Here is a 246109-nt window from a genome sequence, read left to right as displayed (position 1 = left end):
AGATCGAGACCATCCTGACTAACACGGTGAAACCCCGTCTCTACTAAAAACTACAAAAAACTAGCCGGGCGAGGTGGCGGCGCCTGTAGTCCCAGCTACTCGGGAGGCTGAGGCAGGAGAATGGCGTGAACCCGGGAGGCGGAGCTTGCAGTGAGCTGAGATCCGGCCACAGCACTCCAGCCTGGGTGACAGCGCGAGACTCCGTCTCAAAAAAAAAAAAAAAAAAAAAAGAAAGTCTGAACAGAAAAAGGCAGAGGGAGAGCAAATTTGCTCTCTGCTTGAGTTGAGATGTCCATTTTCTCCTGCCTTCAGACATCAGACATTAGTATTCCCAGTTCTCTGGACCCATTGAACTCACAACTCACAGGCGGTTAGATTCAGGCTGAATTACACCACCAGCTTTCCTAGTTTTCCAGCTTGCTGATGGCAGATCATGGGACAACAAGGTCTCCATAACCATGTAAGCCAATGCCTGTTATCTCTTTAAATATCTCTGTATATATTCCGTTGGTTCTTTTCCTCTGGAGACTCCTAATACAGCTATATGCATTTAAACTTCAAATCCAAGAGTCATGGTCATTTAGAACATGTAGTGTTTCCTTAATCTACAAGAGATGGTGAGGAAGAAGAAATTGACAATTTATGCAAATTATTCTACTGCAGGTGTTATGGCTAAATTTTATGTGCCAATTTGATTGGGCACCATGGGGTGCCCAGGTAATTTCATTAAACCTTGTGTCTGTGTTTCTGGAGAAGATCACCATTTGAAGTAGCAGACTGGGTAAAGCAGATGGCCCTCCTCAATGGGAGTGTGCATCATTCAATACATGTAGGACCGAAATAGAACAAAAAGCAGAGGAAGGGGGAATCAGACTGTGTGTGTATTATGTGTATATATACGTACTCTTCTCTTTTTCCAGAGAACCTAACAGCAAGCCTGCTTCTTACTCTAGATCAGGGGTGTCCAATCTTTTGGCTTCCCTGGGCCACAGTGGAAGAATTATTGCCTTGGGTCATATATAAAATACACTAACAATAGCTGATGAGCTAAAAAAAATTGCAAAAAACTTCAATGTTTTAAAGCTTACAAATTTGTGTTGCAATGTATTCAAAGCTATCTTGGGCCACAGGTTGGACAACCTTGCTCTAGATGAAAGATTTCCAAGCAAATAGAATACGAAAGGGATAGCAAAGAAACTGAAAAATTGAAAAATTGAACTTACTTGAAAAATTTTTAAATATCAAAACTTTTTATTCTCAGATGATGCATTTGACAATTCTTGGTTATAAAACAGCTCATCTGTCTTCAAGTCATCCACGTTGCTTTGATCCATGCTTTTCTGCATCAGAATTATAAGAACCAGTAAAATGAAAGATAGTAATCTCCTCAAACACTGCCTATCCAACCAATACGAAATTGATGTTCTTTTTTTTTTTTTTTTTTTCTTTTTTTATTTTTTATTATACTTTAAGTTCTAGGGTACATGTGCATAACGTTTATATCATGTATAACTCCCCAATGCAATCCCTCCCTCCTCCCCCCTCCCCATGATAGGCCCCAGTGTGTGATGTTCCCCTTCCCGAGTCCAAGTGATCTCATTGTTCAGTTCCCACCTATGAGTGAGAACATGCGGTGTTTGGTTTTCTCTTCTTGTGATAGTTTGCTAAGAATGATGGTTTCCAGCTGCATCCATGTCCCTACAAAGGACGCAAACTCATCCTTTTTGATGGCTGCATAGTATTCCATGGTGTATATGTGCCACATTTTCTTAATCCAGTCTGTCACAGATGGACATTTGGGTTGATTCCAAGTCTTTGCTATTGTGAATAGTGCCGCAATAAACATACGTGTGCATGTGTCTTTGTAGTAGAGTAATTTATAATCCTTTGGGTATATACCCAGTAGTGGGATGGCTGGGTCATATGGTACATCTAGTTCTAGATCCTTGAGGAATCGCCATACTGTTTTCCATAATGGTTGAACTAGTTTACAATCCCACCAACAGTGTAAAAGTGTTCCTATTTCTCCACATCCTCTCCAACATCTATTGTTTCCTGACTTCTTAATGATTGCCATTCTAACTGGTGTGAGATGGTATCTCATTGTGGTTTTGATTTGCATTTCTCTGATGGCGAGTGATGATGAGCATTTTTTCATGTGTCTGTTGGCTGTATGGATGTCTTCTTTTGAGAAATGTCTGTTCATATCCTTTCCCCACTTTTTGATGGGGTTGTTTGTTTTTTTCTTGTATATTTGTTTGAGTTCTTTGTAGATTCTGGATATTAGCCCTTTGTCAGATGAGTAGGTTGCAAAAATTTTCTCCCATTCTGTAGGTTGCCTGTTCACTCTGATGGTAGTTTCTTTGGCTGTGCAAAAGCTCTTTAGTTTAATGAGATCCCATTTGTCAATTTTGGCTTTTGCTGCCGTTGCTTTTGGTGTTTTAGACATGAAGTCCTTGCCCATGCCTATGTCCTGAATGGTACTACCTAGATTTTCTTCTAGGGTTTTTATGGTATTAGGTCTAACATTTAAGTCTCTAATCCATCTTGAATTAATTTTCGTATAAGGGGTAAGGAAAGGATCCAGTTTCAGCTTTCTACTTGTGGCTAGCCAATTTTCCCAGCACCATTTATTAAATAGGGAATCCTTTCCCCATTTCTTGTTTCTCTCAGGTTTGTCAAAGATCAGATGGCTGTAGATGTGTGGTATTATTTCTGAGGACTCTGTTCTGTTCCACTGGTCTATTTCTCTGTTGTGGTACCAGTACCATGCTGTTTTGGTTACTGTAGCCTTGTAGTATAGTTTGAAGTCAGGTAGCGTGACGCCTCCAGCTTTGTCCTTTTGACCTAGGATTGTCTTGGCAATGCGGGCTCTTTTTTGGTTCCATATGAACTTTAAAGCAGTTTTTTCCAATTCTGTGAAGAAAGTCATTGGTAGCTTGATGGGGATGGCATTGAATCTATAAATAACCTTGGGCAGTATGGCCATTTTCACGATATTGATTCTTCCTATCCATGAGCATGGTATGTTCTTCCATTTGTTTGTGTCCTCTTTGATTTCACTGAGCAGTGGTTTGTAGTTCTCCTTGAAGAGGTCCTTTACATCCCTTGTAAGCTGGATTCCTAGGTATTTTATTCTCTTTGAAGCAATTGTGAATGGAAGTTCATTCCTGACTTGGCTCTCTGCTTGTCTGTTACTGGTGTATAAGAATGCTTGTGATTTTTGCACATTAATTTTGTATCCTGAGACTTTGCTGAAGTTGCTTATCAGCTTAAGGAGATTTTGGGCTGAGACGATGGGTTTTTCTAAATATACAATCATGTCATCTGCAAACAGGGACAATTTGACTTCTTCTTTTCCTAACTGGATACCCTTGATTTCTTTCTCTTGCCTGATTGCCCTAGCCAGAACTTCCAACACTATGTTGAATAGGAGTGGTGAGAGAGGGCATCCCTGTCTTGTGCCAGTTTTCAAAGGGAATTTTTCCAGTTTTTGCCCATTCAGTATGATATTAGCTGTGGGTTTGTCGTAAATAGCTCTTATTATTTTGAGGTACGTTCCATCAATACCGAATTTATTGAGCGTTTTTAGCATAAGGGCTGTTGAATTTTGTCAAAAGCCTTTTCTGCATCTATTGAGATAATCATGTGGTTCTTGTCTTTGGTTCTGTTTATATGCTGGATTACGTTTATTGATTTGCGAATGTTGAACCAGCCTTGCATCCCAGGGATGAAGCCCACTTGATCATGGTGGATAAGCTTTTTGATGTGCTGCTGAATCCGGTTTGCCAGTATTTTATTGAGAATTTTTGCATCGATGTTCATCAGGGATATTGGTCTAAAATTCTCTTTTTTTGTTGTGTCTCTGCCAGGCTTTGGTATCAGGATGATGTTGGCCTCATAAAAAGAGTTAGGGAGGATTCCCTCTTTTTCTATTGATTGGAATAGTTTCAGAAGGAATGGTACCAGCTCCTCCTTGTACCTCTGGTAGAATTCAGCTGTGAATCCATCTGGTCCTGGACTTTTTTCGTGGGTAGGCTATTAATTGTTGCCTCAATTTCAGAGCCTGTTATTGGTCTATTCAGGGATTCAACTTCTTCCTGGTTCAGTCTTGGGAGAGTGTAAGTGTCCAGGAATTATCCATTTCTTCTAGATTTTCTAGTCGATTTGCGTAGAGGCATTTATAGTATTCTCTGCTGGTTGTTTGTATTTCTGTGGGGTCGGTGGTGATATCCCCTTTATCATTTTTTATTGCGTCTATTTGATTCCTCTCTCTTTTCTTCTTTATTAGTCTTGCTAGCGGTCTGTCAATTTTGTTGATCTTTTCAAAAAACCAACTCCTGGATTCATTGATTTTTTGGAGGGTTTTTTGTGACTCTATCTCCTTCAGTTCTGCTCTGATCTTAGTTATTTCTTGCCTTCTGCTAGCTTTTGAATGTGTTTGCTCTTGCCTCTCTAGTTCTTTTAATTGTGATGTTAAAGTGTCAATTTTAGATCTTTCCTGCTTTCTCTTGTGGGCATTTAGTGCTATAAATTTCCCTCTACACACTGCTTTAAATGTGTCCCAGAGATTCTGGTATGTTGTATCTTTGTTCTCATTGGTTTCAAAGAACATCTTTATTTCTGCTTTCATTTCGTTATGTACCCAGTAGTCATTCAGGAGCAGGTTGTTCAGTTTCCATGTAGTTGAGCGGTTTTGATTGAGTTTCTTAGTCCTGAGTTCTAGTTTGATTGCACTGTGGTCTGAGAGACAGTTTGTTATAATTTCTGTTCTTGTACATTTGCTGAGGAGTGCTTTACTTCCAATTATGTGGTCAATTTTGGAATAAGTGCGATGTGGTGCTGAGAAGAATGTATATTCTGTTGATTTGGGGTGGAGAGTTCTATAGATGTCTATTAGGTCTGCTTGGTGCAGAGATGAGTTCAATTCCTGGATATCCTTGTTAACTTTCTGTCTCGTTGATCTGTCTAATGTTGACAGTGGAGTGTTGAAATCTCCCATTATTATTGTATGGGAGTCTAAGTCTCTTTGTAGGTCTCTAAGGACTTGCTTTATGAATCTGGGTGCTCCTGTATTGGGTGCATATATATTTAGGAGAGTTAGCTCTTCCTGTTGAATTGATCCCTTTACCATGATGTAATGGCCTTCTTTGTCTCTTTTGATCTTTGATGGTTTAAAGTCTGTTTTATCAGAGACTAGGATTGCAACCCCTGCTTTTTTTTGTTCTCCATTTGCTTGGTAGATCTTTCTCCATCCCTTTATTTTGAGCCTATGTATGTCTCTGCATGTGAGATGGGTCTCCTGAATACAGCAGACTGATGGGTCTTGACTCTTTATCCAGTTTGCCAGTCTGTGTCTTTTAATTGGAGCATTTAGTCCATTTACATTTAAGGTTAATATTGTTATGTGTGAACTTGATCCTGTCATTATGATATTAACTGGTTATTTTGCTCATTAGTTGATGCAGTTTCTTCCTAGCCTCGATGGTCTTTACATTTTGGCATGTTTTTGCAATGGCTGGTACCGGTTGTTCCTTTCCATGTTTAGGGCTTCCTTCAGGGTCTCTTGTAAGGCAGGCCTGGTGGTGACAAAATCTCTAAGCATTTGCTTATCTGTAAAGGATTTTATTTCTCCTTCACTGATGAAACTTAGTTTGGCTGGATATGAAATTCTGGGTTGAAAATTCTTTTCTTTAAGAACGTGAATATTGGCCCCCACTCTCTTCTGGCTTGTAGAGTTTCTGCCGAGAGATCTGCTGTTAGTCTGATGGGCTTCCCTTTGTGGGTAACCCGACCTTTCTCTCTGGCTGCCCTTAAGATTTTTTCCTTCATTTCAACTTTGGTGAATCTGGCAATTATGTGTCTTGGAGTTGCTCTTCTGGAGGAGTATCTTTGTGGCGTTCTCTGTATTTCCTGAATTTGAATGTTGGCCTGCCCTACTAGGTTGGGGAAGTTCTCCTGGATGATATCCTGAAGAGTGTTTTCCAACTTGGTTCCATTTTCCCCCTCACTTTCAGGCACCCCAATCAGACGTAGATTTGGTCTTTTTACATAATCCCATACTTCTTGCAGGCTTTGTTCATTTCTTTTTCTTCTTTTTTCTTTTGGTTTCTCTTCTCGCTTCATTTCATTCATTTGATCCTCAATCGCTGATACTCTTTCTTCCAGTTGATCGAGTCGGTTACTGAAGCTTGTGCATTTGTCACGTATTTCTCGTGTCATGGTTTTCATCTCTGTCATTTCGTTTATGATCTTCTCTGCATTAATTAGTCTAGCTGTCAATTCTTCCACTTTTTTTCAAGATTTTTAGTTTCTTTGCGCTGGGTACGTAATTCCTCCTTTAGCTCTGAGAAGTTTGATGGACTGAAGCCTTCTTCTCTCATCTCGTCAAAGTCATTCTCTGACCAGCTTTGATCCGTTGCTGGCGATGGGCTGCGCTCCTTTGCAGGGGGAGATGCGCTCTTATTTTTTGAATTTCCAGCTTTTCTGCCCTGCTTTTTCCCCATCTTTGTGGTTTTATCTGTCTCTGGTCTTTGATGATGGTGATGTACTGATGGGGTTTTGGTATAGGTGTCCTTCCTGTTTGATAGTTTTCCGTCTGACAGTCAGAAGGACTGTCTGTTGGTCTGTTGGAGATTGCTTGAGGTCCACTCCAGACCCTGTTTGCCTGGGTATCAGCAGCAGAGGTTGCCAAAGAAATTGATGTTCTTAAATGAAATCTGAGTTTTAAAAGTACAATATTAAATTTTCATGAATTTTTGTGTACAGTGTTTGCTTTTATCCAATGTATTAGAATGGTGTGTGTTTAGCATTAATTTAACTTGATTTTTACTATGCTTATAAAAATATTTTAAAAGTATCAAATATTCCATCTCACTTGTTAAGTTTTATGAATATTCTTATGAAATACTCTTATTCATATCAGCATTTCATTACATTAAAATCCTAAAGTATGCATATTATGTTTTGGGGTTTTGTGGTTTCTTGTTTTTTGGAATTGCAATCACTAAAACATGATCTCTTCTATCCAGTAGTTCATGATTTAGCAGAGAGACAATCTATCTAAACTGCTGCTAGAGATCACTGAGCTTTAACAAAGTCTTGAGGGGTGTATGAGTTAGAGAGTGACATCCCAGGAGGAGGGGACAGCAGGGGTAAATACAGGGAGGCAGGAGATGGCAAGCATGAGCATTGGAATGAAACTAGGAGCAGGCAATGGCAGATTCTACAGGTATGGACATACACAGAAGTGTGGCCAGGCTTCCAAGAGCTGCCGAAAGCCTTGTTCTCACAACACTCACCCCTGACTGCTTCTGCTACTAGTTTTTCCTCATGCTGCTATTGAGTCAACTTTACATTGTATATGTGCATGTATGTATGGGAACCATACACATAGGTGGCTTGTTTGAGTCCTGCCTAGTAGCTGATCCTCAGGCCTGTTTGATCATGATTTTTATATTGTACAGCAGCCCAGACATCAGGGAGATATATGCGACAGAAACTGCAAAGACAAACATGAATAAAAAGGCACCTGGCTCATGGGCCAAACTTGATTTCACAATGGGTATTGAAACCAGGCACCAATCAAGAGGTCCACTCTCCATGCCAGGTGTTGAGATGCTGACATATCCTCTGTTGCAGTCCAAATAAACACAAGACCCTGCACTGCATCTTGATACCTATGCAATATTCTCTGAACCACCGCTTTCCCTCATCTATGTGTGTGTGAGTACACACTATGCGCACATTCTACAAAGAATTCATGCTGATTGTCAACAGGATTGTTTTGATATTGCTGCAGTCCAGTATACCAAAAAGTAAAGGGGAAAGGGTGAAGGAAACTTGTAATAGATTCAGCACCAACTACATTGAAAGACCAATGCTGTGTGCTTTGCATATACTGTCTCAAGTCCCACTATTCCTACTCCTGTCAATTCCAATTTGTAGTGGAACAAACTAAAGTCTGAATCTTATTCCTGTCCCTAATAAACTGTAGGGCCTTGGGTGAGGGAACAGTGAAAACAGGAAGCAGCTTGCATTGAGGTGAAAACGTAATATGCGTAAAGAGTTGATACACACTTATTGCAGACCCAGGCTCACAGTAGAATCATGCTATATTTACTTAGGTCTGTGTCCAATGTCATATATTATAACCTTATGACTCCCCCTGCAAGACAAATCCCCAGAAAACCCTGTTTCTTAACCCATGTTAAGAAACTTAAAAATAAAACAACCATCTCATTGCCAACCATCTCCCCTACCCAAAGGGAAGCCAAAAAAAAAAAAATGCAGTCTTGTAGCCAGAAATAAGTCAGTATTCTGCTTATAAGGCAGAAAGAAAAAATGGATTCAGATAAGCAACTAGCAATTCCTGCCACAGTGGTTGAAAAGAATTTCAATGTTACCAATGCTTATAATTGTTTGTTTGTTCTTTTTTCAGGAATAAAACATGGAGTATTAAAAATTGCTATGTCTGGTAGTGAACACATGAATGGCACAGAAAAGTATAGACAGTAACATAATTTTGAAAATTCTAGGAATAGTAATATATATTTTGAGAGTTTTAGAAATAGGAAAATAGGATAACTTTAGGAATGTATCTACATATGCTACTGATTTCTTCTAGAATGGTCCCAACATAAACTTCCTCCTGCCCAGATCCTTCCTACCAACTCCTCCTAAGAACCCAGGTCCACTAGACAGTGGTGGTCCTTTGTGAGCCAGTCAAGTAAAGACAACTATGCCCACCCATGTTCCAGTGTACCAGAACATTCAGTTGAAGCAGCAATCACATTATACAATATTGTTTACTACCTACTAAACGCTAACCCCCATGAGGACAGTCATCGTGTTGGACACCCCTCTGCCTGTTGCCTAGCATAGCAACTGGTGCATAGTGAGTGCTGAACACGTTGTTGAATTGTGTTAAACATCAGTTTTGTTTCCTAGACTGAATTTCTGGTATAACTTAACATGGTGCCTGGTACAGTAAAGAGACTAGGGGAATGAACTAACAAATGCATGAATTCACGATGATGAAAAATACACAAGTGAGAAAGTAAACAAAACCAGTGAACACCCTTTTATGTTGATATCCCCATTTCACAGATAATGGCTGTCAGAAAAGTGAATAGTTTCTCCAACAAATTATCCAAGCTTGTGATGGGATTGAGATTGAATTCCAAGGATGATTGGCTCTGAATATTATATTCTTGTCTCTTGATAAGATTTTATACCTGAGCTCTTAAGACACCCAAACATGGATAGTTTCAAGTGTGTTTTGCTTTTTTTTCCCCCAAAACCGTATCATAAACTTATATCTCTTGAATAATCTGATATTTGTTCAACTTCTAGTATATGCCTTGGGCAGCTTTCCAGCTAGAAAAGAAGCCAAAAATTGTGTTGTAGAACATAGTGTTTTGTTATATGAAGATGCAATTAACAGAATATTACCCTCTTTCTGAAGGATATGGCTATAAAAGGGTTAAAATCCATGAGACTTACCCCGTGCCCCAAAACAATTCCCCAAGCATGTCCTCCTCTCAAGGAATAACTGATACAGCAATTACCAGGGTTCAAGGATATATCCTTACTCTCTCAAGAGCCCAGCGGCAATAGAGCTATTTTCTGTAACAGCACAGTTGATCCCTTTATACTTGTTCTGTGACCCAAGTAGACAGACCATTCACAATGTCAAATTCATAAGCCCCTCACAGTGACCTCTGAGAGTCAAGGTCAGCATATGCTTGCTCCCTGTGAATGCATATATTATGGTGGGTGTTCCAATATATAACACCTCTCAAAGGTCCTGGTTTCAGAATATGTCTCTGCCATCCTCGGGACTCATAGCCCTTCAGCATCATTAGTGATCCCAAGATAGCCAAAATATAATGAGTTGCAGGGAAGCATAGACTATGAGACCATCTGGAATGAGTTTGGAGCCAGAACCCACCTGTGATGCATTAGGCCTCAACCCCAGACTGGCTCGGTGGAGAGAAGCTGCTGGGGCCTGCTAATCGAGGAACTTGGGGGGAGTGTAATTGGAGAAGGGTAATTTTTGGAGCAAAGAGCTTGCCAGGATCTGTTTGTCTCCTGAGTGTGCAGGCAGGCTGTCTGTCGAAAGGGTTTAAATTTTCCACATCGTGAAGGCAGAAAATGGCTACCCATAGAGATGGTTCGTCCTTTTCCAGACACCTTCTATGAAAGAAAGAACTCCCTTTCAGATACACCACTGAGCAAAAGATGGTGGAGCCTGGCATATTGAACCTAAGGTTTGGGGGTCAACCAAGCTAAGTTCTAGTTTTGGCTATGACTCAATTTGCTGGATGAAGTTTTCTCATCTGGTTTATAATAGCTACTGTCTTAGTCCACTTGGGCTGGTATAACAAACTCTTAGACTGGGTGACTTGAACAACAGATACTCTTTCTCATAGTTCTAGAGGTTGGGAAATCTAAGATCAAAGTGCTGGCAGATTTATTTCCTGGTGAGGACCCTCATCCTGGCTTGCAGGCAGCTGCCTTCTCAATGTATCCTCATGTGGTAGACATGTGAGCTCAGGTCTCCTCCTCTTATAAGGACACTAATCCTATCATGGTGATCTCACTCCTTCCTCTGGGGTTTCCTAGTACAGTCCATACCATACACATAAGAGTCAATAACCATGTTTGAAACAAAGTATCACATGCCTCACAAATACAGAGTTGTCTGGTAACATGAAATTGGATTTTCTATGCCAACATTAACTTCAACTACAAATAGAGATAGTTTTCTTTTCCCTCACTAGCATTCATATTTCTATTTCTTTTTCATGCTTTATTGCAATGACTAGGAGCTTCAGTAAAATATTGAATAGATCTAATGAGAGTGACCTCTTTGCCTAGTTCCTGATCTTCTGGGAAAGGCATTCAATATTTGATCACCAAGTATGATATTAACTCTGGGTTTTTCTCATAGATACCTTTTACCAGATTGAGGAGTTTCCTTCCTATCCTTAGTTTGCTAAAACTGTTTTATAAATTTTTTTATAATGTGATTTTTACTGGGAATAAAAGAATAGAGATTAAGTGACTGATACTTGGGAAATGATCAGCATAATTTTGGTAAAGCAAATATTTTCTAAGATAATCTTATTTGAGAGAAAAGTGTAACATCTAAGTCTTTATATTTCTGTAAAAAGTATTATATATCTTAAATTGCCTGAGAAAGTTCTAGTATATTCTAGTTGTCTTAGCATCCTATCTATTTTAGGACTTGCCCTGAACTTTTCATTTTTAAAAAGATGTTCTTGGTAGTTGCATTAAAATGCCCTGAGATGGATCTGACAGAAAACCACTCTGTACATCAAGCTACTGCCATGGTGTTGCCATGCATGGTGTTGCATGGGAAAAGTTCTCACTTTAGCACATGATGAAATAGGAAAGAATCACAATAAACCATACATTAATTTTTTCCTGACATTTTTCAGATGCAAGGTAAATAAAATGTTCTCCTTCAACAACAGTTTGCTGGGTACTCACTGACAAAATTAACTACACTCAGATATGATTGGATAGCGTTAGCTAACTCCTTTTGGTCCCATGTAGTGGTGGCAGAAAATTCATTCCACTTTCCCCACCAGCCATTTGAAGTTGTGCTGTGGCCCTTGCCTTGGGCTTTCAGATACACAAATCTTCCAGGCTACTAGTCCATGGGGTAAGCAGGAAGCTTGTGAAATTATAGATTAAGTGTAAATAAAGTATGTGCAAGGGAAAAAAAACTGAGTAGTTCTGAGGTAGATTATATATCCAGCAGTGTAAACACACATGCTACAGTGGTCTTGTTGTCATATTTTGTGATAAATATTTCAGCAGCAATCAAGAATGAAAGTGCATGTTTAATGAAAAATTATGTATTCTCACTTCTCAAAAAAGTTGAACATGAAACATTTACAAAACATTTTGCAACATTTCTTGTCTTCCATAGGAGCCATGGTGATATTACTGAACCCATGAACATCAGGACACACAAATCTGCAGAAAGATAACTTGCTTCACAAGTTAATTGTTCTTTTAAGGGAATACTTAAAAACCTCTACCTGAAGTCCACATGGACAGCTATAGAAAGTACTTCCACATAACATTCTGTGAAGCATGACTTCTCATTCATCTTCAGGGATTGGTTCTATCAGATTCTTCAAGATAATTTTGTTCCTATTTAACTCAAGGTTTTCTTGTACTTGCATAAACGTGAAGTAATAACTATTAATATATTGTCTCTATGAACAAAGTAAAATTTTGCAAATAGTTAAACATCAGTGTGATGTTACAAACAGAAATAATCTCAATGGGCAATTTTAAAATCAAATGTATAAAATCAAAGTAAAAATTCTAGTTCACTCTGACAAAAATGAAATATCTAATTCTTTTACAAAACTTTTACAAAAAGTCAAATGTTGAAGATAAAAGTGTTTTTATGGTGGTCATATAAATAATTTTGGTAGAGTATTCCATTATAGCAAATAATATTTTTACTAAATTGAGAAATCTGTGGTGACATGCAAATGTATTTGAAATTGATTTTGGTACACATATAATTTACACTTGTATTCTCATTGTCATATTCCACAATTGAAATAGAATCTGTGGTTATCAAAATGTATCCATATCTTCAGAGAAATTTAGCAAAGATAATGTTGAATTTGAAATGAACAAATTTTTTTCTGAAAAGGAATTTGGAAGAAAAACTTTATTCCACAGAACAGTTTGCAAACCAGGGGAGATGCTTCCTTCCCTGTAATAATGAGGGCTTTACACAAAAGAGAACAAAGGCAGGATTTGGCTTTTATACAAAGTTCCTGTCCAGGTTCCCTATCAGGTCTGTTTATGCAAAGTAAGGATTCAAACTTGCTCAGGTCTGATTGGTAGAAGCAGCAGAGTTCTGACTGGTTGGTTCAGGTGATGTGAACAGGAACAGTCGGCCATCACATTCCCAAAGTTAAGCAGCCGTGAGGGTTTTCCGGGACCTCAGAGTATAGGTGTGACCTCTAGTCAGCAAATGGCCCCTTGGTTCCATTTTAAAATCAGGCCCAGTTAGCCACTCAGGATTCATCTTAAGGTATTGCCTCTTTCAGGTTCTCACAAACACAGAAATTAATAATAATACATATCTTTAGTAATTCATATCTATAATTTGTATATTTATAAAAACATGACTGAGCTCTTTGCTGTCCCTTTATCAATCGGATTTTAGAAATGTTTGAGCCTAGGAAGAGCTATGTAAATCAACTTCAGAGTCATTTGTAAATTACCACTTTAAACTGTGATTGCATTTTTTCGTAGTTTTTAATCATTCAAAGAAAAAGCATTAAAAAACCAACTTTTGAAACCCTAAGTGAATTGCAATGATAGAAAACAAAGCTTACAAACAGATTGAAATGTATCTCCATGTAAGCAAGGGAGAAACCAAACCACTTGGACAATGATAACTCAGTCTGCAACATTTAACTTTGAAATTCTGTAACTGCACTTTGGAATATCTTGACTTGGGGAAAGGATCTTTTGCTGGAGCTACTATTTCTAATTGGATAGATGTGTATTCTGTGCCGGAATACAATATTGAGAATACTTATATTTTTGAAACATCTAAATTTGGTGATGTAAGAATCTATTGGATGAGTTATAAAAATATTTGTCAAAACTTTTCTAGATGGGAAAAGATTGTATCCATGAAAATATTGGGGCTATACATATTTCAATACATAAAAATAAAAATTATAAATATTTCCATTTAACAGAATTTCCTGAGCTTACCACATACTGGTAGAGTTTTCTCAATTAAAAATATTATACTCTTAAACAAAAATCAAATTGAATTTATTAAGCAAAAAAAAAAATTACAACTTTGAAGAATGGTCAGGCAATTGAATGGAAAAAAATAAGACTATACTGAATAAATGAATCCATCAGAGGGATACTGTGGAGGAATTAAAATATATGGGTGTATATAATTTATATTACTTTCTAATGTTCACATAGCCAATATAAAGACATGTTCAGTTATCAGACATTACTCTTAAGAAATAATTTTATTTTCAAAAATAATTTGTGAATACAATTTCTAGATTGACAGATGCTAATCAATTTTTTTAAGTTTGTAATTTTAATTATTTTAGTGTACTCAAACGTCCCACCTTGGTAATAGCTCATGTGTCACTCTATCTATAGTAAGAGGAAAATCTCTGGCCCATTCAGTGAACAATACAATCACCCAAAACTTGGTTATGTGGCCCCTGAAGGTTATATATTATGCTACCTCTCTCAGAAAGGTTTTGCTGATGGCAGGCAAATCTGTCCACTCTAAAATGCCAGAAATGATATCTTCCCACTCAATTCCTTTGATTCAATGGGCCAGGACCCTGGTGTTTAAATTCCCATTCACAAGTTAGCTCACAAATCAAAGAAAATGGCACAGATAGGACTCCTGCACTAACTAGACCTAGGGGGTGGGGGCTTTGTTATCCACTCAATCAGTAATCATTGTGCTCAGTCTTCTGGGGTACAGATATAGAAAAGTCACAATTCCTAGGTCCAATCTACTGGAGATGGTAAAAGCATATTCAACTAATTTTAACACTTAACAACATGAAGTAATGCTAATGAGGCACTCATATCAAATGCAGTGCAAGCCAGAGAAGGCAGCAACAAATTCTAGCTGGGGCATCAGCTGTGGTGACAGTGAGCTGAGGCTTATCGGATTTCCATAGTGGAGGCAGGTGTTTACAGCTTGAGGGAACAGTAGATTAAAAAAAAAAAAAAAAAGGGCAGAGTGGGACTATGTCATGCAGCTGGTGTCCAAAAGCAAGTGTTGGGCTGTGGAGTGTTTATTTTCTATGAACAGATCTCAACAACACACATGAGAAGCAGCAATAATGGGTAGGCAAGGTGTTAGAAATTGCACCCAGGATTTTAAAAGGGAGATCCAGAGGAGGGATGTGCACATCTGATATTCTCTTCATGCTGCTAGAAAGCCCATAAGAAAGATCTGGATGGGAGCTAATGAGGCTTGAGTGATACTGTGCTGCAGATATCCCATAAGCTGGCTCAAGACAGCACAGAAAATGGTGGTGTTTGACAACAGGAAATGTTTATTCTTTTCGAGAAAAAATTCCTGTACCTTTTTTGCCCTGTTCCTCCACCTGTAAAGAGCGTATTCTGGCCGGGCGCGGTGGCTCCTGCCTGTAATCCCAACACTTTGGGAGGCTGAGGCGTGTGGATCACGAGGTCAGGAGATCGAGACCATCCTGGCTATCATGGTGAAACCCCGTCTCTACTAAAAATACATAAAAATTAGCCGGGCGTGGTGGCGGGCGCCTGTAGTCCCAGCTACTCAGGAGGCTGAGGCAGGAGAATGGCGTGAACCTGGGAGGCAGAGCTTGTAGTGAGCCGAGATCGTGCCACTGCACTCCAGCCTGGGTGACAAAGCGAGACTCTGTCTCAAAAAAAAAAAAAAAAAAAAAGAATGTGTTCTGACCAGTCTTTGGCTTCAACTGCATACTCATTGCGATACAATAATCAAACTTTTCAATACTGTGGCTCCTTCCAGGACAGAAAATGAAGAATGATAAAGGCTCATATTCAAGGGAGGAACATAACTCTTTATTCCATTTATTTACTTGGGCACATGATAAATGTGTGACATGAGAACATAGTTCTCAGAACTTTGGCTTTTTCATTGCTTTAACAGTTTTTTTTTTATCATTTCACAAAATAGTGTTTGAAAAATAAAGGTTGATAATTAGAGGGTCTCAAATGCCCTTCTAAATATTTCAATGTTTTCACATTGCCTACAGCATTGTCTTAGTCCATTTGGGCTGCTATAACAGAATACCGTAGACTAGGTGGCTTATAAACAAAAGAAACTTATTTCTTACAGTTCTAGAAGCTTAAGTCCACAATCAAAGTGCTGTCAGATTAATATCTGATGAAGCCTCTTGCTTCCTTGTTCATAGACAACCTTCTTCCTGCTGTGTCTCCATATAAGGAAAGCAGCAAGGGATCTCTCTGGAATCTTCTTTTAAAGGGCACTAATCTCACTCATGAGGGCTTCACCCTCATAACCTAAGCACCTACCAAAGCCACCACCCATCTCTTAATACCATCACATTGAGTGTTAAAACTTCAGCATATGAACTGGGGTTTGGGCACAAACATTTAGTCTATAGCAAGCATCAAATTCAAAGATTTATAACAAGTATCATCCCCCAACTTTAGGGGGATCACTTTGGTAGCAATGTGAATAACTGATGGGATAGGAGGCATTACAATGAGTGTTTAATCAAGAGGCTGATTGAAAAGCTATTTTAATGATCAGCATTATTTCTACTGAGGCAGTGAAATAGCAAACTCAAACTATTTTAAAAGTCAAATCAATAGAAGGTAGTGACTAATTGGATGTGGAATGTTATAAAGGGTAGAGTCAAATAGTGAAGAGATTTCTAATTGGTTTGTATGGGTGGATAGTGGTAACAACATAAATTGAGTATATTGAAGGAAAAAAGATATCAGAGTTGAGGACTGAGTGATAAATTTTGCTTGCACCAAAGTGAGCTTAGGCCTGGTGGGGACAGACCTCCAGATTGGAAATATTAAGCAGATATTTAGATACATGAATCTAAAGCTCAGGAGAGTAATCAGGACAGTTTGGCTAGAACCACATGGGAAGAAGAAACATCCTCTCTAATTGTCCTATCACCTTTTAAAATTTTAAAGCTTTGTGTCCAGAAATCTGGCAGGCACCCCAGAGAAAATTTGGTAACTGGATAGACATTCTCTTCAGATGCCCAGAAGTAAAAAAAATCTGGAAATGCCAATAAAAGCAGTTCCATGCCTTGTTCTTACAAACTTATTTTATTAGTTAGCTGCCCCTAATTTTTCAAAACCCTGTGTTAATGCATGTCTGTTCTTTTTCTTAATAAAGGCAATTATATTTTAATGTATTCGGCTGAAATACTGCCAAGAAGTTTCAGGCAACAATATGCAACTGTAACTGGAAATACACAGCACGTACTTGGCCAAAAACAACCCTGCCAAAGACCACCCATTCATACAGCAAGAGAGCTCTGTATCATACATGTTCTGCCCCATCCATTGTTCCAGTGGTCCAGGGAAGGGACCCCCAAGCCTGCTGAAAACCTGGACCCTACTTAGTAAGGCAATGAAGAAAACAAGAATATATCATGTGGAGATTATAATGCAGGGATGGAATTTAGGAAGTCCACGCTCTGCTTTGTTCCTGGCCAGACTTAAGGACTGGCCAACTCCCTTAGCCCAGGGCTCTTTCCACGTCCCCTGCCACTGTAGGAGCAGCCCTGGCAAGACTTGGCTTTTGCTATGCCAACATTTGAAGAATGAATTTGAGTAATATCAAGGTAGTTTTATGTGCTTGATATATTAGTTAACGTTCTTTTGGTTTCAAATAAATAGAAACCAACCAGCACTGATTTGGGTTTAAAAGCTTTTGCAGGAAAGAAGGCTTAGAATATCACATGGAATCCAAAAGAAGTTAATAAAACAACAAAATGGGATAAGAATAGGGATTTCTCTAGAGGCACACAGTAGTTTATAGACCTTTTTGGAAGCATTTCAATGTATGTTAATTGACTCCCAATTTCTAGGCTCCAGGCCTTGGGTAAAATTCTCAAAGGAAAGAATGTCGCCTATTTTAACCAGTTTACAGCCAAAGGGTGCTACAGAGATAACATATCAATATGGCTCTCATGACCCTAATCTATGGATCAGGACCCTCTTCTGCAAAAGAAAAGTGGCTGGGAAGATATTCCAATGCATGTCTACCATGCTAGAGTAGTGGCGTCAATTGGGGTGTTCAGTGTCAAGGTTTATCAGTGATATCATTAGGTTATTCCATAACAACATCTCAGTGATAATGAAACTTATTTTTCACTCACAGTACATGCTGACTTCAAATAGGCTGTGGCTTCGTTCCAGGTTATGGGTCAGCTGCAGGAATGTTTCACGGGTCTTTTTTTATTCTGGGATTCAGGCTGAAGACACAGATCCTATCTAGGACATGTCATTCTTGTGGCAGAGATAAATGAACAAATGTTGAAGCACGAAACAGCTCTCAGTTTCTGCATGGACATAATTATGTCACTTTCTTTCACATTCTATTGGCTAAACCAAATCACATGTCCAAGCACCACATCTGTGTTGCTGGGAATAGTTCTCCCATAGGGAAGTACTGCAAATTTATAGTAACCGGTAGATATGTATAATCCTTTACAAGGAAGTAGATATGTATAATCCTTTATAAGGAGGGGAGTGAATACCAGATTACCATGATAATATCTACTGAAAGTGATTGAAGTTGGTCTTCAGACTGAGGTAGTGAAGTCAGCCTAGCTTCTGATGCCATTTAGAGCTGGTGCACAAGATGTGGCCCTGATCATTAAAATAAGCATAAGCCACTTACTTGGCGTTATGCCTAACTCTCATTCCTACTGTCCCCATCACTGTGTCTGGCTGTGCTTTAAGTTAATGACAGGCTAACCTACCTGGTAGCCCTGTTACCACCACTTTATGTGTTTAGGCTACTCTGACTCCTTTATATGGAACATATCTGACAGCTAATAGAAGGAAATGTCAGGTTAAATTGCTTGATAATGTTGCTCAAGTCTTATAACAGCTAGACAGAAAATCAGTAAAGATATATATCAGTTACTTAGAGGGAATTGCTGAAAGCTCTGTGATGATTAATTTTATGTCTTAGCTGAGCCACGGGGTGCCCAGGCGTTTGGTCAAATGTTGTTCTGGATGTGTCTTTGTGGGCAATTCTGAGTGAGATTAACATTTGAATTGATAGACTGAATAAAACAGATTGCCTTCCCCAGTGTGGGTGAGCCTTGTCCAGTCGAAGATCTGAGTGGAACCAAAAGGCTGAGTAAGAGGAAATTTTGCCCACCTAGCTGTTGTGCTGAAACACTATTCCTGTCCTCAGATAGGAACTTGCCCCATTGAGTTTCCTAGGTCTCCGGCTTGCCAACTGCAGAACTTGGAACTTCTCAGCCTCCATAATCACATGAGCCAATTTCTTATAATAGGTATATATACATATCTATGTGTATGTATCTGTATATGTGTATATAAATGTGCATTCATGTGTATATATGTATATATGCTTTATATATACACACATATATATAAAATAATGGTTCTATTTTTCTGAAGAACCACAGCTAATATAATATCCAACTACAGTATTTCAATTGTCTTTCTCCTTTCAATGCAATCAGTTTTAAAATGTATTTTGGAGTTCTCTTTCTAGGTATATGTACATTTATAACTTATATCTTCCTAATGACATTTTTATCACTATGAAATTTCTCTTTATCTTTAGTAATTCTTTTTTTTATCGTACCCCAGAACTTAAAGTATATGTGCAGAACGTGCAGGTTTGTTACATAGGTATACACGTGCCATGGTGGTTTGCTGCACCCATCAACCTGTCATTTACATTAGGTATTTCTCCTAATGCCCTCCCTCCCTTAGCCTTGCACCCTCCCACAGGCCCTGGTGTGTGATGTTCCCCTCGCTGTGGCCATGTGTTCTCATTGTTCAACTCTCACTTATGAATGAGAACATGTGGTGTTTGGCTTTCTGTTCTTGAGTTACTTGCTGAGAATGAGCGTTTCCAGCATCATCCATTTCCCTGCAAAGGACATGAATTCATTCTTTATGGCCGCATAGTATTCCATGATGGAGATGTGCCACATTTTCTTTATCCAGTCTATCATTGATGGGCATTTCAGTTGGTTCCAAGTCTTTGCTATTGTGAAGAGTGCTGCAGTGAACATATGTGTGCATGTGTCTTTATAGTAGAATGATTTATAATCCCTTGGGTACATACCCAGTAATGGGATTGCTGGGTCAAAATGGTATTTCTAGTTCTAGATCCTTGAGGAATTGCCACACTGTCTTCCACAATGCTTGAACTAATTTACATTCCCACCAAAGTGTAAAAGTGTTCCTCTTTCTCCACATCCTCTCCAGCATCTGTTGTTTCCTGACTTTTTAATGGTCACCATTCTAAATGGAATGAGATGGTATCTCATTGTGGTTTTGATTTGCATTTCTCTATTGACCAGTGATGATGAGCTATTTTTCATATAGCTTTGTTGGCTGCATAAATGTCTTCTTTTGAGAAGTGTCTGTTCATATCCTTTGCCCACTTTTTGATGGGGTTGTTTTTTTCTTGTAAATCTGTTTAAGTTCTTTGTAGATTCTGGATAGATGGATAGATTGCAAAATTTTTCTCCCATTCTGTAGGTCATCTGTTCACTCTGATGATAATTTCTTTTGCTGTGCAGAGGTTCTGTAGTTTAATCAGATCCCATTGGTCTATTTTGGCTTTTGTTGCCATTGCTTTTTGTGTTTTAGTCATGAAGTCTTTGCCCATGCCTATGTCCTGAATGGTATTGCCTAGGTGGTCTTCTACAGTTTTTATGGGTTTAGGTCTTATATTTAAGTCTTTAATCCATCTTGAGTTAATTTTTGTATAAGATGTAAGGAAAGGATCCAGTTTCAGCTTTCTGCATATGGCAAGCCACTTTTCCCAACACCATTTATTAAATAGGGAATCGTTTCCCCATTGCTTGTTTTTGACAGTTTTGTCAAAGATCAGATGGTTGTAGATGTGTGGCATTATTTCTGAGGCTTCTCTTCTGTTCCATTGGTTTATGTATCTGTTTCAGTACCAGGGCCATGCTGTTTTTGTTGCTGTAGCCTTTTGGTACAGTATGAAGTGAGGTAGCATGATGCCTCCAGCTTTGTTCTTTTTGGTTAGGATTGTCTTGGGTCTTTTTTGCGAGGGCTCTTTTTTAGTCCCATGTGAAATTTAAAGTAATTTTTTCCAATTCTGTGAAGAAAGTCAATGGTAGCTTGATTGGGATAGCATTGAATCTATAAATTACTTTGGGCAGTATGGCCATTTTCACGATCCTGATTCTTCCTATCCATGAGCATGGAATGTTTTTCCATTTGTTTGTGTCCTCTTATTTCCTTGAGCAGTGGTTTGTAGTGCTCCTTGAAGAGGTCCTTCACATTCCTTGTAAGTTGTATTCCTAGGTATTTTATTATCTTTGTAGCAATTGTGAATGGGAGTTCACACATGATTTTGGCTCTCTGTTTGTCTGTTCTTGGTGTATAGGAAAGCCTGTGATTTTTACACATTGATTTTTGTATCCTGAGATTTTGCTGAGTTGCTTATCAGCTTAAGGAGATTTGAGGCTGAGACATTGGGGTTTTCTGAATATACTATCATGTCATCTGCAGAGACAATTAAACTTCCTGTTTTCCTAATTGAATATCCTTTATTTCCTTCTCTTGCCTGATTGCCCTGGCCAGAACTTCCAATACTATGTTGAATAGGAGTGGTGAGAGAGGGCATCCTTGTCTTGTGCCAGTTTTCAAAGGGAGTGCTTCTAGTTTTTGCCCATTCAATATGATATTGGCTTTGAATTTGTCATAAATAGCCCTTATTATTTTGAGATGTTCCATCTATGCCTAGTTTGAGAGTTTTAGCATGAAGTGCTGTTGAATTTTGTCGAAGGCCTTTTCTGAATCTATTGAGATAATCATGTGGTTTTTGTTATTGGTTCTGTTTATGTGATGGATTATGTTTATTGATTTGCATATGTTGAACCAACCTTGCATTCCAGGTATGAAGCTGACTTAGTAGTGGTGGATAAGCTTTTTGATGTGCTGCTGGATTCAGTTTGCCAGTGAGGATTTTTGCATCAATATTCATCAGGGATATTGGCCTGAAATTTCCTTTTTTTGTTGTGTCTCTGCCAGGTTTTGGTATCAGGATGATGCTAGCCTCATAAAATGAGTTAGGGAGGATTCCCTCTTTTTCTATTGTTTGGAATAGTTTCAGAAGGAATGGTACCAGCTCCTCTTTATCCCCTCTGGTAGAATTTGGCTGTGAATCCATCTGGTCCTGGACTTTTTTTGGTTGGTAGGCTATTAATTACTGCCTCAATTTCAGAAATTGTTATTGGTCTATTCAGGGATTTGACTTTTTCCTGGTTTAGTCTTGGGAGGGTGTATGTTTCCAGGAATTTATCCATTTCTTCTAGATTTTCTAGTTTATTTGCATAGAGTTGTTTATATTATTCTCTGATGGTAGTTTATATTTCTGTGGGATTGGTGGTGATATCCCCCTTATCATTTTTTATTGCATTTATTTGATTCTTCTCTCCATTAGTCTGGCTAGTGTCTATTTTGTTGATATTTTCAAAAAAAAAGCTCCTGAATTCATTGATTTTTTTTTTTGGAGGGTTTTTCATTTCTCTCTCTTTCAGTTCTGCTCTGATCTTAGTTACTTCTTCTGCTAGCTTTTGAATTTGTTTGCTCTTGCTTCTCTAGTACTTTTAATTGTGATGTTATGGTGTCAATTTTAGATCTTTCCTGCTTTCTCTTGTGGGCATTTAGTGCTATAAATTTTCATCTGTATACTGCTTTAAATGTATCCCAGAGATTCTGGTACATTGTGTCTTTGTTCTCATTTTTGTCAAAGAACATCTTTATTTCTGCCTTAATTTTGTTATTTACCCAGTAGTCATTCCGTTGCAGGTTGTTCAGTTTGCAGATAGTTGTGCAGTTTTGAGTGGGTTTCTTAATCCTGAGTTCTAATTTGATTGCACTGTGGTCTGAGAGACTGTTATGATTTCCATTCATTTGCATTTGCTGAGGAGAGTTTTACTTCCAATTATGTAGTCAATTTTAGAATAAGTGTGATGTGGTGCTGAGAAGAATGTATATTCTGTTGATTTGGGGTGGAGAGTTCTGTAGATGTCTGTTAGGTCTGCTTGGTCCAGAGCTGAGTTCAAGTCCTGAATATTCTTGTTAATTTTCTGTCTCATTAGTCTGTCTAATATTGACAGTAGGGTGTTAAAATCTCCCCCTGTTGTTGTGTGGGAGTCTAAGTCTCTTTGTAGATCTCTAAGAACTTGCTTTATCAATCTGGATGCTCCTGTATTGGTTGTATATATATTTAGGATAGTTAGCTCTTCTTGTTGCACTGATCCCTTTACCATTATGTAATGCCCTTCTTTGACTCTTTTGATCTTTGTTGGTTTAAAGTCTGTTTTATCAGAGACTAGGATTGCAATCCCTGCTCTTTTGCTTTACATTTGCTTGGTAGATCTTCCTCCATCCCTTTATTTTGAGGCTATCTGTGTCTTTGCACATGAGATGGGTCTCCTGAATACAGCACACCAATAGGTCTTAACTCTTTATCCAATTTGCCAGTCTGTGTCTTTTAATTGGGGCATTTAGCCCATTTACATTTAAGGTTAATATTGTTATGTGTGAATTTGATCCTGCCATTATGATGCTACCCGGTTATTTTGCCCATTAGTTGATGTAGTTTCTTCATAGCATCAATGGTCTTTACAATTTGGTATGTTTTTGCAGTGGCTGGTACTGGTTGTTCCTTTCCATGTTTAGTGCTTCTTTCAGAAGCTCTTACAGGGCAGGCCTGGTGGTGACAAAATATCTCAGCATTTCCTTACCTGTAAAGGATTTTCTTTTTCCTTCACTTATGAAGCTTAGTTTGGTTGGATATGAAATTCTTGGTTGAAAATTCTTTAAGGATGTTGAATATTGGCCCCCACTCTCTTCTGGCTTGTAGGGTTTCTGCCAAGAGATCTGCTGTTAGTCTGATGGGCTTCCCTTTGTGGGCAACCTGACCTTTCTCTCTGGCTGCCCTTAACATTGTTTCCTTCATTTCAACCTTGGTGAATCTGACAATTGTGTGTTTTGGGGTTGCTCTTCTTGAGGAGTATCTTTGTGGTGTTCTGTGTATTTCCTGAATTTGAATATTGGCCTGCCTTGCTAGGTTGGGGAAGTTCTCCTGGTTAATATCTGAAGAGTGTTTTCCAACTTGGTTCCATTCTGTCCGTCACTTTCACAAACACCAATCAAACATAGATTTCGTCTTTTCACATATTCCCATACTTCTTGGAGGCTTTGGTCATTTCTTTTCATTCTTTTTTCTCTAATGTTGTTTCCTTTATTTCATTGAGTTGATTTTCAATCTCTGATATCCTTTCTTCCACTTGATCTATTCAACTATAGATACTTGAGTATGCTTCTCAAAGTTCTCATGCTGTGTTTTTCAGCTCCATCAGGTCATTTATGTTCTTCTCTAAACTGATTACTCTAGTTAGAAATTCATCTAATCTTTTTTCAAGGTTAGCTTCCTGGCATTGGGTTAGTACATGCTCGTTGAGCTTGGAGGAGTTTATTACCCACCTTCTGAAGCCTACTTCTGTCAATTCATCAAACTCATTTTCTGTCCAGTTTTGTTCCCTTGCTGGGGAGGAGTTATGATCCTTTGGAGGAGAAGAGGTGTTCTGGTTTTTGGAATTTTTGGGCTTTTTGCACTGGTTTCTCCTCATCTTCATGTATTTATCTACCTTTGGTCTTTGAAGCCTTTGACTTTCAGATGGGGTCTCTGAGTGAATTTCTTTGATGTTGATACTATCCCTTTCTGTTTGTTAGTTTTCCTTCTAACAGATCCCTTTGCTGGAGGTCTGCTGGAGTTTGCTGGAAGTCCACTCCAGACCCTGTTTGTTGGGGTATCACAGGCAGAGGCTGCAGACCAGCAAAGATTGCTGCCTGTTCCTTCCTCTGGAAACTTCATCCCAGAGGGCACCTGCAGGATGCTAGCCAGAGCTCTCCTGTATGAGGTGTCTGTCAGCCCCTACTGGGAGGTATCTCTTAGTCAGGATACACAGGGGTCAGGGACCTACATGAGGAGGCATTCTGTCCCTTATCAGAGCTCGAACACTGTACTGGTAGATCCACCCCCATTTTGTGCTGGAAAGCCAGGGCTCTGCTGGTGTAGACACCAGAAGGAATCTCCTAGTCTGCGGGTTGCAAAGCCCATGGGAAAAGTGTAGTATCTGGGCCAGAGTGCACAGTACAGTCCCTAATGACTTCCCTTGGTTAGGAGAGGGAGTTCCCCGACTCCTCATGCTTCCTGGGTGAGGTGATGCCCCAGCCTGCTTCGGCTTGCCCTCCTTGGGCTGCATCCACTGTCCAACCAGTCCCAATGAGATGAACCAGGTACCTCAGTTGGAAATGCAGAAATCACCTGCCTTCTGTGTTGATCTCACTGGGAGCTGCAGACTAGAGCTGTTCCTATTCAGTCATATTGCCAGCAACCCTAGTGATATTTCTTAAAGTATTTTCTCTGATAAAAAGAAAGCCACTCGAACTCTCTCATGGTTATTGTTTGCATGGTTTGTTTTTTTCCTTTTTTAAAAAATTTCAACTTATCTATCTTTAAATCCAAGACTTAAAGACGGATCTTGCATTTTTATCCAGTCTGACAATCTAGGCCTCTTGATTAAAGTATTTAGTCCATTCATATCTAATGTACTTATTGATATGGATGGATTTATGTCTACCACTTTATTTGTTTTATACAGGTCTCATGATTTTTGTTCCCCTTTCTGTCCTTTATTTTCTTGTGTTATACAAATATTTTCAGTATACTATTTTAATTACTTTGATGTTTTAACTATAGTTTTGAAGTGTTTTTAGGGGTTGCTCTAGAGATTTTAATATTATCTATAATGTCACAACTCATCTCAAGTTAATACTCACTTTATTTCAGCAAAAGATAGCAACTTTAAGCCAGTATAGCTTCATTTCCTTCCCCCTTCTTTCATTTCCTTCCCCCAATATTGTCATATATATATCAACTATATGTGTTCTAAATTCAATTTTACTGAATTATGGCTATTGCTTATGCTTTTTTGAAGAGATTAATAGATGAAATTAATGATTTCTTTTTTTAAAGAAATTAGGCCGGGCGCGGTGGCTCAAGCCTGTAATCCCAGCACTTTGGGAGGCCGAGACAGGTGGATCACGAGGTCAGGAGATCGAGACCATCCTGGCTAACACCGTGAAACCCCATCTCTACTAAAAAATACAAAAAAAAAAAAAAAACTAGACAGGCGAGGTGGCGGGCGCCTGTAGTCCCAGCTACTCGGGAGCCTGAGGCAGGAGAATGGTGTAAACCCGGGAGGCGGAGCTTGCAGTGAGCTGAGATCCAGCCACTGCACTCCAGCTGGGGCGACAGAGAGAGACTCCGTCTCAAAAAAAAAAAAAAAAAAAAAAAAAAAAAAAAATTAATAGATGAATAAAAGTGCATATTCTGGAATTTTTCATTTGTTTCTGTGAATCCAGGTAATCATACAGTATCATCTCCTTTCAACCTTAAGAACTTCAGTATTTCTTGTAGGTCAAGTATGCTAGTAATGAATTCCTTTAGTTTTTGTTTATTTGTGGAAATTTCTTCATTTCACTTTTAACTTTTGAAGAATAATTTTACTGGGTATAGAATTCTTGATTGACAATTTTTTCTTTCAACATTTTGAACAAATCCACTTCTATCTGGACTCCACTGTAACCATGAATTGTTTCATTATATGAGATGAGTTATTTTTTCTTTGTTTTCAATATCTCTATTTCCTTTAGGCTTTTAACAATTTGACTATGTTGTATCTAGATGGGGTTATCTTTGTGTTTATTCTACTTGAGGTTCATTAAAATGTTTAGATCTGTAAGTTAAAATTTTCATTTCATGTGTGGAGTTTAAAGCATTATATTTCAAAACAGATCCTTTTTCTTCTGGGTCTCTGATACATGTATGGTAACACCTGGCATTGTCCCATAGGTAACTGAGACTATACTAAATTTAACAACTTCCTCTCTTATTTAGTTTGAATCATTTCTACTTATCTTCAAGTTTACTGATTCTTTTCTCTGTCTTCCCAACTACACTGTTGAGGACATCCAGTGATTTTTAAAAATTACTTTCAATTATTTTACTTTACTAGTCTAGAATTTTCATTTGATTCTTTCAAATATCTAATTTTCTATTTGTTAGATTCTGTTGATTTATTGCTAGGCTATTTTTCTTTAATTCATTGAACATGGCTTACTTTAAATACTTAAACGTATCTATAAGGGCTACTTTGAAGTTTTTGTCTAGGAAATATAACATCTGGATTATTGCATCTCATCCCAGTTATTCTATGTGAGTTGAGGAATACATTTAAAGTGTCAGACAATTCTCAAGGCTCCCTTGGCTTTCTTTTCTTTTTGGTGGTGGGGGGGCTCTCTGGTCTTTCCATGCATGTGTAGTTTTCCATACATCAGAAAAGTTTAACTTGGACTTTCCACAGTCTCTCCATACAGCTTCTGACTGGTCTGTCAGTCAACCCAAATTGGAATGGCAGTCTTGTTCTTTCAGTGCTGTGGGTTGTCTCCATCCATTCCCAACTAAGTCTGTCATTTTAGCTAGCAAAGTAAGTTTTTGCTTCCTTCCTCAAATTGAATTCATTGCTTCTGGCAGTAAAGCTGCAGGGTTTGGTAGTCAATTCCAGGCCAACAAAGCTACTGTTTCCCCGCCCTGCCCACCCCCAGTAGTCTGGTGGAGGAAGAAAGAGGGGACAAACCCCAGACAAGACTACCACAGAATTCTTATTTTTACCCAAAGCTCTAGAAGTTTTTCAAAAGTAAATGTTTCTCTTTTTTTTTGTCTGCCTTTTAGTCAGTTCCTAGTGCCCTGAAGTAACTTTTTTTTTTTTACAATGTTGTCCAGTCTTAATTTTTGTAGAAAATTACCAATTGCTTTGCTCACTGTTACTGAAAATAAAGTCCTTCTGTTTCCTTCTGTTTCAATGAAAAATAATACCTACCTCAGATTTCTGAGTGTGAAGTTAGATACCTATATCAGTCATGTAGTTATTCCACAATTTTGCTGACTTACTATACTGAGGATGTAGGCATAGCTTGCAGGTATATTTCAAAGTAAATATAAAAGAAATGCTATTCTCAGATCTTTAAACTTGATCATAATAATAAAAATGAAACGTAGTACATCTATATATTTTGCAAAACCCATTAAGAAAAAAATTCAGCTTGTTTACTAGCTAAACATAGATATTGCAGAAATATAAATGGAATAACACAGAACAAAATACAATTATCAACTGTTGTGAATCATGTTTTAATTACATTTTTAATGAATATACTATGATATGTGTATTGGTCAAATTTTAAAATAAAGCATTTTTAATAATTTGGCAAAACTTATAGGTAAAGATTTAAAGGATTTATTGAAAAATATAAAAGCAATTGAATTGTTCATGGTTGAAGGCCTTCTATTTTATGGCAAAATTTATTATCAACTCTAAAGTTATTGTACACATTTTCTAAAGTTAGAACATAATTAAATAGAAATTCTTTGCTAGCAATCTCAGTCAGTTTCAACTACAGGACCCAAAGTATTGGCATCATTATCAACCTGGTATCAGCTTCTTTGAATTGCAGAAAGGAGGTGCTTGTAATATGAGGGAACTTACAAAGCTCAAATATAGAAACATTGAAAACACAGGCTGCTTCTATGAATTCATTCATTTCGGGACTCGAGACTTATGCTAGTTCCTTTCCTTTGGAATATCTGAGACAAAAATTACACTAATTTCTATAAAATCAACCCAAAAATAGGATTCTGAGAAGATGGAGAAGTAGTAAACAACAGCAGTCTGTCTCCCCAGCTAGACAATGTTTGTGCCACCAAATCTATCTGATATAACTACTTTGGAATTCTGAAGTCTGTTGGAGGCTTGAAAATTTCAGGGGAGGGCTTCGATGGTAAATTACCATTAATTTTGGTCCATTTTAGCTCTTTGGACAGTACCCATCCCACCCCAAGACCAGCGGCAGGCAGCTGTTCTTGAAGCAACCTGCATACAGCTTGTGAAAGCTAAAGTATAGGAAAGGACTCTTTCTCCATATATCAGGGATCTGTGCTCTGATTGCTGATTTCTGCTTCTGATCACAGAGGTGCAGACAAAGGGGCCAGTGGCCATTGTTGTAAGTCCCCTCGTATTACAAGCACCTCCCATTCTGACTGAAGTGACTTCCAGGGGACTTAAAGGGCCAGAATACTTTCCTCTTGCCTTTTGTCTTTTTTTTCCTTTTTGGGAGCCAGATATTAGAGACTAAGACATTCAAATGCAACTGTATATATGAAGAAAATTAAAAAGTGACTTTGCATACCCAGGGAAAGGTGCAGGTTCAGAAAAACCTGTAAAAACCTTAAGTTTATACCTCAGGCTGATCCTTAGCACAGAGATAGCCTAGAACAATCAAAAAACAAAAATAATAAAAATAATAAAACCAGCACACCCTAAAAAATGGAAAGAGTCTGATTTCCAGAGTTACTACAAATATTCAGTTTTCAACCGAAGAAAAAATCACAAGGCATACAAAGAAATAAAATATGGCCCTTTCAAAGAAAAAAATAAAAATCAACAGAACTCTCCCTGAAAAAATATCTGATAGCAGATCTACTAGACAAATACTTTAAAACAACTGTATTAAAAATCCTCTGAAAACTTAAAGGCAGAACTGAAGAAATAAGACAATGATAGATGAGCCAAATGGAAATATCAAAGAAAGAGAACCTAAAATAAAACAAAAAAAATTTTGGAGATAATAATGAAATGAAAATTTCACCAGGGGGACACAAAGGCAGAGTTTAGTAGACAGATGAAAGAATCTGTGAACTTGAACATAGGATGATAGAAATTATGAAATCTTAGAAGAAAAAAAAGTGAAGAAAAGCGAATAGTGCAAGGGACCAATGGGATACCACCAAGCAGATCAACATATGCCTTGTCAGAGATCCAAAGGAGAAGAGAGAAAGGAGCAGAGAATATTTGAAAAAGTAATGGCTGAAAACTTCCCAAGTTTAATGAAATATATCAATATATAAACATCCAAGAAGCTCAACAAACTCCAAGGAAGATGAACTCAGGCCCATAGAAAGACACATTAAAATCAAACTGTTTAAAGACAAAGAGAATTTTGAAAGCAGCAAGAGTGACTCATTGCACATAAAGTATCCTCAATGAGATCATTGGCAGATATCAAAAACTTTGAATATATTAGTATACTTTCTTCTGGCCTCTAAAGTGTTAAAAGTACCTGTCAAGCACAAATCTTATATCTGGTATAACTGTTCTTCAAAAGAGAGGAAGAAATTAAAACACTTCCAAATAAACAAAAGCTGAGGGAGTTTATTACCACTAGACTTTTCCTGCAAGAAATGCTCAAGGGAGTCCTGCAGGTTGAAGTATGAGGACACTAGACAGTAACTTGAAGCCATATAAAGAAATAAACACCTCAATAAAGGTAAATACATAGGCAACTATAAAACAATATTATTGTAACAACAGCTTGTAACATACTGTTTTCTACATGATTTAAATGCACTTCCTAAAAATGTATACTTTTAGAAAAAGTCTAAAAGCTAGTATTACTGTAACTTTGGTTTGCAACTCCATATTTTGCTTTCTACATAATTCAAGAGACTTGTGCACTTAAATGATTAGACATTGTGTGCCTCAAACCATAAACTAAAGATATAATTTTGTGACAACAACCAAAGGGGTGGAGATTGAGCTACAGAGGAGCAGAGTCTCTGTGTTTTTAAGTTAAACTGGTATAAATTCAAATTAGAGTGTTATAATTTGAGAATGTTAAGTGTAATTCTTGCGGAACCACAAAGAAAATAGCTATAGAATATACACAAGGGAAAATGAGAAGGTAATTTAAACATTTTACTGCAAAAAATCAAAGTACAAAAGAAAATAGTAGGGCAGGAAATGAGGAACAAAGAAAGCTGTAAGGCATATAGAAAACAAATAGCAACATGACCTAAATCCCTCCTTATCGGTAATTAAATATAAAATGGATTAAACTCTCCAATCAAAATGCAGAGATAGACAGGTTTTTCTATCTTTTTTGCCAATCTCTCATATTTGGAGACTGAATTTTACCTAGTCATGGGATTCAGAAATCACTACACCAATCAATGAGCATAAAATTGATCATTGATCAGTAATATCCTTGGGATAGATGGCAAAAGAAAGCAAAAACAACAAAATATTCTGGGGATATACTTTAAAAAACAAGACCAAACAGGATTGCATCAGGTGGGGAAAATACAGCTAAAGATCAGTTACAATAGCCAAATAGAGTGAGAGGATCAGATCAGACAATCCCCTCCCCAAAGTGGAGATAATTAGATTAAAAATTTTAATTTGAAATGGAAAATATCAATGTTTGAAATATACAAAAACTGCACACATCACAGCTACAAAGAATAAAACATATAGTTTACTTTGACATTATATACCAATATCTGCTCCTCCTTTTCTCATCCCCAGGAAGAATGTATTTTCTAGCTACATTATAAATAGATGGAGGAATGTGACTCATTCTGTCTGATAGTCATCAGAAATGTCTGTCATTTTGGAATCAAAGCACTAAAAGCTGGTGCATGACTCCTCATTCTGTATTGGTCTGCTCAGGCTGCCATAACAAAATACCATAGACTGGGTGGCTTAAAGAACAGAAATTTATTTTCTCATAATTCTGCAGATGAGAAATCCAAGATCAAGGCAGATTCAGTCCCTGATAAGGGCTTCCTGACTTGTGGACAGTCAGTCTCACTGTGTCCTCACATGGTAGAGAAAGAGCAAGTTTTCTGTCTCTTCTTGTAAGGTCATTAATTCCATTACCAGGGCTTCACCATTATGGCCTCATCTAACCCTAATTACCTCCCAAAGACCCTCACCTGCAAGTCATCACATTGTGGGTTAGGGCTTAAACATATGAATTTGGGGGTGAAAGGACACAAACATTCAGTCTGTAACACATATTTTCTTCCCCTGCCATCATGACTGAGAAACCACATGTTTCAGATTATGCAGAAACAAAATGTTGGTGGTCCCATCATCTTAGATTTATAAGTAACTGTGAGGAAGGGACCATTCCACTAATTTTGTCAGGACATGAAACATAAACAAAATCCTGTTGTTTTAAGACAAGTTTAGGATGGTTTGTTATTGCAGCATAACCTAACCTAATCTAATCTAAGACACTGTGGAAAAAAAGATCAATGTGAAAGAGAATTAATGAAATAGATTATAGACACAATGAAGAAAATAAAATAATGCAAATGAAAAATTAGTAAACCAAAAATCTGACAAATTACTCATAATGCAGCAGAGCAATTATACTAGAGGTCCTAAACACCACAATAAGTCAAAACTCTGACTTCAATATAAAAATACAAAATACAGAATATCAAGATTGGAGAAGATAAGAAATAAAATTGTATCATAAGCAGAGATAAAATTATCTACTTAAAATCCAAGATAAACTACATAGAAACTAATATTTCATCATGATTTCAGGTTACTGTATCAACAAACTTCGGTTGTTGCTGTAAACCTGAAAAAATTTAGAAACTATAAACACCATTTACAATACAGCAATACAAAGCATTTAGACACAAATCATTCAAAACATATGTAAGTATCTGTTGACATCTTTACTGAGGAAATTATAAAACTTTATTGAAGAGCACAAAAAATTATCTAAATAAATGTAGAGATAAATCATGTTGGCTGGGTGAGGTGGCTCATGGCTGTAATCCCAGCACTTTGGGAGGCTGAGATGGGCATATCACTTGAGGTCAGGAGGTCAGGAGTTCGAGACCAGTCTGGCCAACATGGTGAAACCTCATCTCTACTAAAAATACAAAAATTAGCTGGACGTGGTGCCAGCTACTCAGAAGGCTTAGGGGAGAGGATCGCTGAAACCTGGTAGGCGGTGGTTGCAGTGAGCCACGATTATAGCACTGCACTCCAGCCTGGGCAACAGAGCAAGACTCTGTCTCAAAAAATAAATATTTTTAAAAATCATATTTATATCAAGGAAGACAATCATACTGATGACATTTTTCCATAAATTAATATAAAAATCTATATAATTTAAATGTGATATCTCTAAAATGGGCTTTTAGGAAAGTCAGGATGTTAATCACAACATTTTATAATAGACTGAAGGGTCAGGAATAACCAGGCAATGGAAGTAGGAGATGTACCTTACCAGATATGAATAGTTATGAAAAAACAGGGTGTTAACACAAGGATAGACAAACCATGAGAAGAAGAGTCAGAATCTATACAAATATGGGAACCATGAAGATAATATAGGACGTTAGATGTCTGTTAGAAAAGGAAGGACTAATCAATAAATATTGGGGAAACTGCCTATGTGGAGGAAAGTAAAATTAGATTTTTTTAAATTCAAAATTTATAAAAGCAAATTCCAGAAGGTTTGTATCCACAAAGGTAAAAGAAAAACTCAAACTGTTAGGCAAGAGAGAAAAGTATCTCGTGCCTTCAGAGTAGGGAAAGATTTTTTGTAAAACACGAAGTACATAAAGAGATTGATGAACCTGAATAAATTAGAAATAAAAATGTTTTAATGAAAGCCAGCACACTTGAAAAGGAAAGACAAGATAGGATACATCTGGCATGCAGATGTTGTAACGTTTTTTTTTTTTTTTTTTTTTTTTTTTTTTTTTTTTACTTTTTTTTTTTTTTTTTTATTATACTTTAAGTTCTAGGGTACATGTGCATAACGTTTATATCATGTATAACTCCCCAATGCAATCCCTCCCTCCTCCCCCCTCCCCATGATAGGCCCCAGTGTGTGATGTTCCCCTTCCCGAGTCCAAGTGATCTCATTGTTCAGTTCCCACCTATGAGTGAGAACATGCGGTGTTTGGTTTTCTGTTCTTGTGATAGTTTGCTAAGAATGATGGTTTCCAGCTGCATCCATGTCCCTACAAAGGATGCAAACTCATCCTTTTTTATGGCTGCATAGTATTCCATGGTGTATATGTGCCACATTTTCTTAATCCAGTCTGTCACAGATGGACATTTGGGTTGATTCCAAGTCTTTGCTATTGTGAATAGTGCCGCAATAAACATACGTGTGCATGTGTCTTTGTAGTAGAGTAATTTATAATCCTTTGGGTATATACCCAGTAGTGGGATGGCTGGGTCATATGGTACATCTAGTTCTAGATCCTTGAGGAATCGCCATACTGTTTTCCATAATGGTTGAACTAGTTTACAATCCCACCAACAGTGTAAAAGTGTTCCTATTTCTCCACATCCTCTCCAACACCTGTTGTTTCCTGACTTCTTAATGATTGCCATTCTAACTGGTGTGAGATGGTATCTCATTGTAGTTTTGATTTGCATTTCTCTGATGGCGAGTGATGATGAGCATTTTTTCATGTGTCTGTTGGCTGTATGGATGTCTTCTTTTGAGAAATGTCTGTTCATATCCTTTCCCCACTTTTTGATGGGGTTGTTTGTTTTTTCTTGTATATTTGTTTGAGTTCTTTGTAGATCTGGATATTAGCCCTTTGTCAGATGAGTAGGTTGCAAAAATTTTGTAACGTTTTTTTTAAAGGTATGGGAATGATACAAACTTCAGGAGCGCTCTGACCTCAGAGGGATAAAGGAACAGGCTAGAGGAGCCAGGCTTTAGTTGTATATGGAATTGTTGTATTCTTGGACACAAGAAAGAAATGTAGCACATTTTGCAACACAATTCTATTAATCTGGACAATGAATATACCTACATGTTTTCTTATTTGTGTATATTTGGAATATTTCATAACTAAAAGAATAGCTTAAATCTATAATCACTCCTACTTCTGTGCTACTCTTGTACTGGGCCACACTGCCTTGTTACACTCTACTTTTGTGGACATAGAGATGAGAAAAAACTGCAAATCCTAAGTTGTTTACAGTAGTAGGCAGTCTCCCATACCCTTATGGTACCCAGTATATACGGGTGCTCAATAAATGTTTGATAAGAAATGTTCTTACTTCCCAAGATTCCCTGTGCTTTCAAAGCTCAAAAGACCTGAAACTCTCAAAGCTCCCTGCACTTTTTCCATTCCATCCAACATTCTTCAAACTTGACTATAAATACTCAGTTAATATCATCTTAGCACTGTGAGGACAGGGAGAATATCTGGTATATATCCCCAGGTGATGTCCTGACACTTATGAACTGGAACTAATTTATAAAGTTCTTAGTATCCATTCTTCACTATTGGTAACTATCTGAGAAGAGCCATTTCCACCAGATATGAAACATAAATTGGGTTCACCTCATCCTATTACTTGCCTTCAAGAGTAATATTCCAGGTCTGCTCCTTCTCGGTTCCCTACCACTGAACTCTGCCCATCTGAAGACCACCTTTCAAAGTGTTTGGACTCAGGTTACCCTCCAACTTTAGTGACCCAGCTCTGTACCTAACTCATTAACCCTTTCTCTCAGACTCCACCTGGAATCCTTTTCATCATCCTCTTAACTTGGGCCATCCAGAAAGAATAATTTGGCCTGAGGAAAAGTTTGTACTTGCATTGAGTTTAATATTGGGCCATTTGGATTTGGCAACCTGCCTACAAGAAAACTATCACTCAGAGTCTCGCCACTGGCCAGGTCCTACCCCTGAAGGCACCGAGAAAGCCCTCAGAATCCCTCAAACTTGAATCAATCCTAAATGGCCAGTTTCTGAACCACATAAAAATGCCTGGTGGCCAGAAATGACTCTAGGGCTGCCTGACTTGATGCCCTGAAGCCAGGCCCTGCGTTTGGCAGGGACAACCTTGTGGTTGTCAGACACTAACAACAATGCTTACCAGTGCTGAGAACCATGCTACATTGGACTAAGAAAGCTGGGATGGGTGAAATGTGCCCTCATGGCTCTCTTCAGAAATGGATTCGATGGGGTTCTTGTTTTGTTTTCTTTCCAGTAGCTGAGGTTCAGACACTCCCATCTCCTAGCACTTAACATTCCTACACTGGGCAGCACCACTGCAATCTATCACTTACACTCCCTGCTGACATTTTATGGGGGTGTTTAAAGCAGCAGGTGTGTGAGATAGAAGCCATTGTCAATCATTTTATGAAAAATGCTCCACCCTTTCAAATGCCTAATCAGAGTTTTGATGGGTTGCAGCTGGCTGCTAACCAGCCAGGATTGGAAACTTTCAAGGCAAATGGCACTGATTCACTTTGGAAGGTGAGCGAGTAGAAGGTTAGGGAAATGGGGTGAGGAGAAACTGGGTCTGGGTCAAGGCCAAGGCATCGCAACCTCATGTGGCAGAAAGTGGTGGGCGAACTCATCAATTAGAAGGAAGTTAGTGTAAAATTTATGGTCTTGCCTCCCTACCATTGCTGTTTGTGTGGTGTTAATCACTTGGAAGTCTCCATTCGGAGGAAAGCAGCCCTGTGCAGTGATTGATTTCCTATTTAGATAACCTGAGGGAGCCCCCTCTGAGGGACTTGTTGAGATCTGATCTCCTGCCTAGAGTGTATTAAAGGAAAGAGGAGAAACTGAGCCACTCCATATTAACACCCAGATAGGCTGTAGGATCACTTTTAAGTTTGTCTGATGAAATTGTGTTCATTCAGCTTATAGTATGTACTCCCTTCCTTATTTTGCACAGCTTTTGAGGATAGCACCATAAGCAATGCCTGTGGCAGTAGATCATTGGCCCTTCATCACCTTCAGCATCCCAGTGCACCCTCACTTTTCAATGTCAACAGCTTACATTGTCTTAATCTTTTATTTAAAAAAATTTTTTTAAAAATCCAAATGTACTACAAGGGTCCTCTTCTGATCCAGCCAGCAGTCCTAAGCTCTGCCTGTTTATAAATACTATCATGTATCAGAATCAGGGTACCATGCTTCTAAGTCAAGTTGAAGAGCTCTGGGAGTATGTACTCATCACTGGATTCTTGCACACTACTGAAAAAAATTAAGTTCTTGTCAATGTTGGTTTTTTCTCTCACTGTTGTCCATTCTGTCTCTTCTTGGACTTCCTGTCTCCTTTCAACTTGGTTCCTGACCTCAGTTTGCTTACTTAGCATGTTCTAGGCACGCTAGCTGGTCACCTGACTATGACTCCTGCATCTGATTTCAAGTGCATACCCTATTTTCATCTTTGAGTGAGTTCTGGCAGTTTATAGGACCTTTGTTTATTAATGTTTTATCCCCACTCGATACCTTTCTGGAAGGTAAGGACTTTCAGCCATACTTTCTATGTAGTAACTCAAGTACAAAGTGATCATCTTCTTAATCTCTGCATTATTAGTCCTTGGATCTCTATTATAACCTTTATCCATATAGGATCAAATTCAAGGAGCTCACAATCCAGTACAAGAGCAAGATAAGTCAACTTAAGGAACTGTTTACATTTAAAAATGTCATGGCTGGGTGCAGTGACTCACATCTGTAATCCCAGCACTTTGGGAGGTCGAGGCAGGCAGATCACTTGAGGTCAGGAGTTCAAGACTAGCCTGTCCAACATGGTGAAACCTCATCTCTACTAAAAATGCAAAAATTAGCTGGGAGTGGTGGCAGGCACCTGTAATCCCAGCTACTTGGGAGGCTGAGGCAGGAGAATCGCTTGAATCTGGGAGGCAGAGGTTGCAGTGAGCCAAGACTGTGGCATTGCACTCCAGCCTGGGTGACAAGAGCAAAACTCCATCTCAAAAAAAAAAAAAGTCACAAAGCAGCCAGAAATGGTGGCACGTGCCTGTAGTCCCAGCTGCTTCTGAGACTGAGGCAGGAAGATCACTTGAGCCCAGGAGTTCAAGCTAAAATGCACTACGATTATGCCTATGAATAGCCACTACACTCCAGGTTGGGTGACATAGCAAGATCCTGACTCTTAAAAAAAAAAAAAAAAAAAAAAAAATGCCACAAAGGATGTGTGGCAATATGGAAGGGACAGCCAAGAAGAGCTAAAATATCCTGGGAGAGGAAGATAATTTTCTCTTGGGGATCCAGGAGACCTTGCTTAGAACAGGTGATACTTAGATTGCAAAGATAAGTTGGTTTATCACTAGCAAAAGAGGAGTTGATGCTGAAAAGATGAGAACCTAAGCTGTGGAGGACTGTGAATCCTAATGTAAGGACAAGGTTAAAAGACAACGACTTTACTAAACACAGAACTTTATTCTTCTCCCCCATAGTCTGTTCATACCCACTCTGGCTACTTTTTCCTGCCCAGTGGGTGAAAGCTAGGGCAATTCTCTTAATCGTTCTGCTCTTTCTTTTTAATCTCAGCAATTAAAATCCCAGCTGCATGTAAGAGTCAAACATTTCTACTTGAAAGTTAAAACATCTTTTCACAAATCTGAGGAGTCAGCATCTTTTCTGTGTCTGGTCCCTAGTTCACTTTTTCTCCCCATCTTGTTAGCCCAGAATGTGGGCGGGGTCACAAGAGAAAAAAAAAAAACTTTCTGATATGGCTGTGATTTGCCATCGGTGCCCTCTGGGATTGGCAAATGTTCAAAGCTGACATTTTCACTCGTGGGCTGCTTTTGTGGACACTTCAGTGATTACCTTTTGGGAACATTCAACAGTTTTTTTTTATCAGAAAGTATTGGTTATCTGTGATCTCATAGGTATTTATAAAATACCCCCAAACTTAGCAGTTTAAAACAATAAACATTATATCACACAGTTTCTGTGTTCAGGAACCCAAGAGCAGCTTAGCTGGTTTTGGCTCAGGCTTTCTCATGATGCTGCAGTCAAGCTGTTGGCCAGAAATGCAGTCATCTGAAGGTGTGGCTAGGGCTGGAAGATGTTGCCAAGATGGCTGCATTCAAATGGCTGTTAGTTTGAAGGCTCAGTTCCTAGCTGTGTGAATCTCCTCTTAAAACTGCTCCTGTGTTTTCATGACATTGCAGCTGGTTTCGTACAACACTTTCACCCAACCTCATCATGAAGTCCTTTTGAGTCACGTCTCATACTCAATCTTGTCACTCCAAAAGAACACATGGTTGGCATTTATGAGAAACGTGGTTTTGGGCCGGACACCAGGGGAGCGAGGCTTGCTCCCAAAATAGCCCCTTATCTTTACTCCACCATTAGGGAAATAGCAAAATCTCTTGTTCTTAATACTTTTAGATGTGAGTCAAGAACAAGATTCAGGGAACACATGCATGTCTCTTGGATGGACTTTTTTAGGCCTTCTTCACTAGCTGCTATGATTTAAATGTGTCCCCTCCAAAATTCAAGTGTTAAAACTTAGTGGCCAATGTGATAATATTAACAGTTGGGGCATTTAAGAGGTGATTAAGTCATGAAGGCTTCTCTTTCTTGATGGGATTAAGGACCTTCTAAAAGAGGCTTTATGCAGCATTCAGCTCTTGCCCTTCTGTCTTCCACCAAGTGAGGACATAGCCTTCGTCCCCTCTGGAGGATACAGCCAAAAGATGCCATTTTGGAAGCATGAAGCACCCCTCACCAAACAACCAAACATTACACTGCCTTGATCTTGAACCTCTCAGCCTCCAGAAATATGAGAGAAAAATTCTATTCTTTATAAGTTACCCAGGCTCAGGTATCTTGTTATGGCAGCATAAACAGGCTAAGACAAAAATGGTTACCAGGAGTTGGGTGTCACTATAACAAATACCTAAAAAATGTGTTATTGACCTTGGAACTAGGTGATGTGTAGAGGCTGAGACAGCTTTGAAGTGAATATTAGGACCCTAGGTTGCCATAAATGGGCCATTAAGGGTGATTCTGATGCAGGCTCAGAAAAAAAGAGCTGGAGAGAGAGTTTCAGTTGTCTTAGAAATTACCTAAGTGAATGTGATCATAATACTGGTAGAAATATGAATAGTAAAGGTCATTCTGATGAGGTCTTAAATGGAAATGAGGACTGTCTTATCAAATTAGAGGGATGGTCATCCTTGTTACCAAGTGGCAAAGAGCTTGGATGAATTGTGACTGTGTCTTGGGACGTTGTGAAAGGCAGAACTTTAGAGTGATGAACTGAAATATTAGGTGGAAGAAATATCCAAGCAGACAGTGTTCAGGGTGCTGTGCAACTTCTCTTAACTGCTTATAGTAAAATGTGAGAAGAGAAAATATTTAAAGACAAACTTTATAATTAAAAAGAAAGCATAACTTAAAGATTTAGAGAATTCTAAACCTGGCCATGTAAAGAAAAAACCATAAGTAGAACATAAAACCAAGGGTATGGCCAAGTGACTGTTTGATAGTGATTTATATGGATAGAAGAAAGCCAGATGCTATTCGCCAAGACAATGGGAGAATAATCTCAAAAGTATTTCAAATATCTTCAAGTCTGCTATGCCCATCACAGGCCTAGAGCACAAGAGCCTTGAGGGTAGAACAGGTTTTGGTGGGGTGGGGAGCCAGAGCAACTGTGAGACCTTAGGACTTACAGCCCAAGACTGCCTAATGTCTCCTCCATTCCCTGCATTTTGGTTCAGTACTCCTTGGCCTCTAAGCCAAGGTACTCCTGTGGCTCAAGTGAGCCTGAATATGGCTCAGGCTACCACCCTGAAAGGTAGAAGCTGTAAAACTTGATGACATCCACATGGTGCTAATTCTGCAGGCTTGCAAAGCGTCTACACTGTGGAAGTACGGTTTACCTCCACCTAAGTTTCAAAGGATGCCTCAGTGAGCTCAGGGCCCAGACAGAGAATGGTCACTGGGTGGGGGGCCCTGAAGAAAGCCTTCCTAGGATAAAGCTTTGTGGATCCATGGTGGAAGGGACACCTCTAGACCCCAGAGCTGTAGGGCCACCAGCATGCAACACCAGCCTGAAAGAGTTCCTGGCACCCAACTCCAACCTGTAAGGGCTACTGTGTGGGCTATGCCTAGTAAAGCCATGGGGCATGGTCCAATGGAGTCTTGGGGACCCAACCCCCACCCCAGTGTTTCTGGAAGACAGGACATGAAGTCAAGAAAATTATTCTCAAGCCTTAAGACAATATTGTTTGCCCACTTAGGTTTAGGACTGATTTGGGATCTGTTACCCCTTTAACTATTTCTCCCTTTGAAATAGGAATGTCTATCCTATGGCTGTCCCACCACTACCTTTTAGAATCATATAACTTGTTTGATTTCACAGGCTCATAGCTACAGGGAAATTTGCCAAAGGACGAATTGTGCCCTGAGTCTCACCCACATCTGATTTATGTAAGACTCTACACTTTAGACTTTTAAGTTGATGCAAGAATCAGTTAAGACTTTGGGGGCTACTGGGATGCAATTAATATATTTTGCATATGAGAAGGACATTATTTTTGGAGAGTGGGCAAAATGCTATAGGTTGAATGTGTCCCCTCCAAAATTCAGGGGTTGAAACTTAATGGCTGATGTGATAGTATTAAGATGTGGGGGCCTTAAGAGGTGATAAGGCCATGAAGGCTCCTCCCTCATGAATGAGATTGAGGCCCTTATAGAAGAGGCTTCACAAAGCATTTGGCTCTTGTTCTTCTGCCCTCCACCATGTTGAGGACACAGCATTCCCCTCTCTTTGGAGGATGCAGCAACAAGCTGCCGTCTTGGGAACAGAGAGAGCAGCCCTCACCAAATGATTAAACTTGCTGCACCTTGATCTTGAACTTCTAAGCTTCTGCAACTGTGAGAAATAAATTGTTCTTTAAAAGTTACCCAGTCTCAGATATCATATTAGCAGCACAAATAGACTAAGATACTAACCTTAAGATGAGAAAATATCCACAGAGGAGCCAGAGAAAAGAAAATGCCTCCGCATTCAAAAAACTTTCTTCTAAGCCCAATACACACCTCTAGGGTATAGAAACAACTGAGGTTGAACAGGCCAAGAGTCACAAAAACCCCCTTTGGTTGCTATCTTTGTTAGGCCTGTGTAGAGTTTTCGCCAACTGTTTTGTACTCAACTATCGAAAGCTTCATCCAAATCTGAGAAAGAATCCACTACATTTGAACGTAGTTATACCAGGATGAGGATTTCATCAATGCAAGTGTCAGCCCAGCTCTGCACGTTGTAAGTCATTTGGCTTCAGGTTTTCCCAGAAGCAAACCCTAAGACGAATTTGAGGTGCAAGTAGGTTATCTGGGAAGGAATGCCAGGAAACACCTGTAGGGATGTAGAAAAGAAGAGAAAGAAAAGAAAGGAGCAAATAAACGTAGTATTATCAAATCAGCTACTGCCGTGGGCAACTGTGGTTCAATCCTGCTGAACTCTTAGAAACAGAAGAATACACACCTATGGTTATCCAGTTTTTTTGCCATTTGGTAGAGGTTATTTATCTACCAACTCCCTGTTCCTCATTGAGGGTTGCTTCCTGGGCATTAATTTTCTGAAACTTCTTGCTTGCCCTTTCTGAAGGCTAAATACCATGCTACTCCAGGTAGGGTGGCCAACCATCTCAGTTTGCTTAGGACTGAATGGCTGAAATGCAGAGCCTTTATTGCTAAAATCAGGACAGTTTTAAGCACTCTAGGATGGTTGATTACCTTACCCCTAGACAGGACATTTTGAATATTGGTAGAAACAGACTTCTTCATGTAGAAGTTAGTGCCAAGGAGATATATTCTGGGTAACAGCAACATCAAGAGAACATGGAAATTTTGGAATAAATCTTTTATTCTCCTAATGTTTTTCTTCTTAAACTAATCCGCACTTCTTCTGAATACAAAATCCAATTAATAATCCATTGCTTCAGATATCTTGGCGGGTGCTGGAAATAGAAGCAGCCAGAAGTTCATATCTCTTCCTTTAGATTTTAAAGCCCTAAGTCTATTGAAAAGAGTACACAGGTATCTGTGGGGAGGAAGAGAGAGGGCAAAAACAAAGGAAGAAGAAAGTTTGAAGACAAAGTCATCAGTTCTCTTTGTTTTCAGGTCTTAGTGTTGCCTACTGGTAAGGCCCATGGAGACAAATCAGCAAAAGGGGATTGTATTCTAGGCACAGGAAATACTGCTTTCATAGAGGTTACATGATATTTGGTAAAGGCAGAAATATCAAACATTAAAGTATAAGACATTGGCCGGGCATCGCAGCTCACACCCATAATCCCAGTACTTTGAGAGGCCCAAGGTTGGGAGGGATCGCCTGAGCCCAGGAGTTTGAAATCACCCTGAACAATATAGGGACACCCCATCTCTACAAAAATCTTTGAAAACTTGGCCGGGTATGGTGGTGCCTGTCGTAGTCCCTGTGACATGGGAAGCTGAGGTGGGAGGATTGCTTGAGTCTGGGAGGTCAGGGCTACAGGGAGCCATGATTGTGTCACTGCACTCCAGCCTGGGGGAGAGAGCAAGACTATTTCAAAAAGAAAAACAAAAAAAGATATTGGCCGGGCGCGGTGGCTCAAGCCTGTAATCCCAGCACTTTGGGAGGCCGAGATGGGCGGATCACAAGGTCAGGAGTTTAAGACCATCCTGGCTAACACGGTGAAATCCTGTCTCTACTAAAAAATACAAAAAGCTAGCTGGGCGAGGTGGCTGGCGCCTGTAGTCCCAGCTACTTGGGAAGCTGAGGCAGGAGAATGGCGTAAACCCGGGAGGCGGAGCTTGCAGTGAGTTGAGATCCGGCCACTGCACTTCAGCCCGGGCGACAGAGGGAGACTCCGTCTCAAAAAAAAAAAAAAAAAAAGAGATTGATGTGTGCTAGAAAGAAAATAAAATAGCAAGACAGGGGAAGAGTTATTTTATATTATTGGTCCTGAAGTCTTCTCAGAAAACATACTTAAGCTAAGAGCCTTCAAGAAGACAAAAGCCAGTCATGAGAAAATCTGGTGAGCTGGCCGATGGACAGAGAAGACCTCCCTTGTCCTTGACTTGCATAAGACTTTGGGACCATTCCACAACACTTGGCAGAATAAAGCCCCAATAATAAAGACTTATATTCTTACCAGCTCAGTTGGATAGAAGTTCAATCAAAATGAAGTTTAAGGGGAAAACAAAACACAGTAATATATAGTTTTGCACACCTGAATGGATGGATTGCTTCACTCAGAAAGAAAATTGCATATGAGAAATGTGAAAACATTTAGTGACAGATACATTGAAATATCTATATGTTAATCTAACTACATTGAATGTAATCCTCACTAAAATAATATAAACTTAATGTTAGTATCTCCAATTCACATGTAAAGAAAATGAGGATCAGAGTAGTAAAGGAACTTACCCAAGTAACATAGTTGAAAGCCCCATTTGTCGATAAAATGCATTGTTTCTCTATAAAACCCACTATTTTCCCAATTTGCCACCTCCTCCTCCATCCCTAATCACTGAACCTCTCTAGACCCCAAATTCCTTTTACCTACTTGTCTATTTATCTAATATTGAGTTTCTACTGTGTGCAAGGCTCTGTATTAGGCACAGATGAAGGCATGTAATTACACATGAACATGATGTAGTTCCTGCCCACAAAGAGCCTGAAATGCAGTAAGGTAGACATTCTCAAACACAATGCTTTTTTTAATTGTGAATGAAGGTAAAGTTGGGGTGCAAGGAGATGGTGGGGAGTTGATATGCTAAATGTGAGCACAGACTACCATAACTTAGCTACCCACTTACCATACTGACTTGGAGCCACTTTGAAGATTATTCCCAGCTTACATGGTCCATTGCACAGTTGTTTTTGGATGTAGGAGTCAGAACACGCTATGTTGGAAAGTTACTTCTAAATATGTGTCCTGCAGTGTGGAGAGAATTCAGGCAATCCTAAGGTGCCACTCCAGCCAACTTTTCCAGCCTTATCTCCTGCTATTCTCCTCTCTAACCCCTAATTTTCAGGCCAACCTATTAGGTTGGAGCAAAAGTAATTGCAGTTTTTGTCATTATAATAATTTTATGCTTCTTTATAATAGTGTTCTAAATTATCTCTCTTCCATGTTTTTCCCCTTCTGCTAAAACCAATCTGCTCTATTCCCTGGAAAAGAAGACAGTGCAGCATACTTGCTGGAATTTCTGCAGTCAAAGGCAGGGTAAGGTGTAGTGTGAGGGAGGGTAGTCCTAAACTCAGAATACATAGACCTGAATTCAAACTCCTGCAGTAAGGCTTATAAGCGACATGCTGAAAAACTTTCTCTCTGGACCTCAGTTTCCTCATCTGCAAAATATAAAGTAAGCCCTGCCTATCTGTCAGGGCAGCTGCAAGACTCAAGATAATGACTCTAAAATACTTTGCATATTGTGAAGCAATCCCTTATGCATGTTTTTGCTTATGCAAACGTAAGGCATTGTCATTAGTATTCAGAATTTTTCTAACTGATGTGTTTTTGCAAGAGTTTGGCTAGAAACATGATTAAGATATGTCCCAGCTGAGCAGCTTCTTCCACTGCAGCTTCATCCAATAGCCACAAAGGGGATAGAATCAGCTTTTTGTGATTGTTTTTCACATAGTTGGAAACATTTCAAAGCACCAGATCTTTTTTTTTAAAGCAAGCTCTGCTTTATTTGCATTCAGTCTACTTCCAGTGCATAAGGAGCATTGAAAATTTATGGTTTCAAAGTTAAAATTGTAAAATAAAAAGATATATCTTCAATTTTTTAAAAGGCTCAGGATTTGCAAAGAATTTACGTATCACTGACAATACTGATGGGACACATTCAAAAGGAGAATTGAGGAAGTAATTTTGGTAAAACAGGAAGTTTTTCTAGGCTGACAATGAAGTGTAAAGCTTTTTCCTTGACTATTGGAAAAACCACAACTTAGATCTAATCAATTAGTCAATAAATCCTTGAGCAAACAAACAAGAAAGAAAAAACCCAAAACTTATAGAAGAATATTGCTAAGTGACAGATACTGGAGAAGGAGCAGTTTAGGGGAGAGTATGATGAATTCACTCTGGAGTATACTGATTTCAAAACTCCTTTGAGAGAGGCCATATTGGAGTTTGAATACACAAAAGTAAAACTAAAAAGTGATGAGTAGAGCTGAGATACAAAGACAGCAGATATTGGCAAAGATATGGATAGAAACTCTGGGAGTGGAGATGGTGCTTGAAGTGGAAGAGTTGCCATCTACTAGGGGTCAGGACAAAGATGAGGATCCAGCAAAGGAGGCTCAGGAGAAGAAGCCAGAAAGGTGTTAAGAAAGTCAAGGGAATGTGGTGTCACAGAGGCAAGGCAAGAGTAAATAAAGACAGAGGGGCCGGGCGCGGTGGCTCAAGCCTGTAATCCCAGCACTTTGGGAGGCCGAGACGGGCGGATCACGAGGTCAGGAGATCGAGACCATCCTGGCTAACACGGTGAAACCCCGTCTCTACTAAAAATACAAAAACTAGCCGGGCGAGGTGGCGGGCGCCTGTAGTCCCAGCTACTCGGGAGGCTGAGGCAGGAGAATGGCGGAAACCCGGGAGGCGGAGCTTGCAGTGAGCTGAAATCTGGCCACTGCACTCCAGCCTGGGCGACAGAGCTAGACTCCGTCTCAAAAAAAAAAAAAAAAAAAAAAAAAAAAAGACAGAGGGGCCAGTGTTCAACAGTGATAAGTTCTTCTGATAAGGCTAGTACAATGGTAACTCGTTGTTCACTGGGTTCAGCACCAGGAAGGTAAGTCTAGTGATAGCTGTTTTGGTAGAATTACAAGAAAGAACCAGATTGCAGAGGGTTGAAGAAGGAATTAAAAATGAAGTGGAGACAGAGCATAGACAGTTTTGTCAAGAAATTCAGCACTGAAGAGAAGAAGAGAAAGATGTCAGTATCTGGAGGTGTATGTGGGCTTCAGAGAGCCTTTTATAAATTGAAAGAGACTGAAGCATGCTTGATTATGGATAGCGAGGTTCCAGCTGATGGCCAGCCATATGCAGAAAACTGACATTGAACTTTCTTACAGCTTATACAAAAATTAACTCAAGACGGATTAAAGACTTACATGTAAAACCCAAAACTATAAAACCCTAGAAGAAAATCTGGGCCATACCATCCAGGATATAGGCACAGAAAGATTTTATGACAAAAAACATCAAAAGCAATTGCAACAGAAGCAAAAGTTGACAAATGGGATCTAATTAAACTAAAGAGCTTCTACACAGGAAAAGAAACTATTATCAGAGTGAACAGGCAGCCTATGGAATGGGAGAAAACTTTTGCGATTGATCCATCTGACAAAGGTCTAATATCCAGAATATATAAGGAATTTAAGCAAAAATTTACAAAAAAAAAACAACCCCATAAAAAAGTGGGCAAAAGACATAAACAGAACACTTCTCAAAAGAAGATATTTATGCAGCCAACAAACATATGAAAAAGTGCAACATCACTGATCATTAGAGAAATGCAAATCAAAATCACAATGAGACACCATCTCACGCCATTCAAATGGTGATTATTAAAAAGTCAAGACACAACAGATTCTGGCGAGGCCGTGGAGAAATAGGATACTTTCACACATTGGTGGGAGTGTAATAGTTCAACTATTGTGGAAGACAGTGTGGCGATTCCTCAAGGATCTAGGACCAGAAATACCGTTTGATCTAGCAATCCCATTGCTGGGTATATACCCAAAGGAACATAAATCATTCTATTATAAAGATACATGCACATGTATGTTGATTGCAGCACTATTCACAATAGCAAAGACATGGAGTCAACCCAAATACCCATCAATGATAGACTAGATAAAGAAAATGTAGTATGTATTCACCATGGAATACTATGCAGCCATAAAAAGGAATGAGATCATGTCTTTGGAGGGACATGGATGGAGCTGGAAGCCATTATCCTCAGCAAACTGACACAGGAACAGGAAACCAAACACTGCATGTTCTCATTTATAAGTGGGAGCTGAACAATGAGAACACTTGGACACAGGGAGGGGAGCAACACACACTGGAGCCTATCAACGAGACAGGGGAAGGCAGAACATCAGGATAAATAGCTAATGCATGCAAGGCTTAATATCTAGTTGATGGGTTAATAGGTGCAGCAAACCACAATGGCACATGTTTACCTGTGTAACAAACCTGCACATCCTGTACATGTATCCCAGAACTTAAAATTAAATTAAATTTTAAAAAAAGTACAGTTGAGAGTGAAAAATTGAAGACACGGGGGAAAGAGGCATATGATTTCCAAGAATACAAAAGAACATGGAAACCAAAGCATAGATCAGGATTACCTATCCCTCCTGATGGTACAGGGAGGCAATAATACCTGAGTCAAGCTACCTAAAAGATGAGCAAAATTTCTCCATGTAAGGGGAGCAGATGAAGAAAATAGGGCATTCCTTATCGAATGCTCGTCTCAGTTTCAGCACTGTGGACTCTTAAACTTGCTTGAATTGAATGGAAGAAAGTGCTCCAGGGTAACATTTTGTGCAGCTGTAATTTTTCTAGACCCATTTTTAGAAATAAAATGTAGATTTACCAATAGACACTGCAGACTCCAAAAGGAGAGAGGGAGGAAGAGATTGTGAAAAACTACCTATTTTCTCTATTTGGGTGACAGGTTCAATTATAGCCCAAACCTCGGCATCACACGATACCTTCATGTAGCAAACCTGCCTATGTATGTCTTGAATCTAAATTTTTTCTTGAAATGTGAGTTTACTTACACAAGGCTTATAGTGTGTGTCTCCACCTAAGGCATATTTTTCATCTGGGTTATTTCCTTTAGAAAATGTGCAGTCAATAGTAGTGAGTCTTAACTCCCAGGTGTCTGTAACCATTTATATAATGCAATGGATTTCCTCACTCCCTGTCACAAATCCTCTATATTTCATAAGTGAATAGTTTCCTTATAATCATAGTAGTGCTTAATTAGAACCTGTCCATCTCAACTGAAAGGGACAACTTGGCCTTTTAGGTGATCAGGTCTGAGCTCACTTGATGAAAAACATCTTTCAGTGGTAAGAAGTTGGGAATTTGGTCTGGATAGGGAAGGAAGCTTAAGATTCAGAATATTCTGCGACATGCACTATCCACAAAAGCAAGCTGTGAAAAGCAATTTATTTTTTCAAAGTTAATTGTTACCAACTAAAACTCAATACACATAAAAATTCACTTGACAGATAAAGGCATGGCATAAGATTCAAACTATCTAGTAACTTTGTTGAAATGAAGTAACATTTTCCACTACTCAATTAGCAATATTTTTTTAAATACTAATAACTAAAGTTAATAAATATGTGGTTAAACTAGTCTATTCAATCATGCTAAATATCAAAGTAAATTAAATTAATTCTTGTGGAAAGCAATCTGGAACTATGAAATGAGATCTAAAAATGTTTATATATTTTGACCCAGTATTTCTCCATAAGGGAATTTATTGTACAAAAATCTAGATAATACAAAATCTATATACGTATGTATGTATATACTTGAGATCCAATCACTCAATCATTGAGCAAACTAGAAAGAAAAAATAAAACAATGTATATTTGTAGCAAATATAAATTTTAGCTCACTCACAGTAAAATAAGCATCCTATTTCTATCATTCAGTTCAGTTTCTGACTCTGAAACCAATTTCTCCCATGGCCCTGGAAATTTAATTTCCATTATTGGGGTTTTTCTAAATACAGAGTTGTGTCATGGCTCAAGGATCATGTGTGATGCTGAAGCTCTGTGGGGTTAGGAAGAGGTTGGTGGTGAGTTATCTGTTGTTACCCACCCTCACCCTTCACAATGCCTTGGAACTCTGCTTCCCTCTCTTGTTTCTGTGTCATCTGTAAGAGAAAAAGAATCATTCATAAGGCCAAAAACCCTTTCCTCTAGGTCCCACATCCCACACCATTCCCAGCCCTTCTTACGTCTTGCCATCTTCCCAGTTGTCCTGCCAGGATGAAGACATAAGATTCCTGCATTTTGGATATTCTTGGGAATGTAGTTTTCTCTCTCTCTCCACACCCTAATATGCCAAGGAGGTTTGGGAGATAGTAACATTAAAAAAAGAAAGGAAGAGTTATGTTCTTCCTGCTTTTTCCAAGACACTCTGCCTCTCTCCAGATCCCCTGGCTGTCCTCTCCTTTCAGCTCAACTCTCACTCCCACCTCAAGCTTTTGAAAACAAAGGTCAGGAACAGAAGAACTTTGGAGATGGCTGTGCTTTTAGCCCAGCCTCAAGCTACCTCCAGGCTGGAGTAAGGACAGTTTCTCTGGGTTTGAGTGGGAGGTCAGAGATATAGAAGAAAAAAATTTGTATCTCAAAATATCCTTGTCATGCATAATGACAAAAAACAATAGAAGGATTGCAAACATCAAAATTATTTAATAGTGGGGACATAATCTTGTACAAATCAGAGCAGATTTTGTTTTCAAACATTACCATAATTTAATCCTCATAATGATATTTGAATATAATGTAATAATTAGGAATAATTTTGAAGACAAGGCATCAACCTGGATACACTGTAAAGACCAAAAGTCACCAACAAAAATGAAAATATCTGATGTGTTTGGGCGGTGGAATTTTGTGTGAATTATTTTTTTAACAAGGATTATGTAACATCATGAAAAAGAAATAGAAACTAGAGGAGAAAATACTTTTTTCCAGATTTGAAATGAGAAATAAAGAAATCCTTGTAGATTTTGCCTCAAAGGGTATTATCAAAATTCAGTTCCAAGAATTCAAAGCTACTCCAGCTGCTGCCATAGCTAATGAGTTGAGATTATAAAGATGATTTGTTTCCCTCTTGATTTAATCTCCTCTAATTCACTGAGACCTATTGTCTGCCTCTCCAGTCCTACCCATCCTTTAGATCCTGGAGAAAAATCTAGAAATAGTCAATGAGGCTCCTGATAAAAGATAAGCCGATGTGAAAGATTTGTTCTAAGGAGGGGAAATCACATTTGTTGAGCACCCTTTATGTTCCAGAAACTGGGATAGATACTTTTCTATTTTTATCACATTTAATGGAATATATTGGTTCCATTTTACTGAAGTGAAAACTGAGGCCCAGAAATGTTAAGTGATTTGCCTAATGCCACCCAATAACTGAGAGAATTCCAACTCAAGTCTGGCTGAGCCCAGCTCCAGTTATTTTCCACTATGTTGCCTCTCCTCGAAGCAGCCCCTCATGGGCAATTCCATACTGTCTGTCCAAGGTAAAAATTTAAAAACATGAAAAAATTTATTGTTACTATAAATTAGTGAAAATACTAATATACTAGTTTTACTGGAAAGCAGTGACACCATTGATAAGGTTTGGCTGTATCCCCACCCAAATCTCACCTTGAATTATAATTCCCATAATCCCCATGTGTCTAGGGAGGGACCTGGTGGAAGGTGATTGGATCATGGGGGTGGTTTCCTCTATGCTGTTCTCATGATAGTGAGTTCTCATGAGATATGATGGTTTTATATGGGGTCTTCCCCCTTCACTCCTTGATCTTCTCTATTCTGCCACCATGTGAAAAGGTCTTTGCTTCCCCTTTGCCTTCCACCATGATTGTAAGTTTCCTGAGGCCTCCCCAGCCATGTGGAACTATGAGTCAATTAAACCTCTTTCCTTCATAAATTACCCAGTCTCAGTTAATATCTTTATAGCAGCGTGAGAACAGACTAATACAACCATTAACCAGGATTTCATGGAAGTGTTTTCTGTGAAATGCTCATTGATAGAAGTGTTTCATGGCCAAATAACAGGGGAAGATGCTGTATTGAATAAACCCCCATTTGAAAATTCACAGTGCACTTAGAGGCTCTGAGTAATTAGGGGGAAAAAAAAAACTTCCTTCTTAGCTCTTTACATCCAGTGTTTCCCAGACTTACCTGGTCATAGAATCTTTTTTGTCGTAATACTATTACTACTCCTAAACCAGCTGCACAAACCTGTGTTCGAGACCATGGAAGGGGCCTCCAGGAGAAGTCCAAAGGGAACTATTTTCATGGAGAGGGAGGATGCTTTTTGTAACTAGAGACAGCTGTGCTCGGTGAGATTGTCACAGTAGAAGAGGGGAATGTTCTCCTCAACCCTGGGTGGAACTGTCATGGCCTCAGCACAGTGAAGGCTCTAGGAAACATGACTCCACTTGGGCACAGCAAGCACTTGCAACTTTGTGAACATCAGGAGACTGGCAGCAACAGCAATGTGGCACAAAGTGAGTCATGCCAAGCAGAACCCAGCAGGGATGAGAGGTCCTCCTGTAGTGTCAAAGTAGAAACCACAGTCAGGGCAATTAGAACAAGAGAGGATGCCTAACCCAGGGCAGGCACTGAATCAATACATCCAATGTTAAATGCTAATAATGGCAAAGGAAAAAGTTTCCTTGGATTTAATCTGGCTCCCCCTGGGACTCCAAGAAGTATCTTTATATAGCATCTTGGTCTTGGCAGGAAAGAGGCAGTAAAGTCAGCAGGGCTTCACTGAACAATAATTTAATGAGGAGAATTTTTACAAAGATGGAGAGAGGGTGAAGGGATTTAATCAAGGATGGTGTATTAGGGTTCTCTAGAGGGAAAGAACTAATAGGATATACATAGATATAAATATATAAAGGTGAATTTATTAAGTATAAACGTATATGATCACAAGGTCCCATAATAGGCCATCTGTAAGCTGAGGAGCAAGGAGAGCCAGTCCAAGTCCCCAAACTGAAGAACTTGGAGTCCAATGTTCAAGGGCAGGAAGCATCCAGCATGGGAGAAAGGTAGGCTGGAAGGCTAGGCCCATCTCTCCTTTTACGTTTTTCTGCCTGCTTTTATATTCGCTGGCAGCTGATTAGATTGTGCTCACCAGATTAAGGGTGGATCTGCCTTCCCCAGCCCATTGACTCAAATGTTAATATCTCTTGGCAACACCCTCAGCAACACACCCAGGATCAATACTTTGTATCCTTCAATCCAATGAAGTTGACACTCAGCATTAACCATCACAATTCCAACCCCTATCAACTTGAACCTATACACATCTCCTGAGATCATACATAATCATAAAGACAATAATGTCATAATTACACCTAACATAATGCAACTATCCTTCATACAACCGGAAAGGCACCAATCCCCAACCCAAATACTATTATATAAAGTTAACAATACTTAAATGCTGATATGAAGTCAATAAATCTTATGTCACACCATACAGAAAAAGCAAATAAAATGAAGATATTTTCTTAGTACAAGTATATACATGTACAAACATGATTTTAGCAAAAGAAGGAAGAAATACTCATGACAATTACAGTTCCCATTTCTGCAGCTGGTAATGTGGTTGTAACTGGTGCTGATGACTACCTTCTTCTACTAGCCACTCTGTATTCATTCCCTTTGTCTTCAGCAAGCACCTCAGCAGGTTGTGGTGTTTTTCCTAGTGGAGTGATCCAAATCTTCATTCCTGAGGGGTCTGGGCCATTTGTAGTCCTGCCTGGATTGAGCTGTTGTAGTTTCACATTGACCTTAATCACAGGATATGGTTAATACTAAGAGATGCCCTAATGAATATCCTGTATTCCGTGCATACTCTTCCTTACCTCCATTGTGAAGTAGTAGACTGACTTCATCTTGATAGTCTGGTCAGTCACCCCAGTCAACACTGTAACTCCCTTCTTAGCCTGTTGACTTAAAGGTAGGAGGAGCCCAAAGTGTCCAGGTGGCAATCTTAACTTCAAGTTTAATGGAATCATTGTTGTGTCTCCTGGTGGCAGTGTTCCTCCCTCTGGAACTAAGACCTTTAGGCCAGCAGAACATAATGTCGTGGGAACAGGAAGCAAAAATTTTCTAGTGGATCACTAGAGGTGATGGTGAGTGGTGCCATTTCTACTTCCACTTCCATCCCTTGAATCCTGGACCCATGAATCCTGGCTGTGGGAGAAACAATGTCATATATTGGATGCTGATTCAGAGCATGCGTGGCTTTCTGGAGAACTTTGTCCCAGCCCTGCAAAGTATTGTCACTTAGCTGGTGTTGTAATTGTGACTTCAAAAGGCCATTCCACCACTCTTATCAATCCAGTTGCTTCAGGATGGGGAACATAAGACTAGTGAATTCCATAAGCATGAGTTCACTGCCATGCCTCTTTTTTTTTTTTTAATTATACTTTAAGTTCTAGGGTACATGTGCACAACGTACAGGTTTGTTACATATGTATACATGTGCCATGTTGGTGTGCTGCACCCATTAACTCGTCATTTACATTAGGTATATCTCCTAATGCTATCCCTCCCCCGCCCCCCTTCCCACAATAGGACCCAGTGTGTAATGTTCCCCTTCCCCTGTCCAAGTGATCTCATTGTTCAATTCCCACCTATGGGTGAGAACATATGGTATTTGGTTTTCTGTTCTTGCAATACTTTGCTGAGAATGATGATTTCCAGCTAAATTCATGTCCCTACAAAGGACATGAACTCATCCTTTTTATGGCTGCATAGTATTCCATGGTGTATATGTGCCACATTTTCTTAATCCAGTCTGTCACTGATGGACATTTGGGTTGATTCCAAGTCTTTGCTATTGTGAATAGTGCCGCAATAAACATATGTGTGCATGTGTCTTTATAGCAGCATGACTTATAATCCTTTGGGTATATACCCAGTAATGGGATGGCTGGGTCAAATGGTATTTCTAGTTCTAGATCCTTGAGGAATCGCCACACTGTTTTCCATAATGGTTGAACCAGTTTACAATCCCACCAACAGTGTAAAAGTGTTCCTATTTCTCCACATCCTCTCCAGCACCTGTTGTTTCCTGACTTTTTAATGATCACTATTCTAACTGGTATAAGATGGTATCTCATTGTGGTTTTGATTTGCATTTCTCTCATGGCCAGTGATGATGAGCATTTTTTTATGTGTCTGTTGCCTGCATAAATGTCTTCTTTTGAGAAGTGTCTGTTCATATCCTTTGCCCACTTTTTCATGGGGTTGTTTGTTTTTTTCTTGTAAATTTGATTGAGTTTTTTATAGGTTCTGGATATTAGCCCTTTGTCAGATGAGTAGATTGCAAAAATTTTCTCCCATTCTGTAGGTTGCCTGTTCACTCCGATGGTAGTTTCTTTTGCTGCACAGAAGCTCTTTAGTTTAATTAGATCCCATTTGTCAGTTTTGGCTTTTGTTGGCGTTGCTTTTGGTGTTTTAGACATGAAGTCCTTGTCCATGCCTATGTCCTGAATGGTATTACCTAGGTTTTCTTCTAGGGTTTTTTATGGTTTTAGGTCTAATATTCAAGTCTCTAATCCATCTTGAATTAATTTTCATATAAGGAGTCAGGAGAGGATCCAGTTTTAGCTTTCTACTTATAGCTAGCCAATTTTCCCAGCACCATTTATTAAACAGGGAATCCTTTCCCCATTTCTTGTTTTTGTCAGGTTTGTCAAAGATCAGATGGCTATAGATGTGTGGTATCATTTATGAGGGCTCTGTTCTGTTCCATTGGTCTATATCTCTGTTTTGGTACCAGTACCATGCTGTTTTGGTTACTGTAGTCTTGTAGTACAGTTTGAAGTCAGGTACCGTGATGCCTCCAACTTTGTTCTTTTGGCTTAGGATTGTCTTGGCAATGCGGGGTTTTTTTGGTTCCATATGAACTTTAAAGTAGTTTTTTCCAATTCTGTGAAGAAACTCATTGGTAGCTTGATGGGGATGGCATTGAATCTATAAATTACCTTGGGCAGTATGGCTGTTTTCACAATATTGATTCTTCCTATCGATGAGCATGGTATGTTCTTCTATTTGTTTGTGTCCTCCTTTATTTCATTGAGCAGTGGTTTGTAGTTCTCCTTGAAGAGGTCCTTTACATCCATTGTAAGTTGGATTCCTAGGTATTTTATTCTCTTTGAAGCTATTGTGAATGGGAGTTCATTCATAATTTGGCTCTCTGTCTGTTATTGGTGTATAAGAATGCTTGTGATTTTTGCACATTGATTTTGTATCCTGAGACTTTGCTGAAGTTTCTTATCAGCTTAAGGAGATTTTGGGCTGAGACGATGGGGTTTTCTAAATATATAATCACGTCATCTGCAAACAGGGACAATTTGACTTCTGCTTTTCCTAACTGAATACCCTTTATTTCTTTCTCTTGCCTAATTGCCCTAGCCAGAACTTCCAACACTATGTTGAATAGGAGTGATGAGAGAGGGCATCCGCTGTCTTGTGCCAGTTTTCAAAGGGAATGTTTCCAGTTTTTGCCCACTAAGTATGATATTGGCTGTGGGTTTGTCATAAATAGCTCTTATTATTCTGAGATACGTTCCATCAATACCGAATTTATTGAGAGTTTTTAGTATAAAGGCTGTTGAATTTTGTCAAAGGCCTTTTCTGCATCTACTGAGATAATCATGTGGTTTTTGTCTTTGGTTCTGTTTATATGCTGGATTACATTTGATTTGTGTATGTTGAACCAGCCTTGCATCCCAGGGATGAAGCCCACTTGATCATGGTGGATAAGCTTTTTGATGTGCTGCTGGATTTGGTTTGCCAGTATTTTATTGAGGATTTTTGCATCAATGTTCATCAGGGATATTGGTCTAAAATTCTCTTTTTTTGTTGTATCTCTGTCAGGCTTTGGTATCAGGATGATGTTGGCATCGTAAAATGAGTTGGGGAGGATTCCCTCTTTTTCTATTGATTGGAATAGTTTCAGAAGGAATGGTACCAACTCCTCCTTGTACCTCTGGTAGAATTCGACTGAATCCATCTGGTCCTGGACTTTTTTTGGTTGGTAGGCTATTAATTATTGCCTCAATTTCGGAGCCTGCTATTGGTCTATTCAGGGATTCAACTTCTTCCTGGTTTAGTCTTGGGAGAGTGTAAGTGTCCGGGAAATTATCCATTTCTTCTTGGTTTTCTAATTTATTTGCGTAGAGGTGTTTATAGTATTCTCTGATGGTTGTTTGTATTTCTATGGGGCTGGTGGTGATATCCCCATTATCATTTTTTATTGAATCTATTTGATTCTTCTCTTTACTAGTCTTGCTAGTGGTCTATCAATTTTGTTGATCTTTTCAAAAAACCAGCTCCTGGATTCATTGATTTTTGGGAGGGTTTTTTGTGTCTCTATCTCCTTCAGTTCTGCTCTGATCTTAGTTATTTCTTGCCTTCTGCTAGCTTTTGAATGTGTTTGCTCTTGCTTCTCTAGTTCTTTTAATTGTGATGTTAGAGTGTCAATTTTAGATCTCTCCTGCTTTCTCTTGTGGGCATTTAGTGCTATAAATTTCCCTCTACACACTGCTTTAAATGTGTCCCAGAGATTCTGGTATGTTGTATCTTTGTTCTCATTGATTTCAAAGAACATCTTTATTTCTGCCTTCATTTCATTATGTACCCAGTAGTCATTTAGGAGCAGATTGTTCTTTAGCCATAAAGTGAGTGCCTTGGTCAGGCCATGCTGTGTGGAATACCATGACAGTGGATAAGGCATTCCGTGAGTCCACAGATGGACTTCTTGGCAGAAGCATTGTGTGCAGGATAGGCAAATCTATATCCAGAGTGTCTATTCCAGTGAGGACAAACCTCTTCCCTTTCCATGATGGAAGAGGTTGAATATACTCAACCTGCCTCCAGGTAGCTGACTGATCACCCTGAGTAATGGTGCTATATCAAGGTTCAGGATTAGTCTCTGCTGCTGTCAAATTGGGCACTCAGTAATGGCCGTGGCCAGGTCAACCTCGGTGAGTGGAAGTCCATGTTGCTGAGCCTATGCATAACCTCCATCCCTACCACCATGGCCACTTTGTTCATGGGCCCATTGGGCAATGACAGGGGTGGCTGGGGAAAGAGGCTGAGTGGTGTGCACATAACAGGCCATTCTATCCACTTGATTATTAAAATTTTCCTGTGCTGAGGTCACCCGTTGGTGAGCACTTACATGGGATACAAATATCTTCAGTTTTTGGCCACTCAGAGAGGTCCATCCACATACCTCTTCCCTAAATTTGTCACTAATTTTCCAATCATGCTTCTTCCAAGTCCCTGACCATCCAGCCAAACCATTGGCTACAGCCAATAAATCAGTATATGATCGCACATCTGGCCATTTCTTCTTTCATGCAAAGTGCACAATCAGGTATACTGCTTGATGTTCTGCCAACTGGGAAGATTTCCCTTCACTGTTGCCCTTCAGGGATGTCCTAGAACAGGGCTGTAGTACTATAGCTGTCCACTCTTGCATGGTTCCTGCCTATCATGCAGAATCATCTCTGAACCAGGTCTTCTTTCTCTGTCAACTGATTATAGGGAACTCCCCATGAGTTCATCGGTGCAGCCTGGGGGAGAGCAAGCAGGGTTGCAGGAGTGGAGACCATGGGCATTTGAGCCACTTCCTCATGTAACTTACTTGTGCCTTCAGGACCTGCTCGAGCCCAATCACATATATACCACTTCCATTTGATGATGGAATGCTGCTGTGTATGACCCACCTTATGACTAGGGAGGGTCAGAAAGCACCCAGTTCATGATGGGCAGTTCAGGTCACATGGTGACTTGATGACCATAGTCAAATGTTCAGTTTCCACAAAAGTTCAGTGACAGTCCAAGAGCTGTCTCTCAAAAGGAGAGTAGTTATCTGCAGAAGATGGCAGGGCCTTGCTCCAAAATCTTAGAGGTCTCTGCCGTGATTCACCTATGGGGGCCTGCCAAAGGCTCCAAACAGAATCCCTGTCTGCTACTGACACCTCAAGCACCATTGGATCTCCTGGGTCATGTAACCCAAGTGGCAGAGCAGCTTGCACAGCAGCCTGGACCTGTTGCAGAGCCTTCTCCTGCTCTGGACCCCACTCAAAACTGGCAGCCTTTGAGGCCACTCATTAAATGGGCCATAGTAACACACCCAGATGAGGACCATATTGTCTCCAAACTCCAAATCAGCCCAGTAGGCAGTGTGCCTCTTTCTTGGTTGTAGGAGTGGCCAAATGCAGCAACTTATCTTTCACCTTAGAAGGAATATCTTGACAGGCCCCACACCACTGGACCCCTAGATATTTTACTGAGGTAGAAGTTTCCTTAATTTTAGTCATTTATTTCCCATCCTCTGGCAAACAAATGTCTCACCAATATGTCCAGTGTGTTTGCTACTTCTTGCTCACTGGATCCAATCAGCATAATGTCACCAATGTAATGAACCAGGGTGATATTTTGCAGAAGCAAAAAGCTGTCAAGGTCTCTCCAAATAAGATTATGACAGAGCTGGAGAGTTGCTACACCTCTGAGGTAGGACAGTAAAGGTATATTGCTGGCCTTGCCAGCTGAAGGTAAATTGCTTCTAGTGGGCCCTATGGACAGGAATGGAGAAAAAGGCATTTGCCAAGTCAATGGCTGCATACCAAGTACACATTATTCAAGCAATGAAACCATATCTGCTAGAGCAGCTGCAACTGGAGTCACCACTTGGTTAAGCTTATGATAATCCACTGTCATTCTCCAAGATCCATCTGTCTTCTGCACAGGCCAAATGGGAGAGTTGAACAGGGATGGGATGGGGTGGGAATCATCACCCCTGCATCTTTCAAGTCCTTGATGGTGGCACTAATCTCCATATTGTTTTTGATTTACTATTTGTTTTTTGATTTATTATTTGTTTTGATATCGTTTTTGATTCTCTATTTTTCTACGTAGAGACAGCTCTAATGGCTTCCGTTTGGCCTTTCCCACCATAATGGCCCTCACCCTACCAGTCAGGGAGCCAACGTGAAGGTTCTGCCAGTTGCTAAGTATGCCTATGCCAATTATGCATTCTGGCACTGGGGAAATGACCACAAGATGAATCCGGGGACCTACTGGACCCTCTGTAAGTAGGCCCTGAACTAAAACTCCATTAATTACCTGACCTTCATATGCCACTACTTTAACTGGAGGACCCCAATGATGTTTTGGGTTGATTCCCCTGGAATCAACATCAGCTCAGAGCCAGTGTCCAGTAGTCCCCCAAATATCTGATCATTTCCCTTTCCCCAATGCACAATTACACTAGTAAAATGCCAGAAGTCTCCTCAGGGAAGCATGGAAGGAAGATTCACTACATAAATTGTCAGTAATATAGTGGGGTCCTTCCTCAAGGGGACCCAGCCTCCCCTTCATTCAAGGGGTTCTGAGTCTGTAAACTGGCTCAAGTCTGGAAATTGAATGAGGGGCCATGATTCTGTTTTTATAATTCAAATTAATCTTTTGTCCATTTGACCTAGTTTTCTGCTTGTATAAATTAAGTAGGAATGCAGTAGGCTACCTATCAATTTCCCTTCTAGGAACACCATGATTAGCCAATGCCAGAGCTCTACACAAGTCGGACTATGCTGATTGCAGCTTTACCACTGCTGTCCATTACAGTAGCTAGGCCCACCTTGCCTTTGATGGTTCAGTGCTGCCACTTGGTCCCTGCCACCTCGGGATCCAATTATTCCCACTGTATTTAAATTTTGTAGTTGAATGACTGCAGTTCCAACTGTTACATCTGACATACAGAGAAAAGCAATTACAAGGATCTTCAAAGATGCAGGTGCTGCCCTCACAAATCTATTTTGCAAGGCATTGGTCAAGGGTATATCTTGTGAGGGCATTGGCCAAAGAACAACTCGTCCTTTTAGGTGATCAGGTCTGAGCTCACTTGATGAAAAACATCTTTCAGTGGTAAGAAGTTGGGAATTTGGTCTGGATAGGGAAGGAAGCTTAAGATTCAGAATATTCTGTGACATGCACTATCCACAAAGAAAAGCAAGCTGTGAAAAGCAATTTATTTTTTCAAAGTTAATTGTTACCAACTAAAACTCAATACACATAAGAAATTCACTTGGGCCGGGCGCGGTGGCTCAAGCCTGTAATCCCAGCACTTTGGGAGGCCGAGACGGGCGGATCACGAGGTCAGGAGATCGAGACCATCCTGGCTAATACGGTGAAACCCCGTCTCTACTAAAAAAATACAAAAAACTAGCCGGGCGCGTTGGCGGGCGCCTGTAGTCCCAGCTACTCGGGAGGCTGAGGCAGGAGAATGGCGGGAACCCGGGAGGCGGAGCTTGCAGTGAGCTGAGATCCGGCCACTGCACTCCAGCCCGGGCGACAGAGCGAGACTCCGTCTCAAAAAAAAAAAAAAAAAAAAAAAAAAAAAAAAAAAAGAAATTCACTTGACAGATAAAGACATGGCATAAGATTCAAACTATCTAGTAACTTTGTTGAAATTAAGTAATGTTTTCCACTACTCAATTAGCAATATTTTATTTAAAATAATAGTAACTAAAGTTAATAAATATATGGTTAAAACACTCTATCCAATCATTTGTAGTATCAGGGTAAATTAAATTAATTCTTGTGGAAAGAATTATCCAGCTGGGATAAGTAGGTCTAAAGTGACTAATCCACTCTACCATCCCAATCTCCCTAAGCTTTTGGATCCCTTCCTCTTCATTAAACCAAGGCAGATCAGGCATTTCCAGCTTACTCACAGTGGGGCATCTTTAAATCCATATTTCAGCTAACCAAGCAAATAAACTATTAGAACTTTTTTTTTTTAAATCCCTCAGCTGCATCAAAAGCAGACTCCCTACTTAGTGGGCCCAAATCAACAAATTAAGCCTGATCCAATTCTGTTCCTTCCACTATTATCTCATAGCCTTAATATCCATTCCCATTTCTGTTGTCCAGATTGCTATTTACATAAATTAGAGAACTCCAACAGTTATTTTTGAGTGTAGCGCACCACCTCGTGGGTCACACTCTCAACCTCACCTCTAGGGGTCTGCTGGGACTTTAATCTAGTTGTAGGTCTAGAAGCAAACAGAGGTGTTAAGGTGACTCCTGAAGAGAATCAACATTATCTTGCCTGGCAACTGCCTCACAGGAGGCCATCATTGTTGCCTCAGGCAGTGCAGGGCTTATCTCCTCAGACAAAAGTGGAAAGACTGATGGCAGCATGGGTCGGGGAGGGGACGTTGCCACTACTGGGGATGGGAAAGTTGTTCCTTCTGGCACAAAGGTTCATATATATATATAATATGAACCTTTATGAACCTTTATATATAAACCTCCCTCTATATATGAACCTTTACATATATATGAACCTTTATATATATATATGAACCTTTACATATATATGAACATATATATATATATATATATATATATGTATGTATAAACCTTATATGGCTTTTTCCCCCATCTGCTTCTGCAGGCCCTTTAGCCCATCCCAAATGTTCTACTGGGCTGGCTCTTCTCTGTCTCCCCAACACCCCTGGTGAGATGGTGCCAGTTCTCGGCTAGGTTCTGATAACACCTTCTTCCCTTCTCCCTTCTGACCTAAGGGTGGGAAATCCTTTCTTTAGGTGCTGGTCCCTGGGTGCCTCACCATCTGTGATGGTTAATACTGAGTGTCAACTTGATTGGATTGAAGGATACAAAGTATTGATCCTGGGTGTGTCTGTGAGGGTGTTGTCAAGAGATATTAACATTTGAGTCAATGGGCTGGGGAAGGCAGACCCACCGTTAATCTGGTGGGCACAATCTAATCAGCTGCCAGCGAATATAAAGGCTCCTAGCCTATATCTTTCTCCCATGCTGGATGCTTCCTGCCCTCCAACATTGGACTCCAAGTTCTTCAGTTTTGGGACTCCGACTGGCTCTCTTTGCTTCTCAGCTTGCAGATGGTCTATTGTGGGACCTTGTGATTGTGTAAGTTAATAATAAACTCCCCTTTTTATATATATGTGTATATGAACCACATATATATGAACCATATATATGTATATGAACCATATATATAAGGGTTCATATATATGTAACCCTATATATAAGGTTTTATATATATATAAGGTTCATATGTATATAAGATTCATATATATGGTTCATATATATGGTTCGTATATATGGTTCGTATATATGGTTCGTATATATGGTTCGTATATATGGTTCGTATATATGGTTCATATATATATATATATAAAGGGGAGTTTATTAAATATTAACTTACACTGTCACAAGGTCCCACAATAGACTGCAAGCTGAGAAGCAAGGAGAGCCAGTCAGAGTCCCAAAAGTGAAGAACTTGGAGTCCAATGTTCGAGGGCAGGAAGCATCCAGCATGGGAGAAAGATGTAGGCTGGGAGGCTGGACCAGTCTCTGCTTTTCACATTTTTCTGCCTGCTTTATATTCGCTGGCAGCTGATTAGATTGTGCCCACCAGATTAACGGTGGGTCTGCCTTCCCCAGCCCACTGACTCAAATGTTAATATCTCTTGACAACACCCTCACAGACACACTCAAGATCAATACTTTGTATCCTTCAATCCAATCAAGTTGACACTCAGCATTAACCATTACAGATGGTGAGGCACCCAGGGACCAGCACCTAAAGGAAGGATTTCCCACCCTTAGGTCAGAAGGGAGAAGGGAAGAAGGTGTTATCAGAACCTAGCCGAGAACTGGCACCATCTGACCGGGGTGTTGGGGAGACAGAGAAAAGCCAGCCCAGTAGAACATTTGGGATGGTTTAAAGGGCCTGCAGAAGCAGATGAGGGGAAAGGCCAGTGAAATATGGGCTATTATTATTAAAGGGACACAATGTACATGAATAGACTTGGGAGTCCTAGAGATACAAGAATTATACCAAGAAACTCAAAATCTAAGAAGCTCAGATTTTAGTATTTTCAAATATCAAACTCATTATTCACCTGGAGAAAATAATTGGGTGAAATTGAGACCCCCCTTCCCATTTCTGTAGCCCACTGAATTTACCTCCCACTCATTTATGCAAAGCATGCTGAGTTAATTTATGCGTGTGCCTTCTTTTCAGCATTCTTCAGATGGGACACTTAGAAATAACGGTAGCACATTTATTTGCTTAAACCTTTCCTGTGGATGACTCTGCCCACTGCACCTGGGAGAGGGATTATGCCTCAGGAGAAGGCATAATCTACTCTAGCTATTAATAGGCTATCAGCCACTCCAGGGGCCATTCCCTAAAACACCCAGTGGATCAGGTCTCCATGTCCTTTTCAAAAATGTGCTTGGAAACCACAGCGATGCCTGGATAATAGCTCAGAATGTGTGGAACGCAGGGCTCCAGATTTTGCTGACCAAAAATAAAATGGATAAAGTCAAACGTGTCTCTGGCAGTGGGCTCTGCATGGGGAAGAGATGAAAGAGTGGCCAGGAAAAGGTAAGGTAACTCCAATATTAACCACAGTAGAAGGCCACTACCAGAAGGAGGATGAGAGAGATGGAGGAAGGAGCTATTGTTTCCAAAGCTCGAAGGAAGCTGGAGCCTCAGCAGGTCTACTCAGTAAGAACTTGGACCCACAAAGAGAGGATTGTCCAGTGGTAGACAGAATCATGGAGAAGATGCAAGCCCTGTTGGAGGGGTTACTCAAAGCAGGGAGAGACATATTCTAGCTGGTCTTTTCCTTCTGTCCACCAGTAATTTTTCTGCCAGTTTCTCCCATAAATACGATCTGCTCTGAAGCCACTTGGCAAGGAATATTAGAAACTGAATTTCCTTGCTATGTAAAACTAAGTAAGAAGTGTGGAATGGGATGGATGTGAAATCAAAGAAGCAAGGGATCAACACAGCTTTCTGTGCAAATGTTCATCTCTGTGCTGTCATCAATATCACACGTCTCTGAACTGTCCTCATCAGTATTACCAATCACCTGCCCATTGCCAAATACTATGGTAAATTCATGTTTCTTAAACTCTCAACAGCACTTGAATCAATCATTTCTTTTTCTTCGTTTCTTCACTTAGCTTCAGGGACACTTCCCTTAACTTCTAGCTTTTCTCCTAAACATTTGCTATGACTTTTAGTCCCTTTTACTGGTTTCCCTCCCCACCTCCCCACATTTCCCCATTTTCTATGTTGGAGTGCTTAAGGATGCTTTCCTTTGGTTATGTCCTATTTTCTGTCTTTACTCTTACTCCTTTGGTGATCCCACCTGGTCCCATGGACTTAAATGCCACCTATCTAGATACCATCACTCTGAAATTTCTATTCATAGACCCACCCTCCTGTGTTGCTCTGCTATTGGTATATCTGGATGTCTATTAGAGAGCTCCAGTTGGGTGCTAGTGGGCATCTCAAATAGTATATGTTCTAATTTTTAAAAATTTTTCTGACTGGGTGCAGTGGCTCGTGCCAGTGATCCCAGCACTTTGGGAGGCTGAGGAGGGTGGATCATCTGAGGTCAGGAGTTCGAGACCAGCCTGGCTAACATGGCGAAACCCCTTCTCTACTAAAATACAAAAATTAGTAGGGGTGGTGGCTCACTCCTGTAATCCCAGCTATGCGGGAGGCTGAGGCAGGAGAATTGCTTGAACCTGGGAGGCAGAGGTTGCAGTGAGCCAAGATCACACCACTGCACTCCAGCTTGGGTGACAGAGCAAGACTCTGTCTCCAAAAAAAAAAAAAAAAGAAAAATTTTTTTCTCCTGCAAATTTGCCCTTTTCCCACTTTGAGTTCAGTTCTGTGCTCATAGTAGATGTGGAATGTATATATACTCTAACAGCCATTGTGAATACATTTTTTGTAACCATTATGAAGTATTTCACAAGCCTTTCATTCAACAAATACTGGTAGAGTGCCTGAGAAATGTGAGACCCTGCACTAGTCACTGGGCAAACAAAAGTGAATCAGACATGGTACCTGATCTCGAGAGAGAAAGGGAAAGATGGCCATTTGTGCCTATTTGTGTATTTAAAATTATATCCTCCACCCAGCTTTAAGTTACCTGAGAACTAGAGTATTGTAATGGTTCGTGGAGTGGAAATGCCAGCCAGTTTGAGTAAGAAACAGGATCTTGAGGTCTCTTTCAGAAGCCAGGGAAGGTGCAATAATCAAACCCCAGAAAAGGCACGGACTTCTTCAGCAGTTTGTGGGTCTTTTCTCTAGTGGGCTGTAATAACAAGACTTAGCTTCAACTTCCATTGACACTGGAACAACAGAATCACAACATGTAAAAACAACAAGGGGGATAATCTCTGTGAACCCTAGCCTCCTTGTTTGTAGAATGGAGAGATGAATAATGCCCATAGTGTGGCTGTAAGGATTAAAGACCATAAAATGCATGAAAGATGGGGCACGATGCTTGACCACAACAAAAGCAGCTACTATTCATGGGGTATTTGCTATTTTTGTTTTTATTATTATTATTTATAACAACTCCTTGTTTTTTTATGTTGATGGAAGACCCAGGGAGAAAAAAGCAACTGACTTAATGTCGCCCTGTAAGTTAGGCAGGCACAGAACTGGGCCAGAACATTGGGCACCAGAATACCAGCCCAGCGCTGTCTTGATGACATTGTTGTGCCTCTTCATGAGGTTAGTCCTCTGGGCCACAGAGAATCCTAGAATCATCACATTTGAAGGAATCTTCATGTTTATAAATGAATCATCCACATTTTGCAACTAGAGACTGAACCTATCTGTGAATTAATGAACTCCCCATCTGAGTCCATCTGGGGCAACCTTTAGTAGAAATCTTTTAGAGAATGCTGTATTTATACCAAACTCAAATCCACATTTCCCAATTTCAGCCGCCTTTGTTTTGCCTTCAAAAAACATTCAGAAACTGAATCATCAGTTTTTTTTCCCTCTGACAGCTCTTGAGGTATTTAAAGAAATATATCATCTCATTGCATTTTCTGTCTTCCAGTGTAAATGTTTCCAACCATTCTAAGACACAAACCTTTTCGTTATCCAAGATTCTGGTCCATCTCATCCCCTGGGCCCTGTTAAATGCCAATCCTTTTATTTCTACCACATTACTGTTTCTCACACCATCCCATCTGCTCCATCTCCACTGTCACCACACTACTTAAGTTTACGATTACCCTTTCACAGAGATTATTGTGATTGCCTCTGTAGCCTGGTCTCTCTCTTCTACTTATATATCTGTAGTTCACCATCTACACTTGCAGTAAGAATGATTTTTCTTAAATGCAAATCTATTCCCATCACTTGGCTCCCCATTACTTACCAAATAAACTCTCCTTAGCACAGCATACGAAGATCTTCATGATATGACCTCTCCTTAGCACAGCATACGAAGATCTTCATGATATGTTTCACCTTTACTCTCCAGTGATGTTGAACTTTTGGAGGCAGACTTGGAATGGTTAACAGTTGAAGTAGGACATGAGAGTAGTCATAATGAGGGTAGTGAGACTGGAGCTTAGAAATGGGCTAGATTTGGAAGGCCCTTCAAAGTTAAACCCCCGAAGGAAATGGTTCTTTTATCTCCACCATCCAAAGATGACCACCAGATTTCTGTTGTGATTGACAACAGTGATGTTGGTGTCATTCACTGAAACTGCTATGCCCCAGAAGGAGCAGGCTGTGGGGACTGGGGGTGTGCAAGATGGGTTAGCACACTTTTTAGTGAGAAGTAGGGACCATGTAGCATGTACAGGCATGCACAGAAGCAAGGGGCCATGGGGGATATGCTACTGGAGGCTGTAGAGCAATAATGCAGCCTTGTATGTAATCAGCTTTTTTGTTGGCCAGAGGCATGCTTGGTTCTTATTAAGCTACAAATGAAGTGAATTCTGGAGATGAAAGAATAATAGAGTCCTGGCCCCTGTCTGACCTTGGAGTGGGAAAACAGCTTCAAAACAGCCATCATATGTGATTGGGGAAGATTGTTTTAATTGTTGTAAAGAAACATTCTATTTTGCTCAAAAGACTTGTGTGTTTATCCTTTAATCATGAAGGATGCCTCTGGGTGCAGCAAGTCTTCATAACTTGTTTTACTTTCCATGAGCAGGAGGTCACCCTTTAAGGAAAGAGAATGGTTCGTTATTTGCCACAGGAATAAGAGTTCAGCCAGAAAAATACCTTATGTCTCCAAGAGCGGTAGAACACCACATAGTGACCTCATTGGTGGCCAGTTGAACTCAAAAGTCAGAGTAATCCATTTTAATAGTGAAAGCCACCATTTTGTTATAATAGGTACTAACACATGATCAATAATTATACAAAAATATGTTCTTAAGATAGAGACATTAAGGTCCAGACAAGTTAAATAGTTTGTCTGTGGTCACACTTCTGTTGGGTATAAAAACAGACCCTGAACCCAGATCCGTCTGACTTCATCGAACATGGCCTCCTCATGCCCTTCAAAACAATAAAAAGGCTAGGAAATTGGTTTGGCTTATTAAGTAGCTGTGTGCAGAGATGTGGAGTGGCAAGAGTACACAATAATTAGCCACAAGACCTGAGTTTAGGGGCAGGGACAAGAATTACTTTCTCTTAACTGCAATTCTAAGCAACTCTATCTATTTTGCACCTGCAACGTAAGACTATTGTCTTTTTGCCTAATGATTTTGCTTTGATGTTCAAGCAAGAACAGTTAAATAAAAATGATTTATAAGCTTTAAAACCTTATACACATATGCAAAGATATTAGTCATGATGATGATTCTTGCTTATTATGATTGTGATTATTATAATAGCAGTCACTTTCTTTTTCTCTGAGCCCCAATTATCACATCCATAAAATGTTTAGATTTTACCAAATAGTTTCTAAGACCCTCTAAGCTCTATTAGCAAAGAATCATGAGATTTTTAAGTACAGAAATTAAGGGTCTAGGGTGTAAGAAACACTGGGGAGACCTCCTTTGGCTAAGACGATAGCAATGTAAACTGAAAACAAGGTGCTGTCAAATACTGTCAACTTAAGAACCTTGATGAAAACTCAAAGAATAAAGCCATCAAAACCCCAGAAAACCAATCTAGAAAACCAATTTGTCCAATTAGTTTAGAAAATCAGTTCACACATGCTTTGGGGCCACCTAAATAGGATTACATTTGTGCATGATTGGCAATGAGCATTAAGCCATAGATGGAAGCTTGCCCTGGGCTCGAGAGGGTGGTAATATGGAAGAGTTTATTGCCTGAAGAGTCTCCCCTACTGTAGCCTTCACCCATGAATCTTCACATTAGGTAGGTTGTAGAGATGTGTACAATTTAAAGGCTTTAGGGCATTCTCCTGTGAAAAACCCATGTGAGATATTTATCCTTCATGTTCCTATAGCTCTGGTCCTTTTCTAAGCACTTTGGCATCCATTTGCTCATTTGAACACAGCGTGACCCTGTGGAGGGTCCCGGCTGAGAAGCACAAAGGGTGGGTTGGGGCCCAAAGCCTGCCACCTACTTTTAGTGTGGGACTCAGACGAGCCTAAGTTTAGCTTAGGATTCCTTTCAGGAGGACTTTCCTGATTATCTCTTCACAGGACAGCCTCTTCATTTCTGTAAGTACCAGCCACTCTATTGGGTACTTCGAGGAACTTCAAATGAGCTAATGACCCTGTTGTGGTCAAGAGTGCTGGCCTCAGGATCCCTGGGAAATTCCCAGTATCACTACATCCTGGTGTCATCTTGCAAGAAGTACCTAACTTCTCTGTGTTTCAGATTTCTTGTCTTAAAGGGACAAAATTATATCTACCTTGTTGAGTCTTATTTTTTGAGATGGAGTTTTGCTCTGTTGCCAGGCTGGGGTGCAGTGGCACCATCTCGGCTCACTGCAACCTCTGACTCTCTGGTTCAAGCAATTCTCCTGCCTCAGCCTCTTGGTTAGCTGGGATTATAGGCACGCGTCACCATGCCCAGCTAATTTTTATATTTTTAGTAGAGATGGGGTTTCACCATGTTGGCCAGGATGGTCTCTATCTCCTGACCTCATGATCCTCCCACTTTGGCCTCCCAAAGTGCTGGGATTACAGGTGTGAGCCACTATGCCTGGCCTTAATAAAAATGAAAAGACATAATCCATTGAAATTATTTGTATTAGGGTTTCTCAACATCCACACAATTGGCATTTTGGACTAGATAATTCTTTGTTGTTGGGAACTGTCCTATGTACTGTAGGATGTTTAGCATCATGGCTGGCCTCTACCCACCAGATGCCATAGCACTCCAAAAATGTCTCAGACATTGTCAAATGTTTCAGGGGTTGGGGGGCAAAATTAATTTCCATTGAAAACCACTGCTTAGGCTGTCATGGTGTCTCACACCTGTAATCCCAGCACTTTGGGAGGGTGTGAGGCAGGCAGATCACTTGAGGTCAGGAGTTCAAGACCAGCCTAGCCATCATGGTAAAAGCCAATCTCTACTAAAAATACAAAACAAAAACCAGGCGTGGTAGTGGGCGCGTGTAATCCCAAGTACTCAGGAGGCTGAGGTATGGGAATGCTCGACCCTGGGAAATGGAGGTTGCAGTGAGCCGAAATCACACCACTGCACTCCAGTCTGGGCAATATAGTGAGATTCTGCCTCATTTAAAAAATAAATAAATAAATAAATAAATAAATAACACTGCTGCCTACACAATGCCCAATAATAGATCAATGAATGTTAACTATTACTGTGATTTGTATTACTGTGTTGTGATTATCAACGTCTTCTGAAGATGAAGTACGAATCTCCCCATTCTATACTACTATATAGAAGAAAGAATTCTGTTTTTAAAGCTGAGATAAATCAAATAATTCTAGTATCACAGATTTGCTGGCTCTAGTTCCCCCATGTGTATTAAATAGGCACAATGTGGCTATTTCTTAGGCTAGTTGAAGATTCAATGAGCAAGCGCAGATCAAACAGCCTGGTGCTGAAGAACAGGAGATCAGTGGCTGTTACCTGAATCACACTGTTTGGTGCCTTTGAGGAGGGGTGCTCTGGAAAGAGCCCTGCCAGCCTCAGAGGAAGGGATATCACTGGACAGCAGGTCACTTGCAGTGCTTGTCTCAACAGAGCAAAGTCAACATGTGGCAAGCACAGCTGGGGGCAGCTGTTCCCTCATTCCCTGAGGATAAAGCCCTGCTCTGTGGATGAGCATTTTTGGCACCAGGATAGACACAGCTAAGCCTAACTGGGTATCTGCCAGACTTGAAGCTGGCCTAACCTTGCCCACCCATCTGCAATTCTTTTCTGATTAGGAAGAAAGTAAATTCACCTCTGAGTCCTCTGCCTGGGGAAAAAAACTCTACTTTGGCCTGACTTTCAAGATACACAATTAGGATTCCCTAAAGGTTATCGGTGTCAGACTGGCACACAGTAGGTGTTCAACATACTTTCTAAAACCTTTGATGCTAGTTTTATGTATCCTGCTTCACTTAATCCTCACGCTAATCTTTTGGAGTCAATATTATTGAATTTTGTAGATGAAGAAAAGAAGGTTCAGAAGGTTAAGTGGATTTTCTAATAAAACATAACAAGTCAAGTGGTGAACCTTGCATTTGAATCCACATCTGTCTAATTCTGTGCCCTGTGATCTTTCTAATATTGCACCTGTAATGTACAAATCTGGGAAAGAAAAGTAAATCGGGAGGCTATCTCATGATAATTTTTTTTTTTTAACTCTCAAGTAGGGGAAAAGATTGCCCACTCACACAGCAGACCCAAGTAACAGATTAGTCTCTCCAACTTCATTAGGAACAATTTTATATCTCTGAAGATTGTGTCTCATTTATTTGCCCTTTTTCCAGGCAGGCTCAGTGTTAGAGGCTGAGAATTCTGATCGGAAAAGCCGCAGTCAAAGACCTCCCTGAATTTGAAAAGCCCACAGGAGAAAAGCAAGAGAGAATCCTTTGACATTTCTTTGCAAGATCCCAGTTGTGGCAAATTTTGTATTCCCAAGTGCTGTGGGGGCACAAGGCAGCAATGACCAGCTCTGTCTGTGAGAGTCAGAGCTTCCCAGTAAGGTAGAAATGAACTGAATCTTAAAGGGGGAGTAGGAAGATGTGCAGTGACTTGTCCCTGAGTCTGGTCCTGGTAAAGGGAACTTACTGTTTAAAGGCATAGTGATGTGTAAAGCAGGTGTTTAGGGAGCAACAAGTAAGGCTATGTGGTTGGATTTTAACATCTGTCATTAGGATGCAGACCTGGCTAAACATTTGCCAGGCCATCCATAGCCCCCTAGTATGTCAGATCCAGACATTCATAAGGTAACTGAAACCAGAGAAGGAACCTGGCCTGTTCAGGGACACTGGAGAGTGAAACTCACTCCTGATTCCCAGAACAACACTTCACCAAACTGAGCTGCCTCTTGTGTAATCACCCTCATTCTCATTTGGAGCCACCGCCTATGTGTCTCCTGCCTGGCCCAGATTCCTAGGGTCTCAAACCACATGAGACCTCGGAAGGGTGCATTAGTCATTTGCATTACTATCCGACCAGCATAGTTTCCTGGCCATGAAGCCTCCTGGCTTTGGAGAGGCGTAACGTGTGCTCATTTCCCTGCAGGGTTCAGCTTCGTTTAAGCTCAAACAAATGAGAAATGCTATGAAAAAAATGTATAGTCCTTGACCTTCTAGCTCTTCCAGTTGGCTGATGGCCTTGGGTGAATTCCTCCCCCATGAATCAAAGTCAGGAGCCAAGTTGCATTATTTTAAGGACTTCAGACTCAATGCCTTTCCCCTGTTTGCAATGCTCTCTCATTCCCTCCAAGTCCTACTGAGTCTTTGAGGCTCAGGCCAAGTGCCGTCTCCTCTGGAAGCCTTCTCCCATTCCACCTCTCCACAACGCCCAGTCCAAAGCTATCACTGTCTTCTGCGAACTTCTAAAATACTGTCTCTAATATCTATTCCACACCCAGCATATTTTAATTAAAATGTGAAAAAGGAAAATACAAATTTATGTCCTGTTACTTCCCCAAGATTATACACTCTGAAGGCTTCCCCCAGCCCTATGGCATTGTCTGTTTCAGGCCAGTGGCACATTGGCTTACTTCCACCTTGGGATGGATGTCATTCCTACCTCCCTACACACTGTTCTCACTTTGTTCTCCTTCTCTCCACCTCCATATCCACTCATCTGGCTTTCCCTACTGGGCCTTAGTAGATATTGAACATTTAACCATGGGCTACAAGTTACCATGTGACCTGAACTTCCCATGATGAACTGGCTGTTGTCTGGCCCACCAAGCCATAAAGTTGGGTGTGTTCATCAGCACTCTACCATCAAATGGAAGTGACATATAGGAGATGGGGCTCAAACAAGCCCTGGAGGCACAAGTAAGTTATGTGAAGAAGTGACCCAAATGCCCATGGTCCTCACTTCTAGGTTACCTTCTATCTCCCAGCCTGCACCCTGCATCCTCATGAGACGTTTTCTATGATAAGTTGACACCTTTGCCTACTTTCTGAATGACTACAGAGGCCTCTGAACTGGTCCCCTTGACTCTAGTCCCTTTCACTTCCTTTTCTCCACTGTAACTTGCCACCATGAACTTCAAAAAATGCTGCCCTGATCACATTGTCCTCAGAAAGCTGTGGCCCATTCCCACCCCTGTTGCTTGCAGAATTCCTGCTTACTATTCAAGGCCATGCTCATACTCTGCCTTCTGTTATCACTCCCCAGAGGGTGCAGCTGGTGTCGGTGCTTCTCAAACATTATTCCCAAAGGACCCTTAAGGTCACAGAAAAGTGATGAAGTGTCCCTGAAGGTCCTAAAGGTAAAGCCTGAAACAGAGCTCTACAAGAGTCCTTCTAAGACCAATGACTTCTCTAAGAATTATGTCAACTTTACCTTTATTCTGTGATATTTCTGGATGATTCAATATTACCTAATATTAAGTTACTTACATTTTCCTAGTAAATATCATATTCTGTAAAAACATGCTATCTTTATTCTCTAACTCTGTATATAGCACTGACATACCACCATTCCTCCCCCACATATGTCTTTCCAAGTTTGAGAAACATGAGCCCTTGAATACTTTTTTATTCTCCGATATCTCTTGGGCATGGTTCTGTGCCTGAAAAGTTCAGGAAATTTCACACTATGCTATGGCAATATGCACAGGACAGTCCTAGGCATTTGGAGTGTTCATAGATTCTCTGTATCAATTAAAGATTGCCTGAAATTGAAGATAAGTCATGACTATACACAGTCATAATACTACTAAACACCATGCCAGCAATGACAACTTATGTAGTGCTGACTCTAACCAAATACTTCCCTAAGCTCTTCATGTATATAAAAACACTGAGTTCTGAGAAACATACCATGAAATAGATACTGCTAACATCCTCATTCCAAATATATGATAAGAAAACTAAGCTTGGCTTTGAAACAGGCATTCTAGCTTCAATGACCATCACCTTAACCACTACATTAATACTTCTCAATTGTCACTAATATTATCAATAAGAGTAATAACACTAATAGTAATAGTAGCAGTTGCAGTAGCAGCTACAGTCACAGTAACTGCCCACACACATGCACATCCCTTAGAATTTAAATAAATCACATAAAATCTTCTTGAAATCCTGATAGTACAGATTCGTTTGTCAGAAGACCTTCATAAACAACTGCTCTCTGAGCTCTGTCTTCCTTTTCTACCCACAGAAGTTCAGGCAGAGGTCTCCCAAGATCCCTGTGGTTAAAATTTTCAGTGACAGCATGTTGAAACTAGATTGCTATGCATACAAATTGAGTCAGCTCTGTGACTATAAGTACTACAGGCAATAAGAAGGTGAAAATTCAAAGATCTCAATGCTTCTGATTGACATTCAAGAACCCACTTTGGTCTGGCTCCTACTAACCAATAGGCAGTCCTTAAACTTGAAGTCCTTTCCCAGAATAGAACACTTGTTGACTAAATGCAAGCTGATATGCCCAAATAAATCATGGAATAAAAGGAAATAGGATGCAGCTGTGTGCTCCATAGGCCTCCTCCCACTTCCCACACTGACCAGGTTACAACAGTGGCTGGTAAATGGGGCACTTAGGTAGGACAATATTATTCTTCATTCATTCTTAGGTAGGACAATATTAACTATTGTCAAGTGCAACTGGGTTACCACTCAAACAGGGAATACGGGAGCAAATGGAACCAGCTCGTGGTTTTGATTCCAAGAAAAGACTCTGTTATCAAAAGAAGCAAGGGAGCCAATGTGGGTGTGAAGGGGGTCGCTGGTGGTGTGTGGCTCTGTGCTGGATCATTATAAATCACTGACATCATTGATGTCAGTGTAACACATGTCCATCCCCAGAGCAGAAAGGATAGGGCAGTGCTGGGGCTGGAGTCAGTCAGTGGCAACAGGAGAAAGTCCTAGCAGAAGAGAAGCACTTCCGAAGGTCCAGCAGTCAGTAGTAAAAGGGAGCCAGGGACAGACTAAGAGTTGTCTTTTAGCCATGTCTCTCAATCAGCTGGAGGGAGATCTGTTAACTGGATAAGGAAGGAGTGATTAAGGTTAGGATTCTAAGATTAGGGGAAGAAGCAAGAAAAGACTTTAGGCTTGGATTTAATTGGATTGCCCAAAAAAAGTTATAAAAATATGATATCAGAAACACATCCTAAGGCTAATTTTTTAGGAAGGTGAGCAGAGTCCGAATATCAAAAACAGGTCAAGGCAGGAAAGGGATAAGCAGAAAAGGTAACTTGATGCACTTGAAATTCCAAATAAGGACTCCTAATGGTCTTGTATCTAGGGACAGCATGCATAGGATTCACCAAATGCTGATATCAGAAAAGCATTAGAGGCAGAGAAAATAGCATCCTCCAAAACATAAAGGCCTGAATGTATATGGCATTTTGGGAAATATTGGGCCTGTGATTGAGGGAAGTAGTACTTAGAAAATGTCAGGTGGAAGCAGATTACATAAGACCTTGAATGTCAGATTGCCTGGAATTTTATTGTAGGAAGTCAACAATCTGGGTGATGCTAACTGGTGGATGACAGAGGGCAAGAGGAAGACAAAGGGCCCATGGTTGGTGCTTAGTAGAAAAAAATGAATAGTATGATAAAATCTGCTGTAGGATGACACAGCAAATAAGTTAATTAAGATATTCAAGTTAGAAGAGATCTTGGAGACTGTAATTTCTTCATTTTATAGTTGAAGATACAAGTCTATAGAACAGGAACTCATGGTCATGTAAGACAACTAGAACCTAGTGCTCTTTCCATTCCATTGTACTTTGAGATTGCAGAAAAGGTTAACCAAAAACCAATTGAGTTCTCCAAAATTTGATATTGTCAGTTATAAAAATGAGAAAAAAAATCTAAGTTCCTTGTGGCCTGGGAGTGGGACTGAATAATAAAACTCAAAGCCAATTTTCTGACCTAATTTCAGATTCCAAGAACTTGACCATGGGCCGCCCTTGGCTCTTCTCTCCAACTTCTGCAGGTCAACCTCATATGCATTTGATCCTTTGGTCTTCAAGTCTTTTAACTCACAAATTGCATAAAACATTGCAAAATCAAAAATATAATTGCAAGAGATTTTCTGTTTTGTGTGGAAATGAAATCTAATTCCAGGAAACAGCTAGATGTCAAATCCAGGGAAAGATAAGATTAATATGAAGATAAATCCATTCAAGTTACCAGCCACTATCTGGTAACCCTAAACAGAGGGGTAGAAAACAAATTTTTAATACCTGGGTTTCCCAAGAGAGCAAAGACCCACTGCTTATGTCCATTTATTTTCTCACTTACACTGGTGCCATAACTGAGGTAGAGATACTCGAAAGAGCAAATGGAGCCCGGAGGAGGAAGCCATCATTACTGGGGAGACCAGAAGGCTCACCAGAAGAAGTAACATTTGAATCTGTTGAAAGATTAGAAGGTACTTCTCCTGACACAAGACAGGAGGAAGGTTATTCCCAACGGAGGAAATAATTTGTGCACAGACATAAAAGGGACAATTGAGTGGACAGCCAATATAGTTTAACATGACAAAATGAGACTGAGAGTATGGAGAAAGAAAAGCATTTCAGGCTTGTGCAAGGGCAGATGTGTGCAAGAACACGGTGTGTCAGAACAATATCAAATAGTTACATGTGGGTCAAGCCGAAGCACAAGGAATATAGACGGAACTGAGGCTGCAACTGGGAGGGGTCAGGCCAAGGAGGGCTGTGAATACCTGGCTAAGGAATCTGGCTCTTATTCTGCAGCTGGGGACAGGAGGCCACTAAAAGTATATGAGCAGGAGAGTGACACCATTTGAATTGTGCTTTGGGGAAAATAGACTTTTCCTCGTTTCCTCACCTGCACCAACATCAGCCTTCTCTAAGCAACTTACCACTAACAGGAAGACTGCTCACGGGACCCTTACCACTGCTACCTGGATTTGCCTCCTTTGTGCTGTGAACAGCTCAAAGGCAAGGATAAGGTCGAAATAACCTCTGTATCCTGGGCACCCAACACAGTCAGCCCCGTGGAAATGCTTATTGACTGAATTCAGGCTGGTATGCCCAAATAAATCATGCAATAAAGGGAAATAGGATGCAACTGTGTGTTCCATCGACCTCCTCCCACCTCCCACACCGACCAGGTCCCAACAGTGGCTGGATAAATGGGGCAAAGTTGTTTCTTCATTCATTCTTTGACAGGACAATATTAACTACACTCAAGTGCCACTGATTACCACTCATAAAGGGAACATGGGAACAAATGGAACCAGCTCCTGGGTGACTGGGGGGGGTAGTATTTCCTAAGATCAGGACATCATGAATGCATCCCACTCCATTCCTCAGGCCCCACTTGGTTCTGCCCACACAGATTCCTATCCTGCAGAGCCAAGACATTTCTGATATTAAAGGTAGCTGATTAAGTGTGAACATAGCTGCCTTCCTAAGACCTATGTGTACCTAGCTCAAGGCATAAGATCCTTCCAGACAAGTAGCTGTGCCAGACAGCAACACATCTATTATACATCTGTACTGGTTCTCGCAGCAACATTGCAACGTCGGTCTTACTGTCTCCATTTTACAGGCAAGGGACCCAAAATCTAGAATGGTGGAGTGGTTCTCAACCCTGGTTGTCATGGAGAATCACTTGAGGGATTGGTAAATACTAACAACCAGACCCCAGACCAGATTGCTTGAATAAGAGTTTCTGGGGTGAGGCTCACACATTAGTGTCCAGGGTCACACTGCTGGTGAGTAGCAAACCCAGGACTGAAACTCAACTTCTCCTAGCCTCAGTGTCCTTTCCAAAGCCCCATTTGTAGTAAGCAAAATTCTGCTTGAGAATTGTCCCTGGGAGCTTTAGGTCTGGTGTAAACATTCAGAAGCTGGGTGGGAGGCAGAGGAGGGGACAGGAAAAAGGCGTCGCATCAATTTTCCAGTTCCCTAGGCTGCTTGCTTTTGATCTCAAACCAAACGATTTATTTGTGGCTTCTGTGGCCCATTAACTGTTTAGATTCCTGCTCAGAACACAGCACAGTCTCTTTCCTGCCAAGCAGGGGTATCCTGGCACTGGGGCCTTGCCCTTGCCTCCTCTTTGATTGGGGCACTGCTAAGGGCAGTTTTGGCAGCTTTATGGGCTGCGTCTCAGGCTGCTGACGTGGCCGCTTGATGGATGGCCTGCCGTGCTGTGCTTCTGGGGCTATGCCCCCAACTTCACCAAAGGAGCTTGCTTGGTCATGTGTTTTGGCTTCTTCTTACGAGAAGATTTGTGTTCGCCCATGAATCACAGAGTAGCCATGCTGGAAAGAACCTTATAGATCATCTGGTCCACCACGGCCACTATTATCACTCCCCAGACATTTCTCTGATGAGAAAATGGAAGTTTATTTGATAATTATTAATTATGAAGTTCAACAGAGTAAAATATTTCTATACCAAGAAATTATCATAAAAATGTTTATTTTACATCAAATATATGCCAGAGACTTTACATATATTATGTTGCTTAATCCTAAGGGCCACTCATATTGCACAAATCCAGGGGGCACCATTTATCTCATAGAGTGTATATTGCTTTACGGATGTTCAAGAGCCTCCTATAATAGTGCTGTTCACAATTTGAGTGGCCATACCTGGTAGCCCTCTTAGGATTGCTGGTAACCTTAAGAGGAAGCAGTCATTCCTGTAGTGGTTCCGAGTACTCAATACCCACTTCCTTCTGCAGCAAAAATGGATCATTACATGAAGATTACCAGCCAAATGGGAAACAAGTACCACTTTTCAGATGTGTTATCATAATGTGTATCAGGCAGTTTCTGTTACATAACAAACCACCCCACAATGTAGAGGCTTAAAGCAGTTAACTATCTGCTGTTGCTCACAAATCTTTAGGTCAGCTGGGCAGTTCTGTGGATTTGGGCTCTGCTCAGCTGATGTTGATTGAGCTCATTGAAACATCTTCACCACCTCATGGGTAAACCATCCCATTCTAGGATGGCCTTGGCTAGGCTGGCTAAGATAACTAGGCCTCTCTCCATTTGGTCTCCCTTCAGGAGGTTACCCTGGCTGTTCACAGGAAGGTCAGAGTTTCAGAAGAGCAAAGGGAGCAGGTAAAACCTCTTGAGGCCCAGGCTCAGGACTTACATAATCACTTCTGCTTCTCTATTTGGCCAAAGCGAGACACAAAGCCAGTTCAGATTACCCGGGTAGGGTAATGAAGTCCACCTCTGAATGAGAACAGGCACAAAAATATGTGACCATTTTGGTAACCTATTGTCCCTATAACTCAAAATTAGAGTTATGGGTTAACTCTGTTAGAGAACATGGCTTAGGTTTCCATTTGAAAATGGTATGACCTACACTTTCCCCATAATGTACCAGTCTGACTAGCAGCTGTCCAGTTACAGGTGGAAAAGCTGGAACACAGAACAAAAGACTGGGATTGTTGTCCAAGGCAGTGAGTTCATTTAATAGGAAGGGGTTAGCATTTGACTTTCATTGGGACCTATCACTTTAGATAATCTGGTACATATCACGTTAGATGCTCCTTTTAAAGAGAAGTGTGTAAGGATCTGAGAGTCTATAGGTGTTCCACTCAGCACTGAGAGGGGAGTAGAATGCAAGTTCTTCCCTCTATGGTTCAAGGTGGGAATGTGGGAAGAATAGAGGAGAGGGTCCCTTCCTGATCAACAACCCCCAAATCTAGACAAGGAAATGGAGGCTACGGGAGATTAATATACATACCCAAGAACACATAGTCGACAAGGTTAGGCATACTACCCAAATTGTGATACGAAGGCCTACTAAGATCAGCCGTGCTTGGGTTTCCATCCTCAATAGCTTCTAGCCTTCTCCTGAGGGCCTGACAAGGCTCTCAAATGTACTGAGCAGCTAATTTGAGCCAAGCACCCTTCTAAACACTTTCATATAAATTAGAGCATAAATTCTTCACACTCTGAATGACAAGCATGATTATCTTCATAATTAAGGACATAAAACACAGGTAGAGATGTTCAAGATTACACAGTAAATGGGATGACATGGACCTAATTTTGAATTCAGGCTCTTACCAAATCCAAATGCTTTCTTCATTATAGTATATTCACTCGGTTTTCTTGTCATGCATTATATGCATTAGGCAAACAGGGTTATTTTTCTCCCCAAAAGATTGTTTTATTCTTTAGTTCTTGCTTTTGCTCTACCTGAAATGTATCAGCAGCTACTCTTTTATGATGTAAATTTCCCCATTCCCACCCTCATTGGCTGCCCTAGCTCTGCCTATAAGATTCTCATTATTTTTTAAAGACCAGCTCACAGACCACCTTCTCCAATATCCAAAATTAAGATCTACTCTTCCTTCATCATTCCAGTAGGAAATCATCTCTCCCACTCCCTCCGTGCTCCTACAACATTTCACTTCACACTACCATTGCTATTTACTTATTTATGTCTACTATTTACTTGTTTATGTCTACTATGCCTTGAAAGCTTATTCACAGGACTCATCATTGTAACCTCAATGCTCAGAATATAGGTTTGTCATTGACTGGGAGGATAAAAGCAAAATATAAAAAATAAAAAAAAGACATGATTTCCATGCTCAGGTGGCTGGTATTGAGTAAATCCCCATTAGCTGCTAGCCAACCTGGGAAGACTGCCTGGAGGAAGGAAGCTGTGGGTCTGAAATCCTAAAAAATGTCTGAATTTCATCAATGCTTTCAGCTCTTCTCATCCTTTTGGTCTCTAACGTCTAAAAGGCTTTGAAATTGCTTTGGTAGAAATCAATAGTTTGTCAAGCTTAGTCACAGCAGTTTTTGGAAAACAGAAGGGAAAAAAGTATGCAAAGACTGGTGTAGTAATTTAAGTTTTATCCAAATAAGATGTTCCATGAAATGCAGAAGACTGCTTAAAGTGACACATTTCTGGCAGCTGTGATTATCCCTGGGAAAGATAAAAGGAGGATGGGAATAAAGCATTTTGTAGGAGCTCTCACCACTTCTAAACCAAGTCCCTTTTGTTTCTAATTCTCAGAGGAAAGAGGGGATGAGAATAGAGGCTTTCTAAAGATAAAAGAGTAAATGTTCATGCCATGTGTGTCAGGTATCTGATCAATTCTAGCATGTGTATGTTACTTTATAATCTATAAAGTGTTTTCCATCTATTTTCTTATCCTACAATAAGTCTATAGAGTAGATAAACCCATTGATAATCAGGGAGTGCTGGACACTTAAATTCACAGTATAATTTAAAATTTTCATTGTCCTTTTGAAGAGACTTTTAGCATGACACATGTTTTCTTTGTGATGACCTTTGATTTTTCTTCCAAGACATAAAGGCTAACTCTTTGAAGACAACTCTCCCCCACCAGGCAATCTAATTCAAAGGAAGTGATCCAAGACACAAGAATAAAAGGGGCAAGATAAAGGCTTGAAGTAAAAGAAACATTGCTGGTCCTAGATTCTAGTCTGGGTTTGCCTGTGACCCACGGCATGGCTTTGAGCAAGTTGCTTCAATTGTCTTAAGTTTTGCAGCCAGAGAGTTAACTGTTTTCTCCTCTCTGCTCCCAGAATATTTTCAACACTGTATTATAATTTAAATTTTATAACATATGTATTATTTATTTATGTTACCTCCTCAGAGAGACTTTCCCTGACCATCCTGTGTATGGTGGTTTCTCCCACCGTTATTCTATCTCTGCCCCTCACTTGTGAATTTCATAACACTAATCATAATTGCTCATTATTTTCTTTGTTTCCCTACTTACTTGGTAGAGGTTCTGGCTGCCTCCCCATCTAGAATGCCAGCCTCATGAGGACAGGGGCCAGGACTGTCTTGTTCACCAGGCCAGTGCCTTGGTGAAGCAGATTCTCATATCAGTGGAGTGGATGATGCCTCCTCTAGGAGAAAAAGAACTCTTCTTTGAGTTCTCTGTTGGCCCAGGGTCTAGCACAGAGCTGATTCTCAATAAAGGATGATGTTGAGGGGCGGGAATACACCCCTGTCATCCCTCACCTCATACTGCAGCCTTGGCCCATGAAGGAGAGAACAACTCCTATCCTTGTACTCAGTGCCTCTGCCCCCAACCAGTTGCTTCCCAGAGAAGGAGGAATTGTCCACCTGGTTGGATTAGATCCTAACAGTACCATATCCTGAATTGTGAGCAGGTGATGACACACCATGGAAACACAGCATGCAGCTGTGAACACATCCTATTGTGCTTCCTGAGGCATGAAGAGGAAGAGGAGGCTCTTCCCCCCTGCCATTCTGGGTCCAAGCATGGTGAACTATTGTCCATTTCCTGTCTGCCTACAGTAAGCATCTGCCAGGGAGACATCCCTCGACTATTCTTCCATGTGACTTGTGTTAAGGTGAAAGGATCAGGCAAGACATCCTCATTCTTGTGGCTGCTTGGGTAAGTAAACCTGGGATTGGCTTCCCTAAACCAGATATTTTTCTTTGCAGATCTGAAATTGTAGACTCAAATCTAAGTCCAGGAGGGGAAGGAAGGCACGTTTCAGTTTGCATCACTTTCTCCAATATATCCTTTACCACTGTTTTGCAGTGGGGTGTTCTATGATTGCCCAGACCTTAACAAACTTGGAATTTTATTTTTTGTTTTGTTATGAATGTGTCTATAGGGTACCTCCAGAAGGCAGGAGGGATAATTCTGAGGACTTGACCACTAAACTGGACTGCCAGTCCCCAGGAGTGCTTTGTTTTCTGGTCTATGGTTCCAGACAAATTGTATCCCAAAAAGGCAGAATTGCTGAGTGTTGAGTAAGAGACTCTAAATGTGAAAATCATCCTAGGTGACTCCTATACACTTTAAAGTTTGAAAGCATGTCCTAACAATTGGCTGAATAAGTCTGTGAATTTGACAGATGGACCTTATAGATTGATTAGCCTGCTCTGAGATCATAAGTTTACTACCTTACTCTCAAGTGACAATCCAATTAACAAGAGGAGCTTGCTAGTTGAAGACTTACGGTCCTTGGTATTAGACCTACAAGAGTTAGCCACAGCTCAGCTGTTCCCTAGCCATACAACCTTAAGCTGGGTACTGAATCTCCCTGCATATCAGTTTCTTCAACTTGTAAAACTAGAAGAATAGTACCCATTTCTCAAGGAGGGTGTAAGGATTGCCAGTAACATATATGCCGTTTTTAATGCATAGAAGTAGTTAGTGAATATATTATGAAAGAAAATGAACAAAAAATAACCTCCAACCCTGTAGGGCAAAAAGACAGAATGATGGGAGATACTTGTATTGTGGAGTCTATAGGAGGCTTTGAACTTTTATCCAGATTCTGGAGTAAACAAATGCAAAGACACACTTGGACATGACCACACATCAAGGCCATTACTACAAAATAGAACACAATCTATTGTGATCACTGATAATTCTGAACCAATTCTGGTTTTTTTCCAGCTGAACTCTACCAAGACCTTATGGCAGGAATGTCATGTTTCCATAATCTTGAAGATACCAAGTACATTATCTGCTCTGCAAAGAGGCGTAAAGTACACAAGGCCTCCATGTTTCATGTTAGAAACTTCAGTTAATAGAGATCAGTAAAGCTAATTGGAGCTCATTAGTTGTAGAGGCCAAGTATTCTCATAGAAAAATTATTCCCAGGTCACAATTAGAGAATGTCAATGCTAGAAGATACTGAAGGGTGATTTTTTTTTAAATTCAATCCCCTATTTTTTTTTACAAATGAAAAACAGGCCCAGAAAGGGGAAGTGACTGGCCGCAGGTCAGCCATGTCACCCACTTCTGATTAGAACTGGAGTCAGGAACTAGCTGGAAGTCAGAGCTCCATCACAGCTGACCATAGCAAGCCATGGTGCAAGACCTGGGCAAACTTCTAGAAATCCATACAGAAAATATCAAAGAAAAGCGGTTTCCCTGGCGTGGCTGGGTCCTCGGCTAGAAGGGAGGACTCGGCACCTTTGCCACACAAAGCCTGGGTGATCATCCTTTCCCTGTAGGAAGCCACAGAAACCCCTTTATTGTTGGAGGTTGGTGAGGACTCAATAAGTTCTTTCCCCAGGAGATCAGTTTCTAGGAAGCCAACAACCAGTCTTTTCATTTTATTTAGGCCTCACAATTATCCACGGAGATGGGCATCCTCATTCCAAACCAGCAGAGGAACAGACAGAAAGTTGCAAATGGCTCTCAGCCTCCCTGTCTCATGGCTCAGGGTGGCCAGCCCTGACTGGAAGCATAGCTACCTAGTTCTGAGGACCTTCTGTTCTCACCATACCCCGCTACTCATGCATATTGCTTCACCAATAATATATACCATGTTTATTTGTTTGTTTGCTTTGTTTCTCTGATAGAAAATATTCTCCATGGGGGCAGGGGTATCTTGTCTGTCTTGTTCTTTAGCATTTCCTTAGGCATTTAGGCAATGGTGGACACTTCTGTAGGTGTTCAGGAAGGGGAAGATAGAGGACAGGGAAAGGAGGAGGGAGAAAAGGAAGAAGTGTAGAGAGGAATAAAGGAAGAAATTCTGCCTAGGTACCCTGCACCTCTATCTTCTGTTCTAGAATCAGATCATTCCAATGACAACCCCTCAAGTATACACAGCTTCCACTGTTTATAAAATGTTTTGGCATTCTTTGGATTCTCCCTATAACCACATAAAGTAGAAACATAAGGGCTCTGTATCCCGATTTTATAGATACATTCACAAATTGATCATCTCCTGAGAACTGCCAAGTACTAACAACTGTGATAGCCACGGATGCACCCATGACCATAATAACCTGGTTCTAATGGGGATTTCTTTTGACCTGTCTCCCAAAATAGAGTATTGCAGGCAACAGGAAGACCATAATGGGGCTGTGTACAAAGAGAGGGATTTGCTCTGAGTCTTCCCCAAGCTCCATGCTCCAAGCAAGGTTAGAACCTTGAGATGAGTTTTAGAAAGGCGTGTGCAAAAGGAACAGTGCATACAAAGGCGTACACATGTGAGAAGTGTGGGGCCTTCCAGCAATGTGTCTGGCACCTAAGGTGCAGAAGAGTAGAGGCACTGGCCTGGGAAGAGAGCACAGTGACCAGACCTCAGAGAGCCCTGAATGCCAGGTGAATAAGCTTGGACTTCAGCCTGGAAACATATGGACACACTGACGTGTGTACATCAGAAAGGGGCCACATCTGATCTTCATGTCAGAAGATCACTTTCAAGGAGGCAGCAGAGAAGATAGAAAGGAGAAGAGCAAGGCAGAAAGGGCAGCGAGAACATTTCCAGGGCTGGAAGGATCATCCTGGAGGAAGAGGAAGAGGGCCCGCACCAGGCAGCCCTAGGACTCTGCAGCAGAGAGACTCAGGCAGAGTCAACAACAGAATGGGCTGTGCTTCTGGGAGAGGAGAGATCTGCCCAGGGTCTCCACAGCAAATAGGTGGTAAACTTTGGTCTTCTGTATCCTGGGTCAAAATTCTTCCCATTGCAGGGCAAGTGCTGCCTCAGACATGAACCTTCTTGTCAGCTCCCCCAGGAGTGCTGCGTTCCCCAGGAACCTACCTTCTGCTCAGCTACCAGCTCCTGGCCCTATCCCTCCCTGCCTCTGCTTACCACCACAAATAAAAGCTTCTTTACCTTCCAGGGAGTGTTAGAGATTACAAAGCTGACAGCCATAGGCAACAATGTCCTCTACCCTTGAGGGTTAAGGTGGGCCACTACCACCTACTGAGGCACCTCCTGAGGCACCTCCTGTTCATTCATTCATTCAGCATTTATCTTGTTTATTTTGTATTGAGCACTGGGACCCATCTGGCCTCTCAGGACTTCTCTACCATTGTTCTTTTGAAGATTTATTTAATGCTAAAGCGCAAAGAGATTTATGAGCTTTACTTGGGCTCATGGTAGCCATGTGATGTGTCCAGGGCCACAGCAAGCAGGTTAATAGCTCAAGATCTGAATTCACTTCCAACCCCATGGGATTTCCATGACCTCTTAGTGGCCTAGGCAATTAGGACTTCATCTTTGGTCTGATCAAACCAGAATGGTTTTCATAACAGGAACAGGATCCAACAGGGGAGTGACTGTCCTCGGTCCCTAGGAGAGACAATGGCAGATCTGGTTGCTCGACACCGTGCACACCAGCAGCACTCTGATACATATGGTGTTTATCCTTTCCTCATTCTTTGGTGATGTGCTCGTTGATGAGCTGTGGAGCATATCCAGAATGTTTTTGGAGCTGTTAGCTATTATGTCCTAAAAAATAATAAATTGCACACTGTGGCTCTGTTTCTTTCTTTCAAAGCAACTGGAGAGCTAAAAATACCAAGCTCCTTCCAGGGCCCACATAGTGTCAGAGTTACCACCAACGGGAGGGTCCCACTGGCCCTGGAGACCTTGTTGACTTTGAAAAGCTCACTCAGCACCAGCTGGGAGCCCTCCTGGCCCCAGTGTCTCCTGGACACCCAGCCGGGCAGGCTCCTCTGTGCCGACACAGACAGCAGGCTGCCCGTTGTTGGCAGAGCACAGAGCTGCACCCCCAACCCGTGGCCTGCCTGCTCCTTGGGCCACCAGGTCAGTGTTTATTATTCCAGATGATAAAGCATACTGTCCTGAGGAGTTCAAAGCCCCAAATAACACGCTGGCTCATGGGCAGGAAAGTTGCCATTGTTCATTTCCTAGAGCTGCAGGCTAGCCTTTTGCTCCCTTCCCTCCTCTTCTCTTCCTTCCCTCTCTTCTCTCTCTAGCCTATTTTCTTCTTTCTTTCTCGGGCCTTATCCCCTATTCTTCTCTTGGTCTCTCCCTTTTCTTTTCTCTCTAGAGTCCCTGGGGCAGATGGGTAGAAAATAGTTTGAAAACCCCTGGGTTAGAGGCTAAGGGCCTTCATGCCACTGAGATTGTCTGAGTCATTCCTTTCCATTCTGTCTTCAGCCACAAGTTTTGAATGGGAGTTTAAAAGGTGGGTGCTAACTGATAAATATCTAGCTTTTAGACCAGGGGACAGAAATCCTTGGTCCACTCTGCCTGGGATCTTAGTATATTAAAAGGCATGAAAAGAAATGGGAATATCTATATATACTGAAATTGACCAGAAAGTTAGACAGTTCTGCAACCTTGCTAGATTTGTGATTATAGGGAAATTATTTCTCTGTTGGCCTCAGTTTCAAATATGTCTAAAAGAGTTAGGAATCCCTGTCTTGCTTTCTTTCAGGAAGGATTAAAATCACCTAAGATCATAGACAGTAAAATTCTTTGGTACCTATGCAAGAGTATAGTAATATATTTTAGGCAACCTACTACCCATGTTTATTGTGAGAATAAAATGAGGCTGTATATAAACTCTCATATATAGTCAGGCACAAACGTTAGCTACAATTATTTGCCATTGAGTAGGTTCCCAAAAAAGCAGACTGAAATGGAGATGTTCATGCAGAAACTACATAAGGGAGTGCTATCGGGATGGCCCGATGAGATAGGAAAGGGAAGGAAGCAGGGTCAGGCAGAAGAAGAAATAAATTTCAGTGCAGCCTCAACACATCTCAGCCATCACTAAAGAAAGCTCTAAAGCTGAAGGGTCTTTAAGAGTTGCCCTAAATGCAGATAAGGGGGTCAGGCATTTATACCTCTGCAAAGTTTAGTCACTAGACATGGGCTGCCCCAGAAAAGGGGTGTGATCTTGGGAGAAGCAGTGCTCTTTTTTTTTTGAAACGGAGACTTGCTCTGTCGCCCAGGCTGGAGTGCAGTGGCCGGATCTCAGCTCACTGCAAGCTCCGCCTCCCGGGTTCCCGCCATTCTCCTGCCTCAGTCTCCGGAGTAGGTGGGACTACAGGCGCCCGCCACCGCGCCCGGCTAGTTTTTTGTATTTTTTTAGTAGAGACGGGGTTTCACCGTATTAGCCAGGATGGTCTCGATCTCCTGACCTCGTGATCCGCCCGTCTCGGCCTCCCAAAGTGCTGGGATTACAGGCTTGAGCCACCGCGCCCGGCCGAAGCAGTGCTCTTCAACTGCTACAATCCTCAAAGGGGACTAAGAACTGGAGCAACTGGAGGAATAACTCCAGTTGTTCTCCTCTTTAGAACAGAGCAGAGGTCTGAGTCATGCATCCCAGTGTTTCCTACATCATCATTATATAAATTATACATTATATATTATATAAATCATATATAAATTAGTGATTTTTTTATTGCCTCATAGCTGAAAAAATCTGATATTGGCCTGAGTCTGTAATTACAAGAGAGATGTAGGACAATTATTTCTACCTAAAAAACCGGTAACTAAAGCATGTTCCAGTGGAACATGTCAGACTGACTGATATAATAGGTCCACAACATAGAATCATGATTTACAACCTTCCTAATGTTCTCCCAGCCTTGTGCTCTCTGTCATACCCTACTGGCCAATTCTATGTACTGCCTCTCGGGTTCATTCTTACTCTCCACTCTGATTCTGTCACTCTACTACTTAAACATAACCAATGGCTTCCATCTCCTAAGGAAACAGTCAAGATTCCTCTTTACAACCTGATCTCACTCTGCCTTGACAGCTTCCTTCCCCACCTCTCCTTCCATCCCTCCACCTCTTGACCCCTACAGCCTTCATATATTTCAGGGCAGCCCTGTGCCCATGTCTGGAATTCTTTCTCCAAGTCTTCCTCAGGATGGATTGCTACATATTCTCTGAAGCCCAGCCCAAATGACTTTTCCTTTGTGCATCCTCTGTGTCCTGTCCTCACCTTGATTATAATATCTAGATAAACTAATAATCAAACACATTCAATGTGAAGCTTCTGATACTAGATAGAAACAGGGCACTGTGATGAGGAATTATCTTGGCTTTAAGGCCAATTGACCTTAGTACAAATCTATGCTACTGTTTCCTGACTTTAAGCTGTTAAGCAAATTATAGGGACTCAGGCTGTTTCCTTACCAGATAGTCATCATAATACCTACTTCAGAGGACTGTTGTGAAGACAAAATGAGACGACAGCTGTAAAATACCTGGCTGAGTGCCTGGCATGAAGTTAGTGCTCCACACACCATAACTGCTATGGGGGGACAGGAAAGAGGGGAAGTCCTCCACTTCTGCATTTTCTTCTCTGGGCATCTAGATACTCACTAGGCTATAAGCTCCTGGAGGGCAGGGTCTACAACTCCTTGCTCATGATTGCATTCCTAGTGCATAATTCAGTGTCTAACTAATGTATGTTTAAATGTATTATGTTTAAATAGATTTAAAATATTCTGGAAATGCTGAAATATATGGATTTGAATTGAATTCCTTAAGGTTTTTAACATGGAGGATGTATCCCTCACTTTTAGAGAAAAGCAAAATAGAAATCCCATAAGATGGTGACCAGACCTGAAGCCTTGGCAAATAGACAAAGGAAGGAAAAACTGACCTGCCACAATGATGAACACCCCCATCTATCTACTTTTCAAGGCAGCTGTACTCTGTAGTGAGGCAGCCATGCTGGACAAGTTCAGACTAAACACATATACATCATTGTCTCCGTGTAAGATGCTCATGTGTCTGCAGGGCTCCTGGGGACAGTACATAGGACTGAGACCACCTCAAAGTAATTTTGAATACACATCCCTGTCATCTTCCTGTCATTTCTTGGAGCACCTTTAGGGTACATCCATGGGGCAATGATTCCATGTTCAACTCATCCTTCATGACTTGGGCTCAAGCCAGCTCACCAGATCCTGGTCCTAAGAAGAGAGCAAATTGTGTGGTTGCCATGAATTCCTCTGAGAAGAGTGTCACCTCTTGGTTCTTTTAATTGTCCCTCCTAAGGAACATTTATGATACAATGATAGGTGTTTAGAGGAACTTACATTCAGGTAGTAATTTACTTGAGAGGGAACAAAAACCTTACAAACACTGTAAAAGAGAGAAAGGGAAAAGACTGCATTCTTCTCTTCACTATATACTGAACAAATATTTATTATATTTGTCTACCATGCGCCAGCTATTACCCTGAGCACTAGATGCCTAAGGAAATGAGACATCAACCCCGCCCACATGGAACTCGCAGCTAAGCAGGCAGTATGATAAGCACTATGGTCAAAACATGCAGATTAGGGCCCCCACTGCAAACTTGGGAAGGTTCCCAAGAAAATGGCAATCAAGCTGAGACCTAAGGGGATCATCTCAGAGTTACTCATGTGAGAATGGGCAGGAGCAGAGGAGGGAAGAGTGTGTTCCCATCAGAGGAAATGAATGAGAAAGCACAGAGGTAAGAAAGAGCATTGGCTATTAAAACATGACATGTCTCTGCAGTGGGAGCATTGAGAATGCAGAGGAGTGATCATCAGGAGGCTGCAGAAATAGGCAGAGGCCTTATAGTGAAGGGACTTAGGAGCCATGCTGGATACTCAGACCTTTTCCTAAGAGCGCTAAAGATCCAGTCCTTTAAGAAAGATCCCAACCAACATCCTAACCAAAAATCCTCCATAGAAGGATCCTATCTGCCACATTCATTACTCAGGAGTCTCCCAAGGTCCGGCCCCTATGCCAGTCTTTATGTGCACTCTAAATCAGCAACTGAATCTAAGAAAACTGAGGTGAGCTCTAAAGGAAAGCTTTCTTAAGTCTGAGAAAGGATGAGAAATAAGGGGGGAAAAGACTATTTTAATAGTTAATTTTATGTGCCAACTTGGCTGGACCATGGTGCCTAGTCACATTTATGATACAATGATAGGTGTTTAGAGGAACTTACATTCAGATAGAATTTACTTGAGAGGGAACAAAAGCCTTAGAAACAGTGTAAAAGAGGGAAAGGGAAAAGACTGCATTCTTCTCTTCACTTGATACTGAACAAATATTTATTATATTTGTCTACCATGCGCCAGCTATTACCCTGAGCACTAGATGCCTAAGGAAATGAGACATCAACCCCGCCCACATGGAACTCGCAGCTAAGCAGGCAGTATGATAAGCACTATGGTCAAAACATGCAGATTAGGGCCCCCACTGCAAACTTGGGAAGGTTCCCAAGAAAATGGCAATCAAGCTGAGACCTAAGGGGATCATCTCAGAGTTACTCATGTGAGAATGGGCAGGAGCAGAGGAGGGAAGAGTGTGTTCCCATCAGAGGAAATGAATGAGAAAGCACAGAGGTAAGAAAGAGCATTGGCTATTAAAACATGACATGTCTCTGCAGTGGGAGCATTGAGAATGCAGAGGAGTGATCATCAGGAGGCTGCAGAAATAGGCAGAGGCCTTATAGTGAAGGGACTTAGGAGCCATGCTGGATACTCAGACCTTTTCCTAAGAGCGCTAAAGATCCAGTCCTTTAAGAAAGATCCCAACCAACATCCTAACCAAAAATCCTCCATAGAAGGATCCTATCTGCCACATTCATTACTCAGGAGTCTCCCAAGGTCCGGCCCCTATGCCAGTCTTTATGTGCACTCTAAATCAGCAACTGAATCTAAGAAAACTGAGGTGAGCTCTAAAGGAAAGCTTTCTTAAGTCTGAGAAAGGATGAGAAATAAGGGGGGAAAAGACTATTTTAATAGTTAATTTTATGTGCCAACTTGGCTGGACCATGGTGCCTAGTCACATTTATGATACAATGATAGGTGTTTAGAGGAACTTACATTCAGATAGAATTTACTTGAGAGGGAACAAAAGCCTTAGAAACAGTGTAAAAGAGGGAAAGGGAAAAGACTGCATTCTTCTCTTCACTTGATACTGAACAAATATTTATTATGTCTATCATGTGCCAGCTATTACCCTGGGCACTGGTCAAACACTACATGTTGCTGTGAAGATGTTTTGCCTATGTGATCAACACTCACAAAATGTTTTGTCAGTTGACTTGAAGCAGATGACTCTCCATGCTTCGGGAGGTCTCATCCAATCAATGACCTGAAGTGGAAAAGCTGAAGTTTCCCAGAGAAGGAATTATGCCTTCAGTCTGTAATATAGAAACTCCCCCTGAGTTACCAGGCTGCTGTCCTGTCCCATGGATTTGAGACTCAAGATTACCATGTCAACTCATAACTGAATTTCCAGACTTCCAGCCTTCCCTGCAGATTTTGGACGTACCAGCCTGCATAATTGCGTGAGCCAATTCCTTAAAATCTGATTAATAGAGAAAATGCATGCAATGTATACATGCACACATGAATACATATGTATATGTGTGTGTATATGTATATATATGTGTGTATATATATACACACACACATATACATATATACACATATCCACACACATATACTATTGACTCTGTATCTCTGGAGAACCCTGATACAACTAAGATTCAGCAAACCTATTCCAAACTCCTCTCTTATCATTTAACCTCCCTGAAATTATTTTCTCATCAGCATGATGGGGACTGACCTCCCTCCCTTTCAGGACTGCTTTGAAGATTAACTGGGTATGTAAACACACATAGCAACATGGCTAGCACACAGTAGGTGCTTCACAGTTGTTTTTCTCTTTCCTTGATTGATTTATGGGAGAGATGCATACCCAAGGAAAGGGCATTTTCCTGCTGACACAGGCTGCCCTTGATGAAATCTGATCTAGAATGGGAAGTGCTAAACAAATAAAAAAGAATTTGCTTTTGGAGTGTGATTGCCACTGTGATGGATGGCTGCTCCAAAGGCTATTTCTCAAGAGTTCACAGTAAAGAAAAATGTTCAGGTTTGATTTTATGTGTGTGTAGAAAATAAATTGTATGACAAGGGTGGCGACATTTGGATGGGGAAAGGGCTTAGCCAAGGAATTAAACACGTCAGGAGCCTCAGAATGAAAATAACATTGAAATGCAGGGTGAAAGGGGGCATATTTGGAAATCTTGACAAGTGGCACAATGGGAGGAAAGGTGGCATTCTGGAATGGGACGTTGGCCGCTCTCTGCCACTAAAGCCATGGTCTGCTCTTAATAACTCAGCAAAAAACATGAGCTTAGGTTCTAAAGCTCTATTATCACAACTGGCTTAAATTATTATTCCTTGCCTAATGACCCACAAAGCAACAGGGAGAGTCAAAACCAGGCAGGCCTTTTTATGGAATCCTTACCTAGGTAATCTCTCAGGTCTGTCAGCAAAACTCAACATTAGAAATATCTGAGACACAGAGAAAATATCTAGGATAATGCCACACAGCACATGAGTGGAAAACCCAGGTCTAAAACCCAGTTCTGTGAGCTCCAAACCACAGCTTTTGTAAGAAACTTAAAGTACTATCTAGATAAAGATGGCAAAGAGTTTGCATTCAGCGAACCAACTCTGATTGATTTAGGGCTAGACTGAGGTGTGGGAGAGAGAATGCAGCCCCTCAGCATGAAAAGGGGGCATGATTCATTAGGGATGTCTGTCATGGGAGCCAGAGGGTCTGCAGGCAGGCCAAGAATTGTCATCCCTAACCTCATCCAAACTTTTTTCCCCGCTATACCAAAGGTCAGCAAACATGCAGCCCATAGGCCAAATCAGGCCCACTGTCTATTTTTATAAATAAAGTCTTATTGGAACACAGCCTTCATTCATTTGCATATTTTCTATGGCTGCTTTTGCTCTACAACCACAGAGTTAAGTAGTTGCAACAGAGACTCTGTGCTCCACAAAGCCTAAAATTATACAAACTGTCCCTTTGCAGGAAAAGTTTACCAACAAACCCCTGTTCAAGAGCATACTGAGACCCAGACTGACTTGATTCCAATGAGATGAGCACATTCATTCATTTGTTCCTTCATAGTTCATCATATATTTATTGCATGTCTAATATGTGCCAGAAACTATATTAAGTACAGTCACTACACACACACACACACACACACACATACATATATATAATTATATACACACACATATCTCCAATCCATGTCAGCCTAAAGCTGCTTCTCTTCATAGTCACAGCATGGCTACAAGAGGCATTCTAGTCTATATGCTTCCTTGCTTATATGCAACAGAAAAGAGGGAGAATTTTATCCTCCCTTCAATCTAATTAAGCTACTTAGGTCATAAGCCTAATCCAAGTCTAATACTATTTGCTGGGGGGAATCCCATGCCAAGAGTGGTGCTACTAGACCACTGGAGGTGATGGTAGCTTCCCTGAGTCATGTGGGAGAGATTAATGCTTACACAAAATCAAGTTTCAATTAAGAACAAGGAGAGGGACGTGAATAATAAATGGACAACCACCAGTTCCCACCACAGTGCCTACTGCAATGGTGCAGAAGAATAATGGTCTTGGGTTAAGGGTGAGCAGGAGAGAGAGAAAAAGCAGGGAAGATTGGAGCAAATATTGGAGGTGGAAAAATTTGTGAGATTAGATGGAAGGGTTGGAGAACTCTAACTCAGTACTTCTCAATCCTGCCTCCCTATTAGAATCACTGGTATGCTTTTATAAAATACTATGTCTGGGACCCTCTCCAAATTGATTGAACCAAAACTTCTAGAAAAATATTTGGGTATTGGTGTTTTTGAAAAGCTGCCCAAGATATTCAAATGTATAGCCTGTATTGAGAACCACTGCCCTAAAGCATACAACTCTCATCAACCATCTCATCAACCTCCCATTTTATGAACAGAAAAACCTGGGTCCTGCCCAATGTCACACACTTCACTACATTTTCATTTCAGTTAAGTTTTGTTTGGGTATCTACAGTGTGTCAGGAACAGGGCTATCTTACTGGAATCTAAAGTTAGCAGAGGATCTAACAACGACACATGGGGTGCAGAAATCTTGGGAAGGAGGCAGGACCACAACTCTGTCCCATGTGATTGAGTGAAAAGACAGGAGACTGTAGAGTCAGACCAACTAAGGTTTACTTCCTAGCTCTGCCCCTGTGAGGTCCTGCGTGAGTCACTTAAACAATGAGAGTCTTTTTAAACTCACTGCAAAGTGGGAACAATGGTGTCTACCTCGTGATGGTGTGGAGAGGGTTAGCCAGGAGACTGAACAGAAAGCCTACAGAGGACATGAGAGGCACTTGGAAATTATTAGCATCTTTTAAGCAGTTTGGGGATGATTAGAGCTTGGTCTGGAAAATAACTCTGCAAGTGAACTGGAGGTCTTGCCGGCTGAGCTCCATGGGCCAGGGGCATAGGAATTCACAGCATGATGAGCTATTACGATTTCAGTTCAGGTTTTCCTAATGAAATGACATCTCTCTAAGATGACCAATCCCAGGAGAGAGCCCAATCTAAATTTAGAGGGTTTCAGAGTTCTTTTGAAAGCCCAGAAATGTGATCTATCTTCAGACTTCATAGTTTCCAAGATCATCCACAGTAGCCAAGCAGACCCTGGCGTTCTCTCTCAGTGCCTTTTGAGCTGTGAGTCACCATATCCATATAGTCTGTTTTGGGGCCGAGAGAGGCACTCCACTGGAGCCCCTCTCCCTGGAGCCCTCCAGCTTTCCACGATGATCAGCTGTCATTAGGAGAGGATGTGAGTCATTAGAAGTTTGTACATGTGCGTGTCAGTACAAGGGACTCACTCGTTCCCTCTACACGAATCACCAAAAGCAATAACAAAGCTATGAGTGGCCTAGAGTGTGACTTGATGCCAAGTAATCTGGGCCCTGGATTCCCAGGCCTGATTCATGATCGATAACAAGCATACATCTTGCTTCCTTTGTAACTTTTGCCAATGAATATCTTGCCTGAAGCTTCCCAGTCAGAAAAAATAACTTTTATCCACAGGGAGAGGATTTCAGCTCCTTGGGGGGAAAAAAAGTCAGACTAAAAATGTTAAAAAAAAAAAAAAAAAAAGCAATGCATCTCAGAAGTGATACATGGACTGAAAATGACATTTATCTGGAGAAGGATAGAACAAATATATATCAAGCACTTCCTAGGTGTCCTGCATTGAAATGACATATATGAAACATCACGATAAGTTACCTCTCTGAGTACTAATTTCTTCATCTTATAGCTCTATTTTTATTACATACCTCATAAGTTTGTCTTGACTTATAAAAATATTCGATAATAATAAAGAAAATGTATTAACCATCTACTCTGTGCCAGGTAATGTACTAAATATATTGAAAACATGCTCTCACTGAATACAACAATACTCCCATGAAGCAGGGGTAGCCTAGAGAGATTGCACAAACAAGGAAGCTGAGGCTTCAAAGAGAGACTCATCCATCAGATTTCACATAGTAAGAGCAGAACCAGTACAGTAAGCTGCCCGACTCCAAATCTCTTCACCTGATAAATGCGGAAACGATAACTATGTGGCACTTTAATTTTTCTGAGCCTCAAAGTGGCAAATCAAGAGCTTCAACCCAGGGTTTCCTGGCTCCTGGTCCACTATAATTTCAAACTTTTTCCTTAACATGGCCTGTAAAGTATGAAGCAGGGTCAAATGGCCAAGGAGGCTGGGCAAGGCTCCCTAAGGTTTCAGGGTGTTTAGGAGTCTCTTCTGGGGAGTGGCCCTTGGAAACATGAAGGCAAACAGGCCAGATCAGAGCTTGTGATGTAATGAGAGACACTTCATAAATGGCAGCCCTGTACCAGGCATCTTGTCGTGCACCATCTCATTTAGTCATCACTGCAATGCTATGAATTAGGTATAATTTTCTCTATTTTATAGAAAACTGAGACCCACAAAAGTGGAATGATTCATCCAAGGTCACCTAGCTGGGATGTGAGAGAGTTTCTATTAGAACAATAATTTCTTATCCATGTTACTGAAATTCCTTGAGGTCAGAAGCATATTTTGATATATTCATTTTCCTAGCACTTGTCATGGTGCCTGAAACATCCTCAACAACTGGAAGTTTATGTTTCTCTTTGACACTAGCAATATTCAAGAATATGCCTGGCATTATATTAGATGCTTTATAACATATCGTTTTGTCACTGTTTAGAATAAGCCCATGAACTAGGTTTTAGATATACTTTTAAGAAGGTGAAACAGAGACTATGGTGAGTTCATTAGTACAAGATGCCTGAAGAACTTAAATCCAGGTCTGTGCAACTCCAATACTATGTTGCCCAAATCTGTGTACCTCTGCTCCTTGGAAGAACGCTGTGATCAGGTCTGACCACTGGAACTTCTCAGTACCCACATCCTAAGTGCACTCAGCAGTCTGCCTCCGTTGGCACTGTTCTGCCTCAGAAAATGAGAACCCAGAGGATTCAAGGCAGGAACTGAGTTTGCCAACACTTTCCAGGCTGTCTTGGTGTTCCTAGAGTCTGAAGTAAGAGTTATTGGAGCTTGGTGCTCCTTGTAAACTATTTTTATACCTGGAATGTGTTGGGAGCCAGCTGGCTGCTGCCACAGCTCAGATATCACCTGGTGCTTTCTTCTAAACTGGATGAATAAATCACGTGGACAGCCAAGCCAGACTGTGTCTGTCTGGGTCTGTATCTGATAAGAAGCACTTGGCAACAAGTGAGCTGTGTTTCATTTTCTGCAGAGCTGGCTATGTAAAAGGCATCAGCCAAGGGGATAAGAATCACCAGATTGCAAAACAGGAAGGTCCATCCAACCTCCCACTCTACAGGTAGAGAGACAGACCAAGAGCCTCAGGCTGACATATTGAGTTGCAAGATACGGAAATACATTCAGCTGAATGGAGAGTGCTGTATTGAAAATAGGGAAGGGAATTTCATGGAATCCACTTACAGGACAGACAATCAGAACACACAGAAAATGGAAAGTCCTCCCCCAGTGTTAGACGTAGAGATGCACTACACAGATCCCCTGGGAGGTAAAACTTACTTCAGCACCCAGCTGAGGGGAGTGCCATCAGCAGGTAGTTTCCAGCTGCCAGCTCCTTCAGGACTGCCTTAGCTACAGAGACCAGCTTCATCCATGCCCTTGCTGGTAGCCCACATTCCATGACTAAGTAAGGTAGGGTGTAAAGGCGCAGTCCTTTCAACTTTACAATGAGCAACTCTGATAGGCAAACTTCACCCCAGATCACCTGCTGGATTGGGTGAGGCTTTGTCAGGCCCCTAGGATGGCTCAACTTCTCCCTCTGTCCAGTATTTCTTTTTCCCACTTCCTTTCCCATGTGTTGATCCTTAATAAACCCCAAACTTTAAGTATCTCCTTCGGACAACCCAACCTGCAAACCCCTGACTCTTTCTGGCCAAATGGTATTTTCCTTCTGCATTTCTTGGTTTCTCTGCTCCATTCAACAGTTCTCTTCCTGTGAACTATCTTTAACTTTTCTTCTTGGGAATAACCCATCATGGGACCCTCCATAAGGCCTACTCAGCAGCTGTGGCAAATTGTATTTTCCAAATTGACTACAGCAACATTTTCAGTTCTACAAGTTCTTCCAGAAACTGGCCACTCCACATCAAGAGGCAGAGTCTATTTCTGGGCAGGGCTTTATGACTGCCCTGATGAATAAAATGCAATGGAAGTGACATGGAATGACATCTGAGGCTAGGTCAGAAAAGGAAGTATGGTTCCACCTGCTTCTCGCTCTCTGGAGACATTCATTCTTGCAATCCAGTCACCATGTTTTAAAGGGGTCCAGACTGGCCCATGTGATCAGACCATGTGGAAAGCTACTGAGGCCATCAGCTGACAGCTGGCATCAACAGCCAGACATGAGTAAATAAGGTTTTCGATAATTCTAGCCTCCGACTTCTACATGTTCAACATAAGACCCCAGATATAGTAGAACAGAAATAAGTTGTCCCCACTGTGCCCTTCCTAAATTCCAGACCCTCAGAATCCATGAGCTAAATAAATGGTTGATGTACACTACTAAGGTAATCTGTTTTATAGCCAGAAATAGCCTTGAACTTCACAGAACTCAGTCTTGTTTCCCACAGTCAACTGACTCCATCTCCAACTCTCAATTCCAAATTCCTCAGAGAAAGAAATCAAATGGACCCGGGATAGACACTGGACTCAGGTTGGGCCAGCAGCTTTGGATATGTGGCCAGGAAGGCAGGTATTCAAATGCAACAGGCTTTGCTATTTGGAATCATTTCATTCATTAAACAATTATTGCATGTATTATGCAAGTTATATGCTGGGTGACTACTGTGTTTATGGAAGTGATTAAGATATGATCCAGTCGGCATAAAGTTTAGATGAATCAGACGATAAACAAGAAAAAAAAATTCTTTTCCTAAGGTGACATGTTGGAGTGATAGAGATTATCAATGGAATTTAATTTATTGGAGAGTCACAATGTGCCAGGGAGGAAAACTATGATATATACTCCATCCAGATTCAGATTCAGCAAAAAAGCACTTATTGAATATCTATTATGAATCTCAGGGACTATATCAGAAGGTATTTCTATGCAGATCATCCTGTATGATGAATATTTGAACCTCTCAGCTTGTCTTGAATATAAGTTCAGAAAGGTGACATCATTGCTTGAATTTGGGCTCGGACCTGGACCTTCTGTGTACCATTCTTATGACCTCTCCCCACACCACACTGCCTCATACAGCATCCTCCAACATAGCTAAGAGGTGGAATGAGTTCTGTCTGACCGAGATAAAGTAATACTTAAGTACATGGGTTCTGGACACAACCTGCCTAGATTCAAATCCTAACTCTACCACATATTAGACACAGCTGACAAGGAGGCAATAAGGGACAAGTTTGGCCTTTCTGAGCCTCAGTCTCCTTGTCTGTAAATTTGGATAATAGTATTGACCTCATTGAGCTCTTGCAAGGATAAGAGATAAAGCATATCATGAGCTTAAATCCTCTGTTATGACACATAGTAAATGCTCAATAAATGTCAGCTTTTATGACCCACTTTGAGGGGCAAGAGGGTGTGTAGATTTTAAATTCATAAATTAGAGTTCCCGATGGGGAAAGAAGCAGGAACAAAATTGGGAAAACTGTGGAATATTTTAAGAACAATATGTAACTTCATTTGACTAAAGCTTTAAGTAAATTGGTCTACTTTTTATTTTCTGTCTCTTTCACTAGAAAATCAGCTGCATGAAATAAAGGGCTTTGCTCCACCTACAGCAGTGCCTGTACATGGCAGGTATATAATAAAATTTTACTGACTAAATTAATGAGACTACTGTGTAGTCTTGGGCAAACTACCTCTCCATTCTGAGAATTAGCACCCTGCCTTCCAAAAAAGGGATAATGACATCCTCTTCATGGGTTGTTGAGAGGCTTAAATGAGATATCATGCAAATCCTGGCCCAGAGCAGGTGTTAAATACCTGCTAATTCTTTTTCGTTGGAGCTGTGTACCCAGCAGAAAGACAAAGTAGTGTGGGATAGACAATAAAAATGTAAAGAGGTGAATGAGGAGAGGTATTGATGTGTGCTAGAAAAGTTTGGGACCTCTTTCTGGAGGGAGCAGAATTAAAACTGGACCTTGAAGGTGAAGCTACACTGAGTTTGCATGGGAACCTCAGGCTGGACTCCAGGCTCATAATGAGGCAGAGACAATGGCGATCCGTATGTGCCACCCACATGGCTCCCCATCAGAACCCCCAGGGAATAGATCTGTGTGAACGGAATGTGCCCTCCCTTCAAGCTTCTTGGATTGTACACTTCTGGCACCAGAAATGGACACAAACCTTTTAAATAAGACATCAGTTTGCTATGTGGCCTGAGCAAGTCACTATACTTAGCTGAACTTCAGTCTCCCCATCTGCAAGATAGAGGGTTTGATGGATGAGGCCCAAGGGCCCTCTTAGCTCAGGCACTCTAGTCCATGGGCACTCACCAACCAGCCATCTCCTGAAGACATTAACAAATGCAATTATGTAATCATTTGCACACAGTGTTCTTCTGTATGAAATTTGAAAGCAAATCCTGAAGAAAGACCTAAACTGATTTGATTGGAGACAGGTTTGGGAGTCAAGAAGTACAGAGTTAACACAACAGAAGTGGAAGTTGAGCAGCTCTTGCCTTTCTTGAGGCCTTTACCTTTCCACAAAAGGAGGGAGCTGGGTGAAAGATGGGAAGGCACTTATGAGCCTTTTAGATAACCAGCTTATGATTCTCCTGGGCTGAGATCCTTCAAGAATAAATGCCAGGAGGGCTGATGAGTCCCTCAGTAGCCTGCCCATTTGGAAAATCTGTGGGGCTGTGGAATCTGGATCCACTGTGGACACACCACGATGGCCTCACCACTGATCTCATTCTCTGGCACATCCTCTGTTATGACAAAGACCTTGGTGTACTCAAAAGACCTGCCCTAGGTCAGGGGCGTAGCTGTAGCACATTCAGCTAGCTTCAGCAGAATTACCTAAACCTCAGGAATTATTTCCCTAGGAGCCAAGCTGGTGCCAGTAATAAAGGCGGATAGATAGTAATGACTCTCAAAATCTGCCAAGGGCAGTGAGGAGGTGCAAAGATTCCTCATGTTGGAATGAAGAAACCTACAGCCACACACCAGGCTTTGTCCCCACCAGCTATTTGTCCTTAGACAGGTGCTTCCACTTTCTGATCACCCCTTTCCGTGTCTCAGAAACAGAATGTGATGCTGCACACCTCATAGTGGGCTTGCAAAGATCAAATGAGATCATAGATGGAATATTGTTAACACACACCGTTAAGACAATGTTTTAGATAGCTCATGTCTACAGAGCGCTTGACAATTTACAAAGCATGTTACTGTTAACACACATTCATGGCAGTTATCTCGTGTTCCCCTGACAGTCCATAAGGAGCCAGGGTGAGCCTCATTATCTCCTCACCCCTTATCTGCTCCTCTCTCAGGGCACTTAGAACGTTAAACCTTCAACTTTGTATTTTAGTTATTCATGCACACGTCTAATCTCCCTACCTTGAACAGAAGCCAGAGCAGACACCAGGACTGACCATCTTTTCTCCACCCCACCCCCTCATCCATGATCTGCCTTATATATGGTTGGACCTCAGTAAATAACGAATGTAGGAAAAAGGGGAGGGATAGGAGGAAGAGAAAAAAGAGGTAAGGAGGTATATAATTGAGTCCTTGTCATAGTTAATTTTTATGGTATAAGGTAAGCCATCTACTATGGCAGTCACTAACTATATAAGATGATTTTAATTTATGTTAATTAAAATTATATAAAATTAAAAATTTATTTCCTCCATTGCACTAGTCACGTTTCAAGTACACAATAGCCACTGGTGGTTAGAGCCTACTATATTGCACAATGAAGATACAGAACATTCCCACCACTGCAGAGTGCTCTGTTAGATAGTGCTGGTATAGAAGAGAGAGCGTGGGCTCTGGAGTTGACAAAACAGGGTTCCAATCCTGCCTCTGGGACCCATGCAAGTCATTACATAATGGTAAAGAGATCAATGCGACAAGAAGAGCTAACTATTCTAAATATATATGCACCCATTACAGGAGCACCCAGATTCATAAAGCAAGTTCTTAGAGACCTACAAAGAGACTTAGACTCCCACACAACAACAGGGGGAGACTTTAACCCCCTCCTGTCAATATTATATCAATGAGACAGAAAATTAACAAGGATATTCAGGACTTGAATTCAGCTGTGGAGCAAACAGATATAATAAACATTTACAGAACTCTCCACCACAGATCAACAGAATATAGATTCTTCTCAGCACCACATCGCACTTATTCTAAAACTGACCACATAATTGGAAGTAAAACTCTCCTCAGCAAATGCAAATGAATGGAAATCATAAGCAACAGTCTCTCGGACCACAGTGCAATCAAATTAGAACTCAAGATTAAGAAACTCACTCAAAACCACACAACTACATGGAAACAGAACAACCTGCTCCTGAATGACCACTGGGTAAATAATGAAATTAAGGCAGAAATAATTAAGTTCTTTGAAACCAATGAGACCAAAGATACAACGTACCAGGATCTCTGGAACACATTTAAAGCAGTGTTGCAAAAATTTATAGCACTAAATGTCCACAAGAGAAAGTGGGAAAGATCTAAAATCGACACCCTAACATCACAATTAAAAGAATTTAAAAAGCAAGAGCAAACAAATTAAAAAGCTAGCAGAAGACAAGAAATAACTAAGATCAGAGCAGAACTCAAGGAGATAGAGACATGAAAAACTCTTCAAACTATCAATGCATCTAGGAGCTGGTTTTTTGAAATGATCAACAAAATAGATAGATGGCTATCCAGACTAATAAAGATGAAAAGAGAGAAGAATCAAATAGACACAATAAAATATGAAAATGGGAATATCGCCACAGATCCCACAGAAATACAAACTACCATTTCACCTCTCTAAGCCTCAGTGTTGACATTTGTAAAATCAGGATGCTCACAGAGAAAATTACATCCCTGTCCCTCTCTCAGAGAGGATTAAACAAACTAATTTTTTTCACTTAAATGTTATCAGTCCCTCTGTGTGGATGCTTCCATGTGATGTTAAAGATAATGATAGAGCCAGAGGCTGGTATTTGCCTCATCGGAAGTGGTGAAGCAGAGTGGAACCAGGCAGATGGGGCAGACAGGCTGACATTAGAATCTTTCCACTTGCCAGCTACATGATCATAGAAAGATCCTCCAACCTCTCCACGTCTCATTATCTCTCTTTCCCAGGTGGAAAAAAAACCCAATTATATTATTTCATTCTTACTATAACCCTGTAAGTTAAATACATAAAGAATCTTGCTCAGCTCTGGCGTATAGGGCATATTCAAAAACTAGAAAATTGCTACATTAGTATAAAAATACACATAGTTAAAATTTTTACTATCTAACTGCTTCAGATATGATTTGCATTCCTTCTTTTTTATTCATTTGTTAATTCCACATTTGTTAACATATTAATCAGTAACTCAAATGTAAGCTTGAAGAGGTCAGAGATTTCTGTCTTGTTCATTGTTCTTACTCTGCCTTAAACAACACCCAGTGTATGAGGGGTTCTCAATAGATTTCAAAGAATTTCAACATTTGAACACAATCTGTAGGAATAATTAACTGACATTTCCTTTTCTGAATGTACAGACATGGTCTTGAGCCAAGTGACCATAGTTCCAAGTATATTCATTCATCCACTCATTCCCCAGTTGTTGAGTACAGCATCTAACACCATGTCTGCCAATGAAAGGAGACGAAGGCAAGCTTTCTCTTAAGAAGTGTTCTCATAGCACACAAGCATACCATCCTCAGTCAGGGATGTAGACAACTGCAGTGTGTTTGGTAAAGTTAAGGAAATAAATGTTGTCGAAACCTAGAGGAGGGAATGACTCCTTCAACTGGAAGCAATCAGAAAACAATTCTCAGTGGAGATTACACCTGAGCTGGGATCTCAAATAAGAGTGGCCTCTCAGGTTCTCATTGACAATTACAAGCCCTCTGGAGCCAGATTCAAAACCTGTCTCCACCACTTCCCAGCTGAGTAACCATAAGATAAATTCTCTTATTTGTCTGTCCTTCAGATTCCCCCTTTGTAAAATAGAAACAGTTATACCATATGCTTTACAGAGTTGTTGTGAGAATGAAATGGAATTATCTATTAAAAATATAGCTCGGTGCTCAATAATATCACTTACATGCTATTATCTTGGGAGCTCAGAAGCATGCCTGATGGGAATGGAATGAGGCGAGTGCTTCCTCATAGCTGGAGCAGAGGTCCCATGAGGCACAGAGGAGAAGATGGAAGGAGAGGCTGAGGCCAGGTCCTGGAGGGCTTTGAAAGCAGGCAGTTTAACCTTGATTTGAAAAGGAGTGAAGAACCATAAAAGGATGATCAGTAGCATGAATAGTAGCATGTTCACATGTGCAGTTTCAAAATCTCTCTGGCTGCAGCGTGAAGATGGAAGGGAGAGCAGTCCAGACTGAAGGCAGGCAGGAAAAGGAGGCCATTACACAAATTAAACCCAGAAATGCAGAGTAGGTCATGGAGGAAAGAGGAGGAAGTTTCCAGGGAAATGCAATTAATAGCCTTGGTCATGTTGTCACGCTAGGTTTGGCAAGACAAGAAGGCTTGGTTAAATCCTTCTGATTTAACCCAGTAGAGCTTAACAAAAGGCGTTCTTGAGAGGTGTGGGCAGAGTTAAAGCAACAAACAAGGAACATGAGACATCCAGGCACAGGCAAAAGAAGGAAGATATTTCCACTGCAGACCTAAGAAGGCAAGGGGAGGAAACAGCATTGCCACAGACCAGAGAAACCAGAAACCAAGAAAGATGGTTGACTCAACAGGAGCCATAGCCATAGACAGGAATGCAGCCTCTGCAGACCATGACCAGGTGAGGGGAAGACGGGTAGGAAATAACATATCTAGCCTCTCTCCCCATCCACTCTCTCATCTCCTGCCAATGCCTTTTATTGGCCAAACCCAACTAGAAGCTGGAGGTCAGGAAAACCTGGGTCATGGAGTAGATATCAGCCTTCCTGGGCAAAAGCAGGTTAGAGAAGGGTAATAAAAACAGTGGATTGGAGGGTAGGGGGGATAGATAAATGATCAGTATCATAGTAATCAATCTGATGGGAATGGAGAATGGTTCAGAGGGTGAAGAGGAGGAATTATTTCTAACTAAGGAAATTACCCAATTAAATTGAAAGTAGAGGATTCAGATGCCTATTCAAGTAAATTACATTCAGGTTCCTGTTGCCCCCAAAATCTTTATCTTCCTTCCCTTTCATTTTCATCTGCAAATGTGATCTATTGCTAACTGCTTGGAAAATGTAGCCAAATTTGCTCCAGACGAGTATAATTTAATTGATACTATAGCTAAAAAACAACTGGTCTATAACATATTTTCAAAATTCAACACAAAGATAAGAATGGCCTGTGAAAGAAAAACAAAAAGGTAGGGGAGGGAGAGCTCCTCAATGCTCTGCAAAAATTCTTCTTCTACAAACACCACTTTCAGAGCCAAAAAGCTACGTGTAAAATTGTCCTAGCCCTTAAGACTCTGCCCCTTTCTGCCTGACACATGCAATTCCCTGTGTCCCTGACAGGTTCCAGTGCTGGATGGATTGCACATTGGAGCACCAGACCACAGTGACGTGATCCTCTGAGTGAAGCTAAGGCAGACACACCCCAGAGATGGGGAAAACGCCTGGGGACCAGAAATTCTGTTACTACAGGAGTCACTGGAACTGTTGACAGCAACAGCCAGGCTTTCTTTCTGCAAAGTGCTCCCAGGAAGCCTTTACCGGCCTGGAGAGCTGAGGGGTTTTCATCACTAATTAACATGTTTTCCACACTGGGGCCAGAAGGTTGGACTAGCTGAGAGATATTGGGAGGCATGAAAGAGATGGACTGGCAGTTCTGGGCAAGCCTCAGCTTAGAATTTTACTTTGTGGAACTCATGGAAAAGCCCAAACTCCACTGGGGGTTTTCAAGGTCCTTCATGATCTGCTGCCTGCCCTGGCTCCCTCCTCCAGGTCACTACCCCAGTACTGCACACTAGCCTTAGCTCAACTAAACTACCGGCATTCCATCCATACACCCTGCAAGCTCCTTAGACATCTGGGCTTCTTCACATGCCTTTCCCTCTGCCTGAAATGCCCCTTTCTTCTTCTCTACATAAAAATCTTCTACTTTTTATGTAAGAACATTCTCTATGTTTAGATTTCTCCAGAAAGACTCTGCAGAGGAGTTGTCAGGCACTCCTACTTCTATGCTTCTGTCATGCTTTGGACTGCCCTCTCAAGCAGCAAATTAGTAAATGCTTAATTGGGGCATGATGTACTGCTCCTCCTTGAGACCATTAGCTACTAAAAAGCAGGGTTGACATTACAGTAATCCATCGTATTCATACCTTAATACTGAGTCTATACCAGAATAACAGCACAAGGTGCTCGTAGCGCTAAAGCTGATCATTCTCTTATTGAACAATTATTTCCAGATATTTCTTCCTGTTTTGTTTTTTGAAACCTGGAGCTTGTAACTTATAGGTTAGTTTTGCTTTCTGAAGCCATACATTCTCCTATTGAATGATTATTTTCAGAAATTTCTTCCTGTTTTCTGAAATCTGGAGCTTGTAACTGATGGGTTACAGGTATGCTTTCTGAAGCCATATAAAATAGTTTCTTCTGGTGCCACATGCCAGCCCTTCAGATCTTCCAATACAGTGACCATGCCTCCATTAGGCTTACTCTCCACCGTATTCTTTCTTTTAGCCTAAATTAGGTTTTGTGTAAAACATCACTTTTGAATTCAAACAGATTCAAACTTGGGTATGAGCTCTGCCACTCCCAGCCCCAGTTTACTCATATCAAATAGAGGTAAAAATATCGACTTTGCAGGAATATTGAGAGAGTTAAATAAAATATTGAGTAAAAAATGGCTAGCAAGAGTTCTGGCAGATATTGACATATCTGAAATATTTATTTAATGACTGAATAAATGAGTGAACCGGGGGGTTTGTGTCATGTAGCTGGAGTCACATTTTAGACATCTAACTCTTATACTAGTTAAGAATCAATAAATGGTAGCTCTATGACATATACTTGCCAGGATATTAGGACAGAATACTGAACAAATAAGACATGCACAGTTTCTGCTTTAATTGCTCTTAGGGAAGTCATTGAACAAATAGTGATAAAGTAAGTGTAATAAGTGGAAGAGTAAACTTGCAAGTCACATAGCTGAGTTCATCTGAGCAGGTCAATGAAGGGCTTCTTGTGGAAGATGGCTTGCATTAGAGAATAGAGTACTTAGACAATCATTAATGTAATAATTATTTGCTCTTAGTTCAGCCATTGTTTGTGTAGTTCTCTTGGGAACACTATAGAAGAGAGAAGATAAATAAATTGGCTGGGCAAAAATATTGAACACTGTAATATTATCAAAATTAAACAACACAAAAGCCTCACCCCTAATCTCTGAAAGTTAACTGATTGGTTAATATGAAGGTAAATACATTAATTGGTAAATACACTGGGTCAGTGGTTCTTAAGTGACTATATATATAAAACACATTCCACAGGATGATGCCAAATTCTTGTCAATGCATAAAATTGAGTTTATTATAACTGAGATTATACATTATTCTTCCAATACCTCTAAGCTGATAGTTTGAACTCTGGAAATCACAAGTTCATGATGTCCCGGAGTGAGTGAAATTTGCTGTTTGTGCTGTCACCTCTTCTATTCACTATTGTACTGGAAGGTTCTAGCCAGTGCAGTAAGTCAAGAGGAACAACAACAAAAAAGCATAAGGATGGCAAAGGAATAAATAAGATTGTTATTATACACAAGTGACATAATGGTATATGTGGTATATGTAGAAAATCTAAATATATGGATGAATTATTAGAAGTGATGTGAATCCAGTTAGACCACTAAATTCATAAGGTCAACATACAATTAAAAATAAATTTTAAAATATATATGTATAGTCTACTGCACCTCTAGTCAATATACAATTAAAAATAAATTTTTAAAAATTGTTTAAATATAAACGTAGAGCCTACTACACAGTTAGGCTACATGGTATAACCTATCGCTCCTAGGCTACAGACCTGGACCATATGTTACTGTGCTGATACTGGAGGCAACTGCAACACAATGGTAAGTATTTGTGTATCTAAACATATCTGGACATAGAAAATGTACAGTAAAAATGTGGTATAAAATATTAAAAATGGCACATCTGTATAAAGCAATTACTGTACAAGGAGCTTTCAGACTGGAATTTGTTCTGGGTGAGTCAATGAGTGCATAGTAAGTGAATATGAAAGCTTAGGACATCACTGTATATTACTGTAGACTTTATAAACATTATACTTTTAGGCTACACTAAAGTTACGAAAACATAAAATTGTGCTACAATGTTATGATGGCTACAACATCACTAAGTAATAGGACTTTTTCAGCTCCATTATAATTCATATGACCATCCTCATATATTTGGTTCATCTTTGACCAAAAAGTAATTATGTGGAGTGTGACTATATATAGAAAACTATAAAACATGACTGAGAAAAGTTAAAGATCTTTATAAATTGAAGGATATACCATGTTCATAGATTGAGAGACTTAATATTTTAATATTGTTAGTTCTCCTCAGTTTGATCTATATATTTAATGCAATCCCAATCAAAAATTCCAGAAGCTTTTTCCTGGAATATCAGTTTGGATTACTCAGAAGTAGACCCTGAAATGAGGATTTGTATTCAAGTACTTTATTAAGGAAATGTTCTCAAAAAGAAAACTGATTAGAAAATGGGCAAGTAGAACATGGAATGGGAGAAAAGCAAGCAAACTTTTTATTTCAGCCTGATCTGACAAGGGAGTACAGGTGTAAGTTGCACTTCAGAGCTTTCCTCCTTCAAGGCAAATAAACTGGGCTTTCATACTCCTGCAAAAGTGAGTCATTGCTAAGATCTGCCCAGAAGCACATAAACTCTCAGGCATGTCCTGCTTTTTGTACAGTTGGGCAAAGTGGCTCCGTAGCTCTTAGGGAGTCTTCCAGTGAGAATCACAGGTGCAGGCAGTAGAAAGTAAACACACACAGAAACTACGGAGTGGAGGGTGGACAAACATAAAAAGTAAAAGAGATGCAAGAGGTTTGGGTAAATTCCTGACACAGCTCACTACATGAAATCAATGAGCTGATGCTAAAATGTATATAAAAATGCAAACAGCCAAACCAAACAAACATAATTTGAAAAGGAATAAACTTGGAGTATTTACTGTACATATTATAAATCTACATTAATTAAAACAAGTGTGGTTCTGGTGCAGTAATAGAAAAACAGTGAATGGAACAACAAAATTCCAAAAACAGATATATAGACCTATGGTCATATGATTTACATCAAAGATGCCTATAGCGTACTGGGAAAACCATGGTGTTTTTAATAATTTGTCCTGAATTACAGGACATAGGCATGGGCAAGGACTTCATGACTAAAACGCGGAAAGCAATGGCAACAAAAGCCAAAATAGACAAATAGGATCTAATTAAACTAAGGAGCTTCTGCGTGGCAAAAGAAACTACCATCAGAATGAACAGGCAACCTATAGAATGGGAGAAAAATTTTGCAATCTATCCATCCAGAATCTACAAATAACTCAAACAAATTTACAAGCAAAAAACAAACAACCCCATTAAAAAGTGGGCAAAGGATATGAACAGACACTTCTCAAAAGAAGAATTGATGCAGCCAATAGACACATGAAAAAAATGCTTATCATCACTGGCCATCAGAGAAACACAAATCAAAATCACAATGAGATACCATCTCACACCAGTTAGAATGGCAATCATTAAAAAGTCAGGAAACAACAGATGCTGGAGAGGACATGGAGAAATAGGAATGCTTTTACACTGCTGGAGGAAGCATAAATTAGTTCAACCATTGTGGAAGACAGTGTGGCGATTCCTTAAGGATCTAGAACTAGAATTACCATTGGACCCAGCAATCCCATTACTGGGTGTATACCCAAAGGATTATAAATCATGTTACTATAAAGACACATGCACGCATATGTTTATTGCGGCAATATTCACAACAGCAAAGACTTGGAACCAACCCAAATGCCCAGCAATGATAGACTGGATAAAGAAAATGTGGCACATACACACCATGGAATACTATGCAGCCATAAAAAAGTGTGAGTTCATGTCCTTTGCAGGGATATGGATGAAGCTGGAAACCATCATTCTGAGCAAACTATCACAAGGACAGAAAACCAAACACCACAAGTTCTCACTCATGGGCGGGAACTGAACAATGAGATCACTTGGACATAGGGCGGGGAACATCACACACTGAGGCCTGTTGGGGGCTGGGAGGCTGGGAGAGGGATAGCATTAGGAGAAATACCTAATGTAAATGATGAATTGATGGGTGTAGCAAACCAACATGGCACATGTGTACCTATGTATCAAACCTGCACATTGTGTACATGTACTCTAGAACTTAAAGTATAATAATAAAAAAGTCATGAATTAATTGAATACTAACACAGAGAAAAATAAACCTTTAACACAAAATTAAATCCCAGATGAATAGTAGACATAATTTGATAAGTAAAAATAAAGCCTCTGGAAGATAACCTACAATCGTATATTCATGACCTTGAGGTAGGTGAATATTTCCTTAATAGAACACAATACACTAACCATAAAGGATGCATATATATGACATTAGTAATAATAACATTTTTCTGTTCATTGAAAGTCACCATTAAGACAGTGAAAAGACAACAAAGTAGGGGGAGATATTTAAACACCTATCCAACAAAGGATTTATAATCAAAAAATTTAAAGGATTCCTGTAAATCAGTAAGAATAGGACACATAGCACAATTTTTAAGTCAGTGAAAAGACTTAAAGAGGCATATCATGAAAGAGGAAGTTCAAATGGCCATTAGCACATGTTCAACATCAGTGGCCATCAGGAAATGTAAATTAAAACCACAACGAGATGTCACTACATATCCACAAGAATTACTAAAATTTGTTTTAAATGACAATACCATGCATTTCCAAAAGTGTAGAGCAGCTGGAACTCTTAAGCACTGCTGGTAGTGGTATAATCTGTCTCAACACGTTTGTAAAACTAGAAGAGTCTATTAAAGCTGAAAGAATGCACAGTCCATGACCATGCAATTTAACATCTAGATATATACTTAAAAGTTTAATTTGTACAATGAAAGATGTAAGGAAGCTTATAGCAACTTTATTAATAGCCAAAAAATGAAATTGACCCAAATGCCCCATACACACAGAATGGAATATCACATAGCAATGAAAAATAAAATATTACTACACAAAACATGCATTAATCTCACTAATATAATAACAAAGGAGGCTCAATGCAAGTAAATAAATACTGTATTATTACATTTTTAGAAACTATAAAAGCAGACAAAATCAATGGTGATAGAAGTCAGTACAGTTGTAGCCTTTATAGAGTATAGGGGATTGGTAGAAGACAGGAGGGAACCTTCTGAGGTGTTAGGACAGACTTATATCTTGATCTAAATGGTGATTATATGGGGGTATGTATTTGTAAGAATTCATCAATCTACAAGTTTAAGATTTGTACCTTTTATCATATGTAAGTAAGTTATACTTCAGTCATAAAAAGGAGAGCTAAAAACCAAAAATTCTACAAGTTAATTTTAGACATTCTAGAAAGTATAGAAATGTACAATGGGAATCTCAGTGTTAACATTTTCTAATTTCAAAAATGATTATATATTGTTAATCCGGTTCTGTAGTCTATAAACAATTTTCCTATAAACAGTGTCAGGATCATTTTCTCATTCAAACAATTTTCAACAACAACATAAAAGAATTGACTTTGTGTAAAATGTAAAGGTACATCATGCTCCCAAGCCAGCTGAAGAGAACTTTGCCTCATGCTCTTGTACACAGGAATGAATAGTAGAACGAGGAGAAAACAGTACTTCTGAAACAGTGAACAGCCTAAAGGGTGAGGACAGAAATAGGCAATATCAAGCTAGAGAAAAAGTTCAGATCACATACAAGGAGAACCCCATCAGGCTAACAGTAGTTTCTTATCAGCAGAAACCTTACAAGCCCAAAGAGATTGGGACCCACTTTCAGCATTCTTAAAGGAAATACCAATCAAGAATTTTATATCCCACCAAACTAAGTTTCATAAGTAAAGGAAAAATAAAAGCTTTTTCAGACAAGCAAGCACTAAGGGAATTCTGTTACCACTAGACCAGCCTTATAAAAGATCCTTAGGGAGTTCTAAACATGAAAACAAAAGAACAATAGCTGTTACCACAAAAATACTTAAGTGCATAGCCCACAGGCCCTGTAAAGCAACTACACAATAGAAACTACAAAGCAACCAGTTAACAATTTCACAACAGAATCAAAACTCCACATATCAATACTAACCTTGAATTTATAATAAATGAGCTAAACACCTCACTTGAAAGGCATGGAGTAGCAAGTTGGATTTTAAAAAAAAATGAGACCCATCCATCTGTCTTCAAGAAACCCATCTCACATGTAATGACACCCACAGGCTCAAAATAAAGAGGGAGAAAAAACCATCACACAAATATTTATTTTTTTAAAAAAAGAACAGGGTCCCTATTCTTATACCAGATAAAACAGACTTTAAACCAACAACAGTAAAGAAGGACAAAGAAGGGCATGACATAATGACAAAGGGTTCAATTCAACAGGACAACTTAACCATCCTAAATATATACACACTCAACAGTGAAATACCCAGATTGATAAAACAAGTATGTCCAGACCTACCAAAAGACTTAGATAGCCACATGATAATAGTGGAGCACTTCAACAACCTACTGATAGCATTAAACAGATCATCAAGGCAGAAAATTAGCAAATCAATTTTGAATTTAAATTTGACACTTGACCAATTGGACCTAATAGACATTTTCAGAGTACTATACCCATCAACCACAGAATATACATTCTTTCTCATCTGCACACAAGACATACTCTAAGATTGACCACATGCCTGGCTATAAAGCAAGTCTCAAGAAATAAAACAAAACTGAAATCATATCAACCATACTCTCAGACCACAGTGAAATAAAAACAGAAATCAATATTAAGAGCTCTCAAAACCACGTAATTACATGGAAATTAAACAACTTGCTCCTGAGTAGCTTTTTGGTAAACAATGAAATTAAGGCAGAAATAAAAAAATATTTGAAATCCATGAAAATAGAGACAAAACATACCAAAATCTCTGGCAGTCAGCAAAAGTAGTGCTAAGAGGAAAACTTATAGCACTAAACATCTACATCAAGAAGTTAGAAAGATCAATGATCTAACTTCTCACCTAGAGGAACTAGAAAAACAAAAACTAGCTAACCTCAAAGGTAGAAGAAGAAAAGAAATAACAAAAATCAGAGAAGAACAAAATGAAATTGAGACCTCAAAATTCATCTAATAAAACCAAAATTTGTGTTTTGCTTTTAGGATAAGCAAGATCAATAGACTGCTAGCTATATTAACAACAACAACAAAAAAAAAGAGACCTAAATAAGCACAATCAAAAGTGACAAAGGTGACATTATAATCAACCCCACAAAAACATAAAGATCTTGGGAGACTATTATGAACACCTCTAGGTACAAAAACTAGAAAATCTAGAGGAAATCGATAACTTCCTAGGAACATACAACCTCCTAAGATTGAAGCAGGAAGAAACTGAAACCCTGAAAAGATGAATATTGACTTCCAGAATTAAATGAGTAATTAGAAACCTACCAAACAAAAGAAAAAGCCCTGAGCCACATGGATTCACAGCCAAATTCTACCAAACATACAAAGAAGAACTGGTACCAATGCTACTGAAACTATTGTAAAAAATCCATGAGGAGAGGTTCCTCTCTAACTCATTTTACAAAACCTGCATCACCTTAATGCCAAAATCTGACAAACACACAACAACAACAAAAAAAGATATCTATAGGCCAATATCCCTGATGAACATAGAAGCAAAAATCCTCAACAAAAACTAGCAAACTGAATCCAGCAGCACATCAAAAAGTTAATTCACCACAATCAAGTAGACTTTATATCTGGAATATAAGGTTAGTTCAACATATGCAAATTAATAAATGTAATTCACTGAAAGAGATCAAATGAAAAGACTAAAAGGCAGAAATGAAGTCCACAGGCAAACAGCCCGGGCGGCGCCCTGAGCCTAGTTAAAGATCGACCCCGGACCTAACCGATTAGGTTATCTATAGACTCCAGACATTGTAAGGACAAACGTTGTGAAAGTCTCTGTCCTGCTCTGTTCTGTTCTAATTACCGGTGTCTGCCACATATCTTAGTCCTGGGCCCAGTACAAACACAATCCTCTATTTTGTATTTTGTCCCAACTTCCTGAACCCAGTACAAACACATTCCCCCCCCCCCCGCCACATCTCAGAAACACCACCTAGAGAGCCCCTGATAAGGTCACAACCGTTTGTAGTTTTACTAAATGCGCGGGAACAAATAGAAAACTGTTAATTGTATAACTTAAAATATTAACCAATTACCAGTTGTGATGCTGCAACCAAAAGAATTCCTTTGTACCTCTGTAACCTTACATATCCTGTATACATCGGGCTATAAAAAGCGGGCACATGCATCATTCGGGGCCCTCTTGTATGTTGTAGAACGGAGGGACCAAGTTTGAACTTGCATTAAAGATCCTTGCCGCTTGGCTTTGACTCTGGACTCTAATGGTCTTCTTCGGGGAATAAACGGTCTGGGCATAACATCACCACATAAACAGAATCAAGAACAAAAACCATACAATCATCTCAATAGACATAGACAAAAGCTTCTGATAAAATTTAACAACCCTTCATGATAAAAAAAAAAAGCAAAACCCTTAACAAACTAGGCATTGACGGAACATGTCTCAAAATAAGACCCATTTATTACAAACCCACAGCCAATATCATATTGAATGGACAAAAGCTGAAATCATTCCCCTTAAGAACAGGAACAGGACAAGAATGCTCACGCTCACCACTTATATTCAACATAGTACTGCACGTCCTAGCCAGAGCAATCAGGAAAGACAAAGAAAAGGCATCCAAATAGGAAAAGAAGTCAAATTATCTCTCTTCATGGATAATATGATCCTGTATCTAGAAAAGCCTAATCACTCTACCAAGAGGCTCTTAGAATAGATCAATAACTTCAGAAAAGTTTCAGGACGCAAAATCAATGTACAAAATCAGCAGTATTTCTATACACCAATAACATTCAAGCTGAAAGCCAAATCAAGAATGAAATTCGAAATTCCTATTGGTTATCAAGATACACTGCTCAGGTGATAGGTGCACCAAAATCTCAGAAACCACTACTAAAGGACTTTATCCATGTAACCAAATACCACCCATTCCCCAAAAACCTATTGAAATTTAAAAAAAAGAAATTTAAGAAGAATGCAATTCCATTTACAATAGCCACAAACAAAAATACCTAGGAATACAGCTAACCAAGGAGGTGAAAGATCTCTATAAGGAGAATTACAAAACATGACTGAAAGAAACCACAGGTGACATAAACAAGTGGAAAACCATTCCATGCTCATGAATTAAAGGAATCGTTATCTTAAAATGTCAATACTGCCCAAAGAAATCTACAGGTTCAATGTTATTCCTATCAAACTACTAATGTCATCTTTCACAGGATTCAAAAAAACTATTCTAAAATTTATATGAAACCAAAAAAGAGCCCTGATAGTCAAAGTCATCCAAAGCAAAAAGAACAAAGCTAGAAGCATCACAATACCCAATTTCAAACTACACTGTAAGGCTACAATAACCAAAACAGCGTGGGACTGGTACAAAAATAGACACATAGACCAATGTAGCAGAATAGAGAACTCAGAAATAATGCAGTACATCTACAACTATCTGATCTTTGATAAAATCAACAAAAATAAGAAATGGGGAAAGGACTCCCTATTCAATAAAAGGTGCTGGAAAGACTGGTTAACCATATACAGAAGAATGAAAATAGACCCCTACCTTTCACCATATACAAAAAAAAAAAAAAAAAAAAACTCAAGATGGATTAAACACCTAGATATAAGACCTCAAACAATAAAAATCCTGGAAGAAAACCTAGGAAATACCATTCTGAATATCAGCCTTGCCAAATAATGTATTGCTAGTCTTTTTAAGAGCAATCATAACAGAAATAAAAATTGATAAGCAAGACCTAATTAAAGAGCTTCTGCACAGCAAAAGAAACTATCAACAGAGTAAAGAGACAATCTACAGAAAGAGGGATAATATTTGCAAACTATGTATCAGACAAAAGCCTAATAATCCACAATTTCTAAAGAATCTAAACAATTCAACAAGTGAAAAACAGCCCCATTAAAAAGTAGGCAAAGGACATGAACAGACACTTCTCAAAAGAAAACCTACAAGCAGCCAACAAACATTTTAAAAAGTTCAACATCACCAATCATCAGATAAATGCAAATTAAGACAACAATGAGATTCCGTCTCACACCAGTCAGAATGGCTATTATTAAAAAGTCAAAAAAGAACAGATGCTGGCAAAGCTGCAGAGAAAAGGAAACACTTATACATCATTGGTGGGAGTGTAAATTAGTTCAGCCACTGTGGAAAGCAATTTAAAGATTTTTCACAGGACTTAAATTAGAACTACCATTTGACACAGCAATCCTATTACTGGGTATATACCCAAAGGAAAACAAAGTGCTCTACCAAAAAGACACATGCACTCATGTGTCATTGCCATACTATTCACTCTAACAAAGACAGAATCAACCTAGGTGCCCATCAGTGTGGACTGGATAAATAAAATGTGGTACCTAGATACAATAGAATACTATGCAGCCATAAAAAGGATGAAATCATGTGTTTTCCAGCAACATGGATGCAGCTAGAAACCATCATCCTAAGCAAATTTACACAGGAACAGAAAACCAAATACTACATATTCTTATGTATAATGGGAGCTAAACATTGGGTATACTGAACATAAAGATGGGAAAAATAACTGGGGATAAACACTGGGGACTACTAAAGGTGGGAACGTGGAGGGGGACAAGGGCCAAAACACTACATATTGGGTACTATTCTCACTACCTGAGTGACAAAACCATTAATACCCCAGACTTCACTGTCACACAATATGCCCCGGAACACACCCGTGCATATACCCAATTAATATAAAATACATGTTGAAATTATTTTTTAAAAAAATGTTAAATGGGAAATGATGCAAAGGCATACAGAGTGGTAGAATGGACATTAGAAATTCAGAAGTGGGGAGGGTGGGGGCAGGGTCAGGCATGACAAATTACTGGTTGGCTACAATGTACACTATTTGGGTGATGAGTACACTTAAAGTCTAGACTCCACCACTATACAATTTGTTCATGTAACCAAAAACTCCTTATAACCCCGAAAGCTACTGAAATAAAACTTAAAAAAGAAACGGGCAATAACAATTCACGAGGGCTTCTCATAAACATTAGTAATTGTTCATACAAAGTATGAGGGCTTCTCAACCTATCTGTTTCAAGTACTAACATTTTTGCAAGTAATATTAAAGAAGTATTAAAGTAAATATTCATTCTGTACTCTTTTTCTAATTAATGAAAATTTATGAAATTATTTTTAAAAATTGACAACTATTGAGAAAATAAAATAGGTCTTTGGTAAAGAAAAATTGGGGAACCATTGAGCTAGGTCATCACTTGTAATGCTTCTCCCCAGTAGCACAATTAATTACACACCAGTGTTTGGAATCAGCCATGGGGCTTGTTTTAAGTCATTTGTTATTGATGAGAGTATTAATGAAAGAAGTGATTGTGGGTGTTCTATACATTTTTATGAATTAAAGTATATTCAAATATTTCTATATTTTCATTTAGATACTAAAATGCTAATTTGTGTGGTAACAAAAATGATGGTGTTTCTTGAAGTTTACAGAGAACCAAACAGTTCTGAATGTACTCATGGGTGTTGTTATGTTAGCGTCATCTGTCACATATGTCTTATTTCAAAGCTTTTTTTTTTTTACTCCCTTTCTTCTGAACCTCCTTGAGCTTCATTTTTTTCATCCATAAAGCAAGATATAATCATTTTTACCTACCTTGTAAGGATTGATATAAGGATTACATAATAACATCTGTTCAACATGTACTGCCTGGTCGATGCTCTACCAGGCACTTCCGACATATTTTTATTTTCTGGATCTGACATTCTGGGTATAAAATGTGAGTCGGTCTCTTCAGCTGAACAACAGCTTATGTCAAACTCAGTCCATTATTTTATGAAAACTTGATTTTCTTCACAGAACATTCTAAGAAACCAACACACTTTCCAGGAGCAAAAATGAGAAACACAAGCTTTCACCCTTTGTAGAGTCATGTTTTAGTGAGCCAAATACAAATAAAAAGTATTTGTTCTGGGGATTAATTTTTTAAGCAAACATAGAGCCATACAACCCTACTGTCTATCCTCTTCTACTTTATAGCTTGTATCCACACCTGAAACAATAAATGTCTTCTTTCAATAGAATGTAAACTCCAATCAACCAGCTATTTTGTCAGTTTTATTCGTCATCTAACTTCAGAGTCTGGAAGACTTCCTGACACATAGTGGCCACCCAATAAATATTCACTGGAAGCATGAATGAATGAGTGAATAATGGGATGAGGGCTTCAGAACCATAACGCCAGGCCAGCCATCTCTGCTTGTATACTTCCTATCACTTAGGCAGACACATCCCTGGTTTCAGGAGAAGGCTCTGCTTGACTAGCCTGTGTTAACACGTCATCTGTAATTATCCATAGTCCATTGTTCCTTCTATCAGTCAGTGTCTTGACAAGAAACAGAACACCCACTATGTTTAACTGAAGGAAACTTAATGAAGAGATTATTTACAGAAGTGTGGACAGTGTTAAGGGAACCAACAAGAGATAGTAACATACCCAGACACCAATGATGGCAAAGAGCTGTGACCCCCCCGCCAATGGCTAAAGGGACAAGGAGAGGGATCAACATTGCCCAGTGAGTCTGGAAGATCAGGAAGAGGGGCTGCCCCACCAGGCCTGCTGTTGGAAAGGGATGCAGCCACTGCCAAAGACATGCAACCACAGTGAGGTAGAGCAAGAGTTGAAAGATTGCGTACTCACACCTTTCTCTCGTCTTCCCTCCAGTATCCTGCAGCACTCACTGGCCAAACTCAACTGGAAAACAAAGAAGAAAGAACCCGGGTGATACATTCCATAGGGGCCAGACTCTGGGGGCCCAGAGCAAATCAGAGAAGAGTAGAGAGCATATCTCGAGAGACTAACAGGGAAGAACCAACACAGCCCCTTCACGTATTTTCCACCCATTGGTGGAAAATAAGCCCAAATATTCACTGTGCCCTCTATCTTTAATTCTTTGTGACAGGCTTTAATCCTCTCTCCCCAACTACATTCACTCGTCTGTCGTCTTATTGATCTTGTATGATCACATGTGGAAAGCAAATACAAGTTAAAGGGTAATCACATAGTAGGGGTACTCAGTATGTGAGCACCCAGCAGATGTCAGACACTGGGCTGAGCACTGGATAGAGAACAGCAAATGAAGCTCCTCTTTCCTCAAGGTACTTACAGACATAGAGTGGAGGATTCAAAAGAAAGAGAACAAAACAACTAAAATTATAACAAGGCAAGATAGCAGTTTATTGGGAATAAATGAAGAAAACCATGAAATCCTTTCCTAATGAAAAATGGAAGGCCCAGCACAGTGACTCCCACCTATAATCCCAGCACCTTGGGAAGCCAAGGCAGGAGGATTGCTTGAGCCCAGGAGTTCGAGACCAGTTTGGGCAACATAGACCCTGTCTCTACAAATAATAATTTTAAAAAATTATATGGGTGTGTAACACATACTCGTGGTCCTAGCTACGCAGGAGGCTGAAGCAGGAGGATCACCTGAGCCTAGGAGGTTGAGGCTGCAGTGAACTATAATCACACCATCACACTATAGCCTGAGTGATGAAGTAAGACCCTGTCTCAAACAAAAACAAATTAAAAATCGAGACCATCCTGGCTAACACAGTGAAACCCCATCTCTACTAAAAAAACACAAAAAATTAGCCGGGCACGATGGCAGCCACCTGTAGTCCCAGCTACTCGGGAGGCTGAGGTAGGAGAATGGCGTGAACTCAGGAGGTGGAGCTTGCAGTGAGCCGAGATAGTGCCACTGCAGTCCAGCCTGGGCAAAAGAGTGAGAATCCGTCTCAAAATTAAAACAAAATAAAATAAAATAAAATAAAAATTTTATAAAAGGAAAAATAGAAACTTACATTATTGCATTCCTTTCTACAAAGTTTTATCTTCTTTAAGCTTTTGTATTTTACAAGAAAAAAAGAAAACATTGGTGTTGATTTGAGGTAGCCAAAACAATAGTGAGTAGAAAGAATTTCTGGGCACAAGAGTGGAAAGAGAAGTTTTGGAATCAAAGAATGGGAATCAAATCATTACTTCTATCACTTTGAAGTCCAAAACTACTGCAATTTCATCTCTACATGGTGATAGTGATACGTATGCTACAGGGTGGCTGAGAAAATAAAATTATTTGACTTTTTGTACACAAAAGCATTTCTGGGCACTGTGCTAAGAATTCGTGGTGTTATCATTTCTAGTTAAAATCTTCAACCAATATATAATGAGTAGGGTAGGAAGTAGACCTAATATAGGTGAAATCTCTATATGTCCCTGTAATTGTAATTAAGGCCATTTTGGGAATAAAATATTATGATAACACTCTCCATATGATTTCAAATTGTGCTCTTAATTGTCTACCCCAAGAAAAAAAGCACACGATTGCACATCAAAAAAGTCTGCTCAGTGGCTGAAGTTTCAGATTAGAGTTAATTTCAAGGTTGATTGGAATGTCAGAGTTAATGATTTTGTCCCCAAAAACTTGGAATTTATAATTATCCTAAAGACTGTAAACAGCATTGGAAAGAGCTATTTGTCTTCAGCTTGTTTTTCCCAGAATTTCCCAGAACTGCTCTCTACCATAATCTCTTTCTGCAATAACCTCAACTGTATGCAACAGTATAATAGTTAAAACTGTGGCGCCTGGCACTCTCCCGAATTTATAAACCAGTCAGTCTGTTATCAGTGTTGTTATTAGGTCACCAAGATTGTTTAACCAAAAAGTGATACAATTATTTACCCCAACCCCTATCCAGTATTTGGCTAAGGCTAAATAAAATATGAGAAAAATATAATAAACTAAATAAATTGGTTTGTATCCCAGATAATAAAGCACATGCATCAAAAAGAAGTGAAAGAAGCAAAGTTATTTAAAAAAGGGAAATTTGTTAGTTTTCGGTAGCAAATCAGGACTGGGAAAACAGAAGGGAGTAGAAAAGAGGGAAGAAGAAAGGAAAGGATGAGAGGGGAGCCAGGAGAGACACAGTGAGTGAGAAGAAAGAAGGAGTAGAAGGAGGAGGAAGAAGAAAAGAAAGAAAAGACAAAAAAGGAAAAGAAAACAAGTGTGAATCCAATCCTGCAAAAGTTCAAAATAACAGTTTCTAAGAAGAATGGGCTTGGTCCCCTATTGTGGCATCCAATGTCACTGGTATTTAAATGAATCCACCATCCAGGGATTATTTATGAACTTCAAGACCATAAATCTGTTCTGGATGACCGTGGAGCATGGCTTATGTCCTTTGGGACATGCTATGTGATACAGCTAAGCCTCTATTCCAGTCCATTCCCTATCCTTGATACCTTTCTCTCCACAGTCTTTCAGTCTTCTCATATTAAGTTGGAATTCCACACTGGCAGAGCTAGAGGGCTCTTGGAGTTCATTTAGTCCAGCCCTGCTGTTCCAAAGAGAAACTAAAGCCCAGAGAAGAATAGCAGCTATTTGTCCAAAACACCAAGGCTAGAAAAACAATACTTGCTCCAGTCTGAGGTGCCTCAAAAAAACAAAAATGAGATTTTATATAGGGCTGCAGTTGGAATAAGAGGATCAGGAGTTGTTTACCTCACCCCTGAACTACCATTCCCTGTGCTCAGTGATTCTTTCGACAGGAAGCAAAGTCTTTTGCTCTTCAGGGAGAATGAAGAATGTTGGGACTAACAATTATTGAGCACTTTGTATGTGCCAGCCACTGTGCTCCTTGCTTCATATTCATGATCTCATTTAATCTTCACCACAGCCTAATAATCAGGCTTCTCTGGGCACCAGTTTCCTCATCTGTAAGATGACCTTCCTAAGGTCACAGAGAGTAAGTCTGTCTGCCTTTTAAATAGCAACGGTGCCAGGGGGTGGGGTGGATTTTGAAACCATTGGATAAAGACACACAGAAATTAAAATTATCTGTAAGTTCTGAGTATCCTTTTCAGAATCACCCTTAAAAGAGGAGGGATAGAGATAGAAAGCTACAGGAAGAACAGAAGTCTTCATTCATGTGCTTTTTTCACAGTCGGCTAGGTTGTATTAACAATTTTATTAGTCAAGGGAGGCTATCATCTATATCTATAACAAGCACAGCTTTATTGTTAAGCCATTGAGATTTGAGAGTTCTTGCCCACTCCACAGTGCAATCAAGTATTCATCCAGCAGACTTCTTCATGGTGATTCAGAGATCAGACTCCTCCCATCATGTGGCACTGCCATCTTCACCATGTGGCCTCCAAGGCAGCCACAGAAAAAGAGAGGATGGAGTACTGTGCAGAAGAGAATACACCAGTACTATCCACCTGCCACTGTCTCTACCATGAGTGCAAAGGACTGGGATGAGGCTTAGCTGTGTGCCTGAGAAGAAAGGAAACCAGACCTGTGGTAAGCACTAGTGTTCTCTGCCACAACAGATGGCCTTAAACAGGCAAGATACTCTCCCATTATGTCAGAGGAGATTACCCCCAATAACCATGTGAGTTCAGTACCCTCAGAGTGAAGCTCTGAGGGGAGAATTAGATTTGATCAAGTTTACACAGACTTAGGCTGTAGAGGCAGAAACGCTCAGGTCATATTTCAGATATAAATGCAAAGTTCTTTCCTCAAAGGTCCCAGGCAGTCCTATGCTGACCAAGGGAGCTAGAAAACATCTGGCTCCTCCTTACCTAGCACAGCATCTGTAAGGCATTTCCCAACACTGAATGAACATCATGATAGCAACCACGCAGGCTGAGACACTCAGACACTCCTCCATTAATGCAGCCAAGGAAGGAAGAGCCTGGGCTTTTCTGTCTAAATTCTTAGAATCATTGAGTCAAGCTGGCCTGGGAAATCTCAAGATATCACATTGGCACAGTCTAGATAGAGGAAATCAGGCATCCTGACTCCTCACTCAGAACTTTTCAAGCTTCCTAGAGTACTGCGGCCCTCTGGTTTCTGCCCAAGAGATAACTGGAAAACTTTTTCCAGTGTCTCCCCATACAGGATAATGGTTTACAGATTGGAAAGTTAAAGCATAATCTTCAAACACAAAAGGTGGGTTTGCTTCAGTATGTGACTGATAAAGTAAAATCAACAGTCTATTAAAAACAAAAATAAACAAACACTGAGAAATGGAACATTAATAGAAACAAAAATAGAGGCAAGAAACCTGAATTTTGGGTCTGGCTGTAACATGATTTGTGTGATCCTGAACAGTTAGCTACAATACTCTCTGAATCTTGACATTCTCTTTTGTTGAAACCAAATGGGTTAGGTTCAGTGGTTCTCAACTAGGGGCTGCACCATCCCCTAAGGGGCAATTGTCAAACCATGAGGGCATTTTTTGATTGTCCAGTTGTGCCTGGAGGATACAACTAGCACTTGGCAGGCAGAGAAGCCAGGGAAGCTCCATGTCCTGCAGTATGTGAAATAGTCTCACCCAGTAAAGAATTATCCCTCCTATAATGCCAGTGTCGTCACTGTGAGACCAAAAATCACCCAGGATAATATCTAACTGCTAGGATCAAAGATTTTTTAACATAAAATTGGCCTAACTTTCTGCTTTCCTGGCTAGGAAACTCACAGCAAATTGGAGAATTCTCATTCACAGCTCCTTGTAACCTAAGTGCCTGGTACTATACTTTCTATCCCTCCTTTTCCTCAGTCTCACTATATACTCTCTCTCTCCCACTCTCCAACACACACACACACACACACACACACACACACACCAATTTCAAGCTTCTCAACTTTTCAATCTTATCTTAATGGTCCAATTTAAATAAATCTTTTTTTCTCTTGTTAATATACTTTTTAAAATAACTAATTTTTATTTCAACAGTTTTTGGGGTACAGGTGGTTTTTGCTTACATGAATAATTTCTTTTTTTTTTTTTTTTTTTGAGATGGAGTAGTGTTCTTGTCACTGAGGCTGGAGTGCAGTGGCACGATCTTGGCTCACTGCAGCCTCTGCCTCCCAGGTTCCAGCAATTCTCCTGCCTGAGTCTCCCAAGAAGCTGGAATTACAGGCACACACCACCACACCTGGCTACTTTGTGTATTTTTAGTATAGACAAAGTTTTGCCATGTCAACAAAACTGGTCTTGAACGCCTGACCTCAGGTGATCCTCCCACCTCGGCCTCCCAAAGTGTTGAGATTACAGCCGTGAGCCACCACACCTGACCTGGATAATTTCTTTAGTTGTGATTTCTGAGATTTTGGTGCACCTGTCACCCAAGCAGTGTACACTGTACCCAATATGTAGTCTTTTATCCCTCACCCTCCTCTCAACCTTCCCTTGTGAGTCCCCAAGGTCCATTGTATTATTCTTATGCCTTTGTATCCTCACAGCTGAGCTCCTACTTATAAGTGAGAACATACCATATTTGATTTTCCATTTCGGAGTTACTTCACTTAGAATAATGGCCCCCAGCTCCATCCAAGTTGTTGTAAAAGACATTACTTCATTCCTTTTTATGGCTGAGTAGTATTCCATTTTATATATTATATATATATATAGAGAGAGAGAGAGAGTATATTTTCTTAATCCACTCTTTGGTTGATGGATACTTAGGTTGGTTTCACATCTTTGCAATTGCAAATTGTGCTGCTATAAACATGGGTGTGCATGTGTCTTTTTCCTATAATGACTTCTTTTCATCTGGGCAGATACCCAGTAGTAGGATTACTGTTATCGAATGGTAGTTCTACTTTTAGTTCTTTAAGGAATCTCCACACTGTTTTCCATAGTAGTTGTACTAGTTTATACTCCCACCAGAAATGAAAGATGACACAGACAAACGGAAACACATCCCATGCTCTTGGATAGGTAGAATCAATATTGTGAAAATAACCATACTGCCCAAAGCAATCTACAAATTCAATGCAGTTCCCATCAAACTGCCATCATTCATCACAGAACTAGAAAAAATAATCCTAAAATTCATATGGAACCACAAAAGCACCTACATAGCCAAAGCAAGACTAAGCAGAAAGAACAAATTTGGAGGCATCACATTATTTGACTTCAAATTACACTACAAGTCTATAGTTACCAAAACAGCATCGTACTGGTATTAAAATGGGCATATAGACCAATGGAACAGAATAGAGAACCCAGAAATAAAGCAGAACACTTACAGACAACTGATCTTCAACAAAGCATACAAAAACATATACTGGAGAAAGGACCCCCTATTCAATAAATGGTTTTAGGAAAAGTGGCAAACCACATGTAGAAGAATGAAACTGGAACCTCATCTCTCACCTTATACAAAAATAAACTCAAGATAGATCAAAGACTTAAATCTAAGACCTGAAACCATACCAATTCTAGAAGATAACATCGAATAAATTGTTCTAGACATTGGGTTAGGCAAAGAATTCATGACTAAAACCCCAAAAGCAAACGCAACAAAAACAAAAATAAATAAATTAGACCCAATTAAACTAAAAAGCTTCCGTACAGCAAAAGGAATTATCAGCAGAGTAAACAGACAACCCATACAGTGGGAGAAAACATTAACAAACTATCCACCTGACAAAGGACTAATATCCAGAATGTACAAGAAACTCAAATCAGCAAGAAAAAAACAAATAACCCCATTAAAAAGTGGGCAAAGGACAAGGCACGGAGGCTCACGCCTGTAATCCCAATGCTTTGGGAGGCCAAGGTGGGTGGATCACCTAACGGCAGGAGTTTGAAACCAGCCAGGCCAATATGGTGAAACTCTGTCTCTACTAAAAATACAAAAAGTTAGCTAGGCCTGGTGGTGCATACCTGTAATCCCAGCTACTTGGGAGGCTGAGGCAGGAGAATTGCTTGAATCTGGAAGGTGGAGGTTGCAGTGAGCTGAGATCACACCATTGCACTGGGCAACAAGAGTGAAACTCTATCTCAAAAAAAAAAAAAAAAAAAAAAAAAAAAAAAAAAGGACAAAGGACATGAATAGATAATTCTTAAAAGGAGATATACAAACAGCCAACAAACATATGAAAAAATGCTCAACATTACTAATTATCAGGGAAATGCAAATTAAAACCACAATGAGATACCTTCTTACTCCTGCAAGAATGGCCATAATTAAAAAAATCAAAAAATAATAGAGGTTGGCATGGATAGGGTGAAACAGAAACACTTTACACTGTCATATACTTATAAAAATGGATTTCTAATTTAATATCACATTTTTTCATTGTGAGTTGTTTATGTATGTTCCCTCCACTAGACCAAACTCCTCAATAGGAGGGAACATGTCTTCTTCCTACATTTATGCATTCATACAATCATTCAAAATAACATTTATAGTGGCTAATATTTATTTAGCATTTACTATGAACCAGAAACAGTACTAACAGCTTTACATGTATTAAGTCAATTAGCCCTTAGGTACTGTTAAGTGCTATAATTATCTCCTATTACAGATGAGGACATTGAGGCTACAAGAGATTAAGTGACTTGCCCAGAGTCACACAACTAGGGATTGTATTAGGAACTGGAGACCCAGCGATGGAAATCAAGTTCCTGAACTCAAGCAGCTTGCATTCCAACAGACGAATAAATGGATATACACAGAAAAGCATGATATACAGAAGAGCATGTTTCCAGGAATAATTGTAGAGAACGCCAAATGAGCAGCAATGAGGGGCACAAAGCACACAGTTGCTGCAGGAGGAGAGACCCAGAGAAGGTGATGAGAGAACAGAAGCCAGAGGCCTGATGAGAGCAGATCAGAGAGATAACCAGAGCAGGACACCTCCACAGAGAACCCCAAAATGAGAGAGGACACATTACAGCCACCGCAAATGCTCAGCATTACAAGTCATTGCTCTGAACCCAGGAAGAAAGGGACCTTGATCAAGCCCCAGAATTGGATTCTCATGGGAACTAGGGTGAACAAGCGGTTTAGACACAGTTAACAACCTTGGTAGCAGTCTTCTTCTGCAACATAAATGTGCTCTGCCTGGCCTTCCCAGTTAGTGTTTCACATGCAAGGAGGTAAAGGGGAATCAAGCCTTTCCCAAAGCCATATCTATGTTAAGCATCTTCCCTGCTGTTTCATTTCATCCTTGTCTCTGTCCTATAAGGGAAGCATTACTTTCCCATTTTACAAGTGACAATACTGAGGCTCAGAGAAAGCAAAAAGGTAGTAAGTAGCCAAGCCAAGAATTAAACTCAGATCTGTCTGTCAACTCCAAATTCTTAGAAGGGTTACCACCCTGTTCCTGGGGGCTCACCTATGTTCTCTCAGCCCAGCCAGTGTTTATCAACTCTACGGTCCCCTCAAGCTCCCTGTTAGGTCTGCTACTGCACCTTGACATCAATGTTTACTTAAAAGAACTTTCTCCTCTCTGCTGTGTGGTCTGATTGCAGCAAATCCAGTGTCAATTTTGTTCATGCTCAATCTCAGTTTAGATAAACCATTTAGCAGAGTATATACGATAAAGCTCCTTGCCAAGTTATAAATTAAGTAGTCAAACAAACAAACACAAAATCAAATAAAGATCTAATTAGCTTGGTCCAATTACTCTGTTCTCTTCTAGCTAGTCTAGGATAATCTATAACAAACACCATGGAGGCAAAATAAACTCCCTAGTTTCAAGTCCTTTTTTTCCTCTGTAGCTTTTCTCGTCTTTCTCTCTCTCTCTCTCTCTCTCTCTCTCTTTCTCTCTCTCTCTCTCTTCTAGTTGCTTTCCTCTTTTCTTCATTTCTCTTTTTGTTTTCTTGTCTTTCTCTTTCTTCCATTTTTTTTTCTCTTCTTCCTTCTTTACCTTGCTTTCGTCTTCTTTTCTATCTGCTTGTAGGGCTAAAGAAGGAAGCTTTAGCCTGGGATAGACTTAAGGCCTCTCATAAAAGCTAAATTCTGAAAGTGATCCGTCAGTTTTTCCCTTCTGACACAAGCAGCCTTGAACTAAAAATCATCTCTAACACCTTTTAGCAATGAAACTGGATATGGGACGCTTCTGGGATGTTGGAATCAGAGTGGGTCCCCTGCTCTCAAATTGTCTCCTTACCCAAGGCAAGGTAGGAACTACTCTCTTTTGAAATGCCAACAGAAAACAAGCCTGGGGCACGGAACTGTCTGGCAAGCACAGAGGGCACCAAACCTAAATCCTTTTCTTTTCTCAGTTTCAGCCTCAGTATAAAAAATCCATTCCAAGCAGAGAGAAGAAAATGACAAGCGAGACAAGCTTTAGCTTTTTAATAATGTGAAAATTGAAGCAATTGAGGAACAGCTATTAATAAACATACAGTTCACCCTATGAAAGCATGGAAATTTTCTCTCTGTAATGTACCACAACCATGAGGGTGGAAATGTTGATTCATTTAAAATGAACCTTTAGCTCTAACTTCCAGCCATCCACAGGAAATGTGCACAGAGGGAGGAGCACTAAGCTTGGAGTCAAACTCCATACACCACCTACAAGTTGTTAGACCCTGGGCAGGTCCCTTCCCTCCTTAAACGTATCTCTCCAACTGTCTCTTCACCTATAAAATGGAAGCAAGCAAACAAATAAATAGATCTCCCCTCCAAGAGAGGTCCTGAGGCTTACATGAAGCGAACAGCGTCCAGTCTCAGTTTAATAAGAAGGTTCAGGATTGAGAGTCGCCACTACCCTCGATCTCTTACCCATGTTTCCTCACTTGCTCTGTGATCAAAAGGAAGTCACTTCACTTCCCTGGGCCTCACATTCCCACTATTCAAAACCAAATTGAACTGCTGAATAGGCAAAATGGTCCAGCCACTCTGCAAACAGCCTGACATATTTTTGTAAAGTTAATTAGATCCTTAATATGTGACATACCAATCTCACTACTGGGTACTTGCCCTAAAGAAATGAAAATTTATGTTCACACAAACACCTATATATGAATGTTTATAGTAGGTACCCTCGTATGCACCAAAAGTAGAAATCCGCATGTTATTCAATGGGTGAATGGATAAACAAACTGTGGTATATCCGTACTGTGGAATACCAACCACTCAGCAATGAAAAGGAGCGAACTGTTGACACATGAACAACTTGAATGAGTGTCGCTGGCATTATGTTGTGTGAAAGAAGCTAGCCTCAAAAGGTTGCACACATGGACAGTAAGAGGCAAACCGCAGACGCTGGGCCTACTTGAAGGAGGAGGGTGAATGAGGGACAGGTGTTCAGAAGAAAAAAAAACAACTGTCAGATACTATGCTTAGTACTCGGTTAATGAAATGAGCTGTACACCAACCCCCCAGTCATGAGTTTACCTATGTAACAAACCTGTACATGTACCCCTGGATCTAAAATAAAAGTTAAAATGTTTTCTAAAAGAGTCCATTTATCTATCAGTTTCCATTCACACATACAAAAAACAAAATTATGGAGACAGAGGACAGATCACTGGTTTGCAGGGGCGAGGGATACAGGAAAAGTGTGACTACAAACTGGCAGCCCTGAACGAGTTTTTTGGGTGATGGAACTATTTTGTATTCTGATTGAGGTTACAGAAATCCACACATGTGTTAACATTCCTTGAACTGTAACCAAAAGAGAGGGCATCTCTCACTGTCAACCTAAAACAAACAAAATAATAGAGTGAGAATAATAATAATAATGACTTTTATTTGTCCATCACTTTTTGGTTCCCAAAGTTTGGTTCTCACAGCTCAGAAATTACAACTGAGAGACATGAAATGACTTGCCTGGTAAGGATTGATGTAATACTTGAAGCCATCCTTCCAATTTCAAATCCTGGGCCATTTTCATCACACCTCACTAGTTGATCTTTGCAGTTCTTTTCTAAAAAGCTGTGTGAGTTATGGGTGTTTGTAAGAGAAAACAATTATATATTGTCTATTTTTCTTCTTGTTTTGTTTCGTTATTTCCAAGTTCCTATGTCAACCTGCCCATGGTCCTGGGAAAGTTTATATTTTCTTAGAGAAAGACAAAATAGGCCAATGCACAGTTCCGTAAAATGACCCCTTAATGAGAAAGTGCTTTTTGGAATGGCTTCTTGAATGAATAATTAGAAAAACAAATTGTAATTTTTAAAGCATTCATTTATGTATCAATTCATTCAACACACTTTACTCAGCCACATCACGTTGTTCTGTGACTTGGCACAAGGCGTTTCATCTGCTGTTAAAATTCTCTCTACGGCCGTGCACAGTGGCTCATGCCTGTAATCCCAGCACTTTGGGAGGCCAAGGCAGGAGGATCAAGAGATCGAGACCATCCTGGCCAACATGGTGAAACCTCATCTCTACTAAAAATACAAAAATTAGCCAGGCATGGTGGTGGATGCCTGCAATCCCGCCTACTCAGGAGGCTGAGGCAGGAGAATCAGTTGAACCCAGGAAGTGGAGGTTGCAGTGAGCCAAGATCACACCACTGCACTCCAGCCTGGCAGCAAAGTGAGACTCTGTTAAAAAAACAAAAAACAAACAAACAAAAAAAAAAACCTCTCTACATCCCTATCTGGCTAACTCCTATCCATCCTTCAGATGTTGGCTGCAACATCACTTTTCTCCAGAATGTTTCTTCTGTCCTCTTCCAACAAGCTTGCTTCGGTGCTTTCCTGGTACCCTCATAGCATTCTGTATATTACTCTATATTGATGTTACTAATTTCAATACACCATAGTGTCTGTCTCCCTCACTACTCTATGAATACTAGAAGAGAGAGACCAGGTCTGAATCATCTAGCACAGGCCTTAGCACAATTAAGGGGCCTTCATTCATTCATTCAACAGTTGTTTACAAGTCCCTTCTCTGAGTCAGGCAATGTCCTTCCACAAAGAAAAATATATAGACCATGTCCACATGGAGTTATAATCTAAAAGAAGATACAATGAAAAAAATAAATAGCATGCATGACTTCTTAATATTATATCATATATCAATGAAAAAAAATCAAAGAGGCAAGGGGCCAAAGTGGAATGGATTCCTCAAGGAAGAAACGTTGAAGCAGATATCTGAATGAGGCAAAACTTTTCACTCCATATTCACCCAGCAGCATTTATTGAGAATCTAGTACTGCTCTTTCATTTGTTTTGTTTTGTTTTGATTTTTTTCCCAATCTTCCAGGCTGGAGGTCCTTCCCTGGCCCTGAGGGTTTGGTAAGCCTGAGCCCATCAAGTAATATAGGAATCTGGGACCCTGGTCCCCATGGTGACTGGACCAATTGGGATCCCTTTTGCCTGGTCCTGGGATACTCTTCCCACTTCATTCCTTCTGACAACCTCAGTAAACCTCTCCTGGGCACAGGGTGGTGGGAGTAATTTTAATTAGGAATCCGAGTTGCTGTTTAGATTTCAAACTAGTAACCTGCCAGTCTCCAGCCATTTGAAAACTTGGCTTCCTTTGGCTCATAAAGTGTTCTTTATGCCTCAGAGGTGACATAAAATATCATTCCATCTTTGTCCTGAAATACTCCCAACTGGTGCATGAAATGGGCCTTTATGGTACATCAAAGGCCCATAACTGTATCCTTTCCTGGGCCTTTGATATTTTAATATTTGGCCAGTAAAATTATTATCCCTTAAATCCGCAGAGCACTTATTTATTTTGCTGGTTCTATCTTTGTTATTGCTTCAATGGCAGGACAGAGCTAAGGAAAAAGAAGGCGCCCAGCCTCCTGGCAGCCCCAGATTTGGACGTTCTCTAACTTTTATCTCCAAAAGCTGAGGAACTCAGTTTTTGAACTCCTTTGGCTGCAGTCTCCTAAGGGAAATGTCAGACAGCATCTCTCTTAACAAGTGCCTCTAATTTATGCTCCTCGGATGCCAGCCAAGTTCCTTCCATGGGCTTCCATGGGCTATCTGGATCTTGAGGAATTGGTTCTGAGTTTAAAATAAGAGCCAAACCTTCATCACTGTCAGAGACCTGCTGCTCACATTCCACTAAGAGCTACCAAATACCTATTATGTGTCTCTTGTTAAGTTAGTAATCTGTGAACCATCTGAAATCCCTTTTCCATTTATTTATTTATTTAAGAATTATTTATTGAGGCTCTATGTTGCCTCGGGCACTAGGCTATACCTAGTCCTAAGACTATCTGCTCACCCAAACCCTTTAGTCTAATTCCCCTCTCTCCCCTTCTCCTCATCTTAGTTTATTACCAAGTCCTATGGGTTCTGCCTCCTCATAATTCTCAGATTAATTCCCCTCTATCAATCCCCTTAACCACTGCCTTAGATTAGGATCTTGTCATCTCCCAGATGAAGTACTGCAACTGTCTGTTAACAGAATTCTTGGCTGCCAGTGTTACCACTTATAATCCACTAAGAATCCAGCCATAGGCATCAATCAAAAATTCAAATCTGACTTCATCTGTGTTCTGCATCCAACCTTTCAAACTCAAACTCCTTCAAAGTCCAGGCAAGGAATAAAAATTAGTGAAGTAGCAGCGTGGAATCAAGGCTGGGAAGACAATAGAAAGAACTGGAAAATGCATGCCCCACCTAAATCAAGGCCCCATGTCAGTCAGGCAAAACACCTCATTGGGCTAACTCCAGGACGTCAGCCTCTGAGCCCTGGCTCAGGATGAATTCCTACTCCTTAGTTTTCACTCCAGCCCCATCATGTTTCATCCTGGCCCAAACTTTCTAGTCTCATTTCTCAGCCTGCTCATTTACTACCCTTGCTTCTATTCTGTGCTATACCTAGATTAAATTACTTACTTTAGTTTTCCAAAACTCATTCATGTTCACACCTTTATGTATTTGCTTATGGTATTATATTCCCTAAAATTACCCCAATTCCTCACCTAAAGAGTTTTGCTTCACCTTTCAAAACTAATTCTTGGCCGGTCATGATGGCAAACGCCTATAATCCCAGCATTTTGAGAGGTCAAGGCAGGTGGATTGCTTGAGGCCAGGAGTATGAGACCAGCCTGGACAACATAGCAAGACCCTGTATACAAAATTATAAATTAAAAAATAGCCAGGCATAGTGACACGTGCCTGTAGTCCTGGTTACACAGGAGGCTGCCGTGGGAGGATCACTTAAGCCCAGGAATTTGAGGCTGAAGTGAGCTGTGATCCCACCACTGCACTCCAGCCTTGGGTGACAAAGTAAGACCCCATCTCTTCTGAAAGGTCTCCTATGACCATCCAGAAAGAACTGATCATTCTCCCACTCCTGTCTTTGTTTTTTGCCTTGTGCAGTCTCCTATAGCCGACTTCCTGTCACTTTGCATCTATTGATTAGTGAGTGGTATGGACAGTATAAACAGGGCATTCCCTGTGGCCAGTGCTTGCTGGGTGACACTGGGCAATCTTCGTTGCCCTGGTACCTTGTACTGAGAAGATACCACAGTAAAGTATGAAAACTGGGTTATCAAATTCAGTACTAGCTAATTTCCCATACTTCTTATTTACACTTTACAAGAAGCAGCCTGAGAGATATGTATCATTATCACACCCATTTTCTAAGTGAGGAATCTGAGGCTCAGAGAGAAGAAGCAGTAGCCCAAGGTTACACAGCAAGTGAGTCATACAACTGGAGTTTGGCCCCAGGTCTTCTAACTCAGAGACCAGTCCACTCCCAACAATGCAGCCCATCTGGCTCTCAAGTCAAATGCAAATATACCAGTGGAGAGTTTTAGAAGTACTGGTGGTATCTTCTAAGTAGACTACATAGTGTTAACATCAATGATGGCAGAAGAAAATTAAAAAGGTGAAAAAGAAATGCACAAAAAGAGTCAGATACACAAGGCATATGACTCTGCTTAATCATGCTCTTGTATGTTTTACAGACTATAACTTCATAAAGAACTCTGCACTCTTAGGCAGGTGTCCTGGGTTCTGGCCCCAGTGCCACTTCTAGCTTGCTAGGTAATCTTGAGCAAGCCACTTCCCCATTTGGAGGCTTCAATTCTTCACCTGTAAATGCAGGGGCTAGACTCCATGGTAATTGAGGTCTATTCCTGCTATGTGTTTCTCTAATTTCACATCACCAACATCTGGAGAGGTGACAGAAGTTACAGCATTCCTAGGTCCACCATTCCTGGTCCAAGCCCCACTCCCCATCCCTCCTTCCTGCTCTACCTTTCTTTTTGGAGCTCCTAGCACCTGGGACGCCAATGAACAGATGTGGAGAGGAGCAGCAGTGCACAAGAATGACTCCAATTCCTCATATCAACTGGGCAGGTTTCCAGGGTGAATAGACCGTTCCAATGTGTGGCCTCACACATGGCAGGTTCTCCTTTTTTAAAAAGCTTGCATTTCCTATCATCTTTGTTTGTATCATTAAAATGTAAAACCGAAGAATTCACTAATATTAGATCAGGGAAAATGTCAACTCCTCTTAAATGTATTTGACTCCTACCCCTTCCTCCTTTAAAAATGAAGAAAAGCAAAAGATAATTGAATAGAAAAATTACTGACTATTTATAATTTACTGGTCTTTCAATAACCTGTGGGTTCCCCAATGTCCTGTTCCTCAAGTCAATACCCCATACTGGATGCTCAGACCTGGGAATGGAGATGCAGAAGGACACTATTACAGTAGATGAGGCCTCACTAACCCCCGCCTGAGTTATGACACTGGCAGAGGAAATACAGAGGAGAGATTAATGCGAGAGGCAATTCAGAATCAGAATCCACAGGACTTAGTTAACAGTAGGAAGTGGGAGGTGAGACCGAGAAGGAATAGCCTAGGATAACTCCTCCATTCTGGTTTGGGTGGTGTGATAGATAGAGAGATGATGGTGCTTTCTATATGGAGAAGAGATATAGAAAAAGGGGTACATTTGAGAAGCAAAGGTGATGAGTTCAGTTTGGGACATACTGAATTTCAGGTGAGACATCCAAATGTAGATGTTCAGTAAATAGTTGGACCCCATTTTGGTAGATAGTATTATTGCCAAGATACGCGTTTTTCCCTCCCATAGGGCCCTCCCCTATTGGGCTTATCCTGAGAAGAATTATAATTCTCACTTATTGACACTGGACTTGTCCATATGCTTGATTTGACCAACAAAAGTGAAAGAAAATGACAGATGTCATTTGCCAGTAAAAACTTTCATCGCCAAATCATGATTCTGTCATTTTTCCCCTCTGCCATGAGACTGGCATGTCTCAGAGAGGAGCTGCCCTCTCAGCTGTGATCCAGGAAAACTGAAGATCTGGAGGAGAGCCACAGTCAACCCAAGAGAGCAAGAAAGGCATCCTTGCTGTTGTGAGTTAACAACACTCAAGGGTAACTTGTTATTGCAGCCAAACTGAGCCTAAACAAAGTGAAACCCTCACCCTCTCACGTTATGGAAGAAGAAACTAAGGCCAACAGTAGAAAAAGAAATTGTCTCATCTTTAGAATATTAATAAAGTATAATTTTTCTCATATCTACAAAGAAGTTCTCATGTCAACAGTTTTTTCATTCCTTGAAATTAATATGTTAGAATTGAATACCTCAGTAGCCTGGCCCAGTTTCCTTTTTTAAAAATAAGTAAAACATTATTTTCTTTTCCTCTGCAGAGATTTCATCTGTAGAACTTTTTTTTCTCAGTTCAAAGGTTCCTGTCTAGCATCAAAGCCCATTAACATGTGATTTCTTTCCCACCAGCTTCCCTCCCAACTTCACAATACTGACTTTATACACACAAATTTTACTTGGAGTGAAGACCAGGTGTGGGAAATTTTAAGACAAAAAGCCATTTAAAAATATCTGTAGAGTGGAAGAAAGAGCACAAGACCAGGAGTTGAAAGATGGGAGTTTTACTCCTACCTGAGTCACAACACCGCTGTGAGACCTTGAATAGTTCACTTGACTGCTCTGGGCCTCAGTCCTCTTACGTGCCATAGAGAATCATATATGCCATGCCTATTTCTAAGGATTATTTGAAGATGAAATGAGTCTGTTTGTAAGTGTTCTTCGAACAACTGAGAGCTGAAAGCATAGATGTGTGTGTGTGGAGGTGTGGGACTCCAAGGATTAAGTATTGCCAAGCAACCTGGGACAAGCAGCATCTTGGCACAGAGTAAAACTGCAGCTGCCTGCTGAAAGCTTGTGCATCCTGCCAGACCACGAGGCAGAAGTTTGGATGGAGGAAAAAGATTTTTAAAGTACTTCCAGCATTTGAGTTTCCCAAAGAGTAGGATTTCTGGCCCAAGTTTCAAGGGGGCAAAGTTCTTGGGGTCTATTCCAGTCTATTTGTAGAGTGGAGAAAAGAGCACAGGACCAGGAGTTAAAAGACTTGAGTTTTACTCCCACTTGAGCTGCAGAACAACATATTACAGATCTCATCAGACCTTTACAATCATCCAGTTGTAGCCTGTTATTGTTCATGTTCTTCCTACGAGGATCTGAGTCTCAGAGAGGGGAAGACATGTAAAATGAAGCCCCCAGAATCACTTTGGAGGAAGGGAGGGACATCATGGAGGTACCCTTTAAAAGTTACAGGGTGGGATGGATGGTGCGATGTGAAGGCAGGGAGGCTGGGTGATAGGAGACTGCCCCATCCAGAGGAAAGCAGATGGAGCCTGGGCCACACAGAACATTCCAGCTCTGGGAGTGAACTGGGAATTTGTAAATATAGGTCATTTGCCCTAGGTCCTGTGACAAATGAGTAGAAAAACAGGTATGGAACCCAGATCTTTGGCTCTGAACATGGTTTTCTTTGCTTTATTTCATATTACTGCCTTAGTATAAAATGTTCCTCATAAGATAACTGAAAATGTACAGGTAACAAAGTCTTGAATCTTGAAGACAATTTTTAAAAAGTAGGGCACGTAGATAAATGGACTTAGAAAACAAACCATGTAAAACAGCTTGCACGCATCTAACAGATCTATCAGGGCCAGACTTGAGCCTGCTGTCTTTCCTCTTTCCCTTTTCCTCATGGCTCTCTGCAGAAGACACACTGAGTATGTATGGAGAGTGTTTAAGAATTAAATTAGTGGGAAAGGGGTGTGTGTGTGTGTGTGTACGCGTGCGCGCGTATGTGTACTTTTTTAAGAAAAGAATATGAAAAGCTTTTTGTGCATTTAAGGTTATTCATTTAGGATAGGCATCAGAAATATTTTCTGAAAAAGCTCAGAAAAAAGGAAACAGCAACAACAACAAAACAGGCTCTGTTGCAACTATTGAACTCTGCCATTAGTAGGCAAAGCAGCCACAGGCAATACTTAAACAAATTGGGGGGCCTGTGTTTCAACAAAACTTTATTTACAAAACAAGAGATGGGCTGGATTTGGCTCACTTGCTATGGTTTGCAGATTCCTGCTTTAAGATAAGGTTGTTCATTCATGCATTATCCATAAGGGTGAAACATTGGCACAAATGCTAGGGAAATAAACAACATTCAATAATCATGCCAGCACAGTAGGTAACATTTTAAAAACTATAACATGGCCATCTTATAAAATAATGTAGAGCCATTGAAACAGAGGTTACGGAGTCTATAGAGTTGCATTGATCGTTTACTACCTACCAGCACCGTTCTAAGCATTTTATATGAAATAACTCATTTAATCCTACCAACTGTATCTATGAGGTAGGTGCTGTTATTTAGTTTCATTTTTAAAAATACTTTTCTCTGCTTGCATAGTTCCTGTAATGTGTACATAGCTGGAGGGGGAAGACAGGGAGAGGCTTGCAGTCCTCAGGACGCTCACAGGCTAGGATGCCCAACTAACTCCAGACTTTTGCCTCTTGAATGCTTCCTTCGTGGACTCCTGTCCCCTTAGAAAAGACTCCTTAGTGAAAATGCTACCTCCAAATTCTAACAATTTCCAAAAGCTGAAGGATTCATAGCTTTCCAAAGCTAAGTTGCCATTTTCACTTAGTTTCTGTTTGACTAGAAAAACATGTGAAGCCTGAACTGCTCTCTAATTAAGTAGACTTCCCAGAGAGAGACTGGATGTGCACATGAGCATTTATTCTTAGTCTGTGTCCATTTTTCATCATCAATAGCCTCTCTGCATGGCCCAGAAGGAGAATACAGTCATTAAGACTATGTTCTATTCTGACACTAGCACTGTCTGGATGGGTGACTTTGAGTCTCTTAGCCTCTTTGGGTGTTGGTTTTTCTATGTGTTAAATGGGCACATGAAAATAGATAATATTCAAGCTATTTTGGCCTCTAAAATTTTGGTCTATGTTCGAAAAAAAGTAGGACAGGCAGAACTGAAATTTGAGAGAATGAGACTCATCTAGGCTCTGTCACGCTCTTGTTCCACAACCTTAAGCAAATCTTGGTCCTCAGTTTTCCCAAAGGTAAAAAAAATAAATAAATAAAATAAAATAAAAAATCATTACTAACTCTTAAACTTACTGTTTATCATACACTAATCTAAACCTTTTATATGTATTTTTGCATTTAGTTCCTATACCCCTGCAAGTTAGTTATACTATCATTATATTAACATATATTTATAGAGAGGAAACTGAGAGGTGCAGAGAGGTTAAGAACATGTTCAAAAGTCACACAGCTGGGAAGGATTGAAACTGGACTTAAAGCCAGGCCATTTAACCCCAGAGTCCATACACTTAGGCGTGACATTAGAATGTCTCCAAAAGGGTTGAATTAGATGATCTCTAAGGACCCTTCTGGCTTAAACATTCTGTAGGTCTATGATTCTAAATCATCTTGTGCCATCTTACTTTCCCCTCTCCTCTATACCAACCTACCTTCTCACCTCCCATGTACCTCCACCCCATCCAGAATTCTGTGTATGCAGTTGTGAGGACTTTGTGGTTAGGGAAGAAAAGACAACCAATTCTATTCCCCTTAGCTCCACAGAAGCCCAAGGCTCTGGTAAGAGGCAGACTAACTCACATCCCATTTGAACAGCAGGGCTTCCCTTGGCCTACTGGGTCTTGGTAATAGAAGATAATATTTATAACTTTCTGATATCTGCACTTGGTCAGGATTAGGTAGGGCTGTTTTCTCACTGTCACTAAAAGCCCAGATTTTCAACAAGGACATCGTATTTTCATTAAGAAGATAATTATTGGGCCACTGGCTGTGTGCCAGACACCTGATTAGGAGATGGAAAAAATAGTGGTGAATAAACAGATTAGTTCCTGCCCTCATGAAGCTTCTAGTGAGCCGGAGGAAGGAGCAAGCCATGGCATGGGGAGTACAGCAGGAGTCTAGGGCACTGAAGCAGGTAGGGATGATGACCTGGGTGAAGAATGGTGATCAGGGGTTAAGTAGTAGCTGGCTAAGGGATGGAGAGCAAAAAAGAAAAATCTAGACTGAAAGGAAAGTTGTAAAGTGGTACATTCAAGAGTAAGAGTAAAAAAAATCAGCCACGCTTCCTTCTCTGTAAAGTAGAAAAATGAACACTTGTGGAGCAACTGCTGTATGCTAGGTGCCTTATACATTTTACCACATTTACTCCTCAAAGCAATCCTCAAAGGTCAATGTTATTCTCTCCACTTCAGAATGGATAAAGCTGAGCATCAAAGACATAAGGTGTCTTGTGCAGGATCCCACCAGCACCCTTGAGTGGAGCCAGGGTTCACCCCTAGCCCCGAGTAACTGCAAAACCTGTGCTGCATGCACACTCCAATCCAGGCTGCCCCTCCTGGGGTACATGGTCAGAGGAGAAGAGGTAGAGAAAGAACTGCACACCAGTGTTGCTTAAAGCATGTTCCATGCACCAGGGCCAAGCCTCTAAACTGAGAAGAGCATTTAGAAACTTTTAGAGCAATGTGACAGAGTAGCATTTTATGGCTATTGAATTTAATAAAAAATTGGGATTTGTAGTTTGTCTTTTTTTTTTTTACACTTTATTTCACCAGGAATTTATTTTTATTGAATTTTATGGAAGTGTTGGCCCAGGAGAGATTGAACAGTTTTAAAAATAGTTTTGATTTGGGAGTCTAGGGCAGGAGAATGGCTTTAGCCAGGAGTTTAAGGCTGCAGGTTAGAGCACTCCAGGCTGGACAACAAAACAAGACCCTGTATCTTACAAAGACAAAATTTAAGAGAGTCTGAGAAATGTTGCTATCAAGGAAAGGCCCTGGATTCAAAATCCAGAGACTTTGGCTCTGGCCTCTGTCAGCTGAGCCAATAGCCCTCTAAGGAACCTTCGTCAGACAGCAAGCCTACCCGGATGAGTTATAACTTGCCCTAAACTGTAGATCATCAAAGATGGCCTCATATTAAAACTCAAATCACCACTTGTTGTGGTATGGAGAACAGGGGTGGTGTTGGAGTGAGGAGAGAGGGAGAAGGGAAGGGAGGGCAAATAAAATCCAGATTATACACTGGCATCCCTTATGTGTATTATATTGTGAAGGAGACTGGAAAAGACAGATCGAGGCAATTATTTTTTCTAACTTTAAAGTTAGAAAATATAATTTTCTTTAAAGAAAATAACACGCTAAAAATTAGAAAGATGAAGACCCAGCTCTCCTTTGGAAAGCTCTAATAATCAAGGAGCAGGACCCAACTTCTCCTTGTACCCAGGCAGGGCTGCAACTGCCTATGACATACGGTCTCTGCTTGTGGGTTTCTGCTCCAGCCCAGCCTTCTACCCAGGCTAACATGAAATTGGGACTCCATTGGTGCCTCCACCAAATGCTGTCCCTCAAGCTCATGTCTCCTCCCCCAAGAACTAGAAGAATCTCCCTGCCTCTTCCAGGGTTTGGAATCATCCAGCTTCCCACTGGAGAATTCCAAAAATCATAGCCTAAGGAGCACTGAAGGGATAATTTCAGATCCTGATCTTTCATACTTTTGTTTTGAATATGGAGAAATTGAGGCCCCAAAACTAGAAGTGACCATGCTTAGAACTTGGACCCAGATTTCTGTCTGTGGAATTGCTTCTCTTTTCCCCACTAACCGTTTGTGTCAGGATCAATATTGGCATTGAGAGTGTGAGTTCATTTTTCACTCTAAAATTCCTTGGGCAGGTAATTTTATTTCCATTGCCCTGAGGGGAGGAACTCATGAAGCATGTGGCACGCAGTTCAAAGAGAGTGGCAGAATGAAAATATGCCCACCCACCTCCCCAACTCCTTCCCCTACCCACCCCAATCATTTCTCATCTTGTCTTACAGCTCAAACCTAATGTAAGTCTACATGAAAGAAGAAACCTTTGCTGGTGTTTTTTAAGTTAAGTGCAGCCAAGGGTGATGGTTGCCCCAGACTCAGAGGCCATCAGTTGGAACACTCAGGGTGCCCCTCAGTGCAATTTGGTTTGGAGGTGGGTTTTATTTTTTTCTCCCACCCCAGCTCCTTCCAGGAAAGAGCTATTTCCTTTACTTTTAATTCTTTATCGCCAAAAGGCAGAAGGCAAAAATCCCAACCCAACCTCAAACAGGGAGTTTTCCTCACTTCAAACAAATTTTTCAGGGTTTCTTTTGCCCAAACCTGAATATTCCCAGTTTCTCCATTATCATCCCTGCCAATAATTTTGTACCTGAAATTTGCTGCTACTCCCTCCTTAATGGCTTGCTCCAGTGAATCAAGGATAACCTTGCATTAAGACAGAAGCTTTGATGCCTTGCCAATAGAGAATGCCAGAAACATCCGATTTTCTGACAAGCTGACCAAATTCAGCAATCGTTATTTTATTTGCTAATTTTAAAATTGATTTTGCATACACATGAGAGAGAGAGAGATTTCTATACTTCAAAGTCCCTCTCTTTAAAAGGAATAAATACAAGAAGTAGGAGTAGAAAATCCTACCTCAGAAGAAGTAGGAGTTAAAAGCATGGATCAACCAGACTTGAGGACTAATTCCATTTCTGCCACTTAGTAACTATGTGACTTTGGTCAACTAACTGAACCCCTCTGACTCTCAGATTTGATAACAGCACCAATCTCATGAGGTTTCTCTGAAAAGTAACTGAAATTATCTATGTAAAACATTTATACAGTCCCAGTATACATGGCAGTTACTGCTCATATCATAATATGTAATATATGCATGCTTGTCATAATTATTATTAATATAAAATCATCATTTTGAGCCACAAAACATAATCTCCATGAAGGCAGGAACTTCAAGTGGCTTTTGCTTCCCTATCTCTATTGTCAGGAACAATGTCTGACTCAGAAGAAGGACTCATTAAATATTTGTTAAATAAGCAAATAATAAATGTTAGAAAGAACCTTAAAGATGATCTTAATGAGGTCCTGAGAGCTCTATCAGGATATTAACCATTTTAGTTCATTTATTTTTGCAAAATTATAAGTTATTTCTCTGATTTCCAAGTTTTCCAAATGGACATGCATTCATTAGTTATAAAAATATGTATTTTCTGTATTTCCAAATTGCCCCTAATTTCATACATAGAAACTTTTAATACTAACATATCCATGTACTTTATTCTGCTCTGAACAATTTTTGATACATAATACAAAGACTTTCGTTTCCCAGAGGTGAAGGCACAGGTAAGACTTCAATTTTAATTGGAAATCTATCAAATTTGGGGTTTTTCAATTTTTAATTTATCAGGTTGAGAAGCAAAATCTTTCAAAGTATAAAATCCATTTTTGGATTATGATAAATAAGGTTTTTTCTTTTTTTTTTTTTTTTTTTTTTGGTGAACAGTTAGGGAACCCCTGAACAGGTCTGATGACCAGTGAGTTAGGAAACGGTACTTAATGTTCATAAATGGTTATTATATACTTTAACACAGTTAATCTTCAAAAGACTCTACAGAGCCACCTAGGTACTAGGTACTTCAATTGGGTACCATGGTATAATAAAAATCTTTGCTCCCAGTTTCTGGCACCAAGCTTTCAAAGCCCTTTAAATTACCTAAGTGATAGGAGTGTCTTTTGATATTCATCCCAAGCCCCTTTTTACCATATCTGACTTAATGCCAAAAAAGTGACTCAAGATGGGCTCTTAGATAGTTTCCAGGGAGGGGCTGGAAACACATGTAATTAGAGAGTTGAACTTCAGCCCCAGCCTCTGACCTCTGTAGAAGGGAGAAGCCTGAAGATTGAGTTCAATCACCAAGGGCTCGTTATTTAATCAATCATGCCAACACAATGAAGATTCAGTAAAAGCTCTGCAACACCTGGGTTTGGGGCAATTCTGGGTTGGTGAGCACACACATGTGCTGGGAGAATGGTATGCCCAGAGAGGTTAAGGACGCTCTGTACCATCCCTTACTTTGCCCTATACCTCTCTTCCAACTGACTGTTCTTGAATTGTATCCTTTATAATAAAATGGTAATTGTTAAGTATAGCACTTTCCTAAGTTCCATGAGTTGTTCAAGTGAATTATCAGACCTGAGGGTGCAGGGTGCGGGGTGCGGGAATCCCTAGCCAAGTAGAATCAAGGTGCAGGTAGCCTGGGGGGCCCTGAACTTGTGACTGGCTTCTGAAGTAAGGGCAGGCTTGTGAGACTGAGCTTTTAAGCTTGTGGAGTCTGATGCTAACTTCAGGTAGTTAGTGTGGGAATATGATTGAATTGTAGAACACCCTGTTGATGTTGTAGAATTGGTGTCAGAAAAACACAAATACCTCATCTTTAATATGGGAAAAGAATGCTCAAACGAAATAAAAAAGTAACCAATGTTACATCTCCTTTTTTCTCTGTGTGTATTTCCTAAGGAGACTGCCTGCCTTAGAGTCAACTTGCAACCCATCTTCCCCACACTGTACTTCAATTCTTTCTATTGGAGAAGTAATCAAATCTAACTTTCATGGGTCCACATTTCTGCACCAGGTGGAGTTCAGAGCCTTGACATGTGGTTCTTACCACGGGAACTAGATAACTGAGGGGCAACAATTCTTCTTGCAGCAGAATGCATAAGCATTTTCCCATTCCACAGATTCACACTCTCCCTTCAATGTGTCATCCAAAGTCCTGGATTTGGGAAAATTAATAGGAAGCCTACTGGGGCTCAGATCCAAGTCCTGCCATCTAATGCAATGCTACCATCAGTGAAGCCAGAACACTTACCTCCATCTGTCTCTTGTGACTATTTCTCAGTTGGTTCAGAACCTGTGGGGAGGGTAGAAATGATTATCATTCTTAAACCCCTATCAACAGGCACTGCTTTCCATTGTGATTCCAAAGCTGTTTTCCTTCTTTTATTCCTCATAGTCTCACAATAATGAGACCAAAAAAAAAAAAAACCTAGAGAGTAAAGACTGAATATACAAAAAAGAATTTTTTTTTCTATTTGTAGTCTAGAACATTAACAATATTGCATAAGGGAAAGAAGATGGTGCCTCTATCCTATCCAAACCACCTCATGTGGCTTGGAAATTTTGTGTTATTTCCTGGAAATACATTTTGTCTTGAAAAGAACTCACCATGAGTAGTGCCAACATATGTTTCCATGTGTTTTATACATTTTACATTTTCTCCAATTATGGAACCAGCCCTTTTTAAGCCAGGAAGTGTGTATAAAAATGTGTGTGTTGACCAATAATTTTTCTTAAGGTTTATTTCATTTAAACATAATATAAAACCCACCATGGATTGAATTTGGAATGACTTAATTAAAGACAACTTCTCTCTTCCTGCAGGTCTTTTCATAGCTGTGGGACTAAAATTTCCAAAGTATTATTTTTGACTGTTTTCCTAAATCATCAACATATTGAAAACAGCTGTCAGCTAGGTACAAGTCACTACAGGGAAAATGCCAAAGGTATCTTTCTCCCCAACATGAGTTTAACCATTGACCAACAGGTCATCATTGTGCCTTTGTGATTGGGAAAGATGCAGTTTAGTTGAAATCCATTGTTCATAAATGGCCATTATTCCTGCCCCTGTTGAATTTCTGAAATTTGCATTTTCAGCCCAGGTGCATTTAATCAGCTCTGTAAGACTCTCCCACCGAGAACACTAGTAAAATAGGGATCAGAAGCAGTCATTTACTACCTATATGCCTGATCCTCAGGTCAACCATGCAAGGCAGATATTTTTATCCACATTTTACAAATAAGGAACTAAAACTCAGAGATGAAAAAGCATACAGGGCCTTTCTTTTGGAGGTCATGGAGCCGAATGGGTGGCTGAGAAGGGACTGTAATCCAGGTCTGACTGGCTGGAGAGCTGGTGCTAGGAACGGCAACACACTGCGGACCAGGAAGTCACACGGAGCACGCGCAGATGCTGTGGCACCAGCGAGCTGGCAGCTACACTACAGATATTTAATAAATGTTGAGCAAATGCTCAGAGCATAGAGTCTTGTGTTTTGTTTTAAAGTGAAACCATCTGAAACGGCCCCGTTTCCTCCTGTAAAGCAAGTTTTAGGGGAGAAAAAAGACCTGAGAAGCTGTAAGGCATTGATAGGGTTGTTGGTTTTCCATGTTATCATCTCCCAATGAAGAGGAAAGGAAACCTGCTGGCTTGGAGCTGTGGCTCTGCCCCCAGAGAGCTCTCGCTGGAAGCTTCAAGAGAAAGGGAGATGATGAGATCAGAAACCCTATCTGCCTCTCCTCCTGTGGCACAGTGGAGTTGCTGTTGAAAAGCACCAGAAAGTCCTGTGTGCTAGAAGACTCAGAGGGACATAAACTGCCCCATGCTGTCCCCCACCCTCAGCTGCCTTCTCAGACATGCTCCAGAAGTGGAGTAATTGGACCAAAGAGAATATGTCTCAGGAAGCTCTGCCCCCAGATCCCTGTCCAGACTTGTTTAAAGACAGCTGCTCTGATCGTTAAAATGAAATAGAACATGTAACCAGATTATGGGGAAATTATTGCTATTAACGGTAATAATTACTCTGTTCAAGTAGCTTCCTGAAATTAGAAAAAATCAAAGCAGAAGCTTTCAATTACTTTACTTAACACCCTATATGAACCCTTTGAGTACATGTATGTTTATGAGGCATCAGAGACAGAGAAAATTAGGGTTGGAGAGAGAGGAAGGAGAATGAAGGACTATTTTGTACTTTACAGTAAACAGACTGCGAATTGTGTGAATACCTATTTTCATTAAAACAAAAACCATTTAGAGAGTACCTGTAGTGTGCCAGGCCCTGTCAAGGGTACTGTGGATATGGACCCAAGTAAAACTGAGTCCCTGTTCTGGAAACTCCAGTCTCCAGCAGGAGGCACAAATTCAGAGGCAACCATTCTGCAGTATAGCAGGTGCTATGAGAAAGGGAAGCATGAGTAGCCAGAATCACACAGAGAGTCAAGTCTCGCTCCACCTGGCTGGGGAAAAGGGAGGGTAGACTTCCCAGAGGAAGGAATGCCTAAGCCACATCTTGAAGGATGTGCAGGAATGAGATGGAGAAGGAAGGTTGAACAGAGTTTCTGAGCACAAAAGGCCCAGTGGTTTGCTGTGATGATCTCAGTCACTGGAGATGAGGCTGAAGATGAGGGCAGGTAATAGACAACTAAAGGACAAGACATCCAGGGAGAATTTTAAGCAGAAGGAGCATTTTAGGAATACAACTATGGCCATAGAAAGGGAGAGGTATTAGAAAGCAACTGCAGGGAACCATGCTAGAAAAGAGTTGGCCCTGAATCTATAGACAGGAGAACATAGATATTAGAAATCTTCGGGAATTAAAGACTTGCAAGGTTAGATTAGTGGATGGATGTTGGCAGGGGTGACATTCAAAAGGTTTAACAGCCAGAACAGCACAGACATTGGTGAATCAGAATAGATACCAGCCAAACACAACTGGCAGAGCCGAAGTATGCCTCCTGGCTGATAGAAGCCCTGGCAGGGGTTTCTAAACACCTTTCCATCCAGGTCAGCCTGCAGGTGAGTTGCCTAGCTCACTCATGGAGGCATGTCATTTTCACCAGCATTTCTTCACTTCCCTGCTATGGTAGCTTGATTGCACTAATAGGTCCCTCCTTCTCGACTCCTCTCAGTTATTTTGGACTTCAGAGTTTTACGAAGGCTTAAAAGCGTGAAGGCAGAGTACATTTCCCCAATCCCACGTGACTCACTGTAGCCAATATGACGAAGTGGAAGTAATGGTGTTCCAGTTTGAGCCTGCGCCACAAGAGGCCCCACATGTTCCCTATGGCTCACTTGTACCTCTGCCATTTTCACAAGACCATGTTCAGGTTAGTTTTTTAAGGAATGAGAGACACCCAGAGCAAGGCACAGGAACCCCAGTGACCCAAGCTGAGGCCATGCTAGACCAACCAACAGCCAACCCCCCCATGTGTGAGCAGGCCCAGACAAGATCAACAGAGCTGCCTGACTGATCCCAGCTAATTCCTGATAGATAAGTGTTTATTGCTGTATGCATTAAAGTTTTGTGGTTGTTTGTACAATGGCAAGAGATAATGGATACCCCCTCCCTTCTGACTCCTTCCTTTCCCCCAGCACACATACCTGTCTTACAAAACAGTCAGTGTGTCATCCAATTCTTTTATCAGCGTTCTTAATACAAAGGTATCAAAAATATTTAACAGGGAAAATATTTAAAAATAAATCTGCAGCTGGCTTATAGACAGAAAGTCTCTCAAGAATCCATACTCTCATTGAGTAGAGCCAGAACCTGTGGAAAAATGCAGAGTATGGCAGGAAGTGTATAAGTTAGAGAATTATCTAGAATATCTCTGCCTTCCATTGCTTGAGTACCCTGCATCCACATTAAGCATCTCTTTATTATAAATCCAATGCATTAGGGTTTTAGGGGATCAACAAATCATGTACCCTTCTTCTTGTATATTCAAAGCCAACTAAGATAGACATAGGAGCCAGGCAGATATAGATTTCAAAAAAGAAAGCTTTTATGCTGATAAAAGAACATGGCTTTAGATAGGGCCAAAAGGATTAGTCAACAAGACACTTCAGCCTGGATTTAAACTTACCCACTTGGCATGGGGGATGGTGGGAGTGAGGGGCTCCCAGAAGGGCAGACTCAGACTGCCTAGGCACGGCTGTGAGCAGACCAGGACACACACTCCCGTTGACTGACAGACTGCCTCCCACAGCCACCATCAGACAGGCACTCCTCTTCCCTGGCAGAGAGACCAGGAGAGGTGGTCTTGCTGGAGGCCCTCCATATGGAAAGGTGAGAGACGAGGAAAAATGCTCCTGCTGACGTGCTGGCAATATTCTGTTGCCTTAGATTACCACAAACTTTTCAGTAATGTTGCTGATTTTGCCCAAGCCATAACATCTTCCCTTCTCCCTGATAGCAATCACTTCATCCCAGCAGGAAGAGACTGACTTCTAATGCTGCTGTCCATGGAGGACTCTTCTCATGTAATTCAGCCATGGGTGCACATGTGTGCACATTCACACACTCTTACACACATACACAAATTTACATACACACTCACACACGCACACATTCATGCATACACATGTACACATTCACATGTACATACTCAAACACACACACACAAACACAGATACATACCATGCTGCAAATACAATGCCTTTACTCTTGACAACTTCCTAACCCATACTCAGAGGGCTCAGCCCTCCCAGTAAGGGGTGCACTGGCCAGAGCTGAGCCCATCCTAAAGAAGTTTCATGGCTAAACTCAGAGATTGTTCTGGAGAGTTTGTACCCTAAACTAAGTGTGTAAGTCTGATTCCTGCTGTGTTACCTCCTAGTCATTTGTCCTTAGGAAAATTACTCAATGGAGACAATAATAGAACCCTGTAGGTCTGTCACGAAGTTTAAATTAAATAAGTCATGTGTCTAGCCTGTGGTAGTTAGGCTAGTAGTATATCACAACCCAGACATAACTTATGTACTTCTTTCTACTTGGGGGATTGGGAGCCTCTGGACACTTCTATTCAGTCCTTCACCTAGCTTGCATGGCCCAGCTTGACCTGACCCCTCTCTTACCCTCCACCTTCATCTCTTGCCACCTCATCGTATCCTTGATGCTGTAGTTATCCTGAGCATATTTCGTGCTCACAAACATCCATGCCTTCCAGATCCTGTTCCCTTTGCCTGGAATACTCTAGCCATCCCCTCCCTCTTGCATGCACCCTAAGCATGGCTAACTGCTGTCATGAATCAGTTCCCAGATAAGTATCATTTTCATTCATTCAACAAATATTTGTTGAGTGTCTACTTAACACTTGCATTCATCTGCTTGAGCTGCCATAACAAAGTGCCAAAGACTGGGCAGCTTACATAACAGAAATTTATTTTCTCACAATTCTGGAGGCTGAAAATCTAAGATCAAGGTGTTGGTGGGGCTGTACATTCTAAAGCCTCTCTCATTGGCTTGCAGATGGTTGTCTTCCCCCTGTGTCTTTATGTAGTCTTCCACCTATGAGTGTCCATGTCTAATATCCTTTCCTTATAAAGTCATCAGATATATCAGACCCATCCTAATGACCTCCTCTTAGCTTAATCAACTCTTTGAAGACCCCATCTCCAAATATTGTCACATTCTCTGGTCCTGGGAGTTAGAATGTTAACACAGGAATTTTCGGAGGATGCAGTTCAGCCCATAAGAGTGCCAGAATACTAAGTATTTCCTATTCCCCAAATCTGGATGAGAAGACACTTCTAAGTACTCCCACGTATCTCCAATTATGTCAGGATATATCATGATGATGTACTTCTCTAACACAGTAGATTGTGTCTCCCGCTAGACCTCAGCTCAGTAAGGACAGACATTGCATTGGTCTTAGTCACTATGCTAGGCTTTTTAAATACAGTAATGAGCAATATAGAGTACTTAACTAGGATATTTCTTGACTGAATAAATGAATGAATCTCCTTTGCTGTTATATCTGCATGCCAAAAACACCTGCTTAATAAATAACATGGCCTAGAAGAATGTGTGATAATAATCCCCTACATTTAGAGAGCACTTTACACTTTAAAGCACCTTTATATTTCTTATCTTATTTCCCCTCCTAAGCAGCCCTGCAGTGTGAGTACAACTGTCTTCATTTGACAGAAGAAACAACTGAGGCCCAGGGAAATTAAGGATGTTGGCCAAGTTCCCTCTGCAAGCAAGTAGATCTGATGAACCTAGGCTACCTCAGTAGATAAGCACAGTTTTTGAAATTACAGTGAACTAAAATTAAATTTTTAGCAAAATGTCCTGCCTCCCTTGAGAAATTTGAAGCTGGTGACTGGAGGAACTAAAGTGTCGTTAGAAACAAGAAAATGCATCTCGGTTCCTCCTTATAGCGAAGTTTCTATCATTCAGTCTTTCAAGGGTGATAGAGACTGTGTGAAACCTCATATGTAAATGCTAGTCTCATCTTTTAAAGTTTGAAAGTTTGAGAAATAGTCTGATCTTCAAACAAGGCATTTAATAGCCTTGCCCTTTCAAGTTTAACATTTCTTGAAGGAAAAAAAATAGTCCAGTGCTTGTTGCTTTTGGAATCTACTTCTTATTACTCATGTTTTTTCCTCTCCAAATGAAAATCATTTCACATTTTGGTAATGCCTCTTGGCAGCATTTGTTGAGAGCAGTCAACAAGCACCTCCAGGATCCAGCATGACCTGGCTTGTAGAAAGAGGAGCAGGGCATGGGAAACTATGTGATTTTTTTAATGCAGTCATTTGAAAGCAGGAGAGTCATTGGGCTTAAAACAAAGTACACTGTGATCCATGTGTAAAAGAAGCATAAAGTAATGCTAAGAAGCATGGGCTTTGGCACATTTAGACCTGCTTTCAGATCCTGGCTCTACCACATTTGCTGTGTGATTTGGAGCAGGTAGCTAGCTTATCCTCCCTAAATTCCAGTTTCATCATCTGTAAAATGGAAATTATAGTAAGACACACTTCAAAAGACTGTAAGAATTAAATAATTTAATGCACATAAGATTCTTATCCCAGTGCCTGGCATAGTAAATACAAACGTTTATTGAATGTGTACTCAGGCCATGCTAGCCTGAGAAGATATTGAAGAAAAGGGGTCCCAGAAATGATTCAATCCCCTGCCTGGAAGTCCCATCCAAGTCCTTCTTCTCTAATCAGGGTATTCCTAATGGTGGCTGTCATGGTCCAAAAGATGACAGCTGTCCTCCTCTTCACCTATTCTTGACACCTGGCCTCTACCAAAACTCACCCCGTGCAACTCAGATTTCCATTAAACTTCGTTTCTGATGCTCCAGACCTCTCCCTCTACCCCAGACTGATAGTCCTCCACTCCATTCCACATTCTCATAACCAGTCACAGTTCTTTGGCTGCAATGACAATGCTCAAACTAGCTAAAAGAAAACAAAACAAAAACTGAAGTGGTAGCAAAGGGGTACCTGAGCACTGCATAGAAACAAAACACAGTGGAAATTCACAGAACATCAACAGGGACCGATACAGCCATGGGGCATCTACTTCTATGTGAGCCTGTTAGAATCTCCCAACCCTCTCTGCCCTCCAGTTTTCTCTGCTTAGTCACCACTCACCAGTGTTTCACTTTATCATTTAAGTTTCTCTCAAGGACAATCTGGTTTCCCAAGTCTCCTCTTATGCATAATCTGCCTTTGAGGCAGGCGCCCCTCCATACTTCCATAGGTGGCCAGAAGGGCAGGGCACAGGACATAAGCATGGCCAGTCATGCCCTCTCCTTCAGCAGAAGCTCTATAAGAGATTTAATGCTCAAAGAACAGGTTATAAGCTGTCATAACATTATCTGTATTGACATGAGGCCGTTAATCCATCTCTGGTTTTCACTTACAGGGCTGGGGAAGTCTGTTTGGAAGAAAGGAAGAAGAAAGCCAAAGGAAAGGGTATGGTGAGATTGGGGTGTACTGGCAAGGAGGTTTGGTAGAGGCAACAAGAGGCCCAGTAGAATAGACAACCAGAGTTACTGTCAAGGGCCTGGGATCAGAGCCAAGTATTTATACTTCCCTTCAGGATATAAAGTTACCATTATCCCATTATTTCTCACTTCCTAGGATCCTGGCCCAGAGATCAGCCATCAGACCTAATGGCTCTAGTCGTTGTCTTTCCTAAGAGGTGCCAGTAGATAAATAGCACCCAAGATGACCCCCACCCACCCACCCAACATTGTGCCTTCCCATCTGCCCAACACTCCGTGGTCAGCCTGGCCTCTCCCCAGCCCCATTCTTGCATTTTACACAACATCTGTACTCCCTTCAACTCTTCTTTGACTTGTTAATTTGACTAGCATATTTACCTGGGACCTACTCTATGAGAGACACTACCTAGGCGCTTTGATAGCATTTTTCTTTAGTTTCTAAGAGTTTATACTCAGTGAGAAGATAAAACCTCTAAATCAACAATTAAAATATAATGTGATATATGTCCTTAGATAATGGTGCAAGAGAATGCACTGAGAATAAGGAAGAATAGAATTTATCCCAGGCTGGGGGGAATCATGAAAGGCTTCCAGAAGAAGGAGACACAAACAGAATTTGAAGAGTCATACTACCTGAAGAGGATTGAGGAGGAAGAAGATGAAGAGACAGAGCATTCCAGGCAGAAGAACACTACACTCAAAGTAGGAGACTCGAAATGGACTGTCCTTTGAAGAACTACACAATTTTTCAGCTGTATGGCATTTTTTTCCCATGAATTTATACTCTGAGAGGTAGTGTTGGAGAAAAAGGTAAGAGCAGGATCTTGAGGGGTAACTACCCACGCTAAAGAGTTTGTGGGAGCTATCTATCGATTTTAAGTAGACAAGAGATACAATTGAATCCATGTTGACAGGTTCAACAGGAGACAAAAGTATCGTTTTGTCTCCCTCTAAATGCCACACTGAAAGACCACCCTTCTGCCCACCCATACCTGCTGTGGGACCTCTGGAAAGAAGTACCCATCCACGGGCCAAAGAAGGCAGGAGGCTGGAAGGACTTGATTACAGCAGGGGAAAGAGTGGTTTGACCTCCCAAATGACTTTGCAGCCTCTACTTTGCTGAGCACAGCAAAGAAAAATAAATCATCCTTCAAATGGCAAGGGCCAGGGCTTGCGGCAGGACTGTCTAATTAGATGTAAGATTACATTGCAGGTCTGGTTACAGGAGGCCAACAGGAATCAAATCCAACAGCATCAGACCAGAATAAGCAAGACCTTGCTCAGAATGAAAACGGAGAAATATGAAGGCCTGCCACCATCACTTCTGTCATTCGCATCCCTGTGAAGAGACCACCAAACAGGCTTTGTGTGCGCAATAAAGCTTTTTAATCACCTGGGTGGAGGCGGGCTGAGTCCGAAAAGAGAGTCAGCAAAGGGAGATAAGGGTGGGGCCATTTTATAGGATTTGGGTAGATAAAGGAAAATTACAGTCAAAGGGGATTTGTTCTCTGGTGGGCAGGAGTGGGGGTCGCAAGGTGCTCAGTGGGGGAGGGTTTTGAGCCAGGATGAGCCAGAAAAAGGACTTCCACAAGGTAATGTCATCACTTAAGGCAAGAACCGGCCATTTTCACTTATTTCGTGGTGGAATGTCATCAGTTAAGGCAGAGGCAGGGCATTTTCACTTCTTTTGTGATTCTTCAGTTACTTCGGGTCATCTGGGGGTATATGTGCAAGTCACAGGGGATGGCTTGGCTTGGGCTCAGAGGCCTGACCCTTCCTCACCTCCCAGCTACCAATTTGAATAGCCAGATAATAAGGGATTTCAAAAAAGGGAGAAAAATTATCTCCTAAGATTTTATACTCAGTTTCATTTCTGATGCAGATCTCTGATTACTGACAAATAAGTTATGAAAGAATCAAGAAAGTAGGAGATGACCATAAACTAACAGCTTATTTGTTATTAAACATTACCGAAAAGTAATTGGCTACGATGTGTAAAACATTGCACTGTCTACAGGATACACAAAAGTTATTAAGATATAACCCTTTCTCAATGAGCTTACAGTCTTGTGGGGAAGAACAACCCAACAACTCAGAACAAATATTTCTGTGTTAGGGGTTTTTACTCTTGTTGATAGAGTGGGTTTCCGTGTACATGGAGAGCACTGAGAATATTGTCACAGAAGACTTATTGGTTTGAACTGAGTCTTTAAAATAGGAGTTTATCACAAGATGAAAAGAGGAGAGGAAAGTGCTTACTCAAGAGCAGAGATATGAGAAAATATAAGTCATTTTAATGAATAACGAGGACTACATTTCCTTGATTCTGAAAGTTCATTCATTGCCAGTCATATCACTAATTACACTCTCTCAAGGGGGAATATAAAAGAAAGACATTACACTAAATAAATATATCTTAAAATTTTCTACTCATAATAGCATACACTTGTCCCCACCCACACAAACCATTTTCTTCTTTTGTGTCACAAAGTGTTCTATGTTCAACCCAAAGATTCTTCTGAATCATTTTTAGACATTAGAAGTTATGCATAGTATAAGAATGACTCATGACTTTTTGTAACATATGCTCAACATCTTGACCTCATTTGTACCTTTAGGATTGACAGTATACTTTTTAGAAGTATCTTAAAATACCAGAGTTTCATTTTGCATTGCTTTTTTTTTTTGGAGACAGTCTTGCTGTCACCCAGGCTGGAGTGCAGTGGCACAATCTTGGCTCACCGTGGCCTCCACCTCCCAGGTTCAAGTGATTCTCCTGCCTCAGCTGCCCAAGTAGCTGGGATTACAGGCACTCGCCACCATGCCAGACTAATTTTTGTATTTTAAGTAAAGATAGGGTTATACCATATTGGTCAAGCTGGTCTCAAACTCCTGACATCAGGTAATCCACCCAACCCAGCCTCCCAAAGTGCTGTGATTACAGATGTGAGCCACCACGCCAGGCCTGCATTGCCCATTTCATAGTACTCATAAATTTCCTCCCCTTAATTGATTTATGCAATACTAGAAATTAACTTCTCTTAGTTTTATTATATCTCTTGATGATTCATCCATTTTGTCTGAGTCAAAAAAAAAAATAGAAAGCGTAAATACTACCATAACTATTAAAGAAATTGAGTCACTGTTTTTAAATCTCCTTGCCGCTATGAAAGCTCCAGTCTTAAAGGGATGATTTTAATAAGTTCTACCAAACTCTCAAGGAATAATTACAATTTTATTCAAATTCCTTAAGAGAACAGATGGAGGAATAGTCTCAAACTAGTTTTATAAGATTAGTGCACTTTCTATGCCAAATCCAGACATGGATGATATGAAAAATAAAAATTACAGACCATTGCCACTCTTGGACAGAGATTCAAATATTCTAAACTCAATATTTTCAAGTTGGGTCTACCAATGAATAAAAAACATAATACAATTTGATAATGTTTCATTTATCTCAGGAATGAAAGTTTGGCTTGGTATCTAAAACCCATCAGCATAATTATTTCATTTTATTAATAATAAAGACAAGTTATCAACCCCAATAATGCTTTTAATATTCAATAAAATAGAATATTTTTATACTTTAAAATTATTATAGAACTAGGAGTCCAGGAAAACTTTTTTTAATCTGATTAAAGTTACCTATCAGAAATCTATAGTAAAGTATACTTAAAGGTAAAATGTTAGAAACAATTTACTAGGAGAAAAGAACAAAACAATAATTCCCTGTTCGGTCCTAACCAATGCAATAAGTCAAGAAAAGAAATAAAAAGGATAAGAAAAGGAAAACTCATAGTGTATTTGGTAATTTTCAATTGTCAAAAACTGAAAAAATATCCAAATTATTATAAGATAGTAAGGTGATTGATATAACATCAATATGCAAAAGTGAATTACAAATTAAGATTGACGAAGCACTTGAAATAAGTAAACTTTTAAAAGACAGCATCTATTTAAACATAAAATGCATAAGTATAATATGTTGGGGGAGTTATGTGTACATACATACAAGACCTCTAGGGAGAAAATTTTAAAACAGTTCAGAAAAATATTATTAAAAACTAATAAATGTAAATGTAAATGTTTACTATGTTCATGGATAGGAAGAGTCAATATCATAAAGATGTCATAGTATCAATTGTTTCAACCAAAATTCCAACAAGAAGTTTTTTATGAAGTTTAAAAAGATTTGTACCTAGATTATATAAATTTTTATCATATCAGATGGCTTGTAAAGCTGTATAACATTAACACACTGAAGTAATACAGCAAGGATAGACTGACTGATATGACAGAAGAGGGAACCCAGATACCATCCTTGAATACATCGCAACTTGGTTTATACTGTGGTTTGAATGCTTTCCCTAGAAGTTCATGTGTTGGAAACTTAATGCCTAATGTAACAGTGTTGGGAGGTGGGACCTATCAAAAGATGATAGGGTCATGATGGCAGAGCCCTCATGAATTAATTAATATTTTTACCACAGGAGCAGATTAGTTATAATGAGAGTGGGTTGCTGTAAAGTGAGTTTGGTTGCTGGTGCCTTTCTCTCTTGTCTCATATGCCCACTTGCTTTTCCACCATGTTATAACACAACAAGAAGGCCCTCACCAGATGCAGTCCTTCAGCCTTGGACATTCTAGCCTTCAGAACTATAGAAATTGATCTCTGTTTTTTATAAACTACCTAGTCTATGATATTCTATTATAGCAGCCAAAAATGGACTAAGAGTGGAAATTGGTACTAGGAGTGGGTTTGTTGCTATAACAAATAGCTGAAAATGTGGAAGCAGCTTTGGAACTGGGTAATGGGTAGCAGATGGAATAATTTGGAAGGGCAGGCTAGAAATAGCCTGTATTGCCATGAACTGATGAACACTAAGGGCAATTCTGGTGAAGACTCAGAAAAAATCTGTAGGGAAATCTTGAATTTTTTGAGAGATTACTTAAGTGGTCATAACCAGAATACTGATAAAAGTATGGATAGTAAAGACCATTTTGATAAGGTCTCAGATGGAAATAAGGAACAAGGTATTAGAAATTATTAAACTTTTGTGGCAAGAGATGTTCATAAGAAAGTTCAGGACAGCAGTGTTTATAATTTTAAAATACTAGAAATAGTATAAATGTCACAGGAAATGGATGGAGTAGGAATTGATGATATAAAACACTGTGTAGCAGTGAAAATGAATGAACTATGGCTTCATGTATCCATGTAGACAAATCTCAAAAACATAATACTCTATGGGAGAAACAAATTTCAAGATAATATACAAATTATATATCTAATTATATCTTAATATCTAATTAAGATATCTTATTAAGACATAATGAAAAGCAACATAATGATAAACACAAATTCTGGGTAATTGAATATGGTTACCTTTGGGAGAAAAGAGAAGAATACAGTAGAGGAGAAGCACACTGGGGACTTCAAAAGAATTTCTGTTTCTAAAAGTAAGGAGCGATCACATGAGGATTTATTTTTCTTTATACCTGCTATATACATAATACAGTCATTTCTATGAATGAAATATGTCTCAATAAAAAGTACTTTTTTGTATGAGCACCATACAAAATCTGAATATAGGTCTATATTTTAAAAAAACACTTCTAATTCTATCCATAGGTAACTTCTACTAGCATTTTTAATATTCTTTTACTCTTTATTTTATGTACCACTACATTGAAAATTTATTTAAAACACACCTAAAAAGGTTGACTAGAGGCCTTTGTTAAATAGGAATTTAGCACTTGTGTGACACCCAAGTCCATCAGTGTAGATCATAACATTATGATGGGGATACCTTCTGAGAAATGCATCCTTAGGTGATTTCATCATTGTGCAAATATTAGTGCATTTACACAAACCTATAAAGTACAGCCTACTACACATCTAGGCTATGTGGTATGGCCTATTGCTCCTAGGCTACAAACCTGTACACCATGTTACTGGTCTGAATATTGTAGGCAGTTGTAGCACAATGGTAAGTGTTTGTGTGTCCAAACATATCTAAACAGAAAAGGTAATGCATTGCACTCTGATGGCTACCACATCACTAGGCAATAGGAATTTTTCAGTGCCATTGTGATCTTATAGGACCACCTTTGTATATGTGGTCTGTTGTTGACCATAACATTGTTTGTGACTGTAATTGATTTTGAGGCCACATTCACACACACACATACACACACACACACACATATTCATATATGTACACATATATTAAAAGGCCACTTTATCACAACTTGCTCCCCTAACTGGCCACTGGCAAATTTATCTTAACAATAACTACAAAATGCATCCCAGAAATGTTAGAGTGTGAAAAATATATATCTTGAAATCTAAAAAACATTTTAGCTTAGTATAGCTGAAGCAGAGCGTGTGAATGGAGGGAGAAAGGAGTAGGAAACAACCAGACATGGACTTAGAAAACAAAATTGACACCAGATTACAAAGGGCTTTATATGAAAAGCTAAGGTACCGCTAGTGTATATACACTACAGTGGCCAAACATTTTTGATTTCACAGTTTTTATCATAAAGAGAATAGAAATGAGTATATTCAAATCTTATGTGCATATTTTAATGTTTATAAATTACATTCATGTATTTCTCTACCCATAGATGAAATATGAGAAGAAATGTTTTCTTCCTATATACCAAAGAAGTGCCTTGAGCACCTCCTGAGAAACACACACCCCTCTGTAGAGCCCTCTGCTCTAAATAAGATCTACAGAAGGTTCTTAGCAGGGGCAATGTGCTCAGAGTCGCCATCTGCTCAGTATGGATTCAGTGAGGGCATGAATGTGTAAATTCTTCAATAACACATGAACATCCAAGGCATAGACCCTGGCAGCACTGTTAAAGATAGGTTGAAGAGGGAAAGATGAAGGAAGGGTTGCAGGTGTCTAGTTGCTCAGGATAAAGGGTTTGGATAAAACCGCATTCTTGCCTCCAACAACAGGGAGTGATGGAGTGGAAGGGACAGTTTTGAGACTTATTTCCTAAGTAAATTTGAAAGATCTGACAATTAGATGCAACAGCTAAGAAAGAGGCAGTTGTTAAGGATGATCATGACACTCCTACCTGAAACACAGAACACAGGAAGAGAAGCAGGACTGCAGAGGCACAGGGGAAGGTTGGTTTCAACCTGTGAACTCTACGGGTCTACAGGATGTCTAGTGTGTGGGGTAGGGCACAAGAAAGAGAAGCAGGATAGAGGATTCTTGGATGCAGCTACATCTTACAAGGCAAGCCAGGTCACGCATCCTTAGACACAACTGAATACACGTTTGTCTGTAGAACTAAAACAAACGTTTTACAAAATGTTTGTTCATTCTTTACGGAATACACTCTAATATTTTTACTCTACTATTTTTAATGCCAATAGCAATCCATAAAATTGATTTCATGACCACAGAGTTTGGAAAACATTAGGCTAGAATAATTGGTTTAAATAAAACACTTCACTTTAATCACTCAAGCATCATGCCGTGAAAAGATATTGGATGGAATCTAATGGGCTTCAGTTTGAATTGCAGAATTACCATTTACTAACTGGGTAACCTCAGGCAAAGCTGAGTCTCATGGTCCTCACTGGTAAAAACTGAAATGATAGTATTTTTCTTGTAGACTTGTGGTGATGATTAAATACAAGAGCATAAACATGTTACCTGACACATGGCTCACTCTGAGTTTCTGTTAGCCCCTCCTTATCGCTTCTCCAGCATTGATACACAACAGAAACTAGTAAAGTATTTCTCTCAAGAAACCCACTAATTTCCTGACAATGAATATCAAAGCTTAACCAGTCAACCCCAAAATTAGAAAAAGAATTAAGACTAAGGTGACCTTGTTTTACCCAGAGATTTAAGGATGATTTATGCTGATATATGGATGCCTTGAAATCTTGCATAATCTGGGTATCCTGTGACCCAGTAAGGTAACTTTTGGCCAAAGGAAATTGCCCTGTATTGTGAAATACTTGAGACACATTGTTATATTCAAGTCATGGCTCAACGAAAAGTCAGCGTGGCCCCAGAGGGCAGAATTGAGAAAGGATTCTTGTTGTTGATGGATGTTTTGAAAACACGATAACTAAACACATAATTCAAAAAATAAAAGTCTGATATCTCCAAAACCTGAACAAGGCTTAAAAAATATATACCATGGAAATCAAAAATAAATGTTAAAGGGAAGCAAAGAAGGAATTTCTTTGTTAATAAAATGAGTTTCGGTGTCAAACAGACCTCCTCAAGCCCCTACTACGGGATTCAGTAACCATATAACTTTGAACAAGTACTTAACCTATGTGCCTTTGTTTTCTCACCTGAGAACAGTGATACACAATACTCTGGCTTACGGTATGTGAAACTCTTAGCACAGTGCTGGACACATAGTTCAGTAATAGAGTGTAGTGAATGGTAGTTTCAAACAAAAAGGAAACAGCAGAAGGGGTTAAATATGTTAGAAATCTAACTAATGTACTAATAGAATTTTGCACAGTCTAATAACTAGAGAAAAGTCCTTTGTGTCTATACTGGAAAAGGTAATCTTATTAGCCATGTTCATTGGAACTTTGCAATTGCAGGTATCTATTTTTTAGAAACCATGATCGCATTCAGGTTTCAGAGAAGAAGCTTTGCAGTTTAGCCTACTACCTAAAGCCCCCATACCTAAGGGCACTCAGACATTTGGAATAGAATAAAACGTTCTTCACAACCTTGTGAAAGTCATCTTTGAAATCTTTGGAAACAATACAACCAACCGCTATGTGTAGCTTTCTAACACGTACAGTGTTTTATTTTCCTGCATTCAAAAATTTGCAATCAAATAATGAGATACAATAGGTTAGGACTATGACATTTTCTTTCCATTCTTTCTGATTACAGGGAATTTTAAAAAACAACAGGTAACACCAAATCTGGACTTTCCTGCCTCCATGAAAGCTTTTATTCATGCTGTGACTTAGATTTGAAGTGCCCTTTCCCCTTTTCTTCCCCAAAGTGAATACTCATTCATTCCTCAAGACTCAGCTCAAATATCATCTTTTTTTGTCATGGTTTTCCCAACTTGACCCTAACCTACCTACTGCTGACAGAATTAAACATTCCTTTCCTCTGCTACCATATCTCTTTCTTTCCATGTGACTAAAATATAGCAATCAACCATGAAAATAAATAAGTAGTATTTAGTCTTAAAGATATGTTATATTAGTGGTCCATGTCAGGCCTCTGAGCCCAAGCCAAGCCCTCGCATCCCCTGTGACTTGCACATATACTCCCAGATGGCCTGAAGTAACCGAAGAATCAAAAAAGAAGTGAAAATGCCTTAACTGATGACATTCCACCACAAAAGAAGTGAAAATGTCTGGTCCTTGCCTTAAGTGATGACATTACCTTGTGAAAGTCCTTTTCCTGGCTCATCCTGGCTCAAAAAGCTCCCCCACTGAACACCTTGTGACCCCTACTCCTGCCCCCCAGAGAACAACCCCCCTTTGGCTGTAATTTTCCTTTACCTGCCCAAATCCTATAAAATGGCCACACCCTTATCTCCCTTTGCTGACTCTCTTTTCGGACTCAGCCCGCCTCCACCCAGGTGATTTAAAAGCTTTATCGCTCACACAAAGCCTGTTTGGTCGTCTCTTCACATGGACGCACATGACAGTCCATAAATTAGTTAAGGTTAAACTGTGATACCAACTAGACCCCCAAAAGTGCAATACCACTAACAAATTAGAAGTTTATTTCTCTCTTATTTAACAGTCTAGAGTGGGTATTCCAGGTCAGTGGGCAGCTCTCCTCCATGTGGTCAGTCAAGGACTCAGAAGGAAGAACACATTGTCAAACTAAATAATGAAAGAGAAAGGTACTCCAAAAAAAAGATATTTATTGATTCAGGAGTATGGCATTGCAACAGGAATACGCATGCCATAGTAAACTATGTGCATATTCATGGAGGTATAAAAAAGGCTAAGGTTTCTAAAGGAAAAAATGAGGATTACACATCATTATCTTTGGCTACAAAGATCAATAACAAGACTGATGCCAGTCCAAGTTTGGACAGACAGTTGTTGGGCAGATGTCCTTGCAGAAGTATTTTTTATGTAAGGCTGTGATGACCTTTGTGTAAAGTTGTAGTTTCTGTAGAGTCTTTGAGATAGTTTTGTTATTAAGCATACAAGCTTAAGAACTCTATAGCCTTTTCTGGCTCTATTTGTCAGGGATTTTTTATAACACTGGTGACTCAGTTTTGATTTTGACAACATTCAAGCATGAAGGAGGCACATATGCCATCTTAACACCTTCCTGGTAGGACCCAAGTCACTTCTACTCATACTCCACTAGAAATAACTTATTATCATGGCCACTCTTAATTCCAAGATGGGGCTGGGAAATGTAGAGCCTGACTTGGAAGCCACATCTGTTCCAGTTATGATCTTATTACCAGAGGAGAGAACACATTTTGGTGGAAAGCTTACAGCTGCTGCCACACTCCCATGAGGGCAGTGACTTTGCCTTACTCCTCCTCCACATATCCCCAGTGTCCAATAGAGTGCTCAGTAATTTCAACCCTCTTACCACCCCCAAGGCCACCCTCAATGCACTCACAGTGCCAACCCCAATGATGTATACTCCTCTTTCTGATTAATTCTGTCCCTTAAAACTTACTATTACCCAACACATTATATATTTCACTTATTTGATTGTTAAATTTCTATCTCCCCCACTAGGATGTAAGTTTCATGAAGGTAAGAAATTCTATTTGTTGGTGCCCCTATCTTGTCTTTAGCACCTAGAAGAATGTCTGGCACATTGGAGTTACTGAATAGATAATTGTCAAATGAACAACTAAACATAGCAACCTTTTCTTTTGAAGGCTGACCTGTGCACTTCTTCTTGTACTAACCCCCCTGGTTGCTTCTAAAAACAAAACAGTAAAAGCCTTTAGTGTTATCAGTGCCCCCAATTGATTTTAATTAACTTCTCAGTCTAAATCTGGTGAGCAAATTTGCAAGATTTTTTTACGGGACCAGATAACTTAACTCAGAACTGTGTATTCAAATCTGGGTATTGATTTAGCAACCTCAGATAATAAATATATTTACAAAGATGATAATCAATGGGATGGAACTTTTAAAAATATAAAGCCACACACAAAGGACAAAAGAAGTGCTTAAAACCAGTTCTTGTGTTTGTATAGAAAACATACTTTACTCTCAAAGCCCAATGATAATCTGAGTTATAGGCAGCTGCTTCTAAGCTTTGGCAAAGAATCTGCGACAGAGTGCAGCTTGACTGTCTCAACGGTCCCAAGATGGGCCAGGGAAATGCTCTGGATGACGTGTCCAGCTGAGATCACACAGGGCCTGTGTCCATGAGAAACTGCAGCTGCTAACATGCAAGTCGCTGAAGGATAAGAGAAGTGCTGCTGGCCAGTTGGTCCACAGCACAAAGGGGCTTTCTAAACTGCCTCAGGGAAAGTCATTGCTATAGATTGACTCTGTCTCCCTAAATTCCTATGTTGAAATCTAATCCTCAGTGGGATGGTATTTGGAGATGGGGCTTTTGAGAGGTGATTAGGTCATAAAGGTGGAGCCCTCATGAATGTTATTAGTGCCCTTATGAGAAAAGACTTGAGAGCTAGCTTATGCCTTCTGCCACATGAGGACATGGTGAGAAGTCAGCCATCTGCAAACCAGGAAGTGGGCCCTCACCAGACATTGGACCTGCTGCCACCTTGATCCTGGACTTCTCAGTCTCCAGAACTGTAAGAAATAAATGTTTCTTGCTTAAGCCAGCCAGCCTATAGTAATTAGTTAAAGCAGTCCAAACTGACTAAGACAGTTGTCGTGGGCAGCTGAGAATCAAGGAGCTAAGACCTCACACTTTGCTGTTAGACCATGAGCTAGAGATGGGGTATATAAGCCTTGCCTACCATTGGCAACCACATAGACCCCATGGAAAAGACAAACAGCTCAATGAGGGGGAGGACAGATGTAAACTAGCATTTATTAAGCACCTACTGCATATTGAATACCATACAGGATGATTTACATACCTCATCTCTTTTACTCCTTACAACAACCTATCTAATTATAATTATTATGATGAACATATTACACTATTATCCAGTTCAAAACACTATTTACTGAAGGCCTACTTAGAGCCTTGTACTGTACCTGGGACAGTGGAACATTAATTTCTTTAATTCTTAAAAGGTACTATGGGGTAGATATATTCTCTCTGTTTTATAGATGTAAACCTCCTAAAGCTCAGAGAGGTAAAGAAACTCACCAAGGTTCACCAAAAACAGGAGACAAATGCCAATCTAAAAGTCTAAGCCTATGTTCACTTGACTATACCAAATTACTAAATAATGTAAATAGCTGGTTTCCTTCTAGTTTTAAGTCCCTAAAGCATCAGGCTATCAATGTCTGAGAACAATATTCTTGGGGACAGAGGCCAGGCAGGCAGTGCCAAAGAACTTCTTTTTGGCTGTCTGTTGATCCTTAGGGGAACTTTGGCATTAGTTGACTGTACCTATGACAGAGAAATTTGCTAGATACTTCACACCTGGGCATCCACTAAAGCCTCCTGCTTTCAGTTGTGTGGTCTCTGATTACATTCAAAACAAGCTGGCAGGTTAATCATCCTAAGACCAAAGTGCTCCTGTCACTCCACTGCTCAACATCAGAGGGTTCCTGCTTTCATCATTAAGTTCAGGTTCCTAAACCCAAACAATAAGAAGCTGCATAATGTGACCACAACAGTGAAACCTAACATGCACTGCACATTTCCCATGTGCCAGGCATTGTCCTAAGCACTTTGGTTGTGTTAAGCCATGTAAACCCTATAATGTAGTGACTATTAATCTCATTCCATTTTTCAGAGCAAAGAACAGAGGCACAGAGCTTTGCAAAGAACTTTGCACAAGCTTTCTTTGCGGACTCACAAGGCATGATGTGTAGCTACTAAAGGAGTATCATGAAGAAAGCTTATGGAAAGTTCTATACAAAGCTGTTCCTTCTGTGTAGCTACCACCTCTACAAGGCCATGGCTAAGGATTAATTTGGGAGCAGAGGAAGGAGAATGTGTCCAAGTGGGGACCTGCCAGGTACTTACGTGTCTGTTCATCACCACATCTGCCCATAATAACTTTCTTAGAGTAAGGACTACTGCTCTACCTCAGCCTGCCAAATTTCATGCTTGTTCCTTGTTTGCCAGCTGTAACCTAGAATGACATAGGAATAGAAATTACGGAAAATGCAGTTTCCATCTTAACCAAGTTGACATAACTCAGTGCATCAAGAAAATGAAGGAAGTGATGAACTGCCATGTGCTCTCTGTAAGAGAAGACTTTCAAGCAAAGGGAGCTGCAGGTGCCAAGGCCCAGAGGTGGTGTATTAGTCCATTCTCACACTGCTAATAAAGACATACCTGAGACTTGGTAATTTATAAAGGAAAGAGGTTTAATTGACTCACTGTTCAGCATGTCCAGGAGAGCCTCAGGAACATGAGGCAGAAGAGGAAGCAAACACGGCCAGCTTCACGTGATGATGGCAAGGAGAAGTGCAGAGCGAAGGGGAGGAGGGGAAGCCCCTTATAAAACCATCAGATCTTGTGAGAATTCACTCATTATCACGAGAACAGCATGGAGGTAACTGCCCCCATGATTCAATTATCTCCCACCAGGTCCCTTGCACAACATGTGGGAATTATGGGAACTGAGAATAAGCAAGTCCCTTCTGCCTATGACTGTGTAAAAATCAAAAGCAAGTTAGTTACTTCCCAGACACAATGGGGGTACAGGCATTGGGTAAATACCCCCATTCCTAATGGGAGAAATTGGCCAAAATGAAAAAGCTGTAAGTCCATGCAAGTCTGAAATCTAGTGGGGGCAGTCAAATCTTAAAGCTCCAAAATGATCTCTTTTGTCTCCATGTCTCACATCCAGGTCATGCTAATGCAAGAGGTGGGTTCCCATGGTTCTTGGGCAGTTCCACCCCTGGGACCTTGCAGGGTACAGCCTCCCTCCTGACTGCTTCCATGGGCTGGCATTGAGTGTCTGTGGCTATTCCAGATGCATGGTGCAAGCTGTTGGTGGATATACCATTCTGGTGTCTGGAGGACACTGGCCCTCTTCTCACAACTTCACTAGGCAGTGCCCCAGTAGGGACTCTGTGTGGGGGCTCCGACCCCACATTTACCTTCTGTACTGCCCTAGCAGGGGTTCTTCATCAGGGTTCTGCCCCTGCAACAAACTTCTGCCTGGACATCCAGATGTTTCCATGCATCCTCTGAAATCTAGGCAGACGTTCTCAAACCTCAATTCTTGACTTCTGTGTACCCACAGGCCCAACACCACATGTAACCAACCAAGGCCTGGGGCTTGCACCCTCCAAAGCAATGGCCTGAGCTGTACCTTGGCCCCTTTTAGCCACAGCTGGAGCTGAAGCAGCTGGGATGCAAGGCACTATGTTCCGAGGCTGCATAGAGGAGGGGGGCCCCCCGGGCCCAGCCCATTAAACCATTTTTCCATCCTAGGCCTTTGGACCTCTGATGGGAGGGGCTGCTGTGAAGGTCACTGACATGCCCTGGAGACATTTTCCCCATTGTCTTGGTGATTAACATTTGGCTCCTCGTTTCTTATGCAAATTTCTGCAGCAGGCTTGAATTTCTCCACAGAAAATAGATTTTTCTTTTCTATTACATCATCAGTCCGCAAATTTTTATGCTCTGCTTCTTCTTGAACCCTTTGCCTCTTAGAAATTCTTCTGCCAGATACCCTAAATCATCTCTGTCATGTTCAAAGTTCCATAGATCCCTGGGGCAGGGGCAAAATGCCACCAGCCTCTTTGCACAGCAAGAGTGAACTTTGCTCCAGTTCCCAACAAATTCCTCACCTCCACCTGAGACCACCTCAGCCTGGACTTCACTGTCCATATCACTATCGGCATTTTGATCAAAGTCATTCAACAAGTCTCCAGGAAGTTCCAAACTTTCCCATGTCTTCCTATCTTCTGAGCCCTCCAAGTCTCTAGGAAGTTCCAAACTTTCCCATATTTTCCTGTCTTCCTCTGCCTGTTACCCAATTCCAAAGTCACTTCCACATTTTTAGGTATCTTTACAGCAGCGCCCCACTCTCTGCGGAACCAATTTACTATATTAATCTGTTCTCACACTACTAATAAAGACCTACCCAAGACTGGGTAATTTACAAAGGAAAGAGTTTTAATTGACTCACAGATCAGCATGACTGGGAAGGCCTCAGGAAACTTACAATCATGGCAGAAGGGGAAGCAAATACTCCTGCTTCACATGGTGGCAGCAAGGAGAAGTGCAGGGCAAAGCGGGGTTAAGGAAGTCCCTTATAAAACCATCAGATCTCGTCAGAACTCATTCACTATCACAAGAACAGCATGGGGGTAACCATTCCCATGATTCAATTATCTCCTACTGGATCCCTCCCATGACACGTGGGGATTATGGGAACTACAATTCAAGATGAGATTTGGGTGGGGACACGGCCAAACCATATCAGGTGGGATTGCACTTGGCATGATAAAAGTAATGGAACACTACTCAGGCTATTTAACTTTCATGGTTTGGCAGGAAACATTTCATTATTTACAGAATGCTTTAATGTACCTGTAACCAATACTAGGATACCTGTGGTTGAAAACTACAGCCTAGAATATAACATAGTGAGTACTCAGTGAATGATTGCTGAATGAAAGAAAAAATGTCATAGTGGTCCTATTTTTGGTTTTGTTTTTCTCCTGCTCAATATTCAACTGCTTTTCCTATTCGTGGGTAATTCTCTGTAGTGTGGAATATTAGTGCCTTTTTAACAGGATAAAAAGATCTCTGAGGAATTACTAGGCACTGGCCCTAATTAAACACTAAATCCTAGGACCCAGAACCTACTGCAGTCCAGCAGGCAGAGTAAGGGTTTATAGAGGTCAAGTAATAAATGAAATTTTAATTTGACTTTCATTGTAAGCTCAGCAGAAACATCAACTCCATCCTGGAATTTCTGAATATAGTGCTAGAAACGTATTATCAGGCACTCACATTGGCTTCCACACACTGGCTTCCTAATCTGTGAAGAAAGACCCAAGCAGGAAATGCCAAGGAAGTCCCCTGCAGTCCCCCTTCCCCAGCAAAATGTATGCAAAAAGCCCTTTCACATCCCTGGAGGCAGAAATTACTGAGGATACTATCTTTATCAAAGAATGGCAAAATGCAGAAATAGTGATTCCCACCACATCCTCCCTACCTGCCACATTGCACAACTCTGGGGTGCCATTTATATATGGAATATAATGTGATTGACTCTGTTGGAGCTATTTGGTACAGTAACCCCACAGAGGCCATTTAATCATCTAGTATATTAGTTAGCGTTCTCTGAAGAAACAGAACCAATAGGATGTATATAGACACATATGAGGAGATTTATTATTGAAAGTGCCTCACACAATTATGGAAGCCAAGAAGTTCTATGATATGCTGTCTGAAACCTGAAGAACCAGGAATGCTAATGGTGTAATTCAGTCTAAGTCCGAAGTCCTGAAAACCAGGAGAGCTGATGTTCTAATTCCCAGGCTGAAGCCAAAGGCACAAGAACCAGGACTACTGATACCTGTGGGCAGGAGAAGATGGATGCACCAACCCAAGCAAAGAGAGAAAATTCACCCTTCCTCTGCCTTTTTGTTCTATTTTGCCCATCTACAGATTAGATGATACCTACCCTCACTGGTGAGGGTGGATCTTCTTTACTCAGTCTACCTATTCAGATGCTAATCTCTTCCAGGAACACCTTCACAGATACACCCAGAAATAATGTTTACACCAGATATCTGGGCATCCCTTCACCCAGTCAAGGTGACACATGAAATCACCCATCATATCTAGTTTGGCTGATATAGTAGATAAAAGACATTTGGAATGATGCTACACTGCTAAAATTGTCAGCGACACCTACAGTAAGAGGTAAAACATTGTAGATGATCAGAATCACTGGTTCTCTGGAAGAAAGCAAAACCTTCTCCCCATCAGAATGTGGAGAATCTGTGATTTTCCCACCTTCACTCTACATTTGGGAAAAATCAAGACAGAGAGGAAAGTGACTCATCCAGGTTCACAAAACCATCAAGAAGCAAAGATGGGTCTAAAGTCCCTTCCCTGCAGTGAAAGCAACTAGAGTTCAGCAAGTTCACACTAAGGTAGAAGATGCAAGTTTTGTAGACTTTGAGCCATGGCTAGAAGAGAATATGCTTCCTGGGAAAGACAAAAGAGAGACACAAAGGAAAAATTAAAAATTGACTGTTGGCCATAAGTGATACTTGGGATGCAATTTTTTCCCAACTCTGACATCATTTGGGAGCTTATTTTCAACTAAATGTTGTTTTTAGAATCAGTTGGGGCTAGTACCAAGGGAACACAATTGACAGATGCCTTTTCCTCACTAGTTTCCAAAAAAGCAGGTGGCTGCAGCCAATTCCCCAGGTGGCCAAGTTTGCATTCTAAAGTTATCTGGGTTTGTGAACAGCCCCAATCTCAAAGACTCATCATCTGCATAGGGAGATGATTCAATCCATTGACACTGGCCATAACCATTTAACAACCTTTTATGATGTGGTCCAACTGTACATCAGGGACTTGGCCAATACATAAAGGAATTTTTTTTAGGATTAGCCCCCCTTGCTTCTGAATAAATAGAACATTGGAATTATTCCCTTAACCACCTGGGCCCTGAGATACAATTTTATGATGTACTTTATAAAATACAAGTCTTAGAAATAACACACCACATTTGCAACTAAGGATCTATTCAGAACCCCTGGCAAATGCACTCTGAAGGTTGAAAGGATAATTAAGGAAAAGGAAGAGTTTGCAGGGGGCTTTCAGAGGTTACACCTGAATGGAAAGAGAAACTTAGCTAGGATTTCCATGAAGCTTTGATGAGACTGAAAAAATTCTACGAGCATGTTCTAAAGCCAGTGGACTCTAGCTGTTTCCTGCTTTGCCAGGGAAGTGAAGTTGGGAACCAATGTTAGCATCAATAGTTACAATCACCCTAGAAAGAAAACTGCTTACTGTATTAGTCCATTCTCACACTGCTGATAAAGATATATTCAAGACTGGGTAATTTATAATGAAAAAGAGGTTTAATAGAGTCACAGTTTCACGTGGTTGGGGCAGCCTCACAATCTTGGTGGAAGGTGAAAGGCACATCTTACATGGCAGCAGGCAAGAGGAAATGAGAGCAAAGCAAAAGGAGTTTCCCCTTATAAAACCATCAGATCTTGTAAGACTTATTCACTACCACAAGAACAGTATGAGGGAAACCGCCCCCGTGATTCAATTATCTTCCCCCAGGTTCCTCCCACAACACATGGGAATTATGGGAGCTACAATTCAAGATGGGTGGGGACACAGCCAAACCATATCACTTACTTTGCAATAAATTGCCTTTTGATTGTAGCTATGTTAGGTTGTGGAGAATCCTAGGGAGGGAGGGCGGAGCAAGATGGCCCAACAGGAACAGCTCCAGTCTCCAACTCCCAGCGCGAGCGACACAGAAGACCGGTGATTTCTGCATTTTCAACTGAGGTACTGGGGTCATCTCACTAGGGAGTGCCGGACAATCGGTGCTGGTCAGCTGCTGCAGCCTGACCAGCGAGAGCTGAAGCAGGGCGAGGCATTGCCTCACCTGGAAGTGCAAGGGGGAAGGGAATCCCTTTTCCTAGCCAGGGGAACTGAGACACACAACACCTGGAAAATCCAGTAACTCCCACCCCAATATTGCGCTTTAAGCAAACAGGCACACCAGGAGAATATATCCCACACCTGGCCGGGAAGGTCCCACGCCCACGGAGCCTCCCTCATTGCTAACACAGCAGTCTGTGGCGATCTATCCGCAAGGCAGCAGTGAGGCTGGGGGAGGGGCACCCGCCATTGCTGAGGCTTAAGTAGGTAAACAAAGCTGCTGGGAAGCTCGAACTGGGTGGAGCTCACAGCAGCTCAAGGAAGCCTGCCTGTCTCTGTAGACTCCGCCTCTGGGGACAGCACACAGCTGAAGGCCAACAGGGGAAGCAGCGGGCCCGGTGCAGACGCGAACGACTCTGTCTGACAGCTTTGGGGAGAGCCGTGGATCTCCCAACATGGAGGTTGAGATCTGAGAACGGACAGACTGCCTGCTCAGGTGGGTCCCTGACCCCTGAGTAGCCTAGCTGGGAGACATCCCCCACTAGGGGCAGTCTGACACCCCACACCTCACAGGGTGGAGTACACCCCTGAGAGGAAGCTTCCAAAGGAAGAATCAGACAGGTACACTCGCTGTTCAGCAATATTCTATCTTCTGCAACCTCTGCTGCTGATACCCAGGCAAACAGGGTCGGGAGTGGACCTCAAGCAATCTCCAACAGACCTATAGCTGAGGGTCCTGACTGTCAGAAGGAAAACTATCAAACAGGAAGGAGACCTATACCAAAACTCCATCAGTACGTCACCATCATCAAAGACCAGAGACAGATAATACCACAAAGATGGGGAAAAAGCAGGGCAGAAAAGCTGGAAATTCAAAAAATAAGAGCGCATATCCCCCTGCAAAGGAGCGCAGCCCATCGCCAGCAACGGATCAAAGCTGGTCAGAGAATGACTTTGACGAGATGAGAGAAGAAGGCTTCAGTCCATCAAACTTCTCAGAGCTAAAGGAGGAATTACGTACCCAGCGCAAAGAAACTAAAAATCTTGAAAAAAGAGTGAGAATCCTAGGGAAGCAAATACTAGCTCCCAAACGGAATGTGCCTTCACCTTTTCTGGCCTCAATTGCTGCTTTGTTTGCAGCCTGCCTCCTGCCCAGCTCACATCCCACCTTCTACTATGAATATCTGTGTCCATGAGTAACCTGCATAAAGCCAGGTCTCATGACCGTGTATCTATACGATGCCACATCAGAGGAACATTGGTCTCACTCTGAAAGCTTTAGGTAATAATGGAGAGTTTCACTGTTGGTTTTGTCAAAAGCACACCACCAGTCACTGAACAGCACCCCATCCGGAAATCCTTTGGAAAAATCACCTTGAAACACTTTCCACTCTCCTCCCAGTTTCATCCTCTTGGAAAATGGATTAAGTCCATCTCCTCCCTCCCTCTCTCTCTCCTACCCCCTGCACTCAGGCCTTTCTCCAGTTTGTTGCCAGCTCAGTATCAAACCACTCATGCCCCCTTACCCGCCCCACCCCAGCAATCCCTGTGGGAAATGTAGGCTGGGTCCCTGCTTTGCTTTTTCTCCCTTGCGAAGCAGCCATCTTTTTATCCTGCCATCTCTCTGCCTAAGCATAAGCTCCACGAGGCCAGGACTGTGTCTAACTGCTTTCTCCATCCCCTTGCTGTGCAGGCAATTTGTGTATAATGAAAGCACCATGAATGTTTGTGTTGCAACAAAGTCATGAGGCAATGGAGACGGGTTTCTCTGCTTGCCTCTCTTAAAATTCTGACCACTAGCAGTACTTGCTCCAGTCTCACCCAAAGTATACCAGCTACCAAGTACACTAGCTTCCTAGGTTTGCCATAACAAATCACCACAAACTTATGTGGCTTAAAGCAACAGAAATATATTTTTTCACAGTTCCAGAGGCTAGATGTGCTAAATTAGGGTACTGTCAGGGCTGTACTCCCTCCCAAGCCTCTAGGGGAAAATTCTTCCTTGCCTCTCCTGGCTCCTGATGGCTCCAGGTGTGTCACCTTGGCTTGTGACAGTATACCTCCAATCTCTGCCTCCCTCTTCACATGGTCTTCTCTTCTGTGTCTTTCTTCACCTAGTTTTCCCGTAAGGACACCATATTAGGGCCCATCCTAATCTAGTATGACCTCATCCTAACCTAAACAACTACATCTGCAAAGAGTCTATTTCCAAATTCTGAGTTTCAGGTGGACATGAATTTTGTGGGGACAACCTAATATAATAGGAGACAAAAATAATGTTTTGAGGTGGTCAGATCAAATCATGCTTTCTTGTTCGCAATCTACATGAGTGATGCCATATGGTAGAGCTCTTGCCTTGTTGGTCAAGGAGTAGCTAATGGTTTCAAAGAATATAAATTTTATCTAGTACATTATGATAGAAGAAATTTCTTTTTTTTTTTTTTTTTTTTTTTTGAGACGGAGTCTCACTCTGTCGCCCAGGCTGGAGTGCAGTGGCAGGATCTCAGCTCAATGCAAGCTCCGCCTCCTGGGTTTAGGCCATTCTCCTGCCTCAGCCTCCCGAGTAGATGGGACTACAGGCGCCCGCCACCTCGCCCGGCTAGTTTTTTGTATTTTTTTTTAGTTGAGACGGGGTTTCACTGTGTTAGCCAGGATGGTCTCGATCTCCTGACCTCGTGATCCGCCTGTCTCGTCCTCCCAAAGTGCTGGGATTACAGGCTTGAGCCACCACGCCCGGTCGACAGAAGAAATTTCTATCCCCTGCATCTCTAGGCATCGCTAGAATAGGTTTGCATCCCACGTTTTTCCATCCCAAGTGCCACAGAAACCACAGCAGCCACAGCTACCATGTCCTGTCTGCTGAGGCAGAAGCAGATTTAGGTTTGGTGCCGCCTGACATGGATCTGATTTGTTCCTGTGGAGGACCACCTAGAGAAAAAGAATACAAAGTTGTAAATACAAAATTAGGTTCAAGAGTGAATATTTATTTAGAATGAGAAAATAAATCACCAAAGGCTATACATTTTCAAAGACTGACAAATATAAAATCCCAAATGTTTGCTTTTAACTTTTTCCCATTTTTGGCTGCGTCTTGTTCACCTTTTCACATGCAGCAATTTTATTTTCTGCAGAAGGAACAGAAAATTGAACTCTTCTTCCTCTAGTGTGGACTCTTGAAATTTGTTTTCATTGTGGAACCTTTAGAAAAAGTTTCAGCTCCGTAAGTTGTTACTGGGAACGTCATGTGAAATTTCAGGATTATCAAAGTCAGAAAAAAAATCTATACAATTTCTTTCATACATGAGCTGTAAGATTTTTAGAGCCTTTCAAGTTTTATTGTGTGTGACCAACCTTAAATACTTTTTGAGTTGATGACATTGATTAACTAGCTTGATGCTGATGTCCTTATGTGGTATATAAAGAGTTTTGCTATTTTTCCTTTAAAGAAAAACTGTCTTTCACCAAATCGAGTTGAATGAAATTACTGCTCATTTCAACAGGATGCAATAAAAGGGCACAAGGAATTCATCAAAATAAAGCTGCTGTTGACCTTTTTGTGTGTTCTGTTGAGAGCATACATTATCTTATTCTTTGCCATAATTTTTATTTCTTTTTTGTTTTTGTGCTTTCTGTCTAGAAGTGTCTTGCTTCTCGTCATCATCTTTTTACCTCTGTTGTCAATTTCATTCTATTTTCTTTGTTATTGTAATTCTTTTCTTATCTTCATAATTTTGACCAGCAGAGATTTTGTTATTTTTGTGATATAAAAGAGAGTTTTGACATTTAAAGTTTCAGCCAGTATTCTTTTTTTTCAGTTTACACTTTTGGCTTCCACTAAAATAGTTCTGTCTCGTAAGACTTGAATTCATGTATAATCAACAATTCTGAAAAAAGATACAAAATTAATCTAAAACTGAGATATAGCAAAAAATTCAAATCATTTTTAAATTATCTCTAGTTTTTTAGCTACATAGTTATACTATTAAATTATTCTTAAACAGTATGCAGGGACTTGATGAGCATGTACAGAAATGTTGCCACTGAAACACCTGTCTCACAAGGCTATATCACTGCATTTGTGACAATTTTAGGTTCCATTTCTTCTGGATCCAAATCACACTTTGTGAGAACCAGATGTGTCAGACACATCATTAAGACAATCCAGATGGTCTAAGATGGGGCTTGACGGTTTGGGATGCATAAGACATGAGACTTCACACTGAGGTACTTGCCATTGGTAATACTGATACAGGTCTGTGCCCTGTGAATACAGGAATGCTCATTAAAAAAAAAAAAAAAAAAAAAAAACTCTTATTTCACACAATTAATGCAGGGGGCACTTTTAATTGCACATACTGCTTTGTTGAGTATATTTCTTGTGGATGAGAACTTCCATTTTGACTTAGGTGCCAAGGAGAACCAAATCCACCACTTAGAATTTTAAACATCTGATCATTTTAGGCATTTTCCACAAACTAGCTACTGATCCCTTTTTGTTTCTCCTCCTGTATTCATGTATTCCTGCTGCCACAGAATAGCAGACATGTTCATATTGGGATCCCGCCTCTGGCTTTGCCAGAGCACAGTGGGCGGTAGAAATGGTTTTGGAAGACTTTTCTACCACAGGATGTCTATCACAACTTAATTATGAATGGAGGAGACAGTGATTCACATCAATAAATCTCATGAAACTCAAACCAAATGCATCCCCCACTCAACTTCGCCTCACCAAATTCCAGCAATGCCCACAGCTTTCCAATGCCAGCAAATACAAGGGGAAGTGTGACATATTAGAAGTTGGAGTAGAGAGGCAGTGGCCTGAGCTAATTTAAGTAATGCCTTACTTTTGAACATTGTACACACACATGTATATGACTATGCAAACGCATTGCTGGAGCCCTTCTCAGAGCCTTGGAAGATACCTATACAAGTGAGAAACCCTAAAGCTTAAGTGTCATTAGTTTCAGGGTAAATTCACCTCTGCCTGGCAGTCATAAACGCTCTTCTTCACTTGGACTGCAGGAGAAAATTAGATCCTCAGGCCACTCCTTTCCTGGCCTAAGGTTTGTCTACAAAGTTCTCTTATATGTTAAATCGTTGGGATGTATTATGTATTAGGAGGCAGTAAAATTCTTCATTCTTTCCTGCTCAATACATATTCTGGATTTTTTATAAATGACAACATGATGTGATTACACCCAATGTGTTTGATCTACACTGCTCTGTTACCATGCGCTTCCCAACCCTCATCACCTCTAAGGAGATGTGGTCTTACGGACTCTCTGGAATGAAGACCATGCCCTGGAGCATGGAGGTAAGAAGTTTTAAAGCATTTCAAGGCATTTATTGACTCTCTACTAGGTGCCACATTCTGTTGCACATGCTGGAAATAAAAGACTAAACAAGTCCCTGCTCTCAGGAAGCTTACATTTTATTGGTGTCATGGGTAGGATAAACAATAAACAAGTAAGCAAACAAACGTCAAGTAAAGATAAGCAAAATGTGGAAAAAATAGAACGTGGAAATTAGAGGGGGGTGTGGGAAGGCAAGTGTGCTACATCACAGAGTGTAATCAGAGAAGGTCTCTCTGAGAAGATGACCTCTCATTTGAAATGAGACATGATTTAAAAGAAGGCAGCCGTAAATAAGCAGATACAAGGGTATTTATGCTACAGAAAACAGCAAGCAAAAAGGCCCTGAGACAGAAATAAGGTTGATACAGTCAAAGAACAGAAAGCAAGCCAGGTAGACCAGGGTAAAGTGAGGAAGAGGGATAGCAAATGACCTCAGGGGCAGGTCCTAGGGGGCCATAACACGGACTGAAATTTATTCTGAGAATGAAATTTAACAGGAGAATGACATGGTTGGCTTATGTTTTCAAGGGTCACTTTGACTGCCACACAGAGGCTTGATCACAGAGGAGCAACAACAGAAATGCAGCCATCAGCTATGTGACCGTTTCAGGGACCCAGTAGATCACGATGGCTTAAACCTACAGAAAGTGATTTTACCAAACCATCCTCACTTAATGATCAGGAGTTGGCTTATGTGCTGCCCACAAAGTGCCCTACCTGTTCAGCCACTGACACTTAAGGTGGTGACAGGAGAGACAGAGGGGAGAGCCTAGCCGATGCAGGAATAAGCAATGTCGAGAAATCCAAGGTGACTCCTAGGTGTCTGGCCTGAGCACATGGGTGAATTACAGTGCCCTGTTATTAAACGGGGAGGACCAAGAGACAAGTTGAGGGGCAAAGGAGTCGTAAATCAAAAGTTTTGCTTTGGCCATGATGAACTTGAATGTTTCTTAGACATAAAATGCCAAATAGGTAGTTGATCTTGTAATAAAACATCTTGGTCGGGTGTGGTGGCTCACTCCTGTAACCCCACACACACGCTACAGGCACAGAGAGGCTGATGCAGGAAGATTGACTGTGCCCAAGAGTTTGAGACCAGCTTGAGCAACATGACAAGACCCCATCTCTACAGTTGTGTTTTGTTTTGTTTTGTTTTGTTTTTTAAGTGCGGCACAGTGGCGTCAGACTATAGTCCCTGCTACTCAGAAGGCTGAGGTGGGAAGATCACTTGAAACCAGGAGTTTGAGGCTGCAGTGAACTGTGATAGCACCACTGCATTCTAGCTTGGGCAACAGAGTGAGACTTTGTCTTTGTCTCTAAAAATAAAAAATAAAAAAAAGAATCTGATTTGAAGTTTTGTATTTGACCACTGACAGATTTCAGGCCCCACCCTCCATCTTTTGGGCTTGTCCCACATCTGTACAAGCTGATAGAAAGATTGGGTACTTGGTCTGCAAGACCTAAACACCAATCTGCTGCTCCACTCCTTTCTTTCTCTCCAACCCAGGCCTCCTCCTTTAGAGCTAAAGGAACCCTTGAAGTTTAAGCTTAGTTATCCATTAAGCTCTAAGTTGAGATTCTACTCCTGTGTTTGGCCTGAATTGTGGGTTCAGGGCTCTGCCTGGGTCACTCTCTCTGAGTTAAGATCTGTGGCCCTGCCCAGCATCCCAGTCCTGAACCAGGTCAGAGTTCACCCCTAATCCCCAACCCAGGGTTAGGGCCCTGGTGACCTGACCCAGGATCCTTCCTACTTTCAATGACATCCTCCCTAGGGTCAGATCTTATCCCTGAAGCCCTGGTCAGTGACATATGAACACCACCCTCTTATCTGATTCACATGTGCTGACTCCCATAAGGCCCCCGCTTCTTGGACCCAAAGTAGCAAGAAGTGAAATTTCACCCCTGTTATAGCATTTAGCACTTTGTGTACTCAGTTTTAGATGTGTCTGTCTCTCCTGCTAGGGTGTTCCCTTAGCCATCTTAGGGAAGCACACGCACGCGCGCACGCACACACCCTGCAGGCACAGAGCAGGCTGTCAGGAACTGTTTATTGAATAAATACAGAAAGTCCTGGGCACTAGTTGAGAAGATTGGAAAGGCTTGGTGGAATAGTCACAGAAGAATTCATTTTATTTTGACAAAGAGGACACGTGTGGTAAAGGGAAAACTAAGTCATTCCTTTCTTCAAAAGTAAATACGTTTTGAAAAGTTTCAGGAATGAAAAAAATTCCTCAGTAGAGTCAAGGTTCCACTTTAAAAAGTCAGGTTTCCTTTCTTCTTAAAGCAAAAACTAAATAGATAAAGAAAAGATTTACATATGAGGCAAGATTTGAACGTGAACCTCTTTTGCTTTGGTTCTGGGTGACGAGAATGAGGGGCTTTAGAAACAATACTCAAACCATGAAATGTTTAGCATTATAGAAACTTTGAGTTTCTTTTCTTGCCTGCAGAATCAAGGAAAATAAAATAGAGGGTCTCAAGATAGCACATTGACTTACTCAAGCTCCCATTGACTGGGACCTGCATATTGGCCACTGCATTATGTCTCTTAGAAAATCAGACGGTACGCTGTAGCTATTCCAGCATGGGCTTTGGAATTAAAAAGACCTGGGTTTGGATCCCAGCTCTGCTCTTTGCTAACTGTGTGACCTTGAGCAACTCCCTGAGCCTTAATTTCCTCCTCCATAAAATAGTTATGATGAGGACATAGAAAATTATACTAAAAATGCCTAGTACCCAGTGCTTTTTTTTCCTGGCCCCTAGACCATTGATCTTTACCTGAGGGGGTGCAAAGCAGTTCTGAGCATTTTGGGTTCAGAAATGTTGATATGGTTTGGCTATTGATATGGTTTGGCTGTGTCCCCACCCAAATCTTATCTTGAATTGTAGTTCCCATAATTCCCATGTGTGGTGAGAGGGACCTGGTGGGAGGTAACTGAATCATGGGGGCAGTTTCCCCCATGCGGTTCTCATGATAGTGAGTAAGTTCGCATGAAATCTGATGATCTCACAAGGTGCTTCCCTCTTTGCTCGGCTCTCATGCTTCTTCTTATTCTGTTCTCAGTCTGCCACCATGAGAAGAAGGACGTGTTTGCTTCCCCTCCCACCATGATGGTAATTTTCCTGAGGCCTCCCCAGCCCTGTGGAGCTGTGAGTTAATTAAACCTCCTTCCTTTATAAATTACCCAGTCTTGTGTATGTCCTTATAGCAGCAAGAGAATGGACTAATACAGTAAATTGGTACTGCAGAGAGCGGGGTGCTACCATAAAGATAGCCAAAAATGTGGAAGCGACTTTGGAACTGGGTAACAGGCAGAGGTTGGAACCATTTGGAGGGCTCAGAAAAAGACAGAAAAATGTGGAAAAGTTTGGAACTTTCTAGAGATTTTGTGGGCTCAGAAGATAGGAAGATGTGGGAAAGTTTGGAACTTCCTAGAGACTCATTGAGTGGCTTTAACCAAAACATTGATAGTGATATGGACAAAGAAGTCCAGGTTGAGGTGGTCTCAGATAGAGGTGAGGAACTTGTTGGGAACTGGAGTAAAGGTCACTCTTGCTATGCAAAAAGACTGGTGGCATTTTGCCCCTGCCCTAGAGACTGTGGAACTTTGAACTTGAGAGAGGTCATTTAAGGTATCTGGCAGAAGAAATTTCTAAGTGGCAAAGAGTTCAAGAGGAAGCAGAGCATAAATGTTTGGAAAGTTTGCAGCCTGGTGATGTAATGGGAAAGAAAAACCAATTTTCTGGGGAGAAATTGAAGCTACTGCAGAAATTTGTAAAAGTAATGAGGAACCAAATGTTAATCACCAGGACAATGGGGAAAATGTCTCCTGGTCATGTCAGAGAACTTCATGGCCACCCCTCCCATCACAGGCCCAGAGGCCTAAGAGGGAAAAAATTTTTCATGGGCTGGGTCCAGGGCCCCCGTCCTGTGTGCAGCCTCGGGATTTGGTGCCTTGCATCCCAGCCACTTCAGCCTTGGCTAAAAGGGGCCAAGGTACAGCTCAGACTGTTGCTTCAGAGGATTTAAGCCCCCAGCCTTGGCAGCTTCCACATAGTGTTGGTCCTGCAGATGCAGAGAAATCAAGAATTGAGGTTTGGAAATTCCACCTAGATTTCAGAGGATATATGGAAACACCTGGTTGTCTAGACAGAAGTCTGCTGCAGGGGTAGAGCCCTCATGGAGACCTCTGAGAGGGCAGTGCAAAAGGGAAATGTGGGGTCAAAGCCCCCACACACAGTCCCCACTGAGGCACTGCCTAGTGGAGCTGTGAGAAAAGGGCCCCTGTCCTCCAGATCCCAGAATGGTAGATCCTCTGACAGCTTGTACCATGCACCTGGAAAAACTGTAGACACTCAATGCCAGCCCATGAAAGCAGCCCAGAAGTGGGGCTATACCCTGTAAAGCCACAAAGATAGAGCTGCCCAAGGCCATGGGAGCCCAGTTCTTGCAGCAGCATGACCTGGATGTGAGACGTGGAGTCAAAGGAGGTCATTTCAGAGCTTTAAGTTTTGACTGCCTCACTGGATTTTGGATTTGCACAGAGCATGTAGCCCCTTCATTTTGGCCAATTTCTCCCATTTGGAACAGGTGAATTTACCAAATGCCTGTACCTCCATTGTATCTAGGAAGTAACTAACTTGCTTTTGATTGTACAGGCTCATAGCCCAAAGGGACTTGCCTTGTGGACTTGGGCTTTTGGGTTAATGCTAGAATGAGCTAAGATTTTGAGGAACTGTTGGAAGGGCCTGATTGTGTTTTGAAATGTGAGGACATGAAATTTAGGGGAGGCTGGGGTGAAATGATATAGTTTGGCTATGTCCCCACCCAAATCTTATCTTGAATTGCAGTTCCCATAATCCTCATGCGTGCCAGGCAACTGGTGGGAGGAACTGAATCATGGGGGCAGTTTCCCCCATGCTAGTCCTGTGACTGTGAGTAAGTTCTCACAAGATCTGGTGGGATTATGAAGGGCTTCCTCCTTTGCTATCTCTCATTCTTCTCCTTCCTGCCACCATGTGAAGAAGAATGTGTTTGCTTCCCCTTCTGCCAATGATTGTAAGTTTCCTAAGGCCTCTCAAGCCCTGTGGAACTGTGAGTCAATTAAACTTTCTTCCTTTATAAATTACCCAGTCTTGGGCATGTCCTTATAGCAGCATGAGAATGGACTAATACATCCACAGAAGATTCTCATTAGACCAAGCACAAAACAATAAAAATATTTAATTGTTCTCAGCCTTATGGAAAGATGGTTTTCTGGGTTGGGGAATGGGGGAGGAGAATTGAATTATCAGGTTAAAAAAAAAACCCAAGAGATTACATCTCCATTCAAAGTTGAAATAGCCACAGAACAGAATCTAATCAAGTTTTGTAAAGGAAAAGCCAAGACAAATGCATGAGATGGGCCCCCTTTGAACAGGATACTCCACCCTGTCATGAGTGTGCAGTGCCAATGTCAAGGTAGTGCCCTGAGTATGGCCAACGATAAGGAACAGACCTGGAACATGTTGGGCCTCTTTGAAGTTCTGCACATTGGCCTCTAGAAGGGAGGTGTAAAGGGCATCTCTGTTCATTTGATTAATCTTAAACATGACTTTAAGAACTTTCCACCAATGTGGATACCCAGACAGGAAAGAGAAAACTTGAATAATAAATGAAGATAATAAGTGAAGATTGTGCTTCAAAGCTCCCCTTGTGCAAATCTGGTAAAACTACAGGCCTTAAAGTGACAGTTCCCATTATGGAAGGCAGAATTTCCCAAGATTTGTGGTGGGTTTTCTAAATCTGAGTTAGGTGAACATGACATTTTTACATTTAAACTATTTGTAATCTCTTCATTTTTATGGTCAACATGCACTTTCTCTCCTTCTCCCTCCTTCCCTTGAAGAAGAAAAACAAAAAAAGAGGCTCTCAATGGTTTTTAGGTAACTGGTGGTGAAGAGGCAGCCTAGTCCACTGGAAAGAACACAGATTTGATGGTCAGATAGATCTAGGTTGAACACCTTTCTCCCCTGTAGGTAGGTGATTTTAGACATATTCTTTGTCTTTGCTAATCTTTGCCTTCTGCATCTGTAAAATGGAAAGGCTAATTCTTACTGCAGAGTTATTGTGAAATTTAAAAATAGCATATGTAAAGCTTGTTCTCCCATGATGAATAGTCCCTATTACGAACAATAACAGTATTTACTCCAGGCCTAAATCATCGCCTCACTACTCAACCCTGACCCCTTGTTTCCCCAGAAGTGAAATTACGACTAAAGGGAGCATAGGCTTTGGAATTGTCTCTAAAACTAACGAACTAGGCAGCCTTGGGAAATTTTTCAACCTTTCCAAGACTCAGTTTTCTTATTTGTAAAATGAAAATTATAAGATTTTGAGTACTTGATGAAATCATCTATTCTAACATTTGTCCTACCCACCAAACTGCAAGCTTCTTGCGGGTAAGGCCACATTTGTGTGGTTTACTTCTGTGTCCCCAAAACCTGACACCACAGTGCACCATTCCAGAAGCTGGAGTTCTGAAACCTGCTGTCAAGTGGCTTGTCTTCATGCCCACTACCTACCTACCATCTGCTGCCAGACTGTCCCCAAACTGTCTTTCTATCTTTCCACTGAATGTCCTGCAGTGGACTGCCTCATGGTGACTACTTGCCTGCATAACTCAATGGGCAGAGAAGAAGTCTGCCAATAGCAAATTGGCAGAATCCATCATGTCCCCTCCTCCCAGGATCTGCCACAATGGACCTCCCTGACAAAAAACCAGGGCTTAAGGGAGTGATGGAACTATGGTGAAGTATGTTTCAGTAGCTGGAACAGCATGAACAAAGGCTTCAAGCCTTGAAAAGAAAACGGCAAGCAGTTTAGGCTGAGTGAGGACATTAAGGAAGTGTTGTGAAGTGGTGCAGACCAAGTGCAGCTTCAATGCCAAGAAGTTGGGCTTTATTCTTTGGGAGCCTCCAAGTATTTTGAAGAGGGAGAAGTGATTAGAAGCTCAACCTAGAAGATAAATCTCACAGTAATAAAGATGTTTATTAGTGTGGGGAGAGCTGGAAGCAAGGAGATGAGTTAGAAAGCTGATGCATAGTGCAAACAAGTGGCTTGCTCGAGCTCAAGGAGGACTCATGAGAAAGAGTCACAGCAAACATTACTGTACGTTTTCTATAGCTCTTTTCAAGGAAAACCTTTGGATGACTTTAAGTCGGTGACCTAGATTATAATCCTGGCCATAATCTGCTGGGTGACTTTGGCAAGCCACTTCACCTCTCTGGGGCTCCCTTTCCTTATCCACAGAATAAAGGGCTTGGATCAAAAGATCCCTTTCAGCACTGCATATTCATTTTGCTCTCCACAAGTTCATTACATTTCCAAGCACCTGTGAGAGAATGATAAGACACTTTGATTGAAACCAGAAAGCCAAGGCATCCAGGGAGACCCCCACCACGCTTCTCCAGATGTGGGCCATTATCATTTAGCACAAAGGACTGCCAGGCAGCTAAAACAGAATATTCTGGGAAATTGCTCCGTAACTGGGCATTTCTCCTTGTAAGCTTAAATCAAAGCACTCTGAGAATAAACTGTTCCCACAAGGAGATAATATTATTTCTCCTGGCCTGGTAAGGCAATGGATGTGTGTGTCTGCTCATACTTCTCCGATTCATCAAATCTCAGAGGCCATAATACATTTCCAGAGGTAGCCAACCAGCTGTCACATAACTGGAAAGGAGCAAAAGAAAAAGAATGGGAGCCTGATATTCCCATCCTGCTGGTGTCTCTTTGTCTCTTTGGTGAAACCAGCAGCTGGTAAGATAAAAGCAAAAACAAGAAACATCCAAAACACCAAAGGGTGTCAAAAAAAAAAAAAGGGCAGGAGGTGGAACAGAGGAAAGAGAAAAAGCAGAAACAAGGTCTTGGGACAGAGACAGTGTGGTACTGTGAACTGGGAGGAGAGGAAAGCCACAGCTTGAGTCCAGGGCCACCTCTGTCCTGGTGCCAAGCACAAGCTTGACTCCTGGGAGCTTTTCAGCTCTCACATTCTGGGGTTCAACCTTCCCAGTACAGAACAGGTACTTTCTAGCACTTGGGTTTCCAGGAGAGAAAAAGAAAAAGTTTTGGAGTATGTATGTCACACCAGGCATTTACCAGCATATGATGTTAGACAGCTTGTTTGGCCTCTGAGTACCTGTTTTCTCATCTGGAGACCATGGAAAGTCACATCTACTGTATTTCATCAAATCTAGCACACTACACACTGTAAGATTTGCCATTGTTTTATGTACACTTAGCAAAAGAGAAACAAAAAATAACCTTGACAATTAAATCACAATATAAGACTCTCATCACATAGATTGTAAGATTCAACTTGATCTTAAAGATGTTAACATATGGAAACATGGAGTCTTAGAATCTATGAAATGCAGCATTTGCAAGGTTGTTGAGAGCTCTAAAAATGAGGCCATCTGTGGAAAAATGCCTAGTGCAGTGTCAGACACACTTTAGGGACAAATATGTGTAATTTCCATTATCATCACCATCATAAAACAATTATCTGAGGCCTCAGCAATTTCCTGGGAAGTGGGGTTGGACGTGAACACTGTGTTATATCTCCTTTTGCTCCTTTCCACCTAGCACCTAATCCTTTAAAAAACTTAGCAGATACCCACCACGTACCACCAAGGTGCTGAGGGCTTTTAAGTGTTGATTTGTCAGCCAACTCATTGAGTTGTCCCATATAACTGCGAGAAATGCTAACACTATGGTGACCACAGCTTGAACCATCACCCAAAGTCGTTGTCCCTGCCAACTGTTTGACAGAAGTGATGCCTCTGGGGAGGTAGAAGGTGGGAGAGTTAAGGCCACCATTTTGACTTCTGCCCACCAGAGTCTCTGCTGCTTAAACGGATGGCCAGAGGTGCCCGGCCTCTTTAAGGACTATGTTAAAGCTCACCTACTTTGTTTTTAATCTCTTTCTCCCCACTCTCTCATATTTTTAAAAATTTTATTATTTTTTCAAAAAAATTCTATATGATCCTTTCACTATGTCTATGTACATTTTATTTAACTTTTTACCCTTATATTTTTAGATTTTAACTTCTTATTCATACTTTAAAAAAAACTTCTTATATGTTAACTCTCTCGCCTCATCTGTTATGATCTATAGTCATTATCCTTTATGTCTCTTATTTTCATATTTGTATTCATTAATTTTGTATGGAGGGAAACCCTTTCTTTTCTCTATCCTCCTGCTTTACTGGCTGGACCCTTGAATCAAATTAATAAGAAACGGGGGAAAAAACAAATTTAATTATATACACATGCAGCGGAGTTCACAAAGAAATGAAAACTTCAGGAAGTGACCAGATGATTAAGGCCAGTATACCATCTTAGGGTAAACAAATAAAAGGCAGGTTTGGGCTTCTGGGAGCAGAAAAGTGGGGTTTGGGCTTCTGGAAACAAGAGGTAAGTTATGGGAAGGTGAGGGGGGATTGTGTGATGCACAAGGGCTGTTTGGTGATCCAAGTAAGAGGCTCTGACGTTATAAGAGCTGTCCCAAGGAGTAGCTGTCTTCCTGGGAGGAGACACATTTACAAATTTCCTTTATAAATGTACATTTCCCTTGCCAAAAGGGGAAATTTATACTCTATATTTAGGCAGTTAAGAAGAAGTAAAGAGCTCTTCCTGCTGCTTCTGATACTCAATTCCCTTTAGGTCAAAACAGTCCATATGTCAAGCATATTCTGGTGCCCTTCAATTTCTAGTATTTTATCTTATTCTTACTCTCTTCCAGCCTATTTCATTATTGTATTTCAACTCTTAGCCTTTTATCTTTACTCAATTTTTAACTCTTTTTTTCACTTCTCATGGATGTTTTTCAGTTAAAAATAAGATCATTAAAATTTAACATTACCTCCTTTCCTACTTTTTCATCTACATACCCTTTAAGATTTTTTATTATCTTTTTAATGTGTTCTTATCATGGCATACAATAAGCATAAATCCTAAGTTATATTTGAAAAGGGAGCTCATCAAACACAAAAGACACACACATGTATTAGGTAATTCCATTTACAGTCGTCCCCTCAGTACCTGCAAGGAAGGGATTTGTTCTAGGACTCCCCAAAGACACCAAAATCTACAGATGTTTAAGTCCCTTATATTAAATGGCATAGTGTTTATATATAACCTACACACATACTCCTGTATACTTTAAATCATCTCTAGATTACTTATAATACCTAATGCAATGTAAATGCTATATAAATAGTTGTCATACTGTATTTTTTATTTATATTACTTTTATCATTGTGTCTTTTTTTAATATTTTCAATCTGTGGTTGGTTGAACCTGTGGATGCAGAACTTGCGGATATAAAAGGCTAACTATATTTGAAGAACAGAAACAGGCAAAATTATTATGTGCTGTTAGAAATCAAGATAAAGGTTAAACTTGTGGGCTACAGAGAGAGTAACTTGGAAAGGGGCATGGGGGACTTCTAAGATGTAGGAACGTGTTGTTTCTTGATCTGGGTGTTGGTTATGTGGGTGTGTATATTTTGTAAAACTTCGTCCAATTGCCACTTAGGTGTATTTTTTTTGTAGCCATGTTATACTTTAATAAAAAGTGAATAAATAAACCTAAGACAAAAAAAATAAAGAGGGTGGCTATGTAAATTACAGCTAGCCATTGGATGCCTTTGGAGAATCCGCTGGAGAAGCTGCTGCAGTCAGATACCAGGGACAAGAGGAGGCTTTACCCTCCTTGTGCTACTAAGGATGCATTACTCTCTCATGTCCCTCAAACCTTTGAATACTCCAAAACCTATAGGTTAGGCCTTCCCTGGCCACAGTCTCTCTGTGCAAACAACACACCTGACTTATCAAGGGCCTGCAGTCGCACTCACCTATCCATCCTATAATATTATCAGCTGTCTACAGTATTTCGAATAATGCCTGGCTATAAAGTAAATAACAGATATAAATTTAAAATGTCACATGATTTCAAGAGTTCATGTCTTTTTCTCTCTCCTCTCCAGACTGTTCATTAGCTAGGTAATGAAAGGGGCATTATCTGCAATGGGGGCGGTGGGCAATGAAGGCACAAGGGAGGGCAACCTGATTCTTTAAGATGATGGGGGAGGCTTGAGGAAAACCATCTGGAGGAAGTTTCATCTCAACTTCCTCCAGATGGTTTTTTTTCCTGGAGGAAGTTGTGCTCTCCAGGATTTAGGCAAATGGAGTGGTGAACGATGGGGAGAGTGTTCCAAGGTGAGATGACCACATGGGCAAAGGCCGGCAGGTAACAAGCGTGGAACTCTTGAGGAACTGAAAGAGACTCAGTCTGGAAGGTTCCCAAAACTTCACACCATGAGCACCTTAAAATCTATGGGATTTTGTCAAACTTCCAGATTGGGGAGGTGGTCAGGAGGCCTCACCTGACAAGAAGTCCCTTTTTGAGCAGTAAGGTAGCTGTGAACCTCCTCATGAGAGAAGCACAGAGACAGGTCTGAACAAGGCTTTTTGGAACCCTTGCCTGCTGTTAGCTTTGTATTTCCAGGTTGCTCCATCAACCTTCCTGGTGGATTTCCAAAAGGTGCCTCTTGATGTGTGGCTTCTCCCACATCTTCTTGCATAATGGTTGAAGAGAAACTGACTATAGTTTTAAAAACAGAATAAACTGCCCCACTGAGTATCAAACACTTCACTGAGCACACCATACCCCGTGCAGTATTGGAACCCAGGGTATCCCTGAGCTTTAGGTCCACTAGGAAAGATTGTGGGGCCTAGGCAGGAGACCAAAACTACCTTTCTTCATTCCTTTTCTAAGTTCCACAAGGAGAACAGCAAACTGCTCTGTATACTATAAATTCTAAAGGAACCATTAAAATAACAAAACAGAACTGTAGCTAAGAAGCCAAAAAGGAGATAAAATGGAATCATAAAAAATAAAAAATCCAAAAGAAGACAGAAAAAAGGGAAAAGAAAATTAAGAACAGATGGAACAAATAGGAAACACATAGCAAGATGATAGGCTTAAACCTAAGCATATTAATAATCACTTTAAGTGTCTCATAAACATAGATGCAAAATTTTAGCAAAATCAATTAAGCAATATAGAAAAAAGTCAATGCATCATGACCAAGTAAGCTTAATCTCCAGGATGCAAGGTTGTTTTAGCATTCAAAAAATCAGTCTGTAATTCACTATATGAACAAACTAAAATATATATACTGTCTCAAAAGATGTTGTGTTAGTCCTTTCTCATGCCTCTAATAAAGACACACCCAAGACTGGGTAATTTATAAAGGAAAAAGGTTTAATTGACTCACAGTTCTATAGGGCTGGAGAGGCCTCAGGAAACACAATCATGGTGGAAGGGGAAGCAAATATATCCTTCTTCTCATGGTGGCAGGAAGGGGAAGGAGTGCCAAGTGAAATGGGAAGCCCCTTATAAAACCATCAGATCTCGTGATTACTCACTCACTACCATGAGAACAGCATGTGTGAAACCAACCTCATGATTCAATTATCTCCACCTGGTCCTGCCCTTGATATGTGGGGATTATTACAATTCAAGGTGAGATTTGGATGGGGACACAGAGCCAAACTATATCAGATGTAAAACAAAATTGATACAATCCAACATCTATTTCTGATAAAAACTCTCAGCAAACTAGGAAAAGAATGGAAACTCCTCAATCTGATAGAGGGCATCTATGAAAAACCTACAGATAAAATCATACTTAATCATAAAAAACTGAATATGTTCCTTCCTAAAATCAGGAATAAGACAATGATGTCTATTCCTACCACCTATTCAACATTGTACTGGAGCTTCCAGCAAGTGTAATCAAGCAAGAAAATAAAATAAAAGTTTTCCAGCTTACAAACTATGAAATAAAACTGCCTTTATTTGCAGATAACATAATCATCCTTGAGAAAATTCAGTATACTCTACAAAAATGCTGCTAGAACTAGTGAGTTTAGCAAGGTTGAAGAATACATTATCAATACCCAAAAGAATCAATTTTATTTCCATATACTAGCAATGAATAATCAGCAAGTTTTCTAAAATGCAGTTTGCAATAGCTTTAAAAACATTAAATACTTAGAGAAAAGTCTGACAGCAGATATGAAGAACCTATACACTAAAAACTATAAAATATTGCAGAGAGGAACTAAAGAAGACCTAAATAAATGAAAAGCTAAATATATCTTGTTCAGCATTTAGAAGACTCAATATTGTTAAGACAGCAACATTCCCCATTTAGCCTATTGATTCAACACAATCCCAACCAAAATTCCAGCATGTATTTTTTGAGAAATTAACAGGCCTTCTAAAATTCATAGGAAAATGAAAAGGATCTAGCATAATTAAAACAATTTCGATAAAGAAGAAAGTTGTAACACTATCACTACCTGATTTCATTATAAAACTATAGTCATCAAAACAGTGTGATTATTGTTGATTAGACAAATATCAAATAGATCAAAGGAATGAAACAGAGAATCCTGAAATAGATTCACGTTATATAGACAACTGATTTTTTGACAAAGAAGAAATGGCAATTCCACAGAGAAAAGATAGTCTTTTTAAAAAATGATGCTGAAACAATTAGATATTCATATGCAAAAAAACTTTTGTTTATACCTCATTCCATATAGTAAAATATACTCAAATAGATCAGATGAAAACCTAATGTAAAATCTAAACCATAAAACTTTTAGAAAACCAACATGAGGAAAAATCTGTGTAGCCTCAGATCAGCCAAAGATTTCCTAGATATGATACCACAATAATGATCCATAAAAGAAAAAAAAAGAATAAATTTATAAAGACACACTGTTAAAAGAAAGAAAAGACAAGCTATTGGACTGAGGGAAAATATTCACAAAGCACAAATCTGATAAAGACTTTGTATCTGGAATATACAAAGAACTCTCAAAATTCAATATTAAGAAAACAAAAAGCCCATTTTAAACATTGGAAAATGATTTGAATATATACTGCACAAAAGAAAATATTACTATATGTATAGGTAATAAGCACATTAAAAGATATTCAACATCATAGTAATTAGGAAAATACAAATTACTAAATATTGATTAGAAGGGCTGGAATTTAAAACTAGCAATACCAACTGTTAACAAGGATATGAAAAAACTAAAATTCTCACACACTGGTAGTGGGAATGTAAAAGGTTACAACCACTTTGGAAAATAGTTTGGTGGCTTTTTTAAATGTTATACATAAAGCTACCATATGATCCAGGCATTACACTCCTAGGAATTTATCCAAGAAAAAACAAAACATAGTTCATACAAAGATCTGTATACAAATGTTCCTAGCAGCTTTATTTGCAAAAGCCAGATACTGGAAAACACAAGACCAAAAACAAATGTCCGTTAACAAGGTCAATGAATAAACAAATTTCAGTGTATCTACACAATTAAATACTACTTGACAATAAAGGAACACTCACAGATGAGACTCAAAATAATTATGCTAGGGAAAATAAGTTACATTTTAAAGAACACTTACCATAAGATTGTCTTTACGTAAAGTTCTTTTAAAAGTAAACAAATTAAATTGGAAAGGAACAAGTCAAATTATTCTTGTTTGCCAATGACATGATCTTATATTTAGAAAAACCTAAAGACTCCACAAAAATCTCTCAGAAATGAGAAACAAATTCAGTAAAGTTTCAGGATACAAAATCAACACACAAAAATCCATAGTGCTTATATACACCAACAGTGATCAATCTGAAAAAGAAATCAAGAAGACAATCCCACATATAAATGCTACAAAATATTAAATACCTAGGAACAAATTTAACTGAAGAAGTGAAAAATCTCTATAAGGAAGACATAAGACACTGATAAAAGAAATTGAAGAGGGCACACACAAAAAGCAAAGATATCCCATACACATGGATTGGAATAATTAATATTGTTAAAATATCTATACTTCCCAAAACATCTATAAGATTCAATGCAATTCCTATCAAAATACAAATAACATTCTTCACAGAAATAGAAAAATAATCCTAAATTTTGTTTGGAACCACAAAAGACCCCAATTAGCTAATGCAATCCTGAGCAAAAAGAACAAAACTGGAGGCATCACATTACCTGATTTAAAATATTCTACCAAGCTATAGTAACCAAAACAGCATGGTGCTAGCATAAAAGTAGACACATAGATCAGTGGAACAGAACAGAGAACCCAGAAATAAATCCATGCACTTAATAGCCAAGTCATTTTTGACAAAGGTGCCAAGAACATACACTGAGGAAAGGACAGTCTCTTTGATAAATAGTGTTGGGAAAACTGGAAGAATCTATAGGCAGAAGAATTGAAACTAGACCCCCATCTTTCACTATATACAAAAATCAACTCAACATAGATTAAATATTTAAATGGAGGATCTAAAACTACTGAAAATTGAAATTACTAAAAGAAAACATTGGGGAAACATTACGGGACATTGGTCTGGGCAAAGATTTTTTTAATAAGACCTCAAAAGCACAGGTGACCAAAGCAAAATTAGACAAATGGGATTACATCAACCTAAAAAGCTTCTGCACAGCAAAGAAAACAAACAACAGCGTGAAGTGGCAACCTACAAAAAAGGAGAAAATATTTGCAAACTACCCATCTGACAATGGATTAGTAACCAGAACATATAAGAAATTCAAACAATTTGACAGCAAAATAATAATAATAATAATCTGATTTTAAACTGAGCAGAAGACCTGAATAGATGTTTCTCAAAAGTAGGCATACAAATGGCAAATAGGTATATTAAGAAGTGTTCAAAATCATTGATCATCAAAGAAATGCAAATCAAAACCACAATGATATACCATCTCACCTCAGTTAGAATGGGTATTATCAAGAAGATGAAAAATAACAAATTGTTGTCAAGAATGTGGAGAAAGGGGAATGTTCATACACTGTTGGTAGAAATGTAAAGTAGTACAGCCATTTTGGAAAGCAGTATAGATATTTCTCAAAAAAACTAAAAATAGAACTACCATATGATCCAGCATCCCACTGCTGGGTATCTATCCAAAAAGAAAAAAAAAGGAAAATCAGCATATCTGTACTTTCATGTGTATTGCAGCACTATTCACCATAGCCACAATATGGAATCAACGTAAGTGCCCATCAATGATGAGGGAATAAAGAAAATGTAATTATACACAATAGAATATTACTCAACCATAAAAAAGAATGAAGTCCTGTCCTTTGCAGGAACATAGATGTAACTGGAGGTCATTAGATTAAGTGAAATAAGCAGGCACAGAAAGACAAACATTGCATGTTCTCACTCATACGTGGGCACTAACAGGGCAGATCTCACGGAGGTTGAGAGTAAAATAGTGCTTACCAAGACTGGGATGGGAAGATGGGAGGGTAGATTAAAGACAGGTTGGTGAAGAGGTACAAAACTACAGTTAGAAGAAACAAGTTCTAGTATTAAATAGTACAGTAGAAAAATTATAGTTAACAATAATTTATTGTATATTTGTATATTTCTTTCTTTCTTTCTTTTTTTATTTTGAGATGGAGTCTTGCTCTGTCACCCAGGCTGGAGTGCAGTGGCACAATCTCAGCTCACTGCAACCTCCATCTCCCAGGCTCAAGTGATTCTCCTGCCTCAGCCTCCTGAGTAGCTGGGATTACAGGCGCACACTACCACGCCCGGCTAATTTTTGTATTTTTAGTGGAGACAGGGTTTCACCATGTTGGCCAGGCTGGTCTCGAACTCCTGACGTTGTGCTCCACACATCTCAGCCTTCCAATATATTTCAAAATAGCTAGAAGAATTGTAATGTTCCCAACACAAAGAGAAGGAAAATGTTTGAGGTGATAAATATCCCAATTACCCTGATTTGGTGACTACACATTGTATATAGAGTTATCAAGATAGCATGTGTACATCAAAAATATGTAAACTATTATCAATTTTTAAAGTTTTTAAAATATTAAGCAAATTTATAGTGACAGGAAGCAGATCAGTGGCAGCCTAGGATGGGTGGGGAGTCAAGAAGAGGAGGCTAGGAGGAAGGGGTTATAAAGCAGCATAAGAAAAGTTTCGTGGGTGATGAATATGTCCACAATCTTGATTGTGGAAATGGTTTCATGTATGTATACATATGTCAAAACTTATACAATTACATTCTTTAAATATATGCAGTTTGCTAAGTGTGAGTTACACCTCAATTTTTAAAAGCAGAAAAAAGAAAGCCTACAATGGTTTCACATAATCACATTGCAATTTGAATCATGTTCTAACCTCTTATTGCAGCCTGCAGGTCCTGCATACTCTGGGCCATATCCACCCACCCACCCTCTCATCTTATTCTACACATTCTCTCCTCCCTCTCTCCCCTGCTGCCTCAGTCCTGATGGCCTCCCTTCTCATCCCTCCAAACCCTTTCCCATGTCAAAGTCTTTCACTTGCTTTCCCCGCTTCCCTAGGACATTCCTTTGGCTGGTCTTCAACTTCAGGGCTCAACAAACCCATCACCCCTGCAAGAGGTCTTCCTGATGACCCAGGCCGAGTAGGTAGGACAGCACCATCCCTCTCTGGCACACAGGGTCTACTTCCTCCATAATAGTTTTCATCACCTGAAAGCAGCATGTGTATTTGTTACCTACTTGTTTACTATCTGTTTCTCTTTCCTAAAACACAAATACTTTAAAGGTAGGAACCTTCGCTATCTTGTTCATTGCTTTATCCCCAGTGCCTCATGCACTCCCCGGCACATGGTAGTAACTTGGTAAATATTTTTGAATGAATGACTGAATCAAGCATACTATTAAAGTATTAAAGGTAAAAACCACTGAAGTGTTTGCTTTTCATTAAATATTAGCATTCTATACATGTAAGAGAGCTTGGTTTTAAAGCATTTATTTTCATATTTTCATACTTTTAATCCATTCATCTTTCTGACTTTCAGGAATTCTTACTTTTTTCAGTTTACAAGCCAAAATCAGCTTCTTTGACATATATAAACTCCAGGCTGCTTTCTGACACAGTCCTAATAATTCATCCTATGATATTGTAATTCATCAAAAACTCAGGTTTAAAACAAAGAATTCAGGAAATACTGCTTGTCTAAAATGCAGGGCATCTGGAGGCAAAAGTAAGGGTTCTAATGTGGTTGACGTGTTGGGGTGGTGGGAGCAAATGAAATAACCACTGTGTATGGCAAATATTATTTTGTTTTTGGTCTCTAAAGGTGAAAACTGAGTAAGTTAACGGCCTCTCTGAACCTTAAAATCACACAGTTAATAAGTAGCAAAACCAAGACTCCAATCAAAGTCTTCTTATATCAACCAGAAGAACCACGGAGAATGACTTCAGTTTTTAACATTTGCACTCAGAAATAATCGATGTCACTTCTATTCACATCATACTGGCCAAATCATATCCCATGGTCTTGCCTGATTTGAAGGAGATGGAAGGACAATCACTCCATGCTCCTAGGAGGAGGACAGAAATGCTAGTGGGCAACATAAATGTCTTCCTCCAGGCTCAGTTATGGAGGACCTGGAAGAGAACACCATGAGCCAGTGTATAGCCAGGGAAGGCTTTGCTTTTGAGCATCAAGTGGCCTTATCAAAAACTGAGGTTCTATTAAGGCATCAAGCTGAGGGATCTGTGATTTCATGGGGTCTGACTTCAGCCTATGAACATCTAGAAATATTAGTGGTGTTCATACCCTAGGAGCACATAGGCCTGTGTCCTGGCATTGCATTTAACGTAAGAGGCACTTAAGAACCATTTCGTCTTGATGTAAATAAAGATTAGCATATGTCCACTTGCTTAGCCCTGCAGGTGGGAACTTTCTAATCACATTCCCACGTCCAGTCAGTAACTAAGGCCCTACACCCCCAGCCCTGCCAAAACATCTTCCAAACTGCTGAAAGGTTTACTTGCTGACTTTGCAAAAGCCCCTCTTAAATTCCTCCTTTCTTAGAAAGTGGTCCTGGCAGGTGCTGAACAGTTTACACCAGATGGGATGCATTTACACAGAATCAGAACCAAAGAACACCCATCTCTTTGTGCACGGCCACAGGCTGGACAGAAAACATCATCTGAAGCTCTGCTTTTCACACTGGTCAGATGTGGCAACCCTCTGTGTGCATACTTTTGGTGAAAAAGATTTCCCCGATTAAGAAAATAGTTAAAACAAATATACAGTTATAGTTGTTTTTTTTTTTTTTTTTGTCACTATATATGCTTTTCCTTTCACATGCTCATGATTTTGAATCAGAGCCAAAAAGATGTTCTCTAGTCTGGTACGTCTTTGAAAGTTGGATCTTGGATCTGTCCATTTGCTATTTAATTTATGAGAGGAACATATTCTGACTACAACCACATGCCAGTTACATTCATTTCTTTTTCCAGGACTTTTCTCTATGGAGTTGGAAAGTTCACCTTCGAGTTCAGAAAGATAGTATGCTGCAGGCTGGGTTCCTTGGAAAGTGGGCTTTGAGATGGAAATTAGCATGTAGGACACTTCATAGGTCATTCATTCAAGTTCTGTACCTGTGGAGAGAAAGGAAGGACAAAGGATGGGGCAGAGGGAAAAACCAGGCTGCAGCAAAGGCTTCCGCAGCAGTTTCAGCTAATCCCACCAGGAGCTCAGGAGTTCGAAAAACCTGTCAGATTTATCCACTTTCCAGCAAAGGTTATGGGCTTTCTGCATTAAGCAGTCATTGGATGCAGGTTGTCCCAGAAAGGGGGCATGGTCTTGGGTAAGGCAACTCCCTCCAGCATAAGGCGATTTCCAGAGAAGGCCAGAAGAATTTTCAGGCACTGGAATGTCATTTATTCCTGAAGAGGGATCTTGGTGGCGCATTGCAGCATCCACTTCATATCTTATATTCATAACTGGAGTTAGGCAGTATGATGTCATCAGAATAGCCCTTTGGACCAAATGGACACCAGACCAAGATTGTCCTTCAAACACTGGGAAAGCAGCCAATACTGAGCAACTCAGGCCATCACACGGACTCTGCATCCAATACAGATCAGGCCTTCAGCCAAGTTCTTGGCATTGCTTATCCTGCCCTAAACTCTCTAACACACAGTCCATGTCCACCTTCCAGGCTGCACTAGCTGGTAAGTGGAAGCTAGGAATAGACTTGTGTCACTCCAACACTTACTTCTGATTTCATTCCCGAGAAGCTGATCTTGACTAACAAAAAGCCCGCTGCTATAGACCATCCCATGCCTCTAAGGCAGACCAACTCACCTGAAAGCACTGACAGGAAGGATAACAGCTACTCCAGCCCTTATATTTTTCTCAGGACCTTACTCTTATTCCCAGATACAAGCATTTGTCTGGCTCAGGGATTTCTTTTATCTTGCTGGCTTCTGGGAAGAGTTGAAGGAATGTGACTTCTCCAGCTGAGGTCCTCATCTTCTTTGCTTCCAGTTTCTCATCACACTCTATCTCTTGCACTTATCAATGTTTCAAGTAACCCCTGGGTGCAAGCTAGGACAGGCCTGGTGTTGGGGTTGAATTATGTCCCCCAAAATGACTTATTAAAATTCCAACCCGCAGTACCTCAGAACATGACCTTATTTGGAAATAGCCTTTTTACAGAGAGAATCAAGTTAAAATGAGGTCATTAGAGGAGGCCTCTACCACCAGCCCAATATGACTGGTATCCTTACGAAAAGGGGAAATTTGGATACATGAACACATACACAGAGGGAGGACACCATGTGACATGAAGGCAAAGATCAAGGTGACACATCTATGAGCCAAGAAATCCTGAAGGTTGCCAGCAAAACATCAGAAGTAAGGGAGAGGCATGGAACAGAATCTTCCTCAAGGGCCTCAGAAGGAACCAACTCTGCCAACACCTTGATCATGGACTTCTGGCCTCCAGAACTGTGTGACAATAAATGACTGTTGTTTTAAGCCACCCAGTTTGTGGTACTTTGTTAGTGTGTTTTAGATACAGCCCTGAAACACAGATACACCTGGGAAGCTTGTCTGTTCATGGCTTGCATCCTGGTCATCATGCTAGAAAGAGCTTAAGGTCACAGGGCCATCAAGTGAAAGAGGTGACAACAGCACATTAGAAGCTAAAGCCATCTGCAAATCCAACCATAATGAGATATCACCTCATACCCATTAGGATGCCCATTATCCCCTGCCAAAAAATAAATAAAATAGAAAATAACAGAAGACGGCAAGCATGTGGAGAAATTAGAACTCTCGTGCATTGCTGGTGGGAATGGAAAATGCTGTAACTGCTTTGGAAAACAGTACAGACATTCCTCAAAAAAACAAAAATAGAACTACCATATGATCCAGCAATTCTACTTCTGGGTACATAAGCAAAAGAATTGAAAGCGGCATCTCCCAGAGATATTTGCACATCCATGTTCATTGCAGCATTACTCACAAATAGCCAAAAGGTGGCAGCAATCCAAATGTCCACCAACAGATGAATGGATAAAGAAAATGTAGACTCTACATACAATTGAATATTACTCACCCTTAAAAAGGAAAGAAATTCTGACATGGTACAACACAGGTGAACTTCAAAGACATTATGCTAAGGAAAATAAGTCAGTCACAAAAAGATTAATACTGTGTGGTTTCACTTACATGAGATAGCTAAGGTAATCAAAATCATAGAGACACAAAGTAGAATGGTAGTTACCAGGGAGTGGGGGAGATGGGAATGGGAGTTGTTGATGGGTACAGAGTTTGAGTTTTGCGAGATAGAAAGTTCTAGAAATCAGTTGTACAATGATGTGAATAGAGTTAGCACTACTGAACTGTAGGCCTAAAACTTGATAAGAGGGTTAACTTATTATGTGGGTTTTGTTTTCATCACAATTTAAAAGGGAGAAAAAGGAGAAGGAGAGAGAGAAGGAGCAACAGCCACAGATAGGTCATCTGGCTCCCCACCCAGCATTCCATCTTCCGTGGCACACCACCTCTCTAAGCCTGCAGCATCCACATCAGTCATTTGCAGGAGGACAAAGGACAGAGTAGTCAGTCAACAAAAGCACTGCCCATCCAGATCAAGAAAGGGGGCATTTTGTTGAGCATCTACTGGGGCCTCAGACTATCCCTGATCATACATCACCTTATTAGCAACCCGGTGCAACAGTCCTCATTTCTCCACCTCCTAAATAAGAAACTGAAGCTCAGAGGGGTGAAGGGGACTGTTTTGAGTCCCTTGGCTGCTGGGAGGCCGAGCTGGGATCTCCATCCTCCACCCCAGTTGCCTGTTTGATGACTACTTAAACTTTGTGAAATCATTTGGCTTGATAGAACGCTTAAGAGCTTTTCAAAGTGGTAACTGGAACTCACTCTGCCACACGTACTTGTATATCTGTCTGTTTTTCTTTTCTTTTCTTTCTCTTTTTCTGGAAGGAAAAACCAACCATCTAGTGAAAAATATTTTCCTTAGAGATCACTTAAGGTATTTGGCAATTTGGATTGCCAAATATCACAAAAGAGACTAAGAAGCAAGACTTGGGACTGAGGGCAAAAAGAAAACATTCAACAAGTCCTAAAAGGCCAGGGAAATGCTTCAGGCTTGCTTCCCTTGCCACCGCCCCAGACGTCCACACTGCCTTTTGAGTTGACAAACCCTTGGGAGGCTGAGTCAGGGTGGCCTGGGCCACCTCTTGCCAATCTTGGGAACCCTCTAGAATCCTGTTTGAAAACAAACCAACTGCTCCCACCCCCCAAGTCTTGGTGTGTTCAAATTTCTTTTCCCATGCCAAAATCTGATTTCCTGTTTCTAAGAAGCAGAGCTTTAAAATGTCCCTTAAAACAGAAAAAGACTCCTCAAGGGAGCTTAAACATCAAAGGACTCTTAAAAAGTAGGGTTTTGTTTGGTTAAGTACACGTAAATCAGAAAATTTTCAATTACATTTCCCCTTTTAGGTGCTAAGGATTCTTACCAGATTTGGGCAAAAGATTTGTTGACTAACCATATAGATTCTTGGGGGCTGTAAGGAGCGTTAATCTGGTCCAGTCTGCTTATTGCAGGGATAAGTGATTTATCTAAGGTCTCACAGCAAGCAAGTGTCAAAAACAGACCCAAGCTGAGGCTTTTAATGCCCAGTTTGGTGTGGTTTCCATGCATCTGCCTATTTCTTCTACAGTTGAAAGTTACAAGATTGTTTTCAAAATCGAAGGTTGAAGCTCGTAACAGACAGCAGGAAGCCTTTGTGTAGTAATTGTGTAGGGTTTTTTAAGTTATGAGTTTGAAACAAGTAACTGTGAGTACTAGCCTTTCCTGAGCACTTAGCATGTACATGCGTTGTTCATTTAATTGCCTCAATTCCATGAAGTATTTACTATGTTTTCTTCATTTTACAAAAGAAAAGGGAGAATGAGGGAAGACAAGGATTCAAATTCTTGGTTTCAGCTTTTACTGTATTTTTTGAGTGGCCAGAACATGCCAGGCTTTTTCTGATACCTGGTATCAACTCATCTTCAAAGCAACCCAGAGACACTGGTATTATTGTCTCCATTGCATGAGAAAATCAGATCTTAAGAAAATCAGCCCGCCCAAGTGCTCACCACCAGGAAGTAGCACAGTAAGGATTAGAACCTAAATCTGGCCCTCCATGCCCATTCTCTTTCTGTTACCCTCTTGACAGAGTTGTTGTGAGGGTCAAAGCAGATCATTTAAGTGAAAGCCCTCTGTAAAAACTGTAAAGAATTTAACAGATTTGAGGGATTATCGTGCTTCAATCTAAGTTGTTCTTTTTTCCTAAATTTCCACTCTGGCTTGTAACAACAGGATCTAAGAGCCAGGCATGACAAGGGGCCCAGGTCTCTCAGCTGAAAAACATTTTCCAAATAAAAGATTTGATTGAGCACAAGCTTGTTTTCCTTGGGTGGGTCCCAACCACCCAAATGTTTAATTGGGTTGGAAAGTTTTGATCCTGATGGCCATTGTTGGAGGCAAATGAGAAACGTGGAGCCTTGCTCTCTGACCCTGAAGGAAAGAAGAAAGCCCAAAAAAACAGAGCTGTCATCCTGCTAGCAGTTATGCCATCCAAATAGCAGCATTATTAGACCAAATGCTGCTTCATTCATTGGCTTATTTGTTTATTTGGGGCTATCTTATGAGCATCTTCTGCAAATCATACTCTGCTTTAGGCACAAGGAACACAGAGAGGAATGAGCCACAGTCGTTCCCTTGAGGACCTCACAGTCCTGAGGACTTCCACAAACATTCCCCATGAACATTTCTCTACCTTTCCGGGTCATATTCTATTCTTCCCTCTTCTCTGCCCCACACAATTTATGCCAGTGTTATGGCTGGATAGTGTCCCTCCATAATTTGTATGTTGGAGACCTAACCCCCTGGACCTCAGAATGTGATTGTATATGGAGATACATTCTTTAAAGAGGTTAATTAAGGGGTCCAGGCATGGTGGCTCATGCGTGTAATCCCAGCACTTTGGGAAGCTGAGGCCGGCGGATCATCTGAGGTTGGGAGTTTGAGACCAGCCTGAGCAACATGAAGAAACCCCGTTTCTACTAAAAATACAAAATTAGCTGGGCATGGTGGTGCATGCCTGTAATTGCAGCTACTTGGGAGGCTGAGACAGGAGAATTGCTTGAACCCAGGAGGCGAAGGTTGCAGTGAGCTGAGATTGCACCATTGCACTCCAGCCTGGGCAACGAGAGCAAAACTCCGTCTCAAATAAATAAATAAATAAATGTAATTAAGGTAAAATGAGGTCATTAGATGGGATTTAATCCAATCTGTCTGGTGATTTTATAAGTGGAGATTAAGACACAGACACTCACAGTTGGAAGACTCTCTGAAGACACAGGGAGAAGACAGCCATCTGCAAGCCAATAAGAGAGGCTTCAGAAGAAATAACCTTACCTACACCTTGATCTCAGACTTCCAGCCTCCAGAATTATGAGAAAATAAATTTCTGTTGTTTAAATCACCCAGTTTGTGGCTCTTTGTTACAGCAGCTCTAGAAAACTATTACAGCCAGCCAAAGTATTGAGTCTGATCTGCAGAGTATGAGAGTTATGTCTGTGTTCATTGAATGAAATGAAGATTGAATAAAACTGTCATGGACCAACCCTCAAGGTGTTTGCAGTCTTAAGAGCACACTAGTGTTTTTTCGTATTCTGTGCTGTGTGCTGGAGGCACAGAGATGAAAGGTGTGGACCTTCTTCATGGAATGTGTATGCTAGCAGGGAAACCAAGCTTACAAGTATTTCGTGCATAATAATTTTCAAAGTACTATGATAGAGGAATGCAACACCTGAGAACCTAGAAGAATCCCCTAACCTACTGAGGAGAAGAGAAGGTCAGGGAAGGCCTCTTAGAGAAGAAACCACCCAAGCTGTCATGAAGTACACACAGCCATTACCCAGCAGGTGGTGGAGACAAACCATTCCAGGTATGTGCCCAAGCCTGGAGGTACCCAGGCCAACCACAACAAGTCAGTGCAAGAGAAGGAACAGAGAGAGAGAGAGAGAGAAGGCTGGAGTGAGGCAGAGACCAGGTCATGGAGGCAGGGACCAACAGAGGCAAGGGCCAGGTCACAGAGGGCCTGCGGCAGGGTGAAAACGCTTGGGTTATAGAGTTAGAGAACTGAAGTTCTCTAACTGTAGCCAGCTAGAGGCTACCTTTCCCAGCTTCGTGGTCATGAGACTAAGTTAAGACCAGGGCGACACATGCAGAAGTGATGTGTGTGACTTTCAGGTCACTCCCAAAGACAGGCTCAGCTACTTGCTAATTTCCCAGCCTAGTTATTTCTGCAGGCTGGGAGATAGAAACAACCAGAGTGGTCTCAAAAAGACACAATGCAGACAACAGACTGACCTACTAGCCTGGGTTCCTAGCTGCCCTAAAAGGACAAAAGTCCTGCTCTCCCTGAACAATTGCCTCTGGACTATTACAGAAGAGAGGAATAAACACCTGCTTAATTTAGGCCACTGAATACCTGGGTCCTTGCATTGCCCCAGCTTCACTTGTACCCTAAGCAACATACAGCCTTATTTTGGAGATTGTGGACAATACACTAAATCCTCAATGTTATCAATAGGTTCTTAGAAACTGTGACTTGAAGCAAAACAGTGCACAGTAGGTCCTTGAATAATGTCTCACATTTACCTTTCTTTCCTTATAATCTTGATAAGAAAAATAATTGGTTTTTATACTTTGTTTCACAGTCACATGGAATCCTATGTAGCCATAAGAAAGGATGAGTTCATGCCCCTTGTAGGGACATGGATGAAGCTGGAAACCATCTTTCTCAGCAAACTATCACAAGAATAGAAAACCAAACACCGCATGTTCTCACTTATAAGTGGGAGTTGAACAATGAGAACACATGGACATAGGGAGGGGAACATCACACACCAGGGCCTGTCGGGGAGTGGGGGGGCTAGGGGAGGGATAACATTAGGAGAAATACCTAACGTAGGTGATGGGTTGATGGGTGCAGCAAACCACCATGGCACATGTATACCTATGTAACAAAACTGCACGTTCTGCTCACATACCCCAGAACGTATAATAAAAAAAGAAAAAAAAAAGAAACTGTGGATGACATTAGGTGAGGACTTACTATGCTACTTGACACATAGTGGGTCTGTGATTAGTCAATATACTTGATATAGTTCAGCTGTGTTCTCACCCAAATCTCATCTTGAATTGTAGCTCCCATAATCTCCACATGTTGTGGGAGGGGCCCAGTGGGAGGTAACTGAAACATGGGGACAGGTTTTGCCCGTGCTGTTCTCGTGATAATCATTAAGTCTCAAGAGATCTGATGATTTTATAAAGGGCAGTTCCCCTATGCATGCTGTCTTGCCTGTCACCATGTAAGACGTACCTTTGCTCCTCCTTCACCTTCTACCATGATTGTCAGGCCTCCCCAGCCAGGTGGAACTGTGAGTCAATTAAATTTATTTTTCTTTATAAATTACGCACTCTCAGGTATTTCTTCATAGCAGTATGAAAATGGACTAATAAAATACAGCTATCATTAGGATGAACTGATAGAATATGATGACTCACTAGATGTGGTGGCAAAAGAAAAGGAAAAGCTAATCAGACTCTGAAATTTCCAACTTGGGTGTCAGTGAGAATGGTGGGACTCCTGATAGAAATGTGGGGAGGAGAGAGGAGGACAATTTGGGGAAAGAAAATAAAGGCAGGCTCTAGCCATGTTGAGTTTGAGTTGCTGGCGGGGCTCACAGAAAGAGATGCCAACAGGCAATTTGAAATTCGAGCTGTAGCTGAGGTCTGGAAACAAAGAATGGGGTGGGGGTGGGGGAGCTGAAGCTGTGGAAATAATGAGGTTTCTAAGGGAGAAAGCTGCAGACACAGATATTGGAAGGATAACGAGGAGACAAGTCTGGCTGGAGCAAAGGTTTCTTAGGGTGCAAGAGGGAGGGAGCACTGGGAAGGGGTTGGAGCCGGTGTGGCAGAACTGCAAGAGCCTTGTGGAGGAGCTCAGACCTCAGTCTTCAGGCGAAGTGGGCCACAGTGGCTTTGAATGGGGAGGGCAATGATGAAGATCCTACCTGTTGTGCCAGAGCATCCCTGGTGGGGCCAGAGGGATGCTCGTCCTCTGCCAGACAAGCAGCTACCACTTACAGCCATTTGACTGCAGTCTTAATAAACATGTGTGAAGTACAGCAAACAACCTCAATAAACACACTGCCTCTAGGTGGTGGGTTATGGGGGTTATAGGATTTTTTAATACAAAAAATTAGATGAAAGTGAATTTTTTTAAAAAAAGGTCTGAGTGTGTGCTATAAACTTAGTACATCAAAGCACTTTCAGCCTGAATATTTCGGAGAGATTCTTAAGGAGACAATGAAACCAGAGAATTAGCCAGAGTGACTCCATGGAATGGAAAGTCACATCTTGAAGAAGGAGGCAAGACAGGTGACCCCGGCTCACCCTTTCCATCCTTCAGTCAACCAAAATGTACTGAGAGTACCCCCCACTCTGCCCCTTGCAGGGACCATCATTCACACCACCTGCAGGGTCAAGGCAAGAAGTAAACAAACGTGTCAGGAGTTGTTGAGTGCTGGGGTGAAAAATAAAACTGCGTGAGTGATAAACAGAAGACACAGCCACTCCACCTCAGGGAAGTTCCCTCCAAGGTGACCTTAGAGCCCAGATGGAGGCAGTGAGGGTGCCACACAGCTCTCAGGAATGGAATGTTCCAGGCAAAAAAAAAAAACAGCAAACACAAAAGTCCTGAGGTGGGAGAGGGCATGGCATGTTTGTGGAATGCCAGAAGATGTCAAGGCTGGCATTAGGGTGAGGCAAGTGAAGGGCCTAGGGTGAAAATTTAAGGAGGCCTTCTTCTCAAGGTCCTGTAATTGCCCAGGCAGATGGTTTCCTTTCTCGCTTCACCTCAGTCCAAGCCCTGGTGGCAGGAACTGAGTCTGAGATGGGGAGAGTGGCAGCAAGGCTCAGTGGCCACAGGACTCAGACAACGGGAGCAGCAGGGAACCCAAAGCCACAGATGGCTCACTGCTCTGTCTCCCTAAGAAACTCAATATAGGGGTCCAAGAAATCCTATGTGCCCGGAGGAGTTATCCTAAGCACGAGAGGAGAGTTTGGACCCACTTCTTAGTTGACTGAAGGATCTTCACTAAGAAGCAGGAAACAAGTTGTCTCCCAACATGACAAGGCGCTGCTACCTCAGGTGCACATCCTCCCCACTCCGGACCCAGATTTCCTTTGCTATATCATGGAAGGATTGGATTCAATGAACTCAAAGTCCTCCCACCAGGAACCAGGTCCAACATTTCATGATTCTGTGAGCTCACAACAAACCTTGTTTTCAAAAGGAGCCTGAGGGTACAGGGAAGGAAAAGAAAAGGAAGAGACTCAAAGGCCTTCCCACCAAAAGCTCAAAGAAGACAAACGTTTTGCTCTTCCTCCCTATGTATTTCTGAGACATCCAGAGCAAGTTTCAAACAGCCTGCTGGCCCAAACTTCGATTCTGGAATCAATCTCCCTTCATGGGAAGAGTCTCACTAGGTTTGTGATGACCCAGGTGTCACCAACAGGCTCAAAACCTGCCATCCTGTCAAATATTCATATGCTGAGGCCTCCGCTGACCAGAACCGCAGTGGATGCCTGTGGAAGTGACCACTTCAAGAATCAGCTAATAAATAGGAATGTTCTATTTTGAACAAAGAGCTCCACTTGCAGCCAAGTTTTCCATTCATGAGCCTGTCTGACACAGGTATAACTGTCCCTTTGCCCTTTTTCCTTTAGGCTTTTTGCAAGCTAGTTTCATTCCTTCTAGATTTCCAATAACTGTCCAGGGTTTAGAGTTTCTGAAGAGTTTCACATTTAGACATCCAACTTGACTTCTGCACCCAGGATCTGAGGCAAGAATGATTGTCATTCCCATTTTACAAATGAGGAAACTGAGGCTTTCAGAGAGAAGAGCCTGGAACAATCTCCCAAGTAGGCATCAGACCTGAAACACTTGACAGTGTGGCCCTGTAAAATCAGTGCTGTAAAAGCTCGTGATAACTGGAAACTAATGGTGAAAAATGTTCCTGCTTTTGCATCAGTGAATCAATTCTCACTTTCAAGCCTTATGAATATCCACCATCTACCCATCATGTCCCAGTTTTCCAGAGAGCAGGGACACAGATGCCACACAATCCCTTCACCCTCCCTAACATCCTTGACCGTCTGCCAGGCTCTCGGCCATGCTTTGACTCCTTCCTCCTTCCATTGCCCCTCAGAAAAGGTCCATGCTTTTCCATTCTAGCCAAGAGAGCCCTGGAAGGATCACCAAGTCCTTAGTTCTGCCATCAGGCAGACTCCAGAGCAGGTTTGGGTTCCACTGGAGTGCGCTTCTACATCCTGCCATGTGGAAAATTTTTGTAGAGCCTTAGAGCGGCCTCCACCCTCTCTAATGGGTGGAGGGATGGGGACACTTAGATCCAGGACACCAGCGACTCTAACTTTCCATTCTTGACTCACAATGCCCTGCCCTAAAAGGTCATGGGGCCCAAACTACCCACAGTTTAGAATGCCAGGATTCAGTAGATGTATTTGCATATGCAGGATGAGCCAAAGAAGGGAAACTCTGGCCCCATCTAGAGGGAACGCCCCTGAGAAACGTTTGCAGAAATGACCTGATAGCAAGAGCTGGAGAGGAGGGACAGTGGTGTCCTGAGTCATAAAAGCACAGGACTTCACAGGCAGAGCAAAGCCAGAAGGGCCCACCCTTGTCGAGGGTAGACCCGCGGCAAGGACAAGCAGGCTGCAAAGTTACCTTGATAAGTTACTTTGTTTTCACTTTGGGTTTTAGCTACCAGGGATCTGTTTCAAAGAGTAATGGAAGAAACAAAGACAAAGATTCTAGTCTTCTTGCAGCCTGCTTCAGGCAGGTCTAATTAAGAAATATGTGAAAGAACCTCAGGAAAAGCTAGGAACGTCAGAAGGGATTTCAGTTTGGCCTGGAAAAATCTTCTCCCTGCCTTGAACTTCATAAAACTCTTTCATTGGCTACCCTTAGCTCTGAACCATCCCAACAGTCTTCCAAGAGATGCCTTATTATTTCGGTTTTGTAGATGAAGAAACTGAGGTTCAAAGAAGTGAAGTGATTTGCCAAGGCCACATGATCTTAAGTGGCATAGCTGGGATTATATCTGAAGTCCTTCTGAACCTCAGGATGTCTAGCCAGAATACCACATGTCTCAAAACAGTCCTATGGGGCCAAGCGCAGTGGCTCATGCTTGTAATCCCAGCTCTTTGGGAGGCCAAGGCGGGTGGATCACTTGAGGTCTGGAGTTTGAGACCAGCCTGGCCAATATGGTGAAATCTTGTCTCTACTAAAAATACAAAAATGAGCTGGGCATTAGTGGTATGTTGGTGCATGCTTGTAATCCCAGCTACTCATCCAGGAGGCTGGATGACAAAGTGAGATTTCATCTCAAAAAATTCAATAAATAAACAAATAAATAGTAACAATCCTGTGAAACAGGAATCCGTTATACCCCAGATTTGAAGAGCTGCACAGAAAGTAAGTTCCAAGACCAGGAGGTAAAGCCAAGTTTCTCAGCACCACAGCTAGAGCTCTTTCCACCATACAACACTGCTCCAGTTGCCCCTCTTATTTCCTGCTCTGTCACTCTAAGCTGCCAAAATAGTATCTAGTATGTAGTGAGTGCTAAGTAAATACCTGATGGGTGAGCGAGTCCTCCTTTGAAGAGAAGTTTTGTTAGGAAAGTGGGTGATGATCTTAACTGGATGAGCCAGTGACTCATTTTGCTCAAGGATTAAATCTGAATTTGAAGAAAAGCAGTTGACTTAGCTGTGAAATATGTCCCTGGGCTCCTCCCCAGTAAGGACAGAATGACTGGAGAAAGAACCCACTGTTCCTCTCTGGAATGAGAATTAAAACCATGAATAAGGCTTTTATGTTTCTCTTCTCCAGGACAATCAGGAAATAAAGATAGTTCTTGACAACATTGCGACATCGGAGAGAACAGGCATCTAAGCATTCAAACACTACTTTCCCTCTCATTATCTGTCATTTTGTTAAAGTAAAGCCATTCGTGAATTGGAAACTGTAGGACAAGAAACTGCTATGCTGTCCCATAGGGAAAACTCACTCAGACGTCTCATCCATTCTCTCAATTACTGGGAAAAGCACCAACACCTAAAGTGGCACAAAGTGGTGAATGAAAAGGTGCAGACATTTGCCAGGTACTCTTCCAGACAGGATTCCATTTACAGAGGAGGAAACCAAGGATCAAAGACATTCTGGAATTAGCTAATTTCCCCCATGATTAGTAAGCCCAAGAGCTAGGATTTGAATCCAGGACTTCCAGAATACAGAGCCTGCGTTCCTTCCCTACACCATGATTAGAGGCTACTAATGACGGGTGTTATCACAAAGGAAAGTACCCCCACAAAGCAGCTTCACTTACTTTACCTCACACAACTATGAGGATCAAATGAGATGGAGAGAGTGGAGATAATAATCCCCACTGTACAGATGAGGAAACGGAGGCTTAGTTTTTAAAGTGGTGCGTGTATGTAATATATGCTACATCTAATTCCTGTTTTATAATTCCTATTTTATAAAAGAGTAAACTGAAGCCCAGAGGCAATCAAGTTACATATATGCATTAAATACATTAATACTGTGTTCCTACTATATGTAGGTTCTATGCTGACATTCATCTTTCTCCAAACCTCAGTTTTATCTTTGGTGAAATGGCAATGAGTGGTTTGACCAAAAGTGGTCAGCTAGAAAGTATTGTATTTGGAATTCCAAATCTAGAACTTTCTGATTTTAAAACTTATAAAACTTTTCTGTTATAAGAATCTATTTTTTTCTACCTTGATGTTATAAAATATGTGACTCCTATAAAATATGTGGCATCTAAAGGTAGGACATTTTATTAATGGCTAGGTAGGGTAGATATCTTAGACAAATACTTCCCCACTGACCCTGTATAGAAACTTTTCAGCTCTGAAGTTTATATGAATAATTCACTTATGGAATCAAAAATATTCATTCTACCAGTGTAGGAAGACCTCATCTAAATAAATTCTGCCTTGCACGTCACTCTTGAAATGGTAGGAGGGAAGGAATTTGAGACTGAACTTCCTCCAAGAGATGGGCAGTCACCTCTGTATGCCAAATGCTTTAGGGGGTTGTTTAAATTAAAATGATGTGTGTCCTCTGGAGGTACAAGAAAAACTATATTGGAAAACTATATATGTAAGACATAGTCAGAAACACATTCCCAGTCTCTGCAGAAAACCTCCTTTCTGGCCAAAGTTGTCGAGCACCAACTTCAAAGGACAATGGAATGCCTGAGTGAGCAAGTGCACCACCCACCACCAGGAACCAGGGAGGCTGCTACTAATGGCAAGGAGACAGGCAATGTGGACACCAAAGAAGGTGGGGTTAGTTAGCTTGACCTTGAAGAGGAGCTGTATTTCAAAACTTTAAGGACAGCCTAGGCAGAAACTGTGACGTGAGCAAAGACTTGAGTTTGGAAACTGCAATGAGAGACTAGGGCCACATTGGGAAAGATTATAAGTGTCTGGGTCAGAAATTTGTACTTAATCCATCAGACAATGCTGAAGGTTTTAGTAGTGAAAAAACCAATCAGAACTCTTTTAGAAAAACCAATCTTTTATTCATTCATCAAATACCTATTGAGCACATTGCCAGGCATTACATCTTTTCATTCCCACACGTCAGTGACTGGCAGGCTTACTGTCCAGTGCACAAACAGGCGATCAGCTAGTACTGCCATTCCCTGTCTGGGTGGTCATGGTAGCCACTCCTAAGACAAACACCACAATCCCCACCTCCTGGAATCCACACCTTGTGGAGTCCCCTGCCCTGAGTACCAGGGTTGCCTGTGTGACCAATAGAATATGGCAGAAGTGATGCTATAGCACTTCCAAGATTAGGTGATAAAAGACACGTGGCTAGCATCCCTGCTGGTGGCTCTCTTTCTTCACTGGCTCTGGGGGAAGCCAGCAGCTATGTCATGAGCAGCCCTACGATGAGGCCCATATGAGAGTAGCCAAACTCTCCTGCTAGTTGCCCCAACCCCAGCCCTTTGAGTGAGCTTGAGCTTGGAAGTTGACAACCCAGTCCTCAATGCCTGCAGCCCCAGCCAACTGCTTGACTGCAGCCTCATGAGAGACATGGAGCCAGAACCACCCAACTAAGCCCTTCCCAACCTCCCCGCCCTCAGAAATTAACTTACGTTGACACATCATTATCATCCAAAGTCCTTTCCATTGTCATATATGCTTGTTCTTTTAAACCATTCCATCTTGGGGTAATTTGTTACATAGTAATGGGTAAATAGTACAACCATCTTCCCAGCATGGTTGTTGCGCGGATAAAATGAAACAAAGAATGCCCTAAGGATTTGTGCAATTACAGAAAGGAGAGGAAGAAGCAGACTCAGGGGTCAGGTGGGATGAAAGACCTATCTCCATGCAATTGACTTAGGAGGTGAAGACCAGAAGCTCTAAGCCCCAAGCTTTCCCAGCACTTCCAGGGTGGGTGCTGACTAGTACCTTACACAGAACAAAGTATCTCGCTGACCTCCCAGATCTTCCCTGCAGGACTGCTGCTTCATAGTGCTTCACAGAAAGAAGCCAAGGCTCACAGAGGTCTATACAGTAATTTGATGACAGATACAGAGCACAGCGGGTACAAGCGAGGAGAAACTGAGGTACCCCAGGCCTGGTTCAGGGCAGGGAATTGGTGGCAGGGCTGCAGAGAGGTGTTGAAAAGATGAGAAGGGATGAGGAAGATGAGAGCCCCAGAAAGGCAGCTTCTCCTCTCTCCCAGGGCAGCCAGCTCCTTGAGCCCGACAGGCTTCCCATGTGTGTCTAACCGAAGGTACGGCTCACTTTTTATCCTTTTAAAGTAAAAACTCAGGGATGCACCCAGGCCATCTGTGTTTATTAGAAGGGGCCGTTTTTTCCACCCTCCTGACATCCAGGAAAGGCACTCTATTCTGGAACAAAGCATGCCTCCCACCCACTCTTTCCCTCCTGCTGGCTGCCCAGCCTGGCTCCATACACCACCATTCCAGAGATGATAAATACGCTTTGTAAAGTGCTCTGAAGAAGAGAGACAAAGGTCTCCTGTTGGGTTTCACATAGTCCTGGAAACACCTGGATGTGGGTGTGGTCTGAGCCATTTTCCAAAATGAAATTAATGTCCTCAAAACTATCTGGACCTATCAATGCTTGTCTGTACTAGAATGAACCCACCATAAAAGAAATCTTTGATCAACAAAATAAAAGTTTCTTTAAAAATCAGCTGCTAAGTTATTGCCTCATTTCCTAATTGTTTTTTTTTGCTTTTCAGTGTTACTAGAGTATGAGGCAATCTGTGGCTTAGGCATCTAATAAACAAAACAAATAAACCTAAGGGTTTCTGTTTTATAAAAACAAAGCCAACTTCAGGGAGGCTGAGCATTCATTTACTAATATTATTTTTCTATCTGAAATCAATAATTTTTATTGATAATAATCACACTCCACAGATATGTACTGGTATGTTGTTTGCAATTTGCAAAATAATTCTTCACTTAACCTTCATACCACCTATGTATAGCAGCAGGTGAAGGGCCATCAACCCCGTGTCTGCAGAGAAGGGGGCTGGTTGCTAAGGGGCAGGATGGTAGTGTGGACAGGTGTGGGTTTGGAATCAGACAAGCTCTTCCACACAGTGGCCTGAGCGAGTTTCCTGTGCTCTTTCAGCCTCAGTCTCTTCATCTGCAAACAGGGATGATAACAAAACCTGCTTCAACAAGGTTGTTGTCTTTACAGTTCTTCTCATAGTGCTTAGAACATAATTACTCAATAAACAAATGATATTTGTGGATGTGTTGTTGTTCTTGTTGTGGCTGTTGTTATTTTAATCTACTCTGTAAGGCTGTGAGGATTAGAGGCAATGTTGGTAAAAATGCTGAACGCAGGGCCCAAATCATAGAAGGTGTTAATTTTGAAGTGGGAAGGCTGAGATTGTAAATCATGTGTTTCTAATTCCTTAATAATATTTCCTCTGCATCCCAGTTACCTGGGCATGAGATCAGTGAAACACATTTCTTAGCTTTGAGAATAAATAGATTAAATTATTTTTATTAAAACAAAAAAGAATGGGAGGAAGGGAGGGAGAGAAAAAGAGGCAGAGAAAGAGAGAAAAAACATTTTACTATCTGCCCTAATGCCTGTCCATACCCACGTTTTTGAAGACTCAACACATTTCCCCCCATATCCCACCCCAATCCTGGGTGCAGCAGGGATCATGAGTCTATAATATCTCAGTGTCTTCCCAGCTTATAAAGGATAAAGCCAACTCCTTGTCTTCATTCAAGCCCTCCCTACGTGGCTCCAGCTTGCCTTTCCAGCCACGTTCCCTCCGAGTAAATATTCCCTCCGCGCACACTGCACTCCTCACCTTCCCTGGACTCAGCTGTTCTTCCAGCCTCCACCCCTTGCCTGTGCTGTGACATCTGCCTGAAACGCCTTTCCTTTTCTTGCCCGGTGAGAATCTACGCACTCATCAAGCTCTGGCAATTTGCCTTTCCCATTAGGCCATCAGCTGGGGACATCTTTGGAGACAGGGTCATTTCTCTGTGTCTCTGCTCAGCACCCAGCACAAGTGTGGCACTGAGGGGTGCAGTGTGTGTTTGTTGGGCAAATCAGTGTGGGAATGAAGCAATTGGCACAAGTTCTTTCCACAGCAGAGGGGGCACTGGGGCAGCAGCCTCCCAACTCCCAGGCCAGCTGTGCTGGAGGGAGCGCCTGCCCGAGAGAAGGTGTTTGGAGACAGCACATAACACTCTGTTCCTCTGCTTTGCTCATCTCCAGATGCCAGGATGATGGGGGAAAAAAAGGGGGGGTTTTTACTCTGGTAATCACAAATCATGTGGGTGTTGCTGTGATTCTTCTTTAAAAGGATTATTAAAAGGGAGGGAACTTCAAATTATGGCCATGTAAAGAGAGCATCACACATTTCAGGATAGATCACTGTAGAGAGGAGAAAAAGCACTTTTGTAACGGGCCTGGCTTGGGTCCACAGCTGTCCCTTGCCGGGTTCTAGAAATGCTGCCACGGTGGGGAGGAAGTCGGTGGCTGCAGTTGCAGCAACAGACAAGTGATGTGCATTGGCTGTGCTGGCAACACAGCCAAGGGAGCCCAGCCAGGAAGTACCACAGAGATGACCGTTCCCCAGGACACCTGCCCCCATGACTTACAAATCTGGGTTCAAGTCCCAGCAACATCACCTGCAAATATGGTGGCCTTCTCTGTTCAGAGTCTCTCTGCTTCCTGTTTGGTTAACTTTGGGCTAATAAAAACAAACCATGTGAAGAGGATTCAGTGAGACTGTAAGCTCCTCGAGGACAGGTACTTAGAATCACTTCTTTCCTGGCCCCCAGTGAAGAGTTGTTGGAGGTGTAAATGAACAAATCACATTAGACAAAATCCACAACAAACAACACTGATGTTAATTTCTCCTTTCACAGCCAGGAAAAGTTGAATCCATGGTTTATTACACATTTACCCTGGATGTGTTCAAGACTATAGAGAATACAAAGGTGAAAATGACGTGAGCCTCCCTCAGGCTTTAGGATGATCTGAACACATATAAAACACAGGACACAGTGGGGTAAGTAGACAAAGAAAAAAAGGCAACAGGAGGTTGGCTTGAGCCAGAGTGGGACCTGGTGGTCCCTCTGAAAAAGAGGAAAATGAAGAAAGAAAGCTGGATGCCAGTGCATCAGGAAAGATGGTGTTAGGAACAATCGTGGGTTACGGCTTGGGTTTTATTAGACCAGGGATCCAGGATTGCCCAGGCGCCCTTACACATGAAAAATCAAAGACTGTATTAATAGCTGGACTTGTACCCAAAACCTCTAAGTTGAGTTTTCTGGAGCTTTTTCATAAGCCCTTAAGCCCAAATTCAAACCTTGGGATCATACCATCAGCCAGGCAGCCCTATGGGCCAAAAGACCAGAGATGAACGTACTGGAACACATGTGTGAGGGGAGAGAGGGAGAGCCTGGGTCTCCCCGTTCCAGGCTGGGCCCTGGCTTCCGTCTTGCTCTGTATGTGACCCTTTAATTCACAGTGATCCCTGCAATAGTATTCAATTGTTTATCTCTATCTTGGCGTCTTACCAATCAATGAACAACTTTTCCACCACGCTTGGAGAGGAGGGGAGGAGGGGGGCTTCCCTATTGAGTCCCCTCCATTCCCTCCGAGGTTGGGTGGGACATATCTTACTATTTTCTGGCTCTGTACCTTTGCATCCATTGTGTCCTGTGCCTGGAATTTCCTTCTCCTCTATTTTGCTAACACCTATGCATCCTTCAACACAGCCCAGGTTCACCTCCTCAGCAATGGCCTCCCTGAGTGCTGCTCTAAGTCAGCTGCTGCCTCAGAGATAAGCACAGAGATAAGCACAGGGCACTGCTATGCCCAAACTTAGAGCCCATCACATTGCATTGTCATTATAAGTCTGCTTCTCTAAGACCCTCAAACATGAGTGAGCTCCTTAAGGACAGGAAACCTGCCTTCTTTTTCTTTTCTAATTCAAACCTAAGGTTGTTGCTCAGAGGATGAATGTGGAAAGGGGAGAGGAGGGAAGAGTATTTTCCAACAACATAGAGTTCTATTTTAGGTAAGAGTGACTTCCTGTCCCTTGTACTGGGAAAACATCTTGTGCATCTTATGGAAGAGGAGCCCCAACAGAAAAGAGATGAATGCAATGCTAAACCCCACCAAGATTCAACCTAAAACTTTTAGGAAAGGCAAGGTCTGGAGTTAGGAACTCACATGACAGCTTGTGTACATGTTCTGCTTTCTTTCTCTCTCTCTCTCTCTCTCACACACACACACACACACACACGTATCTGCATGTATCCATATGCCCCCCCTAATAATAGAACTCCTTCCTCATGCCAATACTTTAACCCTTAGCATGCACCTTCCCAGGTAGGACTTCATGGGAGCTGACAACACTCCTTCTCTGAGCAGTGGCAGGCTCTGCCCTTGTCTTCTAAAGGACCAATTTGATAAGGTGGAAAGGATCTTGAATGAAAGTCAGAGGACTGGATTTACGTCTGGAATCCATTGAGATACAATGTTGAAAACTTTGAAAGCAATTATCCGATTTTTAAGGCCAAAGCAAGAGTTCTGGGAAAGTTAGAACTTGTCACTTATTGAATGTCTATGTCTACTATAGACTGGAGGTCACCTGGGTCAGGGCCAGTGCCTGCTCTGTTCACTGCTGCATCTTCAGAACCTAGCCCTGTGCCTGGAACAGGATCGATGCTCAAATTAATATATAAGTGAATAAAAGCGAATGCCCTCCTCGGAATTTCAAGCTGCTGTGTTTACAGGTGTCAAAGGCCTAATGGAGGAACCATGAGGTTGCCACAAAGGCCTTCCAGGCCTGAATCCTGTGAGTCATCTTTGCTGCTGACACGTGCACAGCATGTTATTAATCACAGAGAGCTTTGATCTGCATCAGACCCCACAAGTGAGTGATTTATCCCTTATGAATGCTAGGTTCATTGAGGGTGGAATTTTAATGATCTCTGTATCCCAGGCCCCAGTCCCTGCTCTGGCACATAGCAAATGCTCAATAAGTGTCTGCTCTTTCATTCATACAGAACGATAAAGTAATGACTTGGTGTTCAGAGAAGTGGCTTGTGTGGGTTAGGAAGAGGGCAGGAAGGATCCTTCTTAGAGTTTTCAGAGGGAACATGGCACTGTGACACCTTGATTTTGGATGTCTAGCCTTTGGAACTGTGAGAAAGCACATTTATATTTTTTTAAGTCACCCAGTTTATGGTTTTTTTGTCATAGCAGCCACTGGAAACCATATATATAGCAAAAGCCTAAAGTAAGAGATGTTTCTCTGCAATACAGGCAAGAGGAAAGGGCCTGGAGAGAGCATCCGCAAATGAAAAACAAAATTCACAGTGAACATTTGAAGGCTCAAAGATCCCTGTTCCACATAGTTTTAGATGGTTTGTATTTTTATCAACACAATTAAACAATATTAGGAGTCAACTCTGTGTGTGTGTAATTTATATTTACACAATTGGAGAGCAGTGTTCTCTTCGAATAAGATAATCATCTGATTTGCTCATAATTTGGAGAAAAGTCAATCCAATCTATCAGTCAACAAGCCTGGTCCCTGATGCAGGCATACAGAGACGTAGGATATTTGAGGTCCTTGCCTCACAATTTAGTTCAGGAGACATTATATCGAGTCAGGAGTACATACAATGTTTGACCAAAATCCTTGGGGCCTTGAGAAGGCAGGGCAGGCAGTATCTCTGTCCATGAGATCCTGAGGCAAAGGTCAAGAAGGAATAACAGAAAAGGTGTTCATTTGAGCTGAGTCAAGGAGGAGAAATGTACCATGGGGTTGCTTAAAACAAAATCAAGCTGACAAAAGTGAAAGGGGTTCATGAAAGAAGGAAGTACACAAAAGCCTGGCCCACTGAGGGACTAATGGTGTTCTTCTATTTGTCTGGATCCAGCAAAAAAGAGAGGAGGCAGATAAGATTTGCTGATTACCTATTCTTCACTATGTAAGTAAGTGTATCTTGCATACCTGTGTAAGCGTATAAGAAATGTAACTTGTTTTTCTAGAAAGCACCCTGTTTTGTCTTCTAAGAGCATATTCTGCTTTAGGGCAGAAATCCTAATGTAATCAATTTATTTTTCTCATCATAGCAGGGCTTCCTCCCTCTCAAGATTGCATTTCCATTCCCAAGATTGCACCTTAGTTTTGATGGGGATAGGAGTGTTGGAATGGAAAGGCTGATGTATGGTAGCAACGCACCAGGGAGAGGGACAGATGGGGAAGCACATCTGTGTCTCTCATCTCATCCTCAGCAGCAGCATCCATTGCAGTGTTGTCTGAGCAGCCCATGCAGAGCCTGCTGCTAGCGTCTCCTCACCCAGCCTCGTGGCTCCCAGATCCGCCCCATCTCAGTGTCTACCACTCTCAGCAACATGGATGTAGTAGTTTGTAACTGTGTCTGTTAAGCTAGAAGTATATTTCCCCGTATTCACTTCCTGTGCAATTTCAGGTTGGAGTTGGTCAAAAGACTTAATGCAAGATTTAGAAAGGGTAAAGCAGCATCCACTGCTCTCTTAGGGCTGTTGTATTTAGGAGAGATGAGTGACAGTTGTAGACATGCTATAGATTCTAGCATGCTCTCATTCTCCTCACTTGTCTACCTTCACGAATCTCAGAAGGGGTGGGTAGAGATTTTCTCTGATCCTTCAACCGCCCCATTCAGACTCTTATTTCCAAAGCTTCTCCCACAATCAATTTTTTCTATAATAAACCCCCTACTCCATAATACTCACAGTGGTCTACTTCCTTCATCAAACCCTGACTGATATAACAGGGAAATACTTGCACTTCTATGGAGGTCTCTGTATCATGGTTACTGACTGCCCCCAGTATCCATTCTATCTTGATTCCTGTTTCTTATAGTCCCACAGCTATAAGTTGTAGCTGGTCTGATGGCCAGGAAGCTAGAGATTCAATTTCTAAACCTTTCTTAACAGCAAGAGATAACCATGTGACAAAACTCTGTCCAGTAGGACATGAGAAGAAGTAAGGTATCAAACATCGGTTCATGCCCTGAAGAGGAAGGAGCTTACCTCCTTTTTCCTCTTTCCCTTTGAGCTCACTGAAATGCAGATGAGGTAGATGAGAGCTAATTGAAGCTGAGATGACTAAACCAGAATGCTAAAGGACAGTGGAATAACAAGAAAAGAAGAACCAGGGCCCCAGACGATTTGTGGTGCAGAGCTGCCCTTCCTCCCTGGACCACCTGCCAGTCTAAACTTTTTTAAAAATTATTATTATTATTATTATACTTTAAGTTTTGGGGTATATGTGCAGTGAAATAAGCTTTCTATCACATTCAACCCACTGTTAATTTGCTCAGTTAAAGAAGCTGAGCAAATATACTATTATTCATCCCCTATGGCCACCTTCAATCCATTCATCCAGGCAAAGTGGGATAAGAACCTGTGGGGAGCCGGGCGCGGTGGCTCAAGCCTGTAATCCCAGCACTTTGGGAGGCCGAGACGGGTGGATCACGAGGTCAGGAGATCGAGACCATCCTGGCTAACACAGTGAAACCCCGTCTCTACTAAAAAAAAAAAAAAAAAAAAAAAAAAACTAGCCAGGCGAGGTGGCGGGCACCTGTAATCCCAGCTACTCGGGAGGCTGAGGCAGGAGAATGGCGTGAACCTGGGAGGCGGAGTTTGCAGTGAGCTGAGATCCGGCCACTGCGCTCCAGCCTGGGCGACAGAGCCAGACTCCGTCTCAAAAAAAAAAAAAAGAACCTTGTGGGGCTCACTGCATCCTGGAACAATGAGCCAGATATTGGGCAGAGGCTCCCTCTTTTTTGGATGCCAGAGTTGAGTCTATCTAAGGATTCCTTCACCCTTTGCCTCATACCCACAAGCAGAAGAGGTGATACCTATACCAGAGACTGACTCAGTTTCCTATTGCTGCTGTAACAACGTTTCCATCTTTCTACCAGCTCAGAAAGGATTGAGCTCTTCTTATGCATAAAGACAGGCATCACCCCTGGGTCCTCAGCTGTTTAAGGCATAAACTTCATGGCCTGAGGCAGTCTGAACTCTTGTCTTTTGGACAACTGCTTACTGCTGGGAGCTTCAAACACCTACTTCAAAAATCCTAAAATGAACTCTCAAAAATTATTGTTCCTGCCCTAACAATCATGCCCCCGGGCAGTGAATCTCAAACATGTTTACTGCTACCTGAAGGAAGAGGGGACAGCAATTACTATGTGACAGCATCATCCCCAACATCTGCAGGGTACACAGAATCATGCCAGGCACAGTTCATTTCCTCTATGACCCGGCCTTAGGGATTAATTTCCTCAGTTCTGAAATGGACATAATATGACCCAGACAAATTAAGTGGCTTGCCCAAACTTACACAGGCAGGAAGTGTTGGAATAGAATTTCATCTGAAATTTATGCTTTTTCAGCTGCACTTCTTTGCACGGAGTAGTGTGGTGGGCTGGTGGCAGATGTGGGAGGGACACTGAGCAAAGGCTAAGTGACGTGTAACCTGAAAAGCCCAGTGAAGGAAAGTGGACTTTGGTTTCTGTTTTGGTTTTTATTTTAGTTTGGTGGTATAGAATTTTTGATGATTGCTTTTCTTTCATTTTTTTTTCCTAAAAGAAATCTAGATTAAATTTATGTTTAAAGCAATCTTTTCATGTTTAACTTTTTATGTATTAGGCAGAAATCAAATCATTAAATAACACAAATGTCAAAACTATGTTTCATTCCAGAATAAGGAAAGATTAAAACAGAAATATAGAGAGCTTTTCAAAAGCCACTTTTAAAATGTTCTTTGGGTTTCTAAACTAATCATTATTATGCCACATTGATTATTTTGATTATGTAAATATAAATGCTAGTCTTTTCCCCTGCATAATAAATGAACATTGCAAAAACAAAATCTTGCCTTTGAAAAACTATGACTTTTTTTTTTACAATTATATATAAATGTTATGTAAACGTGTTTGGTTTTTTTTTTTTCTGTTAAACTAAAGTTCTATTTATCTTCTCCAATACAGCCAGGATGATTTCTTTTTGTTCCACAGATTGAAAGGTAAGAGTAAGAGGGGGTCCTCGTAAGGCTAAGGTAAGAGTAAGAGGGAAGTAGTGTATTAGTTTCCTGTTGCTGCTATAACAAATTATCACAATGTTAGTGGCTTAAAACACAGATTTGTTCTTTTATAATTCCAGAGGTCAGAACTCCAAACTTAGTTTCACTGGGCTAAAGTCAAGGTGTCGGCAGGGCTGGTTCCCTCCAAAAGCTCTGAAAGGTGAATCTATTTCCATATCTTTCTCAGCTCCTGTAGCTATATGTATTTCTTGGTTGGGAGCTCCTTCCTTCATCTGCAAAGCATATCGCTCCCATCCCTGCTTCTTTCATGCTATCACCAACTCCTCTGACTCTAACTCCTCCTGTATCCCTCTTATAAGGACTGTTGTGATTCCATCTGGCCCACCAGATCGTCCAGCATAATCTTCCCATCTTAAGACCCCTTAATCACAGCTGCAAACCATGTCAGGCCATATATTCACAGGTTCTGGGGGTTAGGACATGATCATCTTTAGGGGCCCATTTTTCAGTTTATCACATGGAGAGACTGGTTAGAAGTCTGTGGCTGTGGGGATGGATGGAGATTAAAGATATGTGTGGGCTTTTGTACAGCAGATTATGAAGGAAAAAGCAGAGGTTTGGAGAGCAGAGACACCTGGTCAGATCAAGCTACATAATTGTGAGGCCCAGTGCGAAATAAAAATGCAGGTCCCTTGTTAAAGAAAAGATTTAAAATTTCCAGAAGGCAACAGCAGAGCATCAAATCAATCAGAGGCTCTTCTGAGTTCAGGACCCTGTACAACTGCACATGTTGTATGTCTAGGAAGCCAGCCCTGGAACTGGGTTAGAATCCAGTCTGTAGCATTTGCTAATTTTGTGACCTTGGACAAAGTCATAAACCTTTTCCCAGCCTCAATTTTCTTATCTTAGAATAAAAAGTAACTCCTGAATGATAGGTGTGTGTATTTCCTGGGAAATAAACACTGCCATAGCAAATTACCAAAAACTAGCTGGCTTAAAACCTCAGAAATTTAGTCTCTCACTGTTCTGGAGCCAAGGGTTCAAAATCAAGTTGTTGGCAAGGTTGGTTCCTTCTGGAGGGTCTGGGGAGAATGCATCCCATGTCTCTCTCCCAGCTTCTGGTATTGCCAGCAATCCCTGGCATTCATTGGTTTGCAGGTTCATCACTCCAATCTCTGCCTCCATCTTCACATCTTCTCTGTGTTAAATCTCTCTGTCCTTTCTAAGAGCACTAGTCATTGGATTTAGGGTCCACTCTAAATCTAGGATGATCTCATCTCAAGCTCCTTAACTTAATTATACCTGCAAAGGCCCTATCAATGTGACCCCGATACGGTCATATTCGTAGTTATCAGGAGTTTGAATTTCAACTTTTGGGGGCATACTAGTCAATGTGAAGTCCTCAACAGAGCACTGGGACAGAGGAAGCACTACAAATTTTATCTATTATTACCATTATTATTACTTGACAAGTTAAAAATAAAACAGGGGAATATATTTGATAATGACTTATCACGATGGAATGGAAATCCAGAGACGACAAGGACGCACTCCATATCAGAAGGAGAACCGAGACGTTTGTGTGTTCCAAAGGCAAGCCAATCACAAGATGGATAAGCCCTGGAATGCAGAGTTCCCCACAATGCAAAAACGGTCCCAAGGGAACAGCCCCCAGTGCAATGGGAGAAAGTCTGAAGTTGAAATAAAAATGGGCACAATCCCAGGTGAGTGTTGAGGAAGAAAGGGATGCCCTGGTAGGTAAGCTGTGGATTTACTCACTTGTACATTCAATCATCGATCATTTATCACGCATCTACTAGCATCAGAGATACTAGTTGCTAGGGGTTCTGAGCATAGCAAGAATGTTCCGTTTTGAAAGATTGCTGTTTTTTTGGAGCAATCTTTTAAAATTTGTTTTTATTGTGAAATTAAAGTTATTGGAAAATAATGGAGGAAAATAGAAGACCCAAGGAGACAGTTGTGATACAAAAAACGCTTTAGGCTTCAAAAGCCAGGCAAACTAGATGTAAGGGCCTTGGTCATGCAATGTCACCTGTAACACACTTTTCTCATCTGTAACACAGATGATAATACTCCTCATATCTCCATAAAGGAGGTCCTGGAATGTGGAAAGTTTGCAATAAAAACACCTTTCCCTTTCAGATGAGTGTTTTAGAAAGGGTGCTTCAAATGTCTTAGCACTCTGCTATATAATATGACACTCATTTTCCCTAACTCGACTTTCACCAGAGGCTAATGGGCTGTTTTCTTTCAGTTCAAGCAAGATATTTTCCTGGCTATGTTGTCGCTGGAAAGAAAAGCAAGAAATATAGAATACAGTGAACTTGGGAAGTCTTTCCTGTAAAAACCCCAGCAGATTTATCACAGATGTCTGGCCCACTTGTGGCCTTCTCCTGAATTCTATTAAGAATAATAACAAACAATCAGGAAACTGAACTCCAAAGCCCAGAAAACAGTGTTCTGGGTCTTTGGCAAAGTGGGGTCATGTGCAGACACAGGAGACCCAAAGCCCCCCAGGCACTCCTTGGTTGCTGGGACAAGGAAGTCAGCAATTACTGAGCACCCCTGTGACTGGACACTGTGCTGGGCCCTTTCACACACATGAACTCCTTTGGATCCTGCAAAAATCTCCAGATCCCTGTGGCCCCCATTTTTCAGATAAGAAAACCTGGGGCTCAGAGGGGTAAGTCATTTATGCTAACATTCTCAAGCAGGAAGGCACATTGGAATCACTTGGGGAGCTTTTTTAGAATACAGAGGTTCTGATTCAGCCGGCCTGGGATGGGGCTCTGGCGTGGGCTTGTTTTTAAAGTGTCAGAGTAGAGTCCAGCGTATACATTCTGCTGGCTGAGAATCACTTCAGCACAGGCTCCCAAGTCTGCCAGATTTAGACACGGGTCGCAGTTCTGCCAGTATCTAATGAGGCAGCATGGGCAAGTTACTTCATCTCTCCAAGCCTCAGTTTCCACCTCAGTCAAATGGGGATAATAAAACCCAATCCATAAAGTTATTTTATCCAGGATTAAATACGGTAATGGATGAAAAGCACTTATATTAGTGGCTAATACATAGCAAGTACTCAATATACTCAATATATACTGTAGCTAGAAATACAATTACTGATTAGTTGGGTGGCCTTGAGCAGTTTATTTAACCCTGACACTTAATGTCCTCCTCTGTAAAATGAGGAAATCTTTAGGAAACATTTTGCTCCACTTAACCTTGAATGGGTCCCTATTAATACGTTTCTCTTCCAGTGAGGAGGGACTTTAACAGCCACTTAAGAGATGAACCAATTCTGGGCAAGCAGTAAGTTGAGCAAGAAAACAGTTTTCATTCCAGGCCCATGTGTTTTTGTTCTGTCTTCTGAAGATCTGGCCCGTCTTCTGTAAGCTGTATCTGCAGCCGATGCTGCTGACAGGTCTGCAAATGACTCCCAACCTGCTTTTCCCATAATATTCTCTTCATGCTTGCTAGACCACGCACAGTAGGGAGGAGCATGACTCAGGTTAAAATCACAGTCATAGGCTCCATAAGTTCGCAGTCACGAGTGAATGATAGAATGTAAAACCCAGCCATCTGTTCATGCCTAAACATTTATGTACTATGTGCCAGATACTATTCTAGGTGCTAAAGATACCAAAATAAGACACAAGACTGGCCCTTGTGTGCACAATCAAAGGAGAGGAGACCAGTCATGAACTGGCGTCAGCATTGTGACTGAGGGAAGAACAGATGCCTGTGGGTATACTTAGAGGGAGTTCAAAGCCAGGGATCACTCTTTTACTCACTAATGCTTTCATTATAAGCACTGGTTGTGTGCCAGGCTCTCAGTTGGGCACTGGATTAGCTGGATCATCATTAGATCCAGTCTCAGGGTTTGAGCTGCTCAAGTCACTGGGCTCTCTCATCCATTTATGCCTAGGACATAATGCTAATCCCAGAGGCCTAGGCTTCTGGTGCTCAAGGCCTCAGGAGCTCTGGACCCGTAGAGGTGGAAAGCTCTGTGCCAAAAGCTGAGAGTGCACAGAGGAGAGAATGACTGTTCCACAGACATGTGGTCTTTATCCTGAGCCTGAGCCAGCCATAGAACAAGGAAAGGACACCGGGAGGGCCTGCCAGCCAGCGGATGGGAAAAGCCAGGGAACTAGGAAAAGCCAGACATCCAGGAGAAGAGAAGGACCATTCACCTCTTTCTTTCAGACAGAATCTCAAGCAGGGCTGTGTCAGGCACTCTCAGCAATAGAGATGTGGCCCTCCCCCAGGAGCTTGGTCTACACTTAGCCAGAGGTGGCAGCAGGTCTGGAACCTATGACCTTGCCCGCAGAGCACCTCATTAGAGCGTCAATGTAGGCTCCAAAACCCATGACATGTACAGTCCCAGGTATGAGCCATCAGGATTGGAAGAAGGGATGATCATCACTTCACTTTAAATACATCCTCTTTGATAATGTTGTTTGGCTTTTTTTTTTCTGTTTGTTTGTTTGTTTGTTTGTTTTTGTTTTTTAATTACAGAAACAGCTACACGAATGGCAATGGCAGAGGCTGCCTCTTCCAATCTTTGCAAAACTTCATCTATGAGCAGGTCTCCTCATTGTCAAAGTCCCTTCATGATCTGTCCATCCAGCCAAAATGCTGTGAAGACAGAGGAGGAGGAAAAGGAGACTCACAGAGGCTGTGTGACCTGCCTACAGCTAGAAGACGGCCAAAAACAAGACAGGAAGTAAATCAGGATCCCTGAACCCCTAGTTGTATGCCTGAGGCCATTTAACACGCAACAAGTGCTGTCCTCAGAAATAAGGCTGATGACTGTACTTTGTCATAGCATACTGGATGCCCATAAAGTAATCTCATTACTCACTCCATGGTCTCATCCAACAGACAAAAGTAGGGGACATTTCAAGGATGAGAGAGATTTCAGATGGGGACTGAAAGAATTTTGGAGTCAACCTGGCCCAAGGGAAGCTCCGTCCTTGGAGCTAAATAGTCAGGGTTCACATGTCAGCTCCACTCACTTATTCACCGTGAGACAGTCAGCTCTGAGGATGTAATAGAAGACTGATGCCTGCAGAGGATCTGATGCATAGCAGATATTAAATATCAGCAATCATAACTGCAACTGTAACCCTTATATAGGGCTTACTGTGTGCAGGCACCGTTCTGAGCACTCTATGTATGCCAAATCCAAATGCTCATATCAACTCTAAAAGGCAAGGAACAGCAACTTTCATTCCCCCATTTTACGCATTAGGAAACTAAAGCACCAAAAAGATGAAGTAACTTGCTGCGGATCACAGAGTTAGTGGGGGGCTGGGATTTGAACCCTGACTGCAGAAACAGGGTCCTTAACCAGTACACTATGTTATGCCCTTTTGTGAGCGGCTTCCCCTTGGTAAAACAGCACTGACTGCTTTTTACTTCCCCTAAAATCAGCAAACCTCAGAAAGGACCTAGCACCACAGATTGTGGCAGCCATTCCCTAAGCAAGTGTCTTCCTGACGTTCACCTCTCCGCCTCACGTCTCCTGGCTAAAGATGTCCTGATGACCCAGGCCCCAACCCACCTTTCTCAGACTGGTACAGAAATCCTCTTAGTCAGCATGCCTGGATTCTATTTGAACAGTCTTCTCAGAAGCAGATAGTACAGACACTTCATAGAGTCAGGAACAGGGATGAGTTTACCATAAATGTCCAAGGACAAAACAAATGGGTGCCCTCCCCCGGCCCAAGGCACTCTCATCTGACCCAACAGCTGACCACCCATTATCCTGTCCATCCTCCAGCTTTGACCCCCTATGGCCCCACCCAGCTGGGGGTTCTCTCACTCTCCTCATCATTTCTCATTTCTCTCTGTGGGAGGGGAGAAAGACCAACGTTAGGTGGGGGATAAATTTCAACGTGACATCTCCACTAATCAGAGGTGCATGCCCACCCATGGGAAGTTAAAACGTATTGAGCATCTTCCGAAACCAGGCTTCTAGGCATGGTATGTACATACTCAGTTTTTTCATCCAGAAAATGGAGATATCTACAGTACGGTGCTACTTGGGGATAAAATCAAATCAGAGATTTTTTTATGAAGACAGACAGACTTCGTCATTCATTCCTTCAAATAAGAAGCCTCCTGCTTGCATTTTCTTAGAACTGACCCTAGATGGGGGCTCAAAATGTCAGTTGCTCGGTGTAAAGGAAGCCTGGAGAGCCCTCTCAGGGCAGCAAGAGGACTTGGAAATAGTCCTGGCCTGGACCCAGTCCCACTGCAGCCTGTCACTTGCTGTGTAACTAGGCAAGACCCCAATCCTCACTGGGCCTCTACTTCTCCACCTATAAATGTGACAGCACTGATAACAATAATAGCAAACATTTTCAAAACACTTGCTATGTGCTAGGCACTGTTCCAAGAGCTTTCACATATTAACTCATTTAAATAAAAAAATAAAGTAGGATGGAGCCTGGATTGCCACGTGTCTCCTCCCACCTCTGCTGGTCTATGACTAGTAGGCCTGCTTTGGGTGTTCATAATTAAGCAAGGCGTTAATGGCCCTCATCTGTCCCCAGATTATCAGGACAAACAGAGTCCAGCTCTCTGATGTCAGCACCAGGCACTGGGGGTCTCCGCAGAAGGGAGGTTGGCCTTTCTCTGCGAGCCAGGGAGATTGATGAGGTGTGGGGATAGCGATTGGACACAGAACAAATGAGAAAGCAAATGGGGCAGGGGGATGAGACAGAAGCAGGGAGCACACTGGTAGTGCTTTGCAGCCTCCTGGAAGACCCCTTTTTGGAGACCTTCCAGACCTGATACACGATCCTCCCTGAGCCACGAGCCATCTGTGTCCTTTCATTGCAAACCTGGTTAAAAAGGAAAATGCTTTCAGTGGTTTCTCTCTCCTCATTTATAATTAGAGGGAGAAAATGGACTTGCTCAGGGACAAGATAACATTTTGGGCGTGTTTTAAATCAGATCCAGTTACCAAGAGCCTGCCCTTCCTCTCTCCTTCCGCCCCTCACACCCCTCCCACTACCACCCTAGAGTATGGACTTTCTACAGGAGCCACAGGTCCTGTGCCCCCAAGCTTTGACTGTGCTGGCCCCCTTTCCTGGAGCACCATTTCTTCTCCTCTCCACTTGGCCAACAGCTTCTTGTTCTTCAGGACTGCCATCAAGGGTCATCTTGTCATCTTTGGCCTGGCCAAATGGCTTGGCCTCTCATCTGTGTGCTCACCAAGCCATAGATTTAGGCTGAATCATAGCTCTCTTCATACCCTAATCATCTCCTGATCATCTGAGTATATGTTAGAATGCAAAAAGCTCTGTCACCCATCAGAAACCAGGGTTCAAGTCCTGGTTCAACACTTCCTAACTTTATGAACTCGAGCAAACCAACTAACTTTCTTTAGCGTCGGTTTCATTGTCTGTAAAATGGGGATAACTCTAGTTCTGGTGAGGAGTAATTGAGACCATGTAGGTGGCATTGGCCTGCAGAGTGCCTGGCAGGGAGCTGGTGCTCAGCGCCACTCTGCTCAGCCTCACCTTCATTAAAAGAAGAGGGTCTCGGGAAACTTATATTTAGAAGATCTGGATTTAATACCATTCCCTCAAACCCTTTCTTTCTTTCTTTTTTTTTTTTTTTTTTTTGAGACAGAGTCTCGCTCTGTTGCCCAGTCTGGAGTACAGTGGCACGATCTCGGCTCACTGTAACCTCTGCCTCCTGCCAACCCCTGTCTTTAGAATCATTGTTTTTGATCTCTTAGTAAGGAATTGCAGCTGCTGAGTTTTATTTTCTTTCAGACTCAGTGCTTTCCAGCAGGCTTATTGGATAGTTCAAGCAATCTTCCCAGACTTGGGGAACCACCAATTAGTAGCAGATGAGATTGGCTGCGTCTCTGTAATGTGTCTGTCCCTGGGCTAGGTGCTTCTCATGCATCTCATCTCATCCACAAGGTCGGTATCCTCATGGCAGAGCAGATGGCCTGCCTCGCCATCTGCCACTTGCTTGACCCAGGAAGTTCTTGAGACTCTCAGAGCTCCTGCTTCTGTCTGGAAAATGGGAATGATAAGTGCCTAACTCATGTGAGGAATGGATAAGAGATTGCATACGGCAGGCTTAGTAAGGTGTCTGGTACATAGGAAACCCATGGCATGTGCAGGCTGCAGCTGCCATTAATAAAATCGAAAGTTAGTCCTTGAAAAAAAAAATAATAAAAATAAAAATAAATAAAAAAAAAAAAGAAAGTTAGTCCTTGATAAATGTCAGTCCCTCTCCTCCTACCATAATCCCAAACCTTAAAATTTCTGCCCAGCCACAATGAACTTCTTTAGATTCCTTGAATTCCCCACACTCTCTCACTTTAAGTTCTTCAGAGGGCTGTTCTCCCTGACTGAAGGGAACTTCTCCACTCCCCATTTCTGGCTAAAACTAATCTTAGACTTCAAATTAAATGTCACCTCCTCCAGGAAGCCTTCCCCATTAACTTCAGACTAGGTTATGTACTCCTTCTATGGGCAACCTATGCTTTCCCTATTACATCACATCAAAGGTAATCAAGTAATTGTTCTACGTTTCAAAAACTGAAACATAAAATGGTAACACTATGAACATCTAGCTCTATCCAACCTGCCTCTCCTCACCCACACAGGTAATCACTTTTATTAATTTCTTGTGTATCCTTCTAGACTCACTTCAGGCAAACAAAAACATGTATTCTGACTTTCCTTCTTTCTTTCTCACATGAAAAGAACAGACTACAGTTGACCCTTGAACCACTCAGAAGTCAAAACTCTACATACAGCTTTTGAATCCCGGAAAACCTAACTACTGATAGTTTACTGTTGATGGGAAGCCTTACCAATAACAGTTGATTAACACATATTTTGTATATTATATGTATTATATGCTGTAGTCTTATGATATTGTAAGCTAGAGAAAAGAAAATGTTATTAAGAAAATCTCAAGGAAGAGAAAATATAATTACCATTCATCAAGTGGAAGTGGATTATCATAAAGGTCTTCATCCTCGGGGGGGGAAGAAAAAAGGGGTTGGTTTTACTGTCCCAGGGGTATAAGCAGCCCCATGCAATTTAAACTTGTTTTGCTCAAGAGTCAACTGTACATTTTCATTTTTCTCCTTGCTCTGGTCGCTTCATACTCTACATTGAAGATCCTTCCATGCCAGGATATAGAAAGTTTCTTTATTCTTTTCTTATTCTTTCCCCACTGATAATGCAAATTGTACACCTATTATGTTGTAGATGTGCTGGTATGTCTATAGGACAAATTGGTAAATTCCAAGAATTAATGGAAAGACATTTATAATATAGTGTAATATCTTCCCCCTTTCAAATGTAAGCCCCATAAGGGTTAGGACACCTGTTTTCCCCTCTGTGCCTCCAGCCCCTGGCATGGAGCACAGTACTCAGCACACACAAGCCATACAGCTCGACTTGAAAAGGGGTATCAATAACCAGCGCTATCCTCTTTTTAACTCCTTTTTACATAAGCTATACTCAGTGAACCTTCAACTGTATTCCCTTAAAAGCTAGTCCTATAACAGGCAGAGGCACCTCAAAATTCCAGGAAATGATTTATTTGAATGCTCCGGTCAGGCTGCCAAGAACTAACCTATCAAGATGCAAGAAATGAAATTTACAACAAGCCAGTTAGGATGTGCCTGGGGGTAGGCAGGCAGAGAAGAGGGAAAGGAAGAAGGAGATTAACTAGAGTAAGGGATGGAGCTCACAGCTCCTCTACACAGCCCAGACTAGCTGAATAAATATTTTCAGAGTCCATTCAAGGAACATATAATGAGCACTCAATCTCTGCCAGACCTCATCACACTGGGGAAACTGGGTTGCCTGAAATAAGCTTCCCACCCTTGAGGAGCTCACAGTCATAGCCATTACAGTGCAGCACCACAAGGGAAGTAAGATGTACAAACAGGGTGTAGAGGCAGCACAGAGGAGGGAGCGGTTTATGCTGTCACAGGCCAGAGACAGGAAAGGAGTTATAAGGAATATGGCCACTCTTTCATTTTTTTCATCCATTCAACAAATAGTTATTGAGAGCCTGTTTTGAGCCAGGCTCTGTACTAGGAATTATAGATTCCACACAGACAGCACACCTGACTTCACTGAGTTAAGTCTAGAGGAAAAACAGACAATAAAACACACATTGTCTTTTGAATAGCAGCCATTCTGACTGGTGTGAGATGTTATCTCATTGTGGTTTTGATTTGCATTTCTCTCATGATCAGTAATACTGAGATTTTCTTCATATATTTGGTTGCATCTATGCCTTCTTTTGAAAAATGTCTGTTCATGTCCTTTGCCCACTTTTTAATGGGGTTTTCTCTTGTAAATTTGTTTAAGTTCATTGTAGATACGATGATATGGTTTGACTCTGTGTCCCCACCCAAATCTCATGTTAAATTATGATCTCAGTGTTAGAGGAGGGACCTGGTGGGAGGTGATTGGATCATGGGAGTAGATCTTCCCCTTGCCATTCTCATGAGAGTGAGTGAGTTCTCATGAGATCTGGTTGTTTAAAGGTGTGTAGCACTTCCCCCTTTACTCTATGTCTACTGCTAGCCATGTGAATATGTGCCTGCTTCCCCTTCACTTTCTGCCATGATCATAAGTTTCCTGAGGCCTCCCAGCCATGCTTCCTGTACAGCCTGTGGAACCATGAGCCAATTAAATCTCTTTTCTTTATAAATTACCCAGTCTCAGGTAGTTATTTGTAGCAATGTGAGAACAAACTAACACATACTATTATTAAAAAGTCTAAAAATAGCAGATGCTGTGGAGGTTGCAGACAAAAGGAAACCTACACTCTTGGTGGGAGTGTAAATTAGTTCAACCATTGTGAAAAGCAGTATGGTGATTCCTCAAAGAGCTAAAAACAACTACCATTCAACCCAGCAACCCCATAATTGGGTATATACCCAGAAAAATATAAATCACTGTACCACAAAGACACATGCATGCAAAAGTTCACTGCAGCCCTATTCACAATAGCAAAGACATGGAATCAGCCTAAATGCTTGTCAATGAAAGATTAGATAAAGAAAATGTGATGCATATACACCACAGAATACTATGCAGCCATCAAAAGAAGGTGACTATGTCTTTTGCAGGGACATGGATAAAGCTGGAGGCCATTATCCTTAGCATCTATTATCCTAACACGGGAATAGAAAACCAAATACCACATGTTCTCACTTATAAGTGGGAGCTAAATGATGAGAACACATGAACACAAAGAAGGGAGAAACAGACACTGGAGTCTATTTGAGGGTGAATGGTGGGAGGAGGGAGAGGAGCAGAAAAGTTAACTATCAGGTACTAAGCTTAATACCTGAGTGATGAAATAATGTGTACCACAAACGTCCATGACATGTTACCTATATAACATGTTACCTATGTAACAAACCTTCACATGCATCTCCAAACCTGAAATAAAAGATTTTCTTTAAGACACACATTGGGACACATAAGCCTGAGTTGGCCTCTGGAGGCATCATCATTTACTCCTTGATTTTCCAGAGAAAATCTAGAGAAATCTAGGCAGAGATGTTAAATAGTGCATAGCTCTCCAAACACACTGTCCTGTGATGTGACTGGAAAAGAGGGATTGGTTAAGGAAGGGAGGCTGACAGTTTCACAGGATGACACAATGGTCAGATGACAAGCGGCCTTAGAGGCTGGGATGGTTCTTTGCCATTTTTCCACCCCCTCTCAGATCTATTCTCTACTCTCTCTTTCCTGCTTTGTGCTGTTGAGGGTGACCCTCATTCTGCACAACTCAGAGGTGCCTGCAGGAAATCGGGGCAGAAGAGAAAGAGGCCAGGGTATTCCTCTGGCTCCCTCCCTGCCTTGGTATACATTTCTGGAAGAGGCTAAGCCCCTCCCTGACTACACCTCCTGTGGGTGGCCCTTCCTCCAGTTCTTGGTGGGCTCCCAGAAAACTACTCTCCTCCCTCACTGTTCAGGCTTGGGTAACAATGGCTTCCCACTCTTGCTAGCCTCTGGGCACCCTAGCATCTCATGTTGGTTCCCTTAACCCTGCCCACATCCCCATGATTAGGTCCTTCATTAACCTCTCTCAAACCATCTAAGCTAGAACCTGTTTCCTCCCAGCAGCCAGACTGATGTTGAGGTCTTCCTGTGGAACCCTTACCTTGTAGTCTACAGATAGAAAATTAAGGTTCAGGAGGCAGAGACTTGACCATGTCGCAGAGCTACTATGTGGCAGAGTTGAGATAAAAAGTTAGGTATACTGACTCTCTGCCCAGGATTCTGCCCACTCCACAACATGTCTGCAAACACCATGATCAGCCCTAGCCCCAGTGCCCAGAACAAGGCTGGACTGAGTGGGCTTTCGCTAATACTTCTCGCTCTCCTCTCAGGAGCTGCTGGAAGTGCTATGAAATGCTGTGGTAACAACAAATATTATCTCCCAATCTAGGGTCCTCACTAGTTCTAGAAATAATCATATATTTTAAGAAGCAGGAAAGACCCTCATTCTTCTCTGATCCAAGAGACTCCATAAGCTTTGGCCCTAGAGGCACTAACTCAATCTGAGACACCTAGACATTTGAGCTTGAAAATACAGCCCCCTGCCTCTCCCTCAAAACACAAAAGCAAAATTATTTCTCTCAAAATTCACTTGACATGATGGGTCCTGGGCTGCTCTCCTAATCTATAGGTGTTTCGACTTAGAAGGAACCCCCAGTATTGCCTAGTCCAATTCATCTCATTTTGTAGTGGGGGAAAATGAGGTCTTCAGAAAGGAAGGGATTTTCTTAAGAAGTCAGTTGCAGACCCAGACTCCTTGACTCTCAAAATAGTGCTTTTCTTCAGTGACCAAGTTCATTCATTTATTCCTTCATTCAAATATTTGATGAGCATCTACTCTATGCCAGGGGTATAATAGTAAACAAAACCAGATATGGTCCCTGACCTCACAGAGTTCACAGCCTAGTAAGCCATCACTGAGATTTCTCTCTAAATTTCCATTGAAACCTCACTAGACCGGGACTCAGGAAGGCTAGGTTCTAGGTTCTGGTCTTCTGTATTATGTAGTCTCTGCTAAGTGGTTAAACTTTCTCACCAAAATAGAGTTGATAAGGAAATTCAGATAGCATCCCTAGATGGGGTTAGGATAAAACAAGAAAGTACATGGGAGAAAAAGGCACAGTGTTAAACAAGCAACAGTTCTTATCAACAGTAATATGGTCCAATGTGATCAGATCCTAGGACCTCTGGACTGATTGAGAAGGCACACACCTGGAAGAACCTTAGTTATTCTGCAGATTACTGACATTGCCATAAACTTTTGAAGGATTAGGGAATATTCTGTAACAGTATTACCTAGCTCGATAAGTAGCAATGTCATTTATTAGTCATCATATCAAGCTATATTTGGGAATCATTTATTCTCTATCCTCTTCTTCACTCCTCCATATCATCAATGATCAAGTCCTATCAATTATATCTTTTAAACATCTTGAAAATATCTCAGAGTCTCCATCTATTATCACCTCTGAATCTTTTCTGGACTATTCCAACAACCTTATCCTGAAACCCTCCACTGTTAAAGTAGACTATAACTTTCAGAGAGTTAAAATAAAACATAACTGTCATACAAATATAAAGTGAACATGTGTTAAAGATTTATTTAATGCATTAATGAGAGAACCAGCCAGATGGTAAATCTGGCTTGTAGCATATGCGAAGGGCTGAGTATTTATATTATATAAGCACTGCAGAAAGAATGTTGGAATAAGATTTTTTGTTAGATGTAAAACTGGTAAATGTCCTTCAAGACAATCAAGCCATAGCCATTAGAATTTTTTTAACAGGCTGAGATTATTTGCATCTCCATTAGAAAAAAAATTTACAAACCAGCATGTAATTTAGCAAAACTGGGTTCTAATCAATAGTAAACAATATGTCAAACAAAAGTACGTTCCTGTAGAGTAGAAGTTGGCAGCCACCTTTTGTTTTTGTAAATAAAGTTTTATTTACACCATTCATGCTCATTCATTTACATATTGTCTTTGGCTGTTTTCATGCTACAGTGAAATTTTTGACCAACTACAACAGAGACCATATGGACTACAAGACTAAAATATTTACTATCTGGTCCTTTGCAGTAAAAGTTTGCCAACCCCTGCCATAGAGAATTAAATATCCATCAAGCGTACCTGTTAGACAATGCTCTGGTGTAACAATGAGAACAAAAGCAGACCTCTTTCCCTTATTTCCGTGTTTGGTATGATTTTTTTTTTAATATCTCTTTCATGGTATGATTTTTTTTAATATCTCTTTCACTGTCACTTTCTTCCTACCCATTTCCAGACTCTTATCAGAGCAATCCTTCAAAAGCACACATCTTACATTGTCAATTCCCTGCTTAAAATCTTTCAAAGTCTCCATTACTTAGTAATTCAGTTGTACAAATTCCTGAGTTCTTGCAACCCCCAGTCACTTTACCTGGGGTGAAGATCCACCAGAACAATACGTGTGAAAGTCCGTGTACCCCACAAAGCAGCACACAAAGGTTTGTAATTGCATCTATGACTAGCATGGTTAGTTTTTCTCCCACATCTCAAGACAACAGAAAGACTTTGGGCATTCTTGGTTTGAGGGAACCAAGAGTGAGAAAAGATTAATAGGTCAAAGGGTATATACAGTTGCAATTCTATAGGGCAAGTAAGTCTAGAGACCTAACCTACAGCAGGAGGACTATAACTAATAATATTGTATTGTATATTGGAAACTTGCTAAGAATGGAGAGTACATAAAAGAGAGCCAGCTGTGTGAGGTGATGGACATGTTAATTTGTTTGAGTATAGTAATCATTTCATTATGTATATGTATATCCAAACATCATGTTGTACACCTTAAATATATACAATTTTTAAAAAGTATTAATACCAACTACCCCTGAAGCTTCTGGGAACTTGTTTATAGGACTTGGCACCTGGTACAGAGCTCAGTAAATGTGAGTTTATTCTCCTACAATCCTCTTACCTCGTGTTGATCTGAAATGAGGATTATGTTTCTCAGAGGGAGAAGAGATGAGAGGAGGAGGGTGGGAGCAGGACTAGGAGGAAAATAACAGTGAGGACAACATCTGCTTTCTATTCCCCGGGCTCAGGGGCCCAGGCCGCCCTCCTGGTGTAACGTTTCTTCGTTTCATATAAACAGAAAGGATGATTCTCGTAATCTCGGCAACAAAATACGCAGGCATAAAACTGGGTCATATTTTACTTTAATGAGAGAAATGAGGAACTGTTTCCTTCACACAGAGAAGCCTGGGTTGCCATAATTAACACCAAATGGGCCTGAGGCTGATTGCTCAAATGATGAAGAGGTTGTTGGGATTGGAAGAAACCTGGGACCTCAGGAGCTGCTAAAACATTGCCAGTCCTCCATTACACCCATCCTTAACCCTCCTGCCCACCCCAACCAGCCAGCTGCAGCTCCTGAAAAACAGGGAGGAGGATCAACTTTCATTACGTGCTTACTAGGTGCTTTATACACACACACGTGGATATGAGCTCATGAACACAGACACACACATGCACAAAATCATGACGGGCATTTCATCCCCATTTTCCAGATCATGAAGCTGAAGTTCAGAGAGGTGAAATAACTTGCCTATAATTCCACAGATTGGAAGTTACAGGATCCTTCACCATCTGGCGTTATTAACCTGTCTTTCAAATCTCATTTCTCCCTATAACAGCGATCTTGTATAGTTTATAATCCAATCACATAGAACCACATCTCCCTTTCCATCTACACTTGCCTTCCTACCTGTTCCTGTGCTGGTATCTCAAACTGAACAACCCTCCCTATCTTCTTTGCTATTGAAATCTTGCTCAGCTTTCAAAAGTCAACTCAAAATTAAACACAGCATGTGCCAGTAAGGAACACAGAGCAGTGACATACAGCATACATGTGGACATTGGAATCACCCAAACCATATTCAAATACCAATTGTGCCATCTAATTGACCTCTTCTCTTTGAGCTCTGTCTGCCTTTTTTTAAAACGAAGACAACAACACAGGGTTGTGGTAAGGAGCGCAAGAGTAAGGACATATAAAATGCTTTGCATGGGATTTGGCATGCAGTCCATGCCTGTTAAACTTTTTGATTAGAAAAGCAACATTGCCAGCCAACAAGACAGAGACTTAAACAACTCTGGCATTTCCAAGGTAGCAACTCAAAACGAGACTACTGCTTTCACAAGCAACTATTATATGTCCCAGCCTACTCCCTGACTTCCAGACAAACATACCCTCCCATTATGCCCGTGCCTGCCTCCCCATCCTTCTGGTGGGGGTTACTCCAATCATGACAGACTTGGTGCCAATTCCCAGGGCTATTCCCAGACTGCTGACCCTAGACTTATGACATGCAATAACCAACATCAGATAGAGTATCTGCACTGGGGATAGTAAGTTAGGTGACAGTAGCCAAATCAAACTATTGTTTTCCCTTATGTAAGACTTCTTTGATAGAAATAAGCTAACATGCCAATATGAATAAAGAAGAAAATAAGGGAGCTCAAAAAGACAAGAAGATGGGAAGAGCATTTTAATTATCAAGAACTATGAGAAATTACTGGGGGATTCTACAAAATAATGACCTGAACAGGTGCTCAGGATCTTCTTGCTGTTCCAACTCCCTGGGGGTGAATCAACCACCAAAATTAACTTGGCTGATTGTAGTAGGCTAGAGAAAAAGCCACATATGGCTGACATCTCAAATACTCGGAAAGAAGGTACAGGATGAGGGATTCATTGATTGTGATAGCAAAGGAAGGACCCCAAACTCCACCTGAACAGAAGATTGCCTCTCTAGAAAAATCTGGAGTGAGGCCAGGCGCGGTGGCTCAAGCCTGTAATCCTAGCACTTTGGGAGGCCGAGACGGGCGGATCGTGAGGTCAGGAGATCGAGACCATCCTGGCTAACACGGTGAAACCCCGTCTCTACTAAAAACTACAAAAAAAACTAGCCAGGCGAGGTGGCGGCGCCTGTAGTCCCAGCTACCTGGGAGGCTGAGGCAGGAGAATGGCGTGAACCCAGGAGGCGGAGCTTGCAGTGAGCTGAGATCCGGCCACAGCACTCCAGCCTGGGTGACAGAGCGAGACTCCATCTCAACAAAAAAAAAAAAAAAGAAAGAAAGAAAAATCTGGAGTGAATACCTCAATTATGAGTTCCAGGGAAGAAAGCCCGGTGAACCCCCTAGGATCAAAGATGGGAACCACTCCTCCAACTAGCTATGTGCAGCTCCAGGAGATAGCTATTCTCATAGGTGGCTGTGTCCAAGAGGAGTAGCAATGTGGGGCCGAGGACACCCCATTTCCACTGGGACTTTAGAATAAAGAAGCTTCTGAATCTCACCCCATATAAAGAACCTGTCATCAGCAGCCTACTGGAGAAGACATTTCTCCTTACCTTCCACTGCTTGTCAATCTCCCTGGCCCAAAAGACCCCAATGCCTAGTGTGTATATCCTCCAAGCCAAGCATTTAAAGAGTAGACATTATTTTAAAACGGATCAAAGCCACTGAAGTAAGGAGACCAATCCCAACAACTAAAACAAAGTAGCTTTTAAGGTGGGAAGATATAGTTAGAATTCTTAAGGAGATATTGTGAAAGCACAAAAATATGCTGGTGGTACTTCATGCATTATTTCAGAATTTTAAGATTTAATAGAGAAGTTTTCAAACAAGAGCATTTTTTAAAATTAGGTATAGGAAGTAACTCCCAATACACAGCAAAAAATGCAAAAAAAATTGAACATCATGGGTAAAAAGATAAGAGACATGAAAGATATATGTAGGTGATATATTATGGAAGTAACAGAGTTTCAAAAGGGGCACAAGAAACAGATGGAGGAGAATAACAGGAAATTAGAATTAAAGAAGTTTTACTGAGATTAGGAAAGACATGAAACTTGATATGAAAAAGATGCTCCTTTGTCTTAAATAGGAATAATTTTCAAGTGACACACACTAGACATACCCTGGTGAAATTATGTAACTCAAAAAAAAACGAAAAAATATTTTTAAGCTTCTTGTGGCAGCCATGAAAATGTGGCAACTTCTCAGATCTCCTGCTGCAGAGAACGTAATTAACAGATGGCCTCATCTGCAACCCCTCTGAATCCACCACTAAGTTTATGCGGAGGCTATGCTTCCTGCAGGCTGTGTGCAATGAATAAGCATGGCAGGGATCCTACAGCAGGCCAGTCCTGCAAGATGTGGGACTTTTCCAATGGACAACTTTGGCTTGAGGGCACCCCATGAGCCTGACCAAACCTTCCTTGCAAGTGTGCCACAGTCAGAGATGACTCCAATCTAATTCCCCTCCTTTCCTTCTCTCCTTCCACAGGTTTCAGATCTATATCATGATCTGAAGGTTCTCTAAGGCTTCTCCTGCTCCCAGGCCAATAAGTCTCCTACATATCTAATCCAATCTTTGTATTGTCTTGGCAGACCTGAATTAACACAGTCATAGATGGATGGATGGATGAGTAAATTGAGATATATAACATGATGTGTGTGTGTGTGTGTGTGTGGTGTGTGTGTGTGTGTGTGTGTGTGTCTACGGTGGTCCCCCTTTATCCACAGTTTCACATTCCACAGTTTCAGTTACCCAAGTTACAGTATAATAAGATATTTTGAGAGAGATCACATTCACATAGCTTTTATGATGGTACATTATTATAATAGTTCTATTTTATTTTTGGCTATTGTCATTTTTCTCTCACTATGCTTAATTTATAAGTTAAACTTTATCATAGGTACATATATATAAGAAGAAACATAGCATATATAAAGCTTGGTGCTATCCATGATTTCAGGCATCCACTAGGGGTCTTGCAGCGTGTCCCCTGTGGATAAGGGGAGACTACTTCATGCATAGTGCTGTGTGTGTATGTATTTATGTATCTAGACATAATTTTGCATGTCTCTCTTCTAAGTCTCTCTTAGACTGAAATTAAGACTAAGATTTCTCTTACGCAGTACTGGTGATAAAAGACACTGAATCATAATTTTTAGATTCTTGAGAGAAAAAATGATATTCAAGCAAATGATATCTTATATTCTGCCAAGACATGAATTTTAAGGGCAGGCTGAGGTGGATACTCATGATGCTCACAAAATCCCCAGTTCTTTACCTTCCAGGCACACAGAGATTGGCATTTCTCTATACCTCTGCAATTTGACATGGTCATGTAACTTTTTTGTCCAATGAACTGTAAATGAAAACGAGTGTGTCACTTCTGAACAGAAACATGTACTGGTGGTATGAGACTTTCTAGCACCTTCTCCCCTTGCCGTTGTGATCTGGGAAGCTTGTGTTGATACAGAGAGCAACACTGAGCTATCACACAGAGGACAACCTCCCTGATGAGTCCTCTGAGACCCGCAGCAAACTTGGTATGAGCAAAAAAAAAAGGTTATCCTTTTTCTGAAGGCTTCAAAATTTGAGTGGTTTTGATTTCTGCAGCACAAGCCAGTCTACTTCACTAACACAAAAGCAAAGCCACAGAAAAAAAAAAAAAACATAAGCTTCATGAGGGCAAGGACCTTGACTATTCTCTGTCATAGCCCCTTTGCCCAAGCACCACATAAATTAGTGCTGTATATGTTGTTGTTGCCGCTGCTGCTATAGTTATTGAAAGAAATTTTCAGACATTGAAAAATTCAAAGAGTATGTGCCCATGCCTGTAGCTGAGGAAATTACCTGAGGAAGAACTCTGGCCAAATGAAAACTCATTAAACCAAAGTCTCAAGATAGGGAAGATGACAAATACAAGAAAGAATGGTGAGCAATAAATCTTGTGGTATTTCATAGTTAAATATAAGAGAATGATGAATGCTTGACTGGGAATTGTAATATGAGTTAAGTAAGGATTATTGAAACAGAAGAGGCATATTAAGAAAATATGGGATAATAGCATCAACATTCTGAATTTACTCAGCAAAACCCAGAAAGTATACATGTGTGAGAGAGAAGGAGTGGGTTGTGGGGGGCAGATTCCACAAGGGAGCAGGAAAATGAAGAAGTTAAAACATTTAAAGCCTTCATCACTGTGCAGAGCACATGGCCAAGTAAAACAATGAGGCGAGGGGAAGAATTAGGAAGAGTTATTGAATTTTTATGTAGCAATAGAGAAGTATTTGACTGTAAAGATGGCTGACATCTGCAATAATTAAAAGGCCTATGGTTTGATCACTTATTCAACAAATAGTTATTGAGCATCCAGGAAATGCCAGGTATTTTTCTAAGTGCTGGAGATATATCAGTAAATAAGTCAGTAAATAAAACAGAGAAGGCTTATACTCTCATTCTCAAGAGGGAAGGCAAACAGCACACAGGTAATCAAACAAATAACAACATGTGGGGTGGTGATAACCTCCATTCCTGTTCCTCAGCTGAAAGTTTAGGAAAGAATAAAAATTAAGCCATTTCCAGATAAGGAGAGTATGACATTCTCTAGGCAGAAAATAAAACCTGCAAAAACTCTAAGGCAGTGATAAGATTCATATGTTCAAGCAAGAAGAAGGTCAGAAGGACAGTAGCGTGTGTGTTTGTGTGTGTGTGTGTGTGTGTGTGTGTGTATGTGTTCATTCCTGAAGGTGCAAGGTCAGATAGAACTTCATGAGGCTGAGTAAAATGTAAGACTCTTCTAAGTGTGCTGGTAAGCCACTGAGAAGTTTTAAGAAGGGGAGTGCTATGATCTGTTTTAAGATCACTGGCTGACATGCAGAGAAAGAGTAAAGGTTGGGCAAGGGTGAAAGCGAAACACCAGTGGGAGGTGATGGTGGCTTGGACCAGGGTAATGGCAGCAGGCATAGAATGCAGGGGCCAGATTGGGCTTTGTCTGAAGACATAGCTAACAGGACTTTCTGGTGGATTAGCTGTCATAGGTGAGGGAAAGGGAAGAATCAGAGTTTACTGAAAATTTTTGACTTGAGCACATGAGTATATGGTGAATGAAAAGACTCAGAAAGAACAGATTGGAGGTTGTGGGGACAGGTTGTAAACAAAGTTATGGTTTGAGCAAGTTTGGTTTGAGATGCTTCAACATCCCAGAGGAGAGGCAAAGAACATACCTGGATATGTGAGCTTAGGAAGAAGTCAGGGATCAAGGTGAACATTCATAGTGAGAAGACACCTGAAGCTAAAGGAAGTACTGAGGCTACTGTGTGTAAATAAGCTACATATACAGTCATGCATCTATTAACGACAAGCACGCATTCTGAGAAATGCATCATTAGGTGATGTCATCACTGTTCAAACATCACAGAAAGTACTTATACAGACCTAGGTGGTATGGCCTGCCACTCACCTAGTGTGCTTGTGTGTGTGTGTCTTATACCTATGTGGTATAGACTTGTGCTCCTAGGCTACAAACCTGGACATCATGTTACTGTATTGGATGCTGTAGGCAATTGTAAAACAATGGTAAGTATTTATGTATCTAACCATGTCTATACCTAGAATGGGGAGAGTAAAAATATGGTATAAAACATTAAGAAACTGGCACACCTGTACAGGACACTTAATGTGAATTAGCTTGCAGGACTGGAAGTTGCTCTAGGTGAGTCAGTGAGTGAGTGGTGAGCAAATGTGAAGACCTAGGACATGACTGTACACGTTTATACAACTGACAACACAGTGGGTTTGTTTACATCAGCATCACCACAAACAGGTGAGAAATATGTTTTGCTATGACTTTACGATGGCAACAATGTTACTAGGAAATAGGAATTTTTCAGCTTTACCGTAATCTTATGGGACCGCCATAAAATATGCATTCCATTGTTGACCAAAACATTGTTTGGTGTCACATAACTATATAAAGCACTTGGTCTGGGGCTTCATACATGGTATGTGCTTCATAAATGGTTCCCTCTCCTTCTCTTCTTGGGATGATTGAAGGTAGCCCTTAGAATTAACACTGGACTGAGTATCAGGAGACTGGCACTTCCTTTCTGGTTCTCTGTGTTCTCAGCAGTTATAAAAACCATTGAATGGATGATGAGGAAGCATGAGGAAACTAGAGGGGGTTGGGTATGTTCTGTATACTGATTGTGTTGATGGTTTCATCAGTGTGTATATGTCTCAAAATTCACCAAACTGTACACTTTCAATAAATGCAGGTTACTGTATGTTAATTATACCTCATTAATGCTTCTTTTAGAAAAAGGAAGAGAAGAATTTCTGCTTTATTTATCTCCCTAGGTGGTTGTGTCCTTATAATTAAATAATAATTTTTGAAACACTTGAAATAATAAAGATGAGACAAATGGAACATATGCTGTTGCTGGTGACTTTTTGCTCACTATAAATAGCCACTGCCTTATTTGGGAGTGGAGAGTAAGAACTGAAAGATGTGTGAAAGAAAATCACGAACTTTTCCTGAAAAAATGACAGGGTGAATGGCAGATGGTAAAGGGACTCTATTAGGGTTCTCCAGAGAAGCAGAACCAACAGGACATACATGTATGTGTGTGTGTGTGTGTGTGTGTGTGTGTGTGTGTGTGTATACATATATATACACATATGGAGACAGACAGATTAGTATAAAGAATTGGCTTACATCATTATGGAGGCTCACAAGACCCAAGATCTGCAGTCAACAAGCTGGAGACCCAGAAAAGCCTATGGTGTGGTTCCAGTCTCTATGTCAGCAGGCTCCAGACCCAGGAAGGGCAAATGTTTCTATTTGAAGCCAAAGGCAGGAAAGAACCAATGTCCCAGCTTAAGGCAGTCAGGCAGAAGGGGTTTCCTCTTCCTCAGCCTTTTTGTTCTATTCAGGCCTTCCACTGATTGGCTGAGGCCCACCCCATGAGAAAGGGCCATCTGCTTTCTCAGTCTACCAGTTCAAATGTTGATCTCATCCAAAACACCCTCACCAACACTCCCAGAGTAATGTTTGACCAAACATCTGCATACGTCGCGGCAGCCCAGTGAAGTTGACACATACAGTTAACCATCATTGGGACTCTTATTTATCGAGCTCCTATTTACAGCAAACTTCTATTGTCAATATTATTATTCCTTTTTACAAAGGAACAAAGAGGTGATGTCATCTGCCCAAGAACACAGAGCTGCCAAAAGGACAAAGTTGGATTTGAATCTCATTTCATTTGAGTCTACCAAGCTTCCCTTCTGAGAATCCAAAAATTTGAAGCTCAATGAGACCTTACAGATGATCTGGACCCTGTCCCTCTTGACGAAGCAACACAAGTGACTGAGAGAGCTGGGGCTGCAGCCCCTGCCTAGAGTTCCTCCTGCCTGGCCACATAGCCCCTGCTGGGAGTGGCTTTTGGTAAGAATCTGACTCCATCTCTGGTCACTTCTCCCCACCTAGCCTGTGAGGGGGAAAAGCCTACTCCGGGATCATGTTCTGCCCTCAAGGCCTCCACAGCACCAGTGAATGTTTCCACAGGTGACGCCCATTCTGCCCCTCACCATTCCTGGCCCCTCCTTCCTGGCTGCCCTGGTAGCAGAACCCCAGATATTTCACAAGCAGTCAATTAACACCTTTTTTCCTCCTTAGTGGAAAAAGTGATGCTCAGACTTCCTGGATTCAGGGGTGTGAGGCTGCCCGGTGGGGTCATCTCCTTTGTCGGGACCCAGTTGCAATTTAGAGAAACTCTTTTCTTTAAGTCTATAAATGACTGGATCCCTAAATCCTAGTGGGCTCCAGAGAAGAGATGAGTGAGAGAAAAAGAAGTAGGGGAAGGGGGAGAAGAGAAATGCTTTGAGGAAAGGTGCTCCCCCAGAAAAATTCTTTCGATTATAATATCAGCCGGTGTGCATGGAGTACTGACTGTCAGACACTACTCTAGTGCCTCGCATTATCTCAATTATCACAGTCACCCAACAAGGGAGGACCTCTTTTTGCCTCCATTTTACTAATAAGGAAACTGAGGCACAGAGGTGTTGTGTAAGTGCCCAGGGTTGCACAGGTGAGGCCTAGTAGAGCTTATGTTTTTACCTCCGTCAGTTCAACCTCAAAACCTGTGCCCTGTTTCTGATATAGCAGTTTACAGTTTACAAAATGTGTTTTCATCAACTCTCTCATTTGATTTTTCACAACTTGCCTGTGGATTAAGATTTGCCCTGTGCCATGGTTTCCTCCTGTGTAAAATGAAATTCACAGAGTAGAGAGACTTAGCCAGGTCTACCAAATGAATCAATGCTAGACTAGGGAGACACTTGTTTATTCATTTAAAAAATGTTTACTGAATGCTTACGATGAGCCTGGCATAGTAACTGCATTAAGTTATACCTCAACAAAAATAATAAGATTAAAAAGTAAGATTAAAAAAAGGTCAGATTGTATGTAATTGTCTATGTCCCCCGCTGGCATGGAGTTCCCTTTTACTGGAGGGAGGGGCCGCCTTTTTATTCTATTCAGGCCTTCATCTGCTTGGATGAGGCCCATCTGCATTAGGGAGGGCTATCTGCTTTACTCTGTCTACCAGTTCAAACACTAATCTTATCCAGAAACAGCCTCAGACACACCCAGAATAACATGTGCTGCATCCTATATACTACATACTAGCAGGGTCACAGGCAAGTAAAGTGCAATCTGGCTTTTTTATTATTTTGGTTTTTGTGGAGGTATAACTTAATGCAGTCAAGTAAGTATGCAGCCCAATAAATGTTAAATATGAATATATTACATACATACATGCATAACTATGTTGAGGTGGTAGCTACCCACTGAATCAAGATATAAACTACTTCCAGTACCACAGGAGGCTCCCTAATATGAAGGGTTGCCATTATTCTGACCTCTTTTACTGTGGATTTGTTATGTCTGTTTTTGAGCTTCATTTAAATGGAATCCTATAGAGTGTACTCTTTCATATATGACTTTTCTCACTCGACATTCATCCATGTTGCCTGTATTATCATGTGTTCTTTTCTTACTGCTGTGTAGTATTCTAGTGAATAAACATATCACGTTACAGGTTTGTTCCCTGGGAAGTTGGCTCTGAGATGTTGGTTAACACGCAGCATAATTTCTTTGAAGTGCCCTTGGGCTGAATCCTTATGGAAGGGAAGAACAGAAAATAGGGTCAGAACAGAGAGAAGTCAAGAGCTCAATGCAGACCCAAAGACCACTTCAGCTGACCCAGAGAGCTCTGAAGCTAAAATGGCCCACCTTAGTCGTTTCATGTGGAGCAGAATTGCTGGATCAGTCATAGAGTGTTTATCAATTTATACACTCACCAGCAAGTCCCTTAAATTTTAGCCATTCTCATGGGTGGGTGTTTTGTGGTATCTCATGGTTTTGATTTGCACTCACTTCACTTTAATCTTATTTTTTAATCTTATTATTTTTGTTGCAATAATCTTATTATTATATTTGCACTGACTAAACACATAGCCACCAGAAACCTGCCTGGTCAGGGTAGAGCCAAATTTGAACTCAAGGTAGCTGATTCTAAAGACACCATGTTTCTCCCCATACATCATGTTGCCTTCTTCCACACCAGGAAGTGTCTACATCCGGAGACCAAACTCTTTCTGAAGTAGTCATTGACTTGGAACCTGCTGGGTATATGATTGCATGGTGTGTATTAGTTTCTTCTGGGGCAGACACTGCTAGTTGTCCAAAGCCAGTGCAGTCTCTACTCTTTCCCTGCTCGCATTCACATTTCAATCTGTATCTGGTGGCAATAGGCTTAGGGGAAGCCCAGCCACAGGGTAAACCATGATTGTAACTAACCTATAGACAATGAAACATGAAGCTGTGCTTTTGGAACTGCTGAGAATCATTTTGTCGTCTTTTCCCTTACTTCAAACGTCTTGATATGTAAAATGATAAATGTCCTTACCATTTAAACAATGTTAAGTCTTCTGTTGCTTGCAGCCAAAAGCATCCTAACATTCCCTTTCCTATACCTCAATGTAAACAGATTGCATCTTTTCTTCCCAGCTTCTTCTTAAACTGTGGTCTGATAGAAAATTCAGAAGCATCATCCTTATAATATTTATAAGATAGATTATTTTAATTCTTATACGGAGCAGCTCTAGAGGTAGATGTTAGTGTTAACTCCATCTCATCAATGAGAAAACCATAAATCGATTTCAGCTCCTGAGAAATGAAGTGGCTCAAAGAACTCTTCCAAACAGCAGCCTCATTTTTCAGACACTACAGTCAAAACCCACAGAGAAGAAGTAAGTAAAATAGCTGAAATCTGATGGACTCTGAAGTTCGTGCTTTTTTCTTTAGATCTTTGTGTGAAATAGCTCTTCTAAGAAATGAGCACACAAGCATTTAAAATAGACACTTTGGACAGTCACAATACACAGTCACTCCAGATTTTAACTGCTCCGTAAACACAGTCTTCTGCTTCAGAAGATGCAAACCTGAAGGTCTCCTGCATGTCTCACAGAGGACACATATTCTGACACCCAATAGAAAATGAAAGCAACTCCTTGTCCAAGACTCATAAAGTCAGCACCTTTGCTTAGAGGCACTGTTTTCTCTGAAGCTGGAAACTCACTGAAAACCAGACCTGCTGTGCAGAGAAAAGAACTGAGCTGGGCTGAGCTTCTCCCAAGCTTCTAGATGGGTCCGATGAGAATGGCTCCTTTCAACGTAGCACATTTCAGCAGCTCAAATGTCATCCGAGAGAATAGCAGGGACTTTCTCATGTTCTCAAGCCTCTGATTCTCCTGAG

General features: G+C 40.9%; 1 long non-coding RNA gene across 1 annotated transcript; it reads right to left on the bottom strand.

Annotated features, from left to right (window-relative positions):
* Positions 1-66714: 66714 nt before the first annotated feature.
* Positions 66715-240596, bottom strand: LOC117091969. Its single transcript, XR_004440584.1, has 3 exons — positions 240515-240596; positions 119217-119268; positions 66715-67411 (listed from the first exon to the last, which is right to left on the bottom strand). It is a non-coding gene; the product is annotated as an uncharacterized LOC117091969 (long non-coding RNA).
* Between the last annotated feature and the right edge of the window lie 5513 nt (positions 240597-246109).

This window comes from Trachypithecus francoisi, unplaced genomic scaffold, assembly GCF_009764315.1.
Source record: "Trachypithecus francoisi isolate TF-2019V2 unplaced genomic scaffold, Tfra_2.0 Lachesis_group12, whole genome shotgun sequence".
NCBI classification, from domain to species: domain Eukaryota; kingdom Metazoa; phylum Chordata; class Mammalia; order Primates; family Cercopithecidae; genus Trachypithecus; species Trachypithecus francoisi.
Note: the sequence above shows the minus strand (reverse complement) of the source record. Positions and strands in the feature narration are given on the sequence as shown.